The 222999-nt window shown below is 46.0% G+C and overlaps 1 protein-coding gene across 3 annotated transcripts; it reads right to left on the bottom strand.

The window, feature by feature from the left end:
- Positions 1-36570: 36570 nt before the first annotated feature.
- LGALS3BP (galectin 3 binding protein) lies at positions 36571-187194 on the bottom strand. Of its 3 annotated transcripts, none has more exons than XM_086931072.1 (6): positions 187080-187194; positions 166238-166420; positions 140431-140622; positions 109004-109147; positions 83699-83966; positions 36571-39985 (listed from the first exon to the last, which is right to left on the bottom strand). In XM_086931072.1, the coding sequence occupies exons 2-6, from the start codon at positions 166317-166319 to the stop codon at positions 38944-38946; spliced, it is 1728 nt and encodes a 575-aa protein (XP_086787198.1). In that variant the 5' UTR covers positions 166320-166420; positions 187080-187194; the 3' UTR covers positions 36571-38943. The 3 variants fall into 3 exon arrangements, with proteins under 3 accessions (XP_086787198.1, XP_086787199.1, XP_086787200.1); XM_086931073.1 differs by lacking the exon at positions 187080-187194 and adding an exon at positions 186188-186293; XM_086931074.1 differs by lacking the exon at positions 187080-187194 and adding an exon at positions 186192-186215.
- Between the last annotated feature and the right edge of the window lie 35805 nt (positions 187195-222999).

Here is a 222999-nt window from a genome sequence, read left to right as displayed (position 1 = left end):
GGAGGTCCACAAAATTGATCTGAGGTCTGTGCATCGTCTTTTGGGTTTACTGAATTTTGCATGCAGGGTGGTGAGGGCCAGGAGAACATTTTGCAGGCACCTCGGCATGGCCATGTCGGGGGCAGTACTCCCTCACCACAGAGTCCGAGTCACGGTGGGGGTCCGGTCGGATCTCCAGTGTGGCTAACATTCCTGGAAGGTTTCAACGGCGTATCTATGGATTTTGGGCGTGACAAGATGGTTTGGCAGGTGCAGCTCTATTCTGATGCGGCGGGTGCAGCCGGGTTTGGGATCTTCTGGGACGGGCGTTGGTGTGCAGAACAGTGTCCGGTTCATTGGTTGCGGCAGGGGCGGAGCATCGCTTTTCTTGAGTTTTTTCCCCTGTTGGTGGCATTACAGGTCTGGGGGCCCAAGTTTCAGAACAGGTCGGTGCTGTTTCATGTGGATAACAGGACGGTGGTGGACTTGGTTAACAATCAGAAGGCGAGGGACCTGAGGGTGTTGCGCTTGCTGCAAAACTTTATGCTGCTGTGCCTGCGTTTTAATGTGCTGTTTCGCGCGCGACATGTCCCGGGTGCAAGCAATGACATTGCGGATGCGTGGTCTCGTTCGCAGTGGCAGTGTTTCAGGAAGCTGGCACCGGGAGCAGAAGCTTGCAAGACCAAGGTGCCGGAGAGTATCTGGGCCTGGGGGGAGTGAGAGTAGTGTGGTTAGTTGAAAGATCGATAGCTGAATCCACGAAGCACTCCTACTGGTTGGCATGGTCTGAGTTTGGCACATTTCTGGTTTGGACCAAGAGTACATGGCGCATGCCAGAGAGTGACTGTGAGCAGGGCGTGGTTCATTTTGTGTTGTATTGTATGGACAAGGGGCTGTCTCATACGACAATTCTGGGAAAACTGTCTGGGATTTCTTTTTACAGCATATTGTATTTGGGTTTTGACGCGGATAGGTCTGAGCAGAATCTTAAAAGGCTGGGGACGTTTGAGGGGGAGGTTGGGGGGGATGCCGCGGGAGGCCATTACGTTTGAGCTGTTGCAGGGCCTTGTGGCGGAGTTGCCTCACTGCTGTTATGACGACCATGAAGTGGCGTTATTTAGGCTGTGTATGATTTGGATGTTTTTTGGGGCTTTTCGAGTGTCTGAATTGATTGGAAACCGGGCTGTGCCTGGGCGTATGTTTGAAGATGTACGTTTGGATGGGTCGTGTTTGGGAATCTGGTTGGGTCATTCTAAAACTGACCAAGGCGGCGTGGCAAGTGGGTATGGTTGGGGGAAAGTGGGTGTGCGGAAGTGTGCCCGTTGCGTGAGTGGAGGTTTTTTTGCGGCAGGGTGCCGAGGATGGCGGGGGAGATATTTTGGCATGCCTCTCAGAAGTGGGTGACGTCTTTTCAGTTGTTGGCGGTGTTGCGAATGGCACTGCGACACATGAGCAGGGATCCATCTAGGTATGGGACGCATTCCTTCCGGATAGGGGCAGCCATGGCAGCGGCTAGGTTGGGATGGTCATGGGCTGCCATCAGGAGGATAGATTCAGAAAAGGGGGTGGTGATGAACAGAGTTTCTGAATAAAGCAGAATACTCTTACCCAGTCAACAGTCCCCGGAAGCTTGTTTCCTTCCCAGTGTAAGAATTGGCTTGGTAGTTTGGTTTGCCCTGTTCCCATCATGCACTGGGACAGGAACAGACTAATTTGCATATAGCCAGGTTCTGAGCTGGGATGGTGCAGTGAGCTAAAAAACGGTGTTGGATCTAGCCCTGATCTCTTGACTGGGTGAGAGTATTCTGCTTAATTCAGAGACTCTGTCCATCACCACCCCTTGTTGTTAAATATTTTGTCCACCCTAAGCGTGGAAGGGTATACTCAGATGTGAGTCCTTTGCTCATTGCACCATCAGGATTCAAGCAAGCCGGGCCGACGACGGCTGAAATGCCAGAAACCGGTCCCCGGAAGCTTGTTTCCTTCCCAGTGTAAGAATTGGCTTGGTAGTTTGGTTTGCCCTGTTCCCATCATGCACTGGGACAGGAACAGACTAATTTGCATATAGCCAGGTTCTGAGCTGGGATGGTGCAGTGAGCTAAAAAACGGTGTTGGATCTAGCCCTGATCTCTTGACTGGGTGAGAGTATTCTGCTTAATTCAGAGACTCTGTCCATCACCACCCCTTGTTGTTAAATATTTTGTCCACCATAAGCGTGGAAGGGTATACTCGGATGTGAGTCCCTTGCTCATTGCACCATCAGGATTCAAGCAAGCCGGGCCGACGACGGCTGAAATGCCAGAAACCGGTCCCCGGAAGCTTGTTTCCTTCCCAGTGTAAGAATTGGCTTGGTAGTTTGGTTTGCCCTGTTCCCATCATGCACTGGGACAGGAACAGACTAATTTGCATATAGCCAGGTTCTGAGCTGGGATGGTGCAGTGAGCTAATAAACTGTGTTGGATCTAGCCCTGATCTCTTGACTGGGTGAGAGTATTCTGCTTAATTCAGAGACTCTGTCCATCACCACCCCTTGTTGTTAAATATTTTGTCCACCCTAAGCGTGGAAGGGTATACTCAGATGTGAGTCCCTTGCTCATTGCACCATCAGGATTCAAGCAAGCCGGGCCGACGACGGCTGAAATGCCAGAAACCGGTCCCCGGAAGCTTGTTTCCTTCCCAGTGTAAGAATTGGCTTGGTAGTTTGGTTTGCCCTGTTCCCATCATGCACTGGGACAGGAACAGACTAATTTGCATATAGCCAGGTTCTGAGCTGGGATGGTGCAGTGAGCTAAAAAACGGTGTTGGATCTAGCCCTGATCTCTTGACTGGGTGAGAGTATTCTGCTTAATTCAGAGACTCTGTCCATCACCACCCCTTGTTGTTAAATATTTTGTCCACCCTAAGCGTGGAAAGGTATACTCAGATGTGAGTCCCTTGCTCATTGCACCATCAGGATTCAAGCAAGCATGGCCGACGACGGCTGAAATGCCAGAAACCGGTCCCCGGAAGCTTGTTTCCTTCCCAGTGTAAGAATTGGCTTGGTAGTTTGGTTTACCCTGTTCCCATCATGCACTGGGACAGGAACAGACTAATTTGCATATAGCCAGGTTCTGAGCTGGGATGGTGCAGTGAGCTAAAAAACGGTGTTGGATCTAGCCCTGATCTCTTGACTGGGTGAGAGTATTCTGCTTAATTCAGAGACTCTGTCCATCACCACCCCTTGTTGTTAAATATTTTGTCCACCCTAAGCGTGGAAGGGTATACTCAGATGTGAGTCCCTTGCTCATTGCACCATCGGGATTCAAGGAAGCCGGGCCGACGACGGCTGAAATGCCAGAAACCGGTCCCCGGAAGCTTGTTTCCTTCCCAGTGTAAGAATTGGCTTGGTAGTTTGGTTTGCCCTGTTCCCATCATGCACTGGGACAGGAACAGACTAATTTGCATATAGCCAGGTTCTGAGCTGGGATGGTGCAGTGAGCTAAAAAACGGTGTTGGATCTAGCCCTGATCTCTTGACTGGGTGAGAGTATTCTGCTTAATTCAGAGACTCTGTCCATCACCACCCCTTGTTGTTAAATATTTTGTCCACCCTAAGCGTGGAAGGGTATACTCAGATGTGAGTCCCTTGCTCATTGCACCATCAGGATTCAAGCAAGCCGGGCCGACGACGGCTGAAATGCCAGACACCGGTCCCCGGAAGCTTGTTTCCTTCCCAGTGTAAGAATTGGCTTGGTAGTTTGGTTTGCCCTGTTCCCATCATGCAATGGGACAGGAACAGACTAATTTGCATATAGCCAGGTTCTGAGCTGGGATGGTGCAGTGAGCTAAAAAACGGTGTTGGATCTAGCCCTGATCTCTTGACTGGGTGAGAGTATTCTGCTTAATTCAGAGACTCTGTCCATCACCACCCCTTGTTGTTAAATATTTTGTCCACCCTAAGCGTGGAAGGGTATACTCAGATGTGAGTCCCTTGATCATTGCACCATCAGGATTCAAGCAAGCTGGGCCGACGACGGCTGAAATGCCAGAAACGGGTCCCCGGAAGCTTGTTTCCCTCCCAGTGTAAGAATTGGCTTGGTAGTTTGGTTTGCCCTGTTCCCATCATGCACTGGGACAGGAACAGACTAATTTGCATATAGCCAGGTTCTGAGCTGAGATGGTGCAGTGAGCTAAAAAACGGTGTTGGATCTAGCCCTGATCTCTTGACTGGGTGAGAGTATTCTTCTTAATTCAGAGACTCTGTCCATCACCACCCCTTGTTGTTAAATATTAGGAGGATAGGGCGCTGGAGGTCTCGTTGCTGTGAGCGCTATGTGCAGAAATAAAGCAAACAGGGGGAGGCTGTTGTTGTGGAGAGATGGGGCTGCTGTTTATGCGCGGGTATGTTTCTTCGGTTGGTGCTAATCTCTTTTTTTCTTAGGTTGCGTCCGAGGGCCAGGAGCCAAGATGGTTACCTGGATTGTTGGGCATTCTTTTGTTCATTGGGCATCGAAATATGCAGACAGACAGGTCTACGGCCGTAGCCTGGGGCTGAGGAGCAGCCATCATGAGGTCTAGTGGTGGGGTAAGAGTGGGATGCGATGGGGCGACCGCTGCCCTGGCTGACGAAGAAGGTGGCTCAGCTGGGCTGCCCGGACATGCTTGTGCACCACTTGGGGGAAAATGACTTAGTCAAGCAGTCAGGGGTGGCATTGTTGCATCTGATGCAGCGGGACTTGGAGGCTATAAGGGGCAATCTGGCTGGCGCCTGTATTGTTTGGACTGAGTTTGTGCCACGACATATTTGGAGAGGGGCTGTGAAGCCGGCAGCCATTGAAAGGGCACAGCGCAAGTTTAACAGGGCTATGAGACTTTTTTGTGCTACGCACGGGATCAAAGTGATTGCTCACGTGGGCCTGCGGCTGGAGGAACCCCTTCTTTTTTGGGACGACGGAGTGCACCTTTCATAAATGGGAAATGCTTATTATCTGATGAAAATGCGGGATACTATCAGTCTGCTGTGGAATGAGTTTATCTGGTGCCGGCGCGATTGAGGACGAAAGGTGCACTGGCTTGGGGTGGGGCAGGTAGCCGCCCTCCGGGGCTTCCCTGGTTGGCAGTACTTGGGAGGGGAGGGGTGGGGAGTCCATGACGGGCATAATCACCCTTCTGGGGAGGGGGATACAGGTGCAGGATGGGGGTGTGGCAGGCAGGAGTGCGATGGCTGGAGATGCTGGAGGTGGTTGAATGAGAAGTGTGGAAGTGAATGATATAAGTGAAGAGGTCGTGGTGTGATTTGGGAGTTGAGGAATTGGAGTACGAGAGTGGATGATGGTTGGAAGAGATTGGGTGGGGGGTTGTTAACTGTTTAATTGTGTTAAAGTTGAATTGGTTGTCAACCCTGTCCTAATAAATGGCCTTTTACGCTAAAATAATAGAGTGGAGTGGTTATTTATTTTATTTATTTTCTTATAAAGCGCTAACAATCATCCAAGTAGGATATCACGGCGCTATGATTGCTAAAGTGCATGTACAGTTGGCATAGGTCGAGTAGGATTAGTCTGGATGGGGGAAGAGAAAAAGTTTTTAGCTGTTTCCTAAATGCCAAGTGGCATTCTGTGAGTCGGAGGGCCATAGGCAGTTCGTTCCACTTGATTGCAGCGATGTGGGAGAAGGCTCGCTCACCCATCCTGGCTCTCTTTACCCGAAGGGTTCTTGCACGTGCCGAAAATTGAGAGCGGAGGTTCCTGGTGGGAGCATAAAACCGAATCCTGTTTCTGAGGATGAGAGGGCCTGTCTTGTGCAGTGCTCTATGTGTGATACACATCATTTTAAAAGTTGCTCTTTGCTTCATTGGCAACCAATGGAGATCACGCAGACAGCTCTTGGCCAAGTCAAATTTTCTTTTCATGCAGATAGCCTAGGCCGCTGCGTTCTGCACCATTTGGAGCTTGGTGAAGAGATACTCTGCCATGCCTACGAACAGGGAGTTTCCATAGTCCAGCCTACTCATCAAGAGAGACTGGACTAGGATCTTTCTGCAGTCTAATGGAATCCAGGGAAAGACTCTTTTAAGCATTTTTAGTATTGCCTTTACCGCATATGGCAGCTACATGGGTTTTCATGGATAGGGAGGTGTCGATTGTTATTCCAAGATTCCTTGCTGTTGGTGTCGGAGCAGGTGGAGTGCCCAAGGCTTCTGGCCACCAGCTGTCGTTCCACAGTTGAGTGTGGCCTCCGAACAGCAGTATCTCTGATTTGTCTGCGTTTAGTTTAAGGCAGTGCTTGTGCATCCATTCAGCCAATTCAGAGAGACAGTTTAATAGCCTGTCTTTAGGGTTGTTCTTCTCATCCAAGATTACAGTAAGTTGGGTGTCGTCGGCATAGGAACAGATTTCGACACCCCACTTTCTGCCTATTCCAGCCAGGGAAGACACAAAAACGTTGAACAGAGTTGGGCTTAGCGAGGCCCCCTGTGGGACCCCGTATTTGATGTTCCGGCGGGGAGATGAGAACTTGCCCATGTGCACTGATTGTGATCTATCCGATAGGAAAGACCGCAGCCATCCCAGTGCTCTGTCCCTAATGCCTCTAGATGCTAAGGTTTCCAGGAGCAGATTGTGTGGGACGGTGTTGAATGCCGCCGAGAGATCCAACAGTATTAGGGCCACTGTTTTCCCCTGATCCACATGCATGGCTAGGAGTGTTGTTTCCGTGCTGTTGTTGGCCCTAAAACCCGTTTGTGTGATATCCAGCAGGTTGTTAGTTTCGAGAAAACTGGCCAGTTGCCTGTTGACCAGTTTCTCTAAGACTTTCGACAGATAGAGAAGTTGGGATATGGGTCTGTAATTGGCCGGGTTGTTGATATCTAAGCCTGCTTTTTTTAGAAGGGGGTGACTGTGGCGTTCTTCCAGCTGGATGGGAATTCTGCAGCTTCTAGCGAATGATTCAGCACTTGAGTCACTGCAGGGCAGATTAAAGGGATAGGTTGCTGGAAAATATGATGAGGGCAAGGGTCCAGAGGGGAGCCAGATTTGATTTCAAGCATCGCTTTGCCCACTTCCTCTTCAGAGAATGGGCCAAAGTTAGTACAGCAGGCTTGGGAGGTGGATGGCTCGTGGTCCACCGGGCTGCCCGAATTGGGATTGGGAAAAGATGAGTAGATCTTGTCTATTTTTTCGCAAAAGAAGTTATTCATTTTGTCGCAGCCTACTTGTGAGGGAGTCAGGTTAGATGAGAGACTGGTAGGACTGCATAGCTCTTTTACTATTTTAAAAAGCTCTTTGGAAGAGTCTTTATTCTCTATAATTCTACGAGAAAAGTAGTCCTTTTTTGCCTTCCTAATAGCTTTAGTGTATTGCGAAAGTTCTTTCTTGTAGACAACCCTTGTCTCTTGAGTTCTTGTTAACCTCCATTTGTGTTCGAGCATTGTACATTTCCTTTTTAGCGACTTCAGTTCTTGCCCGTACCAGTTTTCTGACATGGTGCGCCTGGGTTTGGCATCGCAGCGACGCTGTGAGCAGTGCTCAAGAGCCATCGCGATGTGGTTCTGAAATCTATCTGTTGTTTCGTCAACACTTATAGGGGAATGGACAAAGTGTTGCTGAAAAGTTTCAACCTTAAAGTTAGCATAACTTCTCCTGTGGGTTGCTACTTGATAGGAGGGCCTAGCGTTTTTAGCAGATAGATGAATATTAAACTCGACCAAAGAGTGGTCCGTCCACAATAAGATGGAGATGGGGTTAATATTGGAAAACATCAGGTCCAGGGTGTGTCCGGCCCTATGAGTTGGTTGATTAATTCTCTGGGACAACTGCAGGATCTCCATATTCTCGTTTAGCTGTTTGGTGAGGGGGTTATTACTATCGTCATAATGGATATTGAAGTCTCCTAGGAGCAGTATATTTTTGTTATGAAGGCAGATTGGCATAACTTGTGCCAGAAGTTGAGCGTTGAAGTCAGAGGTGCAGCCAGGAGGGTTATAGATGATAGCTCCACCGAATAGGATGGTAGTGTTAGTGGATACTGAAAATGCCATGGCTTCATGGCTGCTGGCCCGATTAATCGCCTCCTGTCTACAAGTGAGGGAGTCTTTGAACAACAATGCTACCCCCCCTCCCTTCTTTTTCTCCCTATTCAAGTTGAGAATTTTATAGTTGTCTGGGAGAGCCGTAGCGATGTCCGGGGTACTGTGGTTGTCCAGCCATGTCTCCGTCATAAAGGCTAGGTCTGGTTGATCATTTTCTAAAATGTCCCAGATTTCAATTGCATGTTTGGGGAGGGACCTTACGTTTAGATAGATACATCTTAAGACCAAGTTGGGGGTAGTGAGGTTAGTAGGGCAGTGCCAGGGGTTACTCAGCCAGTGGCAGTTCCGACAACTAACTGGCCCCATGGTATTCAAGGGTCCCAGTTGTGCACATGACGCTTGGTGCAATGCGCCTGAGGTGTTATATTTCCTTAATTCGCTGCCTGAGTATGTAATGACGCCTTTGCTCAGTGGCCTGGGTGGCTGGTAGGTAGGACAGGGGTTGTGGCCCCGAGTCCCGGACTGTAGCGGACGGGCGCAGACGGGCTCGCCTTTGGCGCGCCTTCGGCTTGTGGTGGCCCCGGAGCAGACAGGCAGCACCTTCGATTACATAAAAAAAGAGGGCAAAGGGAGCTGCAAGAGGGCCCCAACTCCCGACTTTGAGAACCAAGAGAATTACCACCAAGTACTGATCTTAAGTTAAGAGGGTCTCCGAAGGTATGGCCAACTAAGGCTTGCCTAGATTCCTCGATCATTTCTCTAACTGGAGCATGAGTTCTTCAGCTGGTAATACACCGCCCTCTAGGGACTAAATCTATTGCTGCAGTTATTGTGGCCTAAAAATGTCTAAAGGAAGATACAAACTATACAACACCTGCTAGAGCTGAAGTTTATGGTCACATGTTTTGTGATCAAAATGTGATGCCATCTAGGGGCTGTTTTAGAAATGGTATCTGTAATGGTTGAAAGTATATAAAGGCTTTTTTGAAATTATAATGTTCACAGTGATTACTGATCAAAATATATATGCTTTATTAAATTAATAAGTGCATTTACACATGGTTATTATTGATTTTTTGCATTTACACCTAAAATGATGTTTTTTGTCATGTTGTTTGTTGATCTTGACTCCTCAGAGGGGATTATGAATGGCATCAAAGGGTATTTCCATCAGCCTTATGTATATTTGTAAATTACTGAATAGCATTGAGTAGTGTGTGTAGTAAATATATTTTTACTTTTCAAAAGAAAAAGCACAGACTGGACAGTTATTCATTGAGTGTTATTACTGCGTGCCAGTGAATGGTGATTACTCACGCACACCACCTCCCGTGAGTAGACCTTGGACTGCTCTGCTCCGCTACATTGAGAGAGTCAAGCACTACAATTGGGTGTTTGGTGCCCAGTGAAGTGCAAATGTGGACCTTTTACTTGTGCAGGCCACACAACTAATGGCCCATTTCCTTACATTGTTGGCAGTGGTGGGATACACAGTATCGCATTCTGATATACATTGATATCATTTGATAAGTCCAGTTTTACCACACATTACCTATGCATTAATAAGCAAATATTAGAGCACAACCGTCTGAGAGGGGTTCAAAGGTTTGGTCATGTGAACTGAAGATTGGGAAAGGAAAGCTCCACCCCACATATATGTCAGGTGAAGACATTGAATTTTAATATTTAAACTGTGTTGTTATGACTGGTTTGCATTTACAAATAATGTGATGGTGGGGTGGGGCTTTCAAAGAATGTTTCCAAGAAATTGTTCCAGGCCATAGTGTCTCTTGATAACCCAACACTACACACACTAGGCCTGTATGAGGAGGGCTTCTTCTCTACAGGTTTAGGGAAAGCAACTGGTACTCACACAAAAGATTTGGGGTGTAGGGGTGGGCCTTGCTTCTTGGGGTGTGGGAGTTGATTGGAGGTTCTGGAAAATTCATGCGCTTGTAGGGGCAGGGCAAGTTTCAAGAGAGGATGCCCAAAGCTAGTCATTCTCTCCACCAAGATTTCCCACCATTCGCACAGGCCAAATCCACTGGAAGAGTGAAGCAGGAGGTTTTTCCAGAAGTAGTGACACCTTTAGGGGTTCCTGCCAGGAGGGCGGGTTGGACCCCGAGAAATCTTTGAACAGTAGTGCTTCTCATGATCCCCCATAGGGTATCAGGTGGGGAGGCTGAGCTATCCTAGGGTGGCCCATGGTGGTGAGTGGCCAGGAGGAGGTCCTGTGTAGTTTCCACCCTATATGCCTTTCTTTCCAGGACTGAGTTGCAGTGTGCTCTCAGGGTCAACCTCTGGCTACCTAAAGCTGGAGGGTGGGTCCCTCTGGCTTACTGGAGGGACAGGTGAGGTTTGGGGCCCTTAGTTTCCAGGTTTGGCTGTGCCCTACAGTGTCCATCTGTGGGAGGTCCCTAACTAAGTTTAAGGGGGATCCCTCAGGAGTCTGTTTTATTTTCACTTGGCTAGGTCTGCTAGCTTCAGTGCCCTTAATTTACTAATTGGTGAGTTCTTTTGAACAGGGGGCCCTTTGGGGTCCACCACTGGCCTCCCTGGCCTCTACAGCCCTGGGCTGTCTGAGGCAGGGTAGAGAGGGGCAGGTTACCTGCTCCAGACTGGGTCCCACCTTGGAAGGTTCCACTGACATTAGGGGCTCTGTCAGGCTAGGCCTGACTATCTCTCGGGCAGTTTGTTCACAAGGGGTAAGATCAGTTTCCTGAGGAGGCTGATCCTTTCCTAAAGTCTGGTGGGAGGGAGATTTCTCTTCCTCCTTAATGCTCTCTGTTTGAGGGGAGTGATCCATAGTTTCAGGCTTCACAACACTATTATCAGTCTGAGTTTGGGCTGTGGCCATCACAACCCCACCAACCTTTTCAAGAAGGGACTCAGTTTGGGTATGGGCTGTTGCCATCACAGCCCTGCTAACCTTTTCAGGGAAGGAATCTGTTTGAGATTGGGCTGAGACTGGCACAGCCCTCCTAACCTGTTCAGGGAGGACATCTTGGACTGGGGCTGTGGCCATCACTGCCCCACTAACCTTACCATGGAGGTTTACCATTTTAAAATGGATTTCTTGCTCTACCTCAGGCCGGGCTGAGATCTCTAAATCATTCCGCAGTAGGCAATCTACAGGCAAGTTTGATGACACTGCCACTCTTGGGACCAGTGACACCTCCCCAGATGAGATTGATCACTGCCATAGGATGATCTCTCTGTACTCCATCAATGTTGATCACCTAGTATGTGGTTCCAGGTATAAGTTGCCTTGAGGGGACTAGGCTCTCAGTCACCATGGTGATGCTAGCCCCTGTGTCTCTATAGGCCTCAACTTTTAGACCATTGATGAGGGGCTCCTGTCTGTACTTGTCCAAAGTGTTGGGACAAGCAGTGAAGTTGGCAAACCCCATGCCAGTCTCACAGACAAGAGTATCTGTAGTAGGGAACCTGGTTAGGCCAGAGTCCACCTGAGTTCCCCAAGTATACCCAACCAAATTCTTGGGGGCACTCCCACCACCTGGGGGATTACTACTAGTATTAACAGGAGGTGTTGGAGTATTACCTGGAGGAATATTTTCCTTATTGTTGGCCTTTGGGCAACTGCTGTCAGTTTTACAATGGCCTACCTGTTTGCCGGCATGGCAATAATGTTTCTTTTGGGTATTGGAAGGATTCTGGGACTCACCCTTTTCAGAGGATTTTTGGGGCCCTGATGTGGTTTGATCTGAAGATTTATTCCCACCCTTCTCTTGAGGCTTGGTTGATTCTTTCTTTTGGTCACCACCCTGGTTCTTAGGCCTAATCCTGGTTCTGACCCATTTGTCTGCCCTCTTACCCAATTCTTGTGGAGAGGTCAGATCAGAGTCTACCAGGTGCTGGTGTAATAACTGGTTTTGACAATTATTTAAGACTTGCTCTCTCATAATTAGATTATACAATCCTGTGTAATCAGTAACCTTACTTCCCAGTAGCCAGCCTTCCAAAGCCTTAGTGGCACAATCAACAAAGTCAGTCCAATCCTGAGCCTGAGTTTTCTGGGTGTCTCTGAACATTAACCTGTACTGTTCAGTTGTTAAGCCAAACCCACCAATCAGTGCATTTTTCAGGACTTGGTAATCATTAGCATCCTCATCTCTAACAGTGAGGAGCTTATCTCTACCTTTCCCTTCAAAGGAGAGCCACAGTATAGCTGCCCACTGACTCTGGGGTACCTGCTGTACTTTGCAGGCTCTCTCCAAAGCAGTCATCCATTTGTGGATGTCATCCCCTACCTTAAAGGGGGGCACTATTTTACTCAGGTTTCTGTTATCAAAACTCCTGTCTTTATCTCTAGGGTTAATGCTGCCACCAGTGGGTTCGAACCCACTCAATTTCTGCTCTCTGGCAAAGGCAAGTTTCTCTTTGGCAAGGGCAAGTTCTTCCCTCTCAATCCTCAGATTCACTTCCCTCATCTTAGCTTCATGCTCTCTTCTCTGAGGGGATGTCATCCCTCTCTGAGAAGATGCCTGAGGGACATGGGTGTGAATAGATCTGTTGGAGCCTCTGGACTGAGACCTAACTCGTCTATTCCCAAGGTTAGGCCTGCTTGAGGATGGGCCTGGGGCTCCCCCAGTTCCATTCTCATGTAGGCTTAAGTTGGCCCTGGTAAGTCTGCTGACTCTCTCCTGACCATTGTCTACCTCTCCATCAGATGAGTCTCCATTCTCCTCTTCCACTTCTTCAGTCTCAGGGAGGTTAGAGTCATCTTCTACTGGGGGTATGCTTCCATCTGCTGGATTAGAGGGGCCTGTATTAGAAGCCCTTCTGGCATCATATGTCTCTAAGGGACCTAACAGAAAAGGAAGGGTAGGGTTAGAACCCTGTTTCAGTTGCCTGGAGGTACACAATTGCCTCATCTCCTGGAAGCTGAGGGCTGCATATCTTGAAATGACCTGTGGAGGGTCAATAACCATAAGGGGAGCTACTGTGTTCTCTCCTGTGGTAGACATGATTTCTAGTGAGGTGTAAGTGGTGCACTTACCTACACTATGGGTTTTCCTACTGATCCCTTGCTAAGAGTTGTAGTCAGGGTGTGCTACTCCCTTTCTACTACAACAGCTGGTTCAGTAGAACTCAGAGTATTTCTAAGCTTTGTTATATGTACCTATGGTACCTTATGTGATCTTTCAAATGATATCTCAAGGTTATATTTGGTAAAAACAACAGCAAGCTCAAATCCCAACCGCTGCACACCAATGTGAGAAGTTGGCCTGATATATGATGCTCACTAGTTCTAGTGATCACCTTGTATCAGTCCAAACAACCCTTATGGTGATTGGCTGTAAGTCAACCTTATAGACCAGCTATCCTAATGGTAGCATGGACAAAGCAGTCTTAGGCTAAACTCTTTTGGCATGTTAAGCCAGCTGTTTTACCACATATAACCCCTTGAATACCAAATGAAAGGACACCACGCAGGTAGTTATGAAAATAAACAAGATATTTATTAACTAACAAACACCTCTGAACTCTTTATGAGATCAGAGCGCTAAGCACATGACAAGACTCTTAAGAAAAATACGTTAAGTTGCACAAGTTACAATGTTGCCCTAGGGGCGCAACAAACCATATACTAAACAAGTGGTATAAGGAAGTCGATTAAAGAAATGGAGCGGTCCAGAGGCTGTAGGATCGCTGGGAATACACTATCCTAACTTTAGGTAAGTAATAGGAGGCCCACGGAACGCGTGTGCAGAGTGTGAACTCACACGCGAGATGCGTAACAACATCTATGGACAGTACAGTTCAAGAAAAAGGTGAGCACGGACAATCTTGACTAGATAGGACTAAAACGACTGAGGAACTGGACACTAGGAGACTCAATCTACCCTTGAGCACCGAAATGCTCTTGTTACCTCATCCACGGGCTGCGGGTGCATAGGTGCGAAGTCGTGTCGGGTTTCTGCGTTAAAGTCTATGGAGCCTGAAAGAAAAGATGCTGCAGGCGACCAGGAGGAAGATGTCCGGTGTGATCCAAGGGTGGATCAGTGAAGCTGAAGACCTGAAAGCAGAGGGGACAATGTTCAAAGTCACTAGCCAGTGACTGGAGTGGAACCAGGAAGGAACCAGAGGCTGTCGTCACGATCAGGTGAAAAGTGGACGCTTGACTCTGCAGCCACGTGGACCAGGTGGTGTCTTCAATGACCAGGATGGAGGCACGAGCTGTCCCACACAGGCTCTCGCTGTCGGATCCGGATTTGGAGTCAACAGGCCTTGGCAAAGGCAACCCACGCGGTGAGTGGAAAAGACATCTGGTGCGGGCCAGGAGGGTCCGGGGTGCCTCTCTTTTGGAAGGAAGCATGGGCCAGTCTGGAGCAACCAGACCAGCAGTGTAGATGTCGTGTATCGTCGTCTAGGAGGCCACTAGCCAGCCGGCAAGTGACCAGACAATGTGCTGAGCAGCAAACAGGCAGAAGGGCCCCACGCAGATCTCGTGGATGCTGGAGGGCTGGTCTTCGGTGCAGGAGCTGCTCGGGGCTGGTGCTTCTCAGTCCCCAAAGCACTTTGTCGAGGTTACCTCAGAAGTCGTGCTGAAAGCGAAGTGCAGTTTCTCCAAGATGGCCGGTCCCACGTGTCTCGTCGCACCCATGGATCTCAGCTGTGCTGCAGATGTCGGTAGAGGTCGGAGAGGTCTGGGAATCCGGGTCTCGTCGGGCTCTGAAGTCTGGATCCTCGAGGGAAGACGACAAAGTGAAGCCGCTGGACGCTGATGGTGCCTGCTTGTGCAGGGTGGACACTCCTTGCCCACAAGGGAGATTTCTTCAGTCTTCTGTGTAGAAAGTCGAAGTCCAGAGTTTCTTCTTGTAGAATTTCAGTTCAGGATTAATCTGATTTGGAATGGGACCAGCTCCTACCTTTATCCTGCTAAAGGGGGCTGTACTATCACTAGGTCCCTCCTATGGGTGGGACCAGGAAGGGGGGTGGTTACACCCCCTATCCTTTGTCCGGTGTTGCGCCAGAGCTGGGGCTGAAGTGCCCCAGCAAATGGTTTGAACCGGTGTATGCACAGGGCACCTTGTGTGCCCCAGGCATGTCTCATTCCTTTCAGCCCGGTCCTACCTAATACACAAAATCCTGTCTGGGGTGGTGCTAGCACCTCCCAAGGCAGGAAACCCTTTGTCCAAGCCTCCCTCGCTGGAAGGACTCCCAGCAGCAGGAGGTCAGACTTGTGTCTGTGGTGGCAGCATCCATTTTGTGATGCTGAGGCTCGAGTTAACTTTAACCGGGGTTCACAGTTAGGTACATGTTGTGTCCCTCTAGAAGGGTGGAATGCTACCCCCGTCACCAGAATTGGCGAGGGGGTAGAATTCCAATTCATATGACACCTTACTCGACATGTTTTGATAATGCTTTGCCAAAGTTAGCAATAACCGCGAGGTTATAATGCACTTGAGAGTATATGGTATAGCGTTATCATGGAAACAGCTAAAGGACTTGGTTCCGAAAGCTGTAGACAGGCTCAGCTCATGCCAGAGCACTATCTCACATAATTCCAAGCACTCTGCCTCCAGGATTGTTAAGGCCTGCCATAGGAGTGACTTATAGGAGTATATGTGTCTATTCTAGGTTTAGATATAGGTATACTATATCTAAAGCAAAGGGTGATTACACCACTTTGCCCCAACTGATTGATCAGCCAGTTGTGTCAGATTTGGATGGCCAGCCAGGGGTGGCATAATACATGCTGCAGCCCCTGGTAGGCCTTGAGTGCACCTATGCCCTGGGTACCTAAGGTACACTGTACAGGGACTGATAAGGTGACCCAGTATCCAATTAGATATGTACCTAAGGTACATGGAGTCCATTTTACAGAGCGAGCAGGAAGCCTGGGGTCCTGGATAGCAGGATCCCAGGCCAACTAAGTCGAAAACCAGCTAAACACTAGGCAAAAAGTTGGGGGTAACCATAGTCAGATATTCACCTTCCTACACACTTGACAGCTCATATCCCAGAAATAGGACATTTAAGTGTACATTTTTTATTTTTTTATTGAATTTATAGCCCATGTGAGCAAATACTAGTGAATACGCGATCCCTCTTGTCAAGTGTTCCATAAGGCCATTGTCTGTCAGATAAATGCCATTGACATAGGATAATTCCTGAACATTAAAATGTAGTAGTAGCTCTGTTACTCTGGCTGAGAACACCCCGGGCTATTCTTATACACCTGAGTTAATGGACAGAATTGCCTCTGAAAGCCTAGTGCACTGAAGGGTGTCAAAAAAATGCTTCAGGGTGCCATATTTTGGCAGAAAGATCTATTTGAGATATCTAGTGTGGTTTTCTATTCCACACAATATTGTTCATTAGTGCGGCACTGCATGCAATCTGTACTGCAAATGTCTGAGTAGCTGTGTGCAAATGTCTGTAGTCGACTACTAGACCATATGAATGGTCCAGTTTCATTACTTGGAAATAAGGAATTATTCGAAGATACGGTGCAACTTTCTATTATACTGTTCTAGAATTTTGTTATATTCTGGTCTTCTCCTTCTCTGCTGCTCAGCCTGTGTGTGTGATGTCATTGGAACGTTCGTGTATGCATGGTTTGAATGTGTGATCAGTTTGAGTGAGTGGGGCTGAGCAGCTGGATGCTGCTCCCGGTGGGGCCTTCCTTACTACCAACTATGTCTAATAAACCAACTTAAGAATACCTACTATTATTGGATTTACTTATTTTACAATGTACATTTAACATTGTAACAATGGCGAAGAGGGAGAAAGAACTACGTTTGCAGGAACTACATTTGAAACTTGAAACATGGAACTACAAAAATGATTGCAAATTAACTGTGGAAAAAGCTTTAAGAAGACAAGCAACGCTTTTGATGCCCCACCGGTGTCATGTTACATCTGACAGCCATCCATAAAAATATCCATAAAGGTATGTTACAAGCGTTGGACTTTATATGGTTTTAAAATATTAGATTTAATTTTCTGAACCGTCGGACTTTAACATAAAAAAGGAGGAGTTTCAGCCTGAAGCTGTATTTCAAATTGTGGGGCTGGTATGCCTGGAAATCCATTGCCATTTGTAACGTACTGTACTTTGCCTACCGTCATTTCCAACTGTCTTTTTCTTCAGCTGAAGATCTGTTTCTTGGCCGGCTGAATGCTGAATGATGACGCAACAGAATACTGCCACAGTATTGGTGATTCTGTGGAACACGTTGTCATCTATGGACGCGCGTCAGCGTCATGAAGGGTCAAGTTGACGCAGGGTTTATGCGCACGTACGTGCATCATTGGCAACAACTGTCATGGCAAGGTCAAAGAGCGTCGAGATTACGGATGACTTACTGCCTAAGTTCTTTCATTGTGCTCCTGTCTCCTCAGTAACATCGAGCAGATTTTCAAAGTGTTCTTCATGAGAAAGGTACTGTGTTAATAGACATTTTGACTGAGATTGATTTTGAAACTGCCACAGATTGCTCACCGGAGCTGTTTTCTTCGGAAACTTCCAACATTACGTACTGCATACATTAATTCTGTTCCATCTTCGCCATCTAGTGTCTATTTTTCATTATGGCATGACTACAGGAAAATATTATCCATTCGATTTGGACACTGTGGATTCAATTCTTTGAATGTCACTTACCTGCCTTGCTGAAGAAGTGGAGCTGTTTAACGTGACAACGGTGACTACTTTTATTGTTTTAGTTTCTTGTTTTGAATTATTTGCTAATCACATGTGTACTTGTGATGATATGTTTACGCTTGTTTACATGTTATGTTCAGAGAGACTGATTTGATTTACTGTTACTACATGAACTGTTTATATGCTGAGATCTTTGTTAATGTGCTCCTTTAGTGTCATTTTAATAGATTAATTTACGTTTACTGAATTTAGCTACTTATGTACTGGAACTTTTTTTCAGGTGCTCATTTGTTTTCTTTAAGTGATGATTTTTAGTGGTCATGTTTTACTACGCAAAGTCGTGGAAGTTTTAGATTTTTCTTTTATAGTAATGAACCACATTTGTGCTCATTTTATTTGAGGAGTTCATTCTTTGTAGTATTGGCTTTAATTTGTTGAGCCATAGGAGTACGCTATTTGAGTTGGGATGCTCAATTTAATTTATTTCCAGTGATTATTAGTAGGAAAGTGTGATTCTGCTATATGTTTTGGAACTACTGTTGGTAGGTGTTGAGATTTATTTTGCTGTATGTTTTTGATGAACCACTTTTCTTAGTGCTCTATTCTAATAGAGGAGTTCACATTTTTACTGTAAGGAGTTGTGCAGGGGCTAAATTTTTCTTCTATTGCATTGAACCACGTTTAGTGCTCAAAATGTTTTGAGGTGTTCAATCCTAGTGTGAATTTTCTGAAGATTAGTTTTTCAAGTTTGGATCTTTTGCGGAGCCACATAGGTGCTCATTGTTTGAGGTGCTCCATCTGTTTCAGGTTAAATTATATGAGGCTGCAGAGTCCTCAGTTCTGTTCATTCATGATTTATTTTGTTGAACCACGCAAGTGCTCTATTCAGTTAGCGGTGTTCAGTTTTACAGAGACCCGCTGGGGAGTCATGTACCTCGTGCGGAATGTTGTAATTTGAGTACATTAACTTGGGGTGTCATGTACCCCATGCACTAGGAGTTATGCGCCTTGTGCTGTGTATTTTATTTTAAGTGTGTTTCGGGTAGCGTGTGGGGACTTCTGCGTCCTATTTTTGTTATTCTATTGGGGCGCCATTTTATCTAGTTTGGTTCCCTGTCTATTGCTTTTTGTGACAGTCTGGCCAACTGGCATGATTTGTGATATTTAGGGTTTTGGTTTGTGATGGGGGATGGTGGTTATGTGAGGTCTATTTTGTCAGATTGTTTTGTTATGTGATGTCTTTGCCATTTGTTTTATGCGAGGTGATTTTATGCCTCTTTTCATGATTTGTGCAAGAATTCCTATATTATGTTTTATTGCTATTTCAGAATTTCTATTTGTAGTCATTCATTTATTTGTGTTGACTGCTTATTTGATATCCTGACCTTGTCATCGTCAGGGCATACTGTATTTATTTCCTCTTGCTTTCTTTTCTTTTCTTTGTTTTAAAAGAGGGAGATGTGTTATATTCTGGTCTTCTCCTTCTCTGCTGCTCAGCCTGTGTGTGTGATGTCATTGGAACGTTCGTGTTTGCATGGTTTGAATGTGTGATCAGTTTGAGTGAGTGGGGCTGAGCAGCTGGATGCTGCTCCCGGTGGGGCCTTCCTTACTACCAACTATGTCTAATAAACCAACTTAAGAATACCTACTATTATTGGATTTACTTATTTTACAATGTACATTTAACATTGTAACACATTTTCTTAGTTTGTTTTTTCGCTTCATATTCAACTGGGTTTTGGCGTTGATGTTGTGGCGTCGTCCTCAATGGAATCTCATCTTGAGGTGAAGCTGGTGGGGTCATCACACCCCACATGGTTACGGTAAAATGCAGGAGCTAGTGCGAAAGCCCACTCCTTGGTGTATGAATGTTTTACTGATTCTGGAACGAGGTCAGAGAAAGCAGGTAAAATGACTGTTTCCCCGTTAGAGCACTCCATTACGAAATCAGGTGACCAATTTCTTTTACTCAAAAGAATGTGGTAATAGTACCTTAAGTTCTCCCAGAAGAGAACATTAATGTTTCTGAGTATGTCGCCCTCCAATTGGAGTTGTATTTTGTATAAATGATGGTGTTTCCTTACACTGGACAGTCCATCCAATTCTGGCGAGCTATTGTGACTTCTGGCATGTGGTCTAGCATTATCACTACCCACACCCCACTCAGAAGCAGAGTCCCTAATATCTGGGGCATGCCTGGCCTTTAGTCTGGCTACTTTCTTTTTTTTTAATTGAGGTTCGGATGTTTTCTGTTTATCTTCCTGTTTTATTATGTAGTCAGATGAAAGTTGTGAGTCCTTCCTTGGTTTCACGTTCTTCTCCGAACTGCATTCTGACCGTTCACCTCTCCCTGAATGTTTATCAGATGGCTCCTGAAAGTAGCGAGATAAATGTGTATCAGTATCATGATACTGGGGTTCTAATGTTATCACGGTTTTGGAAGGTATATTGTTTTTCAGTGGCTTCCTGTTGATGAGATCCAGCCCGTGATTTTGTCTTGTCCTTATTATGTTTTTGTTTACTATCCCACTTCTTCTTTGTTGAAGAGTCCGGTGCTTGCTCAGAGTTATCCTTTTCAATATTACTCTTTAGGTGTGGTTTAACAGATCTAGGGCAAGATGTAGGTGGCCCAATACCGGTCGGTAATGGCCGAAATTACCGAATTTCGGCCGTTACCGACCGGTATTTGGCATTTGGGATATAGGTGGCTACATTTAAGATTCAGTAATTTACTGAATCGTTAATTTAAGGAATCAGTAAATTACCTTTTCCTTAAAATACCGAATCGGTAAATTACCGAATCAGAAATGTAGAGAGCACTCAAATCATTGCTGTGCACAGTTAAGGATTCAGTATTTACCACCAAATAAAGGTTGGTGGTAAATTTAGAAAACCTTAAAAAAAAAGCAATGTTGTGCTTTTTTTACTGTGCCATGTGGAAGACATACATGTCCTTAGGGCATGTATGTGTGCCACATGTGCACCCATGCACTATTTCAGGGTGCAACAGGGTGTCAATGTGACACCCAGCCACCCTTGCATGAGCTCCCCCTATTACCGATTTGGTATTTACCGAATCAGTAATATTCAATGGCTTCCCATTCATTCCTATGGGCTTCCAGGCCCATAGGAATGAATAGGAATTACCAAATCTGTAAATACTGATTCTTAATTACCGAATCTTACCGATTCGGTCATTTTTACCGAAAATGTATCTACATGCCATTTACCTATTCTTAAATACCGAATCGGTAAAATTCGGTATTTAAGAATAGGTAAATTGGGATTACCTACATCTGGCCCTAAATTCTCAAATTATCTCTACAGAGCGTAGCATAGGTTTCTTCAATAATTTTAGGTAATTCATGCTTCTGTTGTGCAAGAGTAAAATCTCTTAGGCGTTGGAGTATGCACACTGCTGATACTTCATCCTTTATGTTACTCAACATAATGGCAGATACTTCCTCGAAATTGACCATCAGTTTCATCCCCAAGTCCAGGGCAGGTTTTGAAGCTGTTTCAATGTATCAGGTAAAACATCCAGAGAAGGGGTACCATGTGTTCTGGTATATACTGCAGTAGAGACTGTACCACAGGTGGTGCCCTCTTCTTTAGGTAGAGACACCCCATTGGCAAGCAGATAGTTATTATTCTGTGTTTTTCCTACGGGTCTGTGAGGGGAAACACTGCTTCAAGCTGGCTTGTTTTTTTGCAATCCAGAACAAAATCTCCTACTGTCTGATGGGAACTTTTCCCTTGACTGCATTTAGTGTTTGGGGGCTGATCCTTGGTGTAGCCAATTGCGGTTCTGCATTTTGAGCAGTCCGCGCAGGGTCAAGTGTCAATGTCTGCATGGAGTTCTATGTAAGATTTCTGTATATAGTTACTAAATCTTTGTATAGTGTTTGCACCCCTGCTGCTGGTAAACCTCAGGCAGACCTGAGAGCAGAGGACGGCCCGGGACAAGGGTTCGATTCCCGGCGCGGCAGGTTTCTGGACCAGGGTCAGCGGACTCGATAATTCTCTCGCCTCGGTGCCCACTCTGATCAGCGATCACACTCGGCAACTCTGGGCAGGGCCGGACTGGGAACTGAAAGCAGCCCTGGCAAATTTCTCCAGACCAGCCCCCACCCGGCGCGTAGCGATCGAGCGCAGCGAGCGAGCTGGACCGCTATTTTGGAAAATGACAAACCAAAAGGGTGAATTTTACAGCACATTTTTCATTACATATTCAATTGTATCAACTTTCAAAGTACAGTAAATAGTAGAAGATGACCTTAAAGAGCACCAGGTTAGCCACCCAATCATATGTACCCATAGACATTCTTTCAGAGAGCACCAAAAACACAAGTAATGAATCAGAGAAAACAAAGCTACTACTAGGGGGAGTTTGGGGTGTTGAACTTGTCCCCCCCAAGAGAATTTGAGACTCAAAGGCCAAAACAAAGCATTTTTCAACACATTTTTCATTACATATAAGATTGTATTAACTTTTAAAGCATAGTAAATTGTCACTCATGTTGTCACAAATTAAGCACTGATGTGATGTCACACACGAGCACACAGGCCACTGACTTGAGTCCAGAAACTGTGTAAATGTCGCACATAAGCACCAAGGCACTGACCCGGGCCTGGTCACACCACCAGGCCAGTAAGCATGCCAACGTCACATATAAGCACCCAGGTTGTAAGAATGGAAATGTCACACATGAGCCTCCTGCTGCAGGTCACTGAGGCCAGCAACTATGGAAATAGCACACATAATTGAGCACCCAGGCCAGAAAGCATGGAAACGTCGCACATAAGCACCCAGGCTGACAGAAGGCATGGAAATGTCTCAAATGGCACCCTAGCCAGAAAGTATGAAAAATTAACACAAAGGCCCTGGCCTTGACATGACACATCTTTAAATAGCCTACTTAAGTGGGTGGCACAATAAGTGTTGCAGACCCACTAGCAGCATTTAATGTAAAGTCCCTGTGTACATGTAGATCCACATTTCTGGGGACTTACAAGTAATTTAAAATTGCCAATTCGGTGTAAGACAATTTTACCATGTTTGAAAGGAAAGAGCGCAAGCACTTTAGCACTGGTTAGTAGTAGTCAGGTGCACTGAGCCCTAAGAGCCAACAAAAATGGCCTTTTTTGAAGCAATAGAGCAGAAGAAATCAGATTTTAATTTAGAGGAATCTGAGGCTGACAGGGACTTATCTAACCATGTCTCAGCAGTCCGTAACAACAATATGTATCTAAAAAACATTTTACATGTGCTAATGGCGCTGGGACTTTTTCTGTAGCTTCTCCTTTTCCGCCCAGCTGTTTCAACACCTACAACGTGCGCATCTGTAATTCACATGCAAACAGTGAACGATGGGTTATGGGCTACATGCCAGAAGATATCGACTGGCTTCACAAGCTGTACCACACCCTGATCATGGAGAAGATCTCAGCTACAGTAAACCACCAGCTGCAACAGTTTGAGAAGCAGTAGGGCCCATGCGTGAATTTTCTCACAAATGCATTTTGAGAACTCTCTTGCCAGGATTATCTACGAGTGCTGCACCTCACAGACCTGGGTTACTGTACAATGGGGTACAGGGACCTGCTCCTAAAGGGTAAAATGGATCCTTTATCAAGCTTATGAGTGAACAGGACGTCTTTCTTGTTATCTCCCCCTACTTTCTCCTCCCAAATTTTCATTATTCACCCCTTTCCTTTCCCTTCTCCCCAGAATTTCCTGGGTTTAATGGCGTCACTGGGTTTTAGATACGACACTGGCCTTGTAACCATAACATACAATTATCTCCTGCTTTATCAGTACAATTCAGTGATCTCATGTGTAGGGGGGTCGCAGTGGGGGGCATTTAGTGTGGTACTGTAAATCTGGTCCCATTCTCAACAGATCAGTATTACAATTATTCAGAGATAGCAACGAGTTTGTTGAGCAGGCAATGCAATGCAAACTGTAATGGGAACGTTTTGAAAAGTTAGGTAGAAACTACAACGCGGAAGGCTGGTGTTATTTCTACGAGGCTGTGTGTTTTCTGCTACTGTGCGGTACCTGTACCAATCAATGCCTCTTAAGTGATGGATGTGGTCTGGCCTCAGGCTCTCCTTACTGCAGCATGATGGTTTCTTTATACCATTTTGTAGTGGCAGGCAAAATGGAGTGAGTCCGTGTAAAATTGCTATAGATTTCGCGTATTTGTTTGATTACATATTTGACTGCCGACCTGAGCGAGGTAGCAGTACTGATGAGATAAACAACAGTGCGGAAACAGAAGCCACTGTTTCGGGGCAGATCACAGACTATCTTGTTGAATCAATCATTGTGCTGCTTCAACATGTAGAACCGCATACAAAGATGCATCGTATAGAAGTGCGCGATGCGGTCCCTCCCCCCTCCTCTTTAGATACTGCTGTGCAGCACCAGTAGTCTGAAACAATTCAAATATTGTGTTTTATTCCAGTCGCTCTTGCTTCTGTGTTGTTATTCTAAGTTGAGAAACAATACATTTGTTTAACTAGCTACTGAGTGCACAGCAAGTGAAATGAGTTGCTATCTAGAGCGCCTTGAAGATTACTAGGAGAGTTTGAATTATTTATGCTGCATGGAATCTCAAATTATGCGGAATATTATTCGATGAAATAAGCATTGGCTTTATTATGTAAATACATTTACATTTCCTCATTCAGGAGAGAGCAAAGTGCTATACAGAGTACACGCGATCCTTAAGAAATAGCCCTGTAATAAAAGGTTTTATTTGATCATCGAGTCCCAGTTATGGGGAAACGGTTATGTTATGTAACTTAAGGCTAATTTGATCTTGATTATAGAGGCACCTACTTAAAACAGCCTCATTTAAGATGTATTTAAATCCAGAAACTAGGGGCCATGCACAAATTAACAGTTGCTTTCTATCGCGCTCATTAAGAAATAACTCCTCAGGCAGCCTAGCTCAGTGCATTTATTTGTATAGCGTGTGTGGCAACAGTGGCACTCGGAGACACGTTTAGGATTTTAGCTCTTCAAACTTTCAAAAGAAAGTTGGACACGTTTGGGGTTCTTTTCGGGTGCACTTTCGAGATACCGGCCGGCTACTTGGAGAAGTGTTCAATAGCAATTGGTTTCATCATGACAAAGATACCCCTCCTGGAAAGGTATTACTTTTTTCCTCCCCTGTAACATTGAAGCAAACTATTTCGGCATTAACTTGCATCCCAGAGGAGACACAGAATGCTCAGGGGAAGCACCAGTGCACTGTGGGAAGCACTTACTGCCCCACAGGGCTCAGCATCCCAGAGGAGACACAGAATGCCCAGGGGAAGCACCAGCGCACTGTGGGAAGCACTTACGGCCCCGCAGAGAAAGGGGGAGCTGACAATGCAACCAGCGGGGCTTTGGTACTTACCTAAAGAGCGGTAGAATCTCGCTGAAACTGTAGAACGGTCCTGACCAATGTTGCCTCTCATTTCTTTCCTCTGTGTGCGGCAGTGTATGGTCTCTGTGCGCCGCAGCCAAGGCTATGTGCGCCAACTATCCGACCATGCAGGCGAGTGCAGCAACAAATTATCAGGGCAAATACTACTCCAAGCTTTTACTTAACGTGAAAAGAAAGTGCATTTTCACACATACAGCACCATATGAGGGGTCTCAAGACAGATTTGCAATTTAGATATGCATGCCATGGTCTTGATGGGACAGTCCTTCCAAGAAATGGCAAGCCATGAACGCCCCACAAAAAGCACTGATTGAAGTGAGCCGACCCAAACCCCTCTCTCTGCATTAATTCTGGTACATCACAGAAACTGCCTAATAGTGCTGATTCACATGGATAGAGCTGATGTTATTGGTTTCACAAGTCACTCTCTGTGGTATGTGGAGAGGCCAAAGTTTGGAGGTGCATGTAGTCTTGACACCTCTAGGACCCATTGACAGGCACTGTACGAAACTAGCGCTGCATTCTGCCTCAACTCCAGAGCTCTCAACCAAGTCCTGCTATAAAAATGCACCCACAACTTCTTTTCAAGACACCTGAAAGCATCTCAGTTCACAGTATGCATAGTACAAATCATATGCTGCATAAAATAAAATACCTATTCACATCATCTGGAAAAGCAAATCCTCTTAGGAAACTCATGATGAAAAACAATGTGAAGCATCCATATACCGCTATGTATTTTGTTTTAAATAGCCTTTTAATGGGGTGACAGAAGCCATGAAGCAGCGCACAACTGTTGCCCATAACAAAAATTGAAGTCAAGGGACCATAAGGCCTCTTGTTATTGGAGTATCCTGGCTGGGAGCCTCACACCTAGATGAAATGGAGGGGAAACAAAGGATATCTATATCTATATCTATCCATATCCCTGATGAGGCGTCAAAGCACTTTTCGGCGAGTAGCACGCTACTCCTGAACCTAAAAAGGATTAGTGGTGGGTTAGTATAAGAAAATCGGTAAATATATGTTCATTTGAGTGGTGGACATGTGAGTCTGTTAGTTGGATTGACTAGGATAATGGAGGGATGGAAGAGGGAAGGGTCTATAAAGTGTTATTTAGGAGATCAAAGCCGTGAGATGAGGATTCGGAGGTGTAAAAGGAAAGATGGAGGTGGGACGAGTCTCTAGAAAGGGATTAGGGAAATCACAGTAGTAAAATTAGGTTTGGGATAAATGATGGGTGGATTCAGAAAGAGTTGTTTGGGAGATCATAGAAGTAAAGTAAGGTTTCCTTAAAGTGAATATATTGAAAACAACACCAGAACATACTTCAACTAATTACGCTTTCAAAGTCTCTGCCCGTCTTAAAACCCATAAAATGTTTTAAAAAGAAACTCAATGAAAGAAATTCAACACTGGAATTTACGTGCTTTTACGCTGTGAACAGAATAAAATGTAACCCCATGTTAAACCGACCCATGTGCATAAACCAATTGTGACAGCTTAATTTGATAACCGTTGAACCAACTCAATGGTGCACAAAATAAACTGGTCATTGATTACCAATTTCTAACACTGCAAGTGACACTACTTCATTCAAACTATGCAGTTTAAATTAAACATGTGACTCTAAAGGATATACAAAACATACAAAAAGACCAATCCAAATCATGAAAAAGGAAAAAACATTCAGACACACCCTTCACATCATACCCAATAATGAATCAAACGTGCTGTGATGATAGGATATTAGCATAACATTCCTTGAATAACAATTGTAGACACTAAAATACTGAATAAATATGATGAAAAATAATGATTATTGGCAATAGGAAATATTTATCAACCAAATTTCGTTCAAATGTTGACCTTAATATTAACAAAAACAGTACTCTGTGAATCACGGTTCAAAGCTTCGATGATGTAAAGATAACTCCCACTGATGGATTAAGTGCAACCCAGTATTTCCAAGAGGCCTCCGTGATGGCATTTTCCTTGTTTAGTCAGTCTTCTCTTCCAGAGAATGTCAGAATGTCAGATTTGTTGGTCTCCCTAGTATTTACACAAATTATAATTTAAATATCACTATTTTGTTGTATTTCTTTTATAGCGCTTTAGCACTACAGAAATGGTAAAGTGCTATAAAAGAAAAAGCAAAATAGTGGTATTTAAAATATTTCTGTACTTGTGATGTAAAGTGCTCTGACATCCTGCATTGGGAAGGAAAGTCCCTCAACTCATCCCAATGCAGGGTATCAGAACGCCTTACATAACACAACAGCCTTTTCATAAACATTTGCAGTGATCTTTATCTCTCCAGGAGCAGTGAGTGGAACAACGGATGCCAACTCGTAAATCACACCACAAGTAGAACGCTTTTTTTAAAGAAAAAAAGACAGACGTGCTCTGCAAGTAAAACGCGGTGCAATGCAGATTGTGTGGCCTTTTAAATATATTTTGGGATTGTGAAAGCGCATCATGCTTTGAGACAGCGCAGGGCCTGATATTGGGTGACTTTTTAAAATATATCAGTGTTCATGAAAGTGGTCTCAAAGCATGATGCGTACTTTCATGATCACTAAGATATTTACAGGGCAATGCAATCATTTGTTTCACAAGCCCCGCAGCCACGTTCCAATTACTAAAAAGAATCGACTCCTGACCCAAACTCGATGGCAACTGGTAAAAAGTCGGTACAACTTTCGAGGAGCGAACAGCATACAGCAGACATGCCAACCCTCCCGATTCAGGCGTGAGACTACCGATTTGAAGGCTAGTCTCCCGCCTCCCGATTCGTACAAGCAAAAACCCGATTCCCCGGGGGTCAGCTGACAGGGCTTGGTTCCAACAAAGAGTGGCGAGGCAGGGGCTCTCGAAGGGGTGAAAAACAAAACAAAGCGTCATTAACTTGGGAATCGTCTTTCAAAAACCTGCGAAGTACTTGGGGAGGGGGGGGGGGGGGGGGAGTTGTTTCAGCCCGGGCTGCAACAGTGGGGTGGGGTGTGCATGCACTACCAACAATCTACACTTACATCGCCCTCTCTCTGCCTGCCATTATGCGTTCCGAAAGGTAAGAAAAAAACGTGCATTTACGTTTCAAATGTCCGATCCTGCAGCAGCCACTTCCAAAGCCCATACATGCCAGTAACCCGATTCAAGGCCCCATTCTCCCGATTAATTTTTTTAAATCTCCCACTTTGCTCTCCTGAAATGTTGGCATGTATGATACAGCTTCTACAATGGTTACGAAAGCAGACAATCAGCGTCCTGGGGCTTGGAATACGAAGAATGGACCCGCATTCGGTGAGTACATAGGAGGGATTTTCTGTTTGAAAAAATGTAAACCACACTCACCTGGCGGCGGGCGCACTGGCAGACATTCAGCAGCAGGGACACTGGGACAGGCAGGGCTAGGGGGGGCTAGACATAATTAAATTATGGTGCGGTGAGAGAAGGCCTCTCGTCACGGTCCTGCGCGAGCCCCAATGCGCATGTGTCACCTCCAACAGCCGCGCCCGCCCCAACCCCCGGCCCCAGCCCTAAAGTGGGTGAACTGAAACTAAGAGCAGGCAGCGCGGAGGTGGAGACATCTGCGCACACGCAACCCACCCCCTAAAATGGCACTGCTGCTCTCAGATTAGATTAACGAAATTGTGTTTTTTTCACACGGACCGAGGAGAGGCAGGCACGCAGCAGAGGCAGCAGAGTACAGTAGTAAGTGACTACTACTGTACCGAGTGTCCAAAAAATCGGCCCCACCCACACCCAGCGACAAAACCGGCCCCCGTCCCAAAAACCGGCCCCCACCCCTGGCAGCCGACCGGGGGATTGCCCGGTGCCCGGCATTGTCAGTCCGGGCCTGACTCTGGGCATTAGCTTGCCTCATCTTCACTAACGGCCCCACCAGACCGCCGGGGATGCCTGGTCTCACCCTGGAGATACCCATTAAGGGACCATCTCTCAGGGAAGCCAGGAAGGGTTTCGCAGCGGTCGAAGCGCCTTGGGACCCTACGGGTAAGTAGTGCGCTATATAAATGCCAATACATTTACATTTACAATACAGCTATGACTGGCCATGTCACCCTGTCATTGCTGAGCGGACCAAAGCTAACATTTGCTGTTGTGCGTGGGTGGGTGCCTTTAAACCAATTTATATGTTTTTGGTAAGTGAGAGGAACTTTCATTTCCTTATAAGGAGTGTAGACATCCATTATTTTATCCAAACCCAAGAATAGAACACCTCTGTCCTAAATGCTTTGTGTGCCTCAACCACGAAGGTAACATCTCCATTCCTGGCTGAGAGACCATGGTGTAGTAGTTTTAGAGTAACCGCATGTCTGTAGTTTACCACAATGTTTGGTGCCCAGAGAACTTCGTCTCCAGACATGATAGAGAATGAATTACAGAGTGGGTAAATACAGTGGGAATTAGATCTTTTAAGAGTTTGAGCTTGAACAGCCTACAGTTAATACATAGGAGTTACCTACTCAGCTGAAGAGAATTTTCTTTACCACTACAGATGTCTTTGGTTTAGAGGTAAGTAGGTGTTGCTGTGAAGGCACGATTGAACTGCTCAGGTGAGCCATTAAAATAAGTACCTAACCAATGTTGGTGGTGCCATGTTATGTAGTTTCCACTTTATGGGAGGAACTTTATGTTTGTGGAAAGTATAAGGCTTGAGATGGTACCAGACTGATTATTTGTACCCCCTCATTATTTGTTGTCCTGTAGGCCAGCGAGCTCACACTGCACCATACTCTCCCCTAACCGCAAACAGGTAGCAAATGGTTTTGGTAACCACTGAACCTGACAATTCTGATCCCCCAGGATTCGTGGCAACAGATCTAGAACCCTTTCGCTCAGTCACTTGTGCACTCTTATTCTCTGAGAAATATACAAAGAATACACAGAGGGACGTATTCAATACTTAATGAACCAATGTGATTCTTGTACAGAATATATGTGCCGCAATGATCAATAGACAGAAGCAGATGAAAGTGATTAGGAGCAGCAAGACAGTGAAGAGAATAAATACTTTCTCCATTGTGCTAATGTAGTGTATACATGTAGGCATATAAAAATTCTAGAAATAAGGTGTAGTCCTACTATCCAGTCCCTAACCTAAGTGTCTAGGGCGTGTGTATGTGTTCTGCCAAAAATCCCCATACTGGATGATTCCGTTATCTGAAGAAAAAGAATGTAAGTCCCTGTCTGGGTCGCGAGCTGGACACTCTTGCGGAGATATCAGCAAGCTGCTGGGCTGAAGCTTCAGCGTGTAGAGACCTCGACAAGGACAACCAAGCACTCCTCGGAGTGCTTGTTTATTTATAATGAAAATCATCCTTGTAAGTTCCATGCAAGACATCATTGTTATGGTCCATAGATAGCCATGTCGCCTCGTGGATGAAAAATAGAACAACATTTGCACAATGTGTCTCGAGGCCTTGAATGTAGTGTTCAAGGAGTCGTGATAATGTTAGGCGAAGCAGAATTTGTAAGCAAAGCAGTTTCAGAGAAAGTAACCCAACATTATCACACACACACACATTTATAAAAGGTTATTGTGTAAAAAGGAAGGCAATAAAAGAAACATGTTCACAGTAAAAGATGGCAGCGTTGTTGCATGGGCCTAACTAAGACACATAACAAAAGGTTGTTCCCGAGATCTGAGGTGTAATGGTAGTCCCTAGGTGGGCTAAGTGACTGACCCTGAGGAGATCTGAGTGGGGGGATGGACTCCCTAGATTCCAGGCTTGGGGTTAGAAGTAGATTGAGGTACCAGGGTAGGACACTGCCCAAGGAGAGTAAAGTATATAATCTTAGAGTGTTGTTGTTTTGAACCTGAGGTGGTGACTAGGGCGGTGCCTGGCTGAGTAACCAATCTGGTAGGTCCTCTGGGATCCGACACCAGGACGAGGGGGCAGAAAGCCATGTCTCATTAATGTTTTGGCTCAGAGCTGTCAAAGCCGGAGAGGCTGCAGAGGCTCTGCCTTAGTGGACTCCTGCCATGTGCACTTTAGGTGTGCCAGCCTTGGGGTGCATCCTTAGGGCCCCTGAGGTGACTTAGCTCATGGGCGCGGCACTCTGCAAGGGGCAGAAAAGGGGTCCGCCCACAGTGGCACAACCAGTAGGCTAGGTGGGGCCTATCTTAAATAAAAGGGCCCTGTGCATCAGATTGGGTTGGTGTAGTCACTTCTGTTAAGGACTGTCGAGCTGAGATTTAAGGGAGGCAGGCTGTGTAAGACTTTGCCTGCCAGACTTTTGATGGTAGCATGGTAGGTGTTCTGAGTATAGGGCATGTGTCCTACTGTTGAAGTTTATGGCATGTGCCTACAGGGTCACCTGTAAAGTTCCAAAGAAGCAATCTTCAGGGTCCCTGTGTGGTCTCTAACTAAGCTGCAGGGAAGCAGAGGAGTTGCCTAAAGACATTGAGCATTGGTGAAGCTGACCCAAGGCCCATGGGCTCTCCTAAGTAACCCTGGGGGATAGAGCTAATTCCCAGGGAAGATAGGGCTTGGAGCTCCGATAAGAGTGGGGTTACAGGGAGGAGCCAAGATGGCGAACGGGACGGACGTGTGAGCTCCCGGCTCCGCGAGTCGTCCGATCCTGCATCGGAATCCTGCCTTTAATCCTGTCCAAACCGTGTCTAACGGAGACACACGGGCACTGACGCTGCCGGTGTTCTTTTGAGACCTCTGCCGACTGTCTTTGCGGTGAACTCGCACCGTTTGCCGGCCTCCGATGCTGACCCGAGACCTGGAGCCGATCACCACCACTGGACGCGACTGAGCGTCGTCAGCGGGATACGCTGAGACGATACTGATCGGGACGGGAGTGCAGCCGTTCGCGGAGATGGGTGACATCGGCCCTTTCCGATGTGGTAAGGATCCCTGCTGGGTCGACCTGCATAATGGCGAGACGGGAGCCCTTCCTATGGTGGTCTTCCCCTGATGCGCTGCTTGCGGGCTTGCCGGAGTCCATCTTGGGGTGCCTTCTCTGCTGCGATCCGCCCGCACCACCAGTTGGAGTAGGGGTCCTCGTTCTGCGCTGCTTTAGACCGGTGAGCCGCCCGTTCCTCGGTGGCTCCCACTCTTCTTGCTCTCGCCTGCGTAGTCTCCCCCCTCTCTTCACTGCGAGCTTTCTGCAAGGGTAGCCATGACACCTCCCCTGCGAAGAATGATGATGGCAGTCTCCCTGTCCTCGGCACACAATGACCTGCCTGCGCTTGGACTGGTGACTGATTTGGGGGAGCAGCCGTGCAGTGTGAGCCAGCTGGAATCGCGGAGGGACCCGTCTCGTGGCGACATCCTGGCCGCCCTTGCCGATTTGCGGGCGACATGGCGGCGACAAGCCCGAGTACTGGAGCGAAAAATAGTGGGAGCCGCCCTGTATCTGAAACGACCGTGATCGACTGGCCCCCTGCTACCGCTGACTACCCCTGTCCCGAAGGACATGTTGCAGCGCAAGAGTGAGGCGGTACGGAATAATTTTGGCTACAGTGTTGGATGTTTCACCTTTGACGAGGATACTGTTGCAAAGTCGCCCTCCATTTTGATGCCTGATACTGTTACTACTGAATCGTCATCATGGTATCCCTTGAAGACTTTCCTGGCGCTGGCCCCCCTCACTGCCCTTGCCTCCGTGACTTTTTCTCGGCAATTGCGGAGTGTGTATCATCCTGCGATGGGGGGGCGCCCCTCCACTTGGGAACTGACTGTGTTGATGACTGGGGGCACTCACTTCCTCCTCCTCTTCGCCTTCTTTATCGGAGGCGGCCATTTTGCTCCTTTGTTCAGCCTGAGGGGAGCATGCAGTGGTGGACATACTTGGGGGGTTTTCAGCGTTCGGGACAGGGATGAATGTGTCCTCCTAGTTGGTATTGATTAATTGGCTGGCGAAGACCCGGACTGACCTTCATTTTTTCATAATGTTTATTGCGTTGTATATCCTGTTTCTTTCCCACTTCATGTTGCAGTCGATATATCCTGCTGTCTAATCTTGTAGATGGGGGACGGATTTGTGTTGGCCCGGGGTTCTGGGTGTTATTGATTCTGGCCCTTCGAGTCCAATGTACTTCGAATTTGTAACTGTGCACGGCGTAGGATCTATTCACGGCGAAGGGGTCCGGGAGTTCTGATGTTGGGTGGGCTCCTCCCCACCTTCTTTTTCCTGGGAGTAGTAGATTAGTTTGTTCTTTTCTCACTCCCTATGTCTCAAGTGTGATAAGTTTTCTTCTTTTTCTTTACAATCTTTTTCTTTTCTTCTCTTCTTTGGTCTATATTTCGGGTTCTTTAGTGGGCGACAGGCACGCTGCCGGGGGGGGGGATGGCCGTAGCCTCCGCTTTAGTGTAGGGTGGGGGGGGGATTTTATTTTCCACATTTCGTTTCTATGGGCCTTAATTTTCTTTTATATATTTCTTTGCGCTTTTCTTAACTTGCTTCTATTCTGGGTCCGCGATAGGGATTAGTAGGGAGTGGGTGGCGCTGCTAGTGGTGCGCAAACGTTGACTGCCAATCTTGTGTCTAGCCTTGCACCGCTCTATCTGGGATGTTCACTTACATTGTTGGTTCCAGGTGATGTTGCTGCCTATTCATGCTGTGAAGTTACAGAATGGACTCAGTTCTCCTTCGTTTCTATTCTTCACCGATTTATATTTGGGGGGGTAAAATTTAAAAAATTGACCTTAAATGCTCCTTCTCCTCGGCAACACCACTTACTCAGTGTAACGTCAATTGATTGTTGATATGTCGCCTGTTGTCGCTGAGGAACTGTATTGCTTGCACTTGTGCTTAAAAGTACCGTGGACGGTTGTAGGCCCGTATTTGTTCGCTTCTTTATGCACAATAAAGGTTTATAAAAACTTTAAAAAAAAAAAAAGAGTGGGGTTACAAGTTCCTAAGGCACAGTCCATAGGTTCTGTTTCATTGTAGAGAGCAAAGATATGGTTCTAGGTTCCTGGGGTGATTTCCGGGTGGAGCAACCTAGGTGGGTTGTGCTGCAGAATTGCTTGGCGAGACAATTTCAGCCCTCTGTAGATGTGGTGGTAAGTCATGTGATGGATTCTGGTGTCCCAGCTGACACCCAGACCAAGGGCCCAAGGGTGATTTTCCGCAAGGGTGGTGACAAGTGTTGTGAGTGGGAATTTCTTTCTTTGGGGAAGACAGTTGTCTTGAAAGGGTGATGGCAGATAAAAACCCCAGAGTAAGTGCTGTGGGCGGGGGGGTGGGGGGGGGGGTCAAAGACCTGTCTAGTGTGAAGGTGTTCATGCTGAGGCAAGGGACCCTTGTCAAAGAGAGCATGGCAGGCATAGTGTTGCATGACGAGGGCAGGATGGGCCTTCTTCTGCCCAGTCTGTGTAGGCTTAGTGTCCTACATGCATCCAACGCAGAACCAGAAGGGTTCACAGTGCACTCCAGGTTTCCTACAGGGAGAGGTTGCTTCATGGCTAGGTGAGGAAGGTGGTCTTGGTGGCCAACGGCCAGCATAAGGTATTTGGGGCAACGGACAACTGGCGAGAATGGTGTCTGGTCAGAACCCATTGTCTCTTGATATAACGGACGAGGTGAAGAATACCATGCACAGTGGCTAATTCTTCTGCATAAAGCTCAGCTCGCAGCGGCGAGTAAGGAAATGTATTCAGACCATCAAATTGGTCCAGATTGTTTACTTGGTATGTAACCTTTTTACTGTGGGTGAGCCTCACCAATGGTATACTCATGGTAAATGGACAGTGCATGTTTACCACAAGTGTCTGCCTTTTAAGATATGCAGCAAGGGTAAGGGGCACTTGGATGGTTACACATAAACGTGTGTGCACACGTGTGCAGGCTGCCCATGGCAGACTGTTATGCACAGCCCCGTAACTGTGCACAGGTAGTCAGGCGCAGAGGGGACTCTGCGCCAGATTACCTGGGGTAGGCCTCATAATGTTTGTATACACTCATAGGGAAAGTCAGTGTGGTTTACTGTCTTGTCCATAGTGACACTCTATTAAACAGATATGGGGAAGACTGCCTTAGAGTGCAGCTTCACTTTCCTTTGGCCACAGAGACCAGTGACATATTGAAGTAGGGTGTAACCTGCATGAGGAAATCAATTGTTCAAGTTCCAAAAAGATATCTGTACAGCTTTTGGGTTGTCATATATCTCTGGCTCATCTCAAGATCATAGCCCATGCCATTGGTCTCCCTGCTGTGCCAAGTTAATTACATTTCTCTCCAGTACCCGGAAGAAAGGCATCCCCACACAAAGCAGGCAATTTACAGTGATTGACCCAGCTCCTGAGGTGGAAGGGGTGGAGATGAAGGATCTGCGTCAATCAATCAATCAATCAACTGTCACACTGTAACAGGGATGGGCCAGCCCAAGCCCACTGAACAAAGTAGGGGGGGAGCCCAGTCTCTGGAGCCAACACAGTATTGGCTTTCTTTGAAGATATGGTGAGAAAGCCCCTGGCAGTGATGTCAGCGAGGGACGGGCCTGTGGCCCTAGAGCAGATGTGACAAGTGTCATGGGTGACGCCATTTTGAAATGTCCTGGCAGGCTGTGCAGGAGAGTTGGGACAGGAGCAGAGAGGTGACAGGGTGCGAGATATAAGCAGGAGGGGAGTGCGTGGAGCTTAGCTGCCGGGTGAGTCTCTACCACCAGAGGGGGCCAGGGTCCAGAGGTCACCGCAAGGAGAAATTCCAAAATATTTCCCTGGGAGAGGGAATGCATGGGGCCCTCTCCCCAGAGTCAAGCGAACTCAGAAATTCCAACCCCTGGCTCGGTTTATTCAGGGGGGCCTAGGTTCCCCAACACCAGGCCTGTCAGAGAGAGGAATGCTGGGAGTGCTGTCGCGTCCCCCGAGGATTAGAAACTGGGCCCAGTATCCCCAACTCCGAGACCATGTCCGGAGAGAGTGGGTGGCCACCACAGCAACTGAGAGTCCTATACGCAGGAGCAGGCAGGGAGAACAACTGCAGGCTCCTGCGGCTGCACAGGAAAGTACTGCCTGTAGGGGAGCCAACAGGCCAATCAGAAATTGACTGCCCCCACTGGTTGGAGTACGCGAGGATTCCCGAGTGTGACCGGGCAGCCCCAAGAAGAAAAAAAAGTAAAAGAAATGTAAAATGCACGCCACAAGGGGCAAGCCAGAGCAAAGAGAGCTGCTAACGCTGCTAATAAAATATGCACACTCCCAGGAGAGAGAGCCCCATAATGCCCTGCAGGGTCTCTGAAGGAGTGACCAACCCAGGCTTGCCTACATTCCCTAAGAATTTCCCAGGCTGGAGCACAATCTCCTCATCTGGGAATGCAGTGCTGTCTAGAGGCTAAGTCTATGGCTGTGGTTATTGTGGCCTGAAAAGGTCTAAAGGAAGATTCATGTTATACAGTGCCCTCTAGGTGCGAGGTTTATGGTTACATGTTTTGTGATCAAAATGTAATGCCCTCTAGGAGTAGTTTTTATAATGGTGTTTTCAATGGCTGAAAGTATAGAACAAAGCACACAGCCCCAGGGGAAATTCATTTTTAGATGCTTTATTGACATAATTCTCTTGACAGTGAGTACTGATCAAAATGTTTAAGCTTTATTAACATTAATAGGTGCATTTACACATAGTTATTATTGACTATTGCATTTACTCCTAAAATAATGGTTTTTTACATGTGGTTTGTCAAACTTGACCCCTTTAGGAGCTCAGAGGTGATTACGCAAAATCATCAGAGGGAATTTCCATCAGCCTTATGTATATTTGTAAATGACTGAGTAGTATTGAGTAGTCTGCGTGTAATAAATGTACTTTTACTTTTCTAAGGAAAAAGCACAGACTATAGAATTATGAGTGTTATTATTGCGTGCTAGCGAATGGTGTTTACAAGCCCACGCCATCTCCCTTGAGTAGGCCTTGGACTGTTATGCTCCGCTACCCTGAGAGAGTCAAGTGCTTCAATTTGGGTATTTGGTTCCAAATTGAGGGCAAATGTGGAACCATTACATGTGCAGGGCACACAACTAATGGTCAGTTTCCTTACAGTCCATATATTAATGACATGTGCCACAACACTGCATAAAAGGAGCATTTTTACAGTGTTACAGGTGTATCCCTGAGGTATCTTCACAGAGATGAGACAAAATATCAAGCCACCTCTTTCTTACTCTGTGATCTCTGTGATAGTCCCTAGCCGCATTTTGGTTACTTTTGGATTGTGTGACTTTTTCACACTTGGTGCTGTCCAGTTACTGCTTTAATTTATTGTAATTGCAGGCGTGGCTAAATATGCTATTGTGCACAATTGCCAATTTGGAGTTTTGGTTGAAGAAATGTATATTTATGTTGGAATTTGAAATATTTTATAAACTCCCAGAGTGTACTTTCAATTGTGGCTTTATGCACTTCAAAACAAAAGTTTCTATGCGACAACCAGTGTGTAGGGCTTGCAGGCTTGCTCTAGGAGGGTCTCTCACCTTACCATTCACACGAAGGCCAGGTTAAATGACTTGCTTTTAGGTAGATCCTTGGTAGCGCATGCCCTGCTCTGCAAGGCATGGTGTATTCAGGTGTGGACTTGAAGTTCCACCCACTCTTTGTCCATATTTTTCATTGACTTGTGTCTTGACCTTGGTAAACTCTGGCTCTTCATACTCTGGCTCTTAATTGGTCAAAAGGATAAGTAGTTCCTCCTTAGTACTGCAATGTCTCATCTTGTAACCTCCCATAAGGACTGGCCCTCTTACATGTGTTGTAACTCAGTAGGCTTTAATTACAGCCTCCGAGCACTATTTCGTTTAAATTGTTTTCACCTGCTCCTAACGCTTTTTTTTTTTATGGCAGGACATGCCACAGTGGCGGCCATGCCTTTGGTTTATTTACGGCGCCGAATGCGGCCGCATTTCTTTTTTAACTCTTTATTCACTTTTTTGTTGTTGTTTCCAAGAGCCCGTGCCTCGCTTGCATCTCGCATTTGCAAGAATGCCAATAGTTCAAACTCTCGTAAATGCGATACCTATTGCCTTGCAAATGCTTGTTTATTGTTCGTACTAGATTAGCTAGAGAGTCGCCACAGTTTACCTTGTTTGTTTAAAATCTGTAGGGTTTGGGGTCAAATAATGATCAGGTAGCTAGCTGTAAGGCATATGTGTAGCTTTTTATGGTTAGATGCGGCAGTAGCAGTTCTAACCCACTACAGGAACAAGGAGGAAGGTAGGTGCAGGTGAAGAGGAGCAAAGAACTATATGTACCGATTACCCAGGGAGGTTGCACATCCAGATTAGATATCAGACATAACAAAAGTACAATCCAGTGAGCTCGCAACAGCACAAAACGTACATTTTTTCAGAACATAAAAAAGATTAAAATCCCAACTGTGCCCGGTGGGATCAGTTATATGTTCTGTATGTTAGTAATTAAAGTGGTTATTCACTGTCGAATTACACATTATACACAGTACCCTACTCATTTCATTTCGTTTACATGATTTTAATAACCAGTTTCTATGTCCCCAAATGTTCTTGGTCGATTTATCTGAACATGCATTCCCAGGATGAAACCAAACAGAAAAGATATTTCGGGGCAGATTTAATAAGTCATGCTACGAAACGTCTATGAATTACACCAGGCACACTTTACCTGCTGATTATAATCTGTCAGGCAAAGGCTCTAACTCTAAGACAAAAACAAAGCGATCTGGTTCCAAAATGTTTCTAGTATCTCTGAAGCTCTCTGGTGTAACTCTATACTTCTCCTGGCGTTTGTCAGGCTCTTGTCGATCTTTGAAATGTAGTCTGGAGTGACCTTGTAATTCTGAAGAGGTCTGCTACTGTTCTAAGATGCTTCTGTTATCTCTCAAGCCCAATTCTGGGTTTTGAGGGATCTCTCTGGACTATCAGTGGAACATCAGTTCTGCAGGTAAATTGGACGCACCACAAACACGTACTTGGCAGAGCCTTCAGGGCAGGGGAAGAAACTAGTGCCATTAATGGGGACCATGGACACTGTGTTCTTAAAATCCTGGACTTCGAAGACATAAGACCCTTGACAGATGAAGACAGCCTTGTTCTCATACTGGATCTTGACATCGGTTGTGGAGCCCGGCCTCAGCCCCAGTTGCGGGAAGATGCTAGACTGGCAATGATATCCTTGGTTGCTGCAGCTCTGGGAATTGTCGAGGTATGTAGCAGCCCAAGAGATGCGCTCATTGTTGAAAACAAAACTGGGGTGCTTTGGGGTGTAGAAGGATGAGGCTGGAATACCATAACCATACGGGTCGTGACGATGGTATGGAGAGTGCATCTGTGTTTGTCTCTTGATTTGCTTTTTCATGTGGAAGCTCCAGATGGTGGAAGTGTAGATCCGTGGACGGTACATGTGGCTGATTAAGTTCTTGTGCTGCTTCAACTTGGTGAAGGGCACGGTGTGGAACTCCATGGCCTGGAGGATCTTTCCTTGGAAGAATGTCTCAAAGTCCTTGTAGTAAGATAGATTGAACTGGAGCTCAAACAACTGCTCAGGAGGCATCATGGCAAATCGGATCTCCCCGAGCAGCTTCTGGGTGCTCTCGTCCTCCAAGAGCTGGGCAGAGCGCCACCTCTGCAGGGCCATTAGGAGGTGGTGCTCGCTGGGGATGATCATGTCAGATCTCGCGAGGAGGGCCCGGAGCAGCTTGAAGCTGAGACCAAGCCAAGCACTTGACTCGGAGAAGGCTTCGCAGTTCCAGGCTAGGTACTGCAGGCAGAGTTCCTCCAACAGGACATCCTCTGTAGAGACAGCATAGGAGCATAGATCCACCTGGGTCCTAAAGGTTGGGTCTGCCGGGAGGAATAAGGCAAATAGGTGGCTGCAGGACTGCTGCAATGCTGTGACACCATAGGTGGATGCCATCTTATGGATACACCTCACTGCGGAAAACGGCATCTCGATTCTTTTGGAGTAAAGATACCTGTGAAAAACGTCAAATGGAAAACATTTCAATATTATAGCATTCTGGAGGGTGCATTTCTGATTAAACAGAAAGATTTTTAATAGTTAGTATCAGATCTGATATGCAGTTCTAGCAGTGCGTAGGAAAAGATACCTAACTATAATAGTTTACAGATTAATGGCTGTTATGGGTACATGCGATACATGCTCCTGCCATCTAGTTGTTTGACAAGCAACCATTTAGCGGGTATTAGAACGTTGGAATGTTGTTAGCTCCATTAAAAACAATGGAGTGCTCCAGGCTTATAATGGCTGGTATAGGCCCGGATCTCCAACATTCCAATGTTTCTTTGGTCACAGCTCTGGCTGTGAACAAAGGCTTCAGGGAGCCTGAGGGGATTTCAATCCCTTCGTGCTCCCTGATGGCTTTGTTTTATTTGTTAGAATATTCTGCCCTCTAGTGGCAGAATGTTCTAATAGCCTTATATCCCTTCATATTAGGGCTGTACCGGCTTTTAAAGCCCCGCTGCCTTGTTAAAGTCCCTCGCCTTCGGCTCGGGCCTTTGACGCTGTAGCGAGCCTTTAATAGCCAGTATATCCTGCTACGGCGGGCTATAAGGCTACATTATGTTTGCACAATTTTATATTATAGCTTTATAGCCCGCCGTAGCAGGCTATACCGGCTATTAAAGGCCAACTGCAGCGTTAAAGGCCCGAGCTGAAGGCGAGGGACTTTAACAAGGCAGCAGAACTTTAAAAGCCAGTTCTAGCCCTGCTACGAAGGGCTATAGGGCTATTAGAACATTCTGCCACTAGAGGGCAGAATGTTCTAACAAATAAAACAAAACCTTCAGGGAGCGCGAGGGGGTTGAAATCCCCTCAGGCTCCCTGAAGCGTTTGTTCACAGCCAGAGGTGTGAACAAAGAAACATTGAAATGTTGGAGCTCTGGGCTTATACCAGCCATTATAAGCCCGGAGCACTCCATTGTTTTCAATGGAGCTCTCAACGTTCCAATGTTCTAATCAGGATTATGCTACCCCTTTTGTTTAACATGAACTATATTTAGCATTATCTGGTCATGCGTACACATTAATTATAGAACTGGGCACCATCTTTGGTGATGAGGAGTCCTTGATGGTATTAGTACCCAAAAATTACGACTTGCAATTTATATTCAGAATCTTATTAAGAGTGGGCAGATTTGAGAGGGTGACTTACTTCACCACTGTCACTGCTTTACATTAAAGAGAAGTTTACGGTACCAGTGTTCTTTCCCAGGCACGCCACTTTCACCCGCAGAGAAGTTTACCTGAGCTGATGTGAGAAAGCGTTGACTTAGCACACTGACAGAAATACAGATGTTACAATCTCTCATAAAATGTTTCCTCTGAAGTTATATGAAAAGCACTATCAAAGGCAAGATTAGCTAGGTGGTTTGTGGGCTACATGCTATCAATTAGTACACTCAAAGCACATCCCACAATATAGGAATCTGCTACGTTATAGGTTGCATACATTTGCATGATATGTTTAAAATCGTTTATTGGTATTTGCATACCATACCACTCATTTTAATAGCGAATAGAAAAGACTGAATTATTAAGCCGATGGTTGGTCATTTCCATATCCATTGAATCACTGTTGCATTCCAATTACATATGTTCACAATACCACATCTACAGTTTACAGAGCTTAAACAGCAACATTCGACTGCTTTGCCTATTTCTTATCCTTAACTTTTTAGCAGCATCCAAAAAGCATTTTGAAGAATAGCGCAACCACACCTAATTCGATTGTAGTGATGGAGAACACACGTCAAAGTGTGGGGGGGACAATTGATATTTACATCAGTAGGATAAATCTCATTAGTAATAGGGCAGGAGAACCGCTGCTTAGCATGTTTAGTGTTCAGGAAGGCAAACCCCCAAATAAGCAATGATTTCGATTAGAAGGTGTGATCGTAGGGGAGAGAGTCTTCCTTATTTGAGCTCTAAAGGTAGATGAGGACTGCATCCCACTCCATGGAGATAGGGTACTTGCTCACTCCGCAGTGCCCCTCGGGGTGTAGCTCCAGGGGGTATTTGGGGTGTAAGACCCCCAAATAAATACATTCTTGGCTTGGTAATTGCCTCTGGGACCCTGAGTCGAGTCTGCGATCACTGTGTCAGTTTTCTTCAACCAAGAATGAAAGGCAAAAAAGTGACCTTTGATGTAAACAGGAGAGAGAGACAGAAACACCATGTGGTGGCTGAATTTCAAAATGTGAAGGCAGGTAACCTGGAATCCGGAGGCGGTTCCTCTATAGGAGTATTGGGTGTTGACCCCCTACTGGGAACCCCCACAAGTAGAGAGACGTATTAATAAAGTAAAACTTACCCGTTCTGTCACTCATTTTCCTGCTTAGGGGTGGGACTAAGCACTCTCATTGTTAGACAACCAGGACCAGCTGAGGTCATGGAAACTGGACTACGCATGACACATTGGCCAATCATTTCTCCATGGCCAACCTAACATGGGCAGTTCAGGCTTCCAGAACCAATGCTATGAGAAAGCTGGAACAGCAGACACAGCTCCATCAGCCTCCGACGGAGCACTGTGCTTGCCTGGCCCAGCCAATCTTGGCACTGCTCTTATGCTGTTTAGTATTATAGGCAGCATGAGAGCAATGCTTATATTAGCTGGGAAGCTTCCCTCTGGAACCAGCATTCATCTTCTTTACAGCCAGGCAGAGTGACGTAGGAGAAAAAGGTGTCAAGGTAAGTTAGTTTATTTGTTACTCCATGCTTTAGTAGACTGTAAATGCTCCTTAAATAGACTGCGCCCAATCACCTCTGCATTACCAATTCCATTTAGAAACTATGCTGTGCTTTAAAATGGAATTCGTATTGCAGAGGTGTTCGGGCGCATTCTATTTATGAAACATTTATACTTCGTTATAAATATATGTCCCCTTAATGCGCTCCACCACTTTCAAAGGTCTTTAGCCACCACTGCTGGAATCAATCGTACCTTCCCTTCTTGTCAAAATGGTGCGATTCTAGGCATATATTGTATTTCACCGGGACTCCTTTTGATTTATCATCATATATGAGCACACTTTTCAATATTTGAGTTCAGGAGGTGTGCTGTACAAGCACCTCTTATATTTGATTTAATAGACTGTAATGTTGTTCTATCTACAGTAAGAATATAGGCCAAGGTTAGGGTTTACATGGCTGGTGACTTGCCTCTTATTTCACAAATGGCATTGTCGTTGAGGGAAGAGACATCATTTTTTATAAAAACAATGGGCCACATGTACTAACCTTTTTTGAGTTTGCAAACGGACTGATTCATAAAACTGGCCTGTTTATGACTGAACAACGCATTTTGGTATGTATGAAACCCAAATTGCGATTTGATAAAACTTAACCGAGTCGCAATTTAAGTTTGCAACCATCTATCATATAGGTATTTGGAAGGAGCATCTCTACCAAATGATGAAATGGAATGGTATGTAATAATGTTCTGCGATCAAATTCTGGTTGTAAAACATTAATGCTTTACTGACTACAAGCATGTAGTGGTAACCCATTCGCAGATGGGAATGGGTCCTCCTAAGACCGTTTTCCTTTGGGATTGCAAAAAAGTTTGTTTAAGAGGAGGCAGTGGACAACGGGACCACTGTGTCTTCTTAAATAAACAAATAAAAAACGCAGTCCCATTTCCTTTAAAGGAAATGGACTGCATTAAAAAAAAAAGATTGATTTCTCAAAAATGAATCACAAACACAGTGGTCTGCTGACCCGAGCAGGTCACCATCCCTGAGATGATGGCTATTCCTAGTGGGTCGCAAATTAATATTCATGAGGTAGTTCAATTTGTGACCCACCAGGAATCGCTAACATAGAAGGAAAATGTTCATGCATTTAGAATAGGAATTACCAAATACGGATTCTGAGAAAAACTACTATTTGAAAATCGCTATTCTAAAGGTATGTACATCTGGCCCTATCACTTTTAATGAATGTCTGTCTATGCAGTGGTAATCTGATATACTAGAGTGAAATGCTTACACAGGATAAAGAAATACACTTTTTTGAATTTTGAAGAGAATGTATTATAATATTACATTATGTTTGTTGCACAATATACTAGAGCTCTTAACTCCTTGACCGCAGCGCGAATTCTGCCGCGGTGCAGGCGTTCTAATCAGTAGGCGGGGCTTGGTCGGCCAATGGACGTGCGCAGCACCAGCCAGGTAGTGCTCAAGATGGCCGTTGGCCGAGGCGAGCACAGAACGGGCTAATTTGTGAAAGAAAGAGTCCCAGTGCCCGAAGCCCTCTTGAGAAGCCGGCGGCCGGTGCAATTAAATGTTGGCCCACCATATAACAAGGTTGGTAGTCTTAAATCCCCTACCAGATATCCCATGCCGCTTTTTTTCTCGCTCTTGCAGGTTCCTGCTTTTTCCCTTTGTCTATGTCTATGTATGTCTATGTATTTATTTTTGTATAGCGCATAACTCACCGTTCGGTCACAGAGCGCTAGCGAAGGACTGAGCTAATGAGGTCTGACGTGGGATTTAATATCAGTTAAAAAGCCAAGTTTTAAGGTTTTTACGAAAAGTTTTGTGGTTTGGGTCCATTCTAAGAGATAAAGGAAGGGTGTTCCAGGTGGAAGGGCCTATTTTAGAAAAGCGTCTGTCCCCATTTCTGACTGTCCTGACCTTGGGGACCTTTAAATAGTGTTTGTTAGAAGAACGCAAGGTCCTCCCTGGGCAGTAGTCTTGGAGCTTTCTCTGCAGGTATTTAGGTCCGGAGCCATTGATGGACTTGTGCACCAGACAACATATTTTGAAAGAGATTCGTTTTCTTATTGGGAGCCAATGAAGAGCCTTCAGGCATGGAGCTGAGGGGGTGCGAGGTGGAAGATCAAGTATAAGCCTTGCAGCAGAATTTTGTAAAGTCTGGAGTTTAGTTAGAGCGCTGTCGTTTACATCAGCCAATAGTGCATTACCATAATCAAGGCGGCTGATTATGAGACCCTGAATAAGAGGTTTGTGGGAGGCAAGTGGAAGCCACTTGAAGATCTTCCTAAGGCTTCTCAGTAGCCCTATACTGGAGTGGACAACCTTATTTATGTGTGGGGACAGAGATAGTTTGTCGTCAATGATGACTCCCAGATTTCTGACTGAGTTTTTTGGGGTTGGGCATAAGCCTAGAGATGTTGGCCACCATTTATCTGTCCAGATTTTATTTGCCATGCCAAACAGCTTGATTTCCGTCTTTTCTGCATTTAACATTAAGTCATTGTTAGTCATCCAATCTTGGATGGCAATCATGCCATCTGTGCGCACGACCTCCGACACCAATCTCCGCCAGCCGTCTTAGCAAAACGCTGTGGGAGAGGGTGTCGAAGGCCGCCGACAGGTCTAATAGGATCAGGATAGCAGATTGTTTAGCATCCAAGGCTAGCCGAATATGTGATGGTTTTGCCATCTTTGTCTTTCTTCGTCTTTCCGATCCGTCTGTTTTTCATCTCTTGCATTCAGTAAATATATCATGAAAAAGAATAAGTTATGATCCCCAAAAATAAGTGCTGGTGGCCCCCACCACCAACCATTGCTCAAATTAAGCACAGGATATACATGCCAAACGACTTCAAGACTTGGCTTGTGCACTCGTTGAGTCAAGACAGGACCATGGATCACCTCTGGCTCAGTTCTCCATATTAATTTGCCTGCACACCCTCCTCTATTTGTGACTCAGGCTTAGTACATTAGGCCGACAGACACATGATAAAATGATTTGATAAATGCGAGGACCAGAAACATAGAGCCCAGCCTTGCACTGATCTGACAACTCTACCATGAAGGCTTCTTGTTGCAGAGATGAAGAAGAGTGTGTGCACTGAAAATACGTTTAAAAGAGCTGATGTCAGGGCAGGGACCATAGTGATGATTTCCCAGGGAGAACTACAAGGCCCAGCTAGGATGGGGAGGGGCGTAGCATCACTGGGGTTTTTTGGAGTATGACAACCCTCAAATACATTCTTGGTTTGGTATTTGGGTCAGGGGCCCAAAGTGGGGTCTGCTATGACTGTGTCAGTTTTGCCCAATTTTCTCATTTCACCAATAGGTTTTAACTTTCATTTCTTGGATTAGGACCTTACATATACATAGTAACAGGTTCATTAAAGAATAGTAAACCTGCACTCACAGAAGTACTCTTTGCGTGGATTAAAATTCACTACGTTTTGGAATTCACAAATATTGGCAGTGGTAGGCTTGGCAGCCTGGCCAGTCTCAAGTTTCCAGGCATACTACTGGCAATCAAATAACCAAAAGATGATGGGATGAATGTTTGCAAATAGTCTAAACAGTGGCAATCACTCAGGGTAACATTCTAGCCCATTGTTTTTGCACACTGTACCACTCTAAACAGAGGCCCACCAAATGTAAAAACGTAGTTCCTAATGGTAACAGTCCAATGTAAACCTTGGTCATCTCACCTCTCCACCTACAGCCCACTACAATTTGGGGGGATTTGAGATTCACATCAAAACCTCACTGATAAGCTACCCCCCTGAGTGCCCTGCTTTCTGCTTCACTGTAGTGGATTAAGGTACAGTGTCATGAAGCTGCTGATGAGGGTGAGTTTACACACCTCTTCATGATTAAGGTTTGTTTACCTAGTGATAGAGATAAGTTCAAAGGTTCAAAGGTTCAAAATAAGCTTTATTCGATATTACCAAAGAATATCATATAAGCATACAGTAACAGAAAAAAATAATACAGTACATTTAGACAATTTCATTCAAATAAAAAGGGTAAAGGAAAAAATGATCATCATTTAAAGAGAAAAAAAGAAAAAATCAAAAGAACCAGTGTCAGGTTACATAAAAGATTAAAAAGGTTTAAAAGTCTAAAAAAGGAGTAAATTTAAGTAGGACCTTGCAAAGTTCAACATTCCTCCATGATTACCAAGTCCAATCTAATCCAAAAACAGTAGGACAGGGTCCCAAACATAATTAGTTCCCTTCCACCCCCGGGTTGAGATGGTGAGAATGGGGGTTAGAATTAATTGTTACCACTCCCAGTATTTCCCAAACAGATCATGATGTAGGGTATGATTTCAAGAAAGGGGGAAAACCAGGGATTGAGGGATAAAAGTCATATAAGTCCCATATAGATATTGGGCCGTCTGTCTCTTGTGGCGGCCAGGTTTTCAAGTAAGGGACAATGTTTGTGTCTCTGAATCTTACGAGTACCAGGTCCCCAGGAAGATCCTTATGAAGAGAACCCAGCCAGTCCACCCTCCTGACGCTCCTTATTGCTCCATATAGGTGACGGGGCAGTGGCCTATTTTTTGACAGCCAGAATTTGGTTTTGTTTAGTAAGTCATGTTGGCTCTCAATTTTTCCAGGTGGAAGAGCAGGGACGCCAGCAAGTATGCACACAAATGGGGCCGCTTCTGGTGGTAGATGGATTGATTTAGTCTTATCATGAACTGCTCTAGGTGAGGTCAACTGGGGAAAGGAGACACTTGGAGAGTGTTTGGTTACTTTTTGCCCCACTGTACTAGAGCCAGTTAGTTGTGTTTGGCAGCTTTTATCCCGTTTAGAGCCTTCGTGAGTAGGAGGTGACTTTGGACGGTTGAATGTGTCACGGTGCTTGTCAGCCGACAAATTTGATTTGATTGCTGACTCTAGACCAGTAAGCCTATCCCCTAACATGTTAATTTTGTCCAACAACGGGGCTATCAAAGAGCTAAGCAGTTTTTCAATGAGCGGTACTAAAAGCGGGTGTATAGAAGGGCTTAAGGGATCTTGGGCCTCAGGAGTCGATGGTATCGTTGGGAATTAACAATGCGTGAACCTGGGGGCGGTGTTTGAGTCCTTTTCACCGATGAGACCTGGGGGGGTGCGATATGAGGACTACAAGTTTTATTGGGTAATGTGGGCTGCTCCGAAAGAGTAGACTTAACTGGTAGTATGATGTCGCTTTTGGGCGAGAGGGGGGTTTCTGATGGTGCATAGGTGGTTTGACATAAGAGGTTTAGCTCGTCTAACCAAGAAAACTTTTGCCCAGTTCCTGCTACGGTAGGTGGGTGATCTACTTTAGTATTCATGTTCATCAGGGAATACCAACAGATGCATGCGAAATAGTCTTTACCTTCGTGGTGTAATGTCAGGTGTATAAGCCAAGGGGGGTGGCCCGCCCCGTCCTCCTCAGGTCCTCTGAGGGCCACAGAGGGCCCGCCCTTTTCCCGGGCTTCTCCCGCGCGCGACTCGCGTGGCGAGTTGAGAGTGCGAGCTGTTATGCGCCTCCGTTCGCGCTGATGCCTCCTCCCTCGTGCGCGTGTCCCGGGGCTGCTGGGTATTGTAGTTCCCCGATGGGAACTACCGCCGTTCCCCTCACGGCTTTCCTTGTCTGCTCGGGCCGTTCCCCTCACGGCGCGGGTGCTGGTCGGAATACCCCACTGGCCCCCTGCCACGGACTGTGCAGGTGAGGCTTGCTTTGGACTCCCACTGGCTCGCCGAGAGTGCGAGCTGTTATGCGCCTCCGTTCGCGCTGATGCTTCCTCCCTCGTGCGCGTGTCCCGGGGCTGCTGGGTATTGTAGTTCCCCGATGGGAACTACCGCCGTTCCCCTCACGGCTTTCCTTGTCTGCTCGGGCCGTTCCCCTCACGGCGCGGGTGCTGGTCGGAATACCCCACTGGCCCCCTGCCACGGACTGTGCAGGTGAGGCTTGCTTTGGACTCCCACTGGCTCGCCGAGAGTGCGAGCTGTTATGCGCCTCCGTTCGCGCTGATGCCTCCTCCCTCGTGCGCGTGTCCCGGGGCTGCTGGGTATTGTAGTTCCCCGATGGGAACTACCGCCGTTCCCCTCACGGCTTTCCTTGTCTGCTCGGGCCGTTCCCCTCACGGCGCGGGTGCTGGTCGGAATACCCCACTGGCCCCCTGCCACGGACTGTGCAGGTGAGGCTTGCTTTGGACTCCCACTGGCTCGCCGAGAGTGCGAGCTGTTATGCGCCTCCGTTCGCGCTGATGCCTCCTCCCTCGTGCGCGTGTCCCGGGGCTGCTGGGTATTGTAGTTCCCCGATGGGAACTACCGCCGTTCCCCTCACGGCTTTCCTTGTCTGCTCGGGCCGTTCCCCTCACGGCGCGGGTGCTGGTCGGAATACCCCACTGGCCCCCTGCCACGGACTGTGCAGGTGAGGCTTGCTTTGGACTCCCACTGGCTCGCCGAGAGTGCGAGCTGTTATGCGCCTCCGTTCGCGCTGATGCCTCCTCCCTCGTGCGCGTGTCCCGGGGCTGCTGGGTATTGTAGTTCCCCGATGGGAACTACCGCCGTTCCCCTCACGGCTTTCCTTGTCTGCTCGGGCCGTTCCCCTCACGGCGCGGGTGCTGGTCGGAATACCCCACTGGCCCCCTGCCACGGACTGTGCAGGTGAGGCTTGCTTTGGACTCCCACTGGCTCGCCGAGAGTGCGAGCTGTTATGCGCCTCCGTTCGCGCTGATGCCTCCTCCCTCGTGCGCGTGTCCCGGGGCTGCTGGGTATTGTAGTTCCCCGATGGGAACTACCGCCGTTCCCCTCACGGCTTTCCTTGTCTGCTCGGGCCGTTCCCCTCACGGCGCGGGTGCTGGTCGGAATACCCCACTGGCCCCCTGCCACGGACTGTGCAGGTGAGGCTTGCTTTGGACTCCCACTGGCTCGCCGAGAGTGCGAGCTGTTATGCGCCTCCGTTCGCGCTGATGCCTCCTCCCTCGTGCGCGTGTCCCGGGGCTGCTGGGTATTGTAGTTCCCCGATGGGAACTACCGCCGTTCCCCTCACGGCTTTCCTTGTCTGCTCGGGCCGTTCCCCTCACGGCGCGGGTGCTGGTCGGAATACCCCACTGGCCCCCTGCCACGGACTGTGCAGGTGAGGCTTGCTTTGGACTCCCCACTACAATTTGGGGGGATTTGAGATTCACATCAAAACCTCACTGATAAGCTACCCCCCTGAGTGCCCTGCTTTCTGCTTCACTGTAGTGGATTAAGGTACAGTGTCATGAAGCTGCTGATGAGGGTGAGTTTACACACCTCTTCATGATTAAGGTTTGTTTACCTAGTGATAGAGATAAGTTCATGAAACAAATTGCTACTATATTTTTTTATCATGCATCAAATAAGACGCAGTGTCCATTCTTACCAATTTATGGGGTTGCAGCATTGGGTAATTGTAGCAGGGGTGTTTTGAACATTTTGCCAGTTTCGTGCCAGGGAGGGACATCTCCCAATCAAGTGCTGTAGAGTCTTTCTGCTAGGAGTTGTAGTAGGGACATAGCAGGGCTACTGTTGGAAAAATGTGTGTAAGTCTCTTCAGGATCAAACACCCTCTGTGTAATATCAGAGATTGCATATTTTTAAAGTGAGCATTATGGGAAATTGTGAGTGCTCCAGTGCTCTTCCTTGTTCTGTATTATGCATTGCCCTGCCCACATCTGCCTCCCAAGCTTCACAGAGTGTGAGTAGGAATGTCTGAATATGCTCTCTCAAAGCTCAGTATAACCAAGTAACTAGGCGTCAGCCCCCTCCTATCTCCAGCAATGCCTGGACTAGAGCCTGTGCCTGGGGTTCATCTTCCCTGATTTCACAGTAGTTGCACAGGTACTATTAATTGTTCTGTAAGTTAGGAATTTGCCATTACCAATCCTAAACATTCAAACGTATGGAGGTGCCCAACCTGGAATGGATCCCCTAGGGTGGATATGCCCATTTCATGCTAGTTCTGTAGTTCAGGATCAGCTAAATACCCTTGGTGTTTTAGTAGGCGAAAACGTGATATGGCAGTAGCATATGCGGGACTTGTTTTTGTCAACTGTTTGCTAAAATTAATGCATCTATATGCTACTCGGACTAAGCAGGGTCAGGTTTGTTGTTCGGTGGAAGGAATCACAGCTGCTTTGGAGGTGTGAGCAATCCATGTCCCATAGAGTTTTGTAAGTTACTAGGCAGACAGCCAGCAAGAAACCATTGGAGCTGGGCAGCTAGGTAGTAGTGTTCAAATGAGGGGGCACCAAGTTCTCCCTTCTCTACAGGTAATTAACTCTCCGTCATTGCTACTCTATCATCCATTTTTCCAAATTAAGTCACTAAGCAGACCGTCTAATTCGCGATCAATTTTGGAGAAAGTGATATAATAATCGAGGTAGCATGATCATTTTAGACAGGACTATAGGACCTGTAGGGGCCCTTTCCAAAAGGTGATTTGAGAAAGGAGCACTGATGTTGCTCTAATAATAGTTTCCTGCTATAGATCTAGTTTAGTATGATATATCCTTAGCCCTAAATATCGAAACAATGATACCTCTCAAGGGATAGGGAACCACCAAAGTCCATGTTCACAGTAGGCTCCCTTAAGTATATTGGGAAAACACATGACTTGTTCCAATTTACCTGAAGTCCTGCTGCTGTCTCAAATCTAAAACAGGCTGTTGTGTCCCATCGCACATCCTTAAGATAGATTAACATATCATCTACATAAAGCAAGATTGCATATAGTCCACTATCTAATGGGATTCCCTAGTTAAGTCTTTCCTGCTGCATCACTATAGCTAGTGGCTCTATTGCTGGTGCAAAAAGCAGCGGAGACATGGGACATCCCTGTCTTGATCTTCTGCACACCTCGAAGGAATCTAATATAGATTTTCCAATCCATAGCTTAGATGTGGGGGCTCTATATAGGAGTCAAGGTAGTATAAGGAGACATTTGCCAAATCCCAGATAACTAGGACTGTAAATAAGTTTTTCCAGATAAGAGTATCAAATGGCTTTTCCAGGTCTAGTATTAGGCAGGCCGAGTGTGGAAATAGTGGGGCTGCTTGTTCAGTAACGAGATAAAGCCTTAGGATATTCAACGATGTACATCTCACTGGAACAAAGCCATTCTGATTTGGGTGTATCAGGTCTGGTAAGACCTGTACATATCTAGCAGCCAGAATGTTACTCAATATTTTGTAATTTGTGCCCAGAAAAAAACAGAGATTTGTAAGAGGAAAGACAGGTTGGATCCTGTACGGGTGTTGGGATTTAGACCAGAAGGGCTTCCCTAAATGACGTCGGCAAAACATTGCTCTCAGCTGCCGAGGTGTATAATGTTACCAGGTAAAGGAGTAGTTGATAGGCAAAAGTTTGGTAGAACTCTGGAAGGAATCCGTTGGAACCCAGAGTCTTACTTGTCATCTGGCCACAAACCGTTACCCTAATTTCCTGCACCATGATCAGGCATCCTGCTCTTTTGCAAACCTTTGCATGGTACATTTAAAAAGACAATATGACGTTGAACACATACATTTGCTATTCACTAGTCTAATGCCATACAATATACCTAGATGGGACCAATATTGTTATGGAACCTGTTCAGTAGTACTTCCTCCTACAACCAGCAGTTCTGCTGTTTGCTCCATACAAAGCATATACATTTGAAACATTCAGATTCAAGGGAATAGCCAGCAAATTAAAATACCTCCCACTTTGATCCATACCTCGAACGTCATTGGGTGAGCGAAGCGAGTAAGTCCTACTGACTCTTAATGAGGTCCCTTATTAACCCCTTCCGTTTATCTTTAAGCCTTTCATGTATACATCCATCTATCCATCTTTTCATACATTCATTCATTCTTTTCCCCATTCAATCCAATCACCCTTTCATTATTAGTTTTCCATCCATCCATCCTTCAGCTCACACTTCCAAACCTCCATACATCCTTTTACCCATCCATCCATTCTTCTTCATCCATTCACCAATTCGCCCTCCTTTTATCAATCCAGTAATCCATCCTTCCAAATCTCCATCCAGGCGACGATTCATCCAACCTTAATGATTCCAGACACTTTCTTTCTCTCACTCATGCAAATATTGTTTTATCCTTACATCCATCAGTACATTTGTCTTTGCATCCATCCTTTTTACCCTTCCTTCTTGACAGTTTCTTCTTTATTTTTATATCCCCTTCATTTCACTCTTTCTTTCAGCCCCCTCTCTGTCTCTCTTTCTTTTCCTCTTCATTTCTTTGTTGTAATTAACTTTTCTTGCTTGACCTCTGTTATCAGTGTCCCGTATTATTTATAAATTTTGTCTGCAGAGCTTCAGACAGGAATGGCTAATAAATAACTGTGAGTGTCAACACCACCCCTGCTTAAGCTTTAAAAGCGCCGGGGCTTTCATGACGCCACTGTTCATGTTGCAACTTACCTGTACTTACCTGTAGCAATAGTTATGCAGCTTTTTGTCTTGGAACCGGCTAACCCGAAAAGGTAATGGAAGTTCAGCTGATCTAATGACTTAACAAGACAATATAATGATGGCAATGAATCAAGATATATTCAGATATTCTAGAATACTTCACGTTAATTGGTTACTCGCAATGTGTCTTTCTCTGCACCATACCCAACAGAAAACAAGGAGCTTAACATAGAGGATTGTTTTATTATACCTACAAAGTTTAGGCTATTTTGGATCTCCAGTGTTCCTACTCTATACCTTAGCAAATTCACCAAGATTTGGTACTTGATTCTTTCTCGATTTGCCTCAGAGATATTGAGATTGTGTTTTCAAGCCCAGCTTCCTATAACACCACAAAAACAGTTCATATTAGTCTTGTAACAATTCGTTTCTGAAACTATACAGTTGTCATTTGTGCGGATTTATGTTAGGCAACTACATTTGAGAAAAAGTTTTCGAATGTATTTGAACTGTCTATGCATTTCAGAAGTAATGAAGCAACATATATCAAAGGAATACCCTGCACAAACAACTATAACAAATCTTTGCTGTGATTTAATTTGATTCATGTAGTATATGTGCACACATAATGCTTACACACATTTATATTGAAAACTCAGATACTGCTTTTTTGTAACATTAAAACTATAATACTGCTAACCCACATGTTGCTAGCTGCTAAGCTAATGACTGCCAGAAATTGGAAGAAGAACCCCCTATGCTGGGAGATTTGTTGAGGAGAACCTGAGGCATATTGGCAAATAAATTACAAACATACTCCCTCACAAAAAGGCATGAGGCTTTTGGCTTAACTTGGATGCCTCTCCTACACTCACTGGGGGAGAGTGCTCAAGATCTATTTAGTCTTGGAGCAATGAGCATCAATTGGCTCTGGGAATGCGGAGATGACATCATGCCTCTGGTGACTGAAGGTTAGCTCCTCCTTGTTTTTAAATTGTATCAAACTGTTGCTTTATGGCATTTTGGATTTTGATGGTTCTCCCTTCTTTGATTTGGCTAGAGTAGGGGTCTTCAAACTGTGGGGCGCGACCCCCAGGGGGGCCGTGGAGCGATGCAAAGGGGGTCGCGCCTTCACAGTGTCACTTCTGCCCTGGCCTCCAGGGCTTCAGCCCCCCTCCTCCCCCATCCTGTGTCTCAGCCCAGGCTGCTGCAGTGCAGCTCCTGCTCCTGGGGCCTCGGCTGGGCAGTGTCTGGAGTCTTATCTCCGGCCCGAGTTTTTCACAGGTCTTTAAAGACCATTAGCATATTTACATGCCTTTGTTAACGGATTACCAAAGCTTAGTTTTTTTATGGTTCCAGTACCCCCTGGGCCCCCACTCTGCCTATTCCTTACATTTGTATTTTTACACTTACTGCTGTAGTGTGAGAATGCATTTAATGAAAAGAAATATAAAGTTGGGTTGCCAAAAGAAACATGTCTGCTATGTGTTGTTTAAAGATCCTGCAGAGACCGGCTCTTGACACTAAATTGAGTTATAAATAAAAAAGTATGTATTAATTAGTGATGTGACTTTCTGTCTTTATTTTCTTTAATTAATAGTCATGGATCATTGAGGCATCCCTAGAAAACAATTAAAAGTGCTTTCTATTTATATTTGCTGTTCTAAGTATTCACAGATAAGTGCTAAACATACAGCTTTAGGTGACTGCTTATTTCTGGGCCATCAAAATAATGAGCTGGTAACCCTAATCATTAGACTGGAAGTTTGTTGCAGGATCAGCACATTATTTATTTCCTCCACCCTCGAACTCTGATTAATGCCATTATAGCAATAGTTTAACTTATATCTGAAACTCTATGCTTCAAGTTTCTGGGAATGCACCCTGCTTTCAAACTACTCACTTCTCATTCTCGCCTTCACTTTCACGTTCACCCTGAACTCCCAGCGATCACAATGCACTCACACTGATCACAATGCACTCACACTGATCACCATGCACTCATAGCGATCACAATGCACTCACACTGATCACAATGCACTCACACTATTCACCCGCTCACCCTGCACTCACACTGATCACCATGCACTCACATTGATCACCATGCACTCACACTGATCACCGTGCACTCACACTGATCACCATGCACTCACACTGATCACCATGCACTCACACTGATCACCATGCACTCACACCAATCACCATGCACTCACACTGATCACAATGCACTCACACTGATCACAATGCACTCACACTGATCACCCGCTCACCCTGCACTCACACTGATCACCATGCACTCACACTGATCACCATGCACTCACACTGATCACCGTGCACTCACACTGATCACCATGCACTCACACTGATCACCATGCACTCACACTGATCACCATGCACTCACAACATTCACCCGCTCACTCTGCTCTCACAGTGATCACTCTGCACTACAAATTCGCTTGCATTGTTCACTCTGTACCTCACCCTGCAGTCACACGAGCACACTTCTCACCCTGCACTCATGTGACACTCCACTCACCTGTCCCCCCTTACTGCTCAATCTGTAGCTCACTCAAACAAGGCCATCACTAACCATGCACTCATTCGTCCCACTCTGCACTTACAGCCGAACCCAAATTCATATAGTCATCTCACTCACCCTGCAGTCACTCCTTTTACGATACTCTCACACTGTTGCAAAATGAAATGTTTGTCAGACAGGTGCTATAGAGAGATGAGGTGTATTGTTGGTGAGTGGTAGTGAGGGAATTCATGGAGAAGGTGGAAAGACTGTTGCACTGTGTGCGACCAGTGCTTGAACAAGCCCTGGCTGGGAGTGTTAACCCCCCCCCCCCCCGAAGTTCGGGTCTAGTGGATCCCCTGCTTCTGCCTATTATTTACATTTGTAGTGCGCTACTGTTACCAAAAGGTGTCCTGGGGCTAATAACCATCTGCCTGCAATGTGAGAGAGGGATCCGGGGTTGGGAGAGGAGAGAAGAGAGGGATGGAAGGAAGGGGTGAGAGGAAAGGGGCATGGGTAAACTGCTTAACTCTGCACAAGACCGCCAGAGACCCTTGCTGCTCCCGGCCATGGCCAGGAGAGCTTCTAATGTGGCAGCGCGTATTCCTGCGGAGTGGGAAACCCTTCACAAAGGTGGACTAGACATCTTTCTGATGTTAATTGCTGTATTTTGGTTATAAACTGGTACTGATGGGGTGAAATCTTTCCTCAGTATTACTGTGTTTAAAAAAATTCTAAATAATAAAGCAATGCTACCCCAAAATACGCAGCATCACAGAACATTATTTACATATTCTACTCACACAATTTAGTGAAGCCTGTCTTATAATTTGGTGCTCACCTTCCTCATAACCTAGAGGTTTAGAAATTTTTGTCAGGAGGGGGTCCTTACGCTTGAAAATGTTGACAGGGGGGTCTCGGCATCCAAAAGTTTGAAGACCTTTGGGCTAGAGGCTGGGGAGAGTGTGGATGGGGAGGAAAGGATCAAAGGACTAATCTTTTCTCAATATGAAGGTGATCGTGTGAGGACATTTTATTTATTCCCTTGTAGTATTTTCTTTGTAAAACATAATCAAATAATTTGGAAAAAATGTGAAATACCTTTGTGATTGTGTAATTTGTATTGATTAATATTTTTAACTCACACAAATAAATAACCTGCCCCAACCTTTACTATGATTTGTGACTGCATTATCATTGACATTTCTCTTGCTCAACTGATCACCAGTTTGCAAATCTACGTTCAATTTGCCAAGCTCTTTCCTCTCATCATTACCAGCTCTATCTCATCCCATATCTTCTCTCTATCTTCATGTAGCTCAGCCTTTCAGTGGTGATCGACAGCGCTTTCATGTACCCCATGCATATAAATTCTCAAAATTCAAGTTAAAAATCTCAAATGGGGAATACTTCGCAATTAAATCCTTTCCTCCCTCCCCATTATGCAAACTATCTTTTTCTTGTCCAGTAAGTGGCATACTTGATGCAGCCAGGTACATAACATTAGGGGGGGGGGGTCAGTCATTCCCCAATAAGTAGCAATGACATGTTTCCTTGTTAGCATCAACTGCTTAATCTATTCCCCTTTTATAGAGTGCAAGGAGAATTATCCATATACGGAGACCCCTAAAAGAACAACCTTCGTTAATCTCTGAAGCACAGTGCCATTGATTCTGTCTACTTTACCCCCACCCCTTCACAAAAATTAATAATTTCAGGTTAGCACATAAATACACCCTCAAGTGTTCCAGAACGTGGCTGTCCACCAGAACTCAATTTTGTAAGCCTCGGTGGTGAATGGTACTATTAATACAACACCTGTTCTTTCCTGGAAAAAATCTTAGCCGTATTGTTCTCACTCACTGTTATATAGCTACATTCCTCCACATCTATCTACTGTACAAGCACTCTTTACCAGGACGTTTGTAAAACTTTCCTCCTCACATATGTGATTATCTTATAGACGTTTGACATCAGATGAGCGAGTCTTTCTTCAGTAGCCAATTTTCAGAGTGAGAGAGAGTCCTATCCTGCTCCGTTCCTACTGGATGGGTGCAATACCCAAATATCATATTAGGTTACAAAAAAAAATCCTTCTGCCTCCTGAAGATCAAATTCAGTCTTACCTTCCTCAAAGGATTTATTTGCCCTAATTGCATGCATATGTTTTGTATTTAGTTATAACAAAATCATTGTGTCTCCTGATGACTAAATTTCAGCCTTAACCTGTTCAAAGGATTTATTCAAACAAATTCCATACATTTCTTTCACCTTAGTGCAGACCACAGCTTTCTCTATATAAAAAATCTTACTCTGCACTGCTGAATGTGAACTCACAGTTTGACATGACTAGTGTAAATGAAGACAGAAATGTTGTCATCCCCATCCTCTGAACTACTGTGTCCCATAACGTGTGGATGATCGAGGTCGCTGGTGAGTTGTAAACTTCTCCTTGTCGGTCTGTAGTAGGAAGACAGGGGGCCAACTATATTGATCTGTTAGCGATAGTGTGGTTGATAAATGGTTTCACGAAGAAGCCTAATTGTGCCACTTGGTAACACCTCATCTGTTCCAGGACCATTATTCTCTGCCTAATGTGCATCATCTATCTTCTCAGTATTCTTGGTGCCTCCCTGTGTCCCACGGCGCTCGCCTTGGAACGCTGGTCGCGGTGACATTCTAAATGATGTCACCGCGAGCAGCTCCATTACATGCGGAACTGCCGGGGGGGAAAGGAGTGGAAGATACCACACATCCCCCTTCCCTGCGGAATGAACCATTAGACATTAGAGTCAATGGTACAACAGAAAATTACATCATCACATACTGCTCCAAATGTCTGGGTGGTCTGGTCATTCTCCGGCTAGTCCTTCCACCCGGGTGGGGGACCGGCCACTGTTCCCTGGGGGGTGGGCCCCTGCTCCCTTCAGAATTGCCTTCACCCTCACTCTCTGTACAGGAATCCTGCGGGGGGGGGGTGATATCTCACTACCCTTCCTAGGTTCCATATCTTCCCTTCCTGGGTCTTGACAGCATTCCTGAACAATTTAGTGATCTTGGTGGGGCTACTGTATCCTGACCAACTTGCCCTGCCAGTGGCTGTCCTGATCTTAATGTCATCCCCTACCTTGAACCCGGCCTCCTGTGTGGAGTGGAGCCTGTCGAACCTTTCTTTCCTCCCAACCATAGCTTCTTCCTGCCTCTCTAATCCCTTCACTTCTTTGGAGTGGTCCGACCATCCCTTATGCCACCCCATCCAACTTGGCGATATTTTGGTGTTGGGTATTCTTGCTCGGAGCAGCTCGAAAGGGGTGACACCTGTCGTCTGGTGCGGGGTAAACCTGTACTCTTCTATCCGCCTCCATACTTCTTCCTTCCAATCCATGCCGCTGATCTTGGCTAACTGAATGCTTTCTTTGAGAGTTTTGTTAAAGCGTTCGACCATGCCATTGGTCTCAGGGTGGTACAGGGCACAACGCTTGTGTGTGATTCCCCTTTCCTCAAGGAAATCTTCCATCTCTTTCGAACACAATTGCACCCCATTGTCCTTGAGTAGACTGCTGGGCAATCCTTCCCTAATGAACAAACTTTGAAGGAACTCATTGACGGCCTTTGTCGTGGTTTCACTCACCAACTTCACTTCCGGCCACCTGGAGTACAGATCCATGAGCACCAGAATGTAGGCGTGCGTACTTCTCCCGTCAATGGGCCAATGATGTTCAAAGCCAATTCTTCCCAGGGTCCTGCTGGTGGTGGCCTGCACACCATTTGAGGCGTCAGTTGTCTCAGTACCTTATTGCTGATGCTGCACGGGATACAGTCTCTTACTTTCCTTTCGATGGCAAGGTCCATGTTTGGCCACCAATAGTTTTCTCTCAACCTTTGTTTGGTCTTGGTGATGCCCAGGTGGCCATCGTGAGCCATATCTACCAGATTCTCTCTCACTGTCGCGGGAGGTACCAACCTCGTCCCCCTGAACAGACACTCGTCGACTACGGACAGCTCATCCTTGACAATCCAGAATAGCCGCAGAGCATCATCCCGTTTATCTTCATGTTTCCATCTGTCCTTTACTCTTCTGCACACTTCATCCAAGACTTCGTCTTCCTTTAGTGCCCTCTTCCATGTTTCTTCGCCTATTGCTCTCTGGATGGCGCACACATTTTCCATTTGATGGTCATCAATTTCATCATCCACCTTGTTGTGTACCTCGTCCACTTCATTTTCTTTCACCAGCCGCGACAAACAGTCTGCTGCAAAATTTCGTGTTCCAGGGACGTACTCAACAGAGAACGTGTATTCCTGGAGGCCAACGACCCAGCGCCTGATTCTGCTAGAGATGGCATCCAGGCCTTTCTTACTGAAGACCTCCATCAATGGCTTGTGGTCAGTATGAAGAGTGAACTTTGTGCCCCACAGGAAGTCCCTGAATTTGCCCAATGCCCAGAATACTGCCAGAGCTTCTCTTTCAATCACAGAGTAATTGCTCTCTGACTTTTGGGCGCACTGAAATAACTTTTTTGAAAGATTGTCTTGTTCATTACATTGAAAAATTAAATTGTATGTTTATGTCAAATGTTGTATAGTATTACATGTAACTTTACTAAAAGAATTGTTTTGAAAAATATTTATTGACTAAAATATAATATAATATGTGACGAGGATATCTGACGAGGATGATCCACTATTCTTCGGCGATGCTCCGCGCCTTGTGCACTTCTTCTTGCCTGTGTCACTCTGTCTTCCCTGGTCGGTACAAGGGTAAGCGACACTGTCCGGCCTGCGGCTGGTCGCCTACGAGGACGCTGGGCACCGCCCCTATGGGGGCCAAGGCGCATGCAAAGCATCTGTGTCTGTTACTCAATACAAGGTCGCTAGGAAGACATGCCCTGCATATCTATGATCTTTTGGTCAGGGATAATCCTCTTTGTCTACTCCTAACCGAAACTTGGCTAGGAGAGGCGTCCAACCCGGACATCTTCACTGCGATCCCTCCAACCTATAACATCTTCCGCCAAGACAGAGCAAAGGGCAGGGGAGGCGGAGTCGCGGTGGTGGTTAGGAAGAATGTTTCTTGCTCTGTTCTTCCCGTGAACTCCATTGGGGGCTCTGAGTCCCTCGCTTTTATGCTTAAACTGTCTCCGAGCCAGGCGCTCAAGGGTCTGTTAGTTTACAGGCCTCCTGGCCCGGTGGGCTCCTTTTGGGGGGACTTACAGACAGCCATCTCGGAGCTGGCGCTGTCTGCACAGCACTGTCTGCTGGCAGGCGATTTCAATTTTCATCTAGATGTCACGGACGATTCGGATGGGGCAAAATTGCTGGATATTACATCACCGCTCGGTCTGGCACCGTTTGTGTCGGGGCCTACACATGAGAAAGGGCATACCCTTGATCAAGTGTTTTCCTCTGTCCCTATTGTCGACATTGAAACGCGGCCTGTGCTCTGGTCGGACCATAAGCTGATTGGGTTCTCTGTGTTAGAGGTGGGACGGTCTGACATCTGCGCCCCCTTGGTGCCCAGACCGGCATCGAGAGCATTACATAGAGTGACGCCAGCCATGCTAGAGCAGGCGCTCACGGAACATCCTTGCTCTCTCTCGGGAGATCTTGAAAAAGACACGGAGGCCTTGCAGCAATGGCTGACTGAGAGGCTGGATGACCTTGCTCCTAGGGTAACCCCCCGGTCCTCGGTGAAACGGCAATCTGCGCCCTGGTTCACAGAGGCGCTACGCATGGCTCGCAGCCTATGCAAGGTTGCTGAGCGGGCCTGGCGCCATCAATATGATGGGGAGGCCAAACTTGCCTATCGATCGGCGGTGAAGGCCTATCATCGCGATATTCTTGTTGCCAAGCGGGAATACCTCGCTAGGAGGATTGAGGCATCAGCGAACTCCTGCAAGGAGATCTTCACGATTGTGAAGGAGTTCACCTCTCCCTCCTTTTATTTACCCCCGCCTGTGTCACCCGATGCGTGGGCGCGTGATCTTGCCATCTTTTTCACCGACAAGATTAAGGCTATTCAGGCCTCCTTTTCGGAGAGCACGGCGGAGGCTTGTTGTGATCCTGGGGCAGGACTTGGAACACCGGCCACGCCTGTGGCCATCCTGGAGGACTTTCCATCCGTCTCCAGTGACATGTCCCGGACTCTGTTAGCCAGTCTTAAATCTGGATCCCCACTTGACCCCTGCCCCGCCAAATTTTTGGCTGGGATGGCGGCAGTGGTGAATCCCCTGGTTAACCCGATCCTCAATGCCTCCTTGAGTGAGGGGTGTGTCCCACGCTCCTGGAAGAGGGCGATGGTGATCCCCCTCCTGAAAAAGCCTGGTCTTGATGCCGAGGTTTTGGCCAATTACAGGCCAATTTCACTTCTCCCGGCCTTGGCCAAGATCACCGAGAAACATGTTCATGGCGTCTTGTCTAACTTCTTGGAGTCTAACAATCTGCTCCACCCATCCCAATCCGGTTTCCGTCCGAATTTCAGCACGGAAACAGCGCTTGTGGAGGTCTCTGAAATCATCAGGGAGACCTTGGATGGGGGTGGCAAGGCCATGCTAGTCATGTTGGACCTGTCGGCGGCTTTCGACACCGTCCCCCATAAGGCGCTGCTCGCCAGGCTATATGACATCGGCCTAAGGGGGACGGTGCTCAGATGGTTTACATCTTTCCTGGAGGGCCGCCGCCAGACGGTCTGGGTATCCCAGAGCTCAGCCGAGATGCCGCCATTGGGTGTTGGGGTTCCACAGGGCTCTGTGCTGAGCCCGACATTATTCAACATCTTTATGTCCCCTCTGGCGGCTATGGTTGAGGCCTACGGAGCCCAGATCGTGTCCTACGCCGATGACACACAACTCCTCTTCACTTGTGAAAAAGATCAGACATTTGATGGGGAGAGAATCCGGGACTGCTTGGACAGGGTCTTCAGCTGGTTTCAGCTAAATTGTCTGAAGGCCAACTCCAGCAAGTCGGAGGTTCTATTCTTTGGCTGTGCCTCCGATCCCGAGTGGCGGCAGTGGTGGCCGGCTGCCATGTGTCCTCCGGCACAATCATCCTTGGTTGCCAAGAACTTGGGTGTTAAGCTCGACAACAAACTATCTCTGAGAGCGCACATCCTTGGCCTGTCCGGCACCTGTTTCGGTATCCTCAGAATGCTCCGCAAGTTTCTTCCCTTACTGTCTGCGGAGCACAGACGGATTACGGTGCAGGCGCTCATCGGATCTAGGCTTGATTATGCCAATGCCCGGATTACTTAGTCCAGCGTCTGCAGGTGGCACAGAACTCGGCAGCCCGGGCAATCTTCGGTCTGCACAGACGAGCACGGGCTTCTGTGTTGCTGCAGTCGCTCCACTGGCTGCCAATTCGGAAGCGGATTGTCTTCAAATCTATGACCCTGATGCACAAGGCTTTATTTGGCTCAGGCGCTGGATATTTGAAAAAAAGACTAGTTTTCTATCGCCCGGCTCGCTCACTGCGTTCAGAATCCCTTTTCACTGCTGTGGTTCCACGCGTGAGGAAGGCACGCACTGGGGGGCGCTCTTTCAGCCTCAAGGCCTCCCAGTTGTGGAATTCGCTTCCTTTGGCACTGCGTAGCACCCCCAACCTGCTTCATTTTAGGAAGAATTTGAAGACGTGGCTTTTTAACCTCTCTGTTTAGGTGGTTTTCTTTTTCCTTCTTTATCGGGGTCTGTTTTTATCTGTTATGTTGATCATACACTGTAAGTTGCCTGTGGAAAGCGCCGGGACACTCTTTCAGAGTAGCCGAGCGCTATAAAAATGCAATTTAACATAACATAACATAACTTTTGTAGGGATCTTGAGGCGAAGGCTATCGTTTATTCTCCATCTTTGCCTACTTGTGTGAGGACCGCCCCTAGCCCTTTTGCGCTTGCGTCTGTGGTGACTACTGGCACACGATTGGGTATGAAAGATTTTAGGCTGGGAGCTTCTGCAAGTGCATTCCTCACATCCTCAAACTCACTCTGACACTCCTGACTCCAGTTGAACACTGTGTCCTTTTTCAACAACAGCCTGATGGCATACGCCCTCCCTACAAGGTTCCGTATGAATTTGCTGTAGAACTCCAGCATTCCCATGAACGACTTAATTTCGTCCTTGCTCTTCGGGGGTGCCAAGTTCACAATGGTGTTCTGGAGCTCGCTTTAGGACGGATTCCTTCTGCTGTCACCTTGTGTCCCAAGAAATTCAGTTCCCTGTAGCCAAACACGCACTTTTCTCTTCTCACAGTTAGTCCTTGCAACCTAAACCTGGCCAGCACTTGTCTTAGCCTCTTGTCATGTTCTTCATGGTCTTTAGCAAATACAAGCACATCGTCCTGGTAGATAGAGACGCCAGGCGTCTCTCTCAAGATGTTCCCCATGAGCCTCTGGAACACGGCTGCTGCAGAAACCAATCCAAAAGGCATCCTCTTGAACTTGTATGCGCCCATGGGCGTCACAAATGCTGCGAGTTCTTGCGACTCTTCATGCAGCTTGATCTGAAAGTAAGCCGAAGTTAGGTCAAGTGTGGACAATACTCTTGCGCCCTCTAGCATGCTCATCATCTGGGCGATGTTGGGCAGTGGGAAACGGTCGACCACGAACTCTTTGTTCAAAGCCCTAAGATAAATGCACAGCCGAAGAGACCCATCCTTTTTCTGTGCGGCCACGATAGGTGCCAACCATTCTGTCGCTTCCACCGGTTCGATGACTCCTGCTTTGCACAGCTTTTCAAGTTCCGTCTTCACCGCTTCCTGAATGGCAATGGGTAGCTTCCTTACTTTGGCCACTACAGGCTTCGCGTTTTCTTTAAGTTTGATTTTGTGGCAGTAATTCTTCAGACACCCAAGCTCTTCACTGAATACTTCTTTGAACTCTGTCACTAAGTCTTTCTTAGGCTCTTGCACCTCTTGTATTAAGATTTGGGGATTGCTATTCAGATTAAGAAAGACCCCCAACTCTTTCTGTGCCTGCCAACCCAAAATGTTATCACCGACAGTGGACACATAAACCTTAGACACTGTTGTTCTGTCCTTATACTCAATTTTGTCCCAGAAGTAACCTTTCATTGAGATGGGGCGGCCAGCATACACCCCGGGCCTCACATCCTTCTTCCTCAAGATCAACTTCCCCTTGGACACTCGTGAAAATTATTTTGCACTGATGATCGTTATTCTTGAACAGGAATCAAACAATGCTTCCAATTCAGTACCCTTTACTTTTATAGTGTCTTTGGGGCTGCAGACTTGACCTTCACCAACCTGCACAACTATTTCATCGCATATAGTGTCTTTGGGACTGCAGATCTGACCTTCACTTACTCGCACAACTACTTCGTCACATACTGTGTTTGTCCTGTCCTTACTCTGTCTACTGTACCCTTGTCCATTTTTACAGTACTGCCTGAAATGACCTCTCTTCCCGCACTTGTTGCATGTGAACTTGAGAGCAGGGCACTCCTTGTCATTGGCCATGTGCCCTTGCCTACCACATCTATAACAGGTACCCTTGAATGACCATCCCATTTTGCTCTCTTTCTGTTCTTTTCCTACTATTTTCTGACCCTTGATCACAGACACTGCCTCACATTCAGTCACAACTTCGCTTACATTGGGCTTGTCTTCACTTCTTTTCTCCCCACTGTCCTGTTTGATTTCACTGACGCACCGTAGCATGTGTTCCACCTGTTTGGCTATTATTAAGACCTCCCTCAGGGGTGGGTCATCCTTCAGCCACAACTCCTCACGCACTCGTTCCATCCTACAAGCCAGCACAAACTGGTCCCTGATCCTCGCCTCACTTGCGCCACCAAATTTGCATGTTGCAGCTAGTTTCCTTAGGTCTGACACAAAATCCTCAATGGATTCCCCTTCCTTCTGTACTCTTTTTCCAAAATTGTATCTCTCCATTATGGTGCTAGTCTTAGGGAGGTAGTGCAAATCTAATTTCTTTAAGCTTACTTCCAGCTCATTTAGTCCCCTTGCTTCCTGCGCCCCTAGATCTGGGAGATGATCTAAAACTTCTTCCCCCTCTGCTCCCAAATAATATGCCAATAATGCTACCTTCCTTTCTAGCCCAAGACTTGGACCACACACAGTAGCATAATTTAGGAACACTTTCTTCCAATTTTTCCATAGAATTGCAGGTTCCCCTGGGTTAGTCAGGAAGAAGGGTGGGGGTGTTACGCTCTGCATGGTTACAATATCACAGACAGCCCCCCCAAGAGTCAGTAGGGAATGTAGTTCAGTGTTAACAGGGGTATGAGAACATGTAAAATGACCAGTATCTGAAGTAAGGTGATGTACAGACACTGATCACAAGGTGATGCCAGAACAGGATCACTTAACACTGCAATCTTAACATGACATTACCAACAACATTTTAAACCACTGGGTGGCACTGTGGCGCACCAGTCGGTTCACACTGAGGCGGAAGCACTCTTATGTAACTGTGCTGTTGTCGTTCATGCACCGGACGTCCCCGGTCTGAGGAGGACAACCCACAGTTAATCTGCCCTATGACGGTAGGCTTGTCAACAAAGTCTATCCCCTGTGAGCAGATGACGAAGAACACGCAGGGAGAGCATGAGTAAGTTTCCAGGCTTCACGAAGAGTGAGGTTCAAGTTACCGTTGTGATACCACAAGTATGCCGTCTGGGCTCACACCGTTTCCAGGATCAGCAACGCACGACTCGGTAGCGCGCAGTTCACGCCACCCGTCACCTCACTTATACAAATGCCAGTGAAAGCGCTGACGCTGGCTGGGAGCCCGTCTCACTATCCGCTGACGATTTCGAGCTGGTGATAATCGCCAAGGGTGGCCCAAAAGCGATTCATAGCCGACCTAAATCTGCTTATCACGCGCTGCCAGCACCTACATCAACTGTCAATGCGCGTTGCTCGCCGAGCGCCCCGCAGACACTTCATGCATTCTACGCCGCCTCCACCTGTCCGATGGTCACCGCTGGTGCTCTTTCACGGAGAGCATGACGCACCGCCGCTCATCTTCACTGCCGCTCCACAGCTCTTCAGTGTCATCCGCCACCAATTCGCTCTAGGTGCGCCCTTCACACGCAGATTACGGCACAGAGCGCCTGCACACAGCTGACAATCCACAACGTACGTTGCTGCCCTTATAGTGCCAACAGCTGTCCCTTAACACACCTCGCACTCCCCTCCGGCGTCGACACGCTTCCTCTCCTCACCACATTAGATCGCAGCTCTTCAGTCTGCTTCGGGAGTCTCGAGGGTAGTTTCTGCACGAGCTTCACATCGCTTAATTACCACGCGGGCGTGTTGAGGTCGCTGTCCTCGTCGCCAGTGTAGTATTGGTCAATACAGCAGACACGATAAAGTAGGGGGTAAAGTAGCTATTTAATATAGTTAAAACAGCGAGGGGAAATACAGCGACCCCAGCCACAGCAACAGCCACAACCGGTGACAGCTACGCTCTGTCCCCACGGCGCTCGCCTTCGAACGCTGGTCGCGGTGACATTCTAAATGATGTCACCGCGAGCAGCTCCATTACATGCGGAACTGCCGGGGGGGGAAAAGGAGTGAAAGATACCACACTCCCCTTTTGATATAAGTCCCCTCTAGCCAGCTGAAAGTCTTTAAATATGTTTCTGTGGGTATCATTTTAAAAGGTATTTTAGCCTCGGAGGTAGTGTCATCTTAATAGTCGCTGTCTGCCCAAGCGATACGCATGCCCGGGTAAGCTACTTTTGCAATTTTCCTTTTGTGTCTGCAGCAATAGAGGATAATTTGCCCCTACATATGGAAGAGGAGATCTTTGTTCCTAGGTATATGAAGACTTATTTTGAGAACTATAGGAAGGCCACTCTGTCAAATCCCAGCTAACACAAGCAAGACAAGCACTTCGACAATAGATTCTCCTTTCTCTTCTGAGACTTTCTAGAGAGCTTTCAATCTTTTCCATATTAGCTAATGGTGAATGCTGTTGATTTGTATAAGAGGTCATCGGTGTATGGGAATGTGTCTTGCCTCATATAAACCCAATGACTCTTTGAATACAGGCATACAGATTGTCCTAATGGCTCGTTGTAAGTGTAAACATAAGCAGCAATAGAGGGCTTTCTTGCCTAATCACACATCCATTTCTTGTGAAGATACCTCGTTTATCCTCACTTTCGAAATACAAGATTTACAATCATACACATATCTGGGTTTGCTTGTTTATCAAAGATAGCCAATATTTTGGATTAATACGGTCATCAAGAAAAAGCTAGTCATCATATATTCAATAACCAATAAACATTACCTCCTAAAAAGGACCACAGCTGTCTGATCCATATTAAATATGTTTGGAACTTTAGCCCACAGTAAATCAAAAAATATCAAGTGTTAAGAAAGCTCTATGGCTCTACTAGATTTGGTCATGTGTGCAAGCAAGGGGTGGTTTATGGTCAACATTTTCTTAATGCTGATTTTGGTAGTCCTACTTTTAAGCCACATCCCAAATGTAAGACCTCACACAGCCAATCTCCTTAGTGCAACTCTAGCAATATCTGAGATATTGCCAGAAGTTTGAACTTTTTCATCTAGTTGCATCTAGTTAAGGCAGTCTACATCTCAAATTGTGAGCAATCCTCGCTCTTACTCCTTAGATCTGGGGGAAACATGTATATCTAGTTTCAGTGAACGGCACACTTAGCAAAGAGGTTGCAATTGGACTATGGACCATCTGGACCAGGCAAGTGAGGAGTGTGTCTTTACTTCTGCAGAGGCAGGAGTGGCAGGCAAAGGTTTAGAATGACTGCTGTTCTTTCCATGACGGAACTAACAAGGAATGCCTTGCATTCTGCTTGAATTGAACTGCAGTGACTGGTCGAATTCGACCGGAAGAGGTGCAATCATATTTCTTCAAACAAAGAGTTAATCATTCATTTTCTCTTGAGTCATTCTTTAAATTCTGAGGCTCAAAGTGACTTTTGGTGATAAATGGAAATGGAGATTCAAATGTCTGTGTGTTGAGCATATGTGTCAGTCAGAGCTTTGTGGATGACAAGGTTCTACTCAGCTTTAGCCATTCTGAGCATACATTAAAGTTCTAGTTGTTTTCACGGAAAGACGGAAATAAATCTGTCTAGATTGTGCCAGCTGTGGTGCCCACAACTGGCCACGATCACTCATGAACTAGACATTTGCCAGGGGAAGGGACAGACTGCACACTTAAAGGAAAATGTTACTTACCCAGTAAATTGCTGTAAATTTGCACGTTGTTTTTCTTTGAAGAAGTCCATCGGGTCAAGATGTATAGTGCCTCCACCCATTACTGGTAATGTGTATGGGTATCAGCTCCATTTTTAGAGATTTATTTTCCTCCAAAAGGGTAAGGATATAGAGGAAATAAACAGAAAAGATGACCACGCAAAAGAATATTAAATGTAAAAGTTAATCTGTAATACCTAAGATCTTGCCATCAAAAGGCAAGTTGACCAGGTGCTGCTGCTCTTCTGATTTAAAACAAGAAACCCGCAGCCAGGCATGACTGAATGGAAGGATACTTATATTCATGCCACGTGCAGTGGTGCCTGCTGCATCTAGGGCAAACTTAACGCTAGTGTTAGATACTAACTCCTAGCTCCTCTTTTTAAACTGTTCCAGAACTTGTTGCAGCAACTCTTCCATTTCATTCAAGTGGGTGCGGGTCTACCAGGAGAGCAACTCTGCTGAATTGGCAATAAGCCAGTGCGCAGCAGACTGGGTTGTTATGCATTTCTCTGCTGCATCTATGTTCTTCTTGTCCCAGTCCAGCGGGAGGCATCACTAGTGCCCTGGGAATTTGCTGTTTACCTAGCCATATGAACCACTGTGGAGTCAGGTGTCAGTTGTCAGCTGATGTAAAGAGGGTCAGAGGGCGAAGCTTGAAGCTTTTTGTCCACCCATGGAGTGATTACTCTTGCCATGACCGGCTCTTGAAAGATATCATGGGCCGGTGAGCATCCCCTTGAACATTGACAAAAACTGCATGGATCTCTGGTAGATAGTGTTTCCATGGAAAAATCATCTTCCATGGTCTGTTTATGTATTTCCAACTTGTGGAAAGCGGCTGTCCTCTGCAGTACCTTCATGGTAAGCAGTAGTGGGGAGGGCTTAGCTGAATAGAGGTTTGGGTCAGTGTCATCTGGAGGGTCCATGTCTAATCACCCCACAGGTCCTCATGTGGTTGTGTGTCATAAGGTGTATTGTACAGGGAGGACCCCGGACTATTTCTCCAAAGTCGGAAGTAGGGGAACCCTGAGGTGACTATGGGAGAGGTTCTATTGGTGGTAGTGGAGAAGGTGGGCGTTGAGGTGATGTAGAAGGAGGCAATGGTGGAGAAGGTGAAGTGCGATGCGGAGGAAGCCATGGGCAGAGGAGGTATGAATGTGCCCTTGTTATAGCGCCAAGGCTTCTTTGACACCAACTCGGATGGTGGAAATAGGACCTCCTCAAAAGTACATTTCTTCTTTGGAGGAATACGGTCATTTGTATCGGACACCAGCTTGGCCAAAATGCATCTAGTCCTAGGCTGGATATGTATCCGCTGTTGTCTGACATCAATCTCCTCTTGTAAGTGCTAAAAGATTGTTTTTTCCTGATGTATTCGGACAAAATATGGGAAAAAAAAATATTGAGGTGCAAAAATATTGAATTTGTAATATTATGATACACAAATATCGTGATGCAGAAATATTGTTAACAAGAATATACATTTTCGAAGGTAAGTAATATCGATGTCAAAAATATCTATGATGTTAATATATTTTCAAAAATATCAATGTTGTTAATATCGATGTTAAAAATATCTATATTGTTAATATAATTTACAAAAATATCGTTGTTAATATTATTTTTTAATTATTTTTATGTATTTTAGTAGTATTTTTTATTGTATATGTTTTACATTGTTTGTATAATTATTGTTAATGTTTTTTAATATAGTTTGTAAATTTGTACTTGTTTTTTAATTGAATATAATTAGTTATTGTAATTTCTAGTGTCATAGTGGGTAGTGGATTTTGTGAAGGTATAGGGTGGGAAGTAATTCAATTATAATTAATGAATATTTAATTTTTAATCATTATTCATTATTTAATTGATAATTATGTAAATTGTGGAATTAATTTATTTTTAAAGTTATGTTTTAGGTGCAGGTTGTGGGGTTTGTAGGGGTACAGGTCTGTAAGTAAATTCATTTAAATTAAGTAATGATATATTTTTAATTATCAATTGTTTTATTCATGATTATGTAAATTATGTAATTCAGTTATGTTTTAGGTGCGGGTTGTGAGGTTTATAGGGGTACAGGGTAGGAATCAAATTAATTCTAATTAATTTATAATTTATTTTTAATTAATAATGATAATGATGTAATTTATGTAATTAATTTATATTTTAAATTATGTTTTAGGTGTGGGTTGTGGGGTTTGTAGGGTTAAGGGGAAAGTAAAATTCATTTAAATCAATGAATAATTACTGTTTTTATTTATTAGTTGGTAAATTGATAATCATGTAAATTATGTAACTAATTTATTTTTCAACTTATGCTTTATTTTGGGTTGTGGAGTTTGTATGGGGTTAAGGGTGGGAAGTGAGTTAATTAAAATTATTTAATAATTACGTGTTTAATCATTATTCATTATTTTTTTGATAATTATGTTAATTGTGTAATTAATTTGTTTGTTAAGTTATGTTTTAGTCGCGGGTCATAGAATTTGTAGGGGTACAGGGTGGGAAGTAAATTAACTTTAAATAATAATTTAAATGATTCATTATTTAATTGATAATTATGTGCATTTTGTAACTAACATATTTTTAACATTATATCTGAGGTGCAGGTTGCTTTGTTTTTAGGGTTACACTGTGGGAAATTAATTAAGGGAACAATTTATTGATAATTATTACTTTATTATTAATCATTTATTTGATAATTATGTTAATTGTGAACTTATCTTATCTTATTTGTTTAGTTATATTTTAGGTGTGTGTTGTTTACTTTGTAGAGCAATGGGGGAAATTATTTAACCGCATGCGCGCTAGCGGGTTTTCCCGCTGCGCGCTGAAAATTCGAAAAACCCGCGTTCCGTGACAAAGCCAGCTCGTCATGCGCGCAGCGCAGGTAACGCCCATGACGAGCTGGCTTTGTCACCAGCATCGAAGGGGTTAAGCAATTATAAATAAAAAATTTGTTTTCCTTAATTCATTTTTTTCTCATTATTTCATATGTTAATTCTGGTATACTCTGTTTATTTTAATTACATTTTAATTGTTGACTGTTAGTGGGAATATAGTGGGTTTTTAATTATATTAATATTTGTGTTAATTGATAATAATTACAAAAATGTGTAATGTTCATTTATTTTTATTTTAAGAGTTTTAGTTCTTTTTTAAAAATGTTGTTACAATGAGACATTTATTTTGTATTTGTTTTGGTTTTGGAAATTTAATAGAGTTGTTAAAATATATTATTTATTTGAAGTAAAACTCTCTCTGTACTGGACCAGTGAATGGAGTGGGAATAGTAAATGTTACCACTTATTAGTCCAACGCTTTCCTTACTTTTGCACAGACTGGAGTGGGAATAGTACATTTTACCCCTCCTGAGTCCAAAGTTTTCTCTAACGATGCACACAGTGTAGTGGGAATAGTGAATTTAACCTCTCCTGAGTCCATATTCTCCCAACTGTTGCACCTACTGGAGTGGGAATAGTAAATGGAACTCCTCCTGAGTCCAACACTTTCCCTACTGTTGCACAGACTGGAGTGGGAATAATAAATTTAACCCTTCCTGAGTCCAACACTTTCCCTACTGCTGCACTTACTGGAGTCGGAATAGCAAATGTAACCCATTCTGAGTCCAACGCTTTCTGTACTGCTGGACCGACTGGTGTGGGAATAGTTAATTTAACCTCTCCTGAGTCCAATGCTTGCCCTAATGTTGCACATACTGGAGTGGAAATAGTAAATGTAACACCTCCTGAGTCCAATGCTTTCCATACTATTGCACCTACTGAAATGGGATTAGTAAATGTTACCCCTCCTGAGTCCAACGCTTTCCCTACTGTTTCACTTACTTGAGTAGGAATAGTAAATGTAACCCCACCAGAGACCAATGCTTTCCCTACTGTTGCACACAGTTGAGTGGCAATAGTACATTTTACCCCTCCTGAGTCCAATGCTTTCCCAACTGTTGCACATACTGCAGTGGGCATAGTAAATGTATTCATTTTCGAGTTTCATATATTCATTATTATGATGTATTATATATTTTTTATTTTTTATTTTTGTGTTTATAAATGTATGTAATTTTTAACATATTTTTTGTAAAACATATTTTTAAATATTGTTTAATGAATAATTAAACAATAAATATATATTTATTTGGAGTTTATTTGCTATATTTTTTAAATATTTGTAGATGTGTACGTAAAATTTATAAAGTTAAAATACAGAGAACATCAGGAATGCAGCAAACAGCCCACTGGAGGGCAAAGGATATTGGCAGCATTGTTGGACACTGCAAACCCACCACAGGGTATGATTGATAGCTGACCTGATGAACGTTTCCCAAAATGCATTGCAAAGTTTAACTCACATGAGAGTCCACTACGGACTTTACTGACATCCATGAAGAGGTCATATGTGGTCTGCAGCAGCTGTTTTGCATTTTGTCCGACTTGTAGCCTTTGAAAAATAACTTGATTTGTTCGAAACGCGGCAGGCAGAGGAAATTTGAATGGCCAAGGTGATATATATATTAAGTGATTAACAAACTACCTTGGATTGGGGGTCTTAAAGGGAAAGTTTATAGACCACTAGGTGTACATTCCCTAATACAAGCTAAATACTGAATAGTACACCTATAGTCTCAGACATATGTGTGTAAACCTAAGAATTGTTTCTCTCTCAACAAACGAGATGCTACAGGTGGAAAATTATAAATGGGGGAGACATCCCTTAAGGATAAGAACCCTCACTCACCCGAAGGTGACATGCTTCATCATATGCCTGGATGTCTGCCAACTGTTTAAAGCTGAACGGGAGCAAGACCGAGGTGCTCGTGGTGGGGGGTGCACCGTCGGCGTGGTCGTCGGCGTGGTGGCCACCCTGTCTGGGGGAAGTCCCCGCTCCCTGCCGTGAGGCCAGGAACCTGGGCGTGTAGCTGGATAAGGACCTCGCCTTTGGCCCACATGTCGGTCGGGTGGCGGGGGTTTGCTTCAGTGTTCTGAGAGCTCTTAGGAAAGTATTAGATCTGCTTCCCATTTCTGCTCGTCAGACACTGGTGCATGCCTTGGTCACCTCCCGACTTGATTATGGGAACCTGCTCTATCTGGGGGCCACAGGCAGGGTCATCGGCCGCCTGCAGGTTCTTCAAAACGCGGCAGCGCGGCTGGTCCTCAGACTCCCTAGGAGGGCATCCGCCAAACCAGCCTTGCGGGCGCTCCATTGGCTCCCCATCGAGAGGAGAGTGGAGTTTAAGGCCCTTGCCACCTGCCATCGTATCTTGAATGGCAAAGCACCTCTTCCGCTCCAGAGCCTAGTAGCCCATTACGAGCCTGCACGCAGTCTTCGGTCCTCGCAGACCGGGCTGTTAAAAGTTCCAAGAATATTTAAAGCTCGTATGGGAGGCAGATCCTTCAGATACCTTGCTCCCAAGTGCTGGAATAATCTTCCGCTGGAACTTCGGCTTGAACACTCCGAAATCCAGTTTAGAAAAAAACTTAAAACGCACCTTTTCAGTAGATAGCTTGGTTGGGAGGAGAGGGGACAGTCACTCTACTTGTCATAGCGCGGGGACACGCCAGTGGCGTAACCAGGCGCTTAATAAATGTCCAATAATAATAATAATAATAATATGGGTCCTCCTTACCAGTGTGGAAAACCTAGTCACCACTGGGAGCTACTACTTCGAGATGTTGAAGAAGGAGCTCAGAGATGTTTTTTTTTGGTAAGGGACAGGATGTTAATCCCATATGTGAGCAGATGAGTGTAGTGAGGTGTGCAGCGCTGTGTGAAAGAGTAGTGAGGTGAAAATAAAACTATCTAAGTGGAAACACGTATAATTTTATTGATGTTTTCCACTTGACAGGATTAAAAAGGAACAGCACAGTGGTATGGATATAGAACCACTGTCACTTAATGGTCGACATGTTTCAGCCTATTGATCTACAAAAGGGTATTGACGGCTTTCTTCAGGACCAGATTGAATATGTGCTAATGCTGCTGCTAATATGTGATAACTAATAATAGAATAAAGAAAATATTTTTACAACACCGGTATTCCTGTATTTTCTTTTGTTTGTCAGGTCATACCCAGGTCTCTAAAATAAAGCACAAGTAGCAAAAGAGAGAGAGAGAGAGAGACACATTCAATTTGTTAAGGTTTTAACATTTGTAATACTAAGCATAGTAAGTACATCTGTCACTGATTGCTAGTGTAATAATGCTTACAACTAGTTGGGACTTACCCTCAATAGTAGGAAAATCCTGCCTCACCTCTACCTGGCTGGCTGCTCTGGAAGGAGGCCCCACGCTGCAGGGAAAAATAAAGGTGTCTAGAAGGTACACCATATTTACTTCTAAATACAAAATGCTATAACAAACAGGAAGACCTGAGAAACTCCCAGGCACACTGTGTTGCTGCCCCAAGATATAATATATATATTTTTTAAAGTTATATATATCTATATGCATGCAGGGCATTCTTAAGAGAAACTATAGAAGGTAAACCATTAATAAAGTCTTAACATAGAGTTAACTAAGACAAGTGACCCAAACTATAGGAGGTAAACCACTAACATAGAGTTAACTAAGGGTTAACTAGGACAAGTGACCCAATCTAAGTATTCCATCACCTTACGAGGTGTCTAGAAAGGTCATAGGATGATCGAAAAACTATGGCTCTTACCTATCCATCGGTACCTCAATGCCCAATAGAGCTCGCCCCGGGAGGTACCGAACGGGAGGGAGACTACTCCTTAAATAGTGCATAAAAGATTGCCTGCAGCTGTGTGCAAAAGGGGGACCTGTAGAAAATAGCCGTCTTAATGCGCGCCTGTGAGAAGCTGCGCATGCGTAGGGGAGTAATGTTAGAACCCCATGCATGCGTGTTAGTCCAAAAGTCAGACGATAGTCTGTATATACATGCGCTAATGAAATAGATTTGCGCATGCTCTATGGCCGGACAATTGAAAAAACGATCGGGCGATTGAAGGCTTAAAGCATTAATGATATAATGCCTTCTGATGGAAAAGGACCCACGAGTGGCCGTCAACAGTGTTATACTTTCAATAAATGGAAATAAAAATAAAGTGTAAACTCTCTAGTCTGTGGATAATAGTTTAAATATACGAGTGCTGGGGAATCGATTCCCACATGTTTTATGGCCGGTCAGGTAGCTGAACAGTGGGGCATTTGAACACTGAAAGGATTAGTGGTATTTTACCTTATGATGGAAATGACCCACGAAAAAATCGTCGGCAGTGTGGCACTGTCATGAATGGAGATTGAAGGAAATACCCGCATAAAGTGAAAACTCTATAGTTGGAGAGTTATCAACTTAGAAGCACGTCAGGGATGCTCAATTGGATTGAATCTCAGCCTAAGGCAACTGTGATGAGCTCATGATTTATGGATCTATTGTGTGCAAGGCTGAGTGTACAACAAAGAGTGATCGGAGACCAGAAGGTTAGGTTCAATGTTGTTTACATATATAAATCAATGAAGACAGCTATATACTGAGTTTAGTAGGGACATATAGGTTTTAATAGCCACATCAGAGATGCTCTGATAATATGAATAGGAGTAAGCATGGGCGAATTTTGCGAATCTGGCGTTCGCAACTTTTGCGAATTTGCCAACTCGCAATCCGCAAAATCCGCGAATTCTCGCAAATTTGCGGATTTTTTTTTTTGTGTTCGCAAGGATTTCTGCCAGTTCGCAAGGATTTCTGCCAGTTCGCGAGGGTTTTGTACCAGTTCGCAATTGCGAACTTACATGTCGGCTCGCAACGGTCACGATTATGTTGTTTCTACGTCTGGTTCATCATCACAGGTTCCCAGAACCCTCTGTTTCACCCCTGCCACCCTCTGTTTCACCCATGCCATCCTCTGGTGCATCAATGCCACCCTCTGGTTCATCATCACTGTAGATTATGAGGTGGGAAAGCAAGCACACCTGCCTGCTTCAACTGACATGAATTAATTTGGGGTTGATTTATTAATGTGTCACTGTTTTAAAATTCCAGTCTGGCACCTGCTTCCTTATCTGTAATTTGCTTTCTGTTGCAGTGCAATTTTTTTTTCCAGGACCTTTGTGGCCTACTTGTGGCTATTCTATGAGCCTGCTGTGAGGGTCAGAGCAGGGTCATATAATTGTTGCAACTAGCAACTGAACTCTGGAGGGGCCCTTGTCAGGAAGCACTACAGGGAATGGTTACTAATGATGAGTTTGAACTTTTGAACCTGCTGAATGCTTTTTTTTGTGTTCGCTAGCATTTCTGCCAGTTCGCAAGGATTTCTGCCAGTTCGCGAGGGTTTTGTACCAGTTCGCAATTGCGAACTTACACCGCACGCAGCAAAATTGTATCACCAAGAAAAAAAATCCGCTGCGTGCGAATTTGCGGATTTTGCGGGAAATTCGCGGATCTCGCGGATTGCGAATTTACCGAAAATCCGCGAGCGTAACGGATTTTCCGCCCATGCTTAAATAGGAGCCAGAGAGAACTACAATAAGCTCATGACTCACAGCTCATGACTCTCAGACCTATACATAAAGTGCAAGACTGTGTATACTCAAAGGAGTGAACAGAGACCGGAATGTTTGGTTGAATGTAATTACATATACAAATGTAGAAAATTGTGTTCAGTATAAATGGGCATATAGGGAGCCATTTAGATAGATGTCCTGAGTATGTCATCTTTAAGGCCCAGGATATCTGTTTTCAATTTATACACCCACTGTTGTTCTTTACGGAACAGAAATTTCGTGGGGTCTGTGAAGTGCGGGGGGATCCAAGATTTTTCTAATACCACCCAGTGTAGATCAGTGTCCACATGACCTTTATCAATGAAATGATTAGTCAATTTGGTTGACCGTTTGCCACATCTAATTGTACTCTTGTGCTCCTGGATGCGGATCTTGATTTTTCTAGTGGTCATGCCCACATACCGTAGTTGGCAGGGACACCATATCAAATAGATCAGCCGGTCACTATTACAATTAGTATGTTTTACAATTTTCCAAGGGCGTAGTGTGCCTATATCTATTTCAAGAGTTTTCTCAGTTTGAGGACATACTGAACAAGTTCCACATGGAAAATGGCCTACTACCTGGGGCAAATTCCACAGTGTGGTCTGTTCTTAACCTCTTGGCTGCTAAGGCATTATTATTCTGATCATATAATTTCCATTGAAATCAATGGAAAGTCCATGACGAGTTACCCTTGTCATTAGCAGCCAAGAGGTTAATACCATGTGGTCGGGTATGTACCAATTTGTCTCGGAGGTTGGAACTGCGTTTGAAAGCAAACAGCGGACATGGAACGTTGTTTTTACCTAGGTTTAAAACCCCCCAGTGTTTGTTAATGCTCTTTTTCACAGAATTAGAGAAGCTAGAGAAGGTGTTAACAAACGTGATTCTCTCGTTTGCAATTCTAGTAGTGTTTCTTTCCAGTAATGCTTCTCTATTATTGTTCGCTGCTCTTTTCTTGGAGTTTCGAATTAATTTAGTAGGGTATTTCTTTACTTTGAGGTCCAGTGACAGTGCTTGGGCATGTTTCTCATATTCTGCCAGTTCGGTACAGTTACGTCTTATCCGTAAAAACTGCCCGAAATGCAAGTTTTCACGAAGGGCTCGTGGATGATAGCTTTGGAAGGGTAAAAGGGAATTGCACGAAGTGGGTTTTCTGTAAAGTTCTGTCACTAGCGCTCCATTGTTTGGTTTGATTAGTAAATCCAGAAACGGTAGGCTAGATCTGGAAAATTCTAGAGTAAATCTTAAGAAGTCATCCTGTTGATTTAACCATTCATGGAACAATTTGAGGGTCTCTTCATCGCCCCGCCAGATGACGAAGATGTCGTCTATCTACCTTTTCCAGGTACATAGATGGCTGAAGAACGGATTGCTAGGTGTTAATATGGTCTCCTGCTCAACTTTGTGGACATAGAGATTGGTCAGGCTGGGGGCACAAACACTGCCCATACAAGTACCAGAGATTTGTAAGTACAATTGGTCCTCAAACTTAAAAAAAAAATTCTTTAAGTACTTTCCTGGCACAGAACATCACAAAGTCAATGGGTGTTATACTTTCCCAAACAAGTTTTCCCAGCATCGATTTGATGGTAGTCAATGTCTGTTCTTGTGGAATACAAGTGTAGAGGGATTCCACATCAAAAGATACTAGCCAATCCTTTTCTATGTCAAATGGTAACTCTTGAATCTCTGAGAGAAGGTGCTTGGTATCTTGGATGAAGGTCGGCATTTGTGATACCATTGGGCGAAGGAATGAATCCACAAAGGTGGATAATGGTTCACAGTTGCCTTAGGCTGAGATTCAATCCAATTGAGCATCCCTGACGTGCTTCTAAGTTGATAATTCTCCAACTATAGAGTTTTCACCTTATGCGGGTATTTCCTTCAATCTCCATTCATGACAGTGCCACACTGCCGATGATTTTTTCGTGGGTCATTTCCATCATAAGGTAAAATACCAATAATCCTTTCAGTGTTCAAATGCCCCACTGTTCAGCTACCTGACCGGCCATAAAACATGTGGGAATTGATTCCCCAGCGCTCGTATATTTAAACTATTATCCACGGACTAGAGAGTTTACACTTTATTTTTATTTCCATTTATTGAAAGTGTAACACTGTTGACGGCCACTCGTGGGTCCTTTTCTATCAGAAGGCATTATATCATTAATGCTTTCAGCCTTCAATCGCCCAATTGTTTTTTCACTTGTCCGGCCATAGAGCATGCGCAAATCTATTTCATTAGCACATGTATATACAGACTATCGTCTGACTTTTGGACTAACACGCATGCGCGGGGTTCTAACATTACTCCCCTACGCATGCGCAGCTTCTCACAGGCGCGCATTAAGACGGCTATTTTCTACAGGTCCCCCTTTTGCACACAGCTGCAGGCAATCTTTTATGCACTATTTAAGGAGTAGTCTCCCTCCCGTTCGGTACCTCCCGGGGCGAGCTCTATTGGGCATTGAGGTACCGATGGATAGGTAAGAGCCATAGCTTTTCGATCATCCTATGACCTTTCTAGACACCTCGTAAGGTGATGGAATACTTAGATTGGGTCACTTGTCCTAGTTAACCCTTAGTTAACTCTATGTTACGACTTTGTTAGTGGTTTACCTCCTATAGTTTGGGTCACTTGTCTTAGTTAACTCTTAGTTAACTCTATGTTAAGACTTTATTAATGGTTTACCTTCTATAGTTTCTCTTAAGAATGCCCTGCATGCATATAGATATATATATAACTTAAAAAAAATATATATATATTATATCTTAGGGCAGCAACACAGTGTGCCTGGGAGTTTCTCAGGTCCTCCTGTTTGTTATAGCATTATGTATTTAGAAGTAAATATGGTGTACCTTCTAGACACCCTTATTTTTCCCTCCAGCGCGGGGCCTCCTTCCAGAGCAGCCAGCCAGGTAGAGGTGAGGCAGGATTTTCCTACTATTGAGGGTAAGTCCCAACTAGTTGTAAGCATTATTACACTAGCAATCAGTGACAGATGTACTTACTATGCTTAGTATTACATGTGTTAAAACCTAACAAATTGTATGTATCTCTCTCTCTCTCTCTCTCTTTTGCTATTTGTGCTTTATTTTATAGACCTGGGTATGACCTGACAAACAAAAGAAAATACAGGAATACCGGTGTTGTAAAAATATTTTCTTTATTCTATTAGTAGTTCTCACATATTAGCAGCAGCATTAGCACATATTCAATCTGGTCCTGAAGAAAGCCGCCGATACCCTTTTGTAGATCAATAGGCTGAAACATGTCGACCATTAAGTGACAGTGGTTCTATATCCATACCACTGTGCTGTTCCTTTTTAATCCTGTCAAGTGGAACACATCAATAAAATTATACGTGTTTCCACTTAGATAGTTTTATTTTCACCTCACTACTCTTTCACACAGCGCTGCACACCTCACTACACTCATCTGCTCACGTATGGGATTACCATCCTGTCCCTTACCAAAAAAAACATCTCTGAGCTCCTTCTTTAAAATCTCGAAGTAGTAGCTCCCAGTGGTGACTAGGTTTTCCACACTGGTAAGGAGGACCCATATGATGAAGCATGTCACCTTCGGGTGAGTGAGGGTTCTTGTCCTTAAGGGATGTCTCCCCCATGTATAATTTTCCACCTGTAGTATCTCGTTTGTTGAGAGAGAAACAATTCTTTGGTTTACACACATATGTCTGAGACTATAGATATATATATATAAACACATATATTAAAAGCAGAGAACTGCATATCATTGTCCTTCTTCACTGTTTTCAAATGTAGTGTATTTAAATTAAGAGCTATCTGCTCCTCTCATGCAAATGATTAAAACCGAGTATGGTTAAAACATGCGTCATGCTGCTATTACTGAGCTGCCTTCTTGAATAAATCCACTTGACTCTCTCGTTTGGCTGAGCTTCAATTTGTGCTGCGAAGGTAGCCTGATTTTGCATATGGAACACACACACACACGCATATATATATATATATATATATATATATATATATATATATATATATATATATATATATATATATATATATATATATATGTATATATATATATGTATATATTTATTAAAAAATCCTATTATTGTATATATTTTATTGATATTAGTGTAAATTCGATATTTTTTCAATATTTTTGTACTTGCCATTATAAGTATAGGGCAGCGATATTTTTGTGATCGATATTTTTGACGCAACATTTCTATATCACAATATTTTCTAGCTCACTATTCTGTCAGTGAACCTGTTCCTGATTCTCCGAGGTTGTACAGGATATTGTCCTGGAAGTCGGCTTTCTTCGCTCCAAGCATGGGCATTGTCCGGTCGGTACCAAGCTGGATTTCAGCTCAGAGGTCTTCGACTCCGATGGTGTCTTCGATGCCAGAGCCAACAATCCACCCGAAGTACAAGGGCATGGCTTAAAGCCAGGCTTTGATGCAGAGGAATGTGCATGCGTTGGGACGACTTGGATTCTCAGTGCCGACCATGGCTTTGTGGCAGTGGTGAACCAGAGGCCTCCTGGCTTGCCTGTGGGTTTGATGCTCAACCATTTCGAGGGCGATGCTCGGCTTCCAGATGGTGTCGAGAGGTGGGAGGAGGGATGATAGTACTGACTGCAGCCTTTTTTGACGATGGACGCTGCAAAGGTGGGGAATTGTCCACTTTGATGTTGGAACCCAAGTCCTCCTCTATCTCCAACTCTTGAGCCTCTGTGCCTGAAGCATCTGGCTGCGGTTCCCCCTTCGGTCTTCTATTCTTCAGACAGCTCCAGAGTATCCTCCGGCTGGTGTTGCGACCATCAAGGTCTACCCGATGTAACATTTTTAACAGTACTGAAGAGCTTTCATGTTCCTGAATGTAAGGTATGCAGACAGGAGGCTTCCTGGTGATCTGGGGACAGAGAGAGGTTGCATACCTAGTGGATGTCTGGCTTTGGGTACTTCGCTAGACATTTTGGGTAGAATCTGGTGCTGAAGAATGGGCGGAGACCTGAAGGGGCTAGGCCCTGAAAATGGTGTTGAAGTTGTTTGACCGCTGAAGAGACTTTAAGGAACACATCTAACCTTATGGTGGAGAAAAAACTATCTAAAAATGGAGCTGATGCCCATGCACATTACCAGTAATGGGTGTATTTACCATAACTCGTGTCTTGAAGGACTTTTTCAAAGAACAGCAACTTGCACACATCCAAAACCCAACAGTATATGGCAGGAGTATGCACAGCATGTGTATCTACGTCTACACCTGCCACAAACTAGCCTTAGGATTCCATGGACTTTTAGTCCAATCAATGAGAACCACAGTTTGGAATACCAAGAACAAAATAACTTTCTTTTTGATGACCTTTAATTGACGCCAATTCAGCTTCTGATGATCCTTAATGCATACCTCAAAATAGAGGATGGCTTTATGCAAGTGGAATGGTGATGAAGGGGATTATTGCAAATGTCCCTTGTTATGGCGAGGCATTAGATCATGCAATTTTTGCTTTTCTAGTTATCTTTCCTTGTGGAATGTGCAAGATTATACTGAGCTTTTAATAAAAGCACAGGATTCATAAATTTGTGACAAGATTTAAAATAGAAAAGATTTTTGGCCCCAGGCGGGGTGGTCCCTGTGGGATCCCACTGCCAGGCCTAGGGGGTCAGAGTATTCCTACCCTGTCCCCTTTTGTTTTTTTTCTTTTGCCTTTTTTCTTAGGACTCGGGCTGAGTCTTAAGATGGCTGCCACCACTTCATGGTTGAAGTAGTGGCAGCCAATCAGATCTCAGTGTGATATCTGTCGTATCCGCGGACCCTCAGCGTCTCTACATACTCATAAATTGGTTATTTAAATGACTCCAAAACTACTGTATAGACTAACACCAAATTACAAAGGCGCTCTTTCTGGATCAGGATCTACTATCAGAAAAAGCTTCCAAATCCTTGGATGGCGAACCTGGGCTATCCGATCTGTGTCAGTATGACCTAGCTATCCTTTGGCTGACACACTATCAGGTCGTTTGTCCAAGAGCAGAGTCTCAAGTAATTGCACAGTTCAAACCCTGGTGGTTCCCCACCTATAAATGAGGTGGGAGAAATTTGACCTCAGTAGGATGGAAGCTCTTCCAATTTATGGCACAGCTCCCACTTCCCTGAAATCGAAATAATCCCCACAATGTTTTGCATCCCCTGGTTGCTGCAAGCACTAATTTCAGTGCCAACAACCCAAAACCCAGAGAACTGCAGATGCTATTCTGATCTTACCTGAGGAAGCTGTCCACATAGGGGAGACACTCAGCGTCAATGCTCATGGTATAGTTGTTTGCCGCCGCCTTCAGCAGAAATTTAGCCTCTATGTTCAGTGACAGTATAAGCTTGTTAAGGCAGAATGTCTGTGGTGCTGATTCGTCCCCAGGGGTCACCACTGTGATGTTCAGATCACAGTCGCGCTTGCTGTTGTAAAGATTGTTCAAGACCTCAGAGAATTCCATGGAATGATCCAGCTCGTAGGTCTGGGAGTCTTTGGCCCAATCTATGGATGGAAACAAAACATTCAGCGATAAGCAAGTTTGGTGCTGCTGAATTACAACCAGGATTACCACATTGCGTGACATTAGTAGAGCACCACATAACAAATCTATTGCTGCCATTTAGCAAATCAGTTAATGTGGGACTCGCAGTGTTTATTTGTATGGGGCGAGCCAAGTGCACATATGGCAGTGATTTGAAGAACAGAATCCCTGGCGTACTCATACTGGCATGAGGCAATGTGGCTGCGCTAACACTGTCCAAGGTCTTTGACTTGCCTGGAGGGAAATGGATAGACTGTCCAACAGGGATCTTATAGTTCCTAATCTTTGTTTTCTCTTTCTTTTCTTTTATCCAAGGATTGTCTTAAACCATGCATTACTTATGTTATGGTGAATGTTACAGACCGGTGTCCGTAGTCTGACAGTGTACATAGGCAGTTGCTAAATTGCGCCTGGACAGACAGGTTAAGAATCATTTGCAGTAAGAAAGTGCAGACAGATGGTTTGAGAAACATAGAACGCAGATGAGGACCCGAGACCATCCACTCTGCACATCCCAATGGAGTTAAAGTACTAAAGCAGTCCCCGTACTAGTATTACTAAGAACAGTTGCAAACAGGGCCAGTTCTAGGATTTTCAGGGCCCCGGGCAGAAAGGGAATGTGTGAGGCCCCTCTAATTTACATAAATGACACTTCAGGGCTCCAGAAGCTGCTTTGTGCAGACTCCCCTCCTTCTCTCAGTCACTTACAAGCACCTCTTTCACAGCTCCCATCGGGCTGAGTGTGTGAAAACTGTTTGTGGGACAAAAGTTAAAACCATGGGGGCGCTAAAGTGCTGGACAAAGGGCCTCCTGCAGTGTCTTTGAATGGGCAGCCAGGCAGGAACCTAAATGCAGGACAAACTTGCAAAATGTGTCTCCTTGCAATTGGGACAAGAGGAAGTGTCCCCCTCCCCTAGGCCCACCCATACCATACCTGGGAGGCCGAGGGAGAGGCTCCCCTCCCATGGGCCCAATTGCAAGGAGACTCCTTTCTTTCAGTTTGATTGACAGGGGTACAAGACGACCCATTATGTGTTGCACTGGTGTGGGCCCCCATGCTGGTGGGCTTAGTGTGAGGCCCTAGAAGTTGCCCACTCTGCCCATGCCTAGCTCTGGCCCTGCGTGCACATGTACTATTTTTGGGAATTCACAAACATTCCCAGTGGTACGCCTAAAAAGCTATTCCAGGTTCAAGCTTCCAGGCTTTCTACTGGGAATGTTATGTGGCACACTGCCTGGGCTACCATTTGGCTTATGTGGAATTGTATAGTGTTCAATTCCGCTGTGGTGAAATGCAGCCTGAGGTTCATTTGATTGTTTTTTCCTTTTTTCTCCATATGGAATACACTTTCCCCCACTGCCAATTCTCTTTTGTAGGTTATTTGACCCTCTTCCCAGGAATTTCCTGGGCCAGCCCTTCCAGGGTGGGAAAGGGTCAGATTTGTGTGAATGCAAACAAAAGCACCAGCTTGGGGGTGTTCACAACTTTCATGCAAACACACCTTAATACACCGGCTCCCCGCCCTTTCAGTGGTGATTACTATTGCTGATTTCTCTACTCTCGTCAATGAGAAATCCGCATTAGGCAGAAATCCTGTAAATTCCTGACTGGTGTAAATGAAGCCATTTTCCGGCACAAACATACTGTTAAGTGAAAATGGCTTTGTTACTTGGGCCCATTCTCTTCAGAAAGGATCATCAACTAAGCCTATCCACTCTGACCATTTCCCCGCAAATAATGCTAAAAGCACGCGCATCCAGAAAGTTAGTATAGCCTTCCTATTTCCTCCTGACAAGGACCCCTACATCTCCTACTCATTCTATTCCCAACTCTGCCCAGGGGTACAAAAACAGGAGAGGACTAATGAAGAGTTATGAGAGAAAGGAGGCTTAAACTTAGAGTAAAAAACACAATTGAAGCATTATATAGAAACAAAGGAAGAATCAATAGATGAGAACAAAGACCGAGCTTGACATGAAGACAGACATTTAAAGTTTTGCGGGCCGTAGAATGCGGTAAGTGTTGCTGCCTGCTTTGCACGCAGGAGGAACATTTTGCAGGCAGCTGCTTAGTGCAGCATTCCCCTGCCAGCCTGCAACCTCGGGGCTAGAGGGGGAGATGCTTGAGCCTTAGATGGAGGTATCAAGCAAGTCACTTCCGGGGCAAACACCTGCTTAAACACCCTGGGGCTGCAAGGGGCATCCTCTTTGGGAGGGTCAGCAGCGCAAAACCCAGGGCACAAATCCTAAAAAACATAAGTAGGGGGACTGACCAAGTTAGGCAGTATGAAAGTGACATCATGATGTGGCCATCAAAGCACATGAGGTCACGAAGCCTGCCATTCCACGTGGCATCACAGGAAGTGACCTCACTGGAAGTGATGCTCTGATATGTGTATGTTATAACATGTACCAACTGGAAATGCAATAAAAAAACCTTTTTTTTAAGTTGTCTCCTGCAAAGCATATCATGTAACATGCAGATCACAGATTTTTATTTTATGTAGATAGGTAAGTGGATTACTGCTTTGAACACAGATTGTTTGTTCCTTGCAGTCAATAAATTGTAATCCTTCTAATATAGCACAGTGAGCTATGACAGACATGTGACCCCTACAACCTTATAACCATCACTGACTCATGTAATACATCTTGTACATTGATTTACACACTTACATGATTTAATGTCAATGTGTAATGTGTGTGTTATGTAAAGCGCTCTGACACTGCATTGGATTAGCAGCGCTATATAAGAAATAGAATAGTGCTATTTAAATTGTTATTTGTGCGAATACTGAGACAGACCAACCCATCTGACATTCTTACAGTGCATGCACTTATATGCAACAAAGTAAAAAGTATGCATCTCGTAAGTACCTGTGGAGAGATAACAAACTGTGTGCTTTTGTTTCTTCGCCGGTGCATTTGCATTTGTGAGATTCCAGGATGCCTCCAGTCCGATACTCAATCAAAAGGAGGCCTGATGGCCCCTTAACTTCTGCCTTTATCATCGGCCTAGCTGGAGGAGAAAAAAAGCCTCATTGCTGCCTCCACGTTGCTGCCGGTGATGAACAGCAGACAACGGGCAGGAGCTGCTGAACGTATCCCGGTGTCTCAAAATTATACTTGGACAAGTTCAACATATTTCTGTGGGGTCTAACTTCTTACCAGGGTAGACGGCGTCCACCCTCTGAAAATAGTGGGTGGACGCCGTGTACCCCTGACTCGTGCCCTGGCAAAACCCACCCTACTTCTTACTCTTAGACTGGTTTGTGATTACTGTACTAAATCGATTACTGTACGCATTCAAAACGCCTCCGCCCGACTGATCGTCAACGTCCCCCCGCCGCAGGCACATCACCCCCCACCTGAGAGACCTACACTGGCTTCCCGTCCACAAGAGGGTCACCTTCAAGCTCCTCACCCACGCACACAAAGCACTCCACAAAGCCGGACCAGCCTACCTGAACAGCAGACTCAGCTTCTACATCCCCACCCGCCAGCTCTGCTCCGCCAGCCTCGCCCTCGTCGCTGTCCCCCGCATCCAACGAACGACCTCCAGCGGCAGATCCTTCTCCTACCTCGCCGCCAAGACTAGGAACACCCTCCCTACCCACATATGGCAGACCCAAGAACTACTCGCCTTCAGAAGACTCCTCAAGACCTGGCTGTTCAAGCAGTAGCAGCACCCCCCCCTCCCCATAGCGCCTTGAGACCCTCACAGGTAAGTAGCGTGCTTTACAAGTACTCTGATTGATTGATTGATTGATTAATCAACCTGCAACATAACTTTCTCCAATTAAACTGCTGTGGTCTCAGTCATTCACGTGTGGAGTTTTCCTTTGCATGCATTTATTCAGTGTAATTTAGTGTGCATGTGTACCTGGCTATGAGATATCAGGGCTCTGGGCCTTCCAAACCTTTGTTTCACCCTGCCTCAACTGCAGGTGGGTGAACTTCTTCTGGGTTTCTAGTGGCAGAGCCTCGCCCCCAGCCCAGATCTGCCATGGGAAAGATATTCATTCACAGCCAGTCTGTTTGCCTCAAAGATGTCAGCTTCAGAGTGCCATTCTGACACTTTTTTCCTGCCTGCTTATGTAGAAGTGAAATTTAGGGAGAGGGGCACACACTGGGCCCACAAATAAAACTGATAGGACCAATAAAGGCCAATTATAAAGAGCGGGTGCATGCATGTTTCCTTAAAATGTTTCAATCTGTATGCATGTGTGTGTGTATATGTATGTCTATGTGTATACAGCCATCCACACACATACAAAGTTAGATTTAAACATTTTAAACAAGCAACGCTACTTTACAGTGAAAGGTAGTTGCACACATTATTTAGCAGTAGTCTTACTTGCACATTAATTGTTGGCTCACCTGCACTTGGCAGGATTAGGGCAGTCAGGCACCGACTCTGATCGTTTCGCGGCGTTTTGGCCGCCATCTTGGGTGAGGGAATCTGGGGCTGCCGATTAAGGGCGCCATCTTGGTTGGGGGACTATTTTTCATTTTTCATTTTTCAAAATCTTTATTCGATTGTAGGTTTTACAATCATAAAAGTACAATTTATAAGCACACATTTAAAACATTACAAACAATTCATTTCAGATGACAAATAATGACACAGTATACAGTACAATATATCAAACAGTATGAGCATGGGAAGTATATGGTTAAAAATATAAATAGCTGTAATCTTAAAAAGCACCTAAAATTTTAGCATCGTGGTTAGCCATCCATGCTTTTCCTAAAGCAAATGGCTTTTTTAAAAAAGTTACATACAAATAAAGTGCAATCGCTATTCAGTAGTTGTAAGTAATAAAGTGCAGGTTTAAATTGTCTGAAACTCAATTTTTTAAGGCACGGTTTAAGGTATAATTTCCGTGGGGTGGAGTAGTAGGGGCAGATAAAAAGGAAGTGTGCCAGATCTTGAGGAGACTTTCCGTCGCAGCCACAAGCTGGCAACACTTCGCCCCGTTGAGCCCCACTTGGGACTGCCAATAGAAGGTGATAGAGGTCAAAGCGGAACCTTGTTAACAGAAACCGTTCATAACTGGACATCGGCCAAGTCAGGTAAGGTTCCATTTGCAAGCATGTTTTTAATAATAGGTGTTTCCTAACACTGACCTTCTGTGTCTCGACCTCTTCTCTGTCGGTACATCTTAACAGTAATATAGCATTCTTAACCAAGCTCACGTCAGATTTTGTGATTGAGTTTGGGGCATGGAACAGATCCTGTCGCTCAATTGCCGTTAGGCTGTCCTTTATGTACTTCACCCATGGTACTTTAAACCTCCCATCTAGCTGTAAGGCTTCTTTCAGTAGGGCATGTGTTAATGGGATGTCGTTGTTCAGCCAGCAATTCAGCCAGCATATGACAGGGCTTGCTGCTATTCTGTCGCCTAAGAAGGGGATCCCCAGCTCCTCATGTACCGAGTAGTTCCCAATGCCCCTGGGCAGTCTCAGAATCTTTTTTAGGAAGTTATTTTCTGTAACCTCTAGGTCTTTAATCTTACGATAGCCCCAGAGCTCACTCCCATAGCAGGCAACAGCAACGCTTTTTGCCTGATACAGTTTAAGCAATGCGGCCGTCGGGCAATTGCCGATTTTTTTTGCAAGGCCAAGGATGGCCGCATTGACCCTTGTTGTTTCACCCTTCTTCTTAGTGATTGCTGGGCCCCATGATAACTTGTGGTCTAGCAGGACCCCGAGGTAAGAGAAGGAGTTGGTTGATGGAATTTTCTCCCCATTTATACTAAAATAGACAGTTTTTGGAACGCCCTTCCCTGCTTTCATAACGTAGGACTTGGAGTTATTTATGTTTAAGCCACGTGACTCCATGAATTTGTAGAAGGAATTTAATAGTTTCTGGAGACCGATTGCTGTTCTAGAAATAAGAACAGCATCGTCGGCGTAGAGTAATACAGGTACCCCTTTGCGCTCAACTAAGGGGTAATCTGCTTCTACGTTTAGAAGGAATTCCTCCAGTTCGTTAATATACAGGTTGAATAAAAATGGGGCCAAGATGCAGCCTTGTCGGACACCCCGGTTTATTTTAAATTCGTCCGTTACATTAAGGTCTTGGGAGTAACGGACGTTCGCTCTTGTATCTGTATGCAGATCAGCGAGGAAGTTGACAAGGTTCCTCTCTACACCCATTCTCAGCAAAGTAGCCCATAATAGGCTTCTGTCTACACAGTCAAAAGCGGATGACAGGTCCATAAATGCCATGTAGACAGTGCCTTGTCTCGCCAGTGTGTATTTGCTAAGGATAAGGTATAGGTTCAAACACTGCGTAATGGTCGAGTGGCCTGGTCTGAACCCGTATTGTATGGGTGAAAGGATGTTATTATCTTTAGCCCAAGTAGATAACCTGTTAAGAATTACACCCCCCACCACTTTAACTACTGAATTTAATAAAGAGATTGGCCTGTAACATAACGGGCTACTGCGATCGCCCTTCTTAAAAATGGGGACTATAGTCGAGAGACCCCAGATTCTTGGGCATCCAGTTGTCACCGCTGCATTGATTACAGCCGTGAGAACCGGAGCCCAGAAAGGGATGCTGGACTTAAACAGGTCCGGCGGCAATCCATCCGGACCCGGGGCCTTGTTGATGGTTAGACCCTGTATTCCCCTGACAGTCTCTTGTACTGTAAAGCATAGTGGAGACGCAGTTGAAGTTAAAAGATCATAGTCTTCCCGAAGCTCATTACTCTTAAAAATTGTGCTAAAATGGGACACCCACTCCCCCTCTGGGATGTTTGTTCCAAGGGCTGTGTCGTTTGGATTATCAAACAAAGGTTTGTTAATTATTTGCCAAAACTTGCTGCTATTCCCCAACACTGATGGGTCTAAAAGGGATTCAATGACGTTGGCCTTAATTTCCTTTTTTCTAATAGCTATTGCTTTCCTATAGGCCAAGCGGAGTTTTTTATCAGGTCACGATCTCTGGGTTTAGTTTTTAAGGCCTGTTTCAGCTCCCTACTTGCCTTTGAGCAATTATGGTCAAACCATTTGGAATTGTTCTCACTATGTCCCTTTGTTGGCGCTGTGAGCATGGAGCCAATTTTGGTGACCAGCCCCTCAAACCTGGACAAAATATTCGAGGGGGTTGAGTCAGACGATAGGCAAACAGACAGCTCCTCTTCACATGCGCTGGTTATTTTAGTGTACAGGGTATCTTGATTTATCATTGACCATCTGATGCGACGCCTGCCATTTACGCACCTTAGCGTGCCATGATCAATGCGTGACTGTCGTTTTGCTAGTAATGTTCCACCCAGGTTTATGACAAGGGGATTATGATCGCTGTATACACTAGTGAGGATAGTAAAGTGCGAGACCCATTGGACAACATCTGAAGATATTAATATATGATCAATGAAGGATCCCTGCCCATGTCCTTTAAAAGTTGGGGTGTCAAAGATTTTTGTATCGGGGACCAACGACATGGCTACTGTCAAATTGTGTTCATTCACTAAGTCGTTTAAGATCTTGCCGCCCCTACTATGGGAGAAGTGAAAACCGTCCTCAAAATTACACCCTAAGGACCCCATTGGCGTACTAGCTGGGTTACCACATGGTTGGACATTGAAATCACCTGCTATCATCAAATACCGTGATACAGTCTGAACATTTTTGCTCAATATATCAGTTAGGGAGGCAATATTACAAGCTTCACTACTACTGTTAGCATTATAAAAGTTAACCAGTGTCAGCACATTCTTGCCGTTTTTTATGTCAATCTTCTGTATATTCAAATTAACATTGTGGCAGTTACTTATATTACAGCGCAGGCCTAGGTTAATGAAAATGGCCAAGCCACCCTTGGCTCTGCCCCTAGTCGAGGCAATCGCTGGGATAGTAAAGCTTAGAAAACCCTCGATGTGGACGTTTTCATCCTCTATCCAAGTTTCTTGGAGGCACACAATGCTAAATTTTCTAATGAATGTTAGCCATACTGGGTCCCGTAACTTGTTTGCCAAGCCTGCAATGTTCCATGAGATTAAATTTACACAGTCTTCGGGTGCAGGGCAAATAACAGACTCTCTGGTAAATGGGGTAGATGTTGGAGTAGGCAATACTGCGCCTGCTACCGCCGAACCCGCGGTGCTCGTTGCAACTGGCTCCCAATGCTCGGATGTAGGGACAGATGCCCCGTGCTGGCTGTAAGAGTTCACAATTTTAGATGGGGAGTCCATAATTGACAAAAATATACTAGGGTCGTTTTCGCGGGTGCTTTCTGTCTTATCGGCGCCACTTTCGGTGTCACCATTTACTGGCCTTATATCTGGTAGGAGTGTTGAAGGCGCCTCAGTTTCCCCAGAGAACACTGTAGGTGATACTTTAGGGGAACTACTGTTTTTAACAGCAGTTGTTAGAACAGTGTGTGTTGGGGGACTAGTTGCTTTCCCCTGCACGACTCCCACGCCTGGAAGAGCTTACAGGAGCTTATTTAAACCCGGCTCCAGTCGCTGGCAGGTAGACTTACTTACCTCAACGCGCATTGTGCTATTTTGCTGCTGCTTTTGTTTTTAAAACTTTAACTTTATTATTTACCACGCCGCATATCCTGCGCTGATTTTAAATTCACTCAGAACGCGCTGCATACCTGCGCTTGTAGGCTTGTACTGGCTGACTGGGTTCAACATTATTTAGCAGTAGTCTTACTTGCACATTAATTGTTGGCTCACATGCACTTGGCAGGATTAGGGCAGTCAGGCACCGACTCTGATCGTTTCGCGGCGTTTTGGCCGCCATCTTGGGTGAGGGAATCTGGGGCTGCCGATTAAGGGCGCCATCTTGGTTGGGGGACTAGTTGCTTTCCCCTGCACGACTCCCACGCCTGGAAGAGCTTACAGGAGCTTATTTAAACCCGGCTCCAGTCGCTGGCAGGTAGACTTACTTACCTCAACGCGCATTGTGCTATTTTGCTGCTGCTTTTGTTTTTAAAACTTTAACTTTATTATTTACCACGCCGCATATCCTGCGCTGATTAGAAATTCACTCAGAACGCGCTGCATACCTGCGCTTGTAGGCTTGTACTGGGCTGACTGGGGGCAACATTATTTAGCAGTAGTCTTACTTGCACATTAATTGTTGGCTCACCTGCACTTGGCAGGATTAGGGCAGTCAGGCACCGACTCTGATCGTTTCGCTGCGTTTTGGCCGCCATCTTGGGTGAGGGAATCTGGGGCTGCCGATTAAGGGCGCCATCTTGGTTGGGGGACTAGTTGCTTTCCCCTGCACGACTCCCACGCCTGGAAGAGCTTACAGGAGTTTATTTAAACCCGGCTCCAGTCGCTGGCAGGTAGACTTACTTACCTCAACGCGCATTGTGCTATTTTGCTGCTGCTTTTGTTTTTAAAACTTTATCTTTATTATTTACCACGCCGCATATCCTCCGCTGATTTTAAATTCACTCAGAACGCGCTGCATACCTGCGCTTGTAGGCTTGTACTGGGCTGACTGGGGGCAACATTATTAAGCAGTAGTCTTACTTGCACATTAATTGTTGGCTCACCTGCACTTGGCAGGATTAGGGCAGTCAGGCACCGACTCTGATCGTTTCGCTGCGTTTTGGCCGCCATCTTGGGTGAGGGAATCAGGGGCTGCCGATTAAGGGCGCCATCTTGGTTGGGGGACAAGTTGCTTTACCCTGCACAACTCCCACACCTACGGGTATTTAATATGAACGTCGATCCAGCACACAGCGAGGGCGCGCAGCGGAAGCGCGCCGGAGGTGCGCCAGAGGTAAGCCCGTTTGCGCCCGTTCGCGCACAGGACGCGCCGGGGGCCGGCCATGCTGCTTTTTTGTCTCGAGCTGCCTTCACATACTCTAGAGATGAACTTCTCCGCCTGAACCCCGGCACTGTTTCGAGTTGCCAGTCTTATACTATCAGTAGGCATCCAGAATCCTTGTCCAGTGGTTTGCTGAACGTAAGATCTCTCAGCAAACATCATGAGGAAATTGCGTTACTCGTTGATTCTCATCAGCTAGACATTCTTCTCATGACTGAGACCTGGACAAGAGCGAATAGTGCGGTGGAGTTGGGCCTAGCTTTCCCCCCTGGTTATAAAATCAGACATAACCCCCGGGTAGGGGCTTGGGGGGAGGAGTTGGCCTGATTTTCAGGGAGACATTAGATCTCACCCAGCTTGATATCAAGGCAATCTCAGGATGTGAACTGATGGGTTTTTCTTTAAACGGGCAGGGAGGTGTTCCATATACAGGGTTGTTATGCTATAGACCTCCGTCTAGCGCTCTGTCGGATGTGGCTGAGCTTATTGATCTTATCCATGATCTATCTAACTCCCACTCGAGATTCATGGTGTTGGGGGATTTTAATCTGTGTCCGGATGGTCCAGTGGATTCAGCATATAAAGATTTGATCCAGGCTTGCTGCAACATCCAGTTGCAGCAGCTAGTACTCTCCCAGACCCATTTAAAGGGCCATATTTTAGATCTGATCTTTGGAGATGCCTGTCAGGTGACTATACGAGACATCTTACCGCAGTGCTGGACAGATCATGCGCTTGTACATTTCTCTCTCTCACTCTCTGCCGCCTCAGCAAAGAAAGGCAGTTTGGGAGCTACTAAAGTGGCCAGACAGTGGTCTAAGCTCATGAGGCAGCAAAGTCTGCCTTCTCTGCTTCCGAATGGCTTTACTCTGAGAGATAGTGTGGACATGAGTTATGAAACTCTTAACCAGCGTATTGTGGCCTCTTTGGACTATTTGGCTCCCCTGCATAAAACCAGAGACAGGACCAAACACGCTAGGCCGTGGTTCTCTGAGGATCTGCTTCAGCTAAAACTCCAATGCAAGTGGGCTAAACGTGTCTGGAGAAAGAAATATCTCGATTCTGATAGGGCTCTTTTTAAGCAGGCTTTGGCGACCTATAAAGCAGAGATTAGATGTGCAAAGGCAAGATTTTTAAAGGCGTCGCTACTGTCAGCGGCGAACAAATCACAGGCCTTGTTCAAGATTGTAAAAGACCTATCTCGTCCCGCCTGTATTGCAAATGATATTTCCGCATCTCAATCTCTATGCGATTCGCTGGCACAGGCCTTTGAAGATAAGATCGATGCCATTTTATGTAATCTCGCCATTCCACCAGGCTCTGACTCTCAACTTCAGCCCAACCTCTCCGTGTTCTCTACCATTGAAGGAGGTGCTAGCTTAGCTCGATTGAACAGCTTCCCGCTTCCATCCTTTGAGGATATTTGTACATTAGCCAATAGTGTCTCGTCGGGTTCGCCCCTTGACCCACTTCCTCATAAATATTGGAAGCTGTTTCAAGAAGAGCTCTTTCCTCCTCTCTTTGCCATTTGTGATCGGTCCCGTAGGTCCGCACGTGTCCCGGACTGCTGGAAGTTGGCAGTGGTATCTCCACTCCTCAAGAAGGAAACGCTGGATCCTTCTTGCCCAGCGAATTACGGACCAATTTCCTTGCTTCCATTTCCAATTAAAATCTTGGAGAAATGGACTACTAAACATCTGTCGTGTTTCTTGGAGTCTACGGCCTGTCTGGACGAAGCTCAATTTGGCTTCAGGCCAGCCCATGGGACGGAGTCAGCATTGGTGACTGTTCTGGATGATCTTAGGACTCGTGCCGATCAAGGTCGAGCAGCATTTTTAGTGCTGCTCGACATGTCGGCCGCGTTCGATACGGTCAGCCATACGATCTTGATCAGGAGGCTGGAGGAGGCCGGGGTGTCTGGCCTAGCCCTTGAGTGGCTGGTGTCGTACCTCAGTCACAGACACCAGGTGGTGGCCCTGCCACCGTTCAAATCTAACATCAGAGGGGTTGGTCAGGGTGTACCCCAGGGGTCGGCCATCAGCCCTATTCTTTTCAATCTTTACCTCCGCCTCCTGGTCAAGTTAATACCATCTTTTGGCATAGCAGTCACCAACTATGCTGACGATACCCAGCTTGTCTTCTCGTTTGAGGGCAAGGAGGCCGTGTCACAAGAAACCTTTCACCGCTGCATGATATCTACGGCGGAATGGCTGTGTCAGAATTCGTTGCAATTCAACAGCTCTAAAACCGAGGTGTTGCATTGTTCAATGGACCGTATTCCTAGGCCTCTTCCACAGGACTTTTGGCCCCCTTCTTTTCAGGGCACTAGCGCGCCGGTTGACTCTGTTCGGAACCTGGGAGTGATGTTTGGTTCCAACCTTCAGCTGGACGCGGACGTGAATAAAATGGTGGGCACCTGTATGGCCCTGCTCCGCACCCTGCGGAAAATCTTACCTTTGCTCCCCTCGCAGGCCAGGCCAGAGGTAGTGCGGAGCATAGTCTTGAGTAGACTTGATTATTGCAATGCACTACTTCTGGGGGCACCAACGACTTTGGTGGGGTAATTGCAACGCGTGCAGAACTTTGCTGCTAAACTGGCTCTTTTGCTGCGCCGCTCTTGATTCATCTGTAAAGGCACTAAAGGATCTTCATTGGTTGCCGATTTCCCTGCGGATTGATTTTAAAGCCCTCTATCTGGTGTTTAGGGCCCTTCATGGCCAGGGACCAGCACCATTACAAGATCTGTTTTCCTGGTTTATTCCTTCTAGATCTCTCCGCTCGGCTTCAGCCTGCTTGGTATCAGTTCCCAAGATTCTGAGATCTCGGATGGGAGGTCGATACTTTAGGTATACTGCAGCAAGACTGTGGAATTCCTTGCCGCTGGGGTTGAGAACTTTGGGAGATATCACCTCCTTCAAGAAAGCTTTAAAAAATAATCTTTTTCCCAGAGCAGAGTAAATGGGACAGCAGCTGATAACATCTTGAAGGGAAGATTATAGTCTAAGCGCCAGGATGCCCGCTGGGTGACAGACATAGCGCTATATAAGTATGCCAATACATACATACATACATATGAATGTGTGTGACAATGTGCAATGCCTGCTTTTTTGGGGCCTCCCCCGTCACATGCAACTGCGGTGGTTGTGGGGTTCAAAGGGAAGGGACAAATTAAGCAGGGACATAGGTCCCATCTGCCCCCCTCCACACCCAGTGCTCTCTGCTACCTTTTTGATAGGTACGATAGTCATCCAGAGGAAACAAGACATGCACACCTGTGCACAGTGAGAAAACTCCTTCTCAGTCAGAGCCATATATTTTTGGTGTTGCAGAAATGAACCCTAGCTTTTGAGGGCATTGAAGATGTTGGGCGGCCACTACTACATGGCTGACACTTGGCATTTCAGTTTTGCCGAACATTCTTCTGCCACACTGGGAAAGCACTTTTGGTAAAAGAGATCCTCCTGCAGGTCCAGCTTTAGCGCTGGTGGCGCCTGGTGCGACAGTCTTTTTTACTCCCCTCCCTCCTTCTCCTCAAATTCCCTCCCTACCACTTTACAATTGTGCCCGTCACCTCTCCATTGCCCCTCTCTGATGTACAATTCATTAATTTTAAGTGCTTAAGCTCTGCTCATAGTTCGCGCACTCTCAGTTGTCTGATGTGCCTGGTACATGCTCTTTGCAGCAGGCACATTATCCCTCTATGCTACTTTAGGAAGAGTTAAACCTGCACCAGACAAAATTCTGAGTCCCTCACCAGAAGCAATATTAATCACCAGACTTATCATGACATTTTTATTGGTGCCTAACAACTGCTGGTCGCACAAGGTAGTTCACATGCATTTAAATCCATACGTTATTTTTGTACACAGTGCCCCCAATAAAGTCAGCGGCAGGTGCGGCTGCACCAGTCGCACCACCCTTAAGCCGGCCCTGTCCCTATGCCCACAGTGGGAATGTCTAAATCTGTCAGGTGGTTCGCTGCTGGAGCAGATGGTTCACTTACTTTCCAAGTTTAAATACAGCTATAGGTGGGGAAGAGGTGAAATAAAAGACAAGGGCATGGGCAGAGGGAATCGACTTTTGAATCTATATCTACTCTCAATTGCTTGCCCTAAATCAGAAGGATTAAAGAAACGTCATAAAGAAGCAATGAGCTGAGAATGTGGGTTGGAGTTCCAATTGACCACATTCCGAGGGGTTGAGAGAAAGGTTGTTCTGCAGTGCAAGCCTCGTTACTCAAGGGGAGGGGGGTCACAGTTTGGGTCACATGCAAGAATAGGGCATTTTTTTAGTAGCTAACCAAAGGTTTCATGTAGGTTAGCTCAAGGCCAACTTCGCTCATTAAAGAAGGCAGCCACGGCCCGTGGAGGGAGTGCCGGTGGGGCAGAAAGGCGGGGCGGGGGAGGGGCAGGGTGGGGGTGGGGGGCCGGGGGGGGGTGCTAAAAACCGACCGGATACCATCGGAAAATGGGACGATGGTATGGCTCTAATCAGTAAGGCTGAGCCGCTTATCAGAGTGAACAACACAACTGCCAATACTGATAATCTATTCAAAGTTAATGCAGAGTGGTGCAAGACAATACATCAATACGATCCGCCACTAGTTAATAGTTTTTATTTTCAGAACATGATTTTGTTCACATTTTTCCTTTTTACCTCAAGTAGCTTTATATACAAAAACTCGCAAGACACCACTGAGATATTTACAAAAAGAAGTTTAGAACAAATGCTACAATGGCTAGCCAACAATTTGGGTTATTTCACTACTCACATTCATACCTATTCAGTCATACACCATTCCACATTCAGAACCAAGTCACATCCTACATACATTCACATACAAGCACTTGTCCATGATGGGCGAGTTGGCTTAAAAAAACATGGTTTCCTGGCTACATTGTTGCAAATTAACCACTATCTCAACAAAAGAAGCTACAGAGTGAATTTATATTAGTTCACAGTACTACAATATTTAGTTATTGCATTGTCAGGTTCTTCCTAAACACACAACGGTTTGATGGAATGACTTCACACACCTACCAGATTTCATGCTTCATTGTATGATGTCTCCACGCTCTTCAGGGTCTTTGGTTGGATGGAGAGCGGTTCTAAACCCTGAGATCGGGGATGCACTTGTTTCTAGCCTAGAATCCGTGAAATAGATTAAAAAAACACTTGATAACCCAGTTTGGTTTTTACTATGTAGTGCACCCCTTGGTATTAAACATGTTTAGTTTCAGACTCGCACCCTGACACAGCTGAATAGCAGTCAATGCCGGCTTGCGTTAAACAGGATGGATCGGCTGGTTTCCATCAGGGGACACAATTGCATTAGCGAGTTTAATTTCAAACAAACACTCTGACACAGCTGAGTAGCATTGCAAGCCTGTTCTAGTGCATGGAATGGGCCTGAAAACAGCTGACCTTCTCCAGGGCGCACCTGGGTGTATAATTGCACAACTACTACTGATACGCTAGTGGGTGTCACTAATTAATCACAAGTGTGACCCCCCATTAGGGTATTTCAGCTCCAGGGAAGACATGGCTTGGCAGTTCGGGCTGCACTGTTCCCATGAGGCACAGGGTCAGACTGATTTGCATATAGCCATGTCTGAACTGGGGTGGCGGAGTGGGCTAAAGAACGGTGATGGATTAAACCCAGATCTCTTGACTGGGTGTGAGTGTCTGATTGATTCAGAGGCTCCGTCCATCACCAACCCCTTTTGTACCGCTTTTGGCCGCCATAAGTGTGGCAAGGTATACTCAGACGTGAGTCCCTTGCTCACTTTGCCACTGGATTCAAGCAAGCCGGGCTGAAGAAGGCTGGAATGCCAGAAACCGGTCCTCGGAAGCTTGTTTCCGGTCCAGGGAAGACATGGCTTGGCAGTTCGGGCTGCACTGTTCCCATGAGGCACAGGGTCAGACTGATTTGCATATAGCCATGTCTGAACTGGCGTGGCGGAGTGGGCTAAAGAACGGTGATGGATTAAACCCAGATCTCTTGACTGGGTGTGAGTGTCTGATTGATTCAGAGGCTCCGTCCATCACCAACCCCTTTTGTACCGCTTTTGGCCGCCATAAGTGTGGCAGGGTATACTCAGACGTGAGTCCCTTGCTCACTTTGCCACTGGATTCAAGCAAGCCGGGCTGAAGAAGGCTGGAATGCCAGAAACCGGTCCTCGGAAGCTTGTTTCCGGTCCAGGGAAGACATGGCTTGGCAGTTCGGGCTGCACTGTTCCCATGAGGCACAGGGTCAGACTGATTTGCATATAGCCATGTCTGAACTGGGGTGGCGGAGTGGGCTAAAGAACGGTGATGGATTAAACCCAGATCTCTTGACTGGGTGTGAGTGTCTGATTGATTCAGAGGCTCCGTCCATCACCAACCCCTTTTGTACCGCTAGATGGGATGAAGGCGTCCATCGGCCAACAATTTGAGACTCTCGCCCACAAGCTGGACACTGTTTCGATCAATGTGAATTTGATCTGTACGGATTTATCAAAGTCAATGAAAAGGTCAAATCTTAAGATCTGAAAACTTCCAGCCTAACGGGTGATGTGTCCGACTTGCAGACGGAGGTCCGCAACCTGCGGACCTCGAATGATCTTTTTGCGCGCCGGTTGGAGGACATTGAAGGTAGGGCCCGACGTAACAACGTACGCATTATTGGAGTCCCGGAAAAGTCAGAAGAACCGGCAGCTGATCTGTTTGTGGAAGATCTTATCACCAAACACCTCACTCCTAAGGGTCTGAGCAAGTTCTTTGCAGTTGAACGAGCTCATAGAGTACCGGGTGGTAAACCGAAAATGGGTGCCCCGCCGAGACCTCTCATCGCCAGAATCTTTAACTTCCGGGATAGAGACGCTATCCTGCAGGCCTCACGGATGAGTGGACCTACGAAATATGAAAATACCACTGTAAGTTTCTACCCGGATTTTACACATGCAGTCCAAAAGCAAAGACTTGGATTTCTGGGTGTAAAACGATGACTGAGGGAGATGGATTTGAAATACGAAATGTTATTACCAGCTCGGCTGCGCGTGGAATTCACGGAACGTACATATTTTTTTGATCGTCCAGATATGGCGGGAGAATGGCTCGACACTTTGTCACACCAACGTGGCCGGGAGGAACATTCTGGAGGAGCGGAAGGCGGCCCGATGGAGCAGGAATAGTAAGATGGTATCCGGCCCCTGAACTTTACTGATAACCCTGACTATGGGTCGATGACTTTTGCTGTATGATTTAATGAGTCATACCCGGGAGTGGCGGGGTGATGGGTTGACTCTCTTCCTCGTCAGGGGTTTCTTTTTGTAAACTTGTTTGATATAAGGACGACAGGCACACTGCAAGTTGGGGTGGATATTCAGTCTTACGCAGGGATGCAGGGTGGTGGGAGTTGTAACGGGTATCTGGTTTGAGGGTGGGGGGATGTTCCAGTGGGTGTGTTTTGGTTCAATGCAAGGCAACGTATTGTTTTATCATTTGATTAGGATGTTGATTTCCGAGGGGAGGTGGATCTGCTTTCACTTTTGGGATGGGGGGTAGGGGATTGAGACTAATGAGTTGGAATGTGAATGGGTTGGGGGATAAGATAAAACGAGGGGTTGTGTTACAACTGTTGAAGCGACTGTCTCCTGATGTGGTATTGTTGCAAGAAACGCATTTGATCGGTAATACTTGTCGCGCCATGAACCGGAGAGGATATCACATGGTTGCCCATGAGGGGTTCACTTCTGGATCCAGCGGGGTGGGTATCCTTGTTAGGAATTCTCTCCCCTTAGAAATAGATGCAACAGACCTGGATGATAGGGGGCGTTACATAGCTCTTACTGGACGGTGGGAAGGTAGAACTATATCCTTGATCTCGGTTTACGTCCCCCCGGGTCTACAGTCGACCACTTTTGCTGACCTGGGGCGAGTAGCATTGGGACTTCCTGAGGAAATTCTGGTCATGGGCGGAGATTTTAACTCGGTTATCTCTGGCAGGGAGGATTGGCACCCACCCAGGGACCTTACTGGGTCACAGAATTGGCTTAGTGGCTTTATAGACACACTGGGGTTGGTGGACTGTTGGAGATTGTTACACCCAGACCAGAATCAATACACTTTCCACTCGGGTGCACACAGTAGCCTTTCCAGGATTGATTACCTTTTGATGCCAGCTGCACATGCCCCCTCCGTAACTGAGGTGCGACATCTAGCGCGGGGATATCTGACCACTCTCCACTGTGGATTCGGATAGACGTGCGTGTTGGGTCGGAGGGGCGGATAGCCCCAATTAATCCGTGGTATCTCCGTAAATCAAAGACCCGCGCGGAGTTGGTCAAATCTCTTGACCAGTATTTTGTTGAGAATTTGGGATCGGTCTCCTCTGCAGTATCGCTCTGGGAGGCCTTTAAGACGGTCATCTGAGGTCAGGCGTTATCATTGATTGCTGGTTCGAAGAAGAGTAGAAACGAGGAGGTAGTTAGACTCGAGACAGAGATCACCGAGCTGGAGCGTGATCTGGAATTGGGCGTCACCCGTGAGAGGATACATGTTATGCGTCTTAAACAGCTTGACTATAGGGCTTTGGTTACGGATGCCGCAAAAGTTATGGGTAGGGAGCAGCAGGGTCGATTGTATGATGTCGGGGATAAAGCTGGCAAGCTGATAGTATGGTTAGGTAAAAAAGAGAGGGCTAGTTGTGTGGTTCCTGTGATTGAGAAAATGAATGGTTTGCGTGTGACTGAACCCGAGGAGATCGTCCAGAGTTTTGCGGAAGATCTCCGGGAAGTGTATTCCCCCGTATCTGATAGGCCGGAAGAAGACTCCCATTTACTGTTGTGCGACATTGCATTGCCCAGCTTATCTGATTCTGATAGAGAGTTGCTAGATGCCGTAATAACTGCGGACGAGGTGGCTCTCGCTATTCGCTCTATTCGTTCGGGGAAGGCAATGGGCCCTAATGGTCTCCCCATTGAACTCTATAAACTGCGCCCCGATAAAATCGCGCCATATCTTCGTGACATGTTCCTGGAATCGCGAGATAGTGGCTCCCTTCCTCGTGATCAGCGTCTTGCGACCATTGTGGTGATTCATAAGGAAGGGAAACCAAGGGACCGCTGCGCCTCATATAGGCCTATATCACTTCTTAATGCGGAACCCAAGATCCTTGCTAAGTTATTGGCCAATCGTGTAATAAAGGTGATTGGTGACTTGATTCATCCAGACCAGTCCGGTTTCATCCCGCATCGGAATACGGCCCTGAATCTGCGACGTTTGCATGGTGTTCTCGCGAGGACTTCGTCATTGCGTGAACCGGCCATCTTGGCCTCATTGGATGCCACAATGGCTTTTGGTACGGTGGAGTGGCCGTATTTGTGGGTTGTACTTGCTAAGTTTGGTTTTGGTCCTGGCTTCATTGGCTGGGTCAGGCTCCTTTATGAGGACCCGTTGGCGCAGGTGGTGGTGAATGGTCGGGTCTCTAAGCCCTTCATTCTCGGAAGGGGCACAAGACATGGTTGTCCATTATCTCCGCTCTTATTTGCTCTTGCTCTTGAGCGCCTTGCTGCCTGGATTAGATGGGAACCGTCGATGAAGGGTATCCGGTGGGCCCCAGACCTCGAGGATCGTATTTCGCTTTACGCGGACGATATATAGTTGTATCTGACTTAGTCCCGGAAGTCGTTAGTCGTTTTGTTTGATGTCCTCACCTCCTTTGGTAGAAACTCAGGTCTTGTCATTAATTGGACTAGGTCTTACTTATACGTCCTCTCGGGAGATGTCCCTCTTCTGCCGCGTGATTGTCCCATCCAGGTCACACAGACAGGTTTTAAGTATCTCAGGGTTGATGTATCATTGAACCCAGCTGCCCGATATGAACAGAATTTGCTCCCACCGCTAACCCGACTGAAACTGGACGTGGTGCGCTGGCATAAGCTTCCGCTCTCGCCGCTCGACGCTCTTTCAGATGATGTCGCTACCACGCTTTCTGTATGTTCTTCAGAACACCTTTGATGTAATTCCTGCGTGTTATTTTCAGACTATTGAGGGTCTCCAGAGGAAGTTGATCTGGGATGGGCGTTCGCGTATCGCCCTCGCCAAGTTGACGCTATTATTATAGAGCGCTTTATTCTAGATTGGATAGAGGGAAGCTTTCCGGGCCCACAAAGATTATGGTTCGGGTTTGGCTCTGTGCTAACAATGTTATGGGATGGAGGGATCGACTGACCCGTGCGACCCCGCTTTTTGCTTCCGAGAAGCTGGGTAACTTGTGGAAAATGAAAGGATTTGAGAAATGGGATATGATGGGTATCAGTAAGGTGGATGATCTCTGGGTAAAAGGCAAGTTTAAAACCTTTGAGGAATTGAAGGCCGAGTTCAACCTGAGTGACAGGGAATATTTTCGATATGCTCAGGTCCATCATGCCTTGCATTCGGTTTTTACTGAGAGTGCAGATATTCCGGAGTCCTCTCCACTTGAGGATAGAATACTGGATGGATATGTGCCAGATAGTACTATCTCTTTGATCTATAAAAAGCTGATTAATGGTAGGACTGACCTATTGGTATTCCTCCGGGACGAATGGTCCTGTGACGGTCTTGAATTAGACAATGAGGATTGGCAATCTGCGATTTCTTCTCCCAAGAAGGTCGCGATTCCGGCCCGTCTCCGGTTTGTGCAACTGAAAATCCTACATAGAGTCTATGTGACTGGCCCACGCTTAATTAGAACGGGTTATTCAGAAGATGGTCTCTGTAAACGTGGCTGTGGGCTGCTTGGGACGTTTCTACATATAATTTGGAAATGTCCTGCAGTAGCTGCTTTTTGGACTGGGATACACAATAGGATGAGGGAGGCTACTGGTATTGATCTGCTGCCTGAGGCTGGACGTTGTCTCCTGAATATTTGGGAACCAACGACTATAATGTTGCACAGACGTAGTGGGCAACCCTGGGAAATATGGTGGCATAAAGGGATATAGCACAGTTGTGGGGTTCCCAAAGGTCACCCACGGTCAAGGCTTGGATGGAAAACATGGACTGGTGCATGTTCAGGGAGAAAACCGTCTATATAGCACAGGGGCGACCCAGGAAATGGGGTAAGGTATGGGGCCATTGGAACGCTTACCGTGGAGATATTTTCACTCCTCCTCTTGTGGATGTCCCTGAAGTTCCACTTTCCCCCTGACCTGCCATTCCTCGTAGTGTAACAGATATAATCGATTTTGTATTTGTCTCTCACCTGCTCCCATCCCCTAATATGACTTGAGCACCTTATTGTATGGTATTTTTATTCCTCCTTCCACACTCGGACTGACATCCTAATGTATTGTGTATATTGCCTTGTTTGTTTTTATTTCAATAAAAAGATTTACAAAAAAAAATATGCATATACGGCTTTGCAACCATCCTGGGTGAGGACTGCCCAGCACTGGAGCTCAACACAACAATCGCCAGCCCCATGACACTTGGATTTCATTAGATCACATGCCTTACACAGGGTCTTAAAGGTTAAAAACGAATTAGAAAGCATGGGGAACATTATTACTTTTAATAAGTCCTCCGAGCCCCCTGTGAATCCCAAATTCTTTGTAGACTGTAAAATATACTTCCCCTTAATATCCCATTTAATGTGCCTGATCCATTAACTGTTGCGAACCATAGGCCTAAAAGCATAGCTCTCTCTGAAGATTTCTTATAACCTCTCAGCTGGCTAATTACCACTCTATACTGACCAAAATGGCGTTCTGGAATATCTGACAAAGGTGGGATTTGAACCCTTGCACTTGAGAGAGATCCGGTAACACATACACATGATCTTGCCTCTGAGCTGGCGCACCTGTGGAGTTCTGGGCGTAGGACTACGCTACGCTCACGGAGCGTGCGTAGTTTGCGCCACTACGCGATACGCAAATTGCATGTACCATTGTGCAAAAACGTGTAGCGTAGAGGGCATTTTTTGCTTGCTCGTGGTCCTCAACGTCAAGTTAGCGACTGCGAGTGAGCTAAATCAACATCCCGACGAGACTTTTTCCTCGTTCGCGATCAGCAACATCAAGGTGCTGATCGCGAGTGTGGAAAATATACCTCACAGCGAGATTCTCATTGCGAGTAGTCGCATATGCTTGCGACCGCTCGTGATGAGAAACTACTAGTCCGCGTTGAGAAAGCTGCAGCTCAAGTACAAATCTAATCGAGCAGTAGAAAATGACTGTTGCACTGTGCAAGATGTTGTTTGCAATGATTGCACAGTGCGGACAAGCATCCGTCACTGTGCAATCAGTGCGAACAGCATTTTTCCTACCGCAACGCAGTTCGCATAGCTCGCGTAGTGCGAAGTGCACTTCGCCTAGCTATACGTTGCGCTACTACACAAACTACGCCCAGGAGTTGCAGGGGAAGCACGCATTTGCAATGCAATAGGTCTCGCTTTTACGCGAGTTTAATATTTGGCATTGCAAATGACAATGCCTATTTTTGTTTTTTAAAACATAAATAAAAGGCATTGTCATTTACAATGCCAATAGCTTAAACTCGCATAAATGCGAAAACTATTGCATTGCAAATGCTTGGTTACTCAGCGGGTCTGTTTCATTCTCAACATTTCTTCTGCCAGCATGTTAATTCGCAAATGCATGATGACAAGGGGGGAGGTAAGATTATTCGTGTTTCCTTCTCTAAGCCAGGGGCCGGACATTGGAGGAGGAGTAGAGCCGGGGCGCTCTATGGGCTAATTCTTCACTGACATTGCAAGAGAAACGGGAAGAATATTGTTTGCCCCCTCTTGTCTTCATGCATTTACCAATTAACAGGCTGAAAAAAGAAATGTTACAAAATGAAACAGACTCGCTGAGAAACCAACAGTGTCTCATACAGAAGGTCTGCTTCTGAGGCCTCTGGAAACTTTAAGGCAGCTCTACTCACTGTGCCTCCTGCAAAGCCCGGAACCTGCCCGGTAATTAGAGCACAGTAAGGAAGCTGTAAATACCCGCTAACAAAAAGAAACATTTTTCGTTCAGAGCCAGAACAAAAAGTAACAATACCATTTCACCTCATTTGCAGGCTTTAATCAAATGTTAGAAATACCTTCCTTTCCGCATTGTCCGGTTTACCTAACTTTTCTCAACCAATTGTATCCTAACTCCATCTATAACTGCAGTTTTATTTATTTTTTACTTATAAGGTCCCAGATGCAAGACCTATTGGCTATGCCAATGCTTGTTATTATTGCTTGTTCACACGTTGTGCACTCTGTGCCATCTAGTGGTAGTCTGAAATATCACAACTTTAATTTTCCTAGCAGTTTAGTTACTATTGCAAGTAGGAAGAATAAGCAGGAACTTTGCATAAAGTAATGATCCTTGAATCGACCATGAGTCGTGATCACCTGAAACCGACAATGCAAATGGACAGAGATTTTACCTCAGATTGTGTTTTTTGAACCTGTTTATCAGCGCTACATGGCAGCAAATCAGTTCCCCTACAGCTTGGTACTTTCTACCCCTTCGTGGGCCTACTGATATTCTTCAGTAATACCATTCACCATTGGGACCCGTGCATTACTGGATTTGGTACCATCTGTAACCGGAGAAGTAGTAAAGGGTAGGCAACTTATGCTTTTGTGCTCTACTTACTCCTCACAAGGGATATTCAAGGAAGAATGTGAAGGAATCCCCAAATGGGTGGTGCTCGGAGGTAAAAAACATGCACAATAATGGAGGTGGACAAAAAACTAAGAGGATGAGAGCCATTCTGTGTCTGAAGCAGACAGTTCTGATGCTGGAGAGGATGAAGCTCATGAGCCCAGCAGGCACTGCGTACATTAAAAGACAAATCACAGGCTGAAACAACCATTCCACCACTTGCTGATGGGTAAAGCTCAAAAAGAGACCCAAAAGAACAACTGGCCTCAAAGAGAGAATTGAGTTCAGAAGACGGAATGATCACATACAGAGGATCTAGCCTGAGAATCTGACTACTGTCGAGAAGAGGCTCAAGTTGAAAAGGAAGGTGCATGAGCCACTTAGAATGACATCTAGCCGACCAGAGTCCACCTGAAGACAGACAGCTTGTACATAAAACAGTATCCTACTAATGAGCAAAACATAATGAGCAATCGTGGCATAGAGAACAGTATGGAGCATAAAGGTGGTATCTACCTGCTTCACTGTCCTGAAATGGCTTAGAAAGATTCTCTGGATGTTGCCTAGCTCTACTCAAAGAACTGTAGTCCAAGCCCTTAATACATCTAGGCAGGACTATGGAAACACCCTGTACCTAGGAGCCAATAAGGACGTGATACGCAGACTGCAAGTAGTGCAGAATGCGGCAGCCAGATTGCTCTATAAGATCCCAAGAATGACCTCTGTCTCGAGCTCTCTTCGCGAGCTTCATTGGCTCAAGGTTAAGAATCGTGTAAAGTTTAAAACCCTGAGCTATATGTTTGAAGTGAAGTCTGGCAATGCCCCTCAATATCTAAGGGCCATCATCCATCCCTATACACCTGCACGTTCACTCCGTTTCTCTACCAAGGCCAAGTTTTCAGTCAATAAGGTTAGACTGTCTCGTATGGGAGGTCGGTGTTTTGCTTACCTGGGTCCTCATCTGTGGAACTCGCTCCCCCAATTTCTAAGGGAGGAAACGATTTTCAGCAGTTTCCGTATACATTTAGAAACCTGGCTGTTCAACCAATAATCTTCAGCTAAATCTGGGTTGTTTTCTTTTTCCTGTCTAGCGGCGCCGGGAAACCTTTTTGGTAGCTGTACGCCTTATAAAATTAAAATAATAATAATAATAATAATAATAATAATAATAATAATTAACACAGATTTCATGGTGGGACATTACAGCGCAGAGGTGAAAGGTGCGGGGCTTCCAGAGAGAGTCGGACAGCTTGGAATACAAAAATGTGTTTGCAGCCAAATGAAACCCGGCCACTGTGTGGCATCCTTCTTATCAGCTGGCTACATGTTTTTGGGTACAGGGTGTATGTGCATTATGTTTTGTTTCCTGTTCCAGCAGTGTTGGGAACCGGGGGGCGGTTCACCCCAGATAGCGTGTGTTCGCCCCTGCATGCTTAGACAGCCTTTGGACCTAAGGTTACAGGAAAAACCTTTTGTCTCTGGCCCAGACTCTTAGAGTTATCATCCCTGATGGTCTGGCGCGGGTGAACAGCAGGGAATCTTTTCACTTGAATACTCACACTGCTGTCTCTTTCCACTGCAGATGACCCCGGCATCTTCTGTGTGGCTGCAGTCGCTGTTTCCCCAGCCAGTAGATGTGCACTTATCAAGTGACGACTCAGTACCAATGCACCCCACCTCGTCCAGTAGAACAGGGCCCGTGCCTGTGTAAAAAAGAGCAAGTGTGAGATGGTGAACGGAAAGTAACAAAACTGTGCAGAAAAACAGCTAGAGACGGAACTCAGTCGTAAATTCTAATGACCAGACTTACTCAGTCCTTCCACACTCATTCAGATCAGGTTTACTCACATCTGTCAAACCCACTTAGATGGCATTGGCTCAGTCCATGCTAAATCTTGGGATACCATAGCTGTGTTTAGATCCAAGGCTTACAAAATCCAGACTCAAATAGCTAATTCTCGTACCAATAGCCACTCAACTTTTGAAAAAAATTGGACTCACTTGGATGTTGCTAAAGCGAAGCCTCCATACCTTCTAATAATGCATAGCACACTTAACGTTGACAAAAGCCAGACACACTCAATTCAGGTCAGTGGCTAAAACCACTTAATTAATAATTATACCCATATTGACCTTGGCTTTTTACAGGCAAGATTCACTTAGATCTGGAAAAAAAAGCCCAGAAGCTCCCGGGTAGCGATGCAGGGCAGAACTAAGCATCAACCCCCGATAATGACCAGGCTCATTATGCTCTGGATGTAATATTGACAGCCTATTTATCAGTGGTGGCTGGTGAGTATTGAGAGTGGTGGAGTGTAAAAGTTGGGGTTGAGTGTTATGTCGCAAGCAACGTGAGCGAGCCCAATGTGTGAAAGGTGGGGTTGAAGGGGTTCTCCGCCCAAGAAATTTTTAAAAAGAGTGGCAAATGGTACATTTTAAAGCAAATTTGACAAAGAAAAAAGCAACTGTAAATATGTATTCTTGAAATATGTAAACACATTCAAATTAGCCCCTTTGTTCTTGCACTAAATATGTTCCATGTTTGAGTATGTCAATAGGTGGGAAATGATTCAGTTAGTCCCAGGGCATCTTAAATGTAAGGGACTTGGTGGTAAACAGGTAGATGGAAACTGATCTGTTTGCAAGACATTTGAAGAACATTGCTTCCTCCTTTGGACACCACTGTCAACACCACCATCAAAGCTCCCTTGGAATTACACAGTCTAGTAAGATGTGAATTTGTGCAATTTTTTTAAATTACAAAATTAGAAGTCCCCTTTGGCTGTGTTGTGCAGCACAGTTCTGATCCAGGTGAAAGGGTATTTCCAGAGGGACAGGCTACAAAAGCACCACCCTGACAAACACACCCTTTATTCTACCCACAGTGACAATCTACCAACAACAAGGAAGCAGGCTGAATTAGGAGAAAAGTGTTTTCATTTACAATTCCTGTCCCTCTCTGAAGCACGTGTCACCATATGACACAGACAAATAAAGGCAGATCTGGTTAGCAAGTCTGCAGCTGTAAAATTAAAATTGCAGGTATTCTTGAAGAGTGCCAGAGTGCAAAAAGTATAAACACAGCCTCAAAAAAGCAGATAAGGCGCTGCCATTCATCAGCAACATGAGTCAAATTGTTTACATCACTGCAGCAAGTTGTTAGGGAACTCTAAGGCAAACAAAAAATTATTCAATGAGTTAAACTGTTTTTTTAAGTCTCGCTAGAGCCAGCGCATGCTCTGGACTAGCGAGACATTTAGTAGCTGGTTTTTGAAAGTGCTACTTTTGCCGGCCATCAGCTTGCCTTCGCGCACGCGACGTGCACAGCTGCCCTCTGGCTTGTAATGGCTCAGTGCACGCGCACAGACGCCATCTGCCTCCCAGCACGATCACTGCTGCGCGCGCACATCCTTGCGATCCCTTTCACCGTGATCACTTTCGCTTTCACGCCGCGCAGGCGTTACTTTTATGGCCGGGCGGCCAATGCTTTATTTTTTTTGTTTAGCAGACTATGGACGCTCACCCTCTGTGTCTTATTGATCAAGTCCCTGTTTCAATGATGACAGCCACAGTTTATGGTAGCTAGCCGATAGAGGACTTCAGCGCAAGTCCATCATCCGCCTATTTGTCATCCAGAGAGCACCACATACTCTCAGCAGAACGACGGAATCCCTTCTTGGTTCCTCGCGTGAAAAAAGATCTTTCATTACAAAAGAAATGCTAAACAGAACAAATGACTTTATCCAAGGGATGTGTCTCTCCGCTCTGCACCTGTCTGATAGGAGCTGTTGTACCACACTTTGCCCGTGGCAGATCGCATAGGGCTCGATATAGGAGCAAGAGGACCCAACAGAGAAAGCTTTGATGGCACTCACATGAATTCTCCAGAGCTTCTTTGCCAAACTGACAGATGGAAACAGATGGGCTGCTCGCACGCATTCTTCACAGGTCCCAGTGGGAGTCGCGCACGGTGTTCAGGCACCCGGGTCTGCGTGGAGTTGCTTTTGTCCCGTTCAATGGGCTGTGTCTTGCTTTGGTGTCAGGCGCCGGCAGCGCCTTGTTGTAGCCTGGTTGCCTGACAACAGACAGGCTCTTCGAGTGACCGAGCATGCAGCTCCTTACAGCCGCCAGTCTCCTCCCTTCACCAACTTGTGTAGCTTTCCCTTCTCAACCAAGTGCCCTAGAGAAGCAGTGCTTCATTACTCATGGCTTCTTCAGTCATGGCAGAGGGGTTGACACAGTTGGTTAATCATGTTTGTGCTTTGCATACTGAATCGGCCTTTCACACACCCTAACCACATCCTTGCTGCCTGAAACCCACAGTAACACATGGTTTGGAAAAGGATTTTATTGAGTCGACATCAGAGGGGTGATGGCTTGGGGACCCGTCTCGGCACCTCCTTTTTAGAACGAGCAGTGATTAACACCAGCAGGACCCGGCCCACTTAAAGCCCCAAGTAAAGCTCATATTCTGCTGCGGGTGACAAACTGATATTTGGAACACAATATTGTGCTACAATGACAGGTATATGTTTCAGGTCAAATATGTCTATTTGCTGCATATGACAAGCTGGTATTGTGGGAAAAAAGAGTGCGTTTGATGCGAATGGCAAGTAAATGTCTTGGGACAAATACGCATATTTTATGCAAATGACAGCATTTGAGAATGTCTGGTGTTTAAAAGATATGTCTTCAGAAGTATGCCATACACAGCTTTGTTCTGTGCCTTTAACATAGTCACAGTAGTGGTGTAAAGCTCTGTTTTGGGGGCACACCCCACTGGTGCAATGCACAGCTCTGACTCAGAACGATGTAAGTTGGTAAGTGAGTGTATTTTAGTTAAGCTTTTCTTTTTTGTATAGTTTTATCATTTATTATTACTTTAAGATGGTTTCTTCGTATACATTAAATACATTTATGGGGATTTACCAATTTTAAGGAAATTTCTGTGATGTCAATGATGTCAAAGGTGACCTGAACACACTTTGTGAAATGGCATCTCCTACCTGTGTGCCCCTAAGTATGGTTTACCAAGAGGTTAACCAAAAAACTCCAGCCTGGCTCCAAACAGACAGAGGGCAGAAACACCTGTAATAGAACACTTTTCAGGTTTTTGCCCTACCACCTGTCTGGTATTCTAAGTTTCGCGCAAACGTTTACAAAATTAAAAGTGCAATACAAATTTTGCATTTCAAATAAAATCAGCAATTTCGGCAGAAGACATTTAAAGCACTAAGAAGCACATACCAGCTATTGAAAAATAACGAAATAAAGCACACCGCCGTTTTATAAGAATGAACTGACAGACCTAAGGAGGTAATAATTGTTCTGCGCTCCCATCTTCAAGGAAAATACCACACACATTCCTTCATCCTTTAGATAAAATACAGTTCACGCATGGAACTGTGACATTACGTGATCTACAAGATTCACATGAAAACAGACCTAGGGCGGGCCGCTACTGTTTATTAATTGCTGTTGAAAATATTCAGAATGCCGCAGACATTCACCACCCAATGTAGAGTCTAAGAAATAAGCTTGCATTTCACATTGTTCGTGTCTACGTGCATCACTTATATTTATCAGATGTAAATCTTCTTCCCAGAGAAAGAATTCCAAAACATAACATAGAGTGCCTGTCCACATGTCTGCACCTGTCTGCAGCTACAAGTGACATCCAGACTGCCAGCATCAACAGATACCAGAGAGATTAAAGCCAGGGTTCAGAGATGTGTATCCCTATGTATCCAGAACAGTTCTGGTAGCAAGTGTACAAGAGACGTGGCTAACTTCAAGTCCAGAGGGGCTGGGTCCATTCCAAATGTTCAGGATAGCCACCCACTATGAACTTACAGTCTAGTTATCGGCTACTGATGTCCTGAAGATCCAGTGTGGCCCGCCCCCTTGACTGATGGTGGGTACCGCTATCCTCTGTGGATATATCGGTGGTCAGAGCAGAGTTAGGTTTGACCACAGACCACAGTACTGTCCATTAATGAAGGGTGAAGAAGGCGCGTGACCATGCACAGGCTGCAGAGACATACCTTGCGGCCCAGTTGGAACAATTTTGAATTTCTTACTTATTTTCAGAGAAAGAATTCAAGCTCCCTTGATGTCAAGCTGTATTGAATTATATATCCAGCACAATATCCTTGGTGCAACAACATCGAGTGTTGCATGCCTAAACACTTATAAGGTCCCAAAGGCGAGACCTATTGGCTAAGCCAATGCTTGTTGGCCTTTGTGTGTCAGTCGCAGTCACTCTGACATGATCAAGTCAGAATTAAAATTTCGAGAGACAAAAAAAATCGGGTGAAACATTGTTATAAAAACGCGAACAATAAATAAACCAGCGCAGGAATAGGAAAGTAATAACGAATAAGGGGAAAGGGTTAAGTTAAAAAATGAAAAATAAAGTAGTACTTGTGGAGAAAAAGTTGGGAAAGCAGGCCTAGATTTTTCACAATTGCTTAGAAACAGTTATTTATGGGCTGCTGTCCTTGAACACTTCCCTGAAGCACTGTAGAGGCTTGATTTCATTTTTATATTTATTTATATTTTGTATCCTTAACTTTCAGATAAGCAGTTGTTTGTGAAGTCATAAATGTCCCTAGAGGGGCAGTTCGTATTTTTGGATGGGATAGCATGTGCCTGAACTGCAGAACCAGATATTCCGAGACACCACAGGACAAAAAGCTGTTATGAGCCCAATCACAAAAAGTGACCTGGAACACGGCATATCTCTGTCCTTCAAATGCACAGACTATCAACGCTTTCTAGTTATCTGCGTCAGATATAATATGGGGCTTTGGAGGGGAATTCACTTCAGCCCCAGTCGCAATCACTCTTCAATCTACTCTGGAATTTACAAAAAAGCGTGTGCAGGGACATAACGCTTCTGAAATAGTCTCCCTATGCTTGTGTTCAAGCTGCAACAACAATACAACTTGCAACATAAGTATGTGATTTAGAAAGAGAAAACCACAATGCAAAGACTTTGGTAATAGTATCCATGGTTGAGGAACATATTTTTTTACTCAAAGACTCTGAATTCTTCATTTAATTTTAACATTTATTTTTTATTTTCCACCACAACGAGTGCAGACAGGGCTGACGAGATGGTGCATCAACAGCCAGCCAGATAATCCACTGCAGGAGCTGGAAAAACAGCGGCTACATGGGGTGCGAGGTCAGGAGGGGATATCTCTTGCCAGTACTTTGTGCACAATTCTGTTAATGGCACTGGGCATGAAGAGGGAAGAGAGCAAGGGCAGATAATGCCAATCACTGCAAAGCTTTGGAATAAAGCCGAACAGTGATTGGCAATATTCTGTGAACCTACCCTGAGCCTCCCACCCACACTGCCTTGTGTTCAGTGCACGTCCTCTGGGCCAATCCAGATGCTGCTCCCGTGCTGTTTGTGTTTGAAACAGCAAGAGAGCAGGCCCAGGACTGGCTAGATCAGGCATACACAATGCTCCATAGGAGACCAAATGGGCTGCAGCTGTGATTCCCCATGCCCCGGCTCACTAATTCTAAGTAGGAAGACGCAGCCTCGCAAGTGCGCATGTCGGTTTGGACGGTGGAAGGCACCTATCCAAACAACATGCGCAGTTTACTACACTTCAAGTAAGTGACCCAAACTGAGCCTGGAAAGCCCCTCCCCTGCCCACTCTTACTAGGGAAGATAAGGCACCCACAAGGCGATCTAAAAAGCACTGCTGCTGCACGGCAAAAAAAAAGAAACATTTGTTTTGATATTTAATACAGGTGTGAGGATAACAAATACAGGGGGCAACACCCTAACGCTTCCATAGAGGAACCACCACTGTTACTCATTCAGCTCTCAGAAAAAGCCTTGCCTGCTTAACCATTGCTAATGCTCGGAGTCACTCACCTCTTGACAAACCTGCCCATGGTCACCTCATACCCGCTCATCCCTCAGTTAATCCTAGACTCACTCAGCTTTTACCAACACATGACTGTGCTCTTGATTAAGCTAAAATACACTCACCCAATGATTGTTGGACTTACCCAGCTCAGTTTCATTCATACACACTCAAATCTTCAGTCCTGAATCATTCATAGCTTGATAAAATGCAAACTCACAACAGTTGTTCATAAAACCCAGATTCACTTATGACGTAATTCAGCCCAAATTGAATGGTCCTCACAGTGATGACGCACGTCCTCATGCTCTCTCATTCGGCACTTGATAAAGCTGAGGCTCACTCAGTTTGTGTTTAACTGCTAAATCTGAGGTTAAGCTCCCACTCCTGATAGTATGACAAGTACGTTTATATAATAATCCCTCATCCACAGGGATAATTAACCTTTCACAGAGTGACATTAGCGGCTTGGGACTCGATTGCTGCCAAACGGGGTCTCGCCTCTTTTTCCTCACCCTTCACACCAATCACTGACAACTCAACAAGACACTCGGCCCTCTTAGATCTGGAGAGAGAGTTGTAGGAGAGTAGGATATGCTACTATGGTTACCCCAACTTGTTGCTGTGTTTCACTGGTTTATCGACTTTAGTCCGACTGTGGCCCTGCTAATCAGGACCACAGCCTAGCTGTTCTCTCTCTAAATTGATTGCATGTACATTAGGTACACACCAGATTGGTTACTTGGTTACCCTTGTGAGTCCCTAGTATATGGTATCTTAGGTACCAAGGGCATAGGTACCGCAGAGGCCTACCAGGGGCTGGAGCATGTTTTATGCCACCCCTGGGAAGCCTTCCAAAATGGCAAAACAGGTCTGCACTTGCAGCCTAGGTAAGGTGGTAGAAGCACCCCTTACTGGGATATAGTATACCTATATCCACCATTTAAAACAGACACATATTGACCTATAAGTCACTCCTATTGCAGGCCTTGACAATCCTGAAGGCAGAGTGCTTGGTTTTGTGTGAGAGGGTGTCCTAGCATGAGCTGAGCCCCTCTGAAGCTTTTGGAATCCCTTTGTTATAGCTGTTCTGTGGTATGGCCATACCATATACTCTTAAGTGCATTATAATCCTCGCGGTTAATGCTAACTTTGGTTTGGCTTTATCAAAACATGTCGTGTTTGGTGTCAAACACTTTGAAGTACTACCCCCCGCCAGTTCTGGCAGCGGGGATAGCATTCCACCCGTCTAGAAGGAGAAGACATATACACACTTACTTTCCAGGTGAAGGTTTTAAAGAGCCTCAGCATCACAAAATGGATGCTGCTGCCACAGACACGAGTCTGACCTCCTGCTGCTGGACAAAACTCCGGCAGGGGAGGCCTTTACAGGGAGGTGCCAGCACCTCCCTGGATAGGCTTTAGTGTGTTGGGGCAGGGTGGGTTGCATTCAGTGAATGCCTTTCAGGCTCTGCCTGGGGCACACAAGGTGCCCCATGCATTTCCCAGTTCAAACCGGTTGCTGGGGTACTCAGCCCCAGCTCTGACGTGAAAGTGGGCAAAGTAGAAGGGGTGTAACCGCCCCCTCCCCAGGTCCTGCCATAGGTGGGACCCTAGAGTTAGTACATCCCCTAAACTTAGTATAAGTCTAGGAACCCAGTCACTAGGACTTTAGATTACCATGGACGAAACTCTGAAGAAGAAATCTTGGACCTTCGACATTCCTTATCGACTGGAAGACAAAAGAAATCTCCCTTGGGGTCAAGGAGTGACTCCCCTGTTCAAACAGGCACCAAAGAAGCATCTTGCCAGTCTGCATTTTGGAGGCACCTGCCGGATCTCAATGAATCTGCGACACAGGACATATACTTCCAGACATCTCCGAGGCTGACACGAGTCCCCAGTGAAGCAGAGACCTGTAGCTATCACAAGAGACATGGGACCGGAACTCCTGGACATCCTGCACATCTGCTAGTGCATCGACTTCCCGAGCTTTCCCAAAGTTGTGCATTGAGCTACTTGTAGTCCAAGCCCTAAGCACCTTTTGCGTCGAAGACTGTAGGCCTACACTTCACAAGTGTTCCGTGGGCCTGCTTTCAGCATTTCCGTTCGAGGTGCCTTCCCGATCCCTAGTCCGTTGGCTAGTGGGTCCCCAAGGAGGAATCTACTTTGTTTTTTGGGCTTTTCTGGTTGCTCCAGATGCGCCCTGATTCTCTTCCAAAGGGTGAGTCTCTCAGACCTTGCTGGTCTGCACCGAAGCCAATCTTGTCATCTTGCGTGGGTTACTGTTGCCAAGGGTTGTTGGGTCCCATCTGGATACCGACGCTGCAGCACTCGACATCCGATATGGGACAGCTCGAATCCAGCTCCTGGTTGTCGTCGACGCCTCCTGGTCCTCGTGGCTGAAGAGTCAAGCTTCACCTACCTCACCTTAAAGCAACCGAAATCGGCTGGCATCTTCTTGTCGCCATCCTGGTCACTGGCTACTGACCCAGACTCTGTCACCTCTGCTTTCAGGTTCTTCAGATCTCTGATCCACCCTTGGATCCATCCGGACACTTTTCCTCTGGTCGCCTGCAGCACTTCTTTGCTGCTCTCCATTGAAAACGACGACGACGATGACGAAAAGACATCTACACACCCGGCTTCCCTGGGTGAGGTAACACGAGTACTTCGGTGCTCCTGTGGGTCTTGACTCTCGAAGTGTCCAGTACTGAAGGGGTTACACCGTAGTCTACTCCTAAGTGTCCCTAATGTTTAACTTTGTAACTTTAACTTTTGCCGTAGAATCAATGGTGATTCGCGGCTGTGTTTAGACACTGCACACGTCCCCAGTGAGTCTCCTGCGTCCCTACCTTGGGTGGTTCCTGGTTGCCCCAGTGGTTCTACAGGTCCTAGGCCTAACTACTATCCCTCACGTGGTTCTTATACCACTTTCTTAGTACATGGTTTGTGAGGCCCCTAGGGCAAAACGTATACTGTGCTAATTTACTGCGTGCTATTTAAGTTCTTGTATTGTACTTTTGCCTCTAGCCTCATAAAGAGACTACAGGGGTGTGTTTTAGAATAAATACATATATTTTATATATATATATATACCTGGTGTGGAGCTCTTTCACTTGATCATTCAAGAGATTATAGACTGGTAAAACAAGCTGCTTTACATTCCTTCAAGACGTAGCCTGAAGGCTGCTCTCCACAGCTACCACTAGGATAGCTTTCTATAAAGGTTTTTTTTTTTTTTTTTTTTTTTTTTTGCTCCTCATCTCAACCATGGCTGGCCCAATAGTACCGTGGACTGGGAAAAAATGTGATTTTGAAAAAAAGACATACTGTCTCAGTGCAGGACTGGTAGAGGGTCGATCGTAGTGAGAAGGCGCCCGGACCCTACAGTCATGTCGATTTCACTGATAATCACGAACCCTTATGTACTATTCCGGTAGTGTATGCCATTAGCCAGATTCCACCATTGCCGTAAACACCAATTGACCTTAAAGAAACAAGGACGTAGGTGATAGAGCAGAGAGAGTGTGTCATGGCTTCATAATCATTGGAGCTGTGGGGAAAAAAAAAAAAAAAACACAAAAAAAAAAAAAAAAAACCCCACTCTCTTCATTGGGACCAGTCTAGTTTCAACCAAAAAGCTCTTTTGTCGATTTTCCCAGCCCTAGAAAGGTCCAATTTTGATATATGAAGCATCGAAGAACTCCAGTCCCACAACGTCGGTGGAGAGGCCTCTTTCCAGCGCCTACAGATCTCACGTCGAGCCACCAGCATTGAGTAGAACAAGAGGTTGTTATTAGTACTACGTTTTTTATCCATTACCCCAAAAATTACCAGGCTGAGATCTATATTCACAGTAGTACCTATTGATGATGTTAGTGTATTGCCTATTGATTGCCAGAAAGATGTTAAAAGTGGACAGTCGTAAAACATATGAGCATCTGAGGCTGCGACTTGGCCGCATCGGGGACAAGCCACTGGTGGACCTGTTGAAAATTTGGACAACCTCTGGGGAGAATAATAAGCCCTGTGAAGGGTAAAGAGATGGTTTCTGCGTAGCCAGGCAGGTTTAACAATATCCCAAAGAATGTTGCAAGATGTTAGCCAAAGTTCATTCACATTTGCTGCAGGCAATAAAGAACCCCATAACTGGACCGGAAGGTGAAATGTTCCGTCTATCTCCTCTAGGATTAAGTTGTAAAAGTAGGAAACCTCTTTACATTTTGGTGTGTTGTCAAGTAAGCATGATTCTAGTTGGCTACTTCCTCCCAAAGGTCTTTGTTGAAGGCGTGTAGAACCCAATTTTTGTGCTTGCGCCCAACTTGAGATTTGCAAGAATTTAAGTCTGGAGAGATTGGGGCCTACCTGACTCACTAGATGTTCCCAGGAAAGCATTTCCCCTTCAAAAAACAAATCTCCCCATGTTGAAATTCCTGCATCTTTTAGTGGGCTTATCAGTGCATCCTTAGTCCAGCCCGGCGCAGCAGGAAGGTCCCATATAGGAGCACCATTAGAGTAGTAGCCTATTTTGGTTGTGGTTCTAAGGTTATACCAGGTTCTTGCTAGGTCCTGCAGTACCTTCAGCTTGATTTTCTTAAAGAATTTGGGGTCACCAAACTTAAATAGAAACCCCAACTGACTTAGGCCTTCGCATTGTAATAATGCTGAAAACATTAACCCAATACCCCGGTCTGATGGAGTTTTAAGTAGCATTCGGGCATGTGTCAGCTGAAAGGCCCAAGCATAAATCTGAATGTCTGGGCCGGCTAGTCCACCCTTCTCCCTACGACGTCTTAATTTATTCCAAGAGATTCTAGCAGTCTTGTTCCCCCATACAAATGAGGTAATGTCGCTCTGCATCTTGGCTATCTGTTTCTTATCAAAGTAGAGTGGTAAGCTGTTAAAGATAAAGGTTAGTCTAGGTAGGATGGACATCTTAACTAAGTTTGAACGACCTAGGAGCGTTAATGGAAGATGTCTCCAAGAACTCATTAGTTTCCTACATTCTTTAGCCACCATTGTGAAATTTGAATGGGCGATCAGATTAATGTCTTTTACAATTTTTATGCCTAGATATCTCATGTTGTCACAAGGTTGTACTGGGAGTCTCGGTATTATGCTGTTCCATGCCATAACCTCAGTCTTTGTGGCGTTAACTTCATAGCCAGAGATGTTACCAAATTGTTGAGCTAAGTTTATGACTGTCGGGAACGCTGTGCTGATATCAGAGGTTATGATCATAAGATCATCAGCATACAAAGATACTTTTTTTTCCCAATCTCTATACTTAAATGGAACGATGTTAATATCATCACGAATTATTTGAGCAAATGGCTCTATATAAATATCGAAAAGTAGAGGGGAAAGCGGGCAGCCCTGCCGAGTGCCCCTTGTGATGGTAAATGGTTCCGACAGTCCGCCATTAACCAAGACTGAGGCCGATGGGCTATGGTACAGTAATTCAACCGCTCTGCGAAAGGCCCTGCCAACGCCAAATTTTTCCAAGGCCCCCGACAAGTATACCCAATTGACCCTGTCGAAGGCCTTGGCTGCGTCCAAGGTGAGAATGGCCAAGGGTTGCGATGAACTGGTTGCCATATCAATCGCTCCTACTAAGTCATATATCAACTCATAGAGTTGGCGACCTTTAACAAAGCCCTTTTGGTTAGAATGTAGCACTGCGGGGGCTACCTGACCTAATCTCTTGGCTAGTAAAGACGCGAAGATCTTATAGTCAGCGTTAAGAACTGAAATTGGGCGATAAGAGCTGCAGGCGGTGGATGCCTTCCCTGGTTTCAGAATAAGCGTAATAGAAGCTTTGTTCCATGATGTAGGGGGTAAATCGCCATCTTCCAGAATTTGATTGAATAACTTGGTGAGGAAGGGAGCGATATCTGCTGCCATATGTTTATATATCTCTGCCGGTAGGCCATCTGGGCCCGCCGCCTTTCCAGATTTACTGTTTAGTATGGCAGCTGATACCTCTTCAACCGTTATAGGGTGATCTAATAGGGCAGCTTGTTCTGTAGATAATACTGGTAGTGAAATTTTATTCAACCAATTTCCTACATCAATAGGAGTGATGTTATTGTCCTCTTGATAAATAGCCTGGAAAAAGTCTTTGAAGGCTGACCTTATTTCTGGGTCCGAAGATACTGTACCGGAGCCAGTAGTTATAGAGTCAATGTTGTTACGTGTCTGGTCTGTTCTAGACTTCCAGGCTAATAGTTTGCCTGCCCCTTCACCAAATTCGAAATTGGCTAGTTTACTGGCTTCCCACCTTTGCAGGATACGTTGGTTTAATTCAGAAGCCAGTAGCCCTTTAAGCTTAATCAGTTCCTCCTGTTTAGCATGTATACCATGTTCTTGGGGATTGTTGAGATTGTCTAATTCCGATTGGGCTGTTGATATATTGGCCTCTATCAATGCAACCGCCTGAGTGTACTGTTTCTTACGAAACGAAGTTTTATTCTTAATAACGCCTCTCAAAAAGCACTTAAAAGCATCCCATACTGTGCTGGAGCATGCAGAACCAATATTGGTTTTAAAAAATTCTTGCGTCTCCAACTTAACATACTCCAAGTCTTCAGGGGATGTAAGCCAAGATCTATCCATAGACCAAGACCTGGTCGGGGGTTGGGACTGCAACTCGAGGTCTAGGAGTATTGCCGAATGATCGGATAGGTGAGATGGTAAATAAGTTACATTCCATTCTATAAAGGTTGTCCTAAACTTACCATCAATAAGGGTCGTTTGGACTGGTGCAAGGTGCCCACTAGAATAGTGAACATCATATGCCAGGCCAACTTCTCACAAGAGGGACCGCTTTTGCCTTTGGGACTTCTACACTGAGGGCCTGTTGAAAACTTTTGCAGGGATCAAACATGAATATGGGGTCTCACACAGTACTGTCAAGGCTCATGCTCCGAGAGCTCCTATACTCTTTTTTTTAATTTCTTCAATGCCTCTCCTCCTTTAAAAACCTAAGGGGCTTATTTACAAGCCCCTTACGCCACCTGTATGTCACGGTGGCGCAAGTGGCCTGTAAATAAGCCCTCTAGTCTCCAACATCTACAGCATACTTAACACGCAGTCATCAGCGTGTAAACCCTCCTTTGAGCTTCACGGGTCAAAAGATGTTGGATGCTCTTCTAAAGTGGAATGGTTCTTATGTACTAAAGTAATGATGTTTACACTTTTGATTTGCTAAAGAGTTGTTAATTGAGATAATACCATGATGAAGTTGGTGTTTTACTGATTTGTTATGCAAAAATTGTGTATACAAACTCTTTGATTTTGGAGGTGAGTCGGAAGACTTTCTTTTTGTACTAGAGATGCTGTCCCACCCTTTCCTGATTTAGCTTCTCATTGGGGACTTTTTTTTTTTACTATTCTGTATAACTCTCCATTTGAGCATGTATGGCATTTATTCTGTATCTCTTTGTGTTGAGATTTTGTAATAAAATCCATTAACTTTCCCTTGATCTAGATCTCAGTTAATGAGTGGTCCCAGTTACTTATTTTTTCTACTTTGCTAAATTGGCCTTAGGAAGGATGACTTTTTGCACAATTCCTTATAACAGGAGAACTGTCTAAGGTAAACTATCGAGCTATTCAAGTTTTTGTGGTGTCCTGAATATTTGGGGACGATTTTGCTCCCACATAAGCGTTGCATCGTGAGTGCGAGTGTTGTTTTTTCAGTGATTTTCTGATATTTCTTTAAACCTATGTTTAGATGTTATAACTAAAACTATCCTTTACTTCATTGTAGTCTTTGTTTTTTTCAGTCAAATTATATATTTTTATCATATACCACATCCAAGAATTTTCTAATCTGTCTTTGGCCAAGCACAGTGGCAAGCAGCCAACGTTGCTGCAACCAGCTTTCGGCTCTGTAGTATGGTTTGCAAATCCACGGCAGACTTCATGGACATGGTGTAGGCTGCAAGGGCCTGGTTACTGGTTCATGGAATAGAAGAAAAGACCAGCATAAGCTCACAAAGCTTGCCTGTGGTTCTCATGGTCCCTGCCCATGACACTTGTACTGGGTTTGCAGCCCTAGCCATTCAAGGGGTTGCACTGGAAGCCAGGAACCAAGTCCAAGGAGGTTCGAACACCGAGGCAAAATTAGACTTTTTTGTATTATCTAAAGATAGGGGTTCCCTTTGGGGGTCCCCACATGGGCCTGGGGGGTCAGGGTTCACTCACCCTGCCCCTCATTTTCCCCAAGGATGCGGGAGCCAAGTTCTTGCGTCTTGTAATGCTGACTGCAATATTCTTCATAACATTGTAGCCAGACACTCAGAGAGCTTCGGTTCTGCAGGCCCCACCTTGGGTTCTCTGAACCGAAAAGGATGATTACAGAGAGACAGCTAATTTTTCCCAGTCAGATGCGAGTATTTTTCGGATTTTGGGTCCGCGGAACTCTGCCAATCAACGGTCCACATATCTCTATAATTTAACCCATTCGTGCCCATTAAAAGAGTTTTGAAACACTAATCTTTTGAATACTACTGAGCAGATTTACACCAAACTAAATAAAGACAATTGCAAAGTTTCATGCAGATTTGTCAAACGGCACCAAAGTTATTATGGAACCAAAAAATCCATAGTTAGTGTAAACTGTAACCTAACAATAACTAATCACATTGTACTTCTTGCATCTGGTTGTGACAGTAAGATGTTGGTGGTGTGTATGTCACTGAAAGAGAAATATGCAGCCGGCGTTTAGCTCTCTTATTGCGCCACTTTAATGAGCAAAACTCAAAAGCTGCACATTTGTTATTCTTTATGTTGAACTTGCCAACCGATCAAGATGGCTGCAAATACAGCAGTGCACTTCAATGTGTCCACACACTGTGATAACATGTGCTGTTAGATGCCATTATTGTGACCTCTTCTGCTTTAGAATGAAGCTGTCCCTTCCAATAGAACATAACATGTGTATTTGTAAAGCGCACGTTCACCACTATGGGTATCTTGGCGCTGAATAACAGATGCTTCTTGTTAACCAACTCAATGGTTCTAATTTATCGACCTCAGATGTATGAAAGGCTGAGTGGACCAGCCGGGATTTGAACCTGTGACCATGAGGTCAAACACAGATCCCTGCAGTAGAAGCATTAGTCCACTGACCCACCAGACCTGGCTGCATTTTACCAATACCATGATAGTAAGCCCCCACCACAATACCTTTCTCTACCAAACGTTTATCCTGGCATACTGCATAAATTGTTGTGATGAGTTTGAGTATTCCTGGAGCAGTTGTGATGACTTCCAGCTTCTCATTGCCACTGTGAAATCTGAGGGAAACCCCCCAGACCAGGTAATATGCCCAGGTAAGTTTACCATGGGAGAGAGCACCCTCTTTCAGTGTTTAATGTTTTACAATCATAACAGTCCACTTATTGATTCCTATTTCGATTGTATTCCTTTTATACATAGCAAATTTAACAGTCACCATCTTGTATGGTGATGTAGATCTTCCTATACCCAGTTCCATTTTACCATAAAATCATTTCCCTGCCTACCTCTCAAGTATACAAACACAAATCGAGCACAACAGTCTGACAACAAACAATATTTTGGTGGTTTGAACTTGCATACTGTTTGAACATATATTGATTGCTCACATGTTTTAAACAGGCTGGTACAAGAAGATGACCTTCCAATTTAATTTCATCTGGTCTTTTATTACGGTAGCTGAAAAAATATATCTACTTTTCAAAAGATTGACATTCACTCACCCAGTTCTTGATAAAAACTGAAAATTGCGTAACTCATACTCACTGAGCTCATGATAACGCCCAGATACTCTTTCCTCTTTATGTACCCAGATTTACTTAATCCTCATAACACTATAAACGTACACTTTACTTTAATACCCAGTTCTTCAAAAAGTCCATATTCATTGATCTTCTCATACAGCCCATATTCACACATGCCTCATATTCAGTTGTTGATAACGGCTACTCATCAGCTTCTGATAACATCTAATCTCAGACAACTCTTGCATACAGCTGTGTCTGAACTGGGGTGACAAAGTGAGCTAAAGAACAATGATGGATTCAACCTAGATCTATGACTTGGGGTGAGTGTCTTAAATGTTTTAGCGCTCCGTCCATCATCTCCTTGTGTTTGATTTGTCTGCCCTAAGTTAGCAAGGTATGCCCAGATATGGGTACCTTGCTCACTTTGCCACTGGATTTAAGATAGTCTGGCTGATGAGAGCTGTTAGCCTGAAACCGGTCCCAGGATGCTTGTTTCCGGTCCAGGGAAGACATGGCTTGGCAGTTCAGGCTGGACTGGTCATATGAGGCACAGGGTCAAGACTGATTTGCATATACCTGTGTCTGAACTGGGATGGTGAAGTGAGCAAAAGAACGATGATGGATTCAACCCAGATCTGTGACTGGGGGTGAGTGTCTGAAAAGTTTCAGAGCTCCGTCCATCATCTCCTTGTGTGTTCTTTGTTTGTCCAAAGTTGGCAAGGTGTTCCCCGATATGGGTACTTTGCTCACTGTGCCACTGAATTTAAGCTAGCCTTGCTGATGAGAACTGTTCGCTTGAAACCGGTTCCAGGATGCTTGTTTCCAGTCCAGGGAAGACATGTAAATATAAATGTAAATTGATACTTGTATAGCGCTCTACTCACCCGCAAGGGTCTCAAGGCGCTTGTAGGAATACCACTGTGGAACCCATCCTGGCTTTCCCTGTGAGGCATCTACTCCTGGGCACCCCGAAGGTGGAGGCCAGGCATCCTTAGTGTTGTGGGGCCCGTTGTGGAGATTAAGCAAGCTATTGCCCAGAGTTGCAGAGTGGGACTCCGTGATTGGAATAGGCACCGAGGCGAGAATTATCAGGTCCGTGGAATTTTTGAGCCCAAGACCCGCCGAGGCGGGGAATTGAACCCTGGTCCCGAGCTAGACCTCTGCATCAGGGTCTGCCGCTCTAACCATTGAGCCACACTTCTCATGGGTGGGCAGTTCGGGCTGAACTGTTCCCATGAGGCCCAGGGTCAAGACTGATTTGCATATAGCTGTGTCTGAACTGTGGTGGCAAAGTGAGCTAAAGAACGATGATGGATTCAACCCAGATCTGTGACTGGGGGTGAGTGTCTGAAAAGTTTCAGCGCTCCGTAATCATCTCCTTGTGTTAACTCTTGGAACATGCCAGACTAACAGAGTTCAGAAGGCTCTCTCTGGTGTGAGACAAAGCCAAGATTGTCTCAGCTCTTGGAAAACCCCAAACAAACTCAACACCTGGTAGTGCACAGAAGTACTGTTAATTTCAGGATTAACTCATATCCTCATAAACCCCATGCTGCATCAACACTTGATCATATCCAGAATAGCCATGAGCCATACTATTAGAGGCTCATGTTGCCCAATACCTTCACTTTTTTTTGGAGGATTCTGCTTATCTGGATCCCCATCAAGCAGGATTTCATCCCATCCACTCCCCAGAGATGGTCAGTCTCTCAGTGGTCAATTATATGAGGGAGGCAGCAAATCAGAGTTGGTTCTCTTGGATCTGTCGGCTGCGTTTGACTCGGTCGACCATTCCCTTTTCGTTGATTGTGTCAAGGTCGCAGGCTCACAAGGCATAGCACTAGATTGGGTAAAATGTTCTCTGTGGGATCGGTCTCATTATGTTTGCTTATTTCCCTTTTGCTCCACTCAGGTTCTACTCAATTGTAGAGTTTGTCTGGGCTCTGCGTTATCTCCTCATTTATTCAATCTCTCTATTTGCCCTTTGGTACGTGAGCTACAGAAACACTGACTTAAAATTTACATTTATGCTGGTGATATGCAGATGCTTTTCAAATTGGACAATACCTAAGAATCTGTGAGGCTTTTCCAAAATACTTTGCTCTATGTTAGGGATTGGATGAATAGCCATTAACTTAAATTAAATTCAGAGAAAACCGAAATAATGATCGTTATCAATAAAATCCATAACTGGAATACCAGATACTGGCCTCTAGAGTTGGGATCACCTCCCACTCCCAAAACAGCAGTTAAAAACCTAGGAATCCTCATTGATGAAGCCCTCTCCATGAAGCCGCTGATAGGAGCAGTGATTTCCTCATGTACCTTTCAGCTTGGTAAGAAAAAGAAAATCAGGAAACACATTACCTGTGAAGTCATTATCCAGATAGTAATGGCTTTGGTGATGTCTCACATTGACTATGCGAATTGTGTTTACTTAGGATAACCAAAAATATTGAATCAGAGACTGCAAGCAGTACAAAATCAGGCAGCGAGGCTGGTCTGGAGTCAGCCAAGATATTTCCATACTAAGCCTTTGATGAGAAAGCTGCACTGGCTCCCAGTTGCCCAGTGGACCATCTATAAAACTGTCTGTATTGGGGAGGAGGAGCTTCGCGGGCAAGCAAAATGGCCGCGTAAGCTGGGAGCTCCGGAGACCCTCCGATCCTCCACATAAATCCTGATGAGAATCCTGATCCACTACAGTGGAATATTGTGGGTGAACGGTTGTTGAGGCTGGACTAGTTGTCCGATTCAAAATCCGACACTCCTAGGTGGAGTTACACCGTGTAGAAGATTCGTGCCAGGGACGTGCTACTGCCCGTGCGGTGGTTGACGACAGCGACACTGTCGCACGGAAGCGGTCTGGTGTGAGAGTGACTATTCCGCATGCCCAACGAAGCACGCGGAGTTGCGGAGTAGGATGATGCTGATCAGCAGCTGGTGTTCGCGGCGCCCGATAGTCGCATCGAAGAGCCGGTGAGGCCCCGGTGTGTGATCCATTGTGCTGGTCCCCACAACCATCATGGCGGGCAGAGGCGAGTCGGACAAGGCGATGGTCCGTGGGAGTAGGAAAACTACGTATTCCCAATCGAACAATATGGATCGCTATGCCCAGCAGAAGAGCTCGCCGGGTGCGGCTGCCCGGCCTAAGGACTCAAATCGGGACAAGTCGCCAGACACGTCGGACCGACACTCCGGGACGTCATGGGCGCCATTGCGGGCATCAAATCGGAGATGCATAAACAACATGAGATCCTGACGCATAAAGTCGACACCCTGGCGATTGAGGTCAACTTGATTAGAGCCGATCTGGGCAAGACCAACAATAGGGTCAAATCGTTGGATATTAAAACCGCGAGCCTCACAACTGATGTATCGGACCTACAAACAGAGGTCCGAGACTTGAGATCGGCCAACGATCTTTTCGCGAGACGGCTGGATGATTTTGAAGGACGTGCCAGGCGACAGAACGTCCGAATCATCGGCGTACCAGAAGGGGCAGAGGACTCGGCCACCGATCTCTTCGTGGAAGACCTGATACAAACTCATCTGGCCCCTGCGGGCCTCAGCCGTTTCTTCTCAGTGGAGCGAGCTCATAGACTGCCAGGGGGACGCCCGAAAGTGGGTGCCCAGCCGAGGCCCATTATAGCACGGCTGTTTAACTTCAGGGATCGGGATGCTAGCCTGCAGGCATCAAGGAGAGACGGGCCGCTTAAGTTCCAAAATGCGGACATAAACTTTTATCCGGACTTTACTTGGTCGGTACAGCGGTGGCGACAAAGCTTCACGGGGGTGAAGAGGCGACTCAGAGAACTGGGGATGAAGTACTCGATGATGTTCCCCGTGAAACTGCGTATTGAACATGATGGCCGTGCCATATTCTTTGATTTGCCTGAAGTGGTGAGTGAGTGGTTGGACACTTTGCCGCAGAGACATGATTTTTTTTTTATTTGTTTTTTTAAAATATATTTTTATTGCAGGAATCAGTAAATCGTTACATAATCGACCAGCATTATAGAACAAGCAAAATCAATGAAACACAACCCTCCGTCCCCCAGCAGTAGTCCTCGTACACAGCCATTCAGCCCACAACCCTGCGGTCGGGCGGCGAAATTCAATGGGGGCTCAGCAGGAAGGCGAAGCTGGTCCGGATGATCCACTGTCCGTCATCTGCTTTTCCAAACAAGCCTATAAAACCCAGAAAGAAAACCCCACCCTCAAAACACTATGAACCAAAGTAATCCCTACCCAACCCCGCCATCAGTGCACGGTAACAACCGCAGCAGGATCTGCGATAGGACCCATGGGGAAAGCAACAGAGCTGAAAAGTGCAATCGTCTATCGGGACTTGGGGCGAGCTGCTTCCTCACTTTCAGAGTCGCTGGGGGTGCAATAATCCCTAAGGGCCTGCACTAACGTCTCCCACTCTAGCGCTGCCTCCTGTGCCTTCTCATTACGCTGTCTCCTAGCTAGCTGGTATCTCAGTGTACTCTCCCCCGCTGCCCACTTCAAAAGTTCGCTGTGCCACCGGCTCCCTGTCGGACCAGCCCGTGCCTTCCAGTTCCTGGTCACCTCTCGTTTAGCAAGGAGAAGCCCCAAGTCAATGAACTTGCTAGTAATTTTGTTCTTGGGGGTATGAGGGAACCAGTGCAGGAGTCCCACTGCCGCGTCAACCGATAAGGATCTCCCTGTCACCTCCTCCAGGGTCTTCCCCACTTCTACCCAATAGGAGGACAATCCCGGGCAGGACCACAACATGTGGAGAAGGTCCGCCTCCTGTGCCGGGCATCTGGGGCAGTCCGCCGAGCTCGTAGCAAAATATCGCTTGATTTTCACCGGGGTCAGATATGCTCTATGGAGCACGTAGTAGTGGACCAATTGAAAGCGGGCGTGGCGGGTGCCCTTCCAGGCTCGCCGCACCAGTTGTGACCAGGTCGTCTCCGGGATCTCCTTGCCAATGTCCTCTTCCCAACGGGTTCTCAGAGTAGTGAGGGGAGCCAGCCCCTCATTGATCAGTCTGCCGTAAAGGCAAGTGACCGCCTTCACCGTGCCCGCAGACATCATGACGTATTGGCACACCTGAGATATAGGGGGTTCCTCCTGCCCGCGTTTCCAGTGCGCCTGGATCGCTCGGACTAGGGCCGAGTGCAACAGAAAGTCGCCGCGAGGAACCTCGAAGCGATCAATGAGCTCCTGAAAGGGCAAGAGCGCCCCGTCCTCGTAGAGGTCACCTATCAGCTGTAAGCCCGCGTCCTCCCAGTTCGCCAACCGTGACCAATCGCCGCCATGGGGCAAAGCCGTCAGCATCCCCAAAGGTATTTCGGGCGCATACGGTATTCTCAGGTGGCCCCGGGCGTGAGCTCGGTTCCAACACAGGCGAACGGTCCTCTCCTCAAGCGACAAGTCCTGTAGGGCCAAACGTTGTCGCAGCGCTATGAAGGAGAGAACATGTCTGGCCATACCCGTACCCCTTCTGTCTTCTGGGCCCCGGAATTCCCGGGCGATCTCCTGGGTGAAGGTCTGGAGCTGCGCCGCTAAATAATACTTTTCAAAGTCCGGCACCGCAAGCCCACCCTCAGCTTTCGGCCTTATCAGGGTCTTGAGGGCCACCCTTCGGCGGCCCGAGCCCCAGAGGAATCCGACTACCATTGATCGTAATAGTCGAAACGTGGCCGGTGGGATCCAGATCGGTAGCGTCCGGAAATAATACAGCAACCGGGGAAGCGCCACCATTTTGAGCAAAGCGATCCGCCCTGCCACCGAGAGCGGTAGTGTAGCCCAAAAGTCCATACTGCCCCGAAGTGCTCGAGTGCCGCGGGCAACGTTCCCATCCAGGAGGTCAGATGGTTCATGATAGACGTACACCCCCAGGTACTTAAAGCAGTCAGGTGCCCACCTAATCTCCCTACTGAGAGCAGGGCTAGGGGTGCCTTTGCGAACCGGGAAAAGGCAGGTCTTAGCCCAATTCACCCGGAGGCCCGAGACCTCCCCAAACGCCGTGAGCGCCGTCGCAGCTCCATGCAAGGCAGCAAACGGGTCCTCAAGGAAGAGCAGCAGATCGTCTGCATATAGCGAAATGTGGTGTGGGCCCGAAGGAGTCCACAGGCCAGTATAATGGGTTCCCGACCGGAGATGCAGCGCGAGTGGCTCCACCGCCAGCGCAAAGAGAAGCGGGGATAACAAACATCCCTGCCTCGTGCCCCTCTCCACCGGATATTGTGAGGAAATTAGCGGGCCCGCCCGAACCCTGGCCGATGCAGAGGCATACAGGACCGTGGTCCATCTGATGAAGCCCTCCCCGAGGCCGAACCTCCGTAACACAGTGCACAGGTAGTCCCATTCCAGGCTGTCAAAAGCCTTCTCTAAGTCTACCGATAAGACTACCGGGCACGGGGCGTCCACGAGCGGTTCTCCCAGCAAGCGGAACAATCTGCGAATGTTCATGGTCGTGTTACGCCTGGGGATGAATCCAGCTTGGTCCTCATGTACCAGAGAGCTCATGTGCCCCAGCAACCTCGAAGCCAAAATGCTGCTCAGTATTTTATAGTCAACCGTCAACATTGATAAGGGACGGTAAGACCCCGGATCGGATGAGTCCCTTCCGGGCTTGAGGAGGGGAACCACTAAGGCCTCACACATCGAGCCTGGGAGCCGCCCAAGCCTCTTCGCCTCTCTGTATACTATTAATAACCTTGGGGCTAGGAGATCAGCATAAGCCGCATAAAACTCCACAGGAAGGCCGTCCAGGCCCGGGGTCTTATTCCTCGCCATCTTTTTAATGGCGCTGCGGATCTCTCCCAGTTCTATGTCGGATCCCAGGGCTTTCGCCACGTCCTGCTCCACTGTTTGGAGCTCCAGAGGCCGTAGATAATTATCCAGCAGGTCAGGGTCTCGGACAGAGCGGCTGCGGTATAAACTTTCGTAATAGTGCAGGTAGCAACTCAGAATCTCAGGTTGAGTGTGCACCGCAGTCCCGTCTGCCATGCGCATGGACGTCGTCAATGAGGTCTGGCGCGTAGGGTTGGCTAGCCATGCCAGCAACGCGCTCGACCTATCCCCCTCTGTGAGGGACCTAACCGTATAGGCCTTGTAGTCAAAACAGCGCAGCCGTTCGACCTCCGCCGATACCGCCTCCTTCGCCTCCGCTGTGCGTTCCTGTAATTCAGGGCGCCCGGGGCGGCGGAGTTCCAACTCGCGGAGTTTCCGGTCCGCTGTATCTAGGTCGGCAAGGATAATTCGTCTCATGCCGACCTTTTTAGAAATACAGTACCCCCTCACTACCACCTTAAAAGCGTCCCACTCTAGCGCTCTCGAGCTCGCGGTGCCTCCGTTGGACGCAAAGTACTCCGAGATCTTATCGCCTAGGTCCGCTTTGAAAACACTGTCCTCAAGGATCTCGGGCCGTAACTTCCAGGTGGGCACTGCAGGCACCCCGGGAAACCAACGAAGGTCCAGCAGGAGGGGGTTATGATCTGATATGGTCCTGGCCAAATATTCAGACCGGGCCGCTGCCGAAACCAGTTCAGGCGAGCCAAGAAATCCGTCCAGTCTGACGTGCAACTCATGGAGGCCCGAGAAATAGGAATAGTCCCTAGTTGTGGGGTGTTGCGCCCTCCAAATATCCGTTAGACCCCAGTGTGTCTGCCAGTCCCTGCTGCCCTTAGCCACGCGGCGAACCGGAGAATCAGGGAGGGGCGGATGCGAGCGGTCAGTGTCCACATCCACTACGGAGTTGAAATCTCCACCGAGCAGGAGGGGCCCGGAGAAGAAGTGGGCCAACGAGCCCGATAACCTGGAAAGGAAGGCAGTCTGGTCTATATTGGGAGCGTACACACAGCAAACGTTTAGGTCCCTCCCTCCCAAAGTGCCCGAGATGGCCACATAACGCCCCTCTGGATCTATCACTGTTTTCGTGACCTGGAAGGGAACCCCAGCTCTAACCCAAATCAGCGCCCCTCTGGCATACGCGGAGTACGAAGTGCAAAAGACCTGCCCCCTCCACCTACGCTGTAGCGCCACCCCTTCCGCCTTGTTCAGATGGGTCTCCTGTAGCAGCGCCATTTGTACCCCCCTACGCACTAAATAAGCGTGGACTTTGTGACGCCTACACATGGTGTGAAGCCCCCGCACGTTCCAAGTAATACATTTCAGATTAGCAACATCAGCCATTGTCCCATATCGTTCGCGCAAAGTCTCCCCATCTGGGTCCCAACAAAGAAAGAGCATCAATCAACCCAGCACTGATGGCGGCCATTTTCCCCAACCAAAACTTAACAACCCCAGTTCGAACCAAACCCCCATCCACCCTCCCCAGAACAGGACCCAAATAGCACCATCTAGTTCCCATCCAAACCATACCCACCAAAACCCCACTGTCCCCGACTAATCCTGCGGTCGCCACCGTAGGAAGGCCTTAAGGGCCAGGTGCGGGCCGGGCGTTGGCAGTGGGCCCTCGATGCCCAGGCCACCAGGACTATGGCAAGCCCAAAACAGTGCTCAAAACCCTCGGGGCAAAAGCAAGGCACCCCACCCCCCCCCTCCCCGGGAGTCAGCAGCAATCGTCGGCACCCGCCACCCCCGTGTCGGGCCCCCACCCAAACTGAAGTAGCTCACCCCGTTAACCCTGTCCATCCAGAAGGTCCTCCACCGATTTCGGTGTGATCACCGGCGTGTGGACGCTATCAGTCACCGATTCCTCGGAGTCCGTCGGTACCCCCTCGTCACCAGGGTCCGCTTCCTCTGCAATGGCACCGTCCCGTGAGCCAGATAGCGCAGATAACACCTCCAGCACTCCCTTCCGCTCCGTCGATGTCTCCGCAGTTGAGGGCCCGCCTGAGTGGCCACGGCGACTCCGAATCCTTTTAGACCGCCGTCTCTGCTCCGGCTCCGCCGCCAGCTGAGTTGAGGAGCCGAAGCCATCTTTCCCTGCTCTATAGAGTTCAAGCCAGTTACAGACATCCTCCGGGGTATCAAAGAATTGAGTCTTGTCATCGACAATTATGCGGAGCCTTGCGGGGAATAGGAGCGAGTATTGGATGCCCTCGCTCCGGAGCTCGCGCTTGACCGCCAAGAAGGAAAACCGTCTACGTTGGGTTTCATAGGTGTAATCCGGGAAGATGTTCACCTGGCTGTTCGCCACTTTGAATGGACCATTATGTCTGGCGGCATTGAGGATGAGGTCTCTGTCTCGAAAGTGCAATAACCGTGCCACCACCGGTCGCGGGGCACGTCCCTGTTGTGGTGGCCTCGCTGGGACTCTATGAGCTCGCTCCAGGGTGTAGAAGGAGGATAGACCCTCCGGGGCCACCGTGTCTCGGAGCCAGGCTTCCAAGTATGCCACCATGTCGCCATCCTCAATCTTCTCCGGCAGGCCCACCACACGGATGTTATTTCGCCTTTTACGGCCTTCCACATCCTCCGCTCGCTGCTCCAGGGCAGTAATCCAGGACAGGGCATCCTTCATAGTCGCGGCCAAGGTTCGCTGCGCCGGCTCCAAAGTTTTCACCGAGCTCTCCACTTCCTTGACCCTGTCCGAAAGTTTGCCGTGATCCGCTCGAAGGAGGCCTAGGCTCGTCGCCACCTGGGCAATGTCCTGCTGGAGGGCCGAGCGCGTGGTCGCAATCGCCTCCAAGATGCGGTCAAATTGCTGCTGCATTGGTGCGCCACCAGAACTCTCCGGGTCCACACGTTCCTCTTTGTCCTGGGACTCCGAGTCTGAGGCGGCTGGGGTAGTTCCCTTGGCTCCCCTAGGTTTCCCCATGTCGCCGGGAGCACACAATGTGGATCCAGGAGCAGGCGCCACCGAGTGCGGGCGCCGGCTATGACTCTCCCGGTTGCTGGTCCTCGGGTCGAGTGCCGGAGATCCCCGTCTCCAGGGCCCGTTGGACCTTCTCAGCTTCGGCTCGCGCCACCACCACGTCGTCTGAGGGCACCGAGGAGGAGGCGGAGACAATCGGCGCCAGGTCGGGCAGGCCTGTGTGGCTGATAAAGTCCCGGAATGAGGGTCACCAACTCCGCCGGATGATTTGTGGCGCCAAAGGGATGCGCCTCCCATGGAAGAGGGTCGGCCAGGAAAAAGCAGCCGCGTGCGGCGCAGGGAGCGGGGCTACCGTCGGGGCCTCCAGGCGTCCGCGTGCCGAGATCCACTACAGAGAGGGCATCTGCCCATCTGGGTGCGATCCCCGTTTAAAGAGTCCAATCAGACCGATATCCAGACCCTCATATCCCTGGGAGACGGTAGAGCAGAGGGTGCGCCGCTGCCAGTGATGCTCCTCCAGTCTAATGGACCCGGCCAAGGGGACAATGAAGTCCGGGCGCCATGTTGGGTCGCACTCCGCAGTTCCACCAACTTCGATTTTCCGCCGGGTCACCACACGTTCGGACTGCGCCAAGGGCTCCGGCAGGTCCCCGTCGGGCCGATCAGCAGAATGCGGGGGTTGGGGTGCCCCGCAGCCTCCGATTTACAGGATAATCACGGGCTCAGTCCCGGAGCCGAGCTCTCAGGCGACCATCGCCATCGGCACCCAAGCCACGCCCCTTGCCGCAGAACATGATGAACGCGAGGAACAATCGGAGGGCGCCTCGGGAGGCCCTGAGCAACAGGAGTAGAGTCTATCTTCGGGGACTGCTGGTGACAACCGGTATCACATTCCTGCACTTTATAATGAATATCCTTTACTTGGTTATGGAGGGTGGCGGGGGGCCTGCGTGATCTCCATTCTCCTCTAGGGTCTTTCTGTAGCATAGTTTTCTGGGGCGACAGGCACACTGCTGGTTGGGGGGGCTACTTAGTCTGATGCAGGGGTGCAGGGTGGGGGGTGGTTTGGTTGTTGGTTGTATGTTTTTTCCTTTTTTCCCTTCCTCTTCTCCAAGGCAATGTAAAAACTGTAATTCTTATGGTTCTGTAACTATGATGCCTGCTGGGACTGGCGAAGGCCCACAATTCGACGATGGGGGGTAGGAACCTAAAAGTATTGTGTTGGAATGTCAATGGGCTGGGGGATCGCATAAAGAGAGGTGTGGTCTTGCAACTGTTTAAAAGATGTATGCCCGACGTTATTTTGCTACAAGAGACACACTTGGTGGGGAACACGTGCCAAGCGCTTAACAGGAAGGGTTTCAAGACGGTGGCGCACTCGGGGTTCTCTTCGGGATCCCGGGGGGCGGGGATCATGGTGCGCGCGTCTCTCCCATTTGAGATTGACTCTAGTGTTGCTGATGAGAGGGTGCGTTACGTCGCCGTCTCGGGGAGATGGGAGGGGCGGTCCTTGGTTCTGGTTTCGGTTTATGTTCCCCCAGGGTTGCAAAACAACACGTTTCAGGACATTGGGGGCGCCATTTTAGGTCTCCCTGAGGGTCTGCTTATTATAGGAGGGGATTTCAACGCAGTTTGTTCGGGGACCCTAGACAGATATCCATCCAGAGATCTCTGAGGTTCGCAATCCTGGCTTCCCGACTTCCTGGACACTATGGAACTTATTGACTGCTGGCGGCTCATGCACCCTACCCAGAGTCAATACTCATTCCACTCAGGGGCACACGGAAGCCTCTTCAGAATCGATTATGTTCTGGCTCTAGCGGCCCACGCGTCGGCAGTCTCTGAGACCCGACTAATGGCGAGGGGCATCTCAGACCATTCTCCGGTCTGGGTGTCCTTTGACTTCGACATCGTGGCGACCGAGAGGGTGGTATCAATTAATCCGTGGTACTTCCGCAACCCCAAGACTCGTGGACTCATGGCTAAGGCTATTGAGCTTTATTTCTCTAAAAACTCGGGGTCAGTTACATCGGCTATCTCCCTATGGGAGGCCTTTAAGACGGTCTTGAGGGGTGAGGCGTTCTCCCTTATAGCTGAGGTTCGGAGACGCAGGGACGCGGATGTGGTGCGGATTGATTCTGAAATTGAAGATCTGGACTCCCAATTGGAAGTCGACCCGACACCGGACCTACTCCATATTCTCTCACTTAAACAGTCAGAGTATCGAGCTACTGTTACTGATGCTGCCAAGGTCATGGGTAGAGAGCAACACGGTAGGATCTATGATGTCAGGGACAAGGCGGGCAAACTCATCACTTGGCTGGATAAAAAAGAGAGAGCCAGCCGTGTGGTCCCGGAGGTGCTGGGGGAGGACGGCGTGACTGTCACCGACCCGAGTGCCATTGTCATGGCATTTGCAGACTATTTCGAGACCGTTTACACCTCGGTCTCCGACATGTCTGAGACTGACTCTGGGGAGCTCTTGGCAAAAGCGGAGCTCCTGTGCCTGTCGGAAGCGGAGCGGGACGACATGGATAGGGATATTACTGCCGATGAGATTGCCCTCGCAATACGTTCCCTGAGATCTGGCAAAGCGCCCGGCCCCAATGGTATACCAGTGGAGCTTTACAAGATTAAGCCTGATGCCATCTCCCCGCCCCTGCGGAACATGTTCCTGGAGGCGCGGGAGATGGGCATGCTTCCCTTGGACCAGAGACTGGCCACCATTGTGGTCATTCATAAGGAAGGGAAGCCCAGAGACCTGTGTCGATCGTATCGTCCCATCTCTCTGTTGAATGCTGAACCCAAGATTCTGGCTAAACTGCTTGCCAACCGTTTGGTTGGAGCGATTAGCGACTTGGTTCACCCGGACCAGTCAGGCTTTATTCCACACCGCAACACTGCCCTTAACCTCAGGAGACTACATGGGGCCCTCGCGAGGGCCCACACGCTCAGGGAGCCTGCCGTCCTGGCGTCTTTGGATGCTACGATGGCGTTTGACTCCCTCGAGAGGAACTATCTGTGGGCAGTGTTGGCGAAGTTCGGATTTGGTCCCGAATAGGATGGGTCAAGCTCCTGTACGCTAGCCCGCTTGCCAACGTAACGGTTAATGGTCGTGTATCTACGTCCTTTGCTCTCCGCAGAGGCACCAGGCAGGGTGGCCCCCTGTCGCCCCTGTTGTTTGCATTGGCGCTTGAACCACTGGCGGCGTGGCTGCGACTACACCCGGATATAAACGGAATACGGTGGTCCCCTGGATTCGAGGACCGTGTGTCGCTGTATGCAGACAACATCTTGCTATATCTCACCTCTCCTTGTAAGTCACTCATTGTGGTGTGTGATGTGCTACGTCTTTTTGGTCGGCACTCTGGCCTGGTTATTAATTGGTCGAAGTCACACCTATACGTGCTGAGAGGTGGGACACCTCGGCTTCCAAGGGACTGCAACATACAGGTCGCGCGGCCGGGATTCAAATACTTGGGGATCTATATTTTAACGGATCCCAGGCGCCCGTCTCCGGCGTGACGTAGAGGGATGGCGGAAGCTCCCGCTTTCCCTGCCCGGGCGTGCGGTACTGTTTAAAATGATGACGTGGAGAAGTGTGGCTCAATGCTTCGAGCGGCAGACCTTGATGCAGAACGCTGGCCAGGGACCAGGGTTCGATTCCCGCCTCGGCGGGTTTTGGGCTTAAATTCCTCTGACCGGATATTCTCGCCTCAGTGCCGATTCTAAGCATGGGCCCCACGCTGCAACTCTGGGCAATAGCTTGCTTAGTCTCCACAAAGGCCCCCGATACACAAGGGATGCCTGGTTTCACCATGGGATGCCCAGGAGTGGACACCCCACAAGGAAAAGCCAGGAGGGGTTCCCTTGTGGTAGGAGTACAAGCGCCGGGATGCCTCCGGGTCACTGTTCGCGCTATACAAATACGCCACATTTACATTTACATAGAGTGTACGTGACTGGTCCCAGGCTGATACACATGGGTCATTCAGTGGACGGCCTCTGCAGGCGTGGCTGTGATGCATTGGCCACCTTCATGCATATTATCTGGGAGTGCCGGGTGGTCGCTTCCTACTGGAGGCGTGTACATATGATCATGAGCGAGGTGACTGGGGTAGACGTGATGGCAGAGGCCCGGCGCTGCCTCCTGAATGTGTGGGGTCCTACTGATTATAATAGTGCACAAACACAATGGGTCACCTTGGGGAACATGGTTGCGAAACGAGATATTGCTCAGATGTGGGGTGCTGTTACAGCCCCAAAGGTGGTACAGTGGAAGGCCAACATGGATTGGTGCATGTTCCGAGAGAAGACGGTGTACGTGGCCAGGGGTAAACCCAAAAAGTGGCAAAAGATATGGGGGGCCTGGAACGAGTATAGGGGTGATATTTGCCTGCCGCCTGACACCGCCCCCCTGGAAGAACGAATGTCCCCGTAGCCAATGAATCCAACATACGTCCTATTAGCGGATGTATCCTGTATCCTCCCCCTCCATGGTCTTGCAATTGGTGCTGTTCACATTGTTTTTATGTTATTGGGCCTAGCTTTTCCTATGATCGGGCTCTGTTACACAAATGTTTAATTGCCTTGTTTCCTAGCACTAGTTTGATGCTTTTCCCTTTTTCATCTCCGTTATTTTTCGAAAATTTTAAAAAGAAAAACCTTGTACGATTTGGTAATATGCTTACTGTACACCAGCCGATTGACCGATAATATGCTGCCTAGCCTCCGGGATGTAAGGCTAAATAGCTGTGTGCACTGATTTGAAAATAAAGGTTTTCCAAAAATAAAAAAAAATACAAAAAACTGTCTGTATTATTTTTACATCACTGTATGACAAAAGCCCAATCTTTCTGTCCTCTAGATTTAAAACATACACCCCAAAACGCAATCTCAGATCAGCCCACCATAACTTGTTATCCGTCCCTAAATTTAAAAAGAAGAGGGTGGGCGGTGCTAGATTTTCTGTAATTGCCCCATATCTTTGGAACTCCCTTCCTCATGACATAAGATCTACAACTGTCTATTCCAGATTTAGGACACTTTTAGACAAGCATATGGCTAGACTCCTGATCTTGTTGTTACCTCCTTTTACCCAGAGCCATGTGCCTGCTTGGTGAATGCACGCTTTACAAATGCTGTCTAACATAAAGAAACATGACAATCTTTCACTCTTGATATAGCCCTACGGTTGTATGACATTACAACGCATGCTTTTACTATGCATGCCTTTACATCACAAGTTTTACAACGCATGCTGTTACAACGCATAGTGTTGAGGGGTGCTGGATAGTGAATAGTTTAATTTACTATTCCAACTCCAGTCCCCGTAGATAGTAGGGAAGGTGTTGGATAGTAAATTAAATCTGTTCCCTATCATAGAGCGCCCCCCAGCGCAATGCGTTGCAACAGCATGCGTTGTAAAACTTGCGATGTAAAGGCATGCGTCGTAAAAGTTGCGTTGAAAAGGCTGTTCCCCTAGCCCTACCCTTCATGTTGTTTCATCACAGCGCCATTACCTCTGAATGCCGTCCTCCTCCACCTTTCTCTTCTTCACTTACCTTGTCCGTAGCTTCCTCCTTTCATGGCCCGTGTCGCGTTCGCAAAACCCAGCTGCCAGCAGACCACATCAGCGTCTCTCATGTCCCAGTTGTCATCGCACACCGTGCCCCATGTATTGTTGTAGTAAACTTCCACACGGCCTTCGTTCGGCTGACTGTGCCCCACCAACCGCACATCGCCATTCTTGAAAGCTGTCAGAGAAAGGAAGATAGTGTAGTGGTGAAGATGGAGGACATGGGAAGAGAAGGTGAACAGAAGGAAGCAAAAGTAGAATGATGGAGGACCAGAAAGTTACTAAAAGTGAGAGAAGAAGGAGAGGAGATGCCTGAAGGTGATAGCTAGCAGAAACAAGCATTGATAAATGCATTAGGTTTCGCCTCTCTGCCTATTTCGTATAAATATTTCAGGACATATTAATGTATTTTTATATGTTCAGAAACAGTGATGTGTAAGGGAATAGTCTGAATCGTCACACTTGAAGGAGTGCGATGGTTAGTAGTTGTGTTGTAATTATCAACGGCAGCACGGCAGGGGCAATGTGCGGTGCAACCTCAAGGGCCTCCTGTTGAGAGCCCTGATACTTTTTGTTTTTTTTACAAATTAAGCACTGACTTAGAGAACCAACAATGTCACGACAATGTAGGAGCAGGGCTTGCAAAAATGTTTTTGTTTTTGCATAAACATATTAGGCGTGCAGATTTGTGCTTCAGGTACCAAATGGAATAGAACAGTGCTGACCTTAAAACTAAACATCCTAATACGCGTAAGATCATAAAAACAATAGCTCTCATGTCTTTTAGGTCTCCTTTGCTTGCCTAAGACTGTCTTAGGCAGTTGTGCCAAAAGAAAATACAACCATACTTTTACACCTGCACATGTAAATTATGGTCCTGCATATTTTGGTTCCTGCCTCTGATTGTGATCAAAACTAAGGGCCAGATGTAGGTGGCTAAATACCGGTTGGTAACGCAGAAATTCTGTAAATTTCAGCGTTACCGACCGGTATTTAGCCATTCCTAATGTAGGTAAGGAATCGGTATACCGATTCCTTATTGCTCTTGCATTTAACCACATCGGCGCGGTACGATTTACCGCCCGGTGCTGACCCCTAATGGAAATGGGTGTGATCATGACGGAACGGTTCCGTCATGAGCACAGCTCAACTGATGCTCATGACGGAACCGTTCCGTCATGAGCATCGAAGGGGTTGAGGAATCGGTAAAACCGATTCCTTAAATGCAATGTAAGAAGCACATTAAAGAGTGCTTTTGAGCCTTAAGAAATCGGTAATTACCACCAACTTCAAGTTGGTGGTAATTACTGATTTCCCTTAAAAAAAACACTTTTTTTCTTTTTTTAAAGTGCCATGTGGCACACATCCATGCCCTTAGGGCATCTATATGTGCCACATGTGCACACATGCAAATTTCAGGGTGCAATAGGGTGTCCTTTGGACACCCTGGCACCCTTGAAATACCTCCCGGTATTACTGATTCGGTAATACCGAATCACTAATATTGAATGTCTTCACATTCATTCCTATGGGCCTCCAAGGCCATAGAAATGAATGGGTAGGTATTCCTTATTACCAAATCTCAATTACTGATTCGGTATTAAGGAATATTAAGGATTCAGTATTTTTTACCGAATCTTTACCTACATAGGAAATACTGATTTCTTAATAGCGAATCCGTAAAATTCCCTATTAAGAAATCTGTATTTCTCATTTACCTACATCTGGTCCTTGATTTCTTGCACTTTATTTGAACTTTACATAAAATAAGATTGTGTTGAGTATTTTGACATTGTGTACCTGTGTGGGTTTTCTCCAAAGTACATAGCGTGAAAAGTGAAAAATGGAAGTGGAATCTAAAAAACGTGCATTTGTACAAGCTGCAGCTTGACAGACTCACATGCCAAAGCACAACTGCACATATCACGCCTCCTCCATGACATGCATGACATGTGCAGACATGTTGGCACCGAGAAACCTATGCCTCTCACCCCTATGGGTGGCCAGGCTGCACTGTGAACACAACCACTGCAGTCAGGCAGGGCCTCATTGGGCTGTAGAGCTGGCATCTAAATTCAGTGAAGCCCAGTTTCCCTGAATTCTGCTATTGCTGTGGACGTGATAATCACCGTGGCTAACTGCATGGGGAAGGAGTGCAAGCTGGAAAACTAAGTTAACAACACTTGAGCACTTCACTGCTAACTTGTTTCCCCTGCTTTGACAGGAACTGGCTCTCATGAAGCAGTCAGCCAGTGCACTGTGTATTCTCCCATCCAATGGTTCGCGCTAATGCTGCGCTGTAGCTGCCAGGATCGAGGGAGAGGTGTGGCGCAGCGGCCAGGGTGGCTGACTCCAAAGCATGGGGCTCACGGTTTGCGCGCCAGCAGCAGCTCAGCCCAGCGCCAGGTGACCCTGGGCAATAGCTCAATTAATCTACCCGACAGTCCCCAGCGCCTTGAGACCCTTAGGTTCTCAAGGCGCTGGGGACTCCTTTACAAATACTGGGTTATTAGGATTGAAGAACAGGCAGAGGCATTTTAGTCAGTGGAATGTTAGTTCTTTAAATGGGAAGGTGCTGACTGGAGAATGGGTATATTTAGCGCCTTTGAATTGTGTGTTTTGGAGCTATATGGAGTGATATCAGAATGGTCTGCTCCAGGAAACCAAAACTTTGGTGTCCACTGGTGTGATCCTCAGCGGTATGACTAACATCATCTGGTTGCTGTACATAGCTTGGGTCTCCAACTCAGTCAGTCAGTCAAAGTACTTTATTTCGATAATTCAATATCATAAAAAGAAGGTGAAAGCATACAATACATTCAAAATACACATTAAAAACAATTACAATTCATGTATTAAAAATATCCCACAGAATTCATAAAATTGCTAAAAAGGTCATTTAACATAAATATGACTACCATATTACATTGCTCTATTAAAATCCCAATATATACAGTGCTCTAAAAATTCAATCAATTACAGTTTATCATTCTTCACTTTATCTTTTTCTTGTTCCTAACCCTAACAGCACCTGTCAGATAACTGGCGACATGAAAAATAATCCTGGGGCTGTTAAGTAATTGCAGATATAGGAAAGCGGGCTTAACTTGTAAGAACCCTGCCTCCTTAAGGATAGGAACAAGGAACTTGGTCCTTAACACCGTGTAGTTACCACAAAACATCAAAAAATGCATGGTGTCCAGAGTTGAAAAATTGTCGCAGGAACATGGTGGTGCCTTTTCAGGACTACACCATTCAGGAAAGTGACCTAAGTTCAAATGAATCATATTAAAACAAAAGCGTGTCAAAAGAAACCTGTGGAAAAGACGATTAACTAAAACAAGGTAAAGATCAGGTCCAGGGGGATTGGCAACAATAAGGTTGCTCCTTACTGTGGGTTTTATGAGCTTGATTTCTTCTCTATCTAACATCAGTATTTGTAGCATAGCCCCATTTATTAGTGCTATGTCTTTGCGAGTTATTTTGTCAGGTGAGAGAAAGAGCTCAGGTCTCCCTAGTTTGTGAAAGCAATGTTTAACATAAGACAGCCACTTGATTTTATTTACGTTATCTAATGAGAGGCAATCTTTAATGATAACATGGTTCAAGGAGAGTTCTTCATTCAGCCAAGTCTTAAGCCAGGATATTAAGGGGGCCACTCTAATCGCATCTGTAATAAAACCGACCCCTAACTCTGAGTGGATCGTGTAAGATGGGGTAGACTGTGGCACTGATAAAATTGTTCTCATTAATTTATTTTCAGTGACTTGTAGACAGTCTATTGCACTGTACCCCAAATTGAAGACCCATATGTGGCTACAGTCAGGCATTTTGCTTTGTAAATGTTCAACAAAGCCTTTATGGGCCTAGCCCCCAGTTTTCTGCTAAAACCCATGATTGCTGAGGAGGTTCTAGCAAAGGCCACATTTCTGTTTTTAATCTGTGGTCCCCAGTTCCCATTCTCCTCAAAATTAATCCCCAGATACGGGAATGTAGGGACTCTACAGATTTCCTCCTTGCCACAAAAGAACGTTTTCAGATTTGCCTTTCTTTTGCCTCTTCCCATAATCATAATTTGAGATTTCTTAACGTTAATTTTAAGATCCAGGGACATCATAAAAAGACCAAAAGCGTCCAGCAAACGTTGGAGGCCTACACCGGTCCGTGCCAGAAGGACAGCGTCATCCGCATACAGGAGAACAGGGATACCAAGTTCCCCTATATGCGGAATATCGGACGCGGCCTCCCTAAGCACCGGCTCAAGGGCATTTATATAAACTGTAAACAAGAGTGGGGCCATGATACATCCCTGCCTGACCCACTTTTGGATTTGAAATGACTAGAACAATGCCCCTCTGTAGTCACCCTGACTGAGGTTAAAAGAACAGAATGCAGATCAGCTAGGAAATTTACCAAAACAGAGTCAAGACCTAGGTCAGTTAAAATCATCCAAAGTTTTGTACGATTTACAAGATCGAATGCTGAGGACAGGTCCATAAACCCCATCCTTAGCCTTGGTATATTTATCAACCAGCAATTGTAAATTAAGGCACTGATCCAAAGTACCTCTTTTGGATCTGAATCCATATTGGGCATTTGACAAAATACCTTTATCGTCAAGCACTCCTGTAATTTATACAGGATGACCCGACCCAAAACCTTAACAGAAGAATCTATTAAGGATATTGGTCGGTAACAGGCAGGGTCTGCCCTATTACCTTTTTTAAAAACTGGAACAATAATGGATTCTTTCCAAGATGCTGGGATATTATCATGATTTAACGCGTTAAAAACCTTACATAGGATCTTCGACCACAATTTTGGGGCATATTTAAAAATATCAGCAGGAACGCCATCGGGGCCAGGAGCCTTATTTGGCAGGGTTTGTTCTATCGCCCTTTCAACTTCTTTCACATCAAAGGTAACACAAGAACCCTCCTTTCTATAGATAAACTCATTTAGACAATCCTGTTGTGCCATGTTAGCATATATGCTTCCAAAATTTTTGATCCATGCCTCGTCGGGTATGTTAGACTCAAGAGGACGAATATCCTCGTTTGAGAAAAGTGGCTGGTTTACAACTTCCCAGAACTGACTACTATTTTTTAATGTCATGGGATCAAGTAACTTTGACCAGGCAATTTCTTTTAACTCGTTCTTTCTAGTTAGAATTGTGTTCTTATAACATACTCTTGACTTAGCTATTAGGGCGCGATCTTTAGGACTAGTCTTTAAAGCCCTAAGTAAATCGGCATGAGCCTTAGAGCACGCGTGATCGAACCATCTCTTCACATGAGGTTTGGAAGGCCCTTTTGCCCCAGTTAAACTTTGATTGATTTGTTTACAGATATTATCAAACGCCACAACTACTTGAGTGTCTAATGCCCCTGAGTCGAGGCAGATAGCTACGTCGCCCTCCGCCCTAACCAGAACTTCCTCGACAATGATTTCGGGATTTATATTCAACCACTTTAACCTATGGCCTTGATCTATAGGAATCACGCTTCGGCCCCCCTTATTAGACAATAATTTCATAGCTAAAAAATCCCTGGATACTTCCATCACAACTGGATTATGATCACTGAAGGCTGAAACCACTGTATTATACCTTAACACTTTACCTAGTATAAAACAAGACATAAAAATAAAATCAATAATTGTGCCATCACCGAATCCTTTAAAAGTAGGGACTCTATCTTCACTTTCACCGCATCCAGATTGATAGAGATTCGACACCGCCAAAAAATCCGCGAGTGCCTCCCCTCTTTTTGAGTGTTCAAAGTGCATAAATGTAGAACAGGGAGGGCCCTCTTCCACTGAGTTAGAGCACGGCTGGTTACAGGGGTGGATATTAAAGTCTCCTAAAAGAATTATCTCGAAACAATTTACCTTGGTTCTATAGACCAACAAAAAATTATCAATATAATCCAGAATATGTCTGGTACTTTCCGAAGCATTAGCATTGTAAAGGTTAATAAACAAAATGTTTGATGAATCAGGGGAATTCAATTCAACAATTAAACAATTTTCACAACCTGAATCAAGCTGGGTTAACACTCCTTTTAAGTCAAGTTTGAACAAGTTTAGTAATCCTCCTTTTGATCGACCTACCACACTACTTGTGGCCGGAATAGAAAAATGACTATAACCATCCAAGGAGAAGCTATTCATTGTGTCCCAAGTCTCCTGAAATGCCAAAATGTCAAACGTTTTCAAAAAGTCAATCCATATTTCATTTTCACATTTGGCCCTAATCCCAGCAATGTTCCAAGTCATGATTCTGCAGGACTGTGGGTTAGGCCTTGGGTTGTTTACAAGTCAATCATTTTCCTCCAAGGATGCCAGGGGCGCAAACCGATTACAAAGTGGAAGAATTTGTTCGGCTTGGAAGTTTGGCCTACACAAAGCATAACAATAGGAGTCCATTGCCAATGGAGTTTGATGACGAGGATAGGCACACAATCCAGCGCTCTGTATAAAAGGGGATGTGGTGGGTTCTGTTGGGTAACATGGGATTTAGGGATGTTACTAAGATGGTTATAGAAAAGCCCAAGGGGGCGTGCACAAATAAAATCTTCTGTGATTGGTAAAGAGGCCGCCCTCAGAAGAACAGTGGCTACATGCTGGGGGTGCCTAAAATTTACAATGATGCAGTCTCCCTTGGCTGTTTTCCTAGAATTACCAATCCAGCCCACTCTGCGTGTCGATATAATGTCATTTCGAAACATAAGAGTAAAAACGCAGTATTTACCCAGCCATGCCAGAACTTTATGATTCAAAGAATCCATTGTTTCCCCCCTTACATCATTCAACTGTGAAGCTATACCAGGGACGTTTGTTAGCACTACTATATAAGGAGCGCAATCTGGTGGTAAGTTAACTAATTGTATTTGCCTGTACTCCCTCAACCCTGTGTTATTCACTGAATTATTCACTGCAGCAATAGGGGCAGGGTTAGCTTTCAGGATAGGAGGAGGAATAGGTTGATTACTCGAGGGCTGTGCAGGTGTTACAACTGGGGCGGTGTTTGTTACATTATGACTCCCACTACAAGAACTTGAGGCCCCCTCATTTACAGTAGCAGCGTTTATGGCAGTGCCCGAGTTAGTATTCCTGTCTGCTTTGGATGAAGACAAATGTGCAGACAGAAGGACACCCAACCTAGAAACCTCCTTTGACACCTGATCCATTTTATCCCCAACCCCTTTACTAGAAACTGCAGGGCCCTTGGTTTCTTTTGAACTAGCATTAGATTTTTGAGGGTTTATCTCTACAGTGGCTAGGTGGGAAGATAAAAGGTTGCCCAATTTGGACACCTCTTTTGTGACCAGTTCAACTCTATCTGCCAGGGGTCTAAGCATAGTCTCCATTTTCTCTGCGAACATGTTGATCAAGGAGTTGAATTGTTCACTATTCAGTTTTAACATACCCTCCTCATTTAAACTATCCGGCAGAACTCCCCCATCGTCAACCGGAGTAGTAGCCACCCTCTTAGCTCTCTTATACACCCCACGTTTACTTTGTGCACCTCTACAAGATCTCACTTTCCTTTGTGCCAACGGGGGAGCTGGGGGGGACTCCGGGGACACTAAAGGCAACGGTTGAATGGAGGAAGACAAAGAGCTATCTAATAGAGCCACTGCGGGAACTGGGCTAACAGGAATGTCAGGAATATCAGTATCTGCATCTATTTGAGTACTTGGAGAGCCTCCTGGAGCTAGATCACAAAACTCTACAGGCGCAGAACCGTTAGTGGGTAAAACTGGCGGGCTAACTCGGCATAGTGACATACGATGTGCAGTGTTGATCTTATTCACCACTTTTACCATGTAGTTATCTAGTGGTCCAGACGAAGATGGAGTTTTGCAAGAACGCAATTTAGCCATGGCTGACCGGCTCGATGTAGCAGTCAGTGATCCCACTCAACAATTAACACTCACGGTTATTTGAAGTCTCGGGAGGAAAGAACCAAGGTCAATGGCCCAGCCCGGCCTCCTTTGGCCTCTGACGGCCGCAGACGGCCCCGCCCTTGTCCCGGGCTTCTCCCGGCGACGCCCGCGCGCGTCCCACGATGTGGAAGCACAGCCTTTCTATTAAGCGCCTCCAGGCGCGGAAGTGGGCGTGTACTGAGTCCGGCCGCAGGGAGTCCTGGAAGCTGGAGTCTCCCCCCTCGGCGGCCGCGGAGTTGTAGAAAGCAGCGGCAGCATGGGAGACCAGCAACAGATTGCCCCATAGGTGAGCCACAAGTCAGGTAAGTATGCTGCCAAAGTATAAATGCCCCGCAGGAAGAAGAAATGCCTCGGCAGAGCCCCTGCTCCACCGAAGCGCAGCCTTTCTTTTAAGCGCCTCCAGGCGCGGAAGTGGGCGTGTATTGAGTCCGGCCGCAGGGAGTCCTGGAAGCTGGAGTCTCCCCCCTCGGCGGCCGCGGAGTTGTAGAAAGCAGCGGCGGCAGGGGAGACCAGCAACAGATTGCCCCGTAGGTGAGCCACAGGTCAGGTAAGTATGCTGCCAAAGTATAAATGCCCCGCAGGAAGAAGAAATGCCTCGGCAGAGCCCCCGCTCCACCGAAGCGAAGCCTTTCTTTTAAGCGCCTCCAGGCGCGGAAATGGGCGTGTACTGAGTCCGGCCGCAGGGAGTCCTGGAAGCTGGAGTCTCCCCCCTCGGCGGCCGCGGAGTTGTAGAAATCAGCGGCAGCAGGGGAGACCAGCAACAGATTGCCTCATAGGTGAGCCACAGGTCAGGTAAGTATGCTGCCAAAGTATAAATGCCCCGTAGGAAGAAGAAATGCCTCGGCAGAGCCCCTTCTCCATCGAAGCGCAGCCTTTCTTTTAAGCGCCTCCAGGCGCGGAAGTGGGCGTGTACTGAGTCCGGCCGCAGGGAGTCCTGGAAGCTGGAGACTCCCCCCTCGGCGGCCGCGGAGTTGTAGAAAGCAGCGGCGGCAGGGGAGACCAGCAACAGATTGCCCCGTAGGTGAGCCACAGGTCAGGTAAGTATGCTGCCAAAGTATAAATGCCCCGCAGGAAGAAGAAATGCCTCGGCAGAGCTACCGCTCCACCGAAGCGCAGCCTTTCTTTTAAGCACCTCCAGGCGCGGAAGTGGGCGTGTACTGAGTCTGGCCGCAGGGAGTCCTGGAAGCTGGAGTCTCCCCCCTCGGCGGCCGCGGAGTTGTAGAAAGCAGCGGCAGCAGGGGAGACCAGCAACAGATTGCCCCATAGGTGAGCCACAGGACAGGTAAGTATGCTGCCAAAGTATAAATGCCCCGCAGGAAGAAGAAATGCCTCGGCAGAGCCCCTGCTCCACCGAAGCGCAGCCTTTCTTTTAAGCGCCTCCAGGCGCGGAAGTGGGCGTGTACTGAGTCCGGCCGCAGGGAGTCCTGGAAGCTGGAGTCTCCCCCCTCGGAGGCCGCAGAGTTGTAGAAAGCAGAGGCGGCAGGGGAGACCAGCAACAGATTGCCCCGTAGGTGAGCCACAGGTCAGGTAAGTATGCTGCTAAAGTATAAATGCCCCGCAGGAAGAAGAAATGCCTCGGCAGAGCCCCCGCTCCACCGAAGCGCAGCCTTTCTTTTAAACGGAGAAAAACATTTTTAGTGCACCCAAAGGTGCTATCATTCTATTTTTTCTCAGCCTGACGTTTCCCAGAGAGTGGGCGATTTTAACTGTGTTATTAATTATGCCAAAGACACTACAAACTACACTACACAATTTGAAAGATATATGGAGGAACCTTTACCCTATGAAGGCAGGCTATACATACTACTCGGCGCTGCACAAATTGTGTTCCCGTATCGATATGGCCTGGGCCTCTGATAACTTATTAGGAGATTGTAAAATGGAAATATGCCCAAAAGTAACCTCGGACCATAATCCCATTCTTTTACGGTTTAATATTATTTCCAAAAAACAAGAGGTTAGAGTATTCGCATTCCCGATATTCCTGCTGACAGACTCCGTATTCATCTCTGAGCTGAAAAAGAATATCAAAGACGTTGTGGAGTTTAATATAAACTCAGCCCCACTTATCTATGTATGGGATGCATGCAAAGCGAATATCAGAGGGTTTGCTCAGGAGTTCATAATTAGGCAGAATTTGAAACAAAAAAAAGAAACCCAGGAAATAACACTAAATATTAGGTCATTAGAACAACAGCTGGCAGAAACTCTTAGACAAGAAGATAGGGGTTTTTTCATTTCAAATAGAGATCTACTAGAACTTAAATTAACTACATTATGATCTAAGACCAAAAAAGTTTTAAGAGAAAAGATTAGCTCCAAGCTCCAAAAATACAAACTAACACAATATGAGTGTGGGGACAGAATTGGTAAGGTTCTCGCGTACAAAATTGCGGAAGATAGAGCTAACTCATTAATCAAAAACATAAAAGGGGCTGATGGAGCTAATTACACTCAGCCGGAACAAATTTTACAACAGTTTGTCGCTTAGCACAGTAAACTGTACACTCCGGAACATTCTCCTGCGATAGACATCATGCAGAGATATTTTAAAAAGAACTGGGTATTAGAAAAGGAATCACAAGAGATGGAAAAATTAGAAAATGATTTCACTCTTGCGGAATTAAAATTATCTATCTCCTCTCTCCCCTCGGGGAAAGCTGCTGGAGAGGATACGCTTCCTATTGAAATGTATAAAATCTGCAGCGATGAACTGTTACCCTTGCTATGCTCTGTTATTAATCAGATAGGTGTGGCTGGTAGGGCTCCTAATTCTTGGAAAACTGCCAAAATTATATATTTTTTTAAAAAGAACAAAACACCGGAAGAATGCGGATCCTACGGCCCATCTCTTTGATTAATACAGACGCTAAAGCATACGCTAAATTACTAGCCATGAGATTAGCTCCCCTTATGCCTAAGCTGGTCAGCCAACACCAACATGGTTTCGTGACAGGCAGAGATACAACTGCACATATTAACATGGCCATCACAGCGTTTGACGTTGCCGCAACTAATCACTCCTCACTCGGTATGGTGTTACTTGATGCAGAAAAAGCATTTGACCGGGTGGGGTGGGAGTATCTGTGGGCAACTCTTAAGGAAATTGGCTTCAAGACGCAGTTTTTACCAAGAATACAGGCACTTTATGACTGCCCTAACGCAAAAATAGGATACGCTAATTTACTATCCCCTAATTTTTCAATTCAAAGAGGGACCCGTCAAGGGTGTCCTCTTTCACCACTCTTATTTGCTTTATCTATGGAGCCATTCATTAATGCAATACAGCTTCAAGAAGGTATTAAACCATTCGTTTTTGGTACTAATACACTTAAAATCAAAGCCTATGCTGATGATTTGGCTATATATACAACTGATGTGACAGAGGCCATGGCGGGAATTATTAAAGAAGCGGATGAGTTTGGGGCTGTCTCCGGATATAAATTAAACCTGAATAAAATGCAAATTATCGTAAACTATAAGCCTAGTGTTCCAGTCATGGGCATCTGCCACACTGCTACTTATTTAGGCATTAAAATGACATCCAATATGAGGGACATTAAGACACTTAATTATGACTCTCTATTAACCCTTTCGATGCTGATGACGAGCTCAGCTCGTCATGAGGCACAGTTGAGCTGTGCTGATGACGAGCTGAGCTCGTCATGAAGTATAGACTTTACAGAATCCCAGCACAGGGGAAAAATATCCCTAGCAGCGATGTGGTTAAGAGATAATGCAAAGCTACTTAAAAATGGCATAAGATCCCCTTAAACCTGTTAGGACGGATAAATCTTATTAAAATGAATATTTTACCTAAATTTCTGTATTTGTTTAGGTCTATCCCTCTGTTTGTTAATAATCTATTTTTTAAAAAATTAGATGGTATCCTTGGAAGCTTTATATGGGGTTATAAAAAAAACAGCAGAGCACTTTCTTCTTTGAAGCTGCTATTTAGTAAAGGAGGTCTTAATTTCCCCGACTTTAAATTTTATTTTTATGCTTCTTTTCTGGGTCGAATCCGTAGCCTTTTCAACTCTAGTAACCCGTATTATTTTCACCACTTTATGCTAGGATCTAACTCCATACAATTCCTTGCAAGAGCTAACGACCCGAATTACTATAAGAGAGTGAGGTTCAAGACCGCTAAAGATGCGGTTGGAATATGGAATATAATAATGGCTATTGATAAAACTTCATTTTTCCATCCTAATCGAACACTTTGGAATAATCCTGGCTTACCTGGAATTTTTAGTGATTCTGTTGGAAAAATATGGGCTGACTTAGGTATAACCAAGCTGGGTGACTTATATGGCTCAATGGGCTTTTTGGAGTTTGGAACATTGAGAGTACTTTATAAACTACCCGAAAATATGCAATTTAAATATATACAGATACGCAATTTTTTGATTAGCAAAATTAGACTCAGATATTTAAGTATGTATATATGGGGAAGGGGGAAAAACAAATCTATACTTAGCCTGGGCTATAAATGTCTTACTCAATTTAAAACTGATGATTGTCCTAAGTTGGCGCAAAGATGGGCTACTAAACTAGGTGTAGGTATGTCACCAAACAATATTTCTTCCTTTTTAAATAACGTTGACAAGCTTGTTCACTCATCTAGTTTAAAATTGCAAGCCTACAAGACTGTTTGCCAGCTATATTATACTCCGATACAAATCTCTAGATGGACCGGTAATAATGCTTCAAACGATCGCATACAATGTCCGAAATGTAATTTATTGGCTGCTGACCTAGAACATATGATTGTCTCATGTCCTACTTTACGTATATTTTGGAAAAATATAGAAGATATTATGAAGCAGAAACAACTGATCTCTGCCCCATTATCAGCAGAGATGATACTCTTAGGACTGCAACCAACTACCGCTCCATTTAAAGATTTGCTTTTTATTTTGCTATCATGTGCTAGATTGATTATTGCAAGGGTATGGATATCAGATAAACCACCTCACGCGGCTGAGTGGTGGTTTTTGGTGAATGAAATATATGACATGGAATCTGCTTGGGCCAAAAAAAGAGGGGATCGCTCACTAAAGAAAATAGATAAAATCTGGGGAACTCTTTTTCCAGGATAGATTTGATGTTTCTGCTAACTACAAAGGAATCTGCCTTTTGCATTTGTTTTGCTTGCTTTTTTCTTTTACGGATATGGAAAGTTTTTTTTTCTCCTTCTGTATTTTTTTAATTTCTATGTTTCTGCTACACTTATAATTAGTTAAATTACTAATTTGTGTAATTTTTAATTGCCTGGGTTATCATTAATTTTTTTTTTTAAAAGACGTTTCCCAGAGAGATTTTTATCTATATCAAAACCAAAATAAAGATAATCCTTGACCTCCTCTATTTTAATGCTTTTTATCTTCCAGGTGAACTTGGAATTATTTTGGCCAAAGGACATTACCGTAAGTTTATCAATGTTAACACAAAGATTATTTTCTTGATTGTATGATTGGATTTGAGATAGTTGCTTTTGAAGGCCAATCTTAGATATCAGATCATCAGCATAAGCTGAAAAAGGGACTTTAGTTTGCTCTACCTTTGGAGCATCATCTAAGCTATGTATTAGTGTGTCTGCTAGGTCCAATATATACAAGTTAAAAAGAAGCAGGGCTAAAATACACCCTTGCTTTAGACCATCATGAGTAGGAAATTTGAGAGATAGACTGTAACAATTCTACATCTTGACTCTAACCCAGCTGCTGGTGTGGAGTTCGAGTATCAGGTGGATGAGACCTGGGGGGCTAGTACAAATCATCCTGTCAAAAGCTGTTGAAAAGTCTTTAAAGCAGGCAGAAATGCTATGTTTGTCGATCTGGCTTTCTGGACGATCATAGGTAAAGCTATAATATTGTTTAACGTGCTGCAATTAGAGCGGGATCGTGGCTGACGAAAAATGAATCTGTATTATTTTACAACCCATACCTGCAAGTGGAATAGTAGGTGTTTAACAAATGATTTCCCATCTGCATCCAAAAAAGCAATGAGGCGATAGCTACTATGCAATTATTTAGGGATAGGTGGGAATTCAGTTGAGTGCCCTCCTGATATGCTTCGGGCATTTGGTGGAACAAATTACAGCAGGGAAGCCCTTACCTGGGGAGGATCACCATCTACATATAGACAGAGATGCTGTTGCTGTAAACGATTTTCCAGCTGGATGCAGCACAGAGTTCCAAGGATTATAACTGACCTGCCTCAAGTGCCACGAGTCCTACTAAGGAAAATAAGTATGGACAAAAGGAACTAAACCCACTAAGGGAATAGCAATGGACTCCATGTCCCAGCATGCCGCTCTACAGAAGGCGGGCCAACTATTGGTTGAAAATAAATTCAAACATGCTGATGCCATGAAAATAAAAGATGGACTGGCCGTTTCTTTTGTTTAATAAGCAAGCCCTGTGACGAAGAGGAGCACTTCCTTGAAACACGTTGGGCAAAGAGTTTATGAAGCGTGACACAAAGGCAAGTCTACGTGAAAACCAGAAGGTGGGAATTCTGTTGAGTGCCCTCCTGAAATGCTTCGGGAGAATATTGGAATATATAGCTATATATATATAGATATGTAGATATATAGATGTATAGATAAATAGATATATATCACAATATTCTCCGCTCTTCTACGCGGCGAGAGAGTGCACGGCACCAGAACAAGAGGTCATTTTTTAAAAGAGTGTTTATTTAGCACACCATAGTGCAAATCAAACGAAAAAGGATGGTCTATGCGTTTCGGCAACCAGCCTTCTATATTTCTGGGATACAGAATTGCTCCTTTCCAAGAAGATATCAACAAGCCTGAGTTAACCGTGCTGAACATTGGGGTTAGAATCAAGTCCCATTTTTTTAGGATTAAGCTTCATTAGGGTAGCAGGGAGCCCATTAGGACGGTGCCCGTGAGGATTTCAATTTTTAATTCATTTTTCGGATGAGGATGTCTACTTGCCGGATTGTAAGTTGGGACCTATCTTCTGTTTCTGCTTTACAGTTTGTGGTTGGTTCTAGCATCCCGTATAGTGCCATCAAATGCTTTTCCCATTTCTCATGTGTTATTAGTAATCATAACTGGCTGTAAGAGTTTTGGTGCCCTTACTGACAATGTCCCAAATATCCTTGTTGTTTTTAGTGACATTCTTGTTGGTTTTTTTTAATATAACGAATTTTGGTTCTTAGCTTAATTTCATTTTGTTTATGGTGGTTATATTACGTAGCTTCCCTTTGAACTTCAAAAACTGTCTTAATTCCTTTCTATATTGTGTCTTTAGTAGATTAAATTTGTGCTCCATTGTGCTTTTGGGAGGCACCTTACTAGTAAATGTCTGTGCGGTTGCTAGGAAGCACATACGCTAGAAAGCCCAAAATTTGGGTGAGAAAAACAGTGAAAAAATTAATATAACTTCTATATCCCCCCATTGGTGCTTTAATAGATGACAAAAATCTTGTAACAAATGGCTGACCCCAAATCTTACCTTTCAACTGGTTACATAAATCCTTCCAAACTATTATTTTTCCCTTTCTCACCGTTAAGTCGCCCTTAGCTAACACCAGTCCTGCTTTGTATTCTACAGGTCTGAGACTTAAGGCAATGTGTTGTGGGCTGTGGTCCCTGTAGTGTCTATATAATTTTGAATATGCAAACCTCATAATTTCCAGGTTTCCTGTAAGCAGATAGACATGTTAAAAAAAGTATATAGTTCCGAATATTTCTTTTCTTGCCTGTCCCACACCGCAATGTTCTTAGAACATACTTCCAGGCACTCCTTGGTTTGAATGGTGTCATCACTGCCTGTATCAGGAGTGCCAACGTTGATCCTCTGTTGCAAAGGGCCTCTGGGCAATTGGTACTAGAGGTTGAACGCATTTGTTCATCTTGGTCTAACCCTACAGTTATTGCCAAGTGATTATTAGCAGTATTGTGATTATTTCCTGACCCTTTGAAAAAGTCATGTTGATCAGGATATTATTTGAATGATCCCTGGAGGGTATTTTTGCTAGGCAGTTGTTTTCTGATTGTGACACGAATACTACATTCTAGAGCACAATAGTTTAAATAAACATTTCAAACTTCCTATGTGTCTATTTCATAACTTATTGTGGACGAGTATGAATGTGTGAGCGAAAGGAGGGGTCCTGTCACCATGATCATTGAGAGGTTCGGGAGTGTTGTGTTATTGGGTGTCCGTTCACTTGTCTCTTTGGAATGATTAGGAGCACAGGTAAGACACTATAGCTAGTCAGACTCTGGCTCATGGTACTGAGGTGGTAAGGTGACTCAGCCTCTATCTACTGATGCTCTATGGTCCCAAGCATAGTTCTGTTCCTGAGCTGAATCCTTGCAACAACCAGATCGTAGTTTTTGACAACAAGCTCTCTGTTCTGAGGCCCACATTGATAAACTCCCTCCACCTGCTTCTTTATTATGAGGCTTCTAAGAAAGTCTTACCTTTAATCCTCTACTCTGCTATCCAACTTCTCATCCAGGAGTTGATGATAAGTAGGGCTCCCGGTTTTACGGTATTTATTTTTTTAACATGTCCATCTGTATTTAGCCATATTAATTTTTTGGCCATCTTATTGGTATTTATCCATATTTATTTTGTGATTAGCGAATATATAGAGTCTTAAAATTCAATGCTTCCGCATTTATTTAACTGATAAACATGCAGTGATACTTTGCTGCCTGCCGCTTTTTAGCAAATTAAGCAGCCAGATGTAGCAAAACACTACATCTACAGCCAACACCTACCTATATCAGCATTATTAATATAAATATATGTTAACATATGCCTGCATTTAGGAACATCCCAACCTGCTTTTAACTTCCCATGCCTTCACAGCTGTTGTCCTGGAAAATACGAAAATCAGCATGGAGAGTCGCCAAAAAGAAGCACAATTTTCCATATTTTTATCTGTATAAATCAGTAAAAACAGAAAACTGGGAGCCTTAATTATAAGCAGGCTTGACTACTGCAGTGCCTTGTTTGTTGGACTCCCTTCTTTCTTGATGCACACATTTCAACTGACCACAGAATGCGCTGCCAGGCTTGTGTTGGATTTCCTGGTGTTTAGACAAAATATTGAGTTTCAAATATTGTGTGAACAAAATGCCATGTCAAGAATATTGAGGGCAAACATATTGTGTAGGTAAGTTTCTATGGGTAATCAAAGTTTTACAATACTTAACTCCACATCTATGCACCTTATAGATCTATATTCAAGTTACATAGATGTGGAGTTAAGAATAGTAAATCTATACTTACCCATTTGCACTCACCTTCTCAATATTTTCGTCTTCAATATTTTTGACACAATATTCTGTCCACACAATATTTTTGTAATTGATTTTCTATCAGACAACCGCCTTTCACTAAACAGGCCAGAATGTTCGCCCATCCTAACAATCTACATTGGTTCCCAGTCCAAAAGCTCTGCCTTTCAAAGCATTATGCTTCTACTATATGACTGTTTTCAAATGTGTCTTCCAACTCCTCATACTATCTCTCAGCTGTTTCCGATCTACAACCCTTCCAGAATGCTGCGCTATTCTACAGCTAATTTGGCGTCTGTGCCTAGAGTCTGGAGAGCACGCTTGGGAGGTCACTCTTTTCCTGCCCGGACCACTCTTCCTTGGTAACATCTTCCTTTAGATATTTAGTTATTCATAAAAAGCTTCATCGGTTGAAATTCTGCAAACTCCCAAAGACTTACTTTTTAAAGTACCAGTTGAGCCAATTGTGGTCCTCTACCACATAACCCTTCCCGCAGTTTATATCGCCTGGACACCTCTGGGTATTAGCATTCTTAATAAAGCTAAAATACAAATTAAACAAAATACAAGAAACCCTCTGACGGTCTGGTCTTTGCTATGAAATAATTAAGTGAGCTACATATTTAAGTATGACACTTAACAACAAGCTTAACTTGAATTTACACATCAGAGCCACTGCCTGAAGCATTGATCACCAGTTGAATGTCAGCAAACCAAGAGAAACATTGTGATACAAAAATATCAAGACCTAAATAAAGAGATCCAGATATCAGGAAGGTAAATATATAAGTATGGATTAACTGTTCTAAACTCCCTCTTTGTACCTTGAAGATAAATATTGTCAATGTACACATATGTGAAGTTAAATATAGTAACCATATACTTAGCTAAATATATTTATCCGCATGATATTTTGGAAATCCATAGTATGGCAGTTATATTTTTCTATCATGATATTTCATATGCAATATTCTGGTAATATACCTTACCAACAGTTGAGAATACTCCGATCATGCAAACCCTTCATTCATAAGTAGGATGTTAAACAAGCTATTGAAATCCTAGACATCTCCTGCCTGGACTGTAGCATATCTTTACTATCTGGCTCTCCAGCCATCAATGCTGATCTATATGCAGCAGACAGATAGATCTGTGGTACTGTGACATATCAGAACTCTCACAGCTCAAAAGGTTTCCCATGAAAGTATGATGTATTTTCAGCTAAGCATGTCATATTTTCAAGTAATTAAACTGAATTTACTCAAATATCTCGATATATAAACTCGAGCCCTCTGACCACTACAGAATGCTTCCCACTCACTCTGCCCCATACTAATATGTGAAAACTTCCACCTTAAACAGCTCCTTTTCAGGATTTGCACCAAGAATACGGGATTACTTCTAATAGAGATTATCATCATTCCATGCCTTCAAGAGCAGGCTGAAGGAGAACCTGCTTCTGACATATTTGTATCCACAATCTAAACAAATGCTCCCCTCTTCACCTTAACCCCTTCCGTGCGGCCGCGATTTTTCCCGTGTGCGGCCGCCGGACGAACACGGGCGGGCCATGACGAACCCCAGCCGTCATCAGCACACGAGCACCGTAGTGCATGACGGCTGGGGTTCGTCACCAGCATGGGATGGGTTAAGCAACCTCCTGCTGCCCTACAACTTCCATCCCGCAGAAATTCAGTTCTTTAAATGGGCCGGTACTCACCGGTACTGAGTACCGGCACTTCTTCATTTTCTCCCCTTGAGTACCGGCACTTTTTTCTAGAAGAAAGAGAGTACCGGTACTCATGGGGATCAGACTTTAACCGAGGCAGCGTGCTCCCTTTATCCCTCAAGTTATACTAAGGCAGCACCTTTTAAGCACTGCACGGAATAAATCAATGGAGCTCGTCACCAGGACCCAGCGTCAGCTGCTTTGTAAATTTGAGCAGAGGTGTGTCTGCTGAGTCATTTGCTTATCCAAAGATCTTTCACAGTGGGCGCTAAGAGGGGGCTGTAAAATCTAATGGGTGGCGGTGGGAGGCACTATTCAGGACATAACAAAAGAACGAATGGGAAGGCTTTTACAGTCGCCACGCATCTGAATTGCTTTCTTGCACACTTCCACTTCCACACTCGCTGATTCCTTTTTCATCGACCTTGGACAGACCTTAAGACCAATCAAAAATGTGGATATTGGCACCTGGTTCCCCAGTACAGACGTTGCCAGCTCTGGCCCTAACTCTGGTTTACAAATGCTCCAGGAGAGACTTGTTTATTTATTTTATGTGTTTTTATATAGCGCAGACTTTACCCGAAGGTGTCAGAGCGCTTCACAATAGGAACAGTAATGATACATGAGGAGAAAATTACAAGTGAACAAATTACAAAAGCAAACGTTAAGTTACATGAGGTAATAGTGAGAATTGTGAGCAAACAAAATACAAGAGGTTGCAAAGATACATTACAGGAGGAGCTGACTGTTGTGTAGAAGAGACTGAATGAGTGTCCAATGGCCATGCAGAGTTTTTTAAAAAAAACGTTATTTATACTTTTATGTAGATATATAACAACCATTAAACCAATACACATTTATAATTTAACATCAGATGCAGGTATACGTCATGAAATCTAAAAGTCAATCATATTTAAACCAATTTTTATAGAGAATTTACAACCACATGAGTCTTGCCTGTGCCCCTAATGTGGCAGCTCGTCAAGTGCCGATGTGTGTACTCCGCATCATGCTGCATGTTCATTTGCTAACATTAAGGGTGCTTTTACTGGCAAATTCTACTGCTTGCGCAATGTTGCCTTTGGATGTACCCTATCCAATTACTGTTTCATTGAAACGTGTTAGTTCCCCTTCAGCTGCTGCCTTCCGCACTAGGTATGCCTGATATGGTCCCCAAATGTTTTTGGATATGCAATGGACCGGTATTAGGGCGTTATAATTGTTTGATTGTGTTGTGTTGAGCAATAAGATAGATCTGGGAAGGCTTTTACAGTCGCCACGCATCTGAATTGCTTTCTTGCACACTTCCACTTCCACACTCGCTGATTCCAATTTCATCGACCTTGGACAGACCTTAAGACCAATCAAAAATGTGGAGATTGGCACCTGGTTCCCCAGTACAGACGTTGTCAGCTCTGGCCCTAACTCTGGTTTACAAATGTTCCAGGAGAGACTTGTTTATTCATTTTATGAGTTTTTATATAGGGCAGACTTTACCCGAAGGTGCCAGAGCGCTTCACAATAGGAACAGTAATGATACATGAGGAGAAAATTGCAAGTGAACAAATTACAAAAGCAAACGTTAAGTTAAATGAGGCAAAAGTGACAATTGTGAGCAAACAAAATACAAGAGGTAGCAAACGATACATTACAGGAGGAAAAGGTGATATGTGTGCAGGTTACAAAAGCATACAAAGTACAAGTAGAGGTATAGTACTGCAATAAATGGCAGACACTCCAGCACAAGAACAAACGTTACATGAGGCAATGGTGGCACTTGCGCAAGTATCTAAAGCAAACAAAATGTAAGAGGTAGCAAACAGTATGTTACAAGAGAAAAGTGACGTGTGCATGTTACAAAAGAGTACCAGTACTGGACAGATGGGTCAGTGGGCTGTAGGCCACCTGTTCGATTTAAGGCAGGCTGAAGCAGCATGTAATCCGTAGGCGGTTGATAAAATGCATGCAGATTTCATGCATACAACCTTGGCACGGTCAAAAAGCTAACCCCGCCCCTTGTTCCCCCTTAGCCCCGCCCTAAACTCCACCCACTGTTCCTTTTGGTGAGTACCTGCACTTATTTTTTTCCATTTAAAGCACTGCGCAGAATGTTGAAGAACCCTCTGCACCAAAACGACCCGTTCCCTCTTTCCTGCACCCTAAGACTCCTTCTAGCTGACTGTGTCTAGCTCTTTCTTCTCTTTGACAACTGCACCCTGGCTCCGAGTCCACAAAATAACGCAGAACTTTTCTTATCTCTATGATGATTAATAGCAGATCTTTTCTCAAGTTTCTGAATGCATTATGATAGACCTCGCTGAAAGTATATGCACTATTTCCTAAGTTCAGGGCACTCTGATGTTCATTAGTATTATGTTCATGTGATAGAAAACAACGAACTAAATAAAAAGAAAGCTCTCACCTTATTTTCAATATTAATTCCCCATGACTCGCGGCAAGAATATATCTTGCTGGTATTTATCAGATGTATTATGGTGTGCAGATACTTCAATGAAGAGTTGGTGGTAGGTATTCATATCTAATACTGTGAATATACATTGGGGTTACAACCAGTATAGCTCAAGAAGTACAGATTACCCTTTTCCCTATGATATGCATTTCCCTCCACATCTCAAGAGGTGCAGACACTGCTCAATATCATGGTCGACAGATGCCCTTGTAACTCATGGAATGCACCCCCCCCTCACTACTCCTGAATAGGGCCTACCACTATCACCTATGTGTGCAGTCACCCATGTGCCCAGGTGTGCAGACAGCACAGTATCTGCTAGCACAAAGATGCCCTTCAACTCCTGGACACCACCCACCACCTTAACTCAAGGCATGGAGACTCTCTCATATCTCATGCCACTGTCTCGTAACAGCATATGCCCACATTTACATCTCTTACACGCTCCTTTCCCACATGGGTGTCTCTGACTCCTGCCTCAAAAGCTTCTCGTGGTGCTGCGCCTCCTTGTGCGGTCTGATCAGGATCTCACCACTGTTTTTTTAACACGTCCTCTCTCAATTTTGACAATCTCTCTACTATGCTGACTCTATGCACCCACATCCCAATCTTACCATGGTCTCCCACGTTCAAGGTAGTTATATCCCGCTCTTATCCAAGGCCCACCAAACAGAACTGCATTAAAAAAGTACAGCTTCTATGAAAATTAAATGCAAGTTATCTTAATCAGTCAGAAATGCGCTGCTGTACATTATGCACTGCACCAGAGAGCCATAGATTTGAATCCTGGTTGGTGCAGGGGGAGAATAGTTACTTGTCTATGTTTAGAGCCCAGTCTGTGAGAGAAAGCTCAGTGAACATGTAAGTCATTATTTTAAACTTGCATCACACAGTATAAGATAGGCTGCTACAAAATGCACTAAAAGGTTTAAGATATGAGTGCTTTTAAAATATAGATTTTAGTAATACCCAGACTGTGCATAGTGCAAATTTTTACTGTCTTTTAAAAGCACACACTTCACAGCTTAGCTGGTAGTTCCCTTACAATACCTCTCATAGAGAATAAATCGGCGTCATCAGGAAGTTGCAAGTGATTCCATCAATTAAAGCCAATTCTAGGTCACAGGCACCCTTTACATTTGAAGATTGACCAGTTGCATACATTTCCATTTCCTTCACTCTAACGGGCACTCTGGCAAGAAGGTGCGTTTACAGTTGCAGCTGCTGCCCATTCTATGCAGGGGCAGCGCAGGGAAAAAGAAATTTAAAAAAACAATAAATATACACTTATCTTCTGCTCCCACACCTCTTCTCCCTGCACAGCAGTTCCCATGAGCTCAGGACCCCAGCCCACCACACAATCCCAGTGCTTCTCTCATGCTATTCTTGAGAGAAGCGCTAGGATTGGGCGGAGTGGGCTGGTTTCACACTCCAGCAGGGAATGGGAGCCTGTGCTCCTGAGCCCAGCAGCTATCTCCAAGAAATAGCCTGGAGATATCCAAGTGTGCATGCCAGTTTGGCTAGCTGCGGACGGCTGGCCAAACTGGCATGCGCACTTTCGGTGCCCATTACTCCTCCTTCCCTGCTAGTGACCTAGTCAAAGAAAAATAAAATGACAATAAAAGTATTTTCTTTTTCATTTTCTGCGTTTAAGCAGTGGGGCGGCGGTCCCCTGCCATAGTGGAGGAGCTGCCCCTGCGTTGTTTAGCTGTCTGCATGTCCCTCGGTTTCACAGTACAGCTTCCTGCCTTACACTTCTGCTGAAACATTTCAACTGTCACAATTGACCATCCTGGGACGGTTGTCTTTTAAAAAAAGTAGGGGAACTGTTTTACTAAAGTAAAAAATAATAAACTATGGGCACGCCATGCTATGCACCTCAGATGCTCCCCTCCACTCCCCCTGCCCCCACATCGGCCACTGCCCCCAAAAGACTTGGGTGATGTCACATCCTCGTGAATGAATAAATGAATTTGGATTTTTAGAGCGCAACTAAACCCGAAGGCATCAAGGCGCTGAAAGATGGTACAACTGTTTGAGCAAGAGGTGGCCAGATCATAGGTAGGCTTCTCGGAAAAGCCAGGTCTTGAGTGCTTTGCGGAAAAGAGCGTGAGAGGCAAGCCCCTTGAGGTCATCAGGGAGCGTGTTCCACAGTTTGGGTGCGAGGGAACGGAAGGCCCTTCCACCCCATCTAGCCTTGAAGACTCAGGGAACAGTCAGGAGATTTTTATTGGCAGGGCGAAGAGCCCTGCCGGGGACATAAGGAGACACGAGGGGACGAATGTCTTCTGGCCCAGTCCCATTTAGGGCGTGGTGCGTAAGGCAGAGGGCATTAAAATGAACCCTGGCCTGAATGGGGAGCCAGTGCAGGTTCTTCCTGATGGCAGTGCCTGACGCACGCTGCCATCAAAGTGGGCCACTTCATTTTGCACAATCTGAAGGCGTTGGACCAAGCCGTTGTTAATGCCTAGATATAGTGCATTGCAGTAGTCCAGCCGGGAGGATATAATAGCCACCGCGACCTGTTTGCGTGCTTCTAGGGAGAGATAGTGAGTGATTTTTCTTAAAATTCTTAGGGCACCACAGCAGGTAGAAACTGTCCTGCTAACCTGTTTATCAAGGGTAAGGGTGGTGTCCAGGATAACACCCAGATTTCGGGCCGAAGTAGAGGGCGTGGGACTGGCGCCAAGGGCAGAGGGCCACCAGTCCATTGACCAGGTCTCGTGTTTGCCTCCAAAAATGAGAACCTCCGTTTTCTCCCCATTCAGCTTGAGGAAGTTCTGAACCATCCAGCCTGCGACTGCCTTCATACAGTTTTTGAAATTTAAGGTCGCTATGTTCACCGATTGTGATATGGAGACCACAATCTGGGTGTCGTCGGAGTAGGAAAGAACTTCCAGCCCAAAGGATCTTACAAGCCTGGCAAGTGGGGCCACGTAGATGTTAAAAAGCGTGGGGCTCAGGGAGGAGCCCTGGGGTACCTCACACTTCACAGGCTTGACTGGCGAGAGAAAATCGCCCAGCTTCACCCTTTGCTTCCGCTGGTCAAGGAAGGATGTTAGGAGGCTGAGTGCTGGACCGGCCACTCCCACCTTACTGAGGCGGCTAGCTAGAATGGAAGGGGTCAGGGTGTCGAAGGCCGCAGTAAGGTCTAACAGCACCAGTAAGGCAATCTGGCCACTGTCGACCTTAGTGCGGTTACTGTCGACAACCACTGTGAGCGCCGGCTCAGTGCTGTGAGCCTTCCGGAAGCCGTGCTGTGAGGGATCCAGAGAGCTGGAGCTATCCAGAAAGGCACTCAGATGATGATTAAGGTGTGCCTCTAGTAGCTTAGCAGGGGCAGGGAGGAGAGAAATGAGGCGGAAGTTTTTCAATGTCCCAGGGTCCAGAGTAGGTTTCTTCAGCAAGGGCTTGACAATGGCCAATTTCCAGGGAAGGGGATAGACGCCCTCCGAGATTGCCAGATTCATGACCTCAGCAAGGGGGGGTAGTATTACCTCCCTGCACTCTTTGAGAGTTTTCAAAAGACAGGGGTCAAGCGGGGATCCGGACTTAAGTTTGTCTAGGAGTGGACTAAGAAGCTTGGGAGTGAGGAGGGGAAAATGAGTGAGGATGCAACAGGGTTCGGGCTTCTGAATTTCCAAAGGGGGTGCGACGATCGAGGCGGGGCTCCCAGGACTAAGGTTGATAGCTTCCAAGTCTGTGTATATGTCCATGATCTTAGTATGGAAGAAGGTGGGGATCTGATCACACAGTTCTTGGGAGGCGACTATGGGGTCAGGTGACTGAAGGAGGGACAAGGTGTCAACTATTTTAAACAGGTCCCTAGGGGAGCTGAGTGAAGCAGTCAGTTTGGCGAAATGCGCCTTCTTTTCTGCCAGAACCGCAGCTTTATAGCCCTTGAGAAGTCTTTTGTGTTTGTCCTTCTCTATGGAGTCCAGATGTAGCCTCCAAAGTCTTTCTTGTTTCCTACATCCCTGTCTGAGGACCCTGAGGGAGTCTGAAAACCAGGGAGCAGAAGGTCGTTTCCTGGCAGAGTAGTATTGCTTAGCCGGAGCTAGGGATTCAACGGCACCTGCCAAAGTGTTTGACAGATCAAGGGCCACAGTATTGGCACCACTTCCTAACAGAGGCTTGATATTGGACATGAAGGGGGTAAGTGTATTGTTGTTTAGCCCCCTAAAGTTCCTCATCGATTCCCACTTGTTATTATCCAGCTGAGGCACAGTAGAGAGGGGAAGAACAAGATTTAGGGGAACGGCCAAATGGTCCGACCAAGACAGGGGGAGGGGAGACCCAATCTGAAGCCGGGGCCTCAGCCTGTAGTAATGACATCACATCCACTGCAGACCTTACCTCCACTGAGGCCACAGGCCAAGGACAGCAGCAGGGCCCAGAGCTGCGGGAGATCTTCATGTCGTCGTCCAGTGGACCCCATCTGTAGAGCAGGGCCGAGAGTGGTGAACCGCCTGGTGGCGCAATTCTTCGTCCTCGCTGTTCCACTACAGCAGTTGCTTTTCCTTTTGACGGTCGTTCGTTCTGAGGAGAAGGGGCAATTTAAATCATGTTCAAGCTTGTTTGGAGCATGCAAGCACATTACTTAAATACCAGTGAGTGTGGCTGTGTACTACCTGAACAGTCCTGTTTGTTGACAGATTCTGCAGTCACTCTGACTGGATCACTTATGATCCTAACCATTCACAGTGACGGACGTTTTTTGCAGTGGGCTCAGTGAGTAGTTGGTAGAGAAAGTGTCACTAGAAGGAATTCAGCTGTGTGTGTGGGATGGACGGGATTGAAGATAGAGGGGTGGTCAGTGGTATGGGGTGCCTGGAGTACCTACATACCCTAAACATAGTGAATTACAATAACCTCTTATTGCACAGCTCCTAGGGTCTTCTAGGTGCACACGCTGCAGCTGCGTGCAATTCATGTCAATTAGGTCAATATTTTGGTTCTTCCAGGCAACTCTTCGATGGCTGAGAACCAAATGGGTTCAGGAGGTGCTGAGGTGGCTCGGTGCCGGTCTACTATGCGCCAGGGAATATTGAATCATAACAACGAAGAGCCATGAACACACCGTACAGTCTTTCTTGGTATCGTTAGGCTGTGTTTTGGTGTTTAAAGGTTATCTTAAAGTTGTAATGGCCCTTACATAAATCCGGAGCCAGTCTAGCCTTTTGGAATTCCACAAAGCCGCCTCGCATCCTCCTTTCTGAACGTGCATGGTGCTGTGACTGGCCATTCAGAGTACGCAGATGTGTTACTAATGTTATATTCATGGGGGTGGCCACCCGCCTGTTAGGGATGCGCGCAGCAGGGCTTTTCAGGCACGGCAATAAACACACACACACACACACAGTGTCTCTGTTAGGCGCGGACTGCCTGGCGTAGCTCTGCCCATATTTATTTATACTCGCACTCACGCTGTCCGGCGCTAAAGCAGGGTCTGGTACTTTCCGGTGCAGGCTGGCAGCAATCTCTAGTCTGCTGACCGTTACATCCCATCTTAACTCAGTCCTTGACTGGATCTTATGAGTCTCACAGTTCACTTACTTGGCAGGCAAAGTCTCTCACGCGAGTGCTCGGCTGGGGGTTCTCTCTCAGGCCATACCTGGATGGGCCCTCCCAGGAGCTGGATGCAGGGGCCAGGGGCGATCCCAGGGCCTCCAGGATTGCCTCCGAACCTGCAGGCGAAAGAGTCGGTCCCGGATGGTGGTCCTCTGACTCTCAGGGTGCTTCTTGGCTGGCGCTGGGTTCTTCAGGGCTGCCAGCGAGGTCAGTGTGAAGGGTGGGGTTGACTACTTGTTTAAACCATGAGATGTTGCGGGTCACGGTTTCCCCCTCTCTCTGCGGTCACCATGGTCCCATTCATATCGACTACTGTCCAGTAACTGTGCTCATATCGAGTTCGGAATTTTCCCCCTGGCCTCCGGTGCTTTAAGATGACAGTATCCCCTTGCTGTATTCGATGGGACACCGCTCTTCAGGCCTGGCTGGCGGTGTTGTTGCGCTTTTCTCTCCACCTGAGGGCACCCTGTTTGTCAAATGGAAGGGGGGGTTCACCCTGGTGCTGTAGGGAGGCCATCCCGGCGATTGCTGTTGAACATTAATTCCCAGAGTGCTTGGGGCGTTGGGTTGTGAGGGGTGCTCTGATACTCCAGTAGGAACTTCTGCAGTTTCTGTTCTGTGTCACTTTGCTCTGCTACTGCGATGCGAAGAGTCTTGTTGATTGTCCTCATGAAACGTTCGATCTCCCCATTAGCTTGGGCCAATGCGGGGTAATGCGCCTATGCCGGATGCTGTGATGTTGTAGGAACTTGCGGAATTCGTGCCCCTGGAACAGGGGTCCATTGCCACTTCGGAGTTCCTTCAGACATCCGAACATGGCGAATATCTTTTCTAGATCGGGGCCAACATGCAAGAAGGCTTTGGAGTTCCCACATTCCACCACAGGATATTTTGAGTAGCTATTGATCAGGGCTAGTGTGACTCAGCCGTCAGGGAAGGTCCTGAAGTCCACGCTCAGCTTCTCCCAGGGGCTTTGCCCCTGTTCCTCAGTGTGAAGAGGTGCAGGCCTGTTGGGCCCACACGTCACTTGACAGGATGGACATCTCCGGACTGTCTCTTCCACAAGGGCATCCATTCCCGAGATCCAGAACTTCTCCCGCATGCAGGCCTTCATTTTCTCCACTCATTGGTGCCTTCTGTGGGTGAGTTGTGTTGCTCGTAGTTGAAGGGATGCAGGGATGATGATGCGTGACCCTCTGAGTAGGATGACTCCTTGGGTGAGGCCCAGCTCATTTTTGACTCTCCACATGTGCATTCTTTTTCTGGGCTTGAACATGAGTTTGCGGATGGTAGGAATTGACGCCACTGCCCTCCTTGGACAGCGTCCCGGACTTTGGTTGAGACTGGGCCCCTTTCGGCCGCTGGTGACACCCCTTCGAGGGTCAGCGCCCGAGGGCACGTGAGTTCTGAAATCAAGTTCAGGTGGGCTTCGGTGGCATCGGTGCTTGGTTCTTCAGCTCCCACCCCTGATGTGTCTGGGTGTCTCAAGAGGAAGTCGACTGGGTCCTTGGCGCCAGGCCAGTAGGCTACGTCCAATTCTTAGTGCTGGAGCCCGATGGCCCACCATTCGATGCGTGATGGTTGGTGGGCCGCTGATCCTTTGAACAGCAGCACCAGGGATTGGTGATCCGTGATGACGGTAAATGGGTGTACGCATATGTTTATGCGGAAATGTCTGCAGGCCCAACAGATTTCCAGGGCTTCCCTTTTGATTTGAGCGTATCGCTTCTCGGTCGGGGATAGTGCTTTGCTGGCATATGCTAGAATAGCCCATTGTCTCGGCTCTTGCTCCTAAGTGAGGACGGCCCCATGGCCTACGGGGCTGGCGTCCACAAGTATTTCTGTCTGTCTGGTGGGGTTGTAGTACACCAGTGTGGTGTAGTCAAGGAGAACGTTCTTGATGGCTTGAAACACAGTCTCTTCGGCGGGACCCCATTGCCACATGGCGTCTGCTTGGGTGAGGTTTCGGAGTGGCTCTGCGAAGGTGGCTAGAACTAAACGACCACAGTACGTAGCCATCCCTAAGAAGCTGCAGACCTCAGCCATGGTGAAAGGGGCTGATGCGTTCTTGATGGCTTGGGATTTCCAAGGGTCTACTTGTATGCCCTCCTGTGTGAAAGTGTGGCTAAAGATATATATCCCTTGTTAGAACAGCAGGCGCCTCTCCTTTTGCAGGGTGACCCCGTGGTCCCGGAGTCTTTTTAGCATGGCTCTCACAGGCAGGTAGTGTTCTTCAGCATTCACATTCAACACACCAGGTTGCCCGACCAGGATCTCCTTTACTGATTTTTGGAATATTTCAGCGGCAGAGGATATGCCGAAATTCAGCCGTTTATATCTTAGGAGTACTAGGTGTCCTAGGTGTGTGCTGATGATTGACTGTCTTTGGCAAGAACTAACTGATGATAACCTGCATTCAGGTCCAGCTTTGAAAACCATCTAGATCCGTTCAAGTAGGCCCCAATAACATCCATGGTCGGCGTTATGTGGCGGTCGCGTCGAATGGCCTTGTTGGGAAGGCGCATGTCAATACAGAGTCTGATCTTCCCCGGTTGCCGAGGTTTCTCGGCGATCACCATGGGTGACACCCGTGGTGTGGGCCCGGACACCTTCTCTATGACACCTTGATCTTTCAGCTTTTGCAGCTCTTCTTCCACTAGCGGTCAGAGGTGAAAGGGGATTCTTTAGCGCTGTTGGTGTGTTGGTCGGGTCTATGTTTAACTTAATGGGGGCCCTCTTTATTCATCAAAAGGTACCCTTAAATAGTTCTTCAAACTGGCTGAGCAGTTCTTTCATCTGGTCAGCTTGTACGCTTCTGGTGAATCTCACTAGTCCAAGGTCTTCTGCTGCGTGACTGCTCAGCAGTGTGTCTGCCTCCTAGTTGATAACATGGATATTTATCGTGATTTCGGTGTCTTCGGACCACACGGGCACCGTCATTTTGCCTTGGAGGGGTAATGGTGAGTTGCTTCCGTATGCAAAGATTTTTATCTTTGTGTCTGAGCTCAGGTTTGGACCTCAATTTGTTGTATTGCTGGATTCCCATGACTGTCACTGATGTTCCAGTATCAATTACTGCATTGACTTCTGACCCTGCGATCTGTATCGTGCATCGGGCTGGGGCTGTCCCCGACTTTTCAGGGCTTGGGTGAAGGAGACTAGGTACGTCTCTTCTTCATCCTCTGATGTGGACTTGTTCCCCTGGTAAACTGCTTGCTCTTTCCTCTTCCCTCCTGGTGGGGATGCTAATGAGACACTCGACAGTTGGAGGACTATCCTCCGCATCTGTTGGGTCGGTTCCCTTCCTTACGCTGTGTTTTCTTTCTGCATAGTGAGGCGAAGTGGTTCGCAATGCCACAGTTGGTGCATGTTTTCCCTTGCACCGGGAATGACTGTGAGAGGTGTTTCTCATATTTGCAATACCCACATTGATTCTTTAGGGTTTGTGGCTGGCGATCCTGTGTTTTGTGTGCCTTATCCTTCATTCTGACAGTGTCAGCCCGTTCAGGTTTGACATCGCCGCCTTTCTCTGCACCGCGTGTCAGTGCAAGGTCCATCTCCTCTGCCCGCACCGCTGAAATGTCATGTGAATGTGCCAGCACTAGGATGTTGTTCATGGGTATGTTCGGCTGCCTGAGTATGAGTCCTCACAGGACTTTACTGCGGATTCCAAGAATCAGTTGAGCTCTGATCTTTTCCGCGGCTCTGTTCCTCACGAGGTGAGTACTGGCCAGTTCTCTTAGCTGTGCATGGAAGGAGTCTACTTATTCACCTTCTCTTTGCTTGGCTTGCCTCAGCTTGAACTGCTCAAAGTCTGGCTTCAACTGGAGATCAAAATGTGCGTTTAGGGCAGTGACTGCCGCTGCATAGTCCTCAGGGGGCCCTGTGTTGGGCAGATGCTTGAAGAGCAGGTAGATCTCTTCCCCTGCTTAGTGGAGAAGCAGTGAGCGTATCACAGCACCGTCCTTTTCTCTGGTGGCAATAAAATAATTTTCCAGGCGGCCGAGACAGGTATGCCACCTTGGTGCTGCTGTGGCAGGGTCCGCTGACTCGCTGAATGGAGGCAGCACTCCTGTGGGAGGGTGGTGCATTGTCGCTGGCACTGGGGCTTGTGCGTCATTATCCTGGTCTCCCATGGTGGCAGCAGTGAGTTCTACTGGACATCCTTTATGAGACTGTCTCCCAATTTTTATGCAAATCGGAAGACCCCATTTGGCTTCTTTAGCATCTTTGAACGGACATTAAGTAATTCATGTGACCAGTTACCCTTGCTTGAGAAAGTTATTTCCAAGTGGCAGAAATTATTCACGGTTTCCACTCTGGTGCTATCAATAAAAAAGGTTTTATGTTTCTTGTGTTTAGAACCACATACCATAGTAAACATTTTTGTTTTGTTAATTAACAGCTTCCTACTACCATAAATAAAAGTTCTAAACGTGTCCATTAGTCGTTGTAGGCCAACCAGAGTTCTAGACAGAAGCACAGCTTTGTCTGCATAGAGCAGAACTGGTATAGGACTACCTGCAATTTGGGGTGCATCCACCTGTAGCGACTGGAGAGCTTTGTCAACCTCGTTTATAAATAATGTAAAAAACAGTGGTGCTAAAACGCAGCCTTGGCAGATGCCTCATTTAACCTCAAAATGTGGGGTGCACTCACCACGTTGCCCATACCAAACTTTGCATGTCAGTCTCTCATATAACCTTGAGAGAAAAAGGGGAATGGGTTCAGGAGCTCCAAGATTAAGCAAAGTTGGCCACAGGACAGCATGATCAACAAGATCAAAAGCACTACTGAGGTCTGCAAAGCATAAATATTCCTCTATCATTCCTAGCCCTTTTCTAAAACCATATTTTGCTGGTGATAAAATCTCATTCTCGGTGGCCCACTCATCCAATCTTGCCAACAACACTTTAATAATCACTTTTACTGATGAGACTAAGAGCGAAATGGGATGGTAATTTTTGGCGTCCGATTTGTTCCTTTTTAAAAAATGGGAATAATTACCAATTGGCCCCTATGTGGGTGATATACCCTCTTTCACTGCTACCTTAAAAACTCTGATAAGAACAGGTCCCCATAGATCTATAGCTGCTTTATAAATGTCTACTGGGACCCCATCGGGTCCCGGAGCTTTCCCTCCCCTACTTCCATTCAGTTCTTCCTTAACCTCATCCAGTGTGATATTTACGTGTATTACTGGCCACTTGCATTGTATTGGGCTTTGGGGTCTAAATACTTCATGATCAGATGGGTTAAAAATACTAGAAAAATGTAACACCCATGCTTCACAGCTAACATGAGACAATAATTCTGGGAAAGAGTCACTTTTTAAAAATGGCGAATTAACAATTTCCCAAAATAGCTTATTGGTAGCTGTGTCTTCTGCCAATTATAATTTGTCCCACACTTGCTCCTGTAGCTCTCTTTTTCTTACTTCAAGGGCTGATTTGTAATTGAATCTTACATTTGTAATTAATTCAGCGTTCCTAGGCTTATTATTAAGGGCCTGTTTCAATTGTTTAGAAGGATATGCCCAGAAGTAAAGAAAAGCCAACCAATCCCTGACCTCTAAAGAGATGCGTCACAGAAGGCTCTCAACAGGATGGAGAAAATACCCATCAGTCACCATACGGATCCGCCCTTCATCATTTGGGATTTTATCCGTACCACCCGTCTGAGAAAATCGGTGCCACACTCAGAGGTCAACCCGGTGGTAAGGGGGTTCCTCGAAAGGTATAGGCAATGACAGTGTGGTCTGCCACTCGGTGTTAAAAGTGGCCAGAGACATGTGACTGGGGTGTGCAGTGCTAGAAAGAGTGAGAAAGTGAGAAAACCAAGAGAAAAGTGTATTAAAATTGGTTTAGAAAAAGCACTTAACAAAATTTATTCCATGTGTGCCTATCATACCAATATTAAAAATAAGTGCAACCTAAGGCTGTCTGATTATGAAGACCGCCTAAGGTAAAAGTGGTCGACTAGTTTCTGCAATCAGGGGACTGTTGCGTCCTTGCATTCATCAGGACCGAAATACAAATACAACTACTGCACCAAGTGGACTAAGTAAAGTGAAGAGTGACACCAGGAAAACAAAAACAAGTGCACATGGTCACCTGAATGCTCCGAGTGCCCTTACAGTCTGTGATGATCACTCGATCTGTAAGGTAGACTGGCCTCACCCCACCTGGCAGTGGCTCAGGGGAAGATGAAGCACTGCTCTGTCCGTCGGTTCTCCAACGCCGGCTTTGGAGTACCGACGGACAGAGCGGTGCTTCATCTTCCCCTGAGCCACTGCCAGGTGGGGTGAGGCCAGTCTACCTTACAGATCGAGTGATCATCTCAGACTGTAAGGGCACTCGGAGCATTCAGGTGACCATGTGCACTTGTTTTTGTTTTCCTGGTGTCACTCTTCACTTTACTTAGTCCACTTGGTGCAGTAGTTGTATTTGTATTTCGGTCCTGATGAATGCAAGGACGCAACAGTCCCCTGATTGCAGAAACTAGTCGACCACTTTTACCTTAGGCGGTCTACATAATCAGACAGCCTTAGGTTGCACTTATTTTTTAATATTGGTATGATAGGCACACATGGAATAAATTTTGTTAAGTGCTTTTTCTAAACCAATTTTAATACACTTTTCTCTTGGTTTTCTCACTTCCTCACTCTTTCTAGCACTGCACACCCCAGTCACATGTCTCTGGCCACTTTTAACACCGAGTGGCAGACCACACTGTCATTGCCTATACCTTTCGAGGAACCCCCTTACCACCGGGTTGACCTCTGAGTGTGGCACCGATTTTCTCAGACGGGTGGTACGGATAAAATCCCAAATGATGAAGGGCGGATCCGTATGGTGACTGATGGGTATTTTCTCCATCCTGTTGAGAGCCTTCTGTGACGCATCTCTTTAGAGGTCAGGGATTGGTTGGCTTTTCTTTACTTCTGGGCATATCCTTTGAGACCCTCTGGTACTTTTGTTGTTTATAGGTTTCTTGGGGATTGTATCCAGAGCTCGGTCTTTAAACTTCCCCTAGGTCCCCCCTACCTTAGTGTTTTTGTCAATTGTTTAGAAGCCTGAGTACAAGTATGAACCATCCCTTACATTGTAGAGTTTTTTCCCTAGGGGTAACAGTCAATATCCCATCAATAATGCTATCAATTTTACAGACGTTAGTTAACATCATGGTGGGATTAACATCCTCCTTAAGAAAGTAGGAAATATCTGTCCCACATTTTACAACAATGTCACGTAATACTTTAATCGGGTCTACCACCTCCCATTTGATTTGTGTTCCATTGGTCTAATCGGGGCGACATTGACATTATGATACAATTATGATCACGAAGTAATAACTGTGCGATCCTTGGTGTAGAACACAAATAAATTATACATGTGGAAATTAACACATGATCAATCACAGAGGTTGCCTTCCTGCCTATATAGGTTTGTATCAAACCGCCCTTAATGTCATGGGCACATTGTAACAAATCAAGGTCGTACTTCGCCATCATTGTATTTAATGCTCCCCCATAATTGTTGTGTGGGATATGTATACAATCGTCACCTTCATCACTCTTATACCCACAGGCCTTAGTCATAGACAATGGGCATATTTGTGTGCTAAAATCCCCGACCCATATGGTTGCAAAATTGATATTAGTCGCACCTACGAGATTATTAAGCCCTATATCTAGCTCGAATACAGCATTGCTGCGAGTTGAATCGAACACATTATTATAATTGACCAGGATCACATCCCTACCATCTTTACAGTACAACCACAGAATCTGTGAGTGTTCTACTAGTGTGATAACTCTTTTAACAACAGCGGGGAGTTTATTTGACGTAAGAATTAAAATCCCTCCTTTCGCTCTAGCTGCAGTGGAGGGTACTGCAGGTAAGCTAAATGAGGTAAACCCTTCTATGTAAACATGATCGGTACACCAGGTTTCTTGCATACAGATTATGTTTTGTTTGTTAATGAAATCTATCCATCCTAGTGAGTCCTTTTACTCAATAGGCCAGCTATATTCTATGTGACAATTCCATAGCCATTTTCAAATATTTTCCCTGATTTATCATCAAAATATTCACATTTTCTTTCTTCATCCCTACTTGTGTATGGGGTCTCTTCATGTAAGCTCTTTACATTTAAGGGGGTGTTTGGTATGGCTACCAATAAATTATTGGCATTTGATACTCCAGCTTCCATCAACCCGTCTCCAGTAGAGTCAAACGCCACATTGGATAAACGGGCAACACTATGTCAGTCATTTTCTTGTAAAGTAGTCAGAGCTTGATATCTGTTTGACACCGACAATGCATATTGAGAATAAATTGGCAACACAGGGGTCATCCTGGAATGCCCTCTTTCAACTCCCCTATTAGGTGCAAGCCTTAAGTGCCTATAAAAAAAGCTAAGGGGTTGTAATGACGCATTCTGTTTGAAGTGCAGTGGTGCAACTGCTCTGTCCAGAGTGTTCCTTGCCCAGTTTGGACTTCTAATCTCCTCTTAGACTCTTAGCTAAGGGGCCAATCCAACTTTCTCTTCTTGTTAGGACGATCTTGCTTGCATCTCCCACTGGGTAGCCACAGTTCTTATCTAGCCAGTGGACCACTTTGTTTTTTAGGGTATCATGTGGTTCCCTTCGGCCCGGCTGTAACGGGGGCACACCAACCATAACTGCCACATACTGGCAACATTCTGGTGGTAAGTTCATGGAAATGCCTGCTCTTGCCTCAGAGACCCCATTTTCTCCTAACTTAGTATGTTTTGTAGTTGGTCGATTCAGCTCAGACCTATCCCCTCTGGTTTGGCATAGTTGGCTATTCAGGGTCTGTTGACTCGTTTGGGGATGATTGACTATCGCATTACGTCCATATTTATCCCTTATATCTACTTTGTCACGGGGTCCCCAACCTAAATTACTGCTAGTTGCCGTACTTGTTGCCATACTTATTGCCTTATCGGTGGTAGTTATTACCGGAGGAGTAGCAGTTATTCGATCTTGATTGCTACAAGAGTTGCAATTTGTGTAGGTTGTAAGGTTATAGGGGCCCCTTGATCAATTAGACCATCACTTGCATGGACTGGCAAATTCTGCAGCGGTCTTTTCTTTTATTACTCTCTACCATTACCTGGCTCTTCTTACAGCCTCTTTTTCTTTTCGGGGTAGGTGATCTGTCAGGTGTATGTAGACATGGGGTATTAGTCTACATATGTGATTCTATACCAGGGTCTGTTATGCTTTCTTTTGTCCTTGGGGTACCTTGTTGTTCAGTGTGGATAAGTTCCCTTGGTTGTACATTCTCTTTCTAGGCTAATCCACTAACCTCACCAGCCATCCCTTCTGTCACTGTGCCTAATCCTAGAGATAGGCGGCGTTCCACTCTATCTATTTCAACATTAATCGCACTAACTGTGCGCACTATGGAAGGAATCAATAGTGGTGCATGGAGGGTCAACTACAAATTTTTGCATTTTAGCTTCACCATTTCTAACTTGCAATATACTCGTAATATACACAGTACCTTACCCCCAAAGAATTCCAAAATAGACAAATATTAATTTGTACATATAGAGTTGTAAGCATAAAGTGTCTGTTGCAGGTTACAGGATTCACTGTGAAGTGCAGTGCACAATGAAAAAAGTACAAAGTGCAAGGTACTAGGGACCAAGGATTAGATTTAAAGTGCCAAGTGCTGAGACAAAGAGCTTGGTTCAATAGGCAAAAATACGAGTTATAAAATTCCCAAGTGAAAATGAGTTAAAAAAAATCAAAAAGTTAAAAGACACTAATTGGTACTAAATATTCACAGAAGCATCAATAGAGGCATTTAGGGTATGCAAAATATAATATTAAAAATTGGAACACAATTTGGCTGAACCGTTAGAACCTAAAAATTGTTAAAAAGAAAAACTTTGTTAGAGTTTGACTAAAAGTAAACCAGTTCTGGTATCTTGCTGCTAGCACCTGCTGCTTGCAAATCCTCCCTGCTGCCAAAGCAATAGGAGAAGCTCACCAGTATTTAAGTGGGCAGGCACAAAGTAATTAGTTCATTTTAAAGCCTCACTGCCATTTCCATTCTGTTCTCACTCCTCACCCACGCACACAAGGCTCTCCACGACCTGGGCCCCAAGTACCTCAAAAACCGCCTCACCTTCTACACGCACACCCGCCAGATGCGATCGACTAGCCTCGCCCTCGCCATAGTACCACGCATTCGCAGAGCCACCGCCGGAGGAAGATCCTTCTCCTACCTGGCGGCCAAAACATGGAACTCCCTCCCCATCCACCTTCGGCTGACCCACGACCATCTCTCCTTCAGGAAGCAACTCAAGACCTGGCTTTTCGAGCAGTAACGGACCTCTCCCTCCCAGCGCCTTGAGACCCTTTCGGGTAAGTGGAGCGCTATATAAATTGTTTGATTGATTGATTGATTGATTCAACGTTTAGAGGTCTCACCCCAGTTGAATTCCGTCGTGACCTCCTTAAATGTTATCCAGGTGTTCAAAACCTTAGCCCCTAAACCAAGGGGGGTGTCCCTGACTTGCCACATTCAGCCGCGGACAGACGCAGATGGGTCAGCCCTAGGCCAGGGAATGTCCACGCGCGTCCCGCGCTGCGGGAGTGCTCAGGTGTTTTTCAGGGCACCAGGAGGGTGACCTAACCTCCCGCACCGCGCAGAGAGCAGAGCCTGCTGGGGGACCAAGTCCCACCCCAGCGATGTTTACGGGTCTGCCAGTGTTGTTGCCTGGACCCTCTACACAGAAAGCAAACAAGCGTTGGGCCTCCGATAGCTCAAGTAAGAAACCCGCGCTACTGGAGTGCTTTGGCGTTTCTCAGGGTGCCGGGACAGTGACGTCACCTGTCACGCAGAGAGCAGAGTCTGCTGGGGGACCGAGTCCCACCCCACTTCTGTTAGCGGGTCTGCCGGTGTTGCTGCTTGTACTCCCTGCACAGAAAGCAAACAAGCGTTGGGGCTCCGATACCCAGGTAAGAAACCCGTGCTGTGAGAGTGCTCTGGCGTTTTTCAGGGCGCCGGAAGGGTGACGTCCCCTCCCGCGCCGAGCAGAGAGCAGAGCCTGCTGGGGGACCGAGTCCCACCCTAGCCATGTTAGCGGGCCTGCCGGTGTTGCTTTCTGGACCCCCTGGACAGAAAGCAAACAAGCGTTGGGGCTCCGATAGCCCAGGTAAGAAACCCATTTGTTCTTGTTGCTAATTTGTTTGCATCATATTTTTTTAAATAAATGTGTCAATTGGAAGTCAAAACTGCTCTTTATAACTCTGCCCCTAGTGACCCTCCCCTCTTCCCCCTTACCAATGCCACACCTTGACCCCAATTTATGAGCTCCCAGAGTACATTTGATTGAATTCCAGCACAAGCAGAAAGTGTTTCTGACTATTTCCTCAGGCCTGCTGTGGCTTCTTTTTGCTGCCACTGGTCATAATCTTTGATTTCCCTCACCCTTATTGTGGCATTGAGTTTTTATGGGACATACCACTGAACGACAGAAAGTGCCAAACAAATACTAGTGATACTTGGCATCCCTGCCCTTCAGTATCCACTACTGTTCACTGCAGTTGCATCGTATGTGTAATCGAACCCTTGATACAATGGTCCAATCATTAGATGGCTCAAAGGATTCTCCTGCGACCTTCATTTCAGTGCTAACAGGCACAGGCAGTGGAGCCTCATATCCTCCCTTAGGTGCTGCTCCCCTTTGCCCCCCCCCCCTCACACAACATCAATTCTGACTTCAGCCTTACACCAGCTGCTCCAGCACTGAGAACCACGCTGGCTCCGGCAAAGCGTGCCATCTTTGCCACCACCGGCACCACTGCTGCTGCAGCAGCACTGGGATCAACACTCAGCTCCCATAATGCACCGCAACCCTGATCGTCACTCCACCGTACTATTACACTACTGGTGACCATGCTAGTACTGGCAATAAATCGCAGTCTTGACCTTCACCACACCCTGTTACTCTAGGACTGGGTCTCACACACAGCTCTCCCAATGCGCCCCAACCTTGCTTTACACCACACCCCCATTCCAGGACTGGGACTCACACCGCTCTCCCAATGCGCACCACTCTTGCTCTTCACCACACTCCGCTATTCCAGGACTGAAACTCACACACAGCTCTTCCAGTGTGCCCCAATCTTCCTCCACACCGCGCAGTTCCAAGACTGGGACTCACACACAGCTCTCCTAATGCACCCCAATCTGTAGCGATCGTCCGATCAGCATTCTAGTGTTTCCTCATGCTGTAACATACACTGAACACCCACCCACCACAGGCGTCAACAGTCAGGTGACCCTGACAATAAAAGGGGCCGAGCGCACGTGCTCTGGGCCCGTTATGCACCCATACCAACGGTGTCTGTGTGGTCCTTCCACGAGCATGTGGGCCTAGCGCCTGCCAACTCATCGACGAGGGGGCTGTGCCCTTGCGTGCAGCAGCCCAGAAGCTGTGAAAAAGGGGGAGAGAGCTGCCCATGCAAAGGGCACCCCCTGTGAGTAGTCGAGAAATGCCTAATCACCTGCGGGGCATGTGAAGAGCCCCTGGCATGAAGACGGTGAACGGGAGCCCACCCCGCACCAACGTGATGACGCGCGGGGCGTGAGAAGTGCCCCGGGTGGAGGTGAGAATGTCGGGAGCCCACCCGAGCCTGCAGTACCTACATGTAACTGACCCCCCCGGGAGGCGCCCGACGCGCTTGAAGTCCCACGGGCGTGAGAAGAGCCCCGTGGGTGCGATAAGCCGAGCAGGAGCCCATCCAGCATCGGAAGGTCCGCAGACAGCCGTGGCATGCTGAGAAGAGTGCCCTGAGCAGCAGGAAGTCGGTGGGAGCCCACCCCTCATCTGAAGGTGAAGGTGAGCCCCCTGCGAGCAAGAGTGACTGGTGTCCTATAGAGGTCTGGCTGTCCCCAGCGCCAGCCCATGCCCCAGCGCGGTGAGTGAGAAAGGCTGCGGCAACTGCCTCGGGTGCGGGCATAAGCGGAGCCCACCGCGATGAAGAGTGAACTGTGCCCGATGGAGAAAAAAAACCAACTAAGCAGCCCGGGAGTAGCGCAACCCTCCCTCACCCCGTGCAGCATGTGAGAAGTGAGGCTGCAGCAGTGGGGTGGAGGAGAGAAGAAGACTATCCCGGAGGGAAACTGCCCCGGAGGGAAGGAAGCCCGCAGTATCTGGTAGCGGTTCCTACCGCTCCCTCCCCTGTGCAGCGTGTGTGAAGCTGCTGCGGCGGGGGTGAACCATTAAAAAGGCCCAGCGCCGCCAACCGTGAGGGAAGGAGAAAAGACTCACAGCGGGGGAGAGAAGGTCCTGTTGTGAAGCAGGAATCCCGTGGAGTGTGGTTCGGCGGCGGCCGATGGGGAGAGTGCCCTGTCCACGGGGTCTGGGTAGGTGAAGCGGTCCCAAGGGAAATGCTTTTCTCCCCCCCCCAGCAAGAAGAGGGGAAGCTAGAAGAGAGCAGAAGAGGCGCTGAATGAGAGATGGCGCGAGGGCCCCAGCATGTGCAAAGCTGCCAGGGTTTTCATGTAAGCGGTACCCTGCCATCTAGTGGCCATGCAGCAGTATGGCGCTGGTAAATGAAAATAATTGCCAGCACGGACAATACTGCAAACGAGCGGCAGAAGCAGCCGCGTGACCGAAGAGATCTTGGAGTGAGGCCCGCAGCGTGAGTAAAGCTGCTGGGGCCCATAGGGGCACAGTGGGGACAACCTTAACCCAGGCGGCCTTCCATGAGGCAATGAGTAGGACAGTGCCAGAAATACAGCAATGCCGCTCTGCAACAGCGGTTACCCAGTAAAGCAGATGGGAAATGGGCAACTGCACAAAGGAAGCAGACCCCCACAAGTGTCCCGTTAAGGGTCTTCAAAGGACAAGCTGACAAGGTGCGAGTGAAGGAATGCGGTGACGCCCACTGGTGAGAGATGGTCACTGCCGCAGTAAGTAGGACAGTGAAGCACTGCACACAGACACCGGGCGGAAGCCAAGACAACAGCCCAAAGCAGCAAGACTCTAAAGGGACCGAAGAGCGCAATCAGAAGCGTGCCGAAGCACTGCGACTGTGGAGAGAAGAAGAGGTGGTTGCGAGGACAATCAGAAGCACGAAGACCCACAAAAGGAGGAGGAAGCCGACCGGTCAGTTGGTCGCAAGGAGGAAGAAACCGACCTGCCAGTTTGGTCGCAAGTAGGAAGATGCCGACCATCCAGTTTGGTCGCAAGGAGGAAGAAGCAGACCGGCCAGTTTGTCCGCAAGGAGGAAGAAGTCGACCTGCCAGATGGTCGCAAGGAGGAAGAAGCCGACCTGCCAGATGGTCGCAAAGAGGAAGAAGCCGACTAGTCAGTTGGTTGCAAGGAGGAAGAAGCCTACCAGTCAGTTGGTCGCAAGGAGGAAGAATCCGACCTGCCAGATGGTCACAAGGATGACGCCGACCTAGAAGAGGTCAGAGAGAAAGAAGATATCTGATGAGAGGTCTGACAAGGAGGATGGAGAAGACATCCGTGAGGAGAGGTCCGCGAAGAGGACCAGGAAGAGACAGAAGAGAAGTCCAACGACATCAACTAGAAGTCAGAGGTAATCAAGCGAGAGAAGGTCGCGCCTAGGGGAGTACAAGACCAGAGAGACACGTGTGGAGTGCATGCTACACAGAGAGGCCTGGTTAGGGCGACCAGCAGAAGAGAAGATAAGAATGCGTCGCAAAACAAATAAGGAGAAGACAGAACTTGAGTGGCAAGACGCCATGGTGAAAGATGAAAAGGACAGGAGAAGAGTAAAGAGGTGTGCGTGACAGATCAACACACACACCAGAAGGGGAACACCTGAAGAAGAAAGCGCAAAGGTGCAAGAACATCGGAACACGGTGCCTGGAAAACATCAGTCAGTAACACTGGAAGTACACATCTCCTTGTGAATCACCTGGTGACGACAGAGGCGAGCAAGCCGTCCCATTGGTAACAACCACCTCTGGGATGAAACGGAGACAAGACCGCGGAAATCCAAGGGGCAGAGGCCTCTGGGTCACCGGTGGCAGAGGGTCCCAACACGAGAGATGGACTGTTGAAGCTCGCTCTGGAAATCCTGGGAGAACAAAGGTAGCATGCAAAGGAACAAGAGCCATAAAACACCCTTTTCAGGTGGAGCTTTGGACACAGAGAGAGGACCCGTAGCGATTCCTCCAATGAGGTTGGAGCGACAAGGCGGCCGTCCACCGGTCCAGGGGGAGCCTGGCAGTAAAGAGCCTCTGGGTCGTCCGGTGAAAGGGGACCCCCACAAGAGCGGGGCATCGGTGAGAGGGACATCCTGCAACTGCGAATCCCGTTGGAAGAAGAGAATCACCAGATGGAGAAAGTACTTCACCCAGGACTGTACAGTGGAAATAACACATAACTGATCCACCATCATTCCATCTGCACATTCACTGGATGTGGAACAGGAAGAGAGAGACTGTAGATCACACTTCCAAGTTACAAGCCCGAAAAAGACTACATCCACTGGTCACCCTGACATCGTGCCAAGGAAAACTAGTGGTCCCGGCTGCAAGGATACCCTCGTAGGCGGTTGGCCAGCAGCAGAGAAGACTACGTGGAACACGTTATTGTTATGTTGCATTTGTTTCCAAATTATATTCTCTCTCACAGGTTCGGACATCATTGTATTGACCTTTATTAAAGTTTGGGAGGGATGTAGTGATCGTCGGATCAGCATTGTAGTGTTTCACCATGTTGTAACATACACTGAACCCCCACCCACCACAGGCGTCACCAGTCAGGTGAACTTGACAATAAAAGGGAGCGAGCACATGTGCTCTGGGCCAGTTATGCACCCATACCAACGGTGTCTGTGTGGTCCTTCCATGAGCATGTGGGCCTAGCGCCCGCCAACTCTACACAATCCAGCTCTTCACCACACACCGCTATTCCAGGACTCACACACAGCACTCCCAATGGGCCCCAATGTTCCTTTAAATCCTGCTATTCCAGGCCTAGGTCTCACACACCGCTCTCACAATGTGCCCCAATACTGCTCTTCTCCACACCGGCTATTCAAAGACTGGGAATCACATCCAGCTCTTCCAATGTGCCCCAATCTTGCTCTTCACCACACCCCGCTATTTCAAGACTGGGACTCACACACATCTCTTCCAATGCGCCCCAATCTTGCTCTTTACTACACATTGCTACTCGAGGACTGGAACTCGCATACAGCTCTCCCAGTGCACCCCAGTCTTGCTTTACACCACACCCCTGCTATTCCGTACCAGGGACTCGCATACAGCTCTCTCAGTGCGCCCCAATCTTGATCCACACCCTGCTATTCCAGAACTGAAACTCTAACACAGCTCTCCCAATGCGCTCCAATGTTTCTCTTCACCACACCCCGCTATTCCAGGACTGGGTCTCACACACAGATTTCCCAATTTGTCCCAATCTTGCTCTTCACCAAACCCCGCTATTCCAGAACTGGGTCTCACAGACAACTGTCCCAATGCGCCCCAATATTTCTCTTCACCACACCCTGCTATTCCAGGACTGTAACTCACACACAGCTCTGCCAATGCGCCCCAATCTTGATCCACACCCGCTATTTCAGGACTGGAACACACACACAGCTCTTCCAGTGCACCCCAGTCTTGCTTTACACCACACCCTGCTATTCCAGACCTGGGACTCGCACACAGCTCTCTCAGTGCGCCCCAATCTTGATCCATACCCTGATATTCCAGGACTGAAACTCATACACAGCTTTCCCAATGCGACTCAATCTTGCTGAGCATCCTGCTTTTCCAAGACTGGGACTCACACACAGCTCCTCCAGTGTGCCCCAGTCTGGCTTTACACCACACCCCGCTATTCCAGAACTGGAACTCGCACACAGCTCTCCAGGTAAGTCCCAATCTAGCTCCGCACCCGGCTATTCCAGGACTGAAACTCATACACAGCTCTCCCATTGCGCCCCAATCTTACTCTTCACCACACCCCGCTATTTCAGGACTGGGACTCACACACAGCTCTCTCAATGCACCCCAATCTTGCTCTAAACCCTGCTATTCAAGGACGGAAACTCACATACAGCTCTCCCAATGCGCCTTAATCGTTCTCTTCACCACACCCCGCTATTCCAGGACTGGGACTCACACACAGCTCTCTCAATGCACCCCAATCTTGCTCTAAATCCTGCTATTCCAGGACTGGGACTCACACACAGCTCTCTCAATGCACCCCAATCTTGCTCTAAATCCTGCTATTCAAGGACGGAGACTCACACACAGCTCTCCCAATGCGCCCCAATCTTTCTCTTCACCACACACAGCTATTCGAGGACTGGGTCTCACACAAAACTCTCCCAATGCGGCCCAATCTTTCTATTCACCACACCTGCAATTCCTGGTCTGGGTCTCACACACAGCTCTCCCAATGCGCCCTAATCATGCTCCACAACCCGCTATACCAGGACTGGGACTCACACACAGCTCTCCCAGCGGGCCCCAATCTTGCGGCACACCCGCTATTTCAATACTGGGACTCACACACAGCTCTTGCAGTGCCCCCGGTCTTGCTTTACACCACACCCCTGCTATTCCGTACCAGGGACTCGCATACAGCTCTCTCAGTGCGCCCCAATCTTGATCCACACCCGGCTATTCCAGGACTGGGACTCACACACAGCTCTCTCAAGGCGCCCCGATCTTGCTCCACACCCCACTATTCCAGGACTGGGACTCACACAAAGCTCTCCCAGCAGACCCCAATCTTGCGCCACAACCCGCTATTCCAAGACTGGGACTCACACACAGCTCTTCCAGTGCGCCCCAGTCTTGCTTTACACCACACCCCTGCTATTCCGTACCAGGGACTCGCACACAGCTCTCTCAGTGCGCCCCAATCTTGATCCACACCCCGCTATTCCAGGACTGAAACTCATACACAGCTTTCCCAATTTGTCCCAATCTTGCTCTTCACCAAACCCCGCTATTCCAGAACTGGGTCTCACAGACAACTGTCCCAATGCGCCCCAATATTTCTCTTCACCACACCCTGCTATTCCAGGACTGGAACTCACACACAGCTCTGCCAATGCGCCCCAATCTTGCTGCACACCCCGCTATTCCAAGACTGGGACTCACACGCAGCTCTTCCAGTGCACCCCAATGTTCCTTCAAACCCTTCTATTCCAGGACTGGATCTCACACTCAGCTCTCCGAATGCACCCCAATATTTCTCTTCACCACACCCTGCTATTCCAGGACTGGGACTCACACACTGCTCTCCCAATGCGCCCCAATCTTGCTGCACACCCCGCAATTCCAGGACTGAAACTCCCACACAGCTCTCACAGTGCACCCCAATCTTGCTTTTCATCACACCCTCTTTTCCAGGAGTGAGACTCACACACAGCTCTCCCAATGCGCCCCAATCAAACACTTCACACCAATTTTGCTCCACGCCCCACTTTTCCACGACTGGGTCTCACGCACAGCTCTCCCAATGCGCCCCAATTTTGCTCCACACCCCACTTTTCCACGACTGGGTCTCACACGCAGCTCTCCCAATGCGCCCCAATTTTGCTCCACACCCCACTTTTCCACGACTGGGTCTCATACACAGCTATCCCAATGCGCCCCAATCTTGCTGGGACTCGAACACAGATCTCCCAGTGCGCCCTAATCTTGCTCTACAGTCTACACCGCACCCCGCTATTTCAGGATTGGGACTCACCTACAATTCGTGCAACGCACCTCAGTCGTGTCCCTAGTCTGCCGTGCTATTTCAGTCGGGAGAAGCGCAGGAGCTAAGGGATTGCACCTGAATCCCGACCTTCAGACCCCTGCTGGAATCACGCCGGGCTCCGACAACGCATACACCACAGTCCTGACCTGGACTGACCTCTGCAGCTCAAGTACTGAACCTCTCACACTGAACACAACTAGCTCTCCCACGGTCCCCTTGCCAACTGTGCACTTACTACGGTACTTGGTGCCACGCAAAGGCCAGACAACAAACCTGAACCATGTCCTTCAGTCCCCCTCCTGCTATTCCAGTACTGTCGACCACGTAGCTGTACTGAAGCCAATAATGTTCAGTGGCACCGCTGGATATGCCGGGCTTCGGGTCTAAGAGTGCCCGGTTTACTCCTACACATGTCTCTCACCGCCTCCCGGGGGCACAACATCCATTTGGCCAGCAGGTGCAGTGGCACCGAGAGGCCTACTGACTAATACCTGATTATTGCTGCATTTTATAATCCAAACAGCAACCATGGGGCGTTTCAATTCCCTCCTTGCACTGGGTCTTGTGGGCACACTGATGCGCTACTGCCCCCTGCGATATTGAACATCTGGACATGCAGATGTGACATGTGTGAAAAGGCACCTTCTCACAGACCTCACCGCACTACAACGCCCTGCCAGCCGAGAACTGCCCATAGGTGTAACGTGCTATCCATCTGATAAGCGCTTCGGCGCTTTTTCAGGCGTATGAAGCACTGTGCAAATTGCAATTACAGTTAAAGTTACAATTGGTCCTGATGGCAACAAAAAAATATTCTAGTACAGTCTCTGTCGTGAATCTGCGTCCTGTGCAAGAGCATAGCCAAGGGGTGTCTACTTACCGTCCTTAACGCGACCGATAGGCCTGGAACTGTGATTTGGCGAAGTCAGCCCGGGCTTTTCTACCCCGTCCTTGACCACCCCACCACCCCCGTGTCCACGTGATAGGACCCTGTTTCTTAACTAGCACAGGACTCGACCTATCAAATGGAAAGGCAAAGATCGACGTGGAGGGAGGGGGTGAAGGGTGCATGGGAAGCTTGTGGAGTCAAGGGCGCCAATAGGGGATCATCTATAGGAGGTTTGTTTTGTAAAGTTTGCACACTTCCCTTTAGTTGTTGGGAAGCTCAGCTGAGGAGCATGTGATTTCTTGGAGTTAAAAAACCGAACTGAAACTTACGCGTAAGGACCCAAGGAAACGAAACTAGGAGTGGTCCGGCTTTCTTTCTCGAGGAAAAGAAAGAGACTTCTGTTTCCCCTGCGGCGCCCCCTCCCGATTCAGATGTGTGAGACTCCCGAGTTCAAGGCTAGTCTACCGCCCCCTGCAGGTTATGCAGCCGATGAGGTAAATGATGCAAATATATATTTATGCGAAAAAGCAGCGGCTGCAGAATCGCATACTTCCAGTGGTCCTGCTTATAGGGTATGAGTGTCACACCGTGTAACAGTTTTACTCACTGAATATAACGGCAGATTTGGAGTCGTCTCACTCATTGTGTGCACGTGTTACCCGCTGGGTGGGAGTCTCACACCTTGTCTCACTTATATATGAGAGTAACAGGGTACAAGAAGTGCACAGCCTCGTCTCACTAGGCAAGTCCTACACTGTCAGACACAATGTCTACTTCACTAGATGTGAATCTCAACTCCTTGGAGCATTGTCTCACTCAATGGGCAGAAATAACCCTTGTAGCAGAGTCTCACACACTGAGTAGGAATCCACCACAGCGGAGAAGATTCTTATTAATCCGATATGGGATTTGTTTATTGGAAAATCCTATTTTTGGCGTCTAATCTTTGAACAGTCTCCTTTGGGTGTGAGTCACGTTTGAGATCCCTCTTACCGCCTGTTAGTCACACCGCAACCCTTAGTTCGCACCAGGACTCCTTTGGGGATATTTCTACTTCGCTTTAGCAACTCCTTTCAAATGAAATCAAACCCTTACTCCATAAGTGCAGCCTCAGGCAGTAAGCGAGACTCACTGGTGATACAGCCCAGTCTCACTCAGCGGGTGTGTTCCATATTTTGCAGCACAGTTACACCAGGATGTAAGTCTCACACTGTAGAGCGCATTCCCACTTGAGTGTGACGCTCGGGCCCGTTCTATAGATCTAGGAAAGACAGGGGCAAGGGGGCCACCCATGGAACAAGTACTGGCTGTTGCCTCCAGAGCCCCAGGAGACAGATACAGCTAGAAGGTCACTCAATCGACAAAGGGACTCATTTTTAGGCGTTGACCTTTAGGAGGTTGCAAGGACAAGCAGACAAGGACCACAGTTGGAAGGTGATGCAGGTCTAAAAATTCCCTCACAGCTAACAAATAAATAGGACACAATAATTGTATTGCCCAGTGATTGTTGTGAATTTACTAGAATAAGAATCCATAATCAGGATCAGTTGGTCAGTAATATGTGGGCTTCATAGTTAAATATATTGCTACTGAGTTGCGATGAATCTTGTTTCTCTAACGCAGTTTCAGCCTACAATCACTGTGTGCTCAAGTAAGGAGACTGCAGGCAACACCTGTGTGTTCAGCAGGTGTGCAACTCCTATTGGACAACACCCTCCTCTGTACCCAAGCCTATGCCCATCATGCAATCCATTTTCAGATTGCCTTGAAAGGGGGGGGATACTTGTTACCTGCACTACCCACACACTCCAAGCCTGTCTTTGCTCCTCTAATTGTGGGCTTATCCAATGTATATTGTTAGGGCTGTGTCTTTACCTATAGCACTTCCTGATCCCACCACCCTAGGCGAATCCACACTTGAATTTCAGGGCCCTGGCCCTCTTTAAACTTTCATACCAGGGAGTCCTGTTTGGACATATTAAGGTATGGTTAGAGATAGGGCTAGAACTCCTGCACTATTTCGTCCTCATCACATCCTTCCTTGAGGATGCCTTAATGTCTCTCTCTCTCTTGTCCAATAACTTACATGTATTCCTTCAACAGAATCCCGCATGATGGGTTGGACTATCAGCACCAAGGAAGTAGCCAGAAAAGTAAAATAACTCCGCTTTCGAACAATATTGAAATTCCTGGAAGTTGCCATATTCCGTTTCCTTTTTGCTTCCATCTCTCAGTTCTTCCTTCTAACTTTTTTCCATCTATCTATGCAGTCATCTTTCTTTCTGTCCATATATCCAGTCTTTTTTTCCACCTGTCTCTCTGGCTTTATCCACCGTTCTCTCAATTCGTCTTGCCTTTTTACATATTCCTTTCATTAATTCATTCAACCAACATCAACCTTCCTTCCTTCCTTTTATCCATCCATCCTTCCCTCTCGCCGTACAACCCACTCTCCATCCTTCTCCTTAGCAGGACCCCACAGGGAAGTTTAAAAGGAGTGGAGGCATAATACATAATTGGTGCTTAGTTACTGGAAAAGTGGAACAAACAGATATATATCAGTACTTAGGAGTTTTTTCAGCCCTAATGGGAGATTTGCACCCCAAATGGAAGAAATTAAGAGGAAAGGGCAGGCACTCCGAGTTTTCTTGGGAATACTCCATAGTAATAGGAAAGGCTCCTCCTTTAGTTCAATCTTGCAGGTGGCCTAAGCCAGAATCCTGCTTACGTTAGCATTCTGGAGCAAGGCTCTGAGAGGCCGGGACAGTACGATGCTAGAATTCACAGTTTCAAGAATTTACAAAGCAGTTTTGCATCTACTGTCCCCAGCTCAAATCAGATTGGAGTCTGGCCCGGTTAAACAAACCCTGGGCAGACATGCGGCTTTTGTGATCTGCTGCCAAAGCCTCAAACTTGTGAAAGAGGGCTCCTTGGGAAACCATCTTTGGCTGGAAATACAGGGGTGGGATGGGTCACCCATGAGGGCTTATTTGCAAAGGTCACTTGCCACTTTGGATCTCTCAACTGCATGGGCCTAGAATCTGAAACTTGCTGGAAAAAATTATAAAAATAAACACTAAAGCAATATCTCTTTTAGGAATCAAGACGGCTTTGGCAAGGAGGAGACATGGTTGGTTAACTTTTTGTAACTATATGAAGTTATCTTAGAAAGGCTATTTAGCAACAACTTGTAGCATCCAGAAAAAAGAGCAATTTCTAAATATCAGGCATGGGATAGTGCCAGTACTAGAGCACTACCCGCGATGGCAAAGAAAGGCTATGGGGAACAATGCAGGCTTTGCAGTGAAGCGCCTGAGGACATCGTTCATGCGCTGTGCCTCTAGAAAAGCTCCTTATATGAACGCAAGGAGTTCATCAAGAGAGGGATAAGAGCCCACAGGGAGGCCGGTCATGTGTTTCAATCCAGCTGACCTAACACTCAACTGTGCGCTGGGAATATTTTTCAGGAGTGTGGAGAAAAAAAGGCCATAAATACTAGGAAGTAGAAGGACATTTACTGTGTAGTAGACTTCAAATCACTTTATAAAACTCTTCTCTCCTAGTGGGGCCACGCAAATATAGCGTTTGTAAAACCCATTTGCACTAACCTTTTTATTGACTTTCTTAATTCGGCGTCCATTATTGCACCTGGACATATTAAGTCATTTTAATTATAAGAATATTCATTTTGATAGATAAACTTGATTTTTTTAGAAAGATTAATTTGATGAGGGCTAATTAATGGTTTTGTAGTGATGAATACATCGTATCGCTATGGTTTTAATTAACTAAGCGAATAAAATGTAAACTTGGATTTGAAACTTTGTTTAATAGGGAGGTGGTCGAGGACTGTTTGTCCTGCAAGATGGGCCACTGTATCTCTTGGGTGGATTATATTAAGCAAATGTGTTTAAATCTGGGTAGCCCAACCATTCTCTCTAAATTATGCGACTTAACCAAAACAGATACGATTTGGATCACAAGGTCTTATTTGACTGGAGGAAGTGGGAAATGGAGGCAGTAGAAATGGCGAATATCCAGAATCTAGACTATGTTTTAATCCAAACCATCCAACGCCTGAATCCGTCCTTGGACTTTGTGTATAACACCTGGGATAGGACTCTTTTAACTATATTCAGGATGGGGTTCATCAGATGTTATCCTTGTTTTCCCCTTGGGCAGTATGATCATTCATCCATTCGTGTTTGTCAATATGATGAAAGATCGCTTCTTTGTTTTACTTTTTTTTGGTAAGTTTTACCATTGTTTTACCTTAATCTTCCTTATACACGTTCTGGGAGTTTGGGCCTGTCTAGGTGCAGGCCAGCGCTATTGTATCTTTAAATTGTTGTGCACACCATAGGAGATATGCCATGTCATAGGTTTCTTTGTAAAAATGCCCTTCGTGTCAGGAAGTCCATGGTCTTCTAAATAAGGGAGGCGGGATCCGAGTTAAATGTACAGGGTTATTCTCTGTTGTGATATTTTTAAATAACACGGCACATACTTTTTCCTTTAATACCGACATGGTTAGGTTTTATTCATTATTATGCTGAAACACTTTAGCCAGGTAAGAGCAAGGTTGGCAATGCGGGCACCTGTCCTATCTTTTAGGACCTTTTGTAGATTCCCAGTGCTACTGAGGCCCAGTCGTGTGGCATTGGTTTGACCGTGGAAAAAGATATGATATTTTAATGTAAGTCTGAAAAGGCCTTAAGAGGGGACAAGACCAGAGCATGTGTGTAAAGTCAGTAGGCTTCATAAAGCAATTCGGCCAGGTGGGGAATGCGGAAACTATTTACTATTTGCCTCTGGAGAGAGATAGGCTCTGTGTAATCTGAAATATTGTATCCATTTATATTTTGCATTGTGAGTTATTGTGTGAGGAAGTTCTCGTACATGTGCCCATCCTTTGTCATTAAGAGGTCTGCCCGCATCTACCTCCCATTTACCCCCTGGGGTGGGTTAGTGAAAGGGATGTAAGAGGAAGAAGGGTCTTATAAACACAAGAAACATTGTGGCTGCCATGTCCCATGGGTGTATGGCTTGGATAAATGGATGCACTCTAGGGGAGGACTCGGGGTGGGCCAGAGTCCCTTTATTGCTAGGTGTATTGTGCTGCACAGACGAAATTGACTCTTACAGAGGATGAATTTGTACACCAGTTTCTTAAAAGACAACCACTGCTTCTGGTCATTCAAACCACCAATAGTAGTGATGCGTGCCTCATCCCTTGTGCACATAGCCCTGCAAGTAATTGGCCCTGTGTGAGTCAGATGGCACAGCAGGAGAACAGCAGGTGCATATGAGATTGAATGCTTTGTAAGTGTGAGGGACGAGAATAGCAGAGGATGGCAAAAGGGCAAAGCTTAGGCCACTATTGCAATGGTCGGGTGTTTACTAGTAGGAGAGTGTTTAAGTCTTGTAGTTTCATTAGGGGCGTCGTGGAGGCTGTCTCTTCAAGTGACAATCCAGGGAGTCATCTACTCAGCCACTGTCAGTTAGTAAAACCTCTAAATCTGGGGTTCCCAGTCTGCCCGCCTCAGTTGTGAGTTGTAGCTTGTCCAGGGCCTCCATCCCCCTGACATATTAGATTATGGGACCCCTGCCAAGATCAAGGTGAGCCTCAGGGATTCTAGGAGTTAGGGGAAAGACACAGGATTTGGGCCACTTCACTCAAACATAAGACATGGAGGCACACTTCTCCAAGATATGTGTGAGGTCCAGTGGCGTAGCGAGGTCAGGTGGTACCCGGTGCAGAAAATTTCTTGTTCACCCCCCCCCCCCCCCCCCCTTCCTACGTCTTGCTCGAGCACAAACTGCAGAGACAGACTTGGGCGGAAAGAAACGCCCCCTCCCCTTCCTTATCCGCACGCTCTCCACTACACAGCATCGAGTCCAGCCACATTTCGTGTTTGTTGACTAAAAAGTTTCAATACGTATTATGTTGACTTGTTGAGGTTAATTAATTGTCAGACAAAGTTATTAAACTCGTTTTAAATGATCAAAATATATTTTTTTAAAGTGTTGTGGGCCCCCAAATTTTTTATTTATTTTAAAAACAAATGTTTGCCATTATGTCACCCCCCTCAGAGATGACACATGGGGCGGCCCACACCCACCGCACCCACTTCCTACGTCGCTGGTCAGGGTATTTGTAGGGTCCTGAAAATCCTTTACACAAAGGAGAAGATTATCAGCATAAAAGGAGACTGTTCTGGTTCCCTCTGGAAATAGAATTCCCCAGTACACCCACCATCCCCAGTTCGTGGTTGGCATGGCAAGAGCAAAGAGTAGGGTGGACAGAGGACAGCCCTATATATTTTTAAATTCAGAGGAGATCAATTTGCCTATTCAGACACGTGCCATGGGAGGTATTTGAGGGCATTTTGACTAACTGAATAAGGCAAGGACCAAAACCATAGCACCGCAGGATCTTGTACAGGTATCCCATCAAACAGTATTAAATGCTTTTTAGAGGTCCAAACTCAGTACTGTGGCTCTAGGCCAGGTCAGGAAGGGGGATGTGTGTGCAGTGTGAGGGGGTGCCACCATGATACAATATAATTAATGGAAGTTTAATGTGGTGTTTACTGCAAGGTATTTATTTATTTATTTATAAAGTTTTATATAGCGCGAACAAGAACTCGAAGGTTATCAGAGCGCTTTACAAAAGGGTGGAAGGAAGGTTAAAAACCCAATATCTACATCAAGCAAGAATAAACAACATGAATAATCGCATGATTCACAGACAAATGACACAAAGGAGAGTGACACAAAAAACAGGTATATAGCAGGCTACGAGGGGGGCACACAATATGTTTTGATTTCTGGCGGCATACCCTATCCACAGATTCCGCACCTTAGGATACTCTTCAGGTGCTGAATCTAGAAACATTTTACAGCAGTGCTTGTGTGGGCTGCAATGTGGCACTGTGCGGTTCTGCCCTGGTTCCATACCACCCTGCAGTGACAGAGCAGATCCGCATATAAGGGCCACCCCTGCACACGGATGTAGGTTTCTTGTCTTTTTCCCTTTCCGCCACCGCAGACACAGAGAGTGAATGAATTGTTGGCACCGGTGTGCTGAATACTACATTGGGACCTTTTTAGAGGAGAGATGTTAAAAAGAAGCCACTCCACAAAATGGGGGGATGGAGTATCCACCAGAAAGAGTTCTACCAAATGCAAGTAACTTGTTCTTCTGATGGATACTTCTAACTTCCGATTCCTAACCTTATAATAGAGACCCAAGCAGTAACGCCCCAGGTCGAGAGTCTGTGGAGTGGCCTTAGATCAAAACCATAGTCTTACATGTCCAAATGGGCAAAATGTCCTAGCCGTCAGACCTGACTGTCAAAGCAGTAGTGCTTCCTGAATGTATGCACAGAAGCCCATATTGTTGTCTGGCAGATGTCAAGGACAGGCATTCCATGAGCCAAGGCAGTGATAGCATCCTTAGCCCTCGTGCAATGGGCTCTCCCACCTTCTGGAGGATGTTTTTGACCACTGTGTAGCAATTCCTTTTTTGTTCTAGAGAACCCCACAAAAAGTAGATCATATACTGTATGGTCCTCGGAGCAGTCAATGTAAATTCCTAAAGCCCTTTTGAATGGTCAAGTGGATGAAGCTCACCTCCTCTTTCGATGAGTGGGAGGGAGTAAAGGACACAGGCAGAGTGATGTATTGCTCAATACGTAAGAAAGTCACGACTTTTGGCAAGATTGCACCAACGTGTCTGGGGAAAATTATGGTATAGGGCAGTTGCGCTGAAAGTGCTTGAAATGTAATCATGTGTGAGCTGACGTAATTGAAATGAGGAAAAAGGTTTTAAAGTCAGGAGATACAACAAGCAGATATGCAGTGGCTTGAAAGGCATGTATAGGATAAACGTCAAGACCACTTTAAGGTTCCACTGTTCTCCGTTTGTAGCACCGCTCAGTTATGTGTGTGAAAACTTGAACAAATAGAGTTTATAAAAAAAAGGTTCCCTGTGGCATCACGAATGGAGTAGGAGGAAACCTGTTAATAGCTTTTTTGTATTGGAGTTTACCTAGATGCGGATACGTTTAAATCGAGGCTCTATTTCTATCAGGACGCTCAAAAGTTTGGATGCCATACCCTCAGTGTTCTGAATAGTAAATGGATTTATAAAATCTGGTGGACCTAATTGTCACCCAATAGAGCTTGGAACCAATTATTGGTTTTCTTTGAATAAATAGAGAGTCAAGGATTATACTACATGCAGTAATTACGGAATTCCTGATTTACTCCTACATCATCCTATATAGGGATCATTATTTGGATGATAGATAATAAATGATCTTCTGAAATTTTATAATTGGATTGTACCATTAGAACTTCAACTGTATTTTCAACCCTCGCTTCTCTTGTACCCCCTGGATATCTGGGTTGTCCTATCGGAAGTGGTCCTGAAGAAGGTGGCCTCGAGCCGCCGAAACGCGTCGACCAAGTGCGGGGTCTCACATTGACCTTGGAGACCTGTACTCATGATTTTTCTTCCGTGTTTTATATGCTGTGAGAATGTGTGAAGTTTGAGTGAGAATGTGTAGTTTGTTATGAATGTGTTTGGATGTTGGTACCTTCTGTCTTTTTTCCAGCGGCTGTTTCATATATGTATTAGTTTTCAGTCATTTGATTTGTTATAAATGTCTGATTCATTTACACTTTGTGATATTTTCTTGTGTTCTTTTTCTCTGTATTTATAAAAATATTTTGTCTTTATAAAATTTGTAAATCTTATCACATTTGATGAATTTATAAAACAATGTTATTTGAAGCAAATTTATGGAGCATATATTTATAAACATGAAATAAAAAAAATATATATTTTGTTGTAATATTGCAAGTCATGGTCTAGTCTTTGTCACCTATATCTGAGTAGTTGCATTTTCTAATTATATGGTAGATAAGGGAAAGCTGTTCTCTTTTGTTGGAGGAAACCTGTTAAACCTTTTATAAATCTTATCACAACAGGTGATTTAAACAAGGTGTTGAATGGGCCGACAAGTAACCTTTAATACTGCCCACTGCAAGGTTTTGCTGGGCCAAAGAGAAAGCAAATAAAAGTATGCCCAAAGTCAGTGTTGTGAACACCACACCAGGCAGCAAATTTGTCCCAGTAACCAGCATAAATGAACTTCATGGCTATGCATATGTCTGCCAGATTGCAAAAGATACACAAATGATGGACAGAATGCAGAACAAATCAAAACATTCACCCCCAGTCAAGAGATCTGGATTAAATCCATTGTTCTTTTGCTCACCATGTCACCCCAGTTTAGACCCAGCCATATGCAAATCAGTCTTGACCCTGTTCCTGGATTTAACCCAGATCTTTTGCTTGGGAGTGAATGAATGATTTATTCAACAATCCCTCCATCATTTGTTTGCATAGCACTTTTCACCCTAAGTGGGATGGGCATGCCCAGACGTAGGTCACTTGCTCACTGTGCCACTGGATTCAAGCTAGCCTGGCGGATGAGGGGTAATGCCCGGATGCTTGTTTCCGGTCCAGTGAGGACCTGGCTTGGCAGAATAGGTTGGACTGTTCCTATAAGGAACAGGGTCAAGACTGATTTGCCTACGGCTGGATTCAAACTGGGGTGATGAGCAAAAGAATGATGGGTTAAACCCAGATCTTTGTGATGGGGTGAATGTTTGCATTGTTCAGCATTCTGTCCATCATTTGTTCCTTTTGCTTTTGTCGCCCTAAGTGGGAAGGCTATGCCCAGACGTTGGTCCAGTGCTCACTGCGCACTGGATTCATGCTAGCCTGGCTGATGATTGGTGATGCCCCGAAACCGGTCCCAGGATGCTTGTTTCTGGTCCAGGGAGAACCTGGCTTGGCTGTTCAGGCTGGACTGTAACCATTAGGAACAGGGTCAAAACTGATTTGCATATGGCTGGGTCCAAACTGGGGTGATGTGCAAAAGAATGATGGATTAAACTTTGTGACTGTGGGTGAATGTTTGCATTGTTCAGCATTCCATCCATTATTTGTTCCTTTTACTTTTAGAAAGTAGGCATTTTCTTGCTTTATCATTCTGTGCCTCTGCCTGCCTGTGGAATGCCCGTCTAAGGGAAGGTGATAGTTGGGCTGTTTGTGCATTCACTCTAGGCAGTCACACAAAGGGAACCATGGTGTGCTGATGCTGATGGGTTTTCCTGAACTAGCGTGGTGGGAGGAGTTGTCACTGACACCTGAATAGGTCTGTGCCTGTCTTCACACAAAGCTGTCTCCCCCCCCCCCCCCCCCCCCTGTAGTGTATCGGGAGCTACATCAGGGAAAGGCAGGTTCTTGTGCACTACAAAGTCTTTCCTTTGAAGTTTGCCTACTCCAAAGTCAGTAACTGGCATAAGTGCTGGAGCTGTGACACCATAACCTCGAACACTTCTGAACTAAGAGGAGATTCTGCCAAGAGGACGAGCTGGAGAAGCTGTAGGAGGAGAACTACCACTTTGCTTATTGCTGTGTTGTGCTGGCCTGCTGTTTGCTGCTTCTGTCTTGGGCAGTGAAATTACTGCACTTTGCTTTCTGTATCTTGCTTGCCAAGATTCTCCAGAGGCTTATGTGTGCTTGCCTCAGGTTAAGAAGTCTCAGGGCCATCAAAGACCTCATCTGCTGCCCTGACCTCCTCTGCTGGGAGTTCTGACCTGCCAGGTTGGGCCAATTCCTGTTCTGGGCCCTTGGATGTAGTTTTGCTGCAAAGGACTGAAGAAAATCCACAAATTGACCTCCAGCGCATGTGTTTCCTGATGCAGCACCGCCATGCGGTTGAAAAACCCAAGCATTGCTGCAGTGTGGCTGACGAATGCATGTAGCGCCTGCTGGGCGGCTGTAAGATTGACACAGCCCGAGTCCCGAGCATTGTGTCACCGACATCCTTGGCACCCTCTCTGACTCTGATGCAGGCCCTGCTGCTCGGCGGAAGAAATAGACTCATCACCTGCTTTGTGGCTAGAAAGTTGGCACAGCACCTCTTTCGTTGCCGCCACAATGACCCAGTGCTTCCCGATTTTTGATGCATAGCACCTGTGCACCAAGTTCTTACTTGACGCTGCCCAGCAGTAAGGAACCAAGGCTGCATCACCAGAAACCGATGCATCACCTCCACTGACAGTAAGGAACCAATGCATCACCTCACCGCCGTTGCAGTAAAAACCAAACGCATCACCTCACCTGGCAGTAAGGAACCAACGCACCACCTCCCTCGGGAGTAAGGAACAGATGCATTGCTTTGCTTTTGTAAATTGATACTTGTATAGCGCACTACTCACCCGCAAGGGTCTCAAAGCGCTTGTACGAATACCGCTGTGGAAACCATCCTGGCTTTCCCTGTGAGGCGTCCACTCCTGGGCACCCCCAAGGTGGAGGCCAGGCATCCTTAGCGTTGTGGGGGCCGTTGTGGAGATTAAGCAAGCTATTGCCCAGAGTTGCAGAGTGGGACTCCATGATTGGAATAGGCACCGAGGCGAGAATTATCAGTTCCGTGGAATTTTTGAGCCCAAGACCCGCCGAGGCAGGGAATTGATCCCTGGTCCAGGGCTAGACCTCTGCATCAGGGTCTGCCGCTCTAACCATTGAGCCACACTTCTCCAGGTGCCTCACCTCCCATGCGCCTGTTTTCGTCTTTGATTTTGATGCATCCCTGGTACGTTGTGATAAAAGTGGCACATCCATAGTTTCCTATGGACTGAACTATTTAGAACTTTTAAAAAGTGATATCTTGATTTATATATGATGGATTTTTATGATTTTGCTCTTATTTTACTCAGATAAATATTGCTTATTTTTTTCTAAACCTGTGTGGTGTCCTTTTGTAATGTTTGCACTGTGTTACTTTGTGTGTAGGTACAAATGCTTTAGACATTGCCTCTGAGATAAGTCTGACTGCTCGTGCCAAGCTACCAATGGGGTAAGTAGGGGTTCTTTTGGGTGTGTAACTCCCTTGCTCAGACTAGAATAAGGGTCTCTACTTGGAATGGGTGCAAGCCACTGCCAACTAGAGACCACATTTCTAACACTGCGAATCCCTAATGTGTTCCCAAAAAACAGGTTTTGAACCCCTTTAGTTTCCTCTCTAAATCTAGGCCTCATGATTCATGCTTTTGACCACAAGGCCCTTTTGCTCAATAGCTTGTACTCACTAAAACCAGACCACACCATTCAGACAGGGTGTACTTGCATTTGTTTAATTTCTCTTACATAGCTTGCAGTCCCTATATGACGTGCTTTCAAGGAGGACATCATTGTAGTAAGAGAGTAAAACAAGACCCAATGACTCAAGAGTGAATAGTCATTTAAACCTAGGCCTACAATTCACAAGTTTGACTTTTTAAAGTCAAAATCTATCAATAGTACTTGTACTAATTAAAAACAACTTCTATGAAGGCTCTCGTAAGTGCCTATTATTCTCACTTACCTCATCGTAGCTCTGATACTGTGCCGTTCAGCAGCAAAACTATCGCTCCCTACGTAATTTCAGCTGAAAAATTCCTGCTGCTGCGTGGCATAGGTCCCATGAACCGAGGGACAAAGATAAATTCAAGAATACTCTCTCCTGCTATCATAAAAATATAAAAGGAGCATGAAAAACCTTCATTGCAGTTAACTAAAGCAGAGAACACACTGAAAACCCTATTCCAGATACTGAAATCCTTCACCTGTCCAAAGGCCTGCAAAAATCCTGAGACTGCTTCTCAAGCCCTATGTGATGACATCGCCCAGTATTTTTTTAACAAAAAATATACCTTATTTTTGATAAGATTGCCCCCTCAGGGATTCAACAATTGATTACATCTGTTCCTACCCTACACACTCCTACAACTTCACACCTCCTTGACAGTTTTCCTCCTATGTCATATGAGGAGGCAGCCGCCTTATTCTCTGTGCCTTACTCTGTGCAGTTAAATCTGGCACTCCCCTAGATGTCATCCCAGCAAAATTTGCCTGCTCCCTTTATAACAAACTCTCTAACCCAGTAGGTACCATCCTAAACCTCTCTATGAAAGAAGGAGCTCTTCCACTGGTTTGGAAGGCGGCTTAGGTCATCCCCATTCTGAAAAATCTTAACGCCTCCATGGAAGAACTATACAATCTCTGTCCCATCTCTCTATTACCTCATCTCAGCAAAATCTTGGAAAAATATATTACTCAACATCTATCCGCCCATGTCGAAAATCACGGCTGTTTGGACCTCTCTCAATCTGGTTTTAGGCCCAATTACAGGACAAAGTAGGCCCTACTTGAGGTCACGGATAACATCAGATTGACCTTAGACAGAGGCCACTCCACCATTCTTGTGCTGCTGGACCTCTCTGCAGCATTCAATACTGTGTCGCACCCGATTCTGCTGAGGAGACTGGAGGAGATTGGACTCAGTGGAACTGCCTTTCAGTGGATGACGAGCTTCCTGTCCAATTGCACTCAGACCGTTAATCTAGGTCCTTTTCGGTCTAAGACAATGGAATTGACCAAGGGGGTCCTCCAGGGCTCTTGTTTGAGCCCTACATTGTTCAACATCTACATTGCTCCCCTGGCCAACCTTCTCAGGTCGGATGGTTTCCTGCCCATTTATTATGCTGATGACACCCAGATTCTCTTCTCCTTTGAGAAATCTTCTTCGCTGGCCGTATGTACCTTTTCGGAAGGAATGACTGCTATTGCAGAATGGATGAAAAGTAATTTTCTACAACTTAATGCTGGAAAAACTGAGATAAGCTCTTTGGAGACGCTCCTCTTCTGTGGTCCCAGAATTGGTGTCCGGCAGCTCTCGTCTCTTGCCCTAATCACAAAACCCTAGTCACAAACCTTGGCATTCGCCTTGATCGTGCTTTAACTTTAAAGGAGCATGTTGCCCACACTGCTAGCACTTGCTTTTATGTGTTGGGCCTGTTACGACGAGTATTTCCTCTCCTACCAGACTACACTCGGAAAACGCTCATTCAGACCATGGTTATGAGCTGTCTTGATTACTGTAATGCTCTCCTGGTCTCTGCAAATGAGTCATCCCTCAGCAGGTTACAGGTGGTTCACAATACTGCTGCGTGACTCGTCACAAACTCTCCATTCAATACCCCCTCCCTTCCCCTGTTACAAAAACTTCACTGGCTTCCAATTCGCAAGCGCGTCAAGTTCAAGGTCTGCTGCACAGCCCATAAAGCCTTACATAACAAACGTCCCTCCTATATTTCTAGGAAGCATAAGCCTTATGCTCTCTCAAGAACTCTTAGGTCAGGCAGCAAATCACGTCTACAAATCCACAGGGTTAGGAAAGCAAGACTAGGTGGGAAATTCTTTTCGAACCTCGCCCCCCTCTATTGGAACCAGCCGCCTATTCACCTGAGGCTATTCCCTGATTACCTGCGCTATATGAAACTACTTAAGTCCACTCTGTTTTAACATCGTTTTTTTCAGCTTGCCAGCAGCTTTGCCCTAAGCGCAGAGATACCCCTCAGGGGGTGATTTAGGCGCTCTAGAAAATCATTAAATTAAATTAAAAAATAAATAAAAATGAGCTTGAGTGCATACGACGGTAAGCATTTCTACATTAGTGAAAATGTAATTTACATGTCCAGTGTGCAAAAACCAAAAATGCATATTTACACATCTCCTAGTGGACATGTCAAGGTATCGCAATAAATGGAGCTATCAGGTGACCCATAGGCTTAGAAAGAACCAAGAAGTCTGGGTTCAGGAACTATGTAGGTGAGCTAAGCTGTCTCCTGTAGAGCAAAGGTATGTGGTGCTCCAAATCCGAGAAAACTTAAATCAAATTAAAATGAAAAAAAAACCTTCTAGGGGCAGAAAACGCATGGTTTTCCCATGCATCTATTGCTCACAGCTAATTAAAGGTTATACTGCCTGAGTATTGAGCCCGGTTCCTTTCCTTGACACACTGTGTGATCTTGAACAATGAATTGAACACAGCGAGCTTCAGTTTCTCCAACTGCGAAATGTGAACATGAGGCAACGGCACATACCCCCAGGCTAATTGCTATTGGAAGATAGATGCGTATTTAATATTCCAATCCAGTCCTCCCACCAAGGAAACCCGTGTGAGCGAGTGAGGCACAGAGGGAAGCGAGTTCTGTCACACACACTACTTAGCAGTGGCATGCTGAGGATCTTGCGGATGCCATCACATTGATTAATTAAATCAATGGACAGAGACTCATGCAACAATTCAGGTGGGGCACCGTGAGGAGTTTGAATCTGACATCAGCCACTCACTTCTCACAGTATTCACTGTAAGGTCGAGTGCAGCCTGTGGGCTGAGCAATAGGTCGCGACTGATCTGATGGACTCGACTCTCTGGCACCTTGTTAACCCTGACTCACTTGTGTTGCTGACCAGTGGCTGTTCCTCCACTATGGCGGAGGAGCGTCGGCGGAGCGTTGCCCTACAACTTTTAAGCAGTGCGAAGTAGAAACATAAAATGATAATAACTTTGAGTTATTATCATTTTATGCTTGTGCTGCTTTGCGGGTGGTGGGCACTGCTCTTCTCTTGGAGCAAGGCAGGGGAGGAGTGGTTTGCCCACTCCTAAGTGCACAGTGACTGTTTGGCCGGCCCTCTTGGGATGCCCAAACAGTCATGCTTACTTTCCCTGTTCTCCATCAAGGCTGCACTTCAGCCTGCATGGAGAATGTAGTAAATTACTTCTCTACTGTTCTCGACTGTATAGAATGTACCATGACATCATAGAATGCTTAGGTGTCTCTCTGTGGTCACAGTGTCAGTTGGTCAACTCAGGCTGAGCTGCTTGGAGCTTGCTCCTGGTGGGGTTTTATCTATACTTCCTATCTTCTCCTACTTACCTATCCTAGAAGGAATTTACAATAAAGGATTATCTACTTACACAGTTGGACTGTGCATCTTCCTTTACTACAGAGAACATACCCAGGCCCCCATTCCCTGGCTGAGCGTTGAACTAGGACTCTCAGACTAATAACAAGTCTGTATTGCAGCAATGTGATTTGCCGCTACTGGGTGCTCCTTTAGAGCAGCAGAGGTTTGCCGACCTGTGCCCGCACCTGACACACAGGAATCACGACGACCACAAGGGCCAGTCGGCACCAAGGAGAGTTGGAGAATCGAGAGTCGAGTGACGACTCATTCAGCGAGTCTACTGTCAGTCTCACTCTCTCACATGACCTGGCCGTGAGACACTAACTGTGAAGTCATGGCCCGACTGTCTTTGAGCAGCTGTTGGTCACTCACTTTTGTCCGAGACACTAGCCCTACTTCGAAGAGACAGACCTGTCTGTCCCTGAAGCCTTATAAAGAGTGGCGTTTGATGAGCCGCACCTGATCACGTAAAGCTATGAGGGCCATATCCCATTTTCGTTCGTATGGAATATAGGTTCCCTGTATGAACACACCTTATGTCTGGCCCTCAGCTTCCAATTAGGGATCTTATTTTGAAGATTGAAAGCCCTCCCCGACACCTTCATCTGGAGGAGTAGCATGAATAGTTGACCTTTTCAAGTTCAGTATATCGTCACAGCAGAATCCCTGCAGGGCCGGACTGGGAACTGAAAGCAGCCCTGGCAAATTTTGCCAGACCAGCCCCCGTCCGGCACGTTGCGAGCGAGCGCAGCGAGCGAGCCTGAACGCTACTAGGGGGGTTTGTGGGGGTTCTCCCCCCAAGAAAATTTTGGAAAACAACAGACCAAAATAGTGAATTTTACAGCACATTTTTCATTACATATTCAAATTGTATCAACTTTCAAAGCACAGTAAATAGTAGATGATGACCTTAAAGAACATCAGGTTACCCAGTTATATGTACCATAGACATTCTTTCAGAGAGCACCAAAAATAGATGCAAGTAGTGAATCAAACAAAGTAAAAGTGCACTGAGCCCTAAGAGCCAACAAACATGTCATTTGTTGATGTAATAAAGCAGATCAAATTGGATTTTAATTTGGAGGAATCTGAGGCCGACAAGGACTTATCTAACTAGGTCTCAGCATTCAGTATGAACAATATGTATCTAAAAAACATTTTACATGTGCTAATGGCGCTGGGAAGTTTTCTGAGTTTGCTTCCTTCTATATCTCCTTGGGTGCCTGAAGAAAAGGATGCAGTTTAGAATGCAGGCATTTATCATTAGTTAGTGTCCTTTCCAAGTTCAATCATGGGATTAATTACTTACATTGTTTTTCAGTCCACAAAGAAAATAGGACAGTGTGTCTTCATTTATGGGTTTTTTTTTACCAGAAAGTGGCAGCCCGAGTCCAACATATATTTTGGTGCACAGAAGATCTACTCCCTTCTAAAGCAGATATTTCTGGATCTATGTGTTAAATCTAATGCAAATTGCTCATGCCACCCTTGTTAGATCATTATACATCGTTAATACAGTAGTCAGGGTAGAAACAAAGCACCCAACAGACCTTGAGCATATAATCAGTTCTACCCTCTTACTTGAACCATACAGAAACCTGACCTACTCCCCTTTGTAATAATAGATGTAGTGTTTTTGATGGTTAATGTAGAGCTTACTTCTCCATACAACTTCAAATTGGCAGCTGGAAAGAATATGTACAACATTGGCAACATTCTCAGTTTGAATATTAAGTCTATTAAACCATATAACATGTTTTAAAAATCATATCCATGTGCCATTGTACTCCAGAACCACCCATTATTCCTAAGTCACGGTGCCTTGTCACTGCAGCACAATTTGTTCCTCATCTGGCTCCCAATTGTTTTTCTTCTATGCTCTGTGTGCTACAATGCCTTAGTACCTAAAGGCTATGACACTGTTCACTTGCAATTCCACGCCTTCCTGCCTTTATCTTAACAGAGAGCCTTAACTATTATTTACAATACATCTCCTTTCACCTCTTCAATTGCATTTTTGTCAGATGAGCCAACCAAGTAACTTTATGAAATTTACATGCAGAATATATGCTTAAGGCTCAAGTCACTTAATTACGATGTATGCCAATTAACTTTGAAAGCACAGTATTATTAAATCTTAAATTTAGTGGTGGTAATTAAACACTATTCAGTACTCGAGTTCATTTGCTGCATGGCAGCCACTGGCAGATTTGCTTTTATGAGCTTGGTATTTTAGCACAAAACACAATGATTTCAATGGTGTCATTGCTTGTTATGTAGCAAATGCTGATCTCCACCATACATTTTTAGGTGAATTAATATAAGTACCTTATCTCAGAGACTCTGGCTGGTAAGAATGAAACTCAGTTAGGGGTGCCAACTGGCTAGGAGTATCAGCTCCCACCCCTGGCTTGCCCTTGGGTACTTATGATATGGCACTGCCCTTGTTGGTTTCTACCCCTGCACCAGGTGTAATGAAGAAGGCCGGAGCAGAAATAGAAACTAAGGAGGGTTTTAAAGGGCCTATTTGTGTGTTAAGTGCCCCATACCTGACCACTTTTAAAAACTTTTGACTATAGGAGAGAGGAGGAGGAGGGGGCATAAACAAGGAGAGGTATGGCTAGCGAATAGCCTGAGAGCCACACCTCTCTCTCCTCTAAAACTCTAGCATAAGCTTCAGAGGCTACCACTCATTTCCTAGGGAGGCTGCTTGCAACCCCCTTTATGGACGTCAGCAATGCAAAGCCTCCACACACAAGCTGGAAGGCTGCTCTGTGCAAGGGTTTCCAGCTCACCTTGTCTAGCACTATGATAACAGCTCTTCCCCAGGTGACTATGCGAAGGGAGCCAATAGTGCGACACCCGCTCACACCGCGTGAGGTAGCAGTTCTAGCTTCCACATCTTGCCCTTGCTGCCCCTGGGCCCTTAGGAACAAGTAGGACTAGGAGGCTGTTGAAGGGCTTGGGCTGGGATCAGAGATCAACTCTGTGATTTCATCAGAGGATTGGTGATGTAATTTGCCTAACACTTCACCTTCTGTAGAGAACTCTGTGCAGCTAATTCGTTAAAGATTGGAATCAATGCAAGGCAGACCCAGCCTTTTCAGCTTTCTGAGGCCAAAAAACACGAATACTATTCAGCTGGATAATCTGTTCCTTGGACATTAAAAACGAAACATCATAGAATACACAAGAATTGGGTATTATGAAACAGCAAGTCTCTTTCTAAAACTTCTGTCAGATTGCACACTGGGAACTGCAGCTACCATACCGTCACTGTGGCCCGATTGCATTTTTTAGAAGTGAACCATCCGCTGAACGCACAAGTGGGCACATTTTAACAGCGCAAACTCCTTTCTTGTGAAATCTAGACTGAAATCCCGACAATTAAAAAAAAATAAAGAGGTCACGAACCAACTGAGCCAGCATCAAGGGAACGCACAGAGGGCTCCTAGAAATGTACACATTAGCCTAAGTGGCAAGTGCTAGTGGCAACAACACCAGTGGCCAGTGGAAAACAAAAGGACTCACTCGTGTAAAAAAATAAATACAATAAAAAACACTAGAAAGCCCTGTTGTCTGCTTAAAATATATTTTTCAGCACAAGCCCCAAGTTGGGGCTTGTGCTGAAAAATACATTTTAAGCAGACTTGCTGACCCCAACCTTCACCCCAGTTACAGCCCCCAAGAGTCCAGCAGCACAGCGCCACCAAAGGGAGCAGCACACAGATCCTGCCTGATGGCTCGGAACATTGCAGGCGGCCTGGCCATGCCCAGAGACGGACACACACACACGAACAACACCTGACGAAAAGAAAACCCATTTATACAGAATCTGACCTGAGATCATGTTTAAGGTCAGTGCTGCACTGCTAGGGTGGCGGCCAATGGGCCGTGGCAGGAGGAACCAAAGGGCTGCCAGTGCCATTGCCAGTCCAGCCCTGATCCACACTCAGAGGGTCAGGGCGCTAGAAGTGCGCTGTGAGCTGCGCGCTGCATGCACAGAACCGGGCCGGGGATTAAAAAAAAGGGATAGGCCAAGGAATTAGTATTTTGTTCTTATATAGTTAAATCATTCTTTTTAAAACATGTACTTGATGTTACAATAGATAACGTCCTATCCCTGTCTTTTCTTACTGACATGCTGTGCCTGTTAACCCTAGGGCTGTTTCCTCAAATCATCCTCATCACTGTAATAACGAATGTATATGACGTTGTCATTCATAATTAGAAAGTCAAATCACATGTTATTTCATCCCGGTGCCTCTGCTGCTCCTGCTTGTCAGCTTCACAGGATGCCCCAAAATACCACACAGCACAGAATGTTGGTTCAGTTAATATGCAGCACTTTCACGTGTAGCTACGATGCACAGGCCGACTTTGCACAGGCACAAGAAGCATATTGTATCTCATTTAGAGGGCCTTGTCTGAGTCATCGGGGACAGCGCTGCGGGGGGCCTATACCTTTTGTTTAATCCCAGCTCGCCCCTGCCCATAGTGCCAATGCCTTGAAGAATCTGATTGTAAATGCAAATGACTTCAGTGACTCCCTGCATAGCTGCCAAGGTTTAAAATTGCTATATGTGACGTTCAGAATGTCAGTGTAATTATGAGTGACATTTCAACAACAATGAGTGACACTTTTTCGCGAGCAAAATCAAGTCACAATCCAAGGTGAACAAGACTGGGCGAAGTTTAACTTTTATACAAATGGGAAATGTGGTAGGCTTTAAGCGGTATGTACATAGCTGCCAAGTTTTCAGACTGCTTATGTGTGAGATTTCCATGGTATGTACACCTTAAAGGCCTCACAGAGCACTCCACAGTGTTGCCATTATGTGTGAAGAAATCAGTACTGGCGCTGCGTAGCTTGGTATTAAAAAGGGGATATCGGAGTGCATTTTCAGGAAGTCTCTACTAAATGAAGCTGTGATCAGGTGTGCCAACTGCAGACAGAGTTAAGATAATCGGCGTGGGAACCGACAGCCTTCGGACTAAGTGCTCGACATTTGTAGTGCACATGCAGACATCCCTGTAGTATGCCAGTAGTATGTTCATGCCCATCCTTTATGAAAAGATGTCACGCAGGTGCCCTCTCTGCAACTTTGGGGTGCCTAATTGGCCAGATGCCGACTAAGTCATGGTCAGTTAGGAGGGAGTGCAGTTGCACGGTGGCGCTGGGTGTGTGCTCCAGTTGGACCGTGATCTGTCAGGATAGAGATCTAAAATAACATAAGTCACTCACCTATAACACTGTTGAGTGACCACAGAGGGGACTATGGTTTGCCATATTATGGCAAAGAAGTCTAGGGAAGTTAACATTGGGCCATTATACACATACAATGGTGACCCACTGACTTAGGAGGGAGTGGAACACGTGCAGAATCACACACTTACCTGCCCTTCTTGTCAGACAGGATGAAGGAAACGTGCTGCTGGGTCGCTGGCTGTGCCTTTCCCCAATACTTTCCCCAAAACAAAGGCGGACCTCTCAGAAGATCAAGTTCATAGGTAGCCGTTGCGTGGCTGGGCAGCAATCACCAGGCCAGGCCACGTGGCATCACAAGTACAGGTGGCTGCCCCCCTGGGCCACAGGTCCTCGAGGGGCACCTTAAAGAACGCCTGTATTAAAGCAGTCTGAATCGGGTGAGTCACGTGATCTGGCTGTTTCAAGACGTGTACTTCACTATTCTAAATGGAGCCTCTATTTAATTGTATCACAATTTCCTTTTCACCATTTTCGAACCTCCTCGCTTGCGTCCCACACACCATTGGCATTTGTATTGCTTGTCACAGTGATAGTGGACTTTTAAGTCACTGGATACCATAGAAAAAAACTAGACCCCCTCTTGTGCAATACTTTCGCCTGCAAGCATGACGTTGCTTCAATGTTAGTAGAGAATGACGTGTGCCAATGTCTGAGCAGTTATTTTTAATCGAAAATGTAAATGACCCCTCATACTCACCCTGGAGCCTCAAATGGAATTCACCAGCAAATATCCATCACTCGCTCTCCTCCTAACTTTTCAGACAGCATCAGTGCGTTTATATGGGCTCCGTCATGCCACAAAAGATTACAATCACTTGTGGAGTCAAGCGACTTCATAGTATGCTGTGCAGGGGAAGTCGTGTCAGCAGTTCTCAGAGTCCGTGCTTTGTCTTCTGGCGAGAGTCGAGAGATAGTACTTCAAAGTACTACTGTCACACACGGCAGCACCACAGCGAAATTACGGAGCAGGTCAGTGTGGCTGCCTATGCTGCCATCCTGCCACCAAGGCCTCTCACGCTCACCACTCTCAGTCGATGGTGACGCAGCACGGCAACCCTGCAACTCCGGATCAAGGCTTCTGAAAAAATTGCAGTGCCCCGGTCGGCCACCTTAAAGTTCACCATGGCTTACTCACTCCTCTCTTCGACTTCCTCCTCCTCGGGCCCTGCAGGATTGAAATTGCAGTCCGACCGGCGGGAGGCAACAGGGGGGACTATAAGGCAGGGGCTATAAATAATTGAATTATGGGGTGCCTCTCTGCGACTTATAAAAAATAAATAAAAAGACTTGTCTTAGACAGTTTGGACAGTGCTTAATTTGTAAAATATGAAGTGCAGGTGCTCAAATGTTTGGCAGAGGCCACACCTACTTTTCTCTGGCTCCGCCCACTTCATCCACTGGCTCCACCCACTTACTATATTAGCCCCACCCACATTTTCAACTGGCTCTGCTAAAAGTCAGAGGTAATATATATCTGGCTGATCCGAATTTCAGCAAGGAAGCCTTCCTCATAGTAAGGTTTTGATAGGAGGGTCTCTTGCCCTGTGAACATTTTGAAAAAGATTAACTCAAAAGTGCATTTAAAGCACAATTTTGGAATAAATTAGCTAAAATCACTAATGCAATGCAAATCGCTTAAACTGAAAGGACACTTTCTCTCAATTCTAGTGTGTCCCTCTCCCTCCCTAGTTGATGTATGATTGACTACACCTTGCAATATAACAGCGTTAGAGACGCGCCTGTGGATGGCCTCCAGCTTCATCTCCCGCCACCTGGGCTCCCACCTTCTCTCCTGGACCTCTTGACTTTTTGCTCTGTCCTGGCCGACACTTTCCTGCTGTTTTCGGACAGTTTTCTCTGGACTCTAGCCCTTCTCCCATTCCCTCGTCCTTTAACCCTTTTCCCCGTGGATGATCCTCAAATGTTTCCTCCCTTTTCTGCTTCCCCTTCTCTCCATAGCCATATACCCTTGCATACCTCCAACCCTCCCTTTGTGCTGTGACTACTGCATCCACACTTATGGAACTCTGCTCTTTGACTTATTGTAATAACTCTAATCAATGGTATTTGCTTTAGACCTTGCACCATATACCATTCCTGAGTATATCCATGTGTATCCCCTCCCTAAGTAGATAGAGATATCACTAGTATATGCCTAGAGTTTATCTCCTCTTTGTGTGACTTTATCTCTTGTACATTTGCATTTTTTTCTGTTTGTTAAACTTTGTACCTTTTTTATAACGCATGTATTCCTAAGTCCGTATGTTTTCAACTGGTTCTTATGTAAGTCAAAAATTTGCCGCTTGTAACCTTCAGTCCTTATGTTTGAAACTACTGGTTCCTATGTAAAGCGCTTTGACACCTTCGGGTAAAGTTCGCGCTATATAAAATTGCACAAATAAATAAATAAATTGTTCCTGCCTTCAGTGTGTACTTGCTTTGTGTGTCTCTCTCACCCAGGACTGCTCTCACACTGCTCACGCCCTATCCATTGCTTCAGAAAACCCCAGCCCTGCTTTGCAAATGTTAATGTGTAAGTAAGTCAGAAGAACATTTGCGCACGCTGCCTGCAGTGCTTGCAAGTTGCCTGGCACAGCCCCAACCCCCACAGATTTTATGAGCGTGCCCGCCCGACCTGCCCTGAAAACGAAACCGAATCCTGCCCTGGGCCTGCATCCTGCACTGATTCCAGGCAGCCCGCAACTGCGCAACAAATGGCCAGTGCACACTGCTGGCAGCAACAACAAAGTACCAGTAGCCAGGGCATCAGAAACAACATTTATGCAGTGTGACCGGACGTCCATGAACAAAAAAAGTAAATCTGTAGGCTCGCCTGCGCAGATTTATTAGTTAATTCATTATATATGTGTGACTGATGTCTCATGTCTGACTCTGCCGGCCTACGCCGCCTGCCTATCATTCCCAGGCCAATCTTCATGATAACCAACGACCGACCAACCAATCAACAATTAATTGATTTTTAAAACGTAATCCTGTCCCCCGCCGGGCCCAGCCAGGCCCTGCCCAGTGCCAGCCCTGCCTGAGTGCTGCCTCGCCTCACCTGCCTGCAAAAGCGCTGCTCGCCTCATCATGAGGATTATTTATTTATTTCGGCCGGCGCCGGCCTACCCCCTGGCCCCATCTTGTCCAGGCGCTGCTCGTAGACGGTAGCAGTGGTAGGTAGAGTCGGTAGACCAATGCCAATGATCAGGATGATTTTAAAAACCTGACTGGCCACCGGCACCACCACCAGTAAATTAATTAATCACCCAGGACTGTAATCACCGCTACTAGTGTAAGGGCGCCAGGCCCTGCCTCGCGAGTCGCTCCTCGCCCTCCTCACCAACGACCGACCAACCAATCATCAACAATTAATTGATTTTTAAAACGTAATCCTGTGCCCCACCGGGCCGCAGTGGTAGGTAGAGTCGGGGTAGACCAATGCCAATCAGGATGATTTTAAAAACCTGACTGGCCACCACCACCAGTAAATTAATTAATCACCCAGGAGGACTGTAATCACCACTATACTAGTGTAAGGGCGCCAGGCCCTGCCTCGCTAGTCGCGCGGCTCGCGCCTCGCCCTCCTCACCTGCTGAGCGCTCGGAATCGGATGGATGCGCTCCCAACTCCGAGTCCAGCAACTTTGGGCGGCGAAGGAATACCAGAGCAGCAGATACTCGCCGAGGGCCAGGGAGAGGGGTGCGGGTATGCTGGGGCACGGTGGGCAGAGAAAATGCGCGTGCAACATGCAATCTGCGCATGCGTCGCTTCCTCTGGCGCGCACAGCCCCAACCCCCGCAGCAAAGGCAAAGCCCTGCCCAGTGCCCTGCCCTGGCCCCTGCAACTGCAACACTCAACAGTGTCCCGCCCACTGGGGCCCTGATCCGCGCCGCGGCCTGGAAGAGACAGGACTGGGAAGAGAGAGAGTATTGTAAACTGGGAGCAGCTCAGCAGCAGGCAGGCACGTGACGTCAGCAGTAAGTACACAAGTGAATGATGCATGATGATCATCGAAGACTAAGTAAATGAATCACAACAGCAGCGCACGCTCTCTGTGTGTGCCAGAGTCACTCACCGAGTCACCAGTCAGTGCGCACGCACGAGTCACGACTTTAAAAAAATGTAATTCTGAGGCAGGAGGACAGGTGCACTTAATGCCCCGTGATAGACCCGGCCCCCATAATTAAGTGCCGGTGCTGAGCACCGGCAGGCTCCGGCTCAAATTAAGCCCTGAGTTTGGAAAGCTCCTCTCGACGTGTGCTCACGGGTCACGCACGCGCACGTTTTATTACCGAGCTACTATGCGCATGTCACCACCAGTGCGGCAATAGAGACCCTCCCCCTATTGAATGGTGCGCAGCGCAGTTCCATTATTTATGGATTTTTGCACGAGATAATCCACTCCACGAGAGTTGTGCTTTATTTATCCCCACACGGAGCAAGGAAAGACGCAGAGTAGTGACTGACTACGCTTAGTGAATTCTGATTTTTAATTCTTACGTGACGCTACGGCCGTACCAAAAATCGGTCCCCCGCTAGAAAACCGGCCCCAGACAAAAAACCGGCCCCCACCCCTGGCAGCCTACCGGGGGATTGCCCGGTGCCCGGCATTGTCAGTCCGGCCCTGAATCCCTGTATATATCCCTAGCATTATTATAAGATTGAAAGCCCTTCCTGACTTCCTTAACTGGAGGAGCAGCAAGAATATCTAACCACTTCTAGTTCGATATATCGTTTCAGCAGAATCCCCGCACATATCTCTGTTATTACCAGTTTATTTACAGGACTATACTGTGCGACTATTCATTTATTTCACATTATTTTGGAATACGAACGTCTGATGGAGTATATGTTTTTAAGTCTGAATTTTCTCTCAACTTGAGTCCCCTTTCTCCTTTTCTCTCACTGCCAAAGACGGGTCACCTGATGAAGGCTTCCTAAGCCGAAACGCGCGTAGTGTGTCACCCACCGCTTTGCTTGTGTGCTACCTACCACGTTGCCTCCATCATTCTTTGTTATATGTCTTTTTATATATTTGCTATGAATTTTTAGATGTGTTTGTGAATATTATGTGAAATATGATGTGATTATCAAGTATATTATAATGCATTTATCAAATATTCATATATTTTCTTTTGATTCAAATAAATGTGTATAAAAAGTATATATATCTGGGAAAAAATAAAATAAATCAGAATACCTCTACACTTTTGGTGATTCAATATTAGATTTAGTGGGCTTACACAGTAGTAGTGTTTGTTTATTTATCTTTGAGTTTTTTTCACTAGTTATAGACCTTTTCAAAACAAGCCTTATAAAGAGTACCGCAGAGGCTGGCCAAGAAATCTTGCCAGGGTTGTCATTGGTAGCGCTTTAATGCGCTACTAGATTAAAGGCCCTGTGACCCAAACACTGTACAAACACATACCACCAACGCAGCTAGGGTGGCAATGCGTGCCTGAACCCAGAACAAAGAACTTTTTTACAAAGCTCACTCTGCTACATAGAGTCTGCCCACTGACTCCACCAGCATGTCAAGTGACTGATAGACCTAGGCCCGCACAGCAGATACAAACACCATAGCAAAGCAACAGGTGGGACCAGTTCTTTTCCACAGGCCCAGCTTGCAGGCAATCATGATGCAGAGCTTCAGCAGTGCAATCAAATGCTAGTGCGGCTACACTGGCCGAGTGATTTTATGCCATAACACCTTCCCAAACAGGTAAGGTTCACAAGCAAGGTGTCAGGGGTGAAGTTGAGGCACCTGACAACCGCTAATTGAAATCCATGAGCAGATGGCTACATTGGCATCTGCCACATTCTCCATATCTCCCATATAATTACAGCAGGCGCAAGAGATAAGAGAGAAAAAATGTGTATATTGTAAATGTATTCATATATCACTCATGAAGCCTGACGAGGCATTGCAGTGCTTTTTCAGTGAGTAACACACTACTCCTGAACCCAAGATTAGTAGTGACCCGCTGTCACATAGAGAGCTCAAGTCAGACCTTGACGAGCTCCCGGATGGTACAGACGCAGAGATAGGTATCAGATGGCTGGATGAAGAGGTGTTGGCAGAGGACTTAGAGGCAGCTGCTTTAATGGCATCATATTTTTTGGCGAACTTGAAAATTCGCCCTTCTTGATAGTCTACCTTGTCTCTCTGAAATTCATATGCTTTTTTTTTTAATCACTTCCTCTTCCTTACTTAGTCCAGCCAGCATGTCATCTTTCAATTTAATATATTCGGCTGAGTTGCCCAAATCCATTGCTTCTATTTCAGCATTGATTTTATATATATATATATATATATAACACCAATCCCGCCTTTTCCTACAGAACATGCTTGGAACCTCTTCAGGAAAAATTTACTTGCCACCATCCGGAAGAAAGACACCTGGCAGACGCGTTTCGGCGTGTGCCTTAATCATTGCCAGCTTCGTGTTCAATCTTTGTGGTTTGCACAGGGCTTTGATATGCTGCTAGCTGTGTTCCCATTGGAGATTAAATAGTCCAATCAGAGGCGCGATGTTGGGCCTCTGTTTGCAGCACACGCTTCGAATGCTGGTAGATGTAGTCCCCAAATGTGTTGTAGTCTGGAAAGTTCACTCATACAGGGCATGCAGGTGGTTCCACGTTGCGAACTTAAGTACAGTGACCCGTTCGTGCACTATGTAATGCTCTGACTGTGTCAGCTTGTGAGTCCGCCCACTCCTTGTAGAATGAACATATGGCAGCAATCGTCTCCCGAAGGTGTCCCAATCAGCAGAGATCTGCTGCTCTCTCCCCGATACCAGACGCTGTCATGGGCGGGGGGGGCGCCGCTGTGTGCATTCAGCACGTCACACCAGAAGAGATGTCGGTTTTCAGCGGAGCTCCAGAACGAGAGGCGCATCGGACGGCAGCGCCTACTTCTACCTTAACATAGAATATATATATATGTTGGTCAGCATAGTACATGTAGCCCTTCTATATTTACAGCTGGCGATGTAAATCTGTTTCATGATTTGGTGCCACTACAAAACGAGCAAACAGCCATTACAAGTGATTTGGGTTTGGAAACTATGGATAAAGGTGGGCCTGTAAAAACATAATTCAAGCCCACATCGGTGTTCCAACCAGTTATGCTCCATGATAACCTGGATGTCTACCATGAACAGGTAATTCTTGATTTAAAAAGACTCTATAAATCAACTAATTTTGCGTGGTACAAATACAGCCATCAACAACAATGTTATGTACAACTCATGAAGAAGTTGCAGGACAATGATAATTTGATTGTGAGGCAATCTGGCAAGGGTGGGAACATTGTCCTGTGGCCACGGACATTGTATATGGAGGAAGTCACCTTCAGCTTAATGACATTGCGTGTTACAAAAAAAGTAACATTAATATTGTCAGAGCCTCTTGGAATGATTATTATGGTAAATTACTTGCTTAGAAAAGTGGGGGGTTACTGTGTGATGATGAATATCGATTCTTGAGAAATGACCATCCAGTAATCCCCTCTATATATTTTATTCCAAAGATACACAAAAATGAAACTAAACCTCCCGGTAGGCCCATTATTTCGGCCATAGGTAGTATCATGGAAAACACCACAAAACACATAGATTATTTCCTTCAAGAATGGGTCAAAGGTTTACCATCCCACCTACAAGACACTTCTGACTTTCTAAGAAAAATTCAGGGAATACAATGGAGTGATGATTTAATTTTGTTAATTATGGACGTTACTGCATTATATACATCCATACGCCATCAGGATGGTATTAAGGCAGTACAACATTACCTAAACCGCAGGCCAACACACCTATTCCTGCACAAAAAAATGTTAGTCAATATGGTCAGTACCTGTTTGGAGCAAAATTTCTTCTAGTTCGATAATTACATCTATCAACAAACCAACCAGGGGAGTTGCGATGGGGCCTGCTTCTCATCCAGCTATGCTTGTTTGTATATGGGGCTGTGGGAGGAGCAGGTCCTCATGGGGCACTTTAAACACATTTTAGATCAACGTGTACCCCTTTGGCTACGATATATTGACAACCTTTTTTTAATCTGGAAAGGTCCTGAAGCACTTGCCGTAGAATTCTTTGATCAAATAAACAGAAACCAACTTAACCTTAAGTTTACAGCTAATATGAGTAAATCCTCAGTAGTGTTTTTAGATGTGGAGGTATTCATAAAGGGTGAAACAATATCCACTAAAATGTATCGGAAACCTACTGCTGGGAATTCTTTACTACATGCTGCGAGCCATCACCCGCAACACCTAATCCAAAGCATCCCCTTTGGGGAGATGCTCCGGATACGGCACCTATGTAGTAGTGACATTGATAGTCAGGTAGCTAAAGAAAATAGTAAACAAAGGTTTGTAGCAAGAGGTTATGCCCCAGTGGTTGTGTAAAAAGCGATTAACAACACTAAATTGCTCACCAGGGACCAGGCACTTGCTAAAAAGAATGAGACACGGCTGCCCTTAAACAAATTGGAACCTTCTGGCAGGGTCATACTCACATACACCAAACAACATAAAGCTATCAGGAAAATCCTAAATAAAAACTGGAACCTGGTATTGAATGACCCTGTAATTGGTGGTGATCTGTCGATACAATGTCCTAAACCTCAATTGACTTTCAGAAAGGCTAGGTCTATGGGCGACTGCCTGGTTAAAAACAGCCCGGAAATTAGAACACCCACTAACTGGTTATCATCTCAGAAGGGCTTTACTAAACGTGTAACATGCAAGGCTTGTAAATTTGCTAAAAACAAAAAGGATTATACAACACCTTTCAAGCCAAATCCAGTATGTATTAATAAGAGACTCAATTACAAAACAGATCATGCTGTGTATGTGTTGGAATGTCCATGTGCTTTACAGTACATTGGTAGTACCAAACTACCAGTACATAAAAGAATACTCCAACACATACGATCCATTACTAATTAAGATCAGACATACCCTGTGGCTAGGCATTTTGAGGTGGCTCAAGAAATCAAACCAATACATCTTAGTTACTTTGCAATTTATTATGTTCCGCCACTTTTGAGGGGTGGTAACCGTGAAGGTTCCCTTCGTCTGTTAGAAACACATTACATACTGGAACTCAATACAAAGTCGCCAATGGGCTTGAACGCCAGTGAGGATTTATACACTTGCCTTTGATTTATGTGGGTTGTCCCCTAGCTTTTTTTTTTTTTTTTTAATCCTCCATAACATGAATGAATTGTATACATATGGCGCTAAGTTCTCCAAATAATGGTTTTTAACCTTCATTTTTGCACATATTTATTCAACACAATTATATAGGGTAAAAGGTTTATTAATGACACTCAACACATAGCGATGCACTCCTTGTACCGGCTGGTTCAAGGATTATTTGTATTTGTTTGTTTATCTTTTTAACATCAGCTGAATATTATGATTGTAATATACACTTATGCCCACTAGGGCTGTATATTATGGGAGGAAAACCAACATGTTATCTTCTCCACATGGATATATAATCTAGCGTTATTTTGCACTTAACATTGTTTCCAGCAGGACATTCAGGGTACATCAAATTTATTTATACCATTGGGGTATTAATACTGGCATTTTTAGCTTTTCTACATTATTTAATGTTTTTATAGATTTTAAATGCTTAATGTTTTACCCTGTTATTACATACTACATTATTTATTTTTATATATTTATTATTGTATATAAGCATTTCTGTGCTTTTTCTTATGCATTTACGCTGTTATTTATGAACAATTTTCCTCCTCATTTGTGTGTATCATGTCGCCATTTGAGAAAGAGAGTCTTTCTTCCCTGTCGCTTGAGAAACAAGCCAGCTGTTGTTAATTTGTAAATTTGCACTTGCACTTTAAATATTTCTTTACACATACGCAATATTTCATGTGATCAAGGCCCAGGTGGGGCTGAAACGCGTCGTGGCGGCAATGCAGGGTGACTGAAAAATAAAAAATTACCTGGCACAAAGAACTTGGGTTCCGCGCTTCATCTTTCCTCAAGTACGGATTCACTGATGAAAAGACTGTGTATATATGTATGTATATATATATGTATATATATATATATATATATATATATATATATATATATATATATATATATATATATATATATATATATATATATATATATATATATATATATATATATATGCAACCAAACACTTTCCCAGTGAAGAAAAGGAATCCGGGCCACTTTGAGGTGCAAAAACGTGTTTATTTTCAACTGCCGTTGAAAATAAACACGTTTTTGCACCTCAAAGTGGCCCGGATTCCTTTTCTTCACTGGGAAAGTGTTTGGTTGGATATATTGGGATTCGCTATCCCATCCGAGGCCCGCCTCCAACTGTGGCAGGGTTCCAAAGGGACTTGTGTGGTTATATATATATATATATATATATATATATATATATATATATATATATATATATATATATATATATATATATATATATATATATATATATATATATATATATCCAAGTAAACTGCTACGATAAGCAAAGACACGCTCTCAGAAAGGTACAGCTAGTGGGAGTTTATTCACAAGGTAACGCTACGCGTTTCAGCACTAGGGTGCCTTGATCACACGTTAACCTTAAACCAATCCGGAACATCTTATGTACAAACACAAATGACCACCATGTTTAGTAAACATAAGGGAAGGACACAGACATTGTGAGAATTGCGTCGGCCATTAGTAACTAGTCTTTTTACATTGTATCTTTATTGCATCATAGAAATGTAAAAATAAAAACAGTAAATTCAGTAAATTCACTTAATATGTTGTAAGAGACTTAAACTCCTTCCCAAGTTGAAAAAAGTCCGAGATCAATTGTAACATAGCGTATGAGCCTGGTATAACATTAATATGAGTGGGCCATCTGGAATACTTGATCTATGCGTCCATTCTATTTTGTAAGAATAAACATTCAGAGCACATACATTTCCTCTTTAAAGTAATGGGAAAATTAAGGATGAATGGCCCCTTGATGCCAACATGTTCTCAAATATACCCCAAATAAACAGTGAACAAACGGCATATAGGAGACAACGTATAAGCGATAAAGCCCACGCAGCCCAAATTAAATAATCGGGTGGTGCGAATGAGTAAACGCTTGCTGCCACAGCCATACATAAACTGTACAAAACATTATGATCATGCAATGCAGTCAGGGTCAAATTATGCATATATAGTGATTGCATTTCCGCATTTGACATAGTTATAGCCACGGTCCAGGCAATTACTGACTAGATCGGCATCAGACCAAAAAACAGTGGATCGTCTGACACAATTCTAAAGATAGCATGTACGCCTATAATAGAATATACGGATGATGCTTAATCCGTGTGAAGTGCTTGCTAGAAGGCATAAGTGGGGGGTCACAAGTGCATATAAGGTAATTACATTTCTGCATGGAATCAACTTATAACTAGAAGCTTATGTCAAGGCATCACCAGGGCATATTTACAAAAAGCAGATTTCACTCGGTCTAGTGCCCGAGAAGGTCAGAATTAAATTTAAAGATTCTGTAAGTAACCAGGCTGAGTCTCTTAGTCTCATAGGTATCATTCCTCCAATGAAGTGATCAATATAGGTTCTAACTAGAATGTTCCATCAGGGTAAACAGAGTGCATCTAGATCCAAAGGATCAAAAAAGTGGGGGTATAAAATAACAAAGGTGACGGTGTGTTTCTTAGCTTATCATGGTGAGGTGACAGTCTTCTATTCAGTTCAGATATGTGAGGGTCAGTGCAGTGCTCAGATTTTCTAAGGAGTGGTGTGCCCCCAGCTGGCTCCTAGAAAATAAGGTAACAAAAACAGTTGGTTAAAATAGATTAAAAACCATAGATAAACATTATCATCAATCAATATGCATGAACAATCAGATTGCAATATTATACACAAGGACACAATTAGATTACAAAGGACCAACCAGTTGGCTGTTGAAAATCAAGCCTGGTACAGTTACTCCATGTGGAGATGGGTTGCAAGTTCTTCATCCAAGTTGTGCCCCCCAGGGAATTTTGTCTCCAGTTCTAATATCCATTTGGATTCTCTTTTCCTGAGGGCAAGTTTGCGATTCCCGCCCCGCTTGCCAATATTGACCTGTTCAATTGCATAGTATCTTAACAGGTCGTTGTTTGATTGGTGTGCGGTTTGGAAATGTCTTGCAATGGGGTATTTGGGGTCTTTGTTGTTAATGGCCCTCAAATGTTCCTGGACCCTTTTCTTTGCCATACACGAAGTACTGCCCACATATTTTTTGTGACATGGACATTCCAAAATATAGATCACATAAGTGGAACTACAAGTCAAAAATTGTTTGATTTGTTTTTTGGTATTGGTCCCTGGTATTTCAAAATCTTTCACCATCACACTTGACCGACAGGCCCTACAATGCCCACAAGGGTAGAATCCACTAAGCCCTTGGATATGTTGGCCCTTTTTATCTGAGATGTCACTTTTCACCAACATGTCCCTTAAATTACGGCCTCTTCAGTACGTTATGAGTGGTCTATTTGTAAGTTTGGGGCCTATAATGGAGTCTGATTTTAGAATTTTCCAATTATCCGCCATTATTTTTTGTACATGTTTGGACTTTTGATTGGAGGTAGTTATGATTCTAGGAGGTTGTGAGGAGACAATGGGTTTTGGCATAGGATTAAGGGTCTCTGATCTCTGAACAGTCGAAGCTTTGGAAAAGGCTTTAGTCAGTACCCCCTCAGGATACCCCCATCCCGAAACCGTTTAAGTATGTTGTTACTTTCATGTATGAAGTCTTCCTCTTTGGTACAATTTCTTTTGGCTCTTAAAAGCTCCCCATAGGGGATGCTCCATTTGAGAGGTTCAGGATGGGAACTGAGGGCATGCAGTAAGCTGTTGCCTGCGGTATCCTTTCTATGAAGTTTGGAAATCAGTTTACCCTCTTGGATCTCAATGCTTGTGTCTAGAAAATCAACCCGGTCTGTGCTAATATTATGTGTCAGATGAATGTTGTAGCTATTCTGATTAAGCTTGGCAATAAAGTTAATTGCTTCTTCCTCTGTGCCACGCCAGATGACAAAGAGGTCGTCAATGTATCTAGACCATATGTGTACCTTTGTGAAGTCCTCCCTGAGATCTACATTAGTCATGATTTCTTCTTCCCACTTCCCCAAAAACAAATTGGCGAAGTTGGGAGAAAAAGCAGAACCCATGGCAGCCCCACAAATTTGTTTAAAAAAGGTACCATCAAACATAAATATATTGTTGCGTAGGCATAGTTTCATCATCTCTATTAGCATGACAGTGTGGTTTCTGAATCCTATCTCACGATTTTTCAAGAAATGGTAGCAGGCCTCCATACCCTGAGTATGGTCGATGACAGTGTAAAGGGCACTGACATCCATAGTTATTAATATGGAGCCTTCTGTCAGTGTGATGGTGTCTATTTTTTTGAGAAAGTCAGTTGTTTCCTTAATAAAAGAAGGAAGTTTGATGACATAATCTTTAAGGAAGTGATCAATATATACTGACAAGTTTTCGTTGACACTACCTATGGAGGATATAATGGGTCTGCCTGGGGGTTCTAAAAGATTTTTATGAACCTTGGGGAGTAGATAGAAAATGGGCAGTTTGGGATAATCACGTTTAAGGAAGCAAAATTCCTGCCATGAGAGGAGCCCCTCTATTTGCCAGTCGTGTAGTCTATTCCATGTTTCCTCTATGCTATTGTTGTATTCATTGGAGTTGGATTTCGTGTAGAAGATATCGCCTTCAAGTTGTCTAAGGGCTTCCTTAATATATAGATCCCTGCCCCACAGAACAATATTTCCTCCCTTATCAGAAGGCCTCAGTATAACAGAGTTATCATCTGCCAAGGAAAGGATAAAATCACGTTCTTGTTTGGACAAATTCCTATTCCAGTTATCTCTGTTATACTGTTTACGTTTAAGTTTAGCAAGTTCTTTGCTGACTACTTCTTGAAACGTGTCTATGGGGTCGTGTGGCATAATAGGGTAAAAAACAGATTTGGGTCTAAAACTGGTACATGCAGCCCTATTCATATTAGTTTCCCTCACTCCTACAATAGAATCATCAGGTTGACTGTCTGATGATACACCACCCAGTGAGTACACATCTAGTAATAGATCCTGATCATTGATGGTAAGTTCAAGTGTAACTGCTGCTGCATTAGATACAAGAGTTCCTTCTACAGGTCTTAGTGAGTGCCATTTTTGAAGTTTGAGTTTCCTACCAAACTTATAAATATCTATCCGGGTGTCAGAGTAACTAAAGAGTTCACTGGGGCAGAAAGTCAATCCCAAACAGAGAGTACGTTTTTCCTTAAGAGTCAATGTTCTAGAAGACAAGTTTATGATAGTTTTATTTACCATTTCGTCATCCATGGTTAGCGTCTTCGTCTGTAGCCGCCCCTTTTGGATCCCACCGGCTTTGTACTCTTTCCGTTTTCTCTGCTGGAACTTGAGTCTTCTCTTCTGTGATCTGCTCTTCCTCTTGCTTGTCCTCTTGGTCTCCCAAGAGTTGGTGTTTTTTGGAAAGACTGCTGCTGTTGTGATTCCGCCTCCTTTTTCCGTCTGGTCCTGAGGACCCTGAACTCCTCTAAAAAAGTCGCCGGTTTCTTGACAACTTTTTCAGTATCTGAGGCAGTGCTGGTGGAGTGTCTAGATACATCTGAATCCGGCTCACTGGCGATGACATTGGAAGAGCATGCTTCCTCGGTTTCTTGTAATTCAGA

This window comes from Lissotriton vulgaris, chromosome 7, assembly GCF_964263255.1.
Source record: "Lissotriton vulgaris chromosome 7, aLisVul1.2, whole genome shotgun sequence".
Taxonomy (NCBI): domain Eukaryota; kingdom Metazoa; phylum Chordata; class Amphibia; order Caudata; family Salamandridae; genus Lissotriton; species Lissotriton vulgaris.
This window is presented reverse-complemented; position numbering and strand designations above follow the sequence as displayed.

Coding starts and splice junctions, on each gene's coding strand:
- LGALS3BP (XM_086931072.1), bottom strand. CDS start 166,319: ATGGGGTCCACTGGACGACGACATGAAGATCTCCCGCAGCTCTGGGCC. Junction 109,148..140,430: donor AGGAGGAAGCTACGGACAAG/GTAAGTGAAGAA, acceptor TTTTTTACACAG/GCACGGGCCCTGTTCTACTG. Junction 39,986..83,698: donor TATGTGGACAGCTTCCTCAG/GTAAGATCAGAA, acceptor CGTTTTTCACAG/GTATCTTTACTCCAAAAGAA.